We start from the raw sequence: 288358 nt of genomic DNA, 5'->3' as shown, positions 1-288358 counted from the left end.
GGCCGGCGGCGGCCAAGGTACTTAGGGGGTTTATGGATCAGATGGGGGGAGTGGACCCATGGAGGTTTGCAAGACCGCAGGCCAGGGAATTTTCTTTTTTCCCCCACGTGCATAAGGCTTACTCCCGGATTGATTTCTTTGTTCTGGGCAGGGCGCTCATCCCGAGAGTGGAGGGGACGGAGTATTCGGCCATAGCCGTTTCGGACCACACCCCGCACTGGGTGGAACGAGCTGGGAGAGGAGAGGGACCAACACCCGCTGTGGCGGCTGGATGTGGGACTGCTGGCCGATGAGGTGGTGTGTGGGAAGGTGAGGGGGTGTATTGAAAGTTACTTGGAGGCCAACGACAACGGGGGGGGGTGCGAGTGGGGGTGGTATGGGAGGCGTTGAAGGCGGTGATCAGGGGAGAGCTGATCTCCAGGGCTCATAGGAAGAAGATAGAGGGAATGGAAAGGGAGAGGTTAGTGGGGGAGATCTTGCGAGTGGACAGGAGATACGCAGAGGCCCCGGAGGAAAGATTGCTTGGGGAAAGGCGACGGCTCCAGACGGAGTTTGACCTGCTGACCACGGGCAAGGCGGAGGCACAGTGGAGGAAGGCGCAAGGGGCGACTTACGAGTATGGGGAAAAGGCTAGTCGGATGCTGGCGCACCAGCTCCATAAGAGGGCGGCAGCGAGGGAAATAGGGGGAATCAAAGATGGAAGGGGAGCCACGGTTCGAAGTGCAACGAAAATAAATAAGGTATTCAAAGACTTCTATGAAGAGCTGTACAGATCCCAGCCCCCAGGGGGGGAAGGGGGATGAGGCGATTCCTGGACCAGCTGGGGTTCCCGAGGGTGGAGGAGCAGGAGGCGGTTGGTTTGGGGGCACCAATTGAGTTGGAGGAGTTGAGTAAGGGTTTGGGGAGCATGCAGGCGGGGAAGGCCCCGGGGCCGGACGGGTTCCCGGTGGAATTCTATAGAAAATATGTGGACCTGCTGGCCCCGCTACTAGTGAGGACCTTCAACGAGGCAAGAGAGGAGGGAACCCTGCCCCAGACAATGTCGGAGGCGACAATCTCCCTGATCCTAAAGCGAGACAAGGATCCACTGCAATGTGGATCGTACAGGCCGATTTCGCTCCTCAATGTGGATGCTAAGCTATTGGCGAAGGTACTGGCCACGAGGATTGAGGACTGTGTCCCGGGGGTGATTCACGAGGACCAAACGGGATTCGTAAAGGGCAGGCAGTTAAATACCAATGTACGGCGGCTCTTAAACGTGATAATGATGACATCGGAGGAGGGAGAGGCGGAGATAGTGGCAGCTATGGACGTGGAAAAAGCCTTTGACCGAGTAGAGTGGGAGTACCTCTGGGAGGTATTGCGCAGGTTTGGTTTCGGGGGAGGGTTTATTAGATGGGTTAAGCTCCTTTACAGCGCCCCGGTGGCGAGTGTAGTGACGAACCGGCCGAGGTCGGAGTACTTTCGGCTGTACCGAGGGACGAGACAGGGGTGCCCCCTGTTGTTTGCATTGGCGATCGAACCCTTGGCCATATCACTTGGGGAGTCTCAGAAATGGAGGGGGATAGTCCGCGGGGGAGAGGAGCATCGGGTATCGCTATATGCGGATGACCTGCTGCTCTACGTGGCGGACCCAATCGAGGGGATGGTGGAGGTCATGCAGACTCTGAAGGAAATTGGAGAGTTCTCGGGCTACAAGCTTAATGTGGAGAAGAGTGAGCTTTTTGTATTACAGGCAGGGGACCAGGAAAGAGGGATAGGGGACCTGCCGCTGAGGAGGGCGGAGAGGAGTTTTCGGTATCTGGGGATTCAGATAGCCAGAAGTTGGGGGGGCCCTACATAAACTGAATTTGACGAGGGTGGTGGAGCAACTGGAGGAGGATTTTAAAAGATGGGACATGCTCCCGCTCTCGTTGGCGGGTAGGGTGCAGTTGGTCAAAATGGTGGTCCTTCGGAGGTTTTTGTTCGTGTTTCAGTGCCTCCCCATCGTGATCACCAAGGGCTTTTTCAAGAGAGTAGGTAGGAGTATTATGGGGTATGTGTGGGCAAATAAGACCCCGAGGGTTAGGAGAGGGTTCTTGGAACGCAACAGGGACCGAGGAGGGTTGGCTTTGCCAAACCTAGAGAGTTACTACTGGGCAGCAAACGTGGCGATGATCCGCAAGTGGGTCATGGAGGGAGAGGGGGCGGCATGGAAGAGGATGGAGATGGCGTCCTGTAAAGGAACGTGCCTGGGGGCGTTGGTAACGGCACCGCTGCCGCTCTCGCCGACAAAGTATACCACAAGCCCGGTGGTGGCGGCAACACTAAGGATCTGGGGCCAGTGGAGAAGACACAGGGGTGCAATGGGAGCATCGGTGTGGTCCCCGATCAGGGGTAACCACCGGTTTGTCCATGGGAAGATGGACGGTGGGTTCCAAGGCTGGCATCGGGCGGGGATAAGAAGAATGGGGGACCTGTTCATTGACGGGACATTTGCGAGCCTAGGGGCACTGGAGGAGAAATTTGAGTTACCCCTGGGAAATGCATTTAGATATATGCAGGTGAGGGCTTTTGTGAGGCGACAGGTGAGGGAATTTCCGTTGCTCCCGGCACAAGAAGTTCAAGATAGGGTGATCTCGGGGGCATGGGTCGGGGAGGGTAAGGTGTCGGAAACATACCACGAGATGAAAGAAGAGGGGGAAGCGCTAGTAGAAGAATTGAAAGGTAAATGGGAGGAGGAGCTGGGAGAGGAGATTGAGGAAGGGCTATGGGCTGATGCCCTGGGTAGGGTTAATACCTCCTCCTCGTGTGCCAGGCTCAGTCTGATACAATTTAAGGTGGTTCACAGAGCGCATTTGACGAGGGCGAGGCTGAGTAGGTTCTTTGGGGTAGAGGATAGATGTGAAAGATGTTCAGAGAGCCCGGCGAACCATGTCCATATGTTTTGGTCATGCCTGGCATTGGAGGGGTTCTGGAGAGGTGTGGCGGGAGTAATATCCCAAGTGGTGAAAGTCCGGGTCAAGCCAAGCTGGGGACTAGCAATATTTGGAGTAGTGGATGAGCCGGGAGTGCAGGAGGCGAAAGAGGGGCCGGAATTCTGGCCTTTGCGTCCCTAGTAGCCCGGCGAAGGGTCTTGCTACTGTGGAAGGAGGTGAAGCCCCCCAGCCTGGAGGCCTGGATTAACGACATGGCGGGGTTCATAAAATTGGAGAGAATTAAGGTTGCTTTGAGAGGGTCTGCACAGGGGTTTTACAGGCGGTGGCAACCGTTCCTAGAATATCTCGCGGAGCGTTAGAAGAAAGTCGATCGGCAGCAGCAGCAACCCTGGGGGGGTGGAGGGGGGGAGGGGGGAACGAGAGATTGTTTGAGGGGATGGACGAGCGGGAGATAGCATGGAGGGTGGGGGGAAACGGTACGTGAGGCCAAGAGACAGTGTATAAAGCTATGTCAATATACCATCTTGCCATGTATATATCTTGCTCAGGGAGATTTTGCGTTATTTTGTTACCGGGGTGGGGTGGGGGGTTACTGTTTGTAAGGGGAAAAATTGTGTTGTTGAAAAACCTTAATCAAAAATATTTTTTAAAAATAAATAAATAAAAGACCTCCCTCTCCCTCTCAGTGGGTGTGGGAATTTCAAATTCGGCTGATATCTGGCCAATCTAAGGGCACTGTGGGAATGAGCCCGAGAAACTGAAATCCAATTCTCAATAATTACAGAACAAAATTACCCCGAATGTGGCACCAGTCAGCAAGCCCATTCACGCTGTCCACAGAATGACTGGTCTCTGAAATGGGACACTGGAGATGCAGTAAGACATGCAGACGTTTGTTCTTCAGAAATATGGCTGGGCTTAACAGACTCCACGGCGGGGGTGGGGGGAGGTGGAAGAGGGTTTAGGTACCATGGGGGGAGGGGCAGGCAAATAAAGAGGCAGGACGTTTCTGTGACCTGTTCTGCCTCCGACTGCTGTTCCCTGCGGCAGCTTGTTGACCAGCAACCTACCGGCATTGTGGACAGTTTAGACCATAAGGTATAGGAGCAGAATTAGGCCATTCGGCCCATCCAGTCGTGAATTTGTCAGCAGTAGCCATTTCCCCAGGGCAGTGGAATTTTACAAATGGCGCTTGGGACCCACGAGGTGCCCAGAACTCAACTCGCAGGAGGTGAGTGCACAGCAAAGAGGTCAAGGTGGCATGAAAGTGGCGTGCAATGTGAAATTTAAACGGGGAAGAATGCCGCAAAGAAGCTTACAGCCATCCCCAAGCAGAGGGTGGACATCGCAGCAATAGCTCACTGAGGCGGCCGTCACAGACAGGGCTTGAGGTGAAGAAATGGCTGCCGGGCCCCTCAGCCGCCTTCACTTTGTTTCGCCCTCTTACATGCCATTCATCTGAGCATCCACTCCCACTGCGGTCACCGCCCTTTACAGGGCACCCACTGATTCACCCGCCTCCTCCCTCAGCCCGCACGCTAACCCTAACCGGACAGCGATCGTGGAGGCCGCTTCTTAGTTGGCTGCTTCCTGGGAGGTTGGAGTGGAGGTCCTATTCTGGGCACTTTTGAGTCGATGGTGCAGCAATGGTCCCCACATCCAAAATTCAACCCCATTGGTTAAACTGCAACGATTTACAGGTTAACCATTATATTGGATGCTCCTGAATATGGTCAAAATCAATTTTGATTCGTAATTCTCTATATAATAATACTGCCAATCACCAAGCAAGCACAGTAGGTTGCCGCAGTATTGTGCTTGAATCTGCCTCTCAGTGAAGTGAGGCACTGTGATCACCCTGTACAATTGTAATATACAAATAAATGGAGTGTGCAGCAGATAGTAAAACAAATTTATTGATGTGCCATTCAGACTGAGTAATGCACATAAACTTCTGCTTTGCATAGCAAGTTATTGCTGTAAGAGAACAACACTCGGTGCAAGGTTAGGGACAAACCATTTGCTTCAGGAATGCCTCCTCAAGGAAAACTGCCGGATGGAAAAAAACAGACCACAACGTCCATTAACTTTGCCCCCGAGAATCCCGTAGTCATGCGATACAGCGATAATGGAGTTGATAGAAGCCAATCTCATCAATTATCCAACTCTTTTATTGTCCTGTGCTTTGGGGGCTATTGACCAGCTCCACGGTTGAATGATGTCTCCATGTCAAAGGTGATTAATCCTTTGGCATTTGGTTCACAAGCCCGCATTAAGAGAGTGGAGGTTAGAAATCGAACCATGTTCCCGTCAGTATGTCTTTAAAAGGGACATGGTGTAGGCCAATGGCGGGGGTAACTCAGTGGTGCCTGTCTGAAACAGGCATAAGTGAGGCTCCTGACGCCTTTTTGAGGACCCACCCATTAAATTGGTTGTCTCTGCACCTGCTCTGGTCAATTCGTCTGTGGTCCAAACAGTGGCTAAAAGAAAAGGCCAGGAGGAGCAGGGATAAATTGCTGAGAGCGAACACTCTTGGTTACCTGTGCCCTTCAGCGAAGGCCCTGACTTGCTCGTAGTCTTTCACTATCTGTCCTATAGGTGCTTAACATAGGAGGTTGAGCAGCGATTATTGACTCTTGTCCAAAGACATCGCTGACCGGTTACGGTGACATTGAAAACGCCTCGATTCAACCTGCCTTGGACACACTCTCAAGCAGTGTATTGCAGACCGTAACCACTTGTTGCCTGAAAAAACTTTTCCTTGGGTAGCTACTGCTTTTGCCAATTGTTATTTTCCTCTCGACCTTCGCGTCTCCTCGGAAAACGGTCGCAACGTCTACAATCTATCTGCATAATTGAAGTTCCTCATCCCTGGGAGCCATTTTCATGAATCTTTTCTGCACCCACGATAATGGCTTCACATCCTCCCTAAAGTGTGGCGTCCAGAAAGGGACACAATACAGCCACTTTTATAGAAAGCCCTTTACACGTACTTAGTGCAGGTAACAGGACTTTGCAACAATACTTACTTAATAAACATTGTTCATAACCAAGGAAATAAAGTCCTCACATTGATAAATAAACACTCATTTTGGGGTGAATTCTCCACCGCTGGTTGCTGGGTTTCCAGTCCAATGCAGAATCAAACTACACGCCCTGCGCTGGCATGCAGATGCACATGGGCCATTTGAACTAATTTGTATACAATTAACGGTTGGAGACCGAATGCTTCAGGCCTCTCAGCCAGGATTCACACAGGCGTGGATTGGTGCAGGTATTTTCAAGTGTGGCTTTGGTGCGGTGGATCAAGGCGGTATGTATGTAACTTACATGTCCCCCTCCAAGTCCATTGGAGGGTACCCTCCCCAGACACACAAATCCTGCCCCCCAACAGAGACCCCCTCCCCCCATCAGAGACCCCTGCCTGAGGGCTGAAGAGCAGTCCAAGCAGTAGGTTGAAAAATCACTGCATTTTCACTTGCCCTCTGTTGCCTCAGACAGAAGTGTTCAAAGCAGCAGTTGTTACAAGTGTCAGAGGCTTCCTGGAAAGCCCAGTGCACTTCAAAGGGCTTGAAATCCCTTGACAGCCTTTTGAAATGAAGATCTTCCATTCAATTTCATGCAGCAATACATTGCATTAGCCAGTGATTGACTGTTCTGTTACTCCAGTGACAGCTGTTGGGGATTGTTCATTGATCTTTCCCTTCATGCTTGAATGCATCTAGCCAGTGATTGACAGTTCTGTTACTCCAGCGACAGCTGTTTGGGGGATTGTTCATTGATCTTTCCCTTCATGCTTGAATGCATCTAGCCAGTGATTGACAGTTCTGTTACTCCAGCGACAGCTGTTTGGGGGATTGTTCATTGATCTTTCCCTTCATGCTTGAATGCATCTCCATTATCCTGTTTTGATGCTAACAGAAATGATAACCACTTTGACTTCCTCTTTTTCACAGTAGGAAGCACTTAGCTGCTTTTGATATGGTGAGGGACTGTCAATCACAGAACTTAGTCTCTCAAACAGAGAATCTCATCATTTTACCAACAAATGCACTAAAAGGTTAAAGCAGATGTGGGTACGCCATGTGAATACTATAGGTGTTACCCTTGCAGGCACAGAAACATTACATTAAACCCACTTAAAGCTAGTTTATCAATACAAACATAAATTCCACAAAACTATCTTTGTTTTCTTAAGAGTGTGATTCAGTTTGACACCAGATGGTGGCATAGTCCTGTTTCCCATCATTAAAGTGTAACTTGACATTTATTGTTCTGTCAATGGTTGTTCCTGCCACTCTGGAGTATATTTATGGTCTCCGTGGCACATTGGGTAGAAAATGAGCAGACAACAAGGTCAAAGGGATTGATTCCTGCAAAAAATTGCAAAATCTTGCATTAAAGGACCATATCGATGGTATTCTTTGTGGGACCACACTTGTATTAAAGGAGTTATTCACTACTGTGCACAAGCCCACATGCTTGAGTATGATAAACAGGTATACACTCATACTATTAATTCTGGCCTATTTATAGATGGGGATCAGCTGACTTAATTTGCAGGTAATCCCATTTTCAAAATGGCTATTGTATATACTGTAACTTTAAAAAAAAAAGTGTAATGGGGGATTCCAAAATGGCAAAGAAATACTCCCATCACTGAGCTAGAGCCATGCATGCATTCAATCCCAGCGCTCAGCACCATTCTCTTGAGGGCGATTAGGAAGGGACATAATTCTGGCTATGCCCACGTCCCATGAATGAATACAAAAAAATCAGTTCATCCAGGAAGTGCCGACATTATCATATCCAACTGTTTTTAAATGATTGCAGGCCATTCTGCCTCTCTATTCCACATGGAAGAATAGGTAACAGGGTGTGGCGCACAAAGGCTCCGTGAGACAAACAGAGTGAAGTCGATGAGGCTTTATTAAGCGTGTCTGTTCCCCAGCAGCCCGATAGTAAACTGGCATGCGGGGGAAGGCACCGGCTTCTTATACTTCGCCTTCAGGGCGGAGTATGAGGTCAACGGCCAACCAGGACCCGGGATCTGTCAGCCAATGACATTAGGGCTTCCAGTCCCACATGACCCCCAATACATACTACCACACAGGGTTTATCTCGAATCTCTTCCAAGGTGATTAAGAGATTGACCCAGCAGCAGAGAGCTTCCCGAGAGTTTCAATAATTTGCGCCACGATGCAACCCCTTCAGAATTAGGAGTTTGCCATTTTACAGTTTGGGATCGCTACACTGAGACGACAGATTTGAGGTTGGTCATTAACACAAAAGATGTTTTCCGGTATTCGTTCGAAGGCCTTCGCATCCCGCTTCACGTTGCTCCCACCAGCGAGATGTCAGAGGCATGTTTCATCCTCCAGATTAGCACAACGGCCGGGGGCAGGATGATTAGAAAGCTCATTGTGATGATGGCAGCCAGGATCACCAGGATGATCGCCCAGACTTCAAGCACATAGGTTGACATCATTTACTTTCAGAATTCACACTATCGGGAGAAGGTCAAACCAGCAACACCTACAAAGTACAACATGGATTAGAATGAGGAAAGACATTTAATCACATACCGAATTACCCCCAGCCAGCTGCTTATAACTTGATTATTAACCTAAATTATATGATTTTTAAAAAGTATTTTTAGTGCACTATCTCAATGTCAAGTTTATTAAATACCCTTTTGGGGTATGTATGTTTGTCCATGTCTGCTGGCGTCAATGAAAGGCGGTCTTGTGGGACAGTGGGTATCGTCCCTGCCTCTGAGCCAGATGCTCCAGGTTCAAATCCCACTCCAGGACTCAATGGCCAAGGAAGCTGCGTTCACAACTCGGACAGGCATGGAAATCCTTCCAACACATGCCAACGGCAGGCAGTAAGAGCGGGAGAGATTCCTGGGCATGTGATGGAAAGCAAATTGGAGCTTCTGCCATTCGTAGCTCCGGGCGGCAGCACAGTGGCCTTCACAGTGCCAGGGACCCCGGTTCGATTCCCGGCTTGGGTCACTGTATGTGCGGAGTCTGCACGTTCTCCCCGTGTCTGCGTGGGTTTCCTCCGGGTGCTCCGGTTTCCTCCCTCAAGTCCCGAAAGACGTGCTGTTAGGTGAATTGGACATTCTGAATTCTCCCTCTGTGTACCCGGACAGGCGCCGGAGTATGGTGACTAGGGGATTTTCACAACAACTTCATTGCAGTGTTAATGTAAGCCTACTTGTGACACTAATAAAGATCATTATTATGGTCTACAACATGCATGTTCAAAGTGTGTTGCCACAACAACTCTGACCCCTTGCGGAGGGCCAGTGGCTGCTGTGGCTCAGATGTGGTGGAGTTCCTGGCTCTGTAGGTTGGACCTGCCTTCAGGCAGAGAACTGAAGACAAATATATTTTTGTTTCACTTGGCATGCTCCAATGGCATTATTAAGATGTGGTTGCTAATAGCGTAATGAATCTGAATTAAGACAATCTCACTGATGTGTCCTCAGTTAATGAGTTGCAAGCTTACCAATAATTCAACTCCATTAAAGTGTCATCTATTTTTCAGAGCCAATACACTCGTGATGTAACTAACTCTCATTGTGCACAAGAAAATGTCAATACTGAATGAAAATATTGTTCAGATTGGGGAGTTAAAGGGGTTTGCGTTTGTAGCATCCCTTATTCTGTCCCTCAAACATCTCAAAATGTTTCACATCTGGTCACATTGAAGGGTGGCTGTTGTGGTTGCCCTCATTTTCAAAACCTGCGATGGCCTCACCCCTCTCCATCGCTGTAATCTGGTCCAGCCCCACAACCCTCTGAGCTCCTCTAATTCTGCCCTCTTGAACATCCCTGATTTGAATTGCTCTACCACTGGTGGCCTTTGGTTACCTAGGCCCCAAGCTCTGCAATTCCCTTCCTACATCTCTCTGTCTCAATTTCCTCCTTTCAGACACTGCTTAAAACCTACCTCTTAAACCTACCTCTATCGTTCATGGCGCTCGGTGCCATGCTTGGTTTTATAATCCTGTGAAGCGCCTTGGGACATTTCATTACATTAAAGGTGCTATATAAATATACATTGTTATGGTGGATAAAGCAGCTGCTAATCTATCCATATCAAGATCGCACGAGCAGCAAACAGCCAAATGACCCAATGAATCCTTGTTGAGGACGAAAGCTGGCCAGGAAGAATCCGAGAGTTTTACCGCACAAAAAAGAGGTCCTTTGGCCCATCCTGTCTGTGCTGGCCATCAAACACGCATCTATTCTAAACCCATTTTCCAGCACTCAGGACTCCCCCTTTGGCCTCAGGACCCCCTTCTCCTCAGGACCTGCCCCACCCCCTTGGCCTTAGGATCTCCCTCATCTTGGCCCCAGGTTCTCTTCCCCTCACCCAATTCAGGTTCGATCCCGGCCCTGGGTCACTGACCGTGTGGAGTTTGCACATTCTCCCGTGTCTGCGTGGATCTTACCCCCACAACCCAAAGATGCCCCCTACCCTTTGTACACACCGCCCATCGCTACTACCGATTGGATGGTTTAGTGAGGTCCTCGGATCGGCCCCGCCGGAGTCGGCAACGGCCCTGGTGGAGTGCTGAGAAGACGATCAAACCTGACTATCTAGAGGAAGTAAAAGTTGTAACAAGGTTTCCATAGGTGATCCTGCGGAAGGATCATTAAGTGGGCTGCACGGTAGCACAAGTGGATAGCACTGTGGCTTCACAGTGCCAGGGTCTCAGGTTCGATTCCCCGCTGGGTCACTGTCTGTGCGGAGTCTGCACATTCTCCCCGTGTCTGTGAGGGTTTCCTTCCACAGTCCAAAGACGTACAGGTTAGCTGTCCATGATAAATTGCCCTTAATGACTAAAAAGGTTAGGAGGGGTTATTGAGTTACGGGGATAGGGTGGAAGTGAGGGCTTAAGTGGGTTGGTGCAGACTCGATGGGCCGAATGGCCTCCTTTTGTATGTTCTATGTGCAGGGTAGGTGGATTGGCCACGTTAAATTGCCCCTTAATTGGAATTGGGTACTTTAAATGTTAAAAAAAACTACATTTTGTTCTCAAGTGGGTTTTGTTAGTAGATCAGGAAGCTTGCAGCATGAAGCTAACCCATTTATGGTTGAACAGACAACTTGCTTTGCATCCTCTCCAACACTGAATTGGTTTTATGTAAAGCTTCAGCTGAAACTTAACGAAAAGCACATGCCAAATGTTTGTGCTGTAGATTCAGATCAATATAAGTGGGTTCTGGAGGACAACACTCTGAGCTGCTGAAACTCAGCCGGCCTCGAGAACTGTGGGGCTAGAATTCTAGGTTCTCCAGCACAAAATTGGGCAATAGTGAATCACACTCCCTCCTGTTAACAGACTGCTGCTGTGCTATTGGCTGTTCTGCATTACAGTCTACATTCTGTCCACTTTACCACCTGCCTCCGAAACCTGGACAATAAATAAAGATGTGTGGGGGAAAAAATAGGGGCCTTTGAAATGTGGATTTTGAGACGTGTGCTGAAACTTCCATTTACAGACCACAAGACAAATGAAGAGGTGCTGGGAATAGCAAGAACGAAACTCATAAAGAAAAAAAGATGACATGCAGAAAAGGAACCGTCTGGATTTTGATCATTTGGTCGGAGCTTGAAATGCTACGGAGGTCATTCCTAGAGGGAAAGGTGGAGGCGGCAGAAAGAGGGGTTGATCTAGGCATGATTGGATGATGGACGTCACAGCCCGGTTGCAGAGCAGCTACAGTGGATGTGTGAGGACGGAGCAAGCCAGACGAGGGTGACATACCCTCCACAGCAGAGCTCCTGGTAGGAGCAGCTCCAGGCAGCAACAGCACTATAGTCCAATATCAATTTAACCCATGTGACAATATTGCCCCTTCAGAGAAACTAGAATGCACCCAAGGTAAATCTATTCCAGCTGCTTCTACCAGCGCTCTTGAAATTCTGTCCTGAACACTCCTTCCATGACATTTATGACGGGTTTGATGTTGCTTCCTGCTTTCGCTTTGATCTGCAAAGATTTATTGATTAGATTTCCCTGTTCCCTTATTGCTCATCTGTAACCCTTCCCTCCCATTCTTTGACTTTTCTCTCCATCTCCCGGAATTGCATTCCATCCTATTATGCTTCATCATCCCCTTTCTCCTCCCCCAATCTGCTCCAATGATTACACTCGCTGCGTAAGAGCTTCTGAAATGCCCCCTTTCCTCTGCCATATTGCCCAATGTCTGCGAACACTGGGGCCATCCTCTATATTCATAGAACATACAGTGCAGAAGGAGGCCATTTGGTCCATCGAGTCTGCACCGACCCACTTAAGCCCTCACTTCCACCCTATCCTCGTAACCCAATAACCCTTCCTAACCTATTTTAGACACTAAGGGCAATTTAACATATCCAATCCACCTAATCTGCAGGTCTTTGGACTGGGAGGAAACCGGAGCACCCGGAGGAAACCCTCGCAGATACAGGGAGAACATGGAGACTGCGCACAGACAGTGACCCAGCGGGGAATCGAACCTGGCACCCTGGCGCTGTGAAGCCACAGTGCTAACCACTTGTGCTGCTGTGCTGCCCAATCATCCCATCTTGTTGCTACCTTTTCTTGATTTCTCTTCATACACACGTACACACATACATACATACACACACGTACATACATACACACAAAAAGCACATCCCCTGGACCAAAGCAGGGGTGTTGTCGACCAGAATGTGGCAACATGATGTGTATTGCTTGTATATAAAGTTTCCCCCATTGCTTTGGACCTATCAAGAGGGCACAGACGTCAACGGAAAATAATATGCTACTGCTAGGTACTAAACCAAATTAACACATTTACTTCACTACAGGCTTGAAGAGAGAGAAATATATTTGCTGACCAAACATTTGGCCTCATTGCAGTTAAGGTAAACTCATTATGGCGTTCGCTCAGTAATCATTTACTGTGTTGTTGGAGCAGTAGGAAAAGTAGCCTTGGAGTCAGTTAGTGCATCACCCTCCCTGACCTTTAGTCACAGTCACTTTCAAGACGAAGGGATATGTTGGAAACACGCCTACCCTCAGGTCAAAGTGAAAGTGACTCAGAAGTTCATGCCACAATTGTTTGTGTCTAAAGCTAACAATTCCACCCACCTCAATGTGGTTCCCAACTATCTTACCCAGTGTAGTCTCAAGGAGGTACTGTGGCACAACAACAACTGGCATTCAGAGCCTATAACCTGATAAAACGCCCCAAGATATTCTACAGAAAACTGGCTTAATTGAAAGGCGGTATGGGGGTGGCAGCACATGTAATTCTAACAACCGCATACAGTATCATAGTGTGCCACAACAGGACTTGTGAATTCAGAATGTCCCAATTACCTAAAAGCACGTCTTTTGGGACTTGTGGGAGGAAACTGGAGCACCCGGAGGAAACCCACGCAGACACGGGGAGAACGTGCAGACTCCGCACAGACAGTGACCCAAGCTGGGAATCGAACCTGGGTCCCTGGTGCTGTGAAGAAACAGTGCTACCCACTGTGCTACCCCGAACAGGCACCGGAACCTGGCAACTAGGGGCTTTTCACAGTAACTTGTCTGCACTGTTAATGCAAGCCTACTTGTGACAGTTATTATTATTAAATGTGTTGCAAGCTGTGCCAATTCAGTACCACCCTGAAAGCTCTTTGAGGCAAACCCATTTTTTACCGGACACCCAAAACAATTGGGTGGCTAGACTTCTAAAGCAATGGGCTGAATGGCCTCTTGTGTTACATCATTCTACCGATTCTGCGAATATTTCATTTTATGTTTTTTTTGTATTCAGATCTAATGCCCTATTATTTGGACCCCCTTTTAAAAATGACCACCTTTATATGTTTTAATGGGAAGGTGTTTCATTAAAAAAGGCACCCTTAACATTCCACACTGCGCACCATTAAACCTTTGGGGCGTGACTGTGCAAGAGAGCAGGGAGGCAAGGGTGGAAACCTACAAAGTCTGTAGGCATGTGCCAGGTTACTGACAAGAGTCACGTGCGGTGTCTGCCCAGAACCTTCTACCAATATCAGTCCATCTTTCAAAGAGGAAACAAGTTTGCGATGTGATAATGTCAACTGTTTGCACCGTGGCTATCGAATGCATTTATCAAAGGACGGCAGCAAAGCTGTTTGAGAGCTCATGTTTCTGAATGCAAAGTTTCAACAGGAGGAAGTATTGGGACACACATTGCTGGGGCTTTACGCGGGATGGGATTTAATCCTTGAATTAAGTCACAGTTTCAGGAGCTAAACAAGAAATGAGACAAAGTGCGAGCCCAAAGTTTTAAAGAATGACCGACTTTCTAAAACACATTACAATATCTCACAGAAACATTTCAAAGCAAAAACGACTTATATTTATACAGCACCTTCAATGTAATAAAATGCCCCCATCCCCCGCCCACTTTGCAGGAGTGGTAACAAACAAACATTGACCACGTGGGATAGAGGTTTGCGGTTGACAAATTTGTTTGCTCTGCAGGAAACCACAGCAATCATTCGTGAGCAATAAGCAACTTAGCAATGGTAGTTTTTTTAGTATAAAATTAGTTCAGTCCGAAATATTGCCCAAAACCACAATCAACGGGGCGGAGATTTAGAGGGGTTTTGAGGAAATATTTTTTTACCCAGAGGGTGGTGACACTCGCTGCCTGAAAGGGGGGAAGAGGCAAAACCCCTCACAACATTTAAGTAGCATTTATGGGCGGCACGGTAGCACAGTGGTTAGCACTGTTGCTTCACAGCGCCAGGGTCCCAGGTTCGATTCCCGGCTTGGGTCACTGCCTGTGCGGAATCTGCACATTCTCCCCCTGTCTGCGTGGGTTTAATCCGGGCACCCCGGTTTCCTCCCACAAGTCGCGAAAGACGTGCTTGTTAGGTAATTTGGACATTCTGAATTCTCCTTCTGTGTACCCGAACAGGCGCCGGAATGTGGCGACGAGTGGCTTTTCACAGTAACTTCATTGCAGTGTTAATGTCAGCCTACTTGTGACAATAAAGGTTATTATAGATGAGACCTTGAAATGCCACAGCATACAGGGCTATGGGCCAAGTGCTGGAAAATGGATTAGAATAGATGGGTGTTTAGAGCAGCACGGTGGGGCAGTGGGTTAGCCCTTCAGCCTCACGGCGCCGAGGTCCCAGGTTCGATCCCGGCTCTGGGTGTCCGTGTGGAGTTTGCACATTCTCCCCGTGTTTGCATGGGTTTTACCCCCACAACCCAGGTCCCTCAGTGCCATGAGTGCCAGCAACGAGTGGAAAGGCAGTGGCATATTCAAAGCCTTTTGTTTTTATATATTCCCAAGAACTGGAGTTTGAGAAAAAACGTGAGCTGACACTAACCTTATTGTTACCAACAGCAGGTGTACTAGTCTTGAGCTGCAGGTTAATCCTAGTAGAAATAACAGACATACAGACGGCACAACCTTAGACTGGAGATGAAAAAATAAATTCCACAGTTATACCTCGACAGGAGTTGCATTTCCACCATCTAGGCGTCCCTCAGCACACTCCTGGTTCCCCCCCAACCCCCAACTCTGTCTCTGTTTAGCTTCTCTGTTGTTTGTCCTCGGCTGCATCAGCCGTTACTCTGAAGTAATGTCGCGTCCTGCCTGCTTGCAACTTAAAAAGCAGAGATTGTCAGGTGATGTGGGCAGTGCAAGAGGAGCGTGCGTGCAAAATTAATTGAGACTCACTTTGAACTTGTACTGCTTTTGTCCTCCCACATACCACCAGATATCACAAAGCGCCGAACAAAATCTATCATCGAGGCTCCCCAATATCAATCAGCTGAATGATCAGTGAGTGCATTTCCTGTTGCAAGAAAATAAAATCTTGCAAAGTTGCCTCCAAGGCAGGAGGTGATTTGGGGGCCGCTGGGGGGGGGGGGGGGGGGTGGGGGGGGGGAACCGTGGCAATTTAATTCAGTTATTTTAATTAAGTTGGAACATCCACCAAGAGTAGCTAGGTAGCACCATTCCCCGGCGAGCTGGCAGATCCCTGAAGGAAAACAAACATTTGGTCAGAAAAATGGAAAGGCAAGTTGCCATCGGATGGGCAGAGCACTGGCAGATGGTATTTAACCCTGATAAATGCGAGGTGATGCCCTTCAGAAGAAGAAACAGGACAAGGGCGTATGCAACGAATACCCTGGGTCTCTAGTTTACTAGTCCAGCAACTATACCACCACCTCCTCTATCCCACACTCTACCATCAGAGAATTTACAGTGCAGAAGGAGGCTATTCGGCCCATCAAGTCAGCACCGGCCCTTGGAAAGAGCACCCTACTTAAGTCCACACCTCCACCCCTATCCCCGTAACCCAGTAACCCAACCTAACCTTTTTGGACACTTAGGGCAATTTAGCATGACCAATCCACCTAACCTGCACACCTTTGGACTGTAGGAGGAAATCTGCGCAGTCACGGGGAGAACATGCAGACTCCGCACAATGACCCAAGCCGGGAATCGAACCTGGCACTGTGAAGCAACAGTGCTAACCACTATGCTACCGTGCCGCCCATTACATTAGGCCAAAGGATCAACCCAGCTACAATGACAAGTGCAGGAGGGAATGCCAGGGGCCACACCAGGCATACCTAAAAATGAGGTGTCAACCAGGTACAGGAAGCGACAACACAGGACTAGATGCATGCTACACAGTGCTAGCAGCATGTGAAAGAGCTAAGCAATCCCACAACCAATTAATTAGATCTAAACTCTGCAGTCCTGGCACATCCATCGGAGAATGATTCAGCAGTTAACTGGAGCAGGATATTCCATAAATATCCCCATCCTCAATGATGAGGGAGCCCAGAAAATCAGTGCAAAAGATAAGGCTGAAGCATTTGCAACTACCTCCAGCCAAAAGTGCTGAGTGGATGATTCAACTCCACCTCATCCTGGTGAGCCAGCTTCACAGAGGTCAGTCTTCGGCCCATTCGATTCACTCCGCGTGATATCAAGAAACAGTTGAAGGCACTGGATACTGCCAAGGCTCTGGGCCCTGACAGTATTCTGGCAATAGTACTGAAAGCTCGTGCTCCAGCTCGAACTTACAGCGCCCCAGCCAAGTTGTTCCAGTACAGCTTCAACATTGGCATCTACCTGGCAATGTAGAAAGAATTTTTAAAAATTAATTCAAGGGATGTGGACGCCATTGGTAAGACTAGCATCTATTGCCTAATTGCCCCGGAGAAGGCTGAAGAGAGCTGCCTCTTTGCAGTCCACGGACCTGCACTCCATGTGGTGTAGGTACTGCCGCTGTGCTAGTAGGGAAGGAGTTCTAGGATTTCGACCCAGCGACAGTGAAGGAATGGCGATATATTTCCAAGTCAGGATGGTGTATGGCTTGGAGGGGAATTTTGAAACGTTCCCGTTGATCTGTCCTTGTCCTTCTAGATGGTAGTGGTTGTGGGTTTGGAAGGTGCTGGCAAAGGGGCCTTGGTGAGTTCCTGCAGGGCATCTTAGCGATGCCCATGTACGTCCTCGCCACAAAAAGCAGGACAAATCCACCCCAGCCAATTACTATGCCATCCGTTTCCCCTCGATTATCAGCAAACTGATAGACATCAATAAACTCTGCCAGCGTCACCCAGCTCCTGCCCACATTACAGCCTTGGTTCAAACATGGACAAAAAAGCTGAATTTAAGAGGTGAGGTGAGAGTGACTGCCCTTGACACCTGCGTGGCATTTGAACGAGTGGGGCATTGAGGAGCTGGTACAGGCTTGGAGGGCCGAAGGGCCTGTTCCAGTGCTGTCTTGTTCTTTGAGCCCGAGCTAAATTGAAATCAGTGGGAATCAGGGAAAGCTCTCCGTTGATTGGGGCCATGCCTGGCACAAAAGGAAGGTAAAAGCAAAATACTGCAGATGCTGGAAATCTGAAATAAAAACAGAGAGTGTTGGATCAACTCAGCAGGTCAGGCAGCATCTGCAGAGAGAGATACAGAGTTATCGATTCATGTCCCTGTGACTCTCCTTCAGAGCTGAAGAGGAATAGAAATGTAATGAATTATATAGTCGGAGAGGGGGGTGGAGGAGGTGGGCATAATAGTGGGTCAAAGATGGGTCAGAGCTAAGGAGAGATTAACAAAGATAGTCATGGACACAAGACAAAGGGGGTGTTAATGGTGGCATTAAGGGCTAAAGAAGTGATTGTGGTAATACCAGGTATTGCAGTACCTGAGAGAGGAATGACCATTGGCTAGACCGCGGGGTCTACCATTGGGTAATGTACATAGCCCCGCCCTGAGAGGCAGGGTATAAGAACCAATGCCGTCCCAGCAGCCTTCACTTCTGTAACATCGCTGCTGGGTACAGTTCTATCTGATTAAAGCTGAATCGATATGGCTCCTCGTGGTCTCAAGAGTATTGATTGTGCATCAATTTAATCAGATAAGTACTTTGAATGATGGATCTCCGCATCAAGCCGGCGTGCCTTCAGCTCAGCCCTCACGCAGAAAACTCCGCCGCGATTTTTAAGCACTGGCTGGCGTGCTTCCAGAGCTACCTCGATACGGCTGCCGACACCCCCACGGAAAGGCAGAAGATACACCTCCTACCCTCGCGTGTCAGCCCGGCCATCTACCCCCTGATCGAAGGGGCGGCGAACTATGATAAAGCCATGGAACTGCTGGAAGGACATTACATTCGTCCACTGAACCAGGTCTACGCCCGTCACCTGCTGGCAACGAGACGGCAGAGCCCAGATGAGACACTCGAAGAATTCTACCGGGCACTGATAGTGCTGGGCCAGAACTGCGGCTGCCCAGCGGTGACGGGGAACGAGCATACTGAACTTTTAATTCGAGACGCTTTCGTGGCAGGTATGGTTTCCCCCGACATTCACCGAAGGCTACTCGAAATGGACACGCTGGGCCTCAAAGGAGACCTGGGCCCTGGTGGGTCCATGGACGTGGCGTACAAGAACGCCCTTGCGTACGCCCCCGCGCGCACCGCGCCCCCCTGGGCTGCGTGGCACCCCGCCGCGGCAGCCCCCCACACTTACTCGCTTAACCCGCAGACGTACCCGCTAACTCCGCAGGCCTGCGCGGCAAGGTGCCCCGCTACCGCTGCCGGCCAACGCTGCTTCTTCTGCGGCCAGGCGAATCACCCACGCGCGCGCTGCCCGGCCCGCACCGTCACCTGCAAAGGGTGCGGCAAGAAAGACCACTATGCCGTGGTCTGCCTAGCCCGCGCGGTGGCCGCGGTATCCAACGAGTAGCCACAGCCGTTTTTCCAGCCACCTGCTGTTCAACCACAGCCGTTTTTTCAAGTCCCGACTGTCCAAGGCCCACCGCACTCCTTTTTCCCAGCCCCGCCGGCCCAACACGCACTGCAGCCTTTGTCCCTCCAGGCAGCATCGCAGCCGCGGCCATTCTGCCCCCCCGGCAACCACGCTGGTGGAGTGCGCGCCGCCATTTTATCCCTCGCGGGTCCAATCGTCGGAGTCCCCGTCCCCGAACTCCATGTGCGATCCATGACCAGCGCCATCTTGGATGGGGCCTCAAGCCCCCAGCACGGCTGGCTACGCGCTGCCTGACCAAAACCCCTTGCTGCAGCTGGCCTCCGCCATGCTGGAGCAGTGTGCCCCCATTTTGTCCCTCCCCGCCGCCATTTTGTTCCTCCCCGCCGCCATCTTCGGAGTCCCCGGACTCCATGTGCGATCCATGGCCGGCACCATCTTGGATGGGGCCTCAAGCCCCCAACACAGCTGACGACGCACTGCCCGACCGAAACTCCTTGCTGCAGCTGGCCTCCGTTACCCTCGACCAGAGTCGGCACCGAACGCTAGCGAAGGCCACCACGACGATTGCCATCAACGGCCACGTGACGTCGTGCCTCATCGACTCCGGGAGCACGGAGAGCTTCGCCCACCCCGACACTGTAAGGCGCTGTTCTCTGGTCACCTATCCCATCCAACAAAGGATCTCCCTGGCCTCCGGGTCACACGCGGTGCAGATAAAAGGGTTCTGCCTCGCGAACCTCACCGTCCAAGGCAGGGAATTCCGCAATTTCCGTCTATACGTGCTGCCGCATCTCTGCGCAGCCACCCTTCTGGGACTGGATTTCCAGTGCCACCTACAAAGCCTGACTTTTACATTTGGCGGCCCTATACCCCCCCTTACTGTTTGCGGCCTCGCGACCCTTAAGGTCGACCCGCCTTCCCTGTTTGCGAACCTCACCCCGGATTGCAAACCCGTCGCCACCAGGAGCAGACGCTACAGTGCCCAGGACCGGGCCTTCATCAAGTCCGAGGTCCAAAGGCTGCTGAAGGAAGAGGTCATCGAAGCAAGCAACAGCCCCTGGAGGGCTCAAGTAGTGGTGGTAAAGACCGGGGAGAAACAGGATGGTCATCGACTATAGCCAGACCATCAACCGGTTTGCGCAACTGGACGCGTACCCTCTCCCCCGTATTGCCCCTGGTAAACGGGATTGCACAATACAAGGTCTTCTCCATGGTGGATCTCAAGTCTGCCTACCACCAGCTACCCCTCCGTAATAGTGGCTGCCAGTACACTGCCTTCGAAGCAGATGGGCGGCTCTACCACTTTTTAAGGGTTCCCTTCGGTGTCACAAACAGGGTTTCGGTCTTCCAGCGTGAGATGGACCGAATGGTTGACCGGTACGGCTTACACGCAACGTTCCCGTATCTTGACAACGTCACCATCTGCGGCCATGACCAGCAGGACCATGGCACCAACCTCCGTAAATTTCTCCAGACCTCCTAAATCTGACCTACAATAAGGAGAAGTGCGTGTTTAGCACCGAACATCTAGCCATCCTAGGCTACGTAGTGCGAAATGGAGTCATAGGCCCTGACCCCGAACGCATGCGCCCCCTCATGGAGTTCCCCCTCACTCACTGCCCCAAGGCCCTAAAGTGCTGCCTCGGCTTCTTTAGCTACTATGCACAATGGGTCCCTAATTACGCCGACAAGGCCCGACCCCTGATCCAATCCACAACCTTCCCCCTGTCGACGGAGGCTCGCCAGGCCTTCTGCCGCATCAAAGCGGATTTCGCAAAAGCCACGATGCGCGCCATTGGCGAGTCCCTCCCCTTCCAGGTCGAGAGCGACGCGTCTGACGTAGCTCTGGCCGCCGCCCTCAACCAAGCGGGCAGGCCCGTGGCTTTCTTCTCCCGCACTCTCCATGCCTCCGAAATTCGCCACTCCTCGGTCGAAAAGGAGGCCCAGGCCATAGTAGAAGCTGTGCGGCACTGGAGGCATTACCTGGCCGGCAGGAGATTCACTCTCCTCACTGACCAACGGTCGGTGGCCTTCATGTTCGATAATGCACAGCGAGGCAAGATAAAAAACGACAAGATCTTGCGGTGGAGGATCGAACTCTCCACCTACAATTACGAGATCTTGTACCGCCCCGGGAAGCTGAACGAGCCTCCTGATGCGCTATCCCGCGGCACTTGTGCCACCGCACAAGTAGACCGCCTCCGAGCCCTCCACGAGGACCTCTGCCACCCGGGAGTCACCCGGTTCTTCCATTTCGTTAAGTCCCGAAACCTGCCCTACTCCATCGAGGAGGTCAGGACAGTCACCAGGGACTGCCGAATCTGCGCGGAGTGCAAACTGCACTTCTACCGACCCGAGAGGGCGCATCTGATAAAGGCTTCCCGTCCCTTTGAACGCCTCAGCATGGACTCCCCTCCACCGACCGCAACACGTAATTTCTTAATGTGATTGACGAATACTCCCGTTCCCATTCGCCATCCCCTGCCCAGGCATGACCACAACCAACGTCATCAAGGCCCTCCAAAGTATTTTTACACTGTTCGGTTTCCCCGCATACATCCACAGTGATAGGGGGTCCTCCTTTATGAGCGACGAGCTGCGCCAGTTCCTGCTTAGCAAAGGCATCGCCTCGAGCAGGACGAGCAGCTACAACCCCCGGGGAAACGGGCAGGTAGAAAGGGAGAACGGAACGGTCTGGAAGACCGTCCTGCTGGCCCTTCGGTCCAGGAATCTCCCAGTCTCCAGCCGGCAAGAAGTCCTCCCAGTGGCCCTGCACTCCATTCGGTCACTGCTATGTACTACCACGAACCAGACACCTCATGAACGTCTCCTTGTTTTCCCCAGGAAGTCCTCCTCGGGGACCTCGCTCCCAACCTGGCTAGCAACACCCGGACCCGTCCTGCTGCGGAAACATGCGAGGGCGCACAAGTCGGACCCGTTGGTCGAGAGGGTCCACCTGCTGCATGCCAACCCCCAGTATGCCTACGTAGCGTTCCCCGACGGACGCCAAGATACGGTCTCCCTTCGGGACCTGGCGCCAGCAGGAGCCCCACGCGCGCCCGAGCCACTGCCCCCCCCCCCCCGCTGCACCTGACCGGAGGGTCAGTACTGCCGCCAGAACCCCGACCCAGCGCCGAGCAGGCACCGACGCCCCCTACAGGCACCCCGTCCTCCTGCCCATTTTCCGACCCTACAGCGCCGCCTCGGGGTGACGAAACTGACTGGGAGGAAGGCAGCACGTTCCCGGAGTCACAACCGCCGGGGCCCTCACCAGGATCACCGCCGAAACTTAGACGCTCCAGTAGGACGACCAGGCCACCCGATCGTCTGATTGCAGCACCATGAAGAAAATAAATAACACAAGAACTTTCTCCGTTACCCTCGACAGCATGGTACCTGCAATACCTGGTCCTACCATGAAAAGGCGACAGTAACACTGGCCATCACCCCGCTGGCTCCTTTTTTAACAGGGGGTGAATGTGGTAATACCAGGTATTGCAGTACCTGAGAGAGGAATGACCATTGGCTAGACCGTGGGGTCTACCATTGGGTAATGTATATAGCCCCGCCCTGAGAGGCGGGGTATAAGATCCGATGCCGTCCCAGCAGCCTTCACTTCTGTAACATCGCTGCTGGGTACAGTTCTATCTGATTAAAGCTAAATCGATATGACTCATCGTGGTCTCAAGAGTACTGATTGTGCATCAGCGATAATAGTGGTATAAAGGTAAGATAGCAGAGTGTGGTAATAGGAAAACAAAGATCAGGGGCGAGATTCTCCAAACCCCCGCAGGGTCGGAGAATCGCCGGGGGCTGGCGTGAATCCCGCCCCCGCCGGTTGCCGAAGTCTCCGGCACCGGATATTCAGCAGGGGTGGGAATCGCGCCGCTCCAGTTGGCGGGCCCCCCGCGCGATTCTCCGGCCCAGATGGGCCGAAGTCCCGCCGCTAAAATGCCTGTCCCGCCGGCGTAAATTAAACCACCTACCTTACCGGCGGGACAAGGCGGCGCGGGCGGGCTCCGGGGTCCTGGGGGTGGCGCGGGGCGATCTGGCCCCGAGGGGTGTCCCCACGGTGGCCTGGCCCACGATCGGGGCCCACCGATCCGCGGGCGGGCCTGTGCCGTGGGGGCACTCTTTCCCTTCCACCTTCGCCACGGTCTCCACCATGGCGGAGGCAGAAGAGACTCCCTCCAATGCGCATGCGTGGGAATGCCGTCAGTGGTCACTAACGCTCCCGCGCATGCGCCGCCTGGAGATGTCATTTCCGCGCCAGCTGGCGGGGCACCAAAGGCCTTTTCTGCCAGCTGGCGGGGCGGAGATTCGTCCGGCGCGGGCCTAGCCCCTTAAGGCTGGGGCTCGGCCCCCAAAGATACGGAGCATTCCGCACCTTCGGGGTGGCGCGATGCCCGACTGATTTGCGCCGTTTTGGGCGCCAGTCGGCGGACATCGCGCCATTTCCGGAGAATTTCGCCCCAGTTCTTTCTTTTTAAACAAACAATTATATTGAGGTATTTAAGGCATATAGAAAAAGTGACATTGTACAGTAGAAAAAAAAGAAGTCAAGACACAAATTAAACATAGTGCAAACCACGGCTCTGTTCACGCACGGACCTGCCTCAATATCCCCCTACTCTACTCTACACTACCCTAGCCACCCCCCCCCCCCCTGCTGACGCTTACTCCTCTGCGAAAAAGTCAATAAATGGCTGCCACCTTCAGGCGAACCCTAGTAGCGAACCTCTCAAGGCGAACTTGACTTTCTCTAGGCCAAGAAAGCTCGCCATGTCCGATAGCCATACCTCAGCCCTCGGGGGCTTTGAGTCCCTCCATGCTAACAGTATTCGTCGCCGGGCTAACAGGGAAGCAAAGGCCAGAACGTCGGTCTCTCTCTCTTCCTGGTGTCCCGGGTCCTCCGAAACAACAAAGATTGCCACCTCCGGGCTCATTACCACCCCAGTTTTCAATACCCGGGACATGACGACTGCGAATCCCTGCCAATACCCCCCCGAGTTTAGGGCACAACCAGAACATGTGTACATGGTTAGCCGGCCCTCCGGCGAATCTAGCACACTTGTCCTCCAGCCCGAAGAATTTGCTCATCCGGGCCACCGTCATGTGGGCCCGGTGCACGACCTTAAACTGGATCAGGCTGAGCCTGGCGCATGTTGCGGTCGTGTTTACTCTGCTCAGGGCTTCCGCCCAGATACCGTCCTCCAGCTCCCCCCCGAGCATCTCCTCCCGCTTAAGCTTCAGGTCCTCGGTCTGCGTATCCTCAGCTCCCATTAGTTCCTTGTAGACGTCTGAAACTCTCCCCTCTCCCCTAGAAACTGCCCTGTCCTGCCTCCCCTTCGGCGGGAGACGTGGGAAGGACGGCACCAGTCTGCGTACAAAATCCCGCACCTGTAAGTATCTAAAGTTGTTCCCTCTCGCCAGCCCAAACTTCTCCTCCAGCGCCCTCATGCTCGGAAAGCTAACAAAGATCAGTTCTAAGTGAGAGCAAAACTAAAGAACACGTGACAGACGGCCCTGTGGGGGAGGGGGGGAGGTGTTTGCATTGGGATGGAACTTCAGTTGGAATCCACATGGGGTATGTCGGAATGGAGACAGTTGCTGAGGAAGGACAGGTGGCTGTGGAAGCAAGTTTTGGCGAACACCTTGTCAAACACCAAGAGGGGAATATAAAGCAGTGAAGGTGAATAAAGTAAGAGACAAACAGAAATCCCGTTGGCGAGAGGAGCAGTACTTCTCCTCTCTCTAACTCTAAACTGAACTCTAACTGCCACACTGCCTTAATAGTGAAGGTGAAACTCACGCGAGTTGCCGTGTGTTGTGCGTTGCAAAACTTTTCCCTTCAGCATGAACGGAGCATTCACCAGAAGATGACTTGCCATCAGAAATGGAGGAGCTGGAGATGGGCAATATGGAGTGTGATGCAGACATACCACCTGGTGCAGGTGAGGAAGCCAAGGCTCCAGGTGCTGCAAGGGCCATTCGAGATTACCTGACAGCTGCTGCTTTTGGACATTGAACCCTCCTTTGATTCACCCCCTCCCCTCACCTCTCTGGCCTCACTCCCCTATTTACAGGAAGACTAAGAGCCATTGTGTCAAAGAAAAAAAAAAAAAAGAAAATGAGACTTCCGGGTGCGCCGATGACCAGCTGAGTCGCACGTTTCGGCAGCTCCCTGTGAAACGGACTTTTGGGCTCTTGATAGGAGCCCCAACGGCAATTTTGACGGCTAAAAACACTGTGCGGTAAACCAGAAGGGAATCCCCCCTGGATACGGATGGAAAAAGGAGGAGAAAGTGGCCAGATTGCAGTGGATCCTTTAGAACAGCGGCAAGGAAGGCAAGCAAAAACCAAGATGGCGTCGGAAGGTGGCAGTTTAACATGGGGCCCTGAACAACAAGAGTTCTTGAAATGCTGTGTGGAAGAGATCAAAAAGGAAATGAAGAAAGAGCTGTTGGCCCCGATACTACAGGCGATCGAAGGGCTAAAGGAGGAACAAAAGACCCAGGAGCGGGAGCTTCGGGTCGTGAAGGCAAAGGCAGCCGAGAATGAGGACGATATACAGGGCCTGGTGGTGAAGACGGAGACGCAGGAGGCACATCAGAAACGATGTGTGGAAAGGTTGGAGGCACTGGAAAACAACGCAAGGAGGAACAACCTGAGGATTCTTGGTCTTCCTGAAGGTGTGGAGGGAGCGGACGTCGGGGCATATGTGAGCACGATGCTGCACTCGTTAATGGGAGCGGAGGCCCCGGCAGGTCCGTTGGAGGTGGAGGGAGCATACCGAGTGATGGCGCGAGGACCGAGAGCAGGAGAAATTCCCAGAGCCATAGTGGTGAGATTCCTCCGTTTTAAGGATAGAGAAATGGTCCTTAGATGGGCGAAGAAAACTCGGAGTAGTAAATGGGAGAACGCGGTGATCCGCGTTTATCAAGACTGGAGTGCGGAGGTGGCGAGAAGGAGGGCGAGCTTTAATCGGGCCAAGGCGGTGCTTCATAAAAAGAAGATAAAATTTGGAATGCTGCAACCGGCAAGACTGTGGGTCACATATCGAGAGAGGCACCACTACTTTGAGACGGCGGATGAAGCGTGGACTTTTATCGTGGAAGAAAAACTGGAATGAGCGGGTTATTAAAAAGAACGTTCGAACAAAGTGGTGGGGCGAATGTGGGGGGCAAAGAGGGGTTTTATGTACTAATCCTGCGATGTGGTAACTTTTCTCTCTCCCACAGGTGGTGATGGGGGGAGGAGGGGAGGTGGAGGAGATGGGGCGTTGGCCATTGGGGGCGGGGCCAAGGGAGAAGCGCGGGCTTGGTTCCCGCGCTATGATAATCATGGCGGGAATAGAGAAGCAGGAAGGAGGGGGCGTCGCACGGTGCGAGCCGAGGTCACGGGGGGAAGCCGAGGTCAGCCAGAGTTTGCTGACTTCTGGGAGCAACATGGGGGGAGTAATTACGCTAGCGGGGGATCTAGCGGGGGGGGTGGGAGGGGGGAATTACTGGGTTGCTGCTGCTGGGGAGAGGGGGGAGCTGGTATGGGAGAGGATGGGCGGGGGGGCACCGCCTGGGGGAGATACAGCTGCGTGGGAACCGGGTGAGGAGCTGGAAAAAGGTGATGGCTAATCGACAAGGGGGGTGGGGTAGGAAGCCCCCCAACTCGGCTGATCACGTGGAACGTGAGAGGGCTGAACGTGCCGATAAAGAGGGCACGGGTACTCGCACACCTTAAGAAACTTAAGGCAGATGTGGTTATGTTACAGGAAACGCACCTGAAACTGATAGACCAGGTTAGGCTACGCAAAGGATGGGTGGGGCAGGTGTTCCATTCGGGGCTAGATGCGAAAAACAGGGGGGTGGCTATATTAGTGGGGAAGCGGGTAATGTTCGAGGCAAAGACTATAGTGGCGGATAACGGGGGCAGATACGTGATGGTGAGTGGCAAACTACAGGGGGAGACGGTGGTTTTGGTAAACGTATATGCCCCGAACTGGGATGATGCCAATTTTATGAGACGGATGCTAGGACGCATTCCGGACCTAGAGATGGGAAAGCTGATAATGGGGGGAGATTTTAATACGGTGTTGGAACCAGGGCTGGATAGGTCGAAGTCCAGGACTGGAAGGAGGCCGGCAGCAGCCAAGGTACTTAAAGATTTTATGGAGCAGATGGGAGGTGTAGACCCGTGGAGATTTAGCAGACCTAGGAGTAAGGAGTTCTCGTTTTTCTCCTATGTCCATAAAGTCTACTCGCGAATAGACTTTTTTGTGCTGGGTAGGGCATTGATCCCGAAGGTGAGGGGAACGGAGTATACGGCTATAGCCATTTCGGATCACGCTCCACACTGGGTGGACTTGGAGATAGGGGAGGAAACAGGAGGGTGCCCACCCTGGAGAATGGACATGGGACTAATGACAGATGAGGGGGTGTGTCTAAGGATGAGGGGGTGCATTGAAAAGTACTTGGAACTCAATGATAATGGGGAGGTCCAGGTGGGAGTGGTCTGGGAGGCGTTGAAGGCGGTGGTTAGAGGGGAGCTGATATCAATAAGGGCACATAAAGGGAAGCAGGAGAGTAAGGAACGGGAGCGGTTGCTGCAAGAACTTTTGAGGGTGGACAGACAATATGCGGAAGCACCGGAGGAGGGACTGTACAGGGAAAGGCAAAGGCTACATGTAGAATTTGACTTGCTGACTACAGGCACTGCAGAGGCACAATGGAGGAAGGCACAGGGTGTACAGTACGAATATGGGGAGAAGGCGAGCAGGTTGCTGGCACACCAATTGAGGAAAAGGGGAGCAGCGAGGGAAATAGGGGGAGTGAGGGATGAGGAAGGAGAGATGGAGCGGGGAGCGGAGAGAGTGAATGGAGTGTTCAAGACATTTTATAAAAAATTATATGAAGCTCAACCCCCGGATGGGAGGGAGAGAATGATGGGCTTCTTGGATCGGCTGGAATTTCCCAAGGTGGAAGAGCAGGAAAGGGTGGGACTGGGAGCACAGATCGAGGTAGAAGAAGTGGTGAAAGGAATTAGGAGCAGGCAGGCGGGAAAGGCCCCGGGACCGGATGGATTCCCAGTCGAATTCTATAGAAAATATGTGGACTTGCTCGCCCCGGTACTGACGAGGACCTTTAATGAGGCAAAGGAAAGGGGACAACTGCCCCCGACTATGTCTGAAGCAACGATATCGCTTCTCTTAAAGAAGGAAAAGGACCCGCTACAATGCGGGTCCTATAGACCTATTTCCCTCCTAAATGTAGATGCCAAGGTCCTGGCCAAGGTAATGGCAATGAGAATAGAGGAATGTGTCCCGGGGGTGGTCCACGAGGACCAAACTGGGTTTCTGAAGGGGAGACAGCTGAACACGAATATACGGAGGTTGTTAGGGGTAATGATGATGGCCCCACCAGAGGGAGAAACGGAGATAGTAGTGGCGATGGATGCCGAGAAAGCATTTGATAGAGTGGAGTGGGATTATTTGTGGGAGGTGTTGAGGAGATTTGGTTTTGGAGAGGGGTATGTTAGATGGGTGCAGCTGTTGTATAGGGCCCCAGTGGCGAGCGTGGTCACGAATGGACGGGGATCTGCATATTTTCGGCTCCATAGAGGGACAAGGCAGGGATGCCCTCTGTCCCCATTATTGTTTGCACTGGCGATTGAGCCCCTGGCGATAGCGTTGAGGGGTTCCAAGAAGTGGAGGGGAGTACTTAGGGGAGGAGAAGAGCACCGGGTATCTTTGTATGCGGACGATTTGCTACTATACGTGGCGGACCCGGCGGAGGGGATGCCAGAAATAATGCGGATACTTGGGGAGTTTGGGGATTTTTCAGGGTATAAATTGAACATGGGGAAAAGTGAGTTGTTTGTGATGCATCCAGGGGAGCAGAGTAGAGAAATAGAGGACCTACCGTTGAGGAAGGTAACAAGGGACTTTCGTTACCTGGGGATCCAGATAGCTAAGAATTGGGGCACATTGCATAGGTTAAATTTAACGCGGTTGGTGGAACAGATGGAGGAGGATTTCAAGAGATGGGATATGGTATCCCTGTCAATGGCAGGGAGGGTGCAGGCGGTTAAGATGGTGGTCCTCCCGAGATTCCTCTTTATGTTTCAGTGCCTCCCGGTGGTGATTACGAAGGCTTTTTTTAAAAGGATTGAAAAGAGCATCATGGGTTTTGTGTGGGCCGGGAAGACCCCGAGAGTGAGGAAGGGATTCTTACAGCGTAGCAGGGATAGGGGGGGGCTGGCACTACCGAGCCTAAGTGAGTATTATTGGGCCGCTAATATTTCAATGGTGAGTAAGTGGATGGGAGAGGAGGAGGGAGCGGCGTGGAAGAGATTAGAGAGGGCGTCCTGTAGGGGGACTAGCCTACAGGCTATGGTGACAGCCCCATTGCCGTTCTCACCGAGGAACTACACCACAAGCCCGGTGGTGGTGGCTACACTGAAGATTTGGGGACAGTGGAGACGGCATAGGGGAAAGACTGGAGCCTTGGGGGGGTCCCCGATAAGAAACAACCATAGGTTTGCCCCGGGGGGAATGGATGGGGGATATGGAATGTGGCAAAGAGCAGGAATAACGCAACTGAAAGATCTGTTTGTGGATGGGAAGTTTGCGAGTCTGGGAGCGCTGACCGAGAAATATGGGTTGCCCCAAGGGAATGCATTCAGGTATATGCAACTGAGGGCTTTTGCGAGGCAACAGGTGAGGGAATTCCCGCAGCTCCCGACACAAGAGGTGCAGGACAGAGTGATCTCAAAGACATGGGTGGGGGATGGTAAGGTGTCAGATATATATAGGGAAATGAGGGACGAAGGGGAGACTATGGTAGATGAACTAAAAGGGAAATGGGAAGAAGAGCTGGGGGAGGAGATCGAGGAGGGGCTGTGGGCAGATGCCCTAAGCAGGGTAAACTCGTCGTCCTCGTGTGCCAGGCTAAGCCTGATTCAGTTTAAGGTATTACACAGGGCACATATGACTGGAGCACGGCTCAGTAAATTTTTTGGGGTGGAGGATAGGTGTGCGAGGTGCTCGAGAAGCCCAGCGAATCATACCCATATGTTTTGGTCATGCCCGGCACTACAGGGGTTTTGGATGGGGGTGACAAAGGTGCTTTCAAAAGTAGTAGGAGTCCGGGTCGAACCAAGCTGGGGGTTGGCTATATTTGGGGTTGCACAAGAGCCGGGAGTGCAGGAGGCGAGAGAGGCCGATGTTTTGGCCTTTGCGTCCCTAGTAGCCCGGCGCAGAATATTGCTAATGTGGAAAGAAGCCAAGCCCCCGGGGGTGGAGACCTGGATAAATGACATGGCGGGGTTTATAAAGCTAGAGCGGATTAAGTTCGTCCTAAGGGGGTCGGCTCAAGGGTTCACCAGGCGGTGGCAACCGTTCGTCGAATACCTCGCAGAAAGATAGACGGAATGGGAAAAAGAAGGCAGCAGCAGCCCAGGATCGGGGGGGGGGGGGGGGGGGGGGGAGGGGTGGGGGGGGGGGGAGGAGGAACCAGAAGGACTCTCAGGGTTGTTAATATATACTGTATAGTATGTATAGGTCGTTGCTACAGATAATTATATATTGGACTGTTAAATTATATTTTTGGAGAGTGTTACTTGTGACAAGGCAGTTGCCAATTAGGGCTAGTTTTCATTTTTGTTATTTATTATTTATTCATTTTTTGTTTATAAAATAGGTCGTTGTTATTTGTGTTGTTATAATATTGTGTAAAGGATGCACAATGTACTGTGTTGGTTGACCAAAAATTTTCAATACAATATTTAATTTAAAAAAAGTACAAAAAATATATTTTATTGCAGGAAACTTGGAAACATTGAGGTAGTTATTAAATGAAATGTCATGCAGCAGCTGAAATGTTAACATGCTATTAAAGTTTTGTATTTATAAAATTATATTCGTGAATAAATGTTTTCCATTAAACTTTTAAAAAAGGGGGGGAGGCAAGTAGCACAGTGGTTCGCACAGTTGCTTCACAGCTCCAGGGTCCCAGGTTCGATTCCCGGCTTGGGTGACTGCCCTGTGCGGAGTTTGCACTTTCTCCCCGTGTCTGCGTGGGTTTCGTCCCCACCACCCAAAGATGTGCAGGGTAGGTGGATTGGCCACGCTAAATTGCCCCTAAATTGGAAAAAATGAATTGGGTACTCTAAATTTATTTTACAAAGAAGAGAAAAAAAGGAATGCATTCAATAGAAGAGAAGTGCCAGTGAATTAAACACTCAAATAAAAGTGAAATAGTGCAGATGCTGGAAATCTGAATTAAAAACAGAAAATGCCGGATAAGTTCAGCAGGTCTGGCAGCATCTGTGGGAGAGAACAGAGTTAACGATTTGAGTCTGAGTGACTCTTCTTCAGAGCTGGAGAAGGACAGAAATGTAACAAGTTAGAGAGTTGGAGAGGGAGGTGGAGGAGGTGGAGCAGAATAGAAGATTGAGATGATTGGCTCTGCACCTTTCATACTTAAGCACCTAGAGGCACTGAAATGTCACAGTGGCAGGATAAACTGTTTCTGGAGGACGTTTAGTCAGTGCATTTTCCACGTTACAGGAGGTGCAGATGGCCAGCTCTTTCAGTGCTATGTTGCAGAGGCTACCAGGGGAAAATGGCTGTGTGAATGCAATAAAATTGGGCCTCGGAGTTTGCTCTTGGGATAACACCGCCAATTCTGGCTTCTTACCAGATTCCTGATGATCACTTTGTTTTGTTGCAAAAATATACTTTATTCATAAAACATCTGAAAGAGCATTGCGAACATTTCAGAACGGCCGTCACACAAAGCGCAATAATATTCAGGTTCTCTACATCCATCATGTTGCACTCTTGAGGAGCTTCGATGCAGTGAAAGAAACATTACACAATTCAAAATGGTCATCTCAAATCGTGCAAAGATATTTAAGTTGTCCATATAGGTCAAGCTGAACTCTGAGGTGCTTTCAGTGCTATTTACGTATCAGTACTGGAGGCTGTGCATTCACATACTTGGATCGTAAGCACTGGAATTCGCTCCCTGAACCTCTCCATCTCTCTTCCCCATAGTGGGCAGCACAATAGCACAGTGGTTAGCACTGTTGCTTCACAGCACCAGGATCCCAGGTTCGATTCCCAGTTTGGGTCGCTGTCTGTGCGGAGTCTGCACGTTCTCTCCGCGTATGCGTGGGTTTCCTCCGGGTGCTCCGGTTTCCTCCCACAAGTCCTGAAAGACATGTTAGTGAGGTGAAGTGGACATTCTGAATTCTCCCTCTGTGTACCCGAAAAGGTGCCGGAGTGTGGGAACAAGGGGATTTACACAGTAACTTCATTGCAGTGTTAATGTAAGCTTACTTAAGACCATAAGACATAGGAGCAGAATGAGGCCACTCGCACCATCGAATCTGCTCCGCCGTTCTATCATGCTGATATTTTTCTCATCCCCATTCCCCTGCCTTCTCCCCATAACCCCTGATGCTAATAAGTGATAATTATTATTGTGCTTGTTACAACCTATCTCCTTGAGCAAGGTTTTAGTCACTTGCCCTCACCTGGGCTTTGAGTTAGGTTATGTTTGATAATCACTCCTACAAAGCACCTGGGGGTGCTTCACCGCTCAATAGGTGCTTTTTAAATGCAAATTGTTGGGTTGTGATTCGGTGTTTCGTCAACCCTGTCATAATATACACCAGTATATCATGGTGCAGACACACACTGAAGGACACACAGTGGGACCAATCAACATACACAACACCGCAGCCAATCACCAGTGAGAGCACACACACTATAAAGACAGGGGGCATCAGAGTTCCCGCTCATTCGAGCTGCAGCTAGCTAGGAGGACAGAACTCACAGCCTGCAGCACAGACATTCACCATGTGCTGAGTGCATCGACTGGTTGGGACAAGGCGGAGGTCTTTAGTTAAAGCTAGTATTGTGTTAATCCACAGTCAGAGTGTGTTAAACAGTTAATGATTCAATAAAATAGTGTTGCACTATTTCAATTGTTGGTGGCCTGTATGTGTTCCACGGATCCAGAGCACCCAACACAACATGATACCAGGAGTTGAGGGATATTAGCACCTGCAAGTGATCTGCCTTCCGCCAGCATTCCGTCATCCTGCAACATGGACAACATCAGCCCGCCGCCGCCACTCCGCATCGCCGGCAATCTAGGGGCCAACTGGTAGATATTCAAACAGCACTTCCAGCTCTTCCTCGAAGCCACGGACAGGGAGGGCGCCTCGGATACCAGGAAGATTGCTCTTCTCCTCTCCACGGCCGGGGGCCATGCCATCCACATTTTCAATTCTCTCATCTTTGCGGATGATGAAGATAAAACAAAGTTCAAGACGGTCCTCCTCAAGTTTGACACTCACTGCAGCATGAAGACGAATGAAAGTTTTGAGCGCTACGTGTTCCAGCAGCGTTTGCAGGGTAAGGATGAACATTTCCAGTCCTTTCTCACCCACCTCCGCATCCTTGCGCAATCTTGCAGCTACGGGCCCACCTCCGACTCCATGATACGCGACCAGATCGTTTTCGGTGTCCAGTCAGACCCCCTACGACAGCAGCTCCTCAAAGTAAAGCAGCTCACCCTAGCGACCGCCATTGAGACCTGTGTCTTACATGAAAACGCCACGAGTCGGTATTCCCACATCCAGGCGGCTGAAACGGCGCAGCAAGGTCCCCACGAGGCGGAACAGGTCCAAGTGATTGAGCAACTCCAGGGCCTCAGCCTGGATGAGGGCGGCCATTTCGCGCGCTTTTCACGGACTCCCGCGCTTGTGCGCACCAAACGAGGGGACGGCGACGTCGAAGAACGTAATGTGCAGGTGACACCACGCATGACCGCACCGCACATGCGCGGTGGCGCAGCGAACGTGCTGATGCTACGACGTGCGGCAACTGTGGCCCCGCCCATTTAAAACGGCAATGTCCTGCCAAATCTCGACAATGCCTACGATGTGGAAGACTTGGCCACTATGCTGCCTTCTGCCGAGCAGCTCAGCCTGCCAATTCACATCGCTTCAGCCAGCTTCGCAGGAATGTCTGGGCAATTTAACCCACGGTCACCGAGTCCGATGCGGACCTCCCACACAGCAGTGACACCGAGGACCCGAAGGCGCCTTTTCGAGTTGGTGTTGTGACAAAAAACAGGCTGTCCCCGAAGTAAAGACACCAGCCGCTGTCGGTATACAGTATCGATCCAGACGATGAGTGGTGTGCCACCCTGACGGTCAACCGGTCCCAAATACGATTCCGCCTGGACACTGGTGCCTCCGCCAATCTCATGGCGTGGTCTGACTTCCAAAGCCTTCGTGTCAAACCAGCCATCCTTCCATCAGCCTGCCAGCTTTTGGATTACACTGGTAATGCCATTGATGCCAGCGGCTCGTGCCAACTTGAAGTGACGCACAGGTCATGCAAAGCCATCCTTCCTTTTGAAATCGTGGGCTCCTCGAAAGCTTCCCTGCTTGCCGCGCAGGCATGCAAGCTGTTGAACCTAGATCAGAGAGTTCACTCTCTCTCTCCTGATGACACGTCTGTCTTCCAGGACACTGACTTCAGGGCGCAACTCAACACCATCATCAACCAGCACCACGACGTCTTCGAAGGCATGGGCACGCTCCCATATACCTACAAGATCTTACTGAAACAGAACGCCAAGCCTGTGGTGCACGCACCTCGCAGGGTCCCAGCACCCCTTAAGGACCGCCTCAAGCAGCTGCTGCTGGACCTCCAGGACCAAGGAGTGATCTCCAGAGTCATGGAACCAACCGACTGGGTCAGTCCCATGGTATGTGTAAAAAAGCCTTCCGGCGAGCTGAGAATTTTCATTGACCCCAAGGATCTGAATCCCAATATCATGAGGGAGCATTATCCGATTCCCAAGCGCGAAGAGATCACATGCGAGATGGCTCGCGCCAAGCTCTTCACCAAACTCGACGCCTCAAAAGGATTCTGGCAACTTCAGTTCGACAAATCCAGCAGGAAACTGTGTACGTTCAACACCCACTTTGGCAGATATTGTTACAACAGGATGCCGTTTGGGATCTTATCTGCTTCAGAAGTGTTCCACAGGATAATGGAACAAATGATGGAAGGCATTGAAGGTGTTCGTGTCTATATCAACCACATAATCATTTGGTCCACCACCCCACAGGAGCATGTCAGTCGCCTCCAGCGTGTGTTCAAACGCATACGGGAGCAGAGCCTACGCCTCAACAGAGCCAAATGCTCCTTCGGCCAGACGGAACTCAAGTTCCTCGGGGACCACATCTCCCAGTTGGGTGTGCGGCCGGATGCAGACAAGGTAGCTGCCATCACAGCCATGAAAACGCCAGAGGACAAGAAGGCGGTCCTCCGATTTCTGGGCATGGTCAACTTTCTAGGGAAGTTCATCCCTAACCTCGCCTCTCATACCACGGCTCTCAGGAACCTGGTCAGGAAGACGACAGACTTCCAATGGCTCCCTGCCCATGAGCGCGAATGGAGAGAACTCAAAACCAAACTCACCACGGCCCCGGTCTTAGCTTTCTTTGATCCAGCAAAAGAGACCAAAGTTTTGACCGATGCCAGCCAATTCGGCATTGGGGCAGTGCTCCTGCAACGCGATGAGGCCTCATCATGGGCCCCCGTTGCATATGCGTCACGCGCCATGACCCCCACGGAACAGCGCTACGCGCAGATAGAAAAGGAGTGCCCTGGCCTTCTGACTGGTGTGGTTAAGTTTCACGATTTTGTGTACGGACTTCCTCAATTCACCGTCGTGACCGACCATCGCCCGCTGGTCAATATAATAGAGAAAGACTTGAACGACATGACGCCTCACCTCCAGCGTATTCTTCTCAAGCTCCGGCGATATGACTTCCAGCTGGTATACACCCCATTCAAAGACCTCATCATTGCTGACGCTCTCTCCAGGGCAGTCAACACTCCATGTGACCCAGCGGGATTCGTCTGCCAGGTTGACGCCCATGTGGCCTTCGTGGCCTCCAATCTACCTGCCACGGATGAACGCCTCGTCCAAATTCGCCGCGGAACAGCGGCTGACCCCTTGCTACAGCGTATCATGCGCCACCTAACAGACAGGTGGCTCAAGGGCCAATTCCCTCAGTTCTATAATGTCAGAGATAATCTGGCGGTAGTAGACGGGGTTCTTCTGAAGCTGGACCGCATTGTCATCCCGCATAGCCTGCGCCATCTCGTCCTGGAACAGCTACACGAGGGCCACCTTGGCTTGGAAAAGTGCCGCCGACCGGTCCGAGAGGCAGTGTACTGGCCGGCATTAATGACGACATAGCCAACACAGTGCTCAACTGCCCCACTTGTCCGCGCTTCCAGCCGGCCCAACCACGTGAGACCCTACAGCCGCATGAGTTGGTCACGTCACCTTGGACCAAGGTGGGCATCGACCTGTTCCACGCGCTGGGCAGGGACTATGTCCTGACGTGGACTACTTTTCAAATTACCCGGAGGTGATACGGTTGCACGACATCACATCGTCTGCAGTCATCCGTGCCTGTAAGGACACCTTTGCTCGACACGGCATCCCACTCACGGTTATGTCGGACAATGGCCCCTGCTTCGCAAGCCAGGAATGGTCCAACTTTGCCAGGTGGTACAATTTTGCACATGTGACGTCCAGTCCCCTATACCCCCAATCCAACGGCAAAGCGGAGAAGGGTGTCCACATAGTCAAATGGCTGCTCTGCAAGGCTGCCGATGCTGGGTCCGATTTCTACCTCGCCCTGCTGGCCTATCGCTCGGCCCCACTGTCCACTGGCCTGTCGCCAGCCCAGCTGCTCATGGGTCGCACCCTGAGGACGACGGAGCCGTCCATTCATGTCCCAGACCTCAACCACGTTCCGGTCCTTTGACGGATGCAGCTGTCTCGTGCACAGCACAAGGCGGCTCATGACTCCCGTGCAGCTGATCTCCCTGCTCTGGCTCCAGATGACAACGTCCGCATCCATCTTCCGGATGGTGGCTGGTCTGCAACCGCTGTGGTCCTTCGGCAGGTGGTCCCCCGCTCGTTCCTGGTTTGTCTACCGGATGGCTCCATTCGAAGGCCGCAATCGACGCGCCCTTTGTCTCGTTCCACGCGCCCTTCGTCTCGTTCCATGCTCGCTACGTGATCCTCCACTGTCGCCTCGCCCTCCTGCTGACCCTGCCATAGACTATGCAGAGATCCCGGTCACTCTGCATCCTCCTCCCTCTGACGCAGTCCAGCCCGCTCCTCAGCTGGCGGCTCCCTACCCAGCCTTGAGGCGGTCAACCAGAAATCGTCGCCCACCTCAGAGACTTAATTTGTGGACTTATGGGCTTTCTGATTTGTTCTGTTCTTCCGTTTGATCGTTTACATGGTTTGTATATAGTGTTCATCTCGTTATCCTTGTGGCATAATGTTTTTCTGCACCAGGCACCTTCCCATGTAAGTAATTTAGTTCTCATGTACATAGTCCTGTAAATATTTTGCACACATGTAGTCAGGGACATTCTCACCATACACTATTTATTGCCACACATGTACATTCTTTTATAAAAGGGGGGATGTCATAATATACACCATGGTGCAGACACACACTGATGGACACACAGTGGGAACAATCAACACACACACCGCAGCCAATCACCAGTGAGAGCACACGCACTATAAAGACAGGGGGCATCAGAGTTCCCACTCATTCGAGCTGCAGCTAGCTAGGAGGACAGAGCTCACAGCCTGCAGCACAGACATTCACCATGTGCTGAGTGCATCGGCTGGTTAGGACAAGGCAACAGTCTTTAGTTAAAGCTAGTATTGTGTTAACCCACAGTCAGAGTATGTTAAACAGTTAATGATTCAATAAAATAGTGTTTCAAGTGTTGGTGACCTGTATGTGTTCCACGGATCCAGAGCACCCAACACAACAAACCCTGCATCTTTATACTTTGAATGATTGGCCCGCGATACTGCAGAATTAGACTACCATTCACTAATCTACGCATCAAGGTCCCAGGTCGCAACAGAAATCCTTGTAAATGGAACAATAGCTTCAGTGCATCGAGGGCACCTAGTTTTGCAGCTCAAATGAATGAGCATTTCATCAGGCTGAAAGCTGATGGGTTGCTGAATTATTCAACACTTGGTCATAAACGAAATGGAAAGCCTGCCTTGACATTTTTCGATTTGCTAGTCCCAGCATGGATTCCGTTGCATCAAGAGCCCATTTAGATTTTGGCACTGCTTCTGAGACTTCCTTGGGATGAATCCGCAACGATCGGCATATCCAGGATTCTGCCTGAGCCCAGGGTTGAAATTTAAAAGGGCTCCATCTTCCAAAGTGTTTGGCAGAGTGCTTGCAAAAACGGGACTTCCGGGTGCGGCGATGACCAGCTAAGTCGCACGTTTCGGCAGCTCCCGGTGGAACGGACTTTTGGGCTCTTGATAGGAGCCCCAACGGCAATTTTAACGGCTAAAAACACCGTGCGGTAAACCAGAAGGGTGTTCCCCCTGGACACGGATGGAAAAAGGAGAGGAAAGTGGCCGGATTGCAGCGGATCCTTTGGAACAACGGCAAGGAAGGCAAGCAGAAACCAAGATGGCGTCGGAAGGTGGCAGTTTCATATGGGGCCCTGAACAACAAGAGTTCTTGAAATGCTGCGTGGAGGAGATAAAAAAGGAAATGAAGAAAGAGTTGTTGGCCCCGATATTACAGGCGATCGAAGGGCTGAAAGAGGAACAAAAGACCCAGGAGCAGGAGCTTCGGGTCGTGAAGGCGAAAGCAGCCGAGAATGAGAACGATATACAGGGCCTGGTGGTGAAGTCGGAGATACAGGAAGCACACCAGAAACGATGTGTGGAGAGGTTGGAGGCACTGGAAAACAACGCAAAGAGGAACAACTTGAGGATTCTTGGCCTTCCTGAAGGTGTGGAGGGGGTGGACGTCGGGGCATATGTGAGCACGATGCTGCACTCGTTAATGGGAGCGGAGGCCCCGACGGGTCCGTTGGAGGTGGAGGGAGCATACCGAGTTATGGTGCGAGGATCGAGAGCAGGAGAAACTCCCAGAGCCATAGTGGTGAGATTCCTCCGTTTTAAGGATAGAGAAATGGTCCTTAGATGGGCGAAGAAAACTCGGTGCAGTAAATGGGAGAACGCGGTGATCCGCGTTTATCAAGACTGGAGTGCGGAGGTGGCGAGAAGGAGGGCGAGCTTTAATCGGGCCAAGGCGGTACTTCACAAAAGGAAGATAAAATTTGGAATGCTGCAACCGGCAAGACTGTGGGTCACATATCAAGGGAGGCACCACTACTTTGAGACGGCGGATGAAGCGTGGACTTTTATTGTAGAAGAAAAATTGGAATGAGTGGATTATGAAAAAGAACGTTTGGACAAAGTGGTGGGGCGAATGGGGGGGGGCGAAGAGGGGTTTTATGTTCTAATCCTGCGGTATGGTAACTTTTCTTTCTCCCACAGGTGGTGATGGGGGGAGGTGGGGAGGGAGAGGAGATGGGGCGTTGGCCATGGGAGGCGGGGCCGAGGGAGAGGCGCGGGCTTGGTTCCCGCGCTATGATAATTATGGCGGGAATAGAGAAGCAGGAAGGAGGGGGCGTCGCACGGTGCGAGCCGTGGTCACGGGGGGAAGCCGAGGTCAGCCAGAGTTTGCTGACTTCTGGGAGCAACATGGGGGGAGTAATTACGCTAGCGGGGGGTCTAGCGGGGGGGGTGGGAGGGGGGAATTACTGGGTTGCTGCTGCTGGGGAAAGGGGGGAGTGGGTACGGGAGAGGATGGGCGGGGGGGCACCGCCTGGGGGAGATACAGCTGCGTGGGAACTGGGTGAGAAGCTGGAAAAAGATGATGGCTAACCGGCAAGGGGGGGGGGGGTGGGAAGCCCCCCAACTCGGCTGATCACGTGGAACGTGAGAGGGCTCAACGGGCCGATAAAGAGGGCACGAGTACTCGCACACCTTAAGAAACTTAAAGCAGATGTGGTTATGTTACAGGAAACGCACCTGAAACTGATAGACCAGGTTAGGCTGCGCAAAGGATGGGTGGGGCAGGTGTTCCATTCGGGGCTGGATGCGAAAAACAGGGGGGTGGCTATATTAGTGGGGAAGCGGGTAATGTTCGAGGCAAAGACTATAGTGGCGGATAACGGGGGCAGTTACGTGATGGTGAGTGGCAAATTACAGGGAGAGATGGTGGTTTTGGTAAACGTGTATGCCCCGAACTGGGATGATGCCAACTTTATGAGGCGAATGCTAGGACGCATCCCGGACCTAGAGACGGGAAAGCTGATAATGGGGGGAGACTTTAACACGGTGTTGGAACCAAGGCTGGATAGGTCGAAGTCCAGGACTGGTAGGAGGCCGGCAGCAGCCAAGGTGCTTAAGGATTTTATGGAGCAGATGGGAGGTGTGGACCCGTGGAGATTCAGTAGACCTAGGAGTAAGGAGTTCTCGTTTTTCTCCTATGTCCATAAAGTCTATTCGCGCATAGACTTTTTTGTGTTGGGTAGGGCATTGATCCCGAGGGTGAGGGGAACGGAATATACGGCTATAGCCATTTCGGATCATGCCCCACACTGGGTAGACTTGGAGATAGGGGAGGAAACAGGAGGGCACCCACCCTGGAGAATGGACATGGGACTAATGGCGGATGAGGGGGTGTGCCTAAGGGTGAGGGGATGTATTGAAAAGTACTTGGAACTCAATGACAATGGGGAGGTTCAGGTGGGAGTGGTCTGGGAGGCGTTGAAGGCGGTGGTTAGGGGGGAGCTGATATCAATAAGGGCACATAAAGGGAAGCAGGAGAGTAAGGAACGGGAGCGGTTGCTGCAAGAACTTTTGAGGGTGGACAGACAATATGCGGAAGCACCGGAGGAGGGACTGTACAGGGAAAGGCAAAGGCTGCATGTGGAATTTGACTTGCTGACTACAGGCACTGCAGAGGCACAATGGAGGAAGGCGCAGGGTGTACAGTATGAATATGGAGAGAAGGCGAGCAGATTGCTGGCACGCCAATTGAGGAAAAGGGGAGCAGCGAGGGAAATAGGGGGAGTGAGGGACGAGGAAGGAGAGACGGAGCGGGGAGCGGAGAGAGTGAATGAAGTGTTCAAGACATTTTATAAAAATTGTATGAAGCTCAACCCCCGGATGGGCGGGAGAGAATGATGGATTTTTTGGATCGGCTGGAAATTCCCAAGGTGGAAGAGCAGGAAAGGGTGGGACTGGGAGCACAGATCACGGTAGAAGAAGTGGTGAAAGGAATTAGGAACATGCAGATGGGAAAGGCCCCGGGACCGGACGGATTCCCAGTTGAATTTTACAGAAAATATTTGGACTTGCTCGCCCCGCTACTGACGAGGACCTTTAACGAGGCAAAGGAAAGGGGACAACTGCCCCCGACTATGTCTGAAGCAACGATATCGCTTCTCTTAAAGAAGGAAAAGGATCCGCTACAATGCGGGTCCTACAGACCAATTTCCCTCCTAAATGTGGATGCCAAGGTCCTGGCCAAGGTAATGGCAATGAGAATAGAGGAATGTGTCCCGGGGGTGGTTCATGAGGACCAAACTGGGTTTGTGAAGGGGAGACAGCTGAACACGAATATACGGAGGTTGTTAGGGGTAATGATGATGGCCCCACCAGAGGGTGAAACGGAGATAGTAGTGGCGATGGATGCCGAGAAAGCATTTGATAGAGTGGAATGGGATTATCTGTGGGAGGTGTTGAGGAGATTTGGTTTTGGAGAGGGGTATGTTAGATGGGTGCAGCTGTTGTATAGGGCCCCAATGGCGAGTGTGGTCACGAATGGACGGGGATCGGCATATTTTCGGCTCCATAGAGGGACAAGGCAGGGATGTCCTCTGTCCCCATTACTGTTTGCACTGGCGATTGAGCCCCTGGCGATAGCGCTGAGAGGTTCCAAGAGATGGAGGGGAATACTTAGGGGAGGAGAAGAACACCGGGTATCTTTATATGCGGATGATCTGCTACTATATGTGGCGGATCCGGCGGAGGGGATGCCAGAAATAATGCGGATACTTGGGGAGTTTGGGGATTTTTCAGGGTATAAATTGAACATGGGGAAGAGTGAGCTGTTTGTGGTGCATCCAGGGGAGCAGAGTAGAGAAATAGAAGACCTACCGTTGAGGAAGGTAATGTGGTGTTGGGTGTTCTAACACACAGAAGAGCCAACACAGTTGCATATGGTACAACGCTTGTTTATTTAAACTCACTATTTACAACTTGGTCTTTGCACTCTGCACGTGGGGGGCTCCCTGCTTGTTGTGTTTCAACAGCTCTTTCATGCTTCCTTCTCCCCAGACCTACTGACCTCCAGGTGTCGTGCTCGTGCTTTTTATGTGGTTGGTGTTCTTGTCTGTGATTGGTTGTGGTGTTGTGTACTCTGATTTGCCTGTTAGTGTGTCCATCATGATGTGTGTGTTTGAATATCATGACATCCCCCCTTTTTACAAAGATATGTGCCTACGTGGTAATAAATATGATCGTGACGTGAGTGCATCTAAGAGTGTGTGTGTGTCGTGTGCAGCATGTGTCTATGACGGAACTATGTACATGGGGCGATGTCGAGTGCGTCACATGAATCCAGTTGTACCATAACATAACAGAAATGCGAACGAGAGAAGAAGAAAAAAAATTTTGAACAGTTGTCCAGTCAGACGACATCTGGAACGATAAACAACAACAGGTTATCATGTAAAATTGTCCAACTTATTAAACATATGAACTGTATTATAAGTCCATTCTAATGGGTTTGCGACGAATTCGGGTTGACCGCCTTAAGGGTGGATCAAGAACCACCGGCTGCTGTGCAGGCATGGCCATGGGTGGCGATGGAAAGGGCGTGATGTGCGGCAGCTCCACAAAGTCATCCTCGGAAGCCTGTTGAGGATCTGGCGTGTTGTGTGGCTGTGAACGTGGAAGTCGGCGAAGGGCGCGCCGATTGCGGCGACGCACGGAACCATCCGGCATGCGAACCAGGAACGAGCGGGGAGCCACTTGTCGGAGGACTTCGGCCGGTGCTGACCAGCCACCATACGGTTGATGGACGCGTACTTTGTCTCCGGAGGACAGGGGGGGCAGGTCCGTCGCTCGTGTGTCGTACCGACCTTTCTGGCGATCACGCTGCAGTTGCATGTCCCGAAGAACCGCCTCATGGTCTGTTGTCGGTGCCAGGACGGAAGGTACCGTCGTCCTGAGGGAGCGACCCATTAGTAGCTGCGCTGGCGAGAGGCCCGTGGATAACGGGGCCGATCGATAGGCCAGCAAGGCAAGGTTAAAGTCCGATCCGGCATCAGCCGCCTTGCACAGGAGCCGCTTTGCGATGTGGACACCCTTTTCAGCCTTCCCGTTCGATTGTGGATGCAGAGGGCTGGATGTCACATGAGTGAAACCATATGCTGCGGCAAAGGACGACCATTCACGGCTGGCAAAACAAGGTCCATTGTCTGACATGACAGTCCTTGGAATGCCATGGCGAGCAAACGTTTCCTTGCAGGCCCCAATGACTGCGGACGACGTCAGATCATGGAGAGGCATGACTTCCGGGTAGTTTGAGAAGTAGTCTATAATAACAATGTAATCTCTGCCGAGCGCGTGAAATAGGTCAACACCCACCTTCGCCCAGGGGGACGTCACCATCTCGTGTGGTAGAAGTGTTTCCGGAGGTTGCGCCGGCTGAAACCTCTGACAGGTTGTGCAGTTGAGCACCATGTTGGCTATGTCTTCATTAATACCCGGCCAATATACCGCCGCCCGGGCCCTTCGTCTGCATTTTTCGACACCCAAGTGGCCTTCGTGTAGTTGACGAAGAATCATCTGGCGCACACTGTGTGGAATGACGATCCTATGCGATTTCATAAGGACCCCGTCTATATTGGTGAGATCATCTCGCACATTATAAAACTGGGGGCACTGCCCTTTTAGCCACCCTTCCGTCATGTGGCGCATCACTCGCTGCAGCAGAGGGTCAGTCGCCGTCTCTGCGCGTATGTGGGCCAGACAAGGATCATCAGCTGGCATATTTGCTGCTGTCAGAGTCACGTGTGCCTCAATTTGACGCACGAACCCCTCCGCATCTGGTGGTGTGCTCACTGCTCGGGAAAGAGTGTCCGCCACTATGAGTTCCTTCCCCGGAGTGTAGATCAGTTCAAAATCGTACCTCCTGAGTTTGAGTAAGATGCGCTGGAGGCGAGGAGTCATGTCGTTCAGGTCTTTGTTAATGATGTTGACCAGGGGGCGGTGGTCAGTTTCGACCGTGAATCGTGGCAGGCCATACACATAGTCGTGGAACTTGTCCAGTCCAGTTAACAAGCCCAGGCATTCTTTTTTCGATTTGCGCGTAGCGCTGTTCGGTAGGGGTCATGGCTCGTGAGGCATACGCAACCGGGGCCCATGATGACGTGCTGTCTTTTTGCAGGAGTACCGCTCCAATACCAGATTGGCTGGCGTCTGTTGAGATCTTTGTAGGGCGAGTCGCGTCAAAGAAGGCCAGCACTGGTGCCGTGACCAGTTTGTGCTTGAGCTCCTCCCATTCCTGCTGATGCGACTGGTGCCAGTTGAATTCCGTCGATTTTTTTACGAGATGGCGCATGTTTGTTGTATGAGAAGCCAGGTTGGGAATGAACTTCCCAAGGAAGTTGACCATGCCCAGGAATCTTAAGACAGCCTTCTTGTCAGCCGGTCGTGGCATGGCTGTGATGGCGCTAACCTTGTCTGCATCGGGACGGACCCCGGACCTTGAGATGTGGTCCCCGAGGAATTTCAGCTCCGTCTGGCCGAAAGCACACTTCGCACGGTTGAGACGCAGGCCATTTTGCCGTATGCGGGTGAAGACACGTCGAAGACGATGCATGTGTTCCTGCGGAGTGGTGGACCAAATGATGATATCGTCCACATATACACGTACCCCTTCGATGCCTTCCATCATCTGCTCCATAATGCGGTGGAATACTTCAGATGCCGAAATGATGCCGAATGGCATCCGGTTGTAGCAGAATCTGCCAAAAGGGGTGTTGAATGTGCATAGTCTTCGGCTGGCCGGGTCCAGTTGGATCTGCCAGAATCCTTTGGACGCATCCAATTTAGTGAATATGTTGGCTCGCGCCATCTCGCTGGTGAGGTCTTCTCGTTTCGGGATGGGATAGTGTTCCCGCATGATGTTGTTGTTCAGATCTTTTGGATCTATACATATACGGAGCTCGCCAGAGGGCTTCTTTACACAGACCATGGAGCTGACCCATGGCGTGGGCTCCGTGACCTTGGATAGGACCCCTTGGTCCTGAAGAATCTGCAGTTGTGCCTTGAGGCGGTCTTTGAGAGGCGCAGGAACCCTGCGAGGTGCGTGAACGACAGGAATGGCGTCCGGTCTGAGTCGAATCTTGTACGTGTGTGGCAATGTCCCCATGCCTTCAAAAACCTCCTGGTTGTGAGCGAGGAGGGAATGGAGATTCGCGTGGAACTCAGCATCCGGGAAGTCGGATATCTCATCTGGAGAGAGAGACATGATGCGCTGTACCAGGTGAAGGACCTTACACGCTTGTGCGCCCAGTAACGAGTCCTTTGATGAGCCCACAACTTCGAAGGGGAGTGTGGCCGTGTACCTCTTGTGAGTCACCTGTAGCTGGCAAGATCCTACGGACGGGATAACGTTCCCGTTATAGTCAACCATCTTAAGCCGGGATGGTGTGATGAGTGGTTTGACCTTCATGGCCTGGACTGCAGAGTAAGCAATCAGGTTGGCGGATGCGCCGGTGTCCAGACGGAAGGCGACGCGCGATCGGTTGACCGTCAGGGTGGCACACCACTCATCGTCTGGATTGATGGCATTGACCTTGTTGACATCAATGACGGCAACTCTGAAGTCATCCTGGTCATCTGCATCACTTAACTGGAAGTCTTGATGCGTGGGCTGGACGGTCCTGACTCGTGTGCGAGGTTGTCGAGGATGCGCCGGATCCATGGGTTGAGCCGCACGACAGCGGGCTGCGTAGTGGCCTATCATGGCACATCTGTTGCACTGTTGGTATTTTGCAGGACATTGCCCTTTTAAGTGTAGACCTCCACACTTGCTGCACGTCATGACGTCACGGCGTTCGTTGCGCCACTGCGCATGCGCAGTGCGATCTTGCGGTGGGCGCGCCTGCGCAGTGCGTCCCTCGTTGTGGCCGTTATTCTTGGCGCGCACCTGCGCGGGAGACCGCGAAAAGCGCGGGAAGCGGCCGCTGTCGTCCGGGCCGTGGGGCGGGAAGAAATCGACGGCCTGGATGCGTTCAACGTCGTGGGCGGCCTGGCTTGCCGATTCGACGGCTGGGGACCCCCTCCGTGCCAACTCGGACGCCTGGAATCGGGCAAAACGGCAGGTAGCATTTTCATGGAGGACACAGGCTTCCACAGCAGACGCTAAGGTGAGGCTCTTTATTTTAAGAAGCTGCTGGCGTAGGCCACTGGAGGCAACGCCAAAAACAATCTGGTCCCTGATCATGGACTCTGTGGTGGTGCCGTAACCGCAGGACTGCGCCAGAATCCGGAGGTGCGTCAAAAAGGGTTGAAAAAGCTCCTCCTTACCTTGCAGGCGTTGCTGAAAGATGTATCTTTCGAAAGTTTCGTTTACTTCAGTTTGAAAGTGCTGGTCCAGTTTGAGGATGACCGTGTCATATTTGGCCTGGTTTTCGCCTTCCTCGAACACCAGTGAATTAAAGACATCGTTCGGGTGGGGGCCTGCGTAGAAGAGGAGCATTGCAATCTTCGAATCATCCGAGACATTCTGTTTTTCGGTGGCACGGATGTACAGGTCAAATCGCTGCCTGTAGAGCTTCCAGTTGGTGCCTAGGTTCCCCGTGACTTGCATCGGCTGCGGTTTGCCGGTGTGGTCCATGTCCAGAATGGCAGGTTGGTAGGCAGGTATCGATCCACTCCTGTACCATGTGGTGTTGGGTGTTCTAACACACAGAAGAGCCAACACAGTTGCATATGGTACAACGCTTGTTTATTTAAACTCACTATTTACAACTTGGTCTTTGCACTCTGCACGTGGGGGGCTCCCTGCTTGTTGTGTTTCAACAGCTCTTTCATGCTTCCTTCTCCCCAGACCTACTGACCTCCAGGTGTCGTGCTCGTGCTTTTTATGTGGTTGGTGTTCTTGTCTGTGATTGGTTGTGGTGTTGTGTACTCTGATTTGCCTGTTAGTGTGTCCATCATGATGTGTGTGTTTGAATATCATGACAGGTAACAAGAGACTTTTGTTACCTGGGGATCCAGATAGCTAAGAATTGGGGCACATTGCACAGGCTAAATTTAACGCGGTTGGTGGAACAGATGGAGGAAGATTTCAAGAGATGGGATATGGTAGCACTGTCAATGGCAGGGAGGGTGCAGGCGGTTAAGATGGTGGTCCTCCCGAGATTCCTCTTTGTGTTTCAGTGCCTCCCGGTGGTGATCACGAAGGCTTTTTTTAAAAGGATAGAAAAGAGCATCATGGGTTTTGTTTGGGCCGGGAAGACTCCAAGAGTGAGGAAGGGATTCTTACAGCGTAGTAGGGATAGGGGGGGGCTGGCACTACCGAGCCTAAGTGAGTATTATTGGGCCGCTAATATTTCAATGGTGAGTAAGTGGATGGGAGAGGAGGAAGGAGCGGCGTGGAAGAGATTAGAGAGGGCGTCCTGTAGGGGGACCAGCCTGCAGGCTATGGTGACAGCCCCATTGCCGTTCTCACCGAGGAACTACACCACGAGTCCGGTGGTGGTAGCTACACTGAAGATTTGGGGACAGTGGAGACGACATAGGGGAAAGACCGGAGCATTGGGGGGGTCCCCGATAAGAAACAACCATCGGTTTGCCCCGGGGGGAATGGATGGGGGATATGGAATGTGGCAAAGAGCAGGAATAACGCAACTGAAAGATCTATTTGTGGATGGGAAGTTCGCGAGTCTGGGAGCGCTGACCGAGAAATATGGGTTGCCCCAAGGGAATACATTCAGGTACATGCAATTGAGGGCTTTTGCGAGGCAACAGGTGAGGGAATTCCCGCAGCTCCCGACACAAGAGGTGCAGGACAGAGTCATCTCAAAGAAATGGGTGGGGGATGGTAAGGTGTCGGATATATATAGGGAAATGAGGGACGAAGGGGAGACTATGGTGGACGAACTAAAAGGGAAATGGGAAGAAGAGCTAGGGGAGGAGATCGAGGAGGGGCTGTGGGCAGATGCCCTAAACAGGGTAAACTCGTCGTCCTCGTGCGCCAGGCTAAGCCTGATTCAGTTTAAGGTATTACACAGGGCACATATGACTGGAACACGGCTCAGTAAATTTTTTGGGGTGGAGCATAGGTGTGCGAGGTGCTCGAGAAGCCCAGCGAATCATACCCATATGTTTTGGGCATGCCCGACACTACAGGGGTTTTGGGTGGGGGTGACAAAGGCGCTTTCAAAAGTAGTAGGAGTCCGGGTCGAACCAAGCTGGGGGTTGGCTATATTTGGGGTTGCACAAGAGCCGGGAGTGCAGGAGGCGAGAGAGGCCGATGTTTTGGCCTTTGCGTCCCTAGTAGCCCGGCGCAGGATATTGCTAATGTGGAAAGAAGCCAAGCCCCCGGGGGTGGAGACCTGGATAAATGATATGGCGGGGTTCATAAAGTTAGAGCGGATTAAGTTCGTCCTAAGGGGGTCGGCTCAAGGGTTCACCAGGCGGTGGCAACCGTTCGTCGAATATCTGGCGGAAAGATAGATGGGGGAAAAAAGAAGGCAGCAGCAGCAGCCCAGGACTTGGGGGGGGGGGGGGGGGGGGGGGAGGGATGGGGGTGGGTGGGTGGGGGGGGGGGGGGGGGTGGCCTGAGGCAAGGCAGTTGCCAATTAGGGCTAGTTTTTATTTTTGTTATTTAATATTTATTTATTTGTTGTTGTTTTTTTTTGTTTATATAAAAAAGGTCATTATTATCTGTATTGTTATAATGTTGTGTAAAGGATGCACAATGTACTGTGTTGGTTGACCAAAAATTTTCAATAAAATATTTATAAAAAAAAAAAAGAGTGCTTGCAAAAACATCGGTTCAGCAACTCGGAACGCGCCAGTGTAAATCCCGGGCCCCGCAGCATCTCAGATTGAAACTGATAAACGCGGCGCTGAGAATGTGTGTGCAGTTTGGCGCCCATCTGCTGGGAATTAAGTAGAATTTGTCAAACACATTTCGAATGATGGACCCTTGTAGCCAGCACAAAAGGAAGGCTTTGATCCCAGTATTTTAAGCTGGCACCTAGCCCAGGTCCCAAGAGAAAAAACATCAGAGTGCCAACTCACCTTCCCTCCCGGACCTCTTAACAAAGTCATTTTAATGTGACCAGTTTAAAATCACGTTGTTTACATATCAGATGCATGCATGATATCCAATGAAATAGAGCATGGGGGTAATAGTAATCACCGACCAGTGCTGCTGCTGCCAGAATGCTGGTGAAATGGCCATAACTCTTGGGGGAAATGCATTGCTTGTCAAGGAACATAGAACATACAGTGCAGTAGGAGGCCATTCGGCCCATCGCGTGTGCACCGACCCATTTAAGTCCTCACTTTCACCCTATCCCCGCAATCCAATAACCCCTCCTAACCTTTTTGGTCACTAAGGGCAATTTAGCATGGCCAATCCACCTAACCTGCACGTCTTTGGACTGTGGGAGGAAACCGGAGCACCCGGAGGAAACCCTCGCAGATACAGGGAGAACGTGCAGACTCCGCACAGACAGTGACCCAGCGGGGAATCGAACCTGGGACCCTGGCGCTGTGAAGCCACAGTGCTATCCTGTTCCAGGCTACTTGGCACGGACAATGTAAAGCAAACAGCCGACCTTTTAACCTGTTAGACACATGACTAACTCCATTCTGAGGCCTGTGGATTAAATGCCCTGGTTAATTCAATGACCACATGATCTGATCAGGGAGCAATGCTTCAAGGGATTATGGGTAAATGATTGGGTACTGCAATGTTGCTGTCCTAACTGATGTAGGTTCCCTTTGTGAATAACTCTCCATTATGAATGTGGGACTGGTGACTGTACCTACTCTGCCAGAATTTGCAATGATTAACATCAACTTGTATTCATATTGCACCAAAAACTTAATAGAACATCTCAAGGTTCTTCACAAAAGCCTGATCATAGAATCCCTACAGTACAGAAGGGGCCATTCGGCCCATCGAGTCTGCACCAACCCTCTGAAAGGGCACCCTACCTAGGCCACCACCCTGCCGTAACCCCAGAGCCCACACATCTTGGGACTCTAAGGAGCAATGTTTAGCATAGCCAATCCATCTATCCTGCACATCTTTGGATTGTGGGAGGAAACCGGAGCACCCGGAGGAAACCCACACAGACACGGGGAGAAAGTGCAAAAGGCACACAGGAAGCCACCCAAGGCTAGAATCGAACCTGGGTCCCTGGCACCATTAGGCAGCAGTGCTAACAAATAGATCCACACAGATAGATTTGCGCCCCAGTGTTTGTGGATGGTTAAATTTACTCCCAGGTAGATCATTCTTCTGCTTCTGCACAGATAGATTCTTTCCGGGTGCATGATGGAGGAAAGTAGACTTTGGATGGGATTTTCTGCACCAGTTTCCATCAGGCCGGATCAGTGACAGAAGCAGAAAACTCCACGAGACGCTCGAATTGTGTTACAATGCTCTCCTGGTTTCAGTATCCATTCAGGTCAGCATCAGGGCATACCATTGTGAATTACAACAGGTCTCACACAGCCTACACCTGGCGAGCAGAACCCCCCGGAGGAGCTGAGGTGGGTGCGTCGCTCGGGGGGGAGTAGGTCATGCCCAGGCAGTGCCAGGAGGCAGTGCCAGTGAAGAGTGTCCAAGAGCAGTGTCAGGGGAAGTGCCAGGGACAGTGCCATGGGAAGTGTCAGGGAACAGTGCCCGGGAACAGTTCCCAGGGGCAGGGTCCAGGGGACAGTGCCTATGGGACATGTCGTAATATACACATCAGTATATGATGGTGCAGAGACACACACTGACTGAAATACTGCAAGACCAATCAACACACACAACACAGCAGCCAATCACAAGTTAGGGCACGGTCACTATAAAGACAGAGGGCACTAGTTTTCCCGCTCATTCGGGATGCAGCCTCTGAGACAGACAGAGCCCGCAGTCAGTAGCACAAACATCCACCATGTGCTAGCAGTATAGACTGGTCAGGTTAGGCATAGGTCTTCAGTCAATCTAAGATAGTGTCGACCCACAGAGCAAGTATGTTTAACAGCTCTTAGTTAAATAAAATAGAGTGTACTATTACAAGTGTTGGTAGCCTGTCTATGTTACTGCTGAGGTAAACGCAGTCTCCACAGATTAGGAGTACCCAACGCATCAGGACAGTGCCCAGGGGAGTGCTAGGGAGCAGTGCCAGTGCACAGTGCCCAGGGGAGTGCCAGGTAGCAATGCCAGTGCACAGTGCCCAATGCCTGGGGGCAGTGCCAGGGTAGGGGATGTTCCGCCAGAGATGGTGTTTCATGGAGGGTGTTCCGATGGGGAGGGGAGGGGGGGGGGGGGGGGCGGGGGGGGGGGGGGATTGTTCTGTGCTGGGGGAAGAGTATTGAATGGGGAGGTTCGGCATATGGGGTAATGGGGGGGGGGGTTCTGCATGGGGGGGGGCATTGTTCAATGTGGGGGGCTGTTTGATGCGGGAGGAGGTGTTCTATTTTTCATTTTTTTTTGTATTGGGTGCCCTTTAAAAGACTAAATTGCTGGCCGGGCCAGGCCTGATTTATGGGACCCGCCCTTGCCTTTTTTTCTCCATCAGGCTAACAGTGTGGCGGAGAAAGCTTCAATACTGCCGTCCTGCTCACTGCGATACTCTGCAGATTATAGGGAAAAGCCCGCCCTTTATCCCCGTGTTAACTGAGGGTGTGGGATAGGTGCATGTGGCGCAGTGGTTAGCACTGGGACTGCGGCGCTGAGGATCCGGGTTTGAATCCCGGTCCTGGGTCACTGTCACTGTGGAGTTTGCATTTTCTCCCGTAACAGCCTCCCCGAACAGGCGCCGGAATGTGGCGACTAGGGGCTTTTCACAGTAACTTCATTTGAAGCCTACTTGTGACAATAAGCGATTTTCATTTCATTTCATTTCTCCCCATGTCTGCGTGGGTTTCGCCCCCACAACCCAAAGATGTGCAGGGTAGGTGGATTGGCCACGCTAAATTGCCCCTTAATTGGGAAAAAAAATAATTGGGTACACTAAATTTATTTTTGAAAAATTCCAAAAACTGAGGGTGTGGGACAAACAAGGCACTCGTCAACATAATGCCCACAGGACACTTTAACCCCAGGTCACAGTTGGACGCACCAGGCTCAGCTCCCTCCGGGACCCCGTGTCAGCCCTGGTGGGCAGGATCTGGGCAGACGCGGGATGAGGCTGTGGTCACCTGGGTACAGCCCGGGGCAGTCAGGTCAAGGCCACCAGTCTTAGGTTTCCTTTTGGGGAGAGCGGGCATTGACCTCCAGACTTGTAGAACAGCATCTGTGCCGCACCCTCAGTTAACACAGGGTCAAAGGGCAGACCTTTCCCTAAATTATGCAGTGTCGCAGCAGGCGGGCAAGGCAGTATTGAAACTTTCTCTCCCCAATTTTGTTAGCCTGGTGGAGCTTTGCTGCTCGGAGTTTGATTCTGTTTGTCATTTCGAATACCGTAGTTAAAATACAGAAGGGGATTTGCCAGGCCCCCGGGGCATTTTCTCGGCAGCGGGAGGCAGCGCGCCATTGGCCACGGGGGGGGGGGGGGGGGTCTTCTGGTCCTGCCGTTGTCAGTGGTATTTCCCATTGAATCCACCCCATCCCGTTTGGAAACCCGCAGCTGGGGTTCGCTGTCTGCGGGACTGGGAGATCTCTCCATAATGTGCCTCTGAAATAAGCCGTCAGATCCTGACTAAAGAATTCAAGCATGGCCTTTATCTCTCTGGTGCTTGGGTCTTGTTGAGGGTCCAGAGTGTGCCTACGCAACTGGCGAACAGTGTGAGCCAGTGAGGGTCTCGTGAACAGGTCACCGAAAGCACCCCACGTGCACCGTTATTATCAGAACTGGGGGGTTAAAATCAGGGGGGAGATTCTCCGTCCCGCTGCACCCGATTTCCGGTGCGGCGTGCCCACCGCTGGCAGTGGGACCCTCCGTCCGGGCAGCCGGCTAATGGGGTTTCCCATTGTGGGCACCCGCGTGCTGTCGGGAAATCCGCTGCCGGGGAAGCGGAGGATCCCGCCAACGGAGAATCCAGCCCCAGGTCATCTTCCTCATTTCCAGGTTCAAGACCCACTGCAGGAGTTGAGCACAAAAATCTAGGCTGGCACACCAGTACTGAGGGAGTGCTGCCCTGTTGGAGATGCCGCCTTTTATGATCAGATCTGTGTCCTCAGAGCGGCACGGTAGCACAGTGGTTAGCACTGTTGCTTCACAGCGCCAGGGTCACTGTCTGTGTGGAGTCCGCACGATCTCCCTGTGTCTGCGTGGGTTTCCTCCGGGTGCTCCGATTTCCTCCCACAAGTCCCGAAAGACGTGCTTGTTAAGTGAATTGGACATTCTGAATTCTCCCTCTGTGTACCCGAACAGGCGCTGGAATGTGGCGACTGGGGGATTTTCACAGTAACTTCATTGCAGTGCTAATGTAAGCCTACTAGTGACACTAATAAAGATTATTATTATGTAAAAGATCCCATGGCACTATTTTGAAGAGGAGAAGCGATGTTCTCCCTGGTGTACTGTAATATTTACCCTTCAGTCAACACCACAAAAGCAGATTACCTGGCGATGATCACATTCTAGCCTGTCGCCACTTTTATTACATTATAACAGTGGCCACAATTCAAAAGTACTTCATTGGCCAAGTGCAAGTCTTTCTTTATTAGCGGTGGATTAGAAAAAAGGTATTAACTGTGGAGAACGACGATGTCGATGATCTTTTCATAAAAATAGGTAGCATTAAATTGTTACAGAAAATCTCCCATAAATCAGCGACGCAGCTGGTTGACTCGGGAACCTTTGCTATAGCAACAGAGATAAAAGAGGGAACCTTGAACAAGGCACATTTGTGATTTTGCAGAGGGAGTCTTTACTGGCCCAACTAAATGAAATAAATCACCTCAAACGAACCAGCACACGAAGGTTGCTGCACCTTCTCTCTAGCTTGGCTCAGGAATGCAATTTATCGAAATCAATCGGTCTCCATTTGCAAAGTTATGTCAGATGTGAAGACATTTGCTGCAATTGGTTCACAACGTTTCGAGTGTCCGGGTTTCTGAATCAATGTTATCAGCCAGCAGACCCAAACAGCTGAAAGTGAAAACCGATGCGGAGAATGATTTGTGGATCTGTTGATGACTATTGAACCTCCTCACTCACTTTGCTCTGGTACAGTGTGTTCGAAATACCAAACAACCCAGGCTGCTTGTGAAGGGAGTTCGGAGTAGGGAAAAGGATTAAGGGAGATCAAAAAAGCAATACAGCACCACGCATTTTCTTTTTACCGTTTGATGTTGTTGTGTACCGTGTACTGTGGGCTGAAAATATTTATCAAAAACTTGCCACATATCAGAATTATTTTTTGTCATTTACAGGCCAGGCCCAGATGATAAATAGATGTGCGTGGAGTAATGTTGAAATCTGGAATTACAAGTCTAACGATGACCGTGAAACCATTGTCGATTGTTGTAAAAGCTCTAAAGGACATTAGTGAAAATCGGTTATTGTCACAAGTAGGCTTCAAATGAAGTTACTGTGAAAAGCCCCTCGTCGCCACATTCCGGCGCCTGTTCGGGGAGGCTCCTGAATGACATGGATGTGTGGTGTTGAATAAAAAACACCAAGCTTTGTTAACAAACAAAACTAATTTATTAACACTACTAAATAAGATTTGTACGTATTCCTAAAGTACAAGGTTAATATATTAAACTATGCGATCTCTAACTACAGAACCCTCAAATACACAACTGCTCTCATGGCACACCATCTTCTACTACCTTCTAACTCCCACAAGGCTTAGCATCAATGACTTATATACTTGTAACTGTAGCTCTCTCTAGTGGCTAATCTAGACATTTCATTAACCCTTGCAGTTTTTACAATTATGATAATACCACATAGTGGAGTACACACTACTCCACATACATGATCAATACAGCAGCCGCAAGAGGACCTGAATGCAGGCTGACAGTACAGTACTGAGGGAGAGCTGCTGCATTGTCAGACCTTGTGGATGCAACATTGAGTTGAGATCCCGCCTGCTCTCTCAGGTGGAGATAAAAGATTCAATGGCACTATTTCAAGGGCGAACTACCTCCACCTTGGGAACCTTGCCTGACTTTGCCTCTAGCTCTGTTCATCTGCTGTTGAAACCCTCATCCATGCCTTTCTCAGCTTTGGACTTGAGTGTTCCAACGCTCTCCTCTCTGGCCTCACACCTCCCACCTTACATAAACGTAACACCATCCAAACCTCTGCTGCCAGCATCCTAACTCCCAAGTCCCACTCAACATCACCCGTGCAATCACTGACTTACATTGCCACCTGGTGCAGCAATGCCTCCATTAGCATTTCTTTCCTTGTCAAATAGCATGTCGTCGCTCCTCTCCATTTCTGTAAACTCCTCCAGCCCTCCAAGATTGCCCTGCCTCTTCAATTCTGGCCTCTTGAGCATCCCTGATTTTTCATTGCTGTGTTTTCATCTACCGAGTCCCTAAGTTCTAAAATTCCCTCCCTACACCTCCCCCTCTCACTTTACTTTGAACCCAAACTCTTTAGGGCAGCACGGTAGCACAAGTGGATAGCACTGTGGCTTCACAGCGCCAGGGTCCCAGGTTCGATTCCCCGCTGGGTCACTGTCTGTGCGGAGTCTGCACATCCTCCCTGTGTCTGTGTGGGTTTCCTCCGGGTGCTCCGGTTTCCTCCCACAGTCCAAAGACGTGCAGGTTAGGTGGATTGGCCATGATCAATTGCCCGTAGTGTCCATAAGTGTTGGGAGGGGTTATTGGGTTGCGGGGATAGGGTGGAAGTGAGGGCTTAATGTGAGTCGGTGCAGACTCGATGGGCTGAATGGCCTCCTTCTGCACTGTATGTTCTATGTCTTTGACCACGTTTTTGGTAATCTGTTCTAACATCTCCTCGTGTGACTTGTGATGCACGATCAATTACACAAAGACGAGAGTTGGATGCAATCGAGGCTTTATTACACTGAGATGTGTGGCCTCCTACAGCAGCTGGTGAAGTGACTGCTGTACGAGGAGGACACATACTTATACTCCGCCTACTGGGCGGAGCCAGCAGGCAGGGAACTACCCCCGTACCTGTAGTACAGGGCCTTACCGTAAAGCACCTATATCAACCTCCTATATAGAACATAGAACAATACAGCGCAGTACAGGCCCTTCGGCCCACGATGTTGCACCGAAACAAAAGCCATCTAACCTACACTATGCCATTTACATCCATATGTTTATCCAATAAACTTTTAAATGCCCTCAATGTTGGCGAGTTCACTACTGTAGCAGGTAGGGCATTCCACGGCCTCACTACTCTTTGCGTAAAGAACCTACCTCTGACCTCTGTCCTATATCTATTACCCCTCAGTTTAAAGTTATGTCCCCTCGTGCCAGCCATATCCATCCGCGGGAGAAGGCTCTCACTGTCCACCCTATCCAACCCCCTGATCATTTTGTATGCCTCTATTAAGTCTCCTCTTAACCTTCTTCTCTCCAACGAAAACAACCTCAAGTCCGTCAGCCTTTCCTCATAAGGTTTTCCCTCCATACCAGGCAACATCCTGGTAAATCTCCTCTGCACCCGCTCCAAAGCCTCCACGTCCTTCCTATAATGCGGTGACCAGAACTGTACGCAATACTCCAAATGCGGCCGGACCAGAGTTCTGTACAGCTGCAACATGACCTCCCGACTCCGGAACTCAATCCCTCTACCAATAAAGGCCAACACTCCATAGGCCTTCTTCACAACCCTATCAACCTGGGTGGCAACTTTCAGGGATCTATGTACATGGACACCTAGATCCCTCTGCTCAGCCACACTTTCAAGAACTTTACCATTAGCCAAATATTCCGCATTCCTGTTATTCCTTCCAAAGTGAATCACCTCACAATTCTCTACATTAAACTCCATTTGCCACCTCTCAGCCCAGTACAATATATACATCAGTGGTGACTACCACAACTTGCTGTCAGATTTCATTGGTGACATTTAACTATGATAAAGGTGCTTTACAAATTCCTGTCATTGTTGGCCGCTTAATGTTTATCCCAGATGTGTATCTATGTAACCTTCCCGAGCCGTACAACTGTGTGGGCTTTGCAATTCCTCTGATCTTTGTCACTTGCCGCCCTCGCCGCCTTTGCTCATTCGTCCGCTGTGTGCTTTCAGATGGCTAGGCCCTACACAGCCTGAACCTTTCCTCTCTACCTCCCTAAGCTGCTTTAACCCCGTGTCGTTAACCAAGCTCTTGTTACGCCTCCAAACCTTATCTGACAGAGTACAGCTGAGCGAGAACACAGGTACAGAATTGGGGCACTATTCATAGTTTAAACATTCTGCTTCAAATTCATTTCAAGAGTTATATCGTATTCTTGACAGCTGGACATTGTAGGTTACTAGTAGCACAATGTGACAATGATTCAAACTTTCAGTTACAACTCAAGTTCTGCGCGGTGACAATAAGCTGTTGTTCAATGAAGGCAAGCATCATTCCACTCTCTATTTCAGTTGCATTGTGCTGGGCTGGAAGGTCCCTCAGCTGAAGATGGGAATGCAAAAGTACAATTATTTCTGTTTCCAGGTATGACGACCAAGAAGCCAGCCGTACAGAACCCTTCCGTACAGAAGGAGGCCATTCAGCCCACCGAGTCTGCACCGACCCTCCGAAAGAGCACCCTTCCTATCCCTCGTAACCCCGTGATCCCACCTAACCTGCACATCTTTGGACACTAAAGGGCAATTTATCATGGCTAATCCACCTAACGTGCACACGGTTGGACTGTGGGAGGAAACCGGAGCACCCGGAGGAACCCACGCAGGCACGGGGGAAGGTGCAAACTCCACACAGACAGTGGCCCAGGTCTGGAATTGAACCCAGGTCCCTGGTGCTTGAGGCGTCGGTGCTAGCCACTGTGCCACCATGCCACCCCGAGGTGTTTCTGAAGTTACTGTGATGCCTTCCTGATCTATAAACACGTTTGTATTGTCTGGTGGATGGGGTGAGTGGAAAGGGATGGGTCAGTGTAATGATGCACTTTCACAGACTTCATTAGTGAACGCAAAAGGTATTTATTAATAAGAATTGTACAGCAGCCACATGGCTGGAGCTCGATCCCACTGCGCCTTGGAGCCTTTCTCATCTTGGGGTGATTCCACACTCTGAGTCCCGATTGGTCACACAGGCCAGGTGACCCTTACTCTGCTGTGTTGCCCTTAAAGTGACAATCACCACAGTCATGGTGGGGGCGGGGGGGGGGCAGGCAGACAGAATTTACCCAGGGTCTGTTACCTTCTTTTCTCCCCACCTTTCCCCAATGAGGACGCAGAATCCCGCTTATGTCACTCTTTGTGTGTAAGAGCAGATGCTGAACTCTTCTGCTGCACAGGGCATGTCAGTGAGCTTCGGGTGACCACACACTGGAGGCCAAGGCTGAGCAGTCATCCAGTGTCTGAGCTTCCTGGAAATCTGAGCGAGAGCACTGACGAGCTGAGACCATCCTCGCTTTATTTATTTTCTTCCACCTAGTGATGACAAGCTTGTTTTCCTGATTTGAAGGCATGCAAAAGAGCATGGGCGAGATTCTCCCTTCTGGAGTCTAAATTCTCATGCCTGCTGGAAAACGGGCGAGAAACATTCCAGACTTTTTCCTCGAAGGTCCGGGGTAATTTTCCGTTTTCCAGGGGCTAGCAGAGCCCCGGTGTGCGTCCCGCAGCTCTGGTTGTCGGCGGGGCCCTGCTAGCCAGACCGCGCGGCCGCGCATGCCCAGGGCGGCCCACCTAGGCACGGGCACCGTCGACATGGCGGAACCACACAGCGGGCCCGCGCTGAGGAGGGTAGGCCCCTCCCAGATCGCGATGGCCCACTGATCGGTGGCCCCCGATCGCGGGCCTGGCCGCCGCTGAGGTCCTCCCTGCCCCCCCACCAGGACCGCCACCGCGACTGCGGATCCCAGCTCCCGCCGGGTGGTACCACATGTAAACCACGCTGGCGGATGTTCGGCCGGTCGACCGCGGAGAATCGGCGCGGGGGCCTGTTCCAACGGCCGACCGGCGCCGTGTCGACCACGTGCGCGGGACTGGCGGGTCTGCGGAGAATCGCGGAAGCGCCAGATTTCCGGCATGAACGGCTATTCTCTGTCCCTGCGCCAGGTGCGATTCAGGCGCGGAAGGTCGGCGAATCATGCCCCATAAGTTTTATTTTTGTTGAGCTGGCTGGAAATGGAACTATGTGAAAATCGTCCTTTCAATCGCCTTCCCGGAAAGAACTACCAGTTCAAAATGTGCAAATCCCAGTGAAGATCAGTTATCCTGGAACCAGGAATACTGGGCTTCCATTTTAAGGGCGACAAGGTGATGATGGTGTAGCGGCAACATCACCGGGCTAGTAATTCAGAGATGCAGGCTAATGTTCTGTGGGCAAGAGCTCCAACTCTAACACGGCAACTGGCAGAACTTAAATTCAAATGATAATCTGGAATTGAAAAACTAGTCTCAGTAATAGTGACCACGAAACCATTGCCGATTGTTGAAAAAAACCTATCCGGATCAGTGATGTCCTTTAGGGAAGGAAATCTGCCACCCTTACCCGGCCTGGCCTACATGTGACTCCAGACCCACAACAACGTGGTTGACTCTTAGCTGCCCCTCTGAAAAGGAGTCGAAAGCCACTCAGTTCAAGGGCAATTAGGGATGGGCAATAAATGTTGGCCTTGTCAGCGACGCCAGTGCATCCAGGAAAATCTCCTGCAAAATCAACTTCAATGGAATGGCCGCCATGTCCAAATGGTTGAAAACCATCTCCCCCACCGCTTACCATTCCCCCAAGTTTAAAATGACTAATGTTCCAGGGGAGGGCAAGGAAAACGTGTCAATGACATTCTAAAGCTCATTAATGGGAACGTCTTGCTATCAATTGTTCAGAATGGCGACAAATTGTCCATCAAGGTGCGTCGCACTGAGTCACAGCAACCTAATGATGATGCGGAACAGTGGCAGAGAAAGAGAAAAATGGAAGGTAATCCTACTCCGCTGATCCCCGTATGGTATGAGAATCCTCCCCTGCGTGCCCAAGGATCTGTGAGTCGAAAAACAGCCCATACAGTCACATGAAGGCCCCTGGCAGAAACTCACGACCCCGATAAGACATCATTCCCCCGAATCGGGAGACCACTGACAATAATGACAGTGATGATCCCTGCACAATTTTAAACATCTCTAATCCAATCACTGTTTATACAGCCCCAATTGTCCACACCCTCGTATTTCTTCACGTCGGGCAGCATCTGATTCTCAGCCCCTGCTCTGTCAGCAGGCTGTCCAATTCAGTCATTAGGCTTTCCTTGTTTGCAAAGTGGCATTGGAGTCTCTCTGTGCAGATGGCCCACATCTCTATCGGATTTCAAGCCAACCTCAATTGCTATTTTGTTGACGCTGAATTCCTATCGGCTTAATTTGACACCGTTCTTAGCCTGTTTGTTTTGGCATGGTGGGAAGTTTACTGGAAACACATTCCCTCCCCAGTGGAATTAAATTCTCATTAGGCTGCATTACGTTGCTAAGTGCCATCGGGTGCCCTACCTTCGCTAAGTTAGGTTCATGCTCATGGACAACAAAAATGTTTAAGTGGCTTAGACGCCCACTGGGTGACCCAGGGTTGCGTGAAGGGGGCAATTAGGGGGTTGCGGCCTGTGATGGATGTTCCAAATATCTCAGTGGTGGACTCCTCATGTCCCCCCCCCCACCGCAAATTCCCCTGATGATTCACTGCCAAAGCTACACCAACCGGTCGGGACAATTACCTCGGACAATTCCTGCCGACGACCTATGAATTGTTGCTTGCAAATTTGTTTCATGTTTCGCAGCACACACACGGTGACACAGATAATTTACCCCTCACTCATTAGCAGCACCCACCTGAACCTAATGGAACGGGTGAATTAATTTTCTCGACTTCCCCTTTCGCAGGTTTTTGGATCCTGAGCCGGTCAGAACCTGTTGAGCCGGTAAATGTAACCAGTCTAACTGGCCACAGCCGAGGCTGATGCAATTTTCAACCCGAGTCAAGTTAACTGGTTTCAACCGGAACCAACTTAGTAGGGTCGAGGTCCCCAATTTCCATTCGAAAACTGATTTGGACTCGTTCGAAGGCGAATCACACTTTCAGTGGTTGCTTTTTCCAACCTGCCCCAGTCTCCCTTGACGGCAGCCACTGGCTATGTTTGGAAGCGTGGCCTCTTTTGATTCTCGTTCCGTTTGTTTGTTCCAGGAAAGGGCCAGCACGCTAGCACAGTGGTTAGCACTATTGCTTCACAGCTCCAGGGTCCCAGGATTGATTCCCGCCTTGGATCACAGTCTGTGCGGAGTCTGCACGTTCTCCCCATGTGTGCATGGGTTTCCTCCGGGTGCTCTGGTTTCCTCCCGCAGTCCAAAGATGCACAGGTTAAGTGTGGACTGGCCATGCTAAATTGCCCTTCGTGTCCAAAAAGTTTAGGTGGGGTTACCGGGTTAGGGGGATAGGGTGGAGGTGTGGGCTTAAGTAAGGTGCTCTTTCCCAGGGCCGGTGCAGACTCGATGGGCCGAATGGCCTCCTTCTGCACTGTAAATTCTATGAAAATTCCATGAAAAATAACAGATTGGGTCAACAGAGACAACATTGTTCCTATTTGTATTGCGGGATACAGATTTAAGGTATTGGGCAAAGAATTGCATGGGGAGGAGGGGCTGTTAGGAGGAATGAATTTATGCTGTGAGTGGTAATGACCTAGAAATCACTGCCTACGGGGGTGCTGGAGGCTGCAACGATGAACGATTTCAAAAGGAAAGTGCGGATGGGCACTTGCGAGAAGTAAATATTCCAGGATACGGAGGTAGAGCGGGCGAGTGGGCGATTGTGCAGAGATTGAGCCTGCCATTGAGTCGATGGACCGAATGGACTCCATCTGTTTCTGTCAAGAAACCAAAGTTGAATATGAGAAATAAGGTATAGTGTTGGTTTCTGTGCCGGGAATGGTAAAACTCGCAGTTAGATTCAGGCCGGATACAAGAACACAAAAATCAGAAGCAGGAGTAGTCCACTGGCCCTTCAGGCCTGCCCTGCCATTCACTAGGATCATGGCTGTCCTATGCTGGCCTCAGCTCCTTTTCCATTCCTCCATCTATCAAAAATTTATCCATTTCCAGTTTAAACACTTCCAATGATCCAGCCTCCAACCCCCCCCCCCCCCCACCACCCCCCCCCCCCCCCACCACCCCCCCCCCCACCCCGCCCCACCCCAGGGAAGAGATTAACCACCCTCTGTGAAAACATCTCACCATCTACCCTGTCAACCCCCTCAGGATCTTACATGTTTGAATAAGGTCACTCTTCACTCCTCTAAACTCCAAGGAACACAGACCCAGACTAATTAGTCTCCCTTGGTAGGCCAACCCTCTCATCCTGGGAACTAGCCTGATGAATCTCCTTTGGACTGCCTCCAATGTTACTATATGCACAAAGGTTTTTGTATGTGTGGGGGTTGGTTAAGTTCCAATTGTTTACATTGTGCTTAGAGAGGGCTACGGTGTGAAGTATAAATTGTAGCAACAGGGGTGTTGCTCAGCAACAGGACAGGACCTTCCTTTGTTCTTACTTTTAACTGGATGCCAGAGTGGTCGGAAACAGAATAATGGGGAGAGAATATCTCTTAATTCGGGCAGAAGAAAGACTGTACCATTGAACAATAGAACCTCTACAGTGCAGAATGAGACCATTCAACCCATGGAGTCTGCACTGATTCTTCAAACGAGCACTCTACCCATGCCCACTCTCCCCTATCCCCATAACCCCATAACCCAACCTGCACATCCCTGGACACCAAGGGACAATTTATCATGGCCAATGCACCTAACCTGCACATCTTTAGACTGTGGGAGGAAACCCACGCAGACATGGGGAGAACGTACAAACTCCACACAGACAGTGCCCCAAGGCCGGAATTGAACCTGAGTCCCTGGCGCTATGAGACAGCAGTACTAACCACAGTGCCATCCTGTCGCCCCAGGACGGGAGCTGCAAAGAAGCAGGGTTCCTAAAGCACTAGTTACAATCCAGATAACTGGGGAATTGGGATGGAAAGCCTGTCTAAGACGTTGGAAGTAAAGAGAACAGAGACCAAGGTATTGTTCAGAAGAATTCAAGGGAGAGTAAACAAGGTTTTCTGAGTTAAAGGGACAATGGCATTAACTAGATTTAAAGTGGGACAACAAGCTTCAGAGATAGATGAAACGTTTGATGTAATTTTAATACTATCTGGGATATGAACGTTAAATCAATTGTGAACAGTTTACACAGCAGTCAAGACAAAGAAATCCTAAAGGAGCTGGTGTGAAATCCTGGACTGGATTCACTGTTTAAAGTGGAGCTGAAGCTTTATTTCAAAGTGTCATTTGTAAAACGTGTACTGGATTTCTGAATGCAAACCACTAAGAGAAAGCATTATTATGAGAGAAGGTTTTAAAATGCATTTTGGGAGTGGGGCTTGAAACCCTCATCATCAGGGGAGATTCGGAGGAGAAATCCACTGATGCCAACTTGAGTTCAGAGCAGTGCGTGTATTTGACCACAGTCATTTTATGTACATAAAAGGGACTTTGTATTAAGGAGACCATTATAGCTCAAAATGTACTTTGTAATTCAAGTTAATCTTTGAAACTGTGTGTGTTTGTTAAGATAAGGGGGCAGTAAAGGAGTATTGTATAATAATCCAACTTTTCACGTTTAATAAATGGTTTTTTTTCTTGTTGTTAAAACTAATTAGCAGTCCCACGACTCTGTTCCTCCATGCTTTATAAAAAAAAGTAACAGTTAAGGTCTTTTGAGCAAGGGCTTCATTCTGGAACCTTCCTTCCCGCTATAACACCAATTGGAATTGTGACAGTTTCTTATGATTCTATGACTTTTATGGCTGAATATTAAACTCGCAGCATTTGCGGTGACAACCTGTTGAAGTTATGTTGCTGCTGTCGCACGGTTGGCCAGGTTTGAACCTCTCGCCGAGCAAGACCTCCAGATGAAGGATGTTACCACTTTTCATAATCTGGAAACAGATTTTTCTAAAAACATGGTTTCGTCCTGGTAAAACATGTCAAACTGCCAGAAATAAACTTGTTTATTTTCTGGGTGTGAAACCCGGTTTGACGTCTTTTGGACGAGATGCTAATCGGACATCCGGCCTCCCGGTTACAGTTCGAAGAGGAGCACAGTGAATGAAATGAAAATCGCTTATTGTCACAAGTAGGCTTCAAATGAAGTTACTGTGAAAAGCCCCTAGTCGCCACATTCCGGCGCCTGTTCGGGGAGGCTGGTACGGGAATCGAACCGTGCTGCTGGCCTGCCTTGGTCTGTGCTAAAGCGGCCCCAGACCTCCCCAGTTCCCTGGCCAAACACTGTTCCCTTCCCCGTTTAGAAGCACATTAAAATGGCCTATCATCTCACCGTGCTTCCTTTGGGATCTTGCTGTGCAGGCCTGGGGGAAGAGGGCACCCGGTTTGCCCACGCAACAACAGTGTCCGTGCTGCACAGGTAACTCATTGGTTGAGAAGCACTTTGGAGCTTCCTAACGATGTGAAAGACACTTATCTGGCAAGCTGAAAAGCACAGTTAGAGAGTGAACGCGCCAACATTTCTGTTTGTGGAGGTTAACTACGGCATGAATGGTCGATGCCCCAATTCCCCCGTAATGGTCCCAGAAAAGGTTCACCAGGCAAATGTCATCTTGAAATGGCTTAGAATTGTGCTTTGAACAAGTCAAAATTCATGATGCAAACCACTAGGTGTCAGCAGTTCATTGAGATTGTCATTCTCTTCTTTGTTCATTTCGTTCCCTTTTTTACTTTCATATTATTCCTTCTCTCCTGTTTCTCTTTTTTCCCCTCTCTCACTATTTCTCTTCCTTGGTGGAGCATCATGCTGGCATCGACTTGTTGGGTGGAATGGCCTCTTTCTATGCACTACGTTCAATGTCATTCTCTCCATCTCGCTTTCATTTGCGGGGTTTTTCCACTCTCTCCATCACTTTCCATTCCCCCTTAACGCCCAGAGACGGTTTAGTTTCTTAAAAATAAATTTAGAGTACCCAATTCATTTTTTCCAATTAAGGGGCAATTTAGCGTGGCCAATCCACCTAGCCTGCGCATCTTTGGGTTGTGGGGGTGAAACCCACGCAAACACGGGGAGAATGTGCAAACGCCACATAGACAGTGACCGAGAGCCGGGATCGAACCTGGGACCTCGGCGCCGTGAGGCAGCAGGGCTAACCCACTGCGCTACCGTGCTGCCCTCAGAGACGGTTTAGTTGAATCCTTGAGCTAATCCATGGAGGATGACAAGCAAGAAACCCACTTGTGTAATTATGTTCAAATTAAACACGAGCTCTGTGAATCTCAAATCTGTCAACCTTGCGGCATTGACATCTCCCTGCTGTAGATAGTTCTGTGTTAATGTGCGTGATACGGAGCCGTCTGTAAGCAACATAGAATCAAAGCTCGGTCCAACTCTGAAGAAGGCCATTCGACCCATTGTAACATCTCAGATACTTTGACCAGGATTTGATCAGAAGTTTTACCCAGACATCTTGATTGACAAGGCGAACAAAGGTCAACAACACAAGTATAAAATCAAACCAAGTTGATCCGGTATAGTATTTTAGCCCTTAGATGAGCCCAATGACAATCACTATAAAGGTTCGTGATGTCACCCGCTGCTGATGAACTCAGTTGAGGCGTGGGTCCGATTCCCTGAGTCTCGTGTTTCTCAGGGCCATCATTATGAAGGTGGGTCTGGCTGCTTCCTTCCTTCCTTCTCAGAATGGTCAAGGTCACCTCCATGCCGAGTCTTCGATCTTGGGTGTCTACCTTTGACCCCCTCCCGTTGCGCCTTTCCAGAAACCTCTCTGGCTTTCGGCCAATGAGGTATTGGGAGGGGGTATTGGGGGCCTGCCCTAGGTGTCCATCTCCAGCGGTGTTGCTCGCATGTAACCCGTTGCCATATAAGGTAACGGTAGGAATTCTGGGTGACCGAAAATCTGGTTCAATCTCGGTAACCCAAAACAAATCGGTGCATATCAATAGAACCGATTATCTCCTGATACGTGATTGACAAGACAGGTTCAGACAGGTCCTGGCAGTTTGTCGGTGTGAAGTTACTTTGGTCAAGTCCAAATTCCCATCAGCCTGCCTGAGGTCAACTGCAGTTTAATGTAAAGTGTCCAGTTCTTCATTTGAGATGTCCAAATTTATGGGGTTTAAAATCCAGGCCTTTCCAGGTCAGCCCATCATCGAGTCTATGCTCGCTCCTTCAAAGAGAAACCCAGTTAGTCCCAGGTCCTGGCTCCTTTCCCATATCTGTGCAATTTTTTTTCTCATTCGAAACTTTTCCAATTCTATTTCGAAGGCACCTATTGAATTTATATCCATCACTTGGTCAGACCGTACATTCCAATTTCTAATTACTCATTCTGTAAAAAGTTTTCCCCCATGCCCTCTGGTTCATAGATTATCATAGAATTTACAGTGCAGAAGGAGGCCATTCAGCCCGCACCGGCCCTTGGAAAGAGCACCCTCTATCCCTGTAACCCAGTATCCCACCTAACCTTTTTGGACACTAAGGTCAATTTAGCATGGCCAATCCACCTAACCTGTACATCTTTGGACTGTGGGAGGAAACCGGAGCACCCGGAGGAAACCCACGCAGACACGGGGAGAACATGCAAACCCCACAGACAGTGACCCAGCGGGGAATCAAACCTGGGACCTGGAGCTGCGAAGCTACCGTGCTGACTGTTAATTGACACTTCAGCCATCAGGAACTGTTTCTCTTCATCTACTCTATCTAACCCTTCAACAATAAATGGATTTTATGTAACTTGCAACTGATAAATGTTTCACATTCATATTGGAAGTTTTTATGTGCAGTTAAATTTTCTTTGTATCATGCATACCTGGTTGATCTCCCGTGATGTGTATGAGGATTCACAGGTATTGTTAGAAGGGACATACATTCATACACAGGGACCCCTCTCTGCAAGGCGTATGTTCAAGCCTTGTGGCTTTTTGGAATTAACTAAGAGCTTGAGAAGCCTACATTCCCCCATTGTTTTCACCAAGGCAATTCCATAGCCAATCAGAGTCAAGCTGCCAGCCAATCAACACCCTTTTCTCCTGTAGCATGAATTGCCGTGATTGTTTGAAATTTGCCATTCTTGCATTTGTCCTGATGGGTGCGAGATGAAAAACTTCAGCAACACGTCTCTCTTTTCAGCACTATGCTCACAGACAGGACAGGTGGGCAGAAAAGTGGCTAATGGAATTCAATTTCAAGAAATGTGAGGTGATGTGTTTGCGTAGGCCCAACGAGGCAAAGGAATATGCAACAAATGAAAGGTTACTGAGAGGCGTTGGGGAAGCGAGGGAGCTTGAAGTGAATGTACACAGATCCCGGACGGTAGCAAGACAGGTCGATGTGACGGATAAGAAGGCAAATGGAATCCTGTCCGTTATAAGCCAAGGTATAGAATATAAGAGCAGGGAGGTTATGTTGGAACTAAATAAAACATTAGTTAGGCCACAGCTTGAGTGCTGTGGGCAGTTCTAGTCACCTCATTACAGAAAGGATTGCGTTAGAGAGAGTGCAGAGGAGATTTACGAGGATGTTGCCAGCTCTGGAAAATTGCAGCTGTGAGTAAAGATTGGACAGGCTGAGGTCGCTCTCCTTGGAACAGAGGAGGATGAGTGGAGATTTGATTGAGGTGTACAAAATTGTGAGGGGCCTGGGTGGAGTGGATGGGAAGGGCCTATTTACCTTTGCAGAGAGGTCAATGACTAGGGGGCATATAGATTTAAACTGATTGGTAGAAGGATCAGAGGGGATCGGAGGGATATTCTTTTCAGCCAGAGGGTTGTGGGGGCTGGAACGCGCTGCCTGGGAGGGTGGTAGAGGCAGACACCCTCAACTCATTTAAGAAGTGTTGGATTTACATCTCAGGTGCTGGAATATGCAGGTCAGCGGGCCAAATGCTGGAAAGTGGGATTGGGCTGGGGGGGTCGTCTCATTTTTCAGCCAGCACAGATACGATGGACCAAGTGGCCTCTGTCTGCGAATAAGCTTTCCGGGCTGGATTCGCCGTCGGCGGAATCCCCCGTTTCGGCGGCAGCGCACTCACACCCTGACGGCGTAGGGGTGCTCACAATGGGAAACCCCATTGGCCGGCTGCTGAGACGGAGAATCCCACCCTCTATGATTTGCCATATTCCTTCATAGATTTTCACGGCAGCCTCATTGAATGTGAATCTGAGAACTCTCTATGTGGCTGGTGCGCCGATACATTATTTACCAGCATCATCAGTGGTCTGCAAAATCCCAGGCGTCCATTTGCAAGGGACATTAATTGTACCGTCCCAGCAATGGTGTAAGCACTCCTGTCTCTGAGTCAGCAAGTGAGCTGTTCAAGTCCCACTCCAGATACATGAGCCCAGAATCCAGGATCTTGCTCCCAGTACAGGATTTGAAGGAGTGCTGCACTGTTGGAGATGCACTCTTTCTAATCAGATATTAAATCAAAGCTCCTTGTCTGCTCTTTCAGGCAGATGTCAAAGATTGGGGCAGCACGGTAGCATTGTGGATAGCACAATTGCTTCACAGCTCCAGGGTCCCAGGTTCGATTCCGGCTTGGGTCACTGTCTGTGCGGAGTCTGCACATCCTCCCTGTGTCTGCGTGGGTTTCCTCCGGGTGCTCCGGTTTCCTCCCACAGTCCAAAGATGTGCAGGTTAGGTGGATTGGCCATGATAAATTGCCCTTAGTGTCCAAAATTGCCCTTAGTGTTGTGTGGGGTTACTGGGTTATGGGAATAGGGTGGAGGTGTTGACCTTGGGTAGGGTGCTCTTTCCAAGAGCCGGTGCAGACTCGATGGGCTGAATGGCCTGCTTCTGCACTGTAAATTCTATGATAATCTATGATGCAATGGCACCGTAAGAAAGAAAGGCTTGCTTTTATATAATGCTTTTCGCAATCACCAGACACCTCAAAGTGCTTTCTAATAATAATCTTTATTATTGTCACAAGTAGGCTAACATTAACACTGCAATGAAGTTACTGTGAAAAGCCCCTCGTTGCTACATTCCGGCATCTGTTCGGGGACACATTGGGAGAATTCAGAATGTCCAATTTACCTGACAAGCACGTCTTTCGGGACTTGTGGGAGGAAACCGGAGCACCCGGAGGAAACCCACAAAGACACAGGGAGAACGTGCAGACTCCGCACAGACAGTGACCCAAGCCGGGAATCGAACCTGGGACACCAATGAAGCACTTTTGAAGTGCAGTCACTGTTCCAGTGTAGGAAACGTGGCAGGCAATTTGTGCACAGCAAGCTCCCACAGACAGCAATGTGATAATCACCAGGTAATCTGCTTGTTGCGATGTTGATTGAGGGATAAATGTTGGCTACAACACTGGGGATATCTCCTCTTCAAAATAGTGCCATGGGATCTTTTACAGATCGAGCCTTGGTTTAGGGTCACAACTGAGAGTTGGAGCCTCTGACGGTGCAGCGCTCTCTCAATGCCACTCTGGAGTGTCAGCCACGATTTTTGTGCCCTAGCCCTGGAGTGGGGCTTGAACCCAGAAACCTGTGACTCGGGGTGAGCGTGCTACCAACTGAATCATGGGTGACACCGTTCCACAGCAACGCAGGCGAATTAAATTGTTCCTGGTGTCCAATATTCATTACTCTTCCCACTACGCTAAAACAAATGGTCCGGCCATTGTCACAGATTCTTTGTGGGAGCTTGCTCTGCGCAAAGTGGCTGTTGTGTTTGACTGAACGTCAAACAGTGACTTCATTGGCTGTAAAGCACTGTGGGATGTCCAGAGACTGTGAAAGGCGCCGTACGAATGTAGCCCTTAGTTTCTTTCAAAGCACAGAAATAGGTGCACAAGATCTCTAAATGTCGACGTTATTCACAGTGAAACTCCCTCCTCCTTCGAGAGGGAGGACCAGTTGTCCTTCATCCCCTGCACCCAATCAGATATGGGCATCATTGTCGATCTCCACCCATTTCTTTCTCCTTGGAGCATTCAGCAACAGCACTGATTGGATGTTCCAATGAGGCGAATGAGTTGGTGACAGCTTTACAGAGTCTTAATGTGTAAAATGAACCACTAGTCCTGCCTCTGTGAGAACACAAGGACTGTCCTTTATTGCTTTACTGTTGTTTGACTTTCAATTGTTTGTTGTTGGAGACTAAAAAAAATACTAACTCAAGTAGGGTTGCCAACTCTGGTTCCGGAGATGGTCTCTGGTACCCTGCCGCTGTGGACACACTGAGTGCGGGATCCACCGTGATGATCGCGAGGCTGAGAACCCAGACTCGCCAGGGTATGACGGCCGCCGCGAGTCCGCAATGGTCCCTTGTGACTCCCCGCGCCTGTGCAGCAGTCTCACTGCTTAATGCTCGGGAGCAGGGCTGGCGAGGCAGCGGATCTATAGTCAGCTCAAGAGCAAAATACTGCGGATGCTGGAAATCTGAAATAAAAACAAAAGAAAACGCTGGGGGGGAAAACTCAACGGGCCCGGCAGCATCTGTGGAGGGAGAATAGAGTTAACATTCCGGGTCAATTCAACCTATTCTTCAATTCGGATGAAAGGTCATCGACCTGAAATGTCTGTGCGTGTTTGTGTTCTACTGCGGGCGTGTGCATTGTCTGTGTTGTGCCTTACGTTGTGGTTTATGTACATGTGTCTGATAATAATAATCTTTATTAGTGTCACAAGTAGGCTTACATTAACACTGCAATGAAGTTACTGTGAAAATACCCTCGTCGCCACATTCCGGCGCCTGTTCGGGTACACTGAGGGAGAATTCAGAATTCGCCTCACAAGCACCTCTTTCGGGACTTGTGGGAGGAAGCCGGAGCACCCGGAGGAAACCCGCAGAGGCACGGGGAGAACGTGCAGACTCCGCACAGATGCAGCAGTGCTAACCACTGTTCTACCGTTGCATTGTTAGTTTTTTTCTGCGAGTTCTATTGTGGTGTGCATATGTGTCTGTTTTATTGTCTTCCGTGTGTGTTCATTTATGGTACATGTATGTTGCATGTTCTATTGTGTGTTCTATTGTGTGTGTTCTATCGTGTGTGTTGTAGATAGCAGTTAACTGCCCCAAAACAGAGAGATGGCAGTAAGGGAGAGGGGGGATTTATTGTGCAGAGTGCTTCTGTAAACACTGGCTGACAGGCAGGGCTGCTGCAAACGGCAGATGCCCCATTAAACTCGGCAAAAAAGATCAGTCGGTTTTGTCAGGAGCATTGTGGTCTCGGCAGTTTTCAATTTGCACATTAAAGACTGTGCCTTTAATCTGCCCGGCATCACCCAGTGCGCTCTGCAGTGAGTTACGTTCTGTGGTCAAAGCCTGGAGTGACTGGCTTTTGTCTGCATGTTTTCCAAAGGCTGCTAAATTAATTGTGCATTTAATCGTGGGGCTGGCTGTCTTGAGTATAATTGAAATCAGGAGAGGAGGAGGAGGAGGGGAGATGGAGGGGAAATCACGTGCAGTGGAGCTCAGAGATTCCCTGTGGATTATCTGTAATCCACACTGGTAGGCGCGGTTTGCCTCCTGTAAGGACAGTGGAAGAGCATCCGTGCGGACGTTACAACAGAGGAGCTGGATGTGTCTCTATCATGTGGGACCTGGAGATGGTGTGAGTGAGATGTGAGGCCAGGACTATTCGGCAGTGGCATAGAGCTGTTCCAAAGATGCTCAGTGTTAACATATGTGGAGAGGATTTGTGAACAACACAGGTCCAGCAATGTCTGCCCCTCTTGGCTGTAGGAGCTGCTATTGTTGCTGTCAGAAAGGTACTGCGCTGAATCTTCATTCTATTCTGCATTAGAAAATAGGAAACATTTTCCTTTATTCAAATCTTGTTCTGTATTTTTTTTTCTGTTAACCCTTTCCGAGCTGGCAGGACTCGTGTCTTCAGTTGCTGTAAATTACACCCTTGGCCAAATATTTGGGGAAGTATGTGGTTAAATGATTGGGATGGTTTTAGGGGTGAGGGTGTTTTGGGGGGAGGGGTTGTGTTGGAGGGGTGTTAATGGCTCCTGGGGGGATATCAGGGCTGAATATTAGAGTACTGTCAAGATGTGCGAGTTGAACAAGCTCTCTCTTGTTTTTTTCAACCTTTTTCCTCTGTTATTTTCTACTTAAAAAGACATCTTTTGAACTGTGTGCCGTCGGAAGTGTATGACTGGGTAATCTCAGCAAGTCTGGTGCTTAGCTACACTGGCTACAGAACAAGGAACTGGCTTTGCCATGGGAGATGTTTTTGTAGAGAGTGGTAAGAAAGGTTTTAATATTTCTGAGCAGCTGCACTGATTGAAGAGCCTGAAGGGGGTGCGAGTCTTTCCAGAGATATTCTGGATAAGTATGGCTCACGCCTGCCTCAGTGTAAGCAGGTTGTGGATTCCGGCTTATCTGAGACTCGAGCACATAGTCCCGGCTGCCAGCTGTCAGTGCAGCACTGTGGGGGTGCTGTGCTGTTGTAAGTGCTGCCCTCAAGACGTGATATTCAAATAAGGCCCCCCAATTGGACAGTAAACTTTCTTTGACCAAATAGAAGAAATGTTATATTGTTTAAGGTGTTAACAGGGCGGCACAGGGGCGCAGTGGTTAGCATTGCTGCCAATGGCGCCGAGGACCCGGGTTCGATTCTGACCCTGGGTCACTGTCCGTGTGGAGTTTGCACATTCTCCCCGTGTCTGTGTGGGTCTCACCCCCACAACGCAAAGGTGTGCAGGGTAGGTGGATTGGCCATGCCAAATTGCCCATAATTGGACAGCACATAACACAGTGGTTAGCACTGTCGCTTCACAGCGCCTGGGTCCCAGGTTCGATTCCTGGCTTGGGTCACTGTGCGGATTCTACACGTTCTCCCCGTGTCTGTGTGGGTTTCCTCCGGGTGCTCCGGTTTCCTCCCACAAGTCCCAAAAGACGTGCTGTTAGGTGAATTGGACATTCTGAATTCTCCCTCCGTGTACCCAAACAGGCGCTGGAATGTGGCGACTAGGGGATTTTCACAGCAACTTCATTACAGTGTTAATGTAAGCCTACTTGTGACCCTAATAAAGATTTTAAAAAAATGTCTCAGGCCTCTCTCCCCCACCACCCCCAAGAAATGTTAAATCTGCAACAAATAGCGTTTTTACAATACAATTGTTTGCCTACTAATTGCTCCCTCAGAGAGGTCGCTGGTGGGCTGTCTGATTGGAGAAGGTCAGAAAGTGATTCTCAACACTCTGGAAAGAATCATGCACAGCTCAAATCCAAGTTCACTGTGGGAGTTGGTGCATCTTCTCAATTGGTGTGAAATCATTAAACTCCCTCGCTGACTGCAGGATTATAAACACATAGGAAACGGGATATGTGCATTTTTCGTGAGGACTACAGTTCCCTACAGTAAAATGACTTCTCCGCGCCCCCCCCCCCCTCCCCCTCATTTTAACCATTTTAAAAACCTATTCATTGAGAAAGTGATCAAGGAAAAATAATGATTTTTTGAAAAACATCTTATGACCATCCTCCTGGGTGGCTGAAGATTAATCTTTTTTTATTATTCATTCGTGAGATGTTGGCTGGGCTGGCATTTATTGCCCATCCCTAATTGCTCTTGAACTGAGTGGCTTGCTCAGCCATTTAAGAATCAACCACATTGCTGTGAGTCTGGAGCCACATGTAGGCCAGACCAGGTAAGGACGGCAGATTTCCTTCCTTAAGGGGCATTAGTGAACCAGATTGGATTTTACAACAATTATTTCATGGACTTTTAATTCCAGATTTTTATTGAACTCAAATTTCACCAATGCGATTTGAACCCCCAGAGCACTATTCTGGGTTACTAATCCAGTGACAATACCAATCACCTCCCCTAAGCCTCCAGGACAGTGGTCTTCAATCTTTCTAACCACAACATCACTTTTAGAATCTAAATGCAACACAAGATCTACTCTTAAAAATTCAACTTTACTAAAACCTCCAAAAACGTACACTATGCACAACACTCACCTATTCATGGTGTGACACCTGTGCTTGCACACTATCTGTGAGTGCTGTGAAGTCTGGGTTGTAGTTTGAGATGGCCAGTTTCATACAGGCCGTCAGATGGGCCTTTGTGAGACCAAAGCGATACTTGGACTTGATGATTTTCATCTGGGAAGAAGGCATCTCACAGGAGGTATCTGAGACTAAAGTAGGCCTTCATCTTGAGGTGTGCAGGATGTCCAAACAGGGAACTTTTCTCTGCTTACAAGTCCCTAAATATCTTTGTCCCTTGACCTAGCTTTCAACTCTGTCAATCTGCATGATTTCCGTGTCAAGCCCACTGCTTTGTTCAAACACCTGCTGAAATTGTGCTGTCAGTTCTTCAATGTCCACTTGAAGAAAAGGATTTGAGACAAACCGAGTGATTTGTTCCACCTTGTCTGACTCCTGAATCGTCTGTTGAATCCCTTTCCCATTTTGTTCAGGTGGTCACAGAATTTGTTTGGATGGAACCCTTTCTGTTTGGCCTGTGGTTGGAATTTCTCCAGGTTTGGGAAGTGCTCAGTAAAGTGCACACCTCAGCACTGACGAGGTGTGAATAGTCTCTGTACCTCCCTTCCTATCATGATTCATCTCATTCAATTTTGCACTTATGTCCGCATGAAACACCAGGTGTAGCGACCACGTGTTATCTGCCAGTTCGCTGTCCACCTCATTTCTTGATTTAAGAAAGGCAACAGTTTCAGGGAGCAGATCTAAAAATCTCTGGAGGACCTTTCCTTGACTTAACCACCCCACCTCTGTATGAAGGGTTCGTTCATCATTGGCAGCACCAAGCTCATCGAATGCCGATTAGAGCAAGCGATGGTGCAGAGCTTTGGCACAAATTGAGTTGACGATCTTGACAACTGTCATTACACGAGAAAAGTCAATAATCTTGCTCGCCAGCCCTTGTTGGTGGATAACACAGTCGTAATTGACAAAAGAGGGGAATTTGGGATCATTTCTGTGAAGCGCAACAACGCCTGCAGTGACACCCAGCTTTGGGGATGCACCATCGGTTGTGATCGAAACCAGGGGCGAAATTCTCCCCCAACGGCGGGATGCCCGCCGACTGGCGCCAAAGCTGGCGCAAATCAGACGGGCATCGCGCCGGCAAAAAGGTGCGGAAGTCTCCGCATCTTTGGCGGCCTAGCCCCAACATTGAGGGGCTAGGCCGACGCCGGAGGGATTTCCGCCCCGCCAGCTGGCGGAAATGGCGTTTGTTGCCCCGCCAGCTGGCGCGGAAATGCGGCGCATGCGCGGGAGCGTCAGCGGCCGCTGTCAGTTTCCCCGCGCATGCGCGGGAGCGTCAGCGGCCGCTGAAAGTTTCCCGCGCATGCGCAGTGGGGAGAGTCTCTTCCGCCTCCGCCATGGTGGAGGCCGTAGCGGAGGCGGAAGGGAAAGAGTGCCCCCACGGCACAGGCCCGCCCGCGGATCGGTGGGCCCCGATCGCGGGCCAGGCCACCGTGGGGGCACCCCCCGGGGTCAGATCGCCCCGCGCCCCCCCCCAGGACCCCGGAGCCCGCCCACGCTGCCTGGTCCCGCCGGTAAATACCAGCTTTGATTTACGTCGGCGGGACAGGCAATTCCTGGGCGGGACTTCGGCCCATCCGGGCCGGAGAATCCAGCGGGGGGTCCCGCCAACCGGCGCGGCTGGATTCCCGCCCCCGCCCAATCTCCGGGAGCGGAGACTTCGGCGGGGGCGGGGGCGGGATTCACGGCGGCCAACGGCCATTCTCCGACCCGGCGGGGGGTCGGAGAATGACGCCCCAGTTTCTTGATCACAATGTTTTCCCAGTCACATACCGTATGAATTTGTTGTGGACATCCTCGCCTCTTGTCCTGAGTTTGAGTAGCAAATGAGTGAGGAAGTCCTCCTTTGTTGTTGAGTCTTTGGACGCCACGCCAATGAAAACAATCAGCTAGGACGTATCCATCATGTCTACTGATGCATCAAACTGCAGTGAGAAACATTTTCGCAGACTGATAAGTCTTGGCGTATTTGCTGAGACAAGTCCTCGGGACAACAATTCCGCCCTTCTGGCTACCGTTAAACCGCTACGCTGCATCCTCTTTGATGGCTGTCATTGAACAAAGTGTCAGCAGCAGCCGTCATAGCTTCCTCGATAATGTTGCCATCGGTGAATGGTTTCTTATGTTTCCCCAGCCGCTGCCTAATGAGAAAAGACGCCTCTTACTCTGAGCCACAAGTTTTGAAAAGGGTGACTGTTGAGCTTTCAAAACTCCCTTTAACTCCCCAACTCTCTGCGTCCAAATTGCGCTATTTAAAGGGAATTCTTTGAGAAGTTTTGCATGCGTTGTCCAATGATGCTGTTCCAAATTACCTTGTTTACTCAAAGCTACACTCTGTTGACAAATCAGACAAATGGTCTTGCCTTTGACATTCATTTTTAAAATATATTTTAATTCAAATACAGGCAACAAAAATCACCTCTCAATAAAACCCCTCTTCCGACCCCCTGAGGGCGATCTTAATCTTTTCCAACTTTAAGAATTCGCACAGATCCCCCAACCACACCAAGGCCCCCGGCGGTGCTGCCGACCTCCAACTCAGTTCCTGCCCGGCGACCGGAAATTCCCGCCCGAGGCCAAGGGTCCGAGTCCCCCCATGGTGATCTTGCGGCGGGCGGGGTGGAAGAATCCAGCCCAAAAGACCCTGAGGGGTCTTGACAGGGTGGATGCGGAGAGGATGTTACCTCTTGTGGGGGAATCTAGTGCTGTATAAAAATAAGCGGCCGATCATTTTAGACAGACTTTCTCTCAGAGGGTTGAGAGTCTTTGGAACTCTCTTCCTCAAAGGCAGAGACTTTGAATATGTTTAAGGTGGGGTAGGCAGTTCTGAGAAGCAGGGGGTGGTTGTCACAAGTAGGCTTCAATGAAGCAGGTCGGAAGGAGGTGGGGAAAGTGGGGTTGAGGTCCCAATCAGGTCAGCCACGACCTGTTGAATGGTAGAGCAGACTCGAAGGGCCAAGTGGCCTACTCCTGCTCCTAATTCGTATGTTCATAGTTATGTGGAAAGTAGGAAGTAAAAGCTTGAGATTGAGTGGAGGAAATGAGCGGGAGGATTTCTTGCTGCATCATTTTATCCCCACTTTCTCCAAGTCGGCTGTCGCTACCATTACCCACAGACACATTTCCCAGCTTCAGGACCCATTAGATGGGGTTGTTCCATCAATATAGGAGTCAAAAGATTGTTCAGAAAATGCTTGTAATTCATGTTGTGTGGACAGTTAACGTATTACTTTGGCCTGGATAATGAACATTTAATCCTGGCACCGATTGCCTCTTGTTCTGCCTAGAGTGATTGATTTTCTGTTATCATCACCAGCATTCCGTAACATCACTGATGATAAATACTGAGTTACACTTAGCTTTGGATCTTGTAACAGGAGCAAGCTTAACAGGTGTGTGAAGTAGGGTTATGATATGGTCACGTGCAGAGTCCCAGCCACATAGAGAGAGTGAAAGGCGCGATGGGGGAAAATCGCAGGATTTATCATGGATAAAAGGCATAAACCATGCCAAAGAATTGGAGCACGGTAGCACAGTGGTTAGCACTGTTGCTTCACAGGGCCAATGTCCCAGGTTCGATTTCCGGCTTGGCTCACTGTCCGTGGCGAGTCTGCACGTTCTCCCCGTATCTGCGTGGGCTTCCTCCGAGTGCTCCGATTTCCTCCCACAAGTCCCGAAAGACGTGCTGTCAGGTGAATTGGACATTCTGAATTCTCCCTCCGTGTACCCGAACAGGCGCCGGAATGTGGCGACTAGGGGCTTTTCACAGTAACTTCATTGTAGTGTTAATGTAAGCCTACTTGTGACAATAAAGATTATTATTATAAAAACCTGGGCCGGGATTCTCCCACCCTGCGCCGGGTCGGAGAATCCTCGGGGGAAGGTGCAAATCCCGCCCCGAAGCCAGCTTCCCCATTATCCGGCGCCGTTTATCGAGGGTCGGCGGGATTCCCGCCACGCCGGTCGGGGGCCGTTGACAGCGGCCCCTTTGGTGATTCTCCGGGCCCCGATGGGCCGAGTGCCCGTCACATTTTGCCCAGCCCTGCCGGCGTGGGTTACTCACCTGACGCATGGCGGGAGCTGGCAGGTAAGTGTGCGGGGGCCGTCCTGTGGGGGCAGGGGCCCACGGTGACCTGGCCCGCGATCGGGGCCTACCGATCTGTGGGCGGGCTGGATCCGTGGGGGCCTTCTTCCCTCCGTGCTGGAGCTGCGGGAACCACTCCGGCGTCAACCTAGCCCCTGAGAAAGGTGAGAATTCCTCACTTTCAGGGGCCGTCGACGCCGGAGCGTTTGGCGCCAGTTTTCTGCCCTATTATTGCAGAATCCCGGCCCTTGTCCCCACCCTTATGGTCACATTTCAGGAGAAACACATCATATTAGAGTAAGTATTAGTATTGTGCCATATGTTGAATGTGTTTTTATTTGTGGGTCATCTTGCTCAGGCTTTCGAGAGCTCTTGAGGCACAGTGGCACATTTCAGACAGCGGTCTCCGAGACAGATGCTCTGGGTTCGTGTCCCACCCCAGGACTTGATGTTCAAGGCAGATGTGTTCATAACACAGCCAAACAGGTTGAGTATCAACCTGCAAAATCCTTCCAATATGCACCAATGGCAGGTGGTAAGAGAGATTCCTGGTTGGGTTAGTTTGATGCGAAGCGGCGCCCCTCAAGCTGTAGCCCTTGGCTTGGGCCTAGCAACCCATTCCAGGAAAAATAAGCTGCTGAAGAGAAAACAAATGCGTTTGCATCGTGTGTCTCTCCATGTGGGAAGGCCTGATTCTGTGCTGCCGATACTGTGTAATATGTAATAAACATTGCTGGCAATGGCAACCCCAATTTATACCTTCTGGACTCGCTAAGACCAGTACACAGGAGGACACATCAACAGCTTATAATTATGCAGTGCCTTTAACATAGTTAATGGTTCCAAGGCACTTCACAGGAGCGCTGTTGATGAACAACTGATGCTGAGAAAAATAAGGAAACATAAGACTAAAAGAGAAAATGCTGGAAAAGCTCAGCAGGTCTGACAGCATCTGTAAGGAGAGAAAAAAGCTGATGTTTCGAGTCCAGGGGTGAAATTCTCCGACCCCCCCGCCGGGTCGGAGAATCGTCGGGGGCTGGCGTGAATCCCGCCCCCGCCGGTTGCCGAAGTCTCCGGCACCGGAGATTCAGCGGGGGCGGGAATCGCGCCGCGCCGGTTGGCGGGCCCCCCCGCTCGATTCTCCGGCCTGGATGGGCCGAAGTCCCGCTGATAAATTGCCTATCCCGCCGGCGTGAATTGAACCACCTACCTTACCGGCGGGACAAAGCGGCGTGGGTGGGCTCCGGGGTCCTGGGGGGGGGGGGGCGCGGGGTGATCTGGCCCCGGGGGGTGCCCCCACGGTGGCCTGGCCCACGATCGGGGCCCACCGATCCGCGGGCGGGCCTGTGCCGTGGGGGCACTCTTTCCCTTCTGCCTCCGCCACGGTCTCCACCATGGCGGAGGCGGAAGAGCCTCCCTCCACTGCATGTGTGGGAAGCTGTCAGCGGCCACTGACGCTCCCGTGCATGTGCCGCCCGGAGATGTCATTTCCGCGCCAGCTGGCGGGGCACCAAAGGCCTTTTCCGCCAGCTGGCAGGGCGGAAATTCCTCCGGCGCGGGCCTAGCCCCTCAATGTTGGGGCTCGGCCCCCAAAGATGCGGAGCATTCCGCACCTTTGGGGCAGCGCGATGCCCGTCTGATTGGCGCCGTTTTGGGCGCCAGTCGGCGGACATCACGCCGTTTCCGGAGAATTTCGCCCCAGGTGACCCTGTGTCAAAGCTGAAAGGCATAGAAAGTGGGAGACATTTATACTATGGGGCGACGGAATGAAAGATGAGTCGGAGCCACAGAAACCACAGATTCACCTAAGGAAGGAGCAGTGCTCCGAAAGCTGGTGATTTGAAACAAACCTATTGGACTTTAACCTGGTGTTGTAAGACTTCTTCACCCCAGTCCAACGCCGGCATCTCCACATCCCAGAAACCAAGGGAAGAGAGTGCTAATGGCAGTCCCCAGAGAGACTAAAAAGTGTGAGGTAAAATGAGAAAAAACGGGGGAAGGGGTAAGCAAAGGGGAGAAAAAGGGAAGGAAAGGGGGGTTAAGATAGGGGGAAAGAGTGGGGGGGGGGGGAAATATATATAAAGAAAGGCAAGAAAGAAATTAAAGGTAAAAGACAGTTAAAGTGAAATGGAATGAAAACAAATGGGTCGAGGTGGGGTAGAGCTAATCATCTGAAGTTGTTGAATTCTATGTTGAGACCGGAAGGCAGTAGCGTGCCTAACTGGAATATGGGGACGGGTCACCAAACACTTGGTCAAAGTGGTAGGTTTTAAGCAGCGTCTCGAAGAAGGGTGGAGAGGTTTAAGGAGCGAATTCCAAAGCTCAGGGCTTAATTGACTATAGACATAGCTACCAGTGGTGGGGTGAAGCTATGTGGGTTGGACAAGAGGCCAGAATTGTACCTCTGTTTACTCAGTTCTGCCAAACGCTATGAGGTTTGCTGGGTTGGGTATGGTGCATTGGGGATTATTTCACAACCGCATTTGGTTTGAACAGCGTAGCAGTGCAGCGAAATGTTTTACTCCTTGTACAGATAGTTTAGCTTCAGAGTATGAAAATGCAGTAATATTGTTCATCACAAATTCCCTCACAGACTTCGATTGACTACCAATTCACAACATTGTGCTTCCATTGACTAATAAGAAAATGTGAGACCATATTAATACTGTTTACAGAATGGCCCCTGCGGCTGTCCCATTAATTAACAGTGAGAGGCGGTTACCCTTCATTGCAGATCCCAATGCACAGCCTCATTAACCAAAATATAATGCACGAGAAGTCAGCTTTAATTTCCACAGCATGTCCCAGTACGTTCGCTGGAGGCTTGTGTGTGTCCACATTGGGTGGAATGTTTCTGCCTCTTTACACCCCCATTGTGAACTACTGAAGGGATCTGCTTTCACTTTTTAGGCCCTTTGTTCACCTGCCAGGCGTGAGCAATGCCTGACTGCTCTGGTGCTACAGCCTGAAGTTCGGAATGTCCGACACGTATCGAGGAAAGGTCGAAAGTTCCGCGACCAACTACACACACACACACACACACACACACACACACACCTAACTACTAATACACAGATTAATCGGTCATGTTAATTGGACTGTGTATCAGTCCGTGACTCAGTTGGTATCATGCTTGTCTCTGACGCACGCAGCTTGGGCGGATTGAGCGCAAAGTAAATAACCCCACTGCTGTACGATGCAGCCACAATGGGCCAAATGGCCTCCTTGAGCGCCAGAGCCTTTCTGTGATGAAATGCTAACCCAAGCACCCCCCTGCTTGTTTGGTCGGCGGTAAACAAACTTGTCGCACTTATCGCGAAGAAGAGCAGGAAAGTTATCCCCACTGTCCTATCCAATATCTATCCCGCAATCCACATCACAAAGAACAGTTTACCGGGTCACTATCATGGTGCGGTTTCTGGAAGTTCAGTGAGTGTAAACTGGCCGCTGTGTTTCCTTCAATGAAACCACGACTGCACTTCGAAAGTACTTTGTTGGCTGTAAAGCACTTTGAGATTCCTGGTGATCATGGAAAGCACTACATGAATGCAAGTCTTTTGCAGTCTTGCTGTGCAGAATGGCTCTCATTTGCTGGTGTAAAACCCTCACGGGATTGCAAAGCACAATGAATATTTTATATCAGCAAATAAAAAGCAAATGCAAGCTATTCGATGTCTGACTAGGCATGTGCAAGTGTTTCATTTTTCCTGATTCCCAGGGCTAATGGAAACATCGTCTTCTGAATACTAACCGACTACTTGCCATCACAGGCCATCTGGTCCAACGCTTCATCGTCTTGCTTCAACCTCCCACCGCTTTTATCCATGACTACATTAGATTCTCTCCCCTCTGGCCTTTTTCCTCCTCTGGTCCTGTCTGCCCTCTCGAGTGGAGTAAAGGATCCCACGGCCACTATCTCGAAGCACATCCAAGGGTGTGTTAACCTTTTCTGGATTGCCCAATACTTATCCCTCACCCAACATCAGTTAAAAAGAAAACACACCAATGATCTGGTCATCGCTTCATCCTTGTTATCAAAGCAAACTGCTGTGTGTTCCAGAGATCTGGAATAAAATCAGAAAGTGCAGGGAAAATGGCAACGTCCGTGGCGAGAGAAACCGGAAGGGAGTTCCCGGCCATAAAATGGAAAACCCTATGGACAACAGCGGAACCAGAAGATCCCTTTGCTAGCCAATAGTAGGCTTTAATGAAGTTACTGTGAAAAGCCTCTAGTCGGCACATTCCAACGCCTGTCCAGGGAGACCGGAGCGGGATTTGAACCCACGCTGCTGGCGTTGTTCTGCATTACAAGCCAGCTGTTTAGCCCACTGTGCTAAACCAGCCCCTTTACTACACTCTACTACTAATCTCTACACTAATACAATAACTATGATCTGCTCTCACTCACACTATCTTTCCTACAGTCTGTCTTCTAGCTTTCCCCTCAACCTCTCACCCACTTAGCATCGATGCCTTATATAGTTCTACATTTAGCTCCCTCTAGTGATTGATTTGGACATAACATTAACCCTTACAGTTCCTTACATTTATAATAATGTCACACACAGGTGCTGCCCGGCCTGCTGAATTTTTCCAGTGCTTTCTGTTTTTGCCTTATTATCATCTGTCGGAGCTTTCTGTGCGAGGATTGGCTGACACATATCCTACGTTACAACAGCGACTAGGCTTCAGAACTGGAACCTATTGACTAAAACGTGCTTTGGCATGTCCTGAGGTGGCAAGATAAATGCAAATCATTTTATTTCTGGACTCTCACTGTTCCCTTTTAGTAATTCTCCATTAGTGGGAGCTGAATCTAAGGATCACGGAAATCAATAAGGTGCTTGGGGGTGTTCCAGGAGTTACAAATGAAAGTTATTGGAACAGAATTGTTGAAGCAACTGTCCAGATAACAGAGTGAATTACAAATTGCGAAAGTCAACAGCTGCTTTGCCGTGATTTATTTACTCTGGCAGGAGGATTGAAGGCAGGAGGATTGAAAAGTGCTCCAGCATCAAGAGAGGATTTTTATTCAGCAGGACTTCATTTATGATTGGCAGATAGCTGCCTATTGTCAGTTTTCCAGGCTATTTTCACGTATCTAGGTATTATAATTTTCTTGTCTCTCCTGTCAGGGTTAACTATTCCCTGCACACTCTCTCAAATGGAGAATATAATCAAAATATCCAGTGAATGACACTCTGATGAGTGGATCCTTTGAGGCTGATTTTAAAACAGCTTGTGACTCAATTTCCATCTTTCAGGCTCTGCGTTCTTGTCCGGTTTCCAGCTTTACGCAGCAGGCCCCGGCCGTTAGGCGAGGCTGAGCATTGTGTCGAGTTCGATGCTCCCGCTCGTTGCTGAAGAAGGGGACCTTGAATTGCAGCATTAAGCTTTTTCTCAATAAATTTAGAGTACCCAATTCATTTTTTCCAATGAAGGGGTAATTTAGCGTGGCCAATCCACCTTACCCTGCAAAACCTTGGGTCACGAGGGAGAATGAGCAAACTCCAAACGGACAGTGATCTGGGGCTGGGATCGAACCCGGGTCCTCGGTGCCGTGAGGCAGCAGTGCTAACCACAGCACCACCATGCCCCCTAGTTGCATCATTAAACTGAAGCCCTATTCCAAATGTTCCACAAGCACATGCTTTCATATGGCACCATTAAGATGACAAAACACCCCGAACACGTCAAGGGTTCTGGGCATAAGGCGGGAAAGTGGAACTGAGGATTACCATATCAGATCAGTCATGATCTCATGAATGCAAACTCGATGGGCCAAATGGTCTATTTCTGCTCTTACCTCCTATGGCCTTATGGTTCCAACTATGATCAAATATAGTCCTGGAGGTTTCATCCCCTTACTTACCCCCACATTCCACCCATTAATCGGCCAACACGCCTATCCTTCTGATGCACTGCCTTCCCACGCCAATCGAAAGACTCAGTAATCAATTGATTGTCAGCCAAACAGCCTTTATTTCCCATTTTTTAACATTATTATGTCCGATCAAGTGAAACGTTCAAAGAAAATGACATCAGGCAATCTTTTTCAATGTTCCGATGGTTTTTCTCTGGGGCTGCACACAGCAGTGTCCCAGGGATTGTTTTCCAATTGCCGGAGACTCCAGGCTAATCCTGGAGGATTGGCGACCCGATAGGACGAGAGCCCTGGCCAAAGAGGGAAGCTATTAGGAACATTTCGAGAAGAGGAGAGAGAGTGGTAAAGATGGCTTGAGGAGGGAATTCTAAAGTTCGGGGCCTAGCCGGCAAAGATGGGGCAGCAATGAAAATTGGGGAAAGACAAGAAGCCAGAATTAGCAGAGTGCAACGATCCGGGAGGGATGTTGGGCTGGAGGAGGAGAGGCAAACGGGTGGTGTGGCATTGTTTGAAGAATCGCATAGAGTTTTCCTGGTGGCCTGGCCATTACTCAGCACCTGAAGATGTGCGCAAGAGTCACTGAGGGTTGCTCCATCTCTGATTTTGTTCTTTCTCATTATCAGGCAGTGTTTGCCTGTCTCTCAGTTGCTATATGAATTCCTCCGGTACAAAGAAGCTAGTTGACACTAGGGTCTAAGCTGGCTCTTAATCACTACAAGTCTGCTGCAATATTGAAGACACTGCCCTTCAGAAGAGGCATTGAATTTAGAGCATGCCTATCTATTCTAGTGAACATTATAGATGCCACCGCACTGTTTGAATAAGAGCACGACAATCTCCTTTTTGGCCAGGCCCACGATCCTTCGCTTACGACAAGCAATCGTAAGAATCAAAACATATTTGTCACTCTTCTTGATGCTGTTTGCGAGATCTTGCTCTGCGCAAAATTACTGGCTGCACCGCTTCAGTAACTGCATTCCATTTCGAGTTGTCGAACGTGAAATGCTTTATGATGTTTTTGCAGATTACTGCTTCAATGCGTTGATGTAAAATTTCTCTCTGTGTTTCTTGCCTCCATTAACCTGTCAAAAATAAATGGAGTATAATCAAATCGAGCCTGATGTGGTGATAATTATACTGCCGGAGCAGATTAAACCACCAGGACTTTGTTGAATTAAAGTTTGTTTGGGAGATGGGGGGGGCGGTGTCATTGCACTGCCTTGACGAGCAGTGAATGAAAGGGGTGCAGAATAGAACACAAGGACAAAAGGAAAAGAGTTGGCGAAGGCACTAACTGCTCGCTTAAATATGTAAATCTGGATCATGCCCAATCACGGCGCGCCCCAAGGCTAATTCTCTTACCTCAAGTCCACCTTTCTGCACTATCCCTAATGTCCCTTAATCCCCTCAGTACCCAGCACATCTATTAGCCCTCGTCTTCAATATAGACAAAGACAAACCTCCCACAGCTCCCTGTGGTAGAGAAGTCCAAAGATGTACAACCTTTCGAGTGCAGGAATTTCACCTTCTCTCAGTCCAAAATGGCCAACCCCTTATTCAGAAGACGATTTTCAGTCCGCCTTAGCTTCCGTCTTGGGGGAATATCCCACGGGAATCGTGTTTTCTGATTTTCCACGCCTCTCACCGGTGACGTACTGAGGTTCACTTCCAGAAAGGGCAGTGACATCATTTAAATACGTTTTAATACACTCACTGAGCCCCCCCACCCACAACATGACCCCACCACCACATGACATCCCCTCGTTGGGGGGGGGGGGGAAGAGGCCCCAATGCTGATGTTGGGGGGGGGCTCGATTCCTATGGGGACGATCCCCTGCATTAATGGGAGGATAGTGGCTGGGGGGAAGGGGAGGTCTATTTTCTGTGTTGATGGCCTCAACTTTTAAACGCCCCCCCCCCCCCCCCCGATCTCTGTGGAGCTGGTCGCACTGGCTCTACCAGGCCCATCTCTACCACAGTGCTGGTGTAAAACACACCCACTGATTTATTCTTTCAAAGGGGGTCCAGCTCTGGACTAAAAACTCTGCCGTGCAATTGGAGAGCTACATGCCGGGTTTCAGTCAAGGCCTGACACTGAAAAAATACAGGGAATCTCCACCCTGGAGATGTGTTCTCGGCTTGCCAGCAGAAATATACTATTCAGAATCTAACCTGTCAAGTCCCTGCAGAATGGTATTTGTTTAAACAGATCACCTCTCATTCTTCTAAACTCCAGGGAATGTAGGCATGGCCTACTCAGCACCTCCTCAGTGGACCAGCCTCTCCTTCCAGGAATATAGTGAACCTTCGCTGCATTCCGTCTCAGGAAAGAATGACCTCCTTTAGCCTCTAGCACAGTGCTCCAGGTGTAGGCCACACTGACACCCTGAACATGATAAATCTGCTGAGCTTTCGGCTGTTACAAGGGGGGACCAAGAGTAAAGAGGGCCCGGGTTGGGGAATCGGACACCGATGTTACCTCCAACACTTGTCATTTTTCCAATTAATGGCAGCATAAAGAATTCAAACTAAAATGTGGATTGTTCTGATACATTTGCAGAAAATATTGTCCTTACTCCCCTTAATTCGTCTCCCAGTGTCAAAATATTTTAATTTGTGGTTTGTAAAGTTAGACTTCCATTTGCGCATCACCCCACGATCTATCAGTCCCTGCCGTGTAAAAGCGGGAATGAATTACTGCCTCTCGCCAAGCACGGCAGCCATTTTACACACGGTAAGATTCCCACATAAGGGGCGAAATTCTCCGGTATCGGCGCGATGTCCGCCGACCGGCGCCCAAAACGGCGCAAATCAGTCGGGCATCGCGCCGCCCCAAAAGTGCGGAATCATTTGCATCTTGGGGGGCCGAGCCCCAACCTAGAGGGGCTAGGCCCGCGCCCAACTAATTCCACCCCGCCAACTGCCGGAAAAGGCCTTTGGTGCCCCGCCAGCTTGCGCGGAAATGACATCTCTGGGCGGCGCATGCACGGGAGCGTCAGCGGGCGCTCACGGCATCCCCGCGCATGCGCTGTGGAGGGAGTCTCTTCCGCCTCCGCCATGGTGGAGACCGTGGCGAAGGCGGAAGGAAAAGAGTGCCCCCACGGCACAGGCCCGCCCGCGGATCGGTGGGCCCCGCTCGTGGGCCAGGCCACCGTGGGGGCACCCCCCCGGGGCCAGATCGCCAGGACCACAGAGCCCGCCCGCGCCGCCTTGTCCCTCCGGTAAGTTAGGTGGTTTAATCTACGCCAGCGGGACAGGCATTCTAGCAGGGGGACTTCGGCCCATTCGGGCCGGAGAATCGCGGGGGGGGGGGGGGGCCCGCCAACCGGCGCGGCGCGATTCCCGCACCCGCCGAATATCCGGTGACGGAGAATTCTGCAACCGGCGGGGGTGGGATTCACGCCAGCCCCCGGCGATTCTCCGACCCGACGGGGGGTCGGAGAATCTCGCCCCAGGTCAGCGAATGTGATTTGCGAATGTTCATTAGTGAAATGACAGGTCACCGGGCTCTTTTAACAACCACAGGAGGACAGACCTCCAACAATGTCGTGCTAACTTGCCAGGTGTGTCAATCTGAGGTCCACAAGGCCGAGACTCGGAATGGAACTCTAGCCTCCTAACTGACAGGCAGGAACACGAGGCATCAAGCCGAGCTAACATTGCAGAGACTCATGATTATGCTGCATACAACCATATTGCCCTCAATTGACATTGTACTCACCCAGCTTTCCAAGTATGTGGTAAAAGTAACTTCTCCGCTCAAGTCCCCAATGCCTCGCTGTTCCCTCTTCAGCTGCTCATGAGCACCTCATTTCCAATTTTAATGAGCAATATGATTAGAGACACATACACGAGAGGGTTTCCTCTTGCCTTCCTCACAGAATCATTGAATAGAATTGTCGAATCTGTACAGTACGGAAGGAGGCCACTTGGCCCATCGAGGCAGCACCGACCCTCCGAAAGAGCACCCGCCGAGGCCCAATCCCCCACCCTATATCTGACACGCCACCTAACCTTTGGACACGGGGGCAATTTAGGATCAAATTTGTGCTCAGAGCAAACACAAGTACCCTTCCTGAAGAATCCTCCGCCCTCAAGCAGCCATTGTTCCTCCAGGTTTTAGCTCTTCCACCATCACCTCTGCTGGTTCCTCTGTTGGTGGTGTTTCACCGCTCTGGGCATATGGGGGCCTTACCTGGGCTTGGGGGGACTTGTAAAAGGTCTGGATGACCTCCCACTCCGATCACAAATGTTATCCTAAGAGTATGCAGTACCTTACAATAATTACACATATTTCTTGCACTACGTAAAATTGGCCACGGCCTAATCTGGCTGTGGGCGACATAGTTTGCCTCTGCATTCGAAGATGATGAATGTCCTTCTGCTGTAAAGTTACGTTCAGAGTCACCTCTTCCCCTAGTCATTTGTGCTATTTCCATCTCCTTTCTGCTGAAGGTAATCCTCTTCAAGTAGGAATCTTCAGTGTAGGGGGTGGCATGCTTGCGCAGTGGTTAGCACTGCTGCCTCACGACGCTGAGGTCCCAGGTTCAATCCCAGCCACGAGCCACTGTCCGTGTGGAATTTACATATTCTCCCCCTGTCTGCTCACCCCCACATCCCAAAGATGTGCTGGGTAGGTGAATTGGCCACACTAAATTTCCCCTTAATTGGAAAAGAATAATTGGGTACTCTAAATTTAAAAAAGAAGGAATCTTCCGTGTACTGAAAAACATGAATGCGCTTATATTTATAAAGAAGAAAAATAACTGCTTGCGCTGGAAATTGTGGAAAATAGTTGACAGGCCAGTCAGGATCGGAGGAGTAAAGGCTGAGTTGTGTTAAGATCTCTTGGTGGGTGCCCAGAGAAAGATTTACAGCATGTTGATCTCTCTTTTTCCAAATGGGCTACTCTGTGCCTCTCAAAATTTTGTTTATAACAACTGTCTTTTTTTTTTTTGCAAACAGCAGATTCCAGCTATCGCTTCACGTACCGAGACTTTCTTTTCAATGCAGAGGCAGCTGCCCGTGTGCAGAGCCCCCTGCAGGAGGGAGGTTGTGACGTCAGAAGGAAGTGTTATTTAACCCTGTAGTATAAATTGTTGGGAGCGTTTGAAATTTGGCGTTCTCGCATTTGTCCTCATGAGTGGAAGACGAAAAATTTCAGAAACGCGTCTCTCCCTCTTCAGTGCGGTGTATAAATGTTATCTCCAGCTGACTGTTTAACATGTTGCTGAAGGGGAACACTGAGATCCTAAGATCCTGTATGTGTTCTCGTACCCTGGTTATGCTGACAGCTCTGAAAGCAAAGTGGTGGCCTATTTGTATATTATAGGACACCGTTTCGAACCAGAGCTCACGCTGAACAAAATGTCCACATCATTTATATTGATGCGCGATCTGCATTACTAACACGACATATAATACTAAAACAACATATAACACAGCTGGTGGCTATGTTTTGGGACATTTATCTGGTAATTATATGCTTCTTGGATGCAGTTCAGTGAGTGAAAACTGCACCCTGGCTCTGGGGGAGAGCTGAGCTCTCGGAGGAGGCATTGAGAAGGATGGTGCCAGAGGCACCGAAGAAAACGGCCTCACATCCATGGCTAATTCCAGCGATGGCAGAAGAGCATGTTTACTTCACACCGCGACGTGACAAAGCGAAAGTAGAGGCAGGAAGGAGGGACGATTGTCACAATATATTGAGCCGCCTTTCTGAAATGGGACACCCAGGCCGGAATTCTCTATCCATTCGCTGGTGACTGGATTCTCTGCCGCCCCCCACCCCCCCTCCTGCCTGCGGGTTTCTCCGCTTGGGAAGGCTTCAATGGGAATTCCCATTGGCAGCGGCGGGCACAAAGAATCCCGCCGCTAGCGATCGGCTCTTTGCCCCCACCACCTCCCGCCTCTGAGAACCCCCCCCGCAATTTCTCTACACAGTGGATCTTTTGACTAATGTTTGTACTCATCGGCTGTAGAGTGGGCATCTCGCTCATCATATGAATCAACATTTTAGATGAAGTCTTCACTGAGACAGTTCTTAAGGATGCAGTTGACACACCGATTTGTGTAGGAGTTTGGAATTGCGATATGGTTGGGTTGGTGGACAATTAAACAACTCATTGGAGGTGGAGGCTCCGCAATTGGCCCCCTCCTCAATGATGAAGGAGCCCAGCACATCAATACAAAAGATCGGGCTGAAGCATTGGCAACAATCTTCAGCCAGAAATACTGGGTGGATGATCCATCGCGACCTCCTCTGGAGGTCCCCAGCATCACAGATGCCAGTCTTCCGTCAATATCATTCACTCCATGTGATAACAAGCAATTGCTGAAAGCACTGGATACTGCAAAGGCTATGGACCCTGCCAATATTCCAGAAATAGTACTGACGATTTGTGCTCCAGAAATTGCTACACCCCTAGCCAAGCTGTTCCAATACAGCTCCAACACTGGCATCTACCCGGCAATGTGGAAAATGGTCCAGGTATGTCCTATAGACAAAAAGCAAGCCAAACCCAACCTGGCCAATTACCGTCCCATCGGTCTACTCCCAAGTGATTGAAGGGAGCATCAACAGAGCTATTAAGTGGTACTTACTCAGTAAGAACCTGCTCACTGACGCTCAGTTTTGGTTCGCCAGGGCCACACAGCCCATAACCTCATTACAGCCTTGGTTCAAATGTGGACAAAAGAGTTGAATCCCAGAGGTGAGGTAAGACTGACTGCCCTTGACATCAAGGTCATATTGACGGAGTGTGGCATCAAGGAGCACCAGTAAAACTGGAGTTAATGGGGGGAATCAGGAATCGGGGGAGAGATTCCTGCTGGTTGGAGTCATGGTTGTGGTTTTTGGAGGTCAGGCATCTCAGCTCCAGGACATCACTGCAGTTTCTTAAAGGAGTGTCCTAGGGCCAACCAGCCTCAACAATGACCTTCCCTCACAAGGTCTGAAGTGGGGATGTTCGCTGAGATTGCACAAGGTTCAGCAGCATTTGCGACTCCTCAGATACCGAAGCAGCCAATGTCCAAATGCAACAAGACAATATCCAGGCTTGGGCTGACAAGTGACAAGTAACATTTGGGCCACACAAGTGCCAGGCAATGACCATCTCCAACAAGAGAGAATCTGGCCATCGCTCCTTGACACTCAATGACATAGCTATCACTGAATCCCCCACTATCAACATCCTGGGGGTTACCAATGACCAGAAACTGACCTGGACAAGCCATGTAAATACTTTGGCTACAAGTGCTGGTCAGAGACTTGAATCCTGCATTGAGTAACACAACTTCCGGACTCCCCAAAGGCTGTCCACATTCTACAGGGCACAAGTCAAGGGGTTTGATGGGATAGTCTCCACTTACCTGGATGGGTGCAGTTCCAACAAACTCAAGAAGCTCGACACCATCCAGGACAAAGCAGCCCTCTTGATTGGCACCCCATTCCCAAACATTCACTCCCTCCACCACCGACGCACAGTAGCAGATATATGATATATGTACCACTGCCTAGAGGATCCCCTCCAAGCCCCTCAACATCCTGATTTGGAAATATATCACCGTTCCTTACCTGTCACTGGGCCAAAATTTACAGCAGTGGCTCAAGAAGGTGTCTCATCACCACCTTCACAAGAGCAATTAGAGATGGGCAATGAATGCCAACCTAGCCAGTGATGCCCACATCCCTTGAGTGAATAAAAGAAAATTGAGAATTGGTCATTATAGTCTCTCGATTTTACCTCGGCAATCCTTTTTCCTTAAGCAGGTGTTCATGCCATATCCTCTTCCCGATGACTCTGAATGCTAGGTGCCATGTGATGCAACATTAGCTGACGCATCCGGTCAGTTCTGGTGAGGAAAAGGGCTTGAAGATTCCTTGTGTGATGGAGGCATTTTGCTTCCTTGTCACCATTCTACTCCGATGCATTGTATCATGATGCTCGGTCGAGGGGGGAACATGATTAGATTCAGATGTGTCTGCCCATGAATTCAAGTAGTGTTAAAAATGGCAGCTAGGAGTCCTTCTCAATCCAAGATGTTGTGGTGTTTGCCTGGTGTTTGATCATTGGCCAGGGGTAAGAAGTTCACATTTGGTGCTCTGCTATAAACATGAAATATAAAAAACATGGCTGTCTCCAGACGTTTAAAGAGACCAATATGTTGATCTTGAAGCACTGACATGTGTTTTTCAGATTATATTCGAAAGAAGCTGTTAATCCACAGAGGAGTCTGCCTCGAAGATTTATTTACATCATCTCTCTCTCTCTCTCTCTCTCTCTCTCTCTCTCTGTCTGTTCACTCTCTCATAAGGTGCCTTTAATTTGCAGTTCTGATTGGGCTGAATTATCCGTTTCGCGGCAACGGGAATCGCGGTCGGGGGGGGAGGATCGCGTGTATTGGAAAATATGTGTTTTGCGCCTTTTCCGTCGCCCTGCTCCAGTCCCTTGCTGGCGGCATTGCCAACGTTTGTGGGTCCATGCAAAACCGTCATTTGCATAGATTTAAGTATCATTAGTGGTTTAGACACTTCATACTCTGCCCCTCTGCAATGCTCTACCCCTCTTAGGTGATGTCCTGCTAGTGAGAATTGGTACAAGTATTTACCAGCGGGGCCTGGGAATCATGGCTGCTGGAGGGGAGAGGGAGGGTCAAGAAAAACTCTCCGAACCCCTCAAAGATTGTCGGGCTTGCTGAGGGGTGGCTGACTGGGCCGAGGGCAGTCACACGGAACAATTTGGTGCCCTTGGGATCGAGATGGTCTGTCTCAGACCGCCATTGCTGCAGTATATGGATTTAAACAAACCCCTACTTACAGGCCCCAGGCTGTTCACAATGCTGACTGCTCACTGTCTCCTGTGAATGCTCTGATAGCCTCTGGTCATCTGGGAGCCTCCCCAGGCTGCCCCTCTGGACACCCTCACACCCCAGCTGTATCACCAAGAGGATAGCATGGCCAAGCTCAATCAGTCACCCACCAGGTGTTGGCACTCCTCAGAAGCTCTGCCCCACTGCAGAGGAAGCAGGGGATCAGCAGAGCTCACCCCAACCAGAGGACACCTGCACCGTGGGCTTTGGAACCTCCGTGGCACACTTGCCCCTCTCAGGGCAGAGGCCTCACCAGTGACCCCCCCCCCCCACCCCTTGGGATCAAGAGCTGTCTCTTCCTGGTGAGGCTGGCAGCACTGACTGCCTCGGCCACCACCTCGCGGGTGGTGTTCAGGAGGGTGGGCTTGTGTCTGCAACCCACCCTGGGGAATAATAATAATCACTTATTGTCACAAGTAGGCTTCAATGAAGTTACTGTGAAAAGCCCCTAGTCGACGGCGCCTGTTCAGGGAGGCTGGTACGGGAATTGAACCCGCGCTGCTGGCATAGTTCTGCATTACAATCCAGCTGTTTAGCCCACTGTGCTTTCTCCTCATTGGCACCATGCAGTGGGTCCACCTTGGACTCCCAAACCTGGGGGGGGGGGGAGGTCTTCCCTGAGCCCTCTTCGTGCCTGCAATGTGGTAAGTGGAGTGCTTAACAGCTCCAGCTGTCAGGCTCTTTAGTGTTAATTCCGGCCCTACCTGAGCCAGGAATTGCTTTCAATTCGTACCGGCAGAGTGCTGGCCTATTTGCACGTCCTGAATCGCCGGCTAATGGATAACGCCCCCCCCCCAACGCACGCTATTCAGTCCCAGTGTGAACCCTTAGTCTCCCAAATGAAGAATACCAGCCCAGAATACTAATGCAAAACCAATGGTTGTTCTCCACCCAACACTGAGAACGAAGCAGAGTTGGAAAATCCAGTGGCATTTCACAGGATCCACGACGAGGAGAAGGAGAGAAGTTGGCTCTTTTACATGTTTCAGTGCACCTCTCACAGAAATGGGGTGTGGCATCAACTGGAACCTGAAGGCAGATAGAATTGAACTGGATGAGTGAATTTGGTTACAAACCATCTGTTACAAACCATCTGTTGTAATGAGGCGGTGCCAATCTAGAGTGAAAAAGAAAGACGTGCATTTATATAGCATCTGTCACAACTTCTAGATATGCCACAGTATTTACAGTTGAGTATTTTTTGAAGTGTTGTAGCCTCGGATAATATGGCAGCCAATTTGCTCACCGCAAGCTCCCATCAACAACAGGGTGATTTTTAGTGACGTTGATCCAGGAAACCGGGGAGAACTTCCTTGCGCTTCCTCACAACTGTGTGATGAAATCTTTATCACCTACTTGAGAAGGCCGACGGGTTTCTAGGCACCTCCGACAATGCAGTACTCCCTCTGTACCAGCATTGGGAATGTCGGCAGGGATTATGGGTTCAAATCTCATAAGCAGGATTTGAAACCATTCTCGAATGACATCTCAATCGAGTTTCTGCCTCGGTGATTGCCTGTTGGTCAGCTCTCAAGCTTATTCTTCTGAACTGACGTAAGCTTCAATGATCTCTTGTAGCTTGGGGTGTTCGGCTGAGCACAGTAGATGGAAACCTACACATCCAATGGTAGATTTTTTGGAAAAGATATTTGCTGACTGGAGTTCTGTTAATTAGGATATTGGCCAGAGTTATAAATCTCTCTCTCATTCTCTGCCTTGCCCAACAACAAAACCTTGACATTTCGATATAATTTTAAATTAACAAAACTCTTTGAAGGTCATTTTTCCAGAAAGTCTGGCAGTTTTCCTGAATTTAACATTTTACAATTTTATTCCCATCTTGTCATTGTTGCTATATTGAGTTTTGAATGTCTGCAGGTGTGTCTTGTGCAGTGGTTGTTCGTGTTTCTTTGGGCGGTTTTATGTGTTTATTTGGGATGACTTGAGGCTTTTGTCCTCCGTTGCTTCATTGCCGTGGTATATTTACACTTTAAGGCAGTGCATTACGCCTGATTTTAATTCGTCTCAAAGTGTTGTGAATGTGATAATTACCATGCACAGGTCACAAACCGCAATCTTTTATCTTGATATATATCGTGTTTGAATTCCACACCTGCAATTCTCTGCACATTCACAGTTACAACTTCGCTACAAGAGAAGCCAAACACTTGTTCTTACAGCTCCTCCTATTCCTTCTCACATGTCCCTTCTTGATTTTTTTCTCCCGTTTTCTTAACTATTTCTCATTTCTTCCTCTCTCACAATTTCCCCACTATTTCTCATTACTATTCCTTTTCTTCAATTTCCTTCCCTCTTCTGTCGTTCCCCTCCCTGTTTCCGCTCTTCATTCTCCCACCCCCATTCCTCTGCTCCCCATTCCTTCTTTCTCTGTTTGCCCATCTCCATTCCCCCCCCATTCACGCCTCCGTTCCCATCTTCCTTGTTTCTCATCTCTCTATTACCCCTTTCTTTGTTTCCCCGTCCCCATCCCTCTCTCTGTTTCCCCCTTTCCGATTCTATTCTCTCTATTCACCCTCTCCTCATTTCCCCCTCTCTGTGTTTCATCTCCGCCATTTCCTCCTGTCCCTGTTTTCCCCTCTTTTTTAGCCCCTTCTCTCCATTGCTCCTTATTTCCCCCATTCCTTTTTCTGCCCCCTCCCCAATTCTCCTGTCCCTGTTTTCTACCTCTCCCTATAATGAAGTGAAAGTGAAAATCACCATAGTCCCCAATGATTAGAGGCTCCCGTCTGTTTATTTGGAGAGAGAGCTGACTGGTGGTGATGGTTTTCATTTTTTTTTTTGAGTACCCAATTCTCTTTTTCCCAATTAAGGGGCAATTTAGCGTGGCCAATTCATCTACCCTGCCCATCTTTGGGTTGTGGGGGTGAGACCCACGCAGACACGAGGAGAATGTGCAAACTCTACATGGACAGTGACCCAAGGCCGGGATCGAACCCGTGCTAACCACTGTGCCACCGTGCTGCCCCTGGTAGCGATTTAACCTGAGGGTCACCATACCGCGGGTGAGGGGCAAGGTTTGAGAAGGCGGGGTCCACATGAATAACCTCAGCCGGCACAGGAATTGAACTCACGCTGTTGGCGTCGCTCTGCATCACACCAGTCGTCCAGCCAACTGAGCTAACCTGGCCACCCTCTCTCTCCATTACCCTTCCTTTTGTTGCCCCCTCCCTATTCCCTCGCTCTCCCCATATTTCCCCTTCTCCATTGGCCTCTCCTGAATTTTATTCCTCTCCCCATTTCTCATCCTCCTTATTTTCGCTCTTCTATCCATATCGGGAACTACTTCCCATCACTATCCACCACAAAACAGGGTGTCATGTTTGATCGCATAAAACCATAGGAAGAATATAGAAGCAGTCATACAGATCAGACATGTCTACGTAACCTCCCAGTTACCGTTATCTTAGCTCCAAATAAAGAACAAACATTATTGTCACTGTATGATTAGTACATTTGCGACAAACAGAAGAATATAATAATTGGCAGATTTATGTTCCATCCCGATTTGAAATATAGAATTTCCAAAGAGGAAAACTACACTCAAGTACACCCCTGCTCTTACCTGGCATTGTGGCATGCTTGAGGGAGATCCACTCACCAAGGATAGCCCAGAGCAAACCTAGGACAGTGGGTAGTGACTGGGAATAAGAGTTGGTGCATGTCCCTGGAAGACACAAGGATGATGCATGGGTCAGAGAGAAGAAGAAACAATGTATAGCTCAAGGATGGTTAGTAATCTCACTGTTAAAAAATATATGGAAAATATACATCTCTGGGCTAATAGCTACACTAACAACCAATTTAAAATAATCAGTCAAGCTCATAATATGGCTCATTTACACTTGCTAAAAATGACGTACGTTCATAAGCAGGAACCCGTTCTCTGTAAGCCAAAGGAACATGTTCAAGACTTGCGCCTTTTTCGAATTACCCAGGAGCATGGGGAGTTTATAGTTCCCCATTGCTTTTGCTATGGCAACACCTTGACCAATCAGAGTCATTTTGCCAACCAATCAGCACCCTCTCCTCCTGCAGTATAAATTGTTGCGCTTGCTTTGAAATTTGGCATTCTTGCATTTGTCCATGCATGTGCGAGACGGAAAGATTCGGCGACGTCTCCCTTTTCAGCAATGTCAGCAAAACATTTCATGATTGGGCATCGACTTAAAATGCGCATCTTCCCAGAAAAGAAGAGAGGTGAAATCAGTGCTGTGAGTTTTCTGAAGGGTCTTCATCCACCTCTTCCCTTGAAGCTTATTTCACAGACTGAGAATAGTTCGCAAAACGCGGAGGGCTGCACTCAATGTCAGACAGAACCCTTTGCTGATTACCGTGCTCGGCAATCTGTGCATTGTAACTGACACCAAGCACAGCCGTGCTGGTTAAAAACAGACCAGTTCTGACACACATACCAATTAATGGGTTTGCTCTGTCCATAATGTTGAAGGGAACATTTGAACAACTGCCAGGTTCCTCCCGCTCCCCCCCCCCCCCCAGCCGAGGGTGGTGTGCTTGCTTAATTGCGAACGTATCGACAATAGAAGCGAATCCACTTGCTTCTCGCGGCTGCATAGTCCTCTCATTCGGTAAATTGTTTCGAAAAGCAGCGATGATCATTGAGTGGGTGTATGGGGGAGGGGGGGGGGTTTGTGGGTAGCAGCCATCTCGTGCACAGCAAGACCTTGAGGCCTTTTGAGACGAATGCCCAGTTTTGGGTGATGGCAGAGGAGCGGGAACTCGCTCCTTGAATGATGCGGGACCCTTAACGCGCGCGCTCTGTCGAAAAATATAGCTTGTGTCGTTTTCGCACATGGAACTCCTGCTGGGGTCAATAACAGATTCTATTAAAAAAAGATGGGTGCTACAAATAGAGCTGTGGGCCAGCATGTTGGTTCCCTGCTTCCATCCTATCCATCAGCATACTAAAGGTCATCGATTAAACTAGTTAACAGCCACTTAAGGACAATAGTTCATAGAACATAGAACAGTACAGCACAGGACAGGCCCTTCGGCCCTCTATGTTGTGCCGAGCTTTGTCCGAAACCAAGATCAAGCTATCCCACTCCCTGTCTTTCTGGTGTGCGCCATGTGCCTATCCAATAACCGCTTGAAAGTTCCTAAAGTGTCCGACTCCACGATCACAGCAGGCAGTCCATTCCACACCCTAACCACTCTCTGAGTAAAGAACCTACCTCGGACATCCCTCCTATATCTCCCACCCTGAACCTTTATAGTAACAGCTACATCCACCTAGTCTCCGAACGTCCACTCTATCTATCCCCCTCATCATCTTATAAACCTCTATTAAGTTGCCTCTCATCCTCCTCCGCTCCAATGAGAAACGCCCTAGCTCCCTCAACCTTTCCTCATAAGACCTATTCTCCAAACCAGGCAGCATCCTGGTAAATCTCCTTTGCACCCTTTCCAATGCTTCCACATCCTTCCTCTAATGAGGTGACCAGAACTGCACACAATACTCCAAATGTGGTCTCACCAGGGTCATGTATAGTTGCAGCATAACCCCGTGGCTCTTAAACTTAAGCCCCCTGTTAATAAACGCTAACACACTATAAGCCTTCTTCACGGCTCTATCCACTTGAGTGGCAACCTTCAGAGATCTGTGGACATGAACCCTAAGATCTCTCTGTTCCTCCACATTCCTCAGAACCCTGCCATTGACCCTGTAATCCGTATTCAAATTTTTTCTACCAAAATGAATCACCTCGCACTTAACTTCAGGGTTAAACTCCATCTGCCATTTTTCGGCCCGGCTCTGCATTCTATCAATGTCTCTTTGCAGCCTACAACAGCCCTCCACCTCATCCACTACTCCACCAATCTTGGTGTCATCAGCAAATTTACTGACCCACCCTTCAGCCCCCTCCTCCAAATCATTGATAAAAATCACAAATAGCAGAGGACCCAGCACTGATCCCTGTGGTACACCGCTGGTAACTGGTCTCCAGTCTGAGAATTTTCCATCCACCACCACCCTCTGTCTTCTATGTGATAGCCAGTTACTTATCCAATTGGCCAAATTTCCCTGTATCCCACACCTCCTTACTTTCTTCATGAGCCGATCATGGGGAACTTTATCAAACGCCTTACTAAAATCCATGTATACGACATCATCTGCTCTACCTTCATCTACACACTTAGTTACCTCCTCAAAGAATTCAATCAAATTTGTGAGGCAAGACCTACCCTTCACGAATCCGTGTTGACTATCCCGGATTAAGCTGCATCTTTCCAATTGGTCATAAATCCTATCCTTCAGGACCTTTTCCATTATCTTCCCGATCACCGAATTAAGACTAACTTCATAGTCCGTTTCCTGGAGGTGGTGGGGACAGTAAACTGCCTGGAACCAGCCTGCTGGTGACAGGTCAGGGGGCAAGTGCTCCCAGGAACATTTGCGATCTTTTCTGGCTGTTACATCAGCTGCAGGTCGCACTCCGGAAGGGTCCCCCCCCCCCCCCCCCCCCAAATCACAGTGGGAGCCCGTCTGCAAAGAACATTATTTAAAGGGCAGCACAGTGGCGCAGTGGTAGCACTGCAGTCTCACGGCGCCGAGGTCCCAGGTTCGATCCTGGCCCCGGGTCACTGTCCATGTGGAGTTTGCACATCCTCCCGTGTTTGCGTGGATTTTGCTCCCACAACCCAAAGATGTGCAAGGTAGGTGGATTGGCCACGCTAAATTGCCCCTTAATTGGAAAAATGAATTGGGCACTCTAAATTTATTTAAAAAAAAGAACATTATTTAATTCAAATTTTTAAATGTTGGTGAGGGGGCATCTTCATTTTGAAGCCCTCTCTCCCATACTGACTCAACATTACAATCAGCTGCTGCTTTCAAGCAGGAAGATGTCTGATTGGCCATCCAACTTCACGAGCCCGCCTGCCATCTTCCATTGGACCCCGGTCATTAATTAGCTTCTCCCAAATGGGAAAATCACATTGAGCGAGTGTTTCCCAGAGAGCGTACGGTATTTAATGCAGGAGACAAGGGTCTTGCACGTCGGCAGGAGCTCCGGCGGGAACCCCATGCCGCCTCCTCTGGGTAAGGCCCGCCAAGGTACCTGTTTCTTGGGCACCTCAGTGGCCAGTGGCGGATTTCTCCGGGATGCAGGAACTACCAATCAGAGGCCAGGGGTGGTGGCAACTGCCAGCAATGCACCCTGGGAGAGACCTAGGGTTGCTGAGTGAGCTAGTCCTCAGGTAGGCAAAGTTAGGATCGGGGAATTGGGATCATGTAGGAAGGGGATGAGCAGAAAGTGGCTCTCAACAGAGCACCACCTGGGTCCCTCAATCAGGCAGTGAGTACCTTTGAACACCAACCACCACCCATTCCCCACCTCCATTGCCCACTTAAAAGCCTCAATTAACCGTAAGAAAGCTTGTGGACAGCCTTCTGGCCCAAGAATCACTCAGGGCAGAAACGGGTTTGTACCGAGCTCCCATCTGATTTATTTAAAATTAATTTGTTGCGGGATGTGGGCTTCACTGGAGTTTGTTGCCCATTCCTAATTGCCCTTGAGAAGGTGGTGGTGGTGAGCCATCTTCTTGGACCGTTACAGGTACACCCACAATGCTGTTAGGGAGGGAGTTCCAAGATTTTGATCCAGCGACAGTGAAGGAACGGCCGATATATTTCCAAGTCAGGATGGTGAGTGGCTTGGAGGGGAGCCTCCAGGTGATGGTGTCCCCATGTATTTGCTACTCTTGTCCTTCTAGGTGGTAGTGGTCGTGGGTTTGGAAGGTGCTGTCGAAGGAAACTTGGTGAGTTGCTGCAGGGCATCTTGTAAATGGTACACACGCTGTTACTGTGTCGGTGGAGGAGGGAGTGAGTGTTTGTGGAAGGGGAGCAATCAAGCAGAGCTACTTTGTCCTGGATGTTGTGGAGCCTCTTGAATGTTGTTGGAGCTGCACTCATCCAGGCAAGTGGAGAGTATTCCATCACACTCCTGACTTGTGCCTTGTAGATGGTGGACAGGCTTTGGGGAGTCAGGGGGCGAGTCCCTCACTGCAGGATTCCTAGCCTCTGACCTGCTCTTCTAGCCACAGTATCTGTGTGGCTATTCCAGTTCAGTTTTCTGTCAATAGTAATCCCCAGATGCTGACAGTGGGGGATTCAGTGATGGTAATCCCATTGAACATGTCAAGGGGCGATCGTTTGATTCTGGTGGTTATTGCCTGGCACTTGTGTAGCACGAATGTTACTTGCCACTTGTCAACCCAAGCCTGGATATTGTCCAGGTCTTGCTGCATTTGGACATGGACTGCTTCAGTGTCTAAGGAATCGTGAATGGTGCTCAACATTGTGCAATCATCAGCGAATATCCCCGCATCTGTCCTTGTTTTGGATGGAACGTAATTGATGAAGCATCCAAAGATGGTTGGGTGTAGAACAGTACCCTGAGGAACTCCTGCAGCGATATCCTGGAGCTCCGATGACATCCAACCACCACAACCATCTTCCTTTGTGCCAGGTATGACTCCAACCAGTGGAGTTTCCCCCCTGATTCTCATTAACTTCAGTTTTGCTTGGGCCCTTTGATGTCACACTCGGTCAAATGCTGCCTTGATGTCAAGGGCAGTCACTCTCACCTCGCCTCTGGAGTTCAGCGCTTTGGTCCCTGTTTGAACCAAGGCTGTAATAGGATCAGGAGCCGCGTGACCTTGGTGGTACCCAAACCGAGCGTCCGTGAGCAGGTTATTGCTCAATAAGTGCTGCTTGATAGCACTTTAATGACCCTTTCCACCACTTTACTTGTGATGGAGAGTAGACTGATAGGGTGATAATTGGCTGGGTTGGATTTGTCCTGTTTCTTTGTACAGAACATACCTGGGTAATTTTCCACATTGCCGAATAGATGCTGCTGTTGTAGCTGTACTGGAACAGCTTGGCTAGGGACGGGACAAGCTCTGGAGCATGTCTTCAGTACTATTGCCGGAATATTGTCAGGGCCCATAGCCTTTTTACTATCCAGTGCCTTCAACAGTTCCTTGATGTCCCGTGGGATGAACTGAATGGGCTGAAGACTGACATGTGTGATGCTGGGGACCCCTGGAGGAGATCGAGATGGATCACCCACTCGGCACTTCTGGCTGAAGATTGTTGCGAATGCCTCAGCCTTGTCTGATGTGTTCATTATGGAATCTCTTGGCTCTGTCTGTTACTTGCTGCTTTTGCTGTTTGGCTCACAAGTTGTAGCTTCACCAGGTTGGCACCTCATTGTTCGGTCTGCCTGGTGTTGCTCCTGGCATGTCCTCCTTCACACTTCATTGAACCAGGGTCGATCCCCTGGCTTGGTGCTAATGGTAGAGTGGGGACATGCCGGGCCACGAGGTTGCAGATGGTGGCTAAGTACAATTCTGCTGCTGCTGATGGCCCACAGCTCTTCATGGATGCCCATGAGCTGCTAGATCTGTTCTGAATCTATCCCATTTAGCACGGTGGTAGTGCCACACAACACGATGTATGATATCCTCAATCTAAGACGGGACTTTGTTTCCATAAGGACTGTGCGGTGGACATTCCTACTGATACTGTCATGGACAGATGCATCTGCGGGAGACGGGTTGATGAGGAGGAGGTCTGTACGTTTTTCCCTCTTGGTTCCCTCATCAACTTTCGTAGATCCAGTCTAGAAGCTATACCCTTTAGAAATCGGCCAGCTTGGTCAGTAGCGGTGTTACCGAGCCACTCTTGATGATGGACATTGAAGTCCCCCACCCAGAGTACATTCTGTGCCCTTACCACCCGCAGTGCTTCCTCCAAGTGGTGTTCAACATGGAGGGGTACTGATTCATCAGCTGGGAAGGGACAGTACGTGGTAATCAGCAGGAGGTTTCCTTGCCCATCTTTGACCTGAAGTCATGAGACTCCATGGGGGTCTAGAGTCGACGTTGAGGACTCCCAGGGTAACTCCCTCCTGAGTGTGTACCACTGTGCCGCCACCTCTGCTGGGCCTGTCCTGCCGGTGAGACAGGACGTACCCATGGGTGGTGAGAGTGGTGTCTGGGACACTATCTGTAAGGTATGATTGTGTGAGTATGACTACATCAGGCTGTTTCCTGACCAGGCTGTGTGACAGCTCTCCCAATTTTGACACATGCCCCGCAATGTTAATAAGAAGGCCTTTACAGGGTCGACGGTTTGCCATTGTTCTGTCTGGTGCCTAGGGTGATGTCGGGTGATCCATCCGGTTTCTTTGCCTTTTATTGACTTTGTAGTAGTTTGACGCAACTGGGTGTGGTGTTCGGCCATTTCAGAGGGCATTCAAGAGACAACCACATTGCTGTGGGTCTGGAGTCACATGTAGGCCAGACCAGCTGAGGGCTGCAGATTTCTGTCTGTTTGTTGACTGACAGTGTTGCTCATTCCATCTTGAAAGAAAGATTCTACATTCATTTCCCGATTGGCTCTGGGAAGCAGGGCCCAGCAGAGTGGGGGTGCACAAGGTGAATAACACCCAGACATGTACCCTAAGCTGGGCCAGGCTTCAAGCAAATATTTTCCACACACGGTCGAAATATCAACAATCTTTGGCCGTGTAGGACCCAGTGGATTCCCCAGTTCCTCCTTCGTGCTTGCCTTGTGTGAGGGGGAGAGTTCTGTTTGTAGGGCATTAGTGACGGGCTTTGTTGTTGTAGAGGTAGATGTGGCAGATGCTTTCTTCAAACCTGGTGGGCAATACAAACAAGGCCTAAATGGCCTTAGCGCCTCACAGTTTCCTGCTGCATTGCTCCAATTCCTCCGTCCCCGCTACCACATTATGTCAAGTATTTGCAAATCCAAACTCCTTGCCCAAGCTTTCCGATCTGCTCCTGCTTGAGGGCCACACTTCCCGACCTCCTCCTGCTCCTCTGTGGCCCTTACACTACCCCTCCCGCTTGCTGCCCCTCTCCTGAGCACTTGCTACGAATGTGCGCACGGGAGAGCGCTGTCGAATGTGAGGAGGTCAGGAAGCATAGGAATGGCTAGGCCTTCAGTTCTGGAGCCCCTCTGGGTGACCAACGCTATCAGGATGTTTATATGCAGACGATCACAGTAGGATTATCTTTGACAAGGCCAGATTGATATACATTGACCTGGATCATTGAGAGAGAAGTCGCATTGCAAATAAATGCAGTTATGACAGAAAATGTGCATTTGAGACATAAATCTGTGATACAGTGGTAATCACAATATACTTATTATAGATTAAGGTCATATATTGATTTTGCGACCGTGACCTGTGGCAATTGGGGTTGGTGGCGGGAGTGGAGGCAGGGTAGGAATGAAGGGCCTGGAAACAGCATCATAGAAACATAGAATTTACAGTGCCGAAGGAGGCCATTCGGCCCTTCGAGTCTACACCGGCCCCTGAAAGAGCATCCTACCTAAGCCCACACCTGCACTCTATCCCCGTAACCCAGCAACCCCACCTAACTATGGGGCAAATTAGCGTGACCAATTCACCTAACCCACACACCTTTTGGACTGTGGGAGGAAACCGGAGCGCCCGGAGGAAACCCACGCAGACACTGGGAGAACGTGCAGACTCCGCACAGACAGTGACCCAAGCCGTGAATCGAACCCGGGCCCCTGCCGCTGTGAAGCAACAGTGCTAACAGGAGAAGCACTGTTGATCTCTCTGCCTGGCCTTGGGGCCTCACGAGGATGGACAAGTCAGGTGACCAATGGCAGGAGCTTGAGGGGCGGGGCAGATAACGTCCCCCCCCCCCCCCCCCCCCCCCAGGAAAATGTCCAGCCAGAGTGAGGAACCTGTGGAGGAGATTTGCCACCATCTTAATTGATAGTTTTGCTCAAATATATTGAGCAAGTCCCTCAATTAAAATAAGAATTAATCGCCGGCTTAAGCATCTGGCGAATTTTAATGAGTCATTCTTTCAGTGTGAGTGGCCCGGGGCAATGTCGCTATTACTAGACAGTAGCTCCCACAGCATGGAAGGCTGAATGTCAGTGGCCAAGCCAGCTTGCTGGGGACCCTCGCTGATTTATGGCATTGCTCAACGAAGGAAAGGCATTGAAATATTTATGGGCCTGAAGACAATGACCTATTTACTTCCCTTGCCCACTGTAAACAATCATGAGCTGGGAGAGAAAGTGTGAAGCTTCTGGTACATTCCCCACTGTTAAGAGCATGCATTAAATCATCTTCCTGTTCAGCAGCAAGGTCTCCAGCTCACCTAACGTTGCTGCCTGTGAATTCAACGTGTTGTGAAAGCAGCTCAAATTGTGTGAAAATGGTAACATTTACAAATGCATTCTCAAATTCTGTGAAAGGTGACACTCAATTTGGACGCTAAGATTTTAATCCCCTTCAATGCTTCAATGTGGGGGAGGGTTTGGGTGAAGATTGATTTTTGGCGCTGAATTTAATTACATTTTTAGGGAACAAAATATGATCTTAATTATCGCAATGTCCATGGGCTTTGCAAAGCCAGGTTCCGGATGTTCAAGGGAGCATTGGGAATGACTGCCACCAGATTGTCACATTTTTCACCTGAGATAATTTCGCCCGAGATAATACGATCTGAGCTGTGTGGGTTTAAGTGAGGCCGGACAGCCACTTTTACAGCTGCACACTCCCATTTATCCATCTTCATTTCTCCGTTGTGGGCGTTGCATTTTAGTGCCCCTTGTTGGTTGCCCTGGACAGCGGAATGGTTGCTAGGCTATGAAAGAAAGACACGAAAGGGGAGATAAAACTTGCAATTCTGTAGCTGCGCTCTCAACCTCAGAACGCTCCGAAGCCCTTGTACAGCTTTTGTAGTGTGGCCACTGTTGTAATGTAAAAATTATTAATCCGCTTCATCGTGAAATGGATAGATAGATGTGGATCGGTAGGTAGGGGGGGATGGTAGCATTGTGGTAATGCCACTGGACTGCTAGCCTGGAGGCCCAGTCTAATGCTCCGGGAACATGTTTTCAAATCCCACCACGGCAGCTGGTGGAATTTAAATTCGATTAATAAATCCAGAATTGAAAGGCAGTGCCAGTAATGGTGAGCATGAAACTATTATCACTTGCTGCAAAAAAAAACATCTGGTTCACGAATGTCCTTTAGAGAACGGAATCTGCCATCTTTACTGTGTGTGGAGTTTGCACTCTTTCCCCCCCCCCCCCCCCCCCCCGTGTCTGGGTGGGTTTCCTCCGGGTGCTCCAGTTTCCTCCCACAGTCCAAAGATGTGCAGGTTTGGTGGGGATAGGGCGGGGGAGTGGGCCTAAGTAGGGTGCTCTTTCAGAGGGTCGGTGCAGGCTAGATGGGCCAAATGGCCTCCTTCTGCACTGTAGGGATTCTAGGGCCTAGATGTGAGCCCAGACCCACAGCCACATGATTGACTCTTGACTGCCCTCTGAACTGTTCAGTTGAAGGACAATTATGGATGGACAACATTGTCAGCGATGCCCCTACCCCATGAAAGAGTGAAGAAAGAAAATGGGTAGACGTGAAGAAATGTTACGGCGCATTGTGAAATGATGTTAGGGGTATTTGTTGAAATCTGCAGTTGTCATCCAGCTTCAGGGCAGTGTCTCATTTAACCTTTGACATGTGTCTCTCTAGAAACGTACATCTTTTGATACTTTCAATTATATTGCATCTCAAACCATTTGATACACAACAAAGTGCAGTGACTATTGTTTGTTATGGCCAGGGTTTAGAGAACTCCAAAGTGTATCATGGAGTTCACCTGACCCACAATGTTTAATAGATTGTGGTATGGGGAGCACACGGCCCACTCTACAATTGTGGTACAGCAGAAATAGAAAAGTGTTTTGCTTTTTTAAAAAAAAAAAATGTTTATTCTATGAACTCACGTTAACCTTTTTAAAACCTACAGTGAACATCTTGGCAACCATTAATTCAAATACAACCCCCAAAGAATACAACACTAAGTGAACCTTTAAGCTTTCCTTTTTAACATCCATACGACTTAAAAACAAAACCTTTATCAGAAGCACATCACGTTACAGTCACTACTGAAAACATTTATAATTCTGAATTCATCAAATGACCAAGAGATAGTCTTTTGATGGCAGAGAGAACAGCAGTACACCTGCTTGGTCTGGCTTCAGCTCCAACACTGAAAACGAAACTTAAACACACCCTGCAGCCTGCTCAAAAACTAAAGTAAAAAGCTGACAGACAGCCCAGCTCCACCCACTCTCTGACATCACGGCAGTAGTAAACACCCATTTCTTGAAGGTATACTCACTACAGATATTTATATACACACCCATTTCTTAAAGGTATTCTCACATGACATGTTATCTAGGCTGGCCACATTCCACACAGCCAGATTCCACAAATATCAATGAAATAGATGACCATTCTTTTTCCTGTTGGTACCATTAGCCAGGATATCTACTCTTTGCATTGTACCGAGAGATCTATAACAGTCACATGCCATGGAGGAGACCTTGTTTAGCATCTGGATAAAAGCAAATTACTGCGGATGCTGGAATCTGAGACCAAAGAAAAAATGCTGGAAAATCTCAGCAAGTCTGGCAGCATCTGTAGGGAGAGAAAAGAGCTAATGTTTCGAATCCAGATGACCCTTCAGGGCATTTTCTCCTTGTTTGGCATCTTCTCTGGGAGATGACAATTCCAACAGTGCAGCACTCCTTCAATATTGCATTGAACCGTCAGCCAAGATCACACGGAATGACAGAGAATGTACAGCAAAGGCAGAGCGCTTCTAGACAGTGCTGGCGTTGACACTCTATGTGAGTTTGTAGATTGTGTATTGGACTTGCATGCCAGCTCAGAACCCATCGATTTGGAGTGAAAGCCATCCACTCTCGATCCTGATGGATTGCCTAAGAAGAAGAAGACGTGTGTCTCCTCCTAATCCGTCCATCATATCTCAGCCTTTCAGCATATCTTTCTATTCCTTTTTCCCTCCTGTACCCATCTCGTTTCCTTCTGAAAGCATCCGGAGTATTTACCTCAACCACTCGCTGCAGCAACGAGTTCCACATTCGAACCACTCTCTGACTAAAGGAATTTCTCCTTAATAATAATAATCTTTATTGTCACAAGTAGGCTAACATTAACACTGTAATGAAGTTACTGTGAAAATTCCCTAGTCGCCACATTCCGGCGCCTGTTCGGGTACCACGGTGGGAGAATTCAGAATGTCCAATTCACCCAACAAGCACGTCTTTCGGGACTTGTGGGAGGAAACCGGAGCACCCGGAGGAAACCCACGCAGACACGGGGAAAACGTGCAGACTCCGCACAGACAGTGACCCAAGCCGGGAATCGAACCTGGAACCCTGGCGCCGTGAAGCGACAGTGCTACCCACCATGCTACCCCCTTGTATCCCAATTGGAACCCAGGGCGGGATTCTCTCAGCCCACGCCGGGGACTGAGTGTCTCAAAATCTCGACTGAGGTTGTGCCAGATTTTGGATCCTGCCGTTTCTCGGGTCGGGTAGTTTGGGTCAATCAGCGAAATAGGAGCAGACGTACGCCATTCGCCCCCTCGAACCTGCTCCGCCACTCAATAAGATCAGGGCTGATGTGTGTGCTTTAACTTCTACATTCCCGTCTACCCCCGATAATCTTTCATTCCCTTACCTAACAAGAATCCACCTACCTCCATCATAAAAATATTCAGTGACCCAACCCCCAACGCCTTCTGAGGCAAAGAGTTCCAAAGTTGTCCAACCCTCTGCGAGGAAAAGATTCTCCTCACCTCTGTCATAAATGGGCGACCCCTAATTCTAAACAGTGTTTTAGACACTCCCACACGAGGAAACATGCTTTCCACGTCCACCTCGTCAAGACTGTTAAAGATCTTATAGACTTCAATTAAGTCGCCCCTTCTTCTAAACTCCAGTGGGAACAGGCACTGCCCAACCAACCTTTCCTCAAAAGCCAACCTGCTCATTCCAGGTATCAATCTAGTAAACTTCCTCTGAACCGCCTTCAATGTATTTACATCTTTCCTTAAATGAAGAGACCAAACCTACACACCGTATTCAAGATGAGGGGCGGGATTCTCCCGCAACTGGCCGGATGGCCCGACACCAGCGCCAAGAGCGGCACGAACCACTCCGGCGTCAGGCCGACCGGAAGGTGCGGAATCCTCCGCACTTCCGGGGGCTAGGCCGGTGCCGGAGGGGTTGTCGCCGCGCCAACTGGCGCCGAAGGGCCGGCACGAGTTGGCGCATGCGCAGACCGGAAAGGAAAGAGTCCCCCCCACGGCAAAGGCCCGCCCGCAGATCGGTGGGCCACGATCGCGGGCTAGGCCACCGTGGGAGCCGGATCCCCCAGCGCCCCGCCGAGGACCCACCCAGCCAGCCTACAAGCCAGGTCCTGCCGTGATGGACCGTGTCCATTTCACGCCAGCGGGACTGGCCGAAAACGGGCGGCCGCTTGGCCCACCGGGGCCCGGAGAATCGCCGGGGGGCTGCTGCCAAAGGCCCTCGACCGGCGCTGCATGATCCCCGCCCGAAAACCCGCGCCGGAGAATTCGTCTGCCGGCATCGGAGCGGCGGGGCGGGATTCACGCTGCCCCCACCCCTGGCGATTCTCCGATCCGGCGGGGGGTTGGAGAATCCCGCCCGTGGTCTATTTGGAATAAAAAGGTTACTAAGAGATACAAATAGGGTAGATTGGGAGAAACCATTTTTATTGGTAGGGGAGTCTAGGATTAGGGGGGACATAATCTAAGAAGTGAATTTTGCTGAAAAGAGAGACATAATGCTAGATTCTCTGTTAGGGAGACTATGTTCTCCTGCCCGATAGTGAGGCCTGGTGTCAGCCCCCCCACACAATTCTGCCCCATGGGATTTTGTGGGTCACCCCTACCTCACAGTACGAGGATGACCTGCCCCCCCCCCCCCCCCCCCCCCCCCCCCCCCCCCCCCCCCCCCCCCCCCATCACAAGAGACCTCCATAACTGAGCCCTCCGCCTCTGTGGACTCAGAAAAGGCCTTTGACAGAGTCGAATGGAGCTATCTCCCCGAGGTACTGGAACAGTTTGGGCTAGGAGCGGGATTCACCGCCTGGGTGAGGCTCCTGTACAATGCTCCCAAAGCGAATGTCCGAACTAACACCACCAGCTCTGAATACTTCCAGCTACAGAGAGGAACAAGACAGGGCTGCCCCCTGTCTCCGCTCTTGTTCGTGCTAGCGATCGAACCCCTGGCGATAGCCCTAAGGGACGCAAAAAGCTGGAAGAGAATCCGGAGAGGAGACAGAGAGCTCAGAGTCTCACTCTATGCAGATGACCTGCTCCTCTATGCCTCGAAGTCACAGGAGGGACTGAAGGCAATACAGCAAATACTGAAAGAGTTTGGAACCTTCTCAGGCTACAAACTTAACCTGGGCAAAAGCGAGACATTCCCAGTGAACCCAAAAGGGGGAGGGACAGAGCTGAAGGGGCTCCCGTTCAAAACGGCCCAGAACAGATTCCGCTACCTGGGAATCCAAATAGCCAGAGACTGGACACAGATCCACAAGTGGAACCTGACCAGCCTGGTGGAGGAAGTAAGAAAAGACCTTCAACGGTGGGGCTCACTCCCACTCTCCCTGGCGGGAAGAGTGCAGATGATCAAGATGAACGTACTGCCAAGGTTCCTCTTCCTGTTTAGATCCATCCCGATCTTCATCCCCAAGGCCTTTTTCCAAAACATAGACAGTCTAATCATGGCGTTTGTGTGTGGGGGGGGGGCAAGCACCCGAGAATTCCCAAACTGACAGTGCAAAGAGGGGAAGTCAGAGGGGGCTTGGCTCTACCGAACCTACAATACTACCACTGGGCAGCAACGGCAGGAAAAGTGAGGGGATGGGTACAAGAACCCGACACAGATTGGGTACAAATGGAGGAGGCATCCTGTAAAGGAACAACCCTCCGGCCCTGGCCACAGCAGCACTCCCATCCTCCTCAACAAGATACACAACGAGCCCAGTGGTAGCGGCCACGCTGAGAACGTGGACCCAGTTGAGACAGCACTTCGAGATAACCAAAATGTCCCCTATGGCCCCCATCTGCGGCAATCACAGATTCACCCCAGCCATGCTAGATGCCACCTTCAAAAGATGGAGACGGGACGGGGGCACATTGACGGTCGGGGACTTCGACGTAGGGCGCAGACTGGCGACACTGGACGAACTGATGAGGAAGTGGAATTATCAAGAGGACAGGAATTGAGACACCTCCAAATAAAGCACTTCCTCCGCAAAGACACAGTAGGGTACCCCGGGGCCCCAGAAAGCTCACTAATAGGACCTAATGGGCACAAGCAGCGAGAAGGGGGGGCTATGTGGGAAAATATACGGACAGCTACTGGACAGAGCCCGAACACCACTGGATGGGACCAGACAAAAATGGGAGAACGAACTGGGGACAGAGGGAGGATGGAGACTCTGGAGCGAAGCACTGAGCAGGGTGAGCTCCACCACCTCCTGCGCAAGGCTAAGACTAATGCAACTCAAAGTGGTGCAGAGCGCACCTGACCAGAACCCGAATGAGCAGGTTCTTCCCGGAGGTGGAGGACAAATGTGAGCGGTGCCAGAGGGGCCCGGCCAACCACACCCACATGGTTTGGGCTTGCCCCAAGCTTGCTGGGTTCTGGACAGCCTTCTCCGAGGCAATGTCCAAGGTTGTGGGGTGAGGGTGAAGCCATGCCCAATAGTGGCAATCTTCGGGGTATCCGAGCAGCCAGAGCTACACATGGGGAAGGGGGCCAACGCCCTTGCTTTCGCTTCCCTAATCGCGCGCCAGAGAATCCTGCTCGGCTGGCGATCGGCAGCACCACCCACAGCTGCAGACTGGCTCGCTGACCTCTCGGAATTTCTCCACCTGGAGAAGATTAAGATTAAGTACGCCACCTGAGGGTCAGAGGAAGACTTCCTGGATACTTGGGGGCAGTTTGTCGGCCTGTTCCAAAACCTGTTCAAGGCCAGCAACGAGGACTAAGCCAGGGGGAAAAAAAAAGAAAAAAGATGAAGAACCAAAGGACTGCGCAACCCGGGGGGGGGGGGGGGAATGGGGGAAATGGGGAATGGGGAATGGGGAAACCACAGGAGGAGAGGAAGGGGGGATATCATAGACCGCTCCAGAGGGCAGCAAAATGTACGTACAGTTAGTCAAATTAAGGACTAAACAAACCTCTCTGTAAAGTAAAGCAATATTAGCGCGGGCAAGAAAAATGTAATGTATATAAGCAACAACTGTTTATAAATGAGAAAAGCCAATAAAAAGATTTTAAAAAAAAAACATTCCAGAGCCCCCCTCCAGAGAACCCCCAATAATAGAGCCCTTCACCAAAGAACCCCCATTCCAGAGCCTCTACCAGAGACCCCCCCCCCCCCATTACAAAGTCCCCCTGCCTGGAAGCCAGAGAGCAGTCCAGACAGTGACGGTGAAAAAAAATCACTGCTTTGAAACTCACCTGTGCCCTACGCCTCCTGCCTCAGGCAGAGAAAGCAGCAGATGTAAATTCCTAGTAAGCGAAATCCACATCTCTTAGGGTTTAAATCCCCTTAGGTCTTTGATCTGCAAGATTTCATTCACATCAATGGGAAATTGCTTGTGCTCGGCTGTGATTGACACAGCCAACTGTCTGGATTGTTTAATTCAACTGCCCTTCACGCACTTGAATGGATCTCAAGTGCCCTGCTGTGTAACTTCCAGCTATGATTGACGGCTCTTGACCCCATCAAAAGCAGTAAAGTGCTCTCTCTTCCTTGTTTTCTGGCAGAAAGTACTTTTGGGGGAGGCTCTGTTATGGGGGGTTCGCTGATTGGAGGGCTCTCTTGGAGGGGGATCTGGTGGGGGATGCGATTTGCATTGTGGGGTAGGGGAGTCCTCTGATGGACTTTGGAGCACTCACCTTTATCCCCTTGACCCACCACACCAGGGCCACGCTGGGAAGTACCTGCACCAATCCATGCCCACGTGAATCCCGTCCCAGGGGGCTGGAAAATCACAGGTGTGGAAAATCCTATGCCCAATAGGATGCAAATGGGTTAATGTCATCCATTTGCTTCCTCCTGTTGGTGTGGGGTGCGAACCTCGATGCCGCCAGCAACGGGAGACCGGAGCATTGGAAATGGATCAGCTCCCTCTGCATCGGGAACTCTATGGCCGACGGCGGAGATTCTAGCCCATTGTCAAAGTTTTTCGCCTTGCACTCACCAGGACATACGCAAGAATGCCCAATTTCAAACTCTCGCCACAATTTATACCGCAGGAGATAAAGGTGCTAATTGATAGACGAGTCAACTTGCAAGTTGGAAATTTGCAGCCAGACCCTTTGCGGAATGAAATCAAGAAACACTCCTTCACACAAGTTTGGAACTGATTTCTGCAAATGGCTGGAATGAGGCGAATAGTTTGATGGACAGCACCAGGGCTGTCATGCTGTTTTTGAAGAGCGGATGTTGGTTGGTTCTCAGTTCAAATTGATGCTGCAAACTCGAAAATAAGCCTGGAAGGAAATGCCTCCGTATCTGGGAGTTAACTGCTCTTAGTATTGATGTGAAGGCAGGAATTAGAAGTGGCTGCGTTTTAGCCTAAACAGATGCTGTGTTGATAACAGATCTCGCAGGTGCTGGATCAATTGTCCATTTAAAATCTGACATTGATAGACGATTGTTACCCAAAGGTACTGAGGGATTTGATGAAAAGGCAGGGGCGACGGAGTTGGGCCACAACCTCACTAAATGGCGGAACTGGCTCGATCGAGGGGCCAAATGGCCGCCTTCTATTGTCATGTTCCTGTGGTTGTGGGCAGACCATGTCGCCACGTGATGATTGGATTTGGGAACTGGTGCCACGCACAAGCGACACACACACAGGGACTCGGGGATTGTTTCTTTATTTTCCGCTGTGTACAGCCAATTTCTTTCAAGGGACAATGGCATCTGATCTCACAGTGGTGTGAACTGGACTTCATCCAGGCATTCCGATTCAACCCAGTTTGAGCCCCTTCGAATTAAAAATTCAGATCAGTGCTCTCTCTCGAAGTTGAGCGTCCATTGAAAGTTAACGAGGACAATTGCACACGTCCTTTCATCGTTTAACTTTTTTTTTGGACATGTGTGCGAAATGGGCTGCAGTCTGTTAAAAGCACGGACAATGCCACTGACAAGCGGAAGAGCCAAAAATAAAACACCCGGTCCAACAGTAAATACCATTTATTATGATGTGATAGAATGGTACAGTACACACGGAAGCCTGCGCCAACTCTTAATCATAGAATTTACAGTGCAGAAGGGGACCATTCAGCCTATCGTGGCTGCACCAGCCCTTGGAAAGAGCACCCCATTTAAGCCCACACCTCTATCCTATTCCCGAAATCCCACTGTGGTGGTATGTATTAGGGGTAATATGGTACCTGTGAAGCCGAGAGGCTATTGGCTGACAGGTCCCGGGTCCTGGTTGGATCTGCCGACTTCTGGCTCCGCCCTGGAGGCGGAGTATAAGAGCTTGAGTTCTCCCCGCAGCCTCATTCTGTTACTGAGCTGCTGGGGAACAAGTCTCGCTTAATAAAGCCTAGATAGACTTCATCGCTTCTCGTCTCGCGTAAGTCATTGTGCGCTACACCCACCTAACCTTTTTTTTTGGTCACTAAGGGCAATTTAGCGCGGCCAATCCACTTAACCTGCACAGCTTTGGACTGTGGGAGGAAACCGGAGCACCCGAAGGAAAGTGACGCAGACACGGGGGGAACGTGCAGACTCCGCACAGACAGTGACCCAAGCCAGGAATCGAACCTGGGACCCTGGAGCTGTGCAGCAACAGTGCTAACCACTGTGCCACCGTGCCGCCCCTGGAAAGAGCTATTTGATAAATCCCGTTCCCTTAATGCGACAAGTAGACAGGCCATTGGCTTGCCAACTGTTTCTTGTCCTATTTTCACAGGATTGCAAGCAACCCTGTCGCAGGCCTGCTGCAGCTTGTTTTATTTTGAGGTTGCCGTTTAGCTTCTGTTGAAGCCTGGCTGACCAGCCGAGTGGAATAACGCGGTAATTCAACCCATCTGCTCCCTTTGTCCGAAAGCAGAGCCCCCTCGATTGAGCCACTGACCTCCGTAGGCACTCAGCCATGTGGATGGCACGGCCAGTCGCTGACCATCTGTTAAACGTAACGTGAGGAGGAGGATCTTGCCGCCACGACATGAGGGATTAGGCTGGAAATGAGGTAAGGAAGGGGGCGCGGGTGCCCGAGACACTTTGAATTCCGCGGGCAAAGGCAAGCCCTCACTGATCTACAGGCAAAATGACTACGAGCCAACAGCGCACATTGGATCATTTCTCAGCATGTTTCTGTCTCAGCCGTGAGCTCTTGGCCACGTGATCTGAAACCGGGCAGAACTGGCTCTCCGTCAGCAGCAGAGGCAATCCGAGAGCATTCTCTCATTGGGCAGCAATAAGCGGGATTAAAGGACAAGAAGGGCCGAGCTCATGTAGGGATGATTCCGTCGAGTGCGTGCGGTGCACACTCCGTGAGCAGGATGCTTGGCTGACTAATGAGGGAAGAATTGCCACCGCATGTTCAGTTCAGCTGGAGAGAGAGAGGCTGGCATATTAAACTCCTCTCAGATGCACCCCCCGACGTGTTTGAAATGCAGGGAATTATTTCGAGGGTAGAAAACCTTTTTCACACAGCGAGTGGCTGGGGTCTGGAATGCAACGCCCATAGGTGCGGCGGAGGCAGGTTCAGTCGAGGCACTCGAGGGCGTTAGACGTTTACTTGAATCGAAACAATGGGCAGGGGCACGGGGAAAGGGCAGGAGAATGGCGCTAAGTCAGGATGCTCGTTTGGAGAGCAGGTGCAGACACGATGATCCAAATGGCCTCCTTCTGAGCTGTGACAATTCTGTGACCCTGCGGTAGGTTTCTTGCCTAGGTAAGCATACCAGCCGCTTTGTGCAAAGTAAGATCCCACAAGTGACACTAAAATGAGCCGCCAGTTAATCTAACTTTTTTCCCCTACCAGGACATGGTAAAGGTTTTCCGCTCTAAGTGGCTCCCAACGTCTGCTCCTCTGAGAAATTCAGGAACATTCCCGCACTTCCCACTTTATTCAAATACAGAGTGGAAGTGCACACCGTCGTAATTGTTGTGTCATCGTATTTATTTAGCGGGTAACAGAGGCTTTGCGGTGAGGGTTTGTCTTTGAAACACGCGGATCAGCAGGTGGCAGTCTCGCCGCTGAATCAGCGGGATTGCGGGTGAGAGCCCCCACTCCAGAGGGATGAGCACAGGGGCTTTCTCTGGGTCCCCGTCCTAGGTGGGTGTAAAAGATCCCGTGAAACGACTTTGAAGAACAGGGCAGCTCTCCCCGCTCCCCTGGTCAATATTTATTCCTCAACCAACATCACTAAAGCAGATGATCTGGTAATTATCAGATTGTTTTTATGGGAATTCGCTGGGTGCAAATTGGCTGCCACATTCCCTACATTACAACAGTGACTACACTGCAAAGAATAGGCCGAGATCTACCAGTCAAGTTGCTCCTGAAAGGCAGTGCGGTGTGGCCGGTTGATGCTGGGCGATCCCAATTCCGGGCAGTGTGGCACTCTGGCATTACTGGTGCCACCTATGCACCCTGCCAAGGTGCCAAGCTGGCATTTTTCACGTGGCAGTGATCGGGCCGGGGATGTCTTGCGCGGGGAGGGGGGGGGGGGGGCACAGAGGGACCACCTTATATGTACGTTGGGGCTTGTGGGTGGGGGTGGGGGGGGTCGGGGGTTGCGTCGGGGGCTTGAGAGATCGGGACGCCATTTTAAAATGATGTCCCGATCTCTCCCTGCAATGAGGAGTTCTGGCGAGCAGAACTGCTTATTGCAGAGAACGTGGCTAAGTGCAACCTCAGCCATGTGTTCCCCGCTGAGGCCCTCAATCTACCCGGATGGGTGTTGGATTGCGGGGTGTTTCTCAGCTACCGAGTGCCGGGAAACACCCGGCTAATCGCACGCGCTATGGGACTCTGTCCCCATTCGGGTAGATCGTGCCCTAGATATTTAATTCATTGCAAAGCACTTTGGGATGTCCGAAGGTGGTAGGAGGTGCTACATAAATGGAAGTATTTCCATCTACCTTTCCATTTACCTTTCTTTCTATCTATATCCCGGGAATACACGTCACACAATTGTAGCATCTCAATCCTTCATCTGAATGGGTGAATAGTCAGAATCTGGCAGTGCAGTTTTGAAATCTGACATCGGCAGGGAGCTCGCAAACACCGTTGCTACTCCAGAGTTGCTTCTTGCTATTGCCGTCCCAATGATGATCATTTCAAGCTCTGCTATTACGGGGATGTGTGCGCGTGTGCATACCCTGGCAAGTGCCAGGCAATGACCATCTCCTAAAAGAGAGTATCTAGCCATCGCCCCATGACGTTCAATGGCATTACCAACGCTGAATCCCCCACAATCAACATCCTGGGGTTTACCATTGATCAGAAACTGAACTGTAGGAATCCTACAGCGAGTAACTCATCTCCTGACCCCCCCCCCCCCCTTCTCCCCCTCCACAAGCCTGTCCACCATCTACAGGGCACAAGTCAGGAGTGAAATGGAATACTCTCCACTTGCCTGGATGAGTGCAGCCCCAACAGCACTCAAGAAGCTCGACACCATCCAGGACAAAGCAGCCCCGCTTGATTTCTCCCCCTTCCACAAACATTCAAACTAGTAACTCACCAAGGTTCCTCAGACAGCACCTTCCAAACCCACAACCACTACCATCTGGAAGGACAAGAGCAGGGGCGACACGGTAGCGCAGTGGTTAGCACTGCTGCCTACGGCGCTGAGAACCCGGGTTCGAACCCGGCCCAGGTCACTGTCCGTGTGGAGTTGGCACATTCTCCCCGTGCCTGCGTGGGTTTTGCCCCTACAACCCAAAGATGTGCAGGGCAGGTGGATTGGCCATGCTAAATTGCCCCTTAATTGGAAAAAAAAAATAATTGGGTACTCTAAATTTATTTTTTTAAAAAGGACAAGAGCAGCAGATACCTGGGAACCCCACCACCTGGAGGTTCCCCTTCAAGTCACTCACCACCCTGACTTGGACATTTATCGCCGTTCCTTCACTGTCACTGGGACGACATCCTGGAACTCCCTCTCTAACAGCACAGTGGGTGCACCTACACCTCCGGGACTGCAACGGTTCAAGAAGGCAGCCGGCGACACCCACTTCCTGTAAACAAAAATTACAAAAAAATCCGACAGCCAGTGGATTACTATTTGAAGTGTCGCCATGGTTGTTATGGGGGTGCAGCACCAAGATCACACAAATATTAACGAGGTGGCTGTCTGGCTAATTTGATTGAGGAATTAATATTACACATCACCAGGCAAATCCCCTCTTCCTCAAAGGTGTATTGAGGCCCTTTGGAACATAATGAAAACAAAGAACAAAGAAATGTACAGCACAGGAACAGGCCCTCCAAGCTCGTGCCGACCATGCTGCCCGACTAAACTACAATCTTCTACACTTCCTGGGTCCGTATCCCTCTATTCCCATCCTATTCATGTATTTGTCAACATGCCCCTTAAATGTCACTATGGTCCCTGCTTCCACCACCTCCTCCGGTAGCGAGTTCCAGGCACCCACTACCCTCTGTGTAAAAAAACTTGCCTTGCACATCTACTCTAAACCTTGCCCCTCTCACCTTAAACCTATGCCCCCTAGTAATTGACCCCTCTACCCTGGGGAAAAGCCTCTGACTATCCACTCTGTCTAAGCCCCTCATAATTTTGTAGACCTCTATCAGGTCGCCCCTCAACCTCCTTCGTTCCAGTGAGAACAAACCGAGTTTATTCAACCGCTCCTCATAGCTAATGCCCTCCATACCAGGCAACGTTCTGGTAAATCTCTTCTGCACCCTCTCTAAAGCCTCCACATCCTTCTGGTAGTGTGGCGACCAGAATTGAACACTATACTCCAAGTGTGGCCTAACTAAGGTTCTATACAGCTGCAACATGACTTGCCAATTCTTATACTCAATGCCCCGGCCAATGAAGGCAAGCATGCCATATGCCTTCTTGACTACCTTCTCCACCTGTGTTGCCCCTTTCAGTGACCTGTGGACCTGTACTCCTAGATCTCTTTGACTTTCAATACTCTTGAGGGTTCTACCATTCACTGTATATTCCCTACCTGCATTAGACCTTCCAAAATGCATTACCTCACATTTGTCCGGATTAAACTCCATCTGCCATCTCTCCGCCCAAGTCTCCAAACAATCTAAATCCTGCTGTATCCTCTGACAGTCCTCATCGCTATCCGCAATTCCACCAACCTTTGTGTCGTCTGCAAACTTACTAATCAGACCAGTTACATTTTCCTCAAAATCATTTATATATACTACAAACAGCAAAGGTACCAGCACTGATCCCTGCGGAAAACCACTGGTCACAGCCCTCCAATTAGAAAAGCATCCTTCCATTGCTACTCTCTGCCTTCTATGACCTAGCCAGTTCTGTATCCACCTTGCCAGTTCACCCCTGATCCCGTGTGACGTCACCTTTTGCACTAGTCTACCATGAGGGACCTTGTCAAAGGCCTTACTGAAGTCCATATAGACAACATCCACTGCCCTACCTGCATCAATCATCTTAGTGACCTCCTCGGAAAACTCTATCAAGCTAGTGAGACACAACGTCCCCTTCACAAAACCGTGCTGCCTCTCACTAATACATCCACTTGCTTCCAAATGGGAGTAATCCTGTCTCGAAGAATTCTCTCCAGTAATTTCCCTACCACTAAAGTAAGGCTCACCGGCCTGTAGTTCCCTGGATTATCCTTGCTACCCTTCTTAAACAGAGGAGCAACATTGGCTATTCTCCAGTCCTCCGGGACATCACCTGAAGACAGTGAGGATCCAAAGATTTCTGTTAAGGCCTCAGCAATTTCCCCTCCAGCCTCCTTCAGTATTCTGGGGTAGATCCCATCAGGCCCTGGGGACTTATCTACCTTAATATTTTTTAAGACACCCAACACCTCGTCTTTTTGGATCTCAATGCGACCCAGGCTATCTACACACCCTTCTCCAGACTCAACATCTACCAATTTCTTCTCTTTGGTGAATCTGATGCAAAGTATCCATTTAGTACCTCGCCCATTTCCTCTGGCTCCACACATAGATTCCCTTGCCTATCCTTCAGTGGGCCAACCCTTTCCCTGGCTACCCTCTTGCTTTTTATGTACATGTAAAAAGCCTTGGGATTTTCCTTAACCCTATTTGCCAATGACTTTTCGTGACCCCTTTTAGCCCTCCTGACTCCTTGCTTAAGTTCCTTCCTACTTTCCTTATATTCCACGCAGGCTTTGTCTGTACCCAGCCTTTTAGCCCTGACAAATGCCTCCTTTTTCAATGTTCCATTCAATGCTCCTAGCTATGTGTTGAATAGGCAGACTTGACTTAATATCTTGACTGAAAAACACTGGCACCTCCCAACAGTGCAGCACTCACAGTGTCAGCCAAGAGTATGCAAGAGGCACTTGCATTTATATAGTGCCTGCCACACCAGCAGGATGTTGCATCATGCTTTTGCAGCCAATAGAGTGTGGTCACTGTTGTAATGTAGCAAACACGGCAGCCAATTTGCGCGCACATAGATCCCACAAACAGAAATGTGCCAACGACTCGAGGGGCTATATAAGTGCAAGTTATTTCTCCACCTCGGTCTACATCATTTGTAGCAATTCACCTGCTTTGTCACGGGATGTTGCACCACCTCTGGCCTCATTTCAAGATTTTATCCTCAAGGCAACCTCTTTAAACCTCTCATTGTAAAATGCAGGGCTGTTCCCGTGCATTGGTACGTCGGGTACCAGTTGGGTATAATCCTGCAGGCCCCCCTGGACAGGATTCCTATTCATCGAAAATCAATTCCATTCGTCCAGCTACCAGTGGGTATCATAGAGATGCACATACGTGCTTCAGATTTATAAAATTGCACCTGTGCAGTGCTCCTAGCTACATGTTGATATACTGTGCATGTACCTTGGCACACTGCCTGGGATTCCAGCATGTCCTGGCAATACAGTAATGACCTGATAATAGGGAGTATTTATTCACATTACTAAATATTTACTCTCTGCTCTATTTGTTTGGGCTTTAGCACTTTCATAGACTCCGATTGTAGTTAAATGTGCTTTTGGCAGCGGAACAGGCTGGTTTTGGCATAGAATCTGTGTTTGTGCAAAGTGGAGGGTGGGTGAGTGCAGCATAGGTGATATAATGGAACTGAGTATCAGACCCAGGCTGGATCACGCGCTAACAATTAGAAGGAAAAGCAGCGATTGTTGGGAATTCCCAGCAGGCCCGGCATCACCAGCAGAGAGGGAAGCAGAGTGAACCCTCCAGGTCAAAGTCTTTCCCAAAGCACCGAGAGCCCCCAGGTATATTTTGAGATGTAGTCACTGATGGAATGCAGGAAAGGCAACAGGCAATTTGTGCACAGGAACAGCACTGCCATAATGGCTAGATAGTAGAAGGGTAAATATTGACTGGGAGAACTACCCCTGCTTCTAATTAATGCCATGGCATCTCTTACATTCACCTGAGCGAGAGCAGATGTCATTTTGGTTTAATGAGGGCCACCTTCAGGACAACTGTTCGGCACTCCCTCAGAATTGCACTGGAAGGTCGACCTAGATGTGACGCTCCAGCTTCTGGGGAGGGGCCCGGACCCACCTGTCACGGGGACAATGGTGCTACCCACAGCTGACAGCCCAATCGTTTGAGGGGATTTCTGAAGAGGAGTGGTACATTCTCTCAATCGTGGCACCTAGTTGGTGCGCTTTCTCAGGATCGAATGTTTCCAGACGGTGTGCAGAGTGGGTTAGACGGCCATCGCGTTGAGGTGCGCGGACAAGTGGAAGGGAATAGTGAGGGGGGAGGGGAGTGGAGCATGGGGTGCCTTTATATGCAGATGATTTGTTGTTGTACATCTCCAATCCGGGACCCAGGATGGGGGATACAAATGGGCTGCTCAAGAGATTTGGGGCTTTTTCAGGCTATAAGCTGAATCTGGAAACGAGTGAGTGCTTTCTGGTGTCTTCTCCGGGGGTGGGAGCTGGCTTGGGGGTTGTGGTCGTAGAGGTATTACGGTACCTGGTAATGCTGGAACATCATTGGTAGAAATTGTATGCTTCCTAAGTTGTATGGTAGCTCGGCCCTGCTAGGCGGGGTATAAGAGCACGTGCCGCCCCAGCAGCCTTCATTCTGTACCTGAGCTGCTGGGGGAAACATCTAGCTTATTAAAGCCTTCAGTTGGACTACAACATCGCTTTAGTGGTCATTGATCGTGCATCAATTTAATAAGCTGGATTTTAAAAGGATGGAGCTCCGAATCAAGCCGGAGTGTCTGCAACTTAGCCCTGTTGCTAACATTTGGTTGATTCAATTTGCTCAGTTTTATAACCTTTGCTCTAGAATCGCCAGGTATCTTTATGATACCGCCACGAGGTTCAAGGTCAAGTACTGATCAATAACTCAACACACCAATTAGTAAGATTCAAATCAAAACACATTTATTTTACACAGTCAATCGCTACTCATGCATAAATTCTACTTAATAAACTATCTCTATCACTAACAGGCCTATACTTAGCTTCGGACTGTCCCACCAGGTCAGGGGAACAAATGGCCTTTCGTTCGGGTTCTGAATCTGCAGGATTCAAAGCTGGTATGGACTGGTAGCTAGGAGCGCCTATCTCGTAGCGTGCGTTGACTGGAGACTTACTTGGTTGGTGCGGCAGCTTATGGCAGTTCACTCTCAAGGGTTGATTCGCTGCTGAGTGACCCTGCCAAGAAGGACGAATTGAACTTGGGGACTCTATTTTATAGTCCCCAGGGGCTTCCCGCCCCTCGGGGTGGACCCCGTACCTGGTTCCAAGTGATTGGACTGTGTTCCGATCACTTGGATCGATTTCTCCAATACTGGAGCTGTTCCCTGATCGCTGGGCGGTCCCTGAGTGTCCGTTGGCCTTCCTTTGTCTTGGCTCCTGCTGGCGCCGAGGAGTCTGGCTTGGCCTTATTCACCTGAAGTGTATCAATTGTGCCTGGGAATCGCGCATTACTATGCAGATGGCTGCTGGTTTCAGTGCTGTCTGGTTTTTGCAAGTTCCAATACACAGGATTTCTGTACTTGCTCGTTTTTTCCTGTGTTGGCTGAATTTCCCTTTAGTCTTTGCGGTTCTCCATTTTAAGTCAGGAAGTGGCCAACCCAGGTGGCTACAGCCTCCACGCGGCAAACTCAGCGGCAATCTTCAAGCACTGGCTGGCATGTTTTAAAGGATATCTCGGGACAGCAGAAAACACACCCACGGGAGAACAGAAAATGCAAGTCCTGCACTCAAGGGTGAGCCCGGAGATTTACACCCTCATCGAGGAAGCGGAGGACTTCGATGCAGCAATAGAGCTGCTAAAAGGACATTATATTTGTCCTTCAGAGAGGACAGCCCGACGATCGGTGGGCACCGATCGCGGGTCACCCCACATTTGAGGCACCCCCCCGGTGCAGGATCCCCCCTCGACCCCCCCCCCCCCCCCCCCCGGCAGGCCGCCCCCCCCAGTGTTCCAGTGTTCGCGCGCTGTTCCCGACAGGTGTGGACGGCGCCGGGGAGAACCCGCCGTTTTGGCCTGGCCGCTCAGCCCATCCGGGCCTGAGAATAGCGGGGGGTGCCGGAGAATCGCCATTTTGGGTGTCTCCGGCGACTCTCCGGCCCGCGGAACTCGACTGGGCCGTTCCCGCCGCTTGGGAGAATCGCGGGAGGGCGTCGGACCGGCGTCCCGGGAAATTTTGGCGGCCCAGGCGATTCTCCCAACCGGCGTGGGAGTGGAGAATCTCGCCCGTGGTGTTGGAGCAGGGAGCCGGGAGCGATGTGGGTGACGATGGAGACAGGCTCTTGTAAGGGGGATGGGGTTGCAGGCGCTTGCAATGGCTCCACTCCCGTTTACCCCAGGGAAATAGTCAGGGAGTCCGGTGGGGTGGCCACGTTGAAGATATGGAGACAATTCCGGCAACACATTACGTTAGGGGTAGGGTCGGAGCTGATACCGAGAGAATCATGGCCAGGATTCTCCCAAAACGCGGCTAAGTGTTGATGCCGGAGTAAACACCGGGTTGTTTCACGCCGGCGTCAATGGGCCTCTTGGCCTAGCGATTTTGTGGCCCACACGGGGCCAGCATGGCGCAGGAGTGCTGCACCCAGCTCCAGCTTCCATACGCGGCCCTGCATTGCGGGCCACGGGTCCGCGGTTGCGCGCGGCAGCCGCTTCCGCACCGGCGCAGCACAATATGGAGGAGCCACACAGCGGGCTGGCGCGGAGAAGGTAGGCCCCCCTCCCCCCCCCCCCCCCCAAGATCGCGCCTATTGGTGGCCCCCGATCCGGAGACTGATCCCCGCCCCCCCCCCCCTCCACCATGACGGCCACCGCAGCCGCGACGCCGAGCACCCGCCGCCTGGAACCATACGTGAACCACGCCGGTGGGAACTCTGCTGGTTGACGGTGGAGAATCGCCGCGGGGCCTCTTTCAACGGTCCCCGACCGGCGCCGCATCGACCGCACGCGCAACTGCCACGATTCTCCGGTTGGCGGAGTTTCGCGTCCCGGTGTCGGACCCGATCGTGGGTCTGATGCCCCATTCTCCGCGCCGAGCGCCATTTTGGCGGAGGCTGGGAAAATACCGGCCCGTGTGTTTGAGCCGACGAGGCTGGATGCGAGGTCTTGGGGATGGGAGGAGTGGGGGGTGATGGAAACGAAGGACCTATTTCTAGAATGGTGGTTCACTAGTTTGGAGAAGTTGATGGGGAAGTTTGAGATTCCGTGGCGTGAGGCCATTAGGTATCTGCAGGTGTGGGAATTTTGCGAAGGTTTCCCCAACCTTTCTGGTGGCACCACCCTCCTCATTGTTGGAGGGGGTGCTGTTGGTGACAGGGTTGGAAAGGGGAATTAGCTTGGCGCTCTATAGGAGGATTTTAGAGGAGGATAGGGCATCGGAGGGGGTGAAGGCCAAGTGGGAGAAGGACCTGGGAATGGCCCTGGAGGAGAGGTTGTGGTGTGAGGTATTGCGGAGGGTGAATACCTCAACCTCATGTGCAAGATTGGGGTTGATACAGGTAAAGGTAGTGCACAAAGCACACCTGAGGATGAGCTGGTTGTTTGAGGGGGTGGAGGATATTTGTGAGTGGTGTTGGAGGGGTCTGGCCAATCACGTACATATATTCTGGCCTTGCCCGAAGTTGGAGAAATTCTGGAGGTTGTTTTTCGGTACCATGTTGGTGATCCTGCCCGTGGATTTTGATCCCAACCTCACAAGAGGACTCGCTACTTACACCAGCCTGACACTCGCTGATGTGATAACCCAGCTGTCCTTCTAGGATCTGAGCTATGACCCGTGCGCATCATAAACCTGATTGAGAATCTTGGCCATCAGTATATGTAAGATTATGGTTTCTCGATCCCTGCTCCGGGTCACTGTCCGTGTGGAGTTTGCACGTTCTCCCCATGCCTGCGTGGATCACACCCCACAACCCAAAGATGTTGTAGGGTAGGTGGATTGACCACGCTAAATTGGGTGCTCTAAATTTTTTTTTTTTTAAAAGGATGATTATGGTCTCAGTATTAACACTCGTTGCATGAAGATGTAATTTGTTGAAGTCAGGGTTGTCATAATATACACACAGGTATATGATGGTGCACAGGCAGGCAGTGATTGACACACAGGATGACCAGTGAACACACAGAACACAGCAGCCAATCACCAGACAGGACACGATCACTCTAAAGCCAGTGGGCACTAGTTTCCCCGCTCTCTCGGGATCCAGCCTCTGAGACAGTCAGAGCCCATGAGCAGCAACTAGAACATACTCCATGTGGTAGTAAGATAGTCTGGTCAGGTTAGCCTCAGGTCTCCAGTCAAGTCAGCATAGTGCCAACCCACATTTAAGGTATGTATGATAGTTAAGAGTTCAATCAAATCAAGTTGCATTTCTTCAAGTGTTGGAAGTTTTGTGCATCCAACTTTCCAGCCACTGATGAAAGGGTCGTGCAAATTCGTCAGGAGCCAGGGATCCTTTACTCCAGCGGGTGATGCGACATCTCAGTTGCCCAACGTGCCAAAGGTTCCAGCCGGCTCAGCCCAAAGAGACTCTACAGCTGCATGAACTAGTGTCCTCCCCATGGTCCAAAATTACCTTGTGATCCGTTTACACATCTGTACATATTGTTTCGTTCTAATTTGTTATCTGCCCTCTATCTGCACTAGACACCTTCCCATGTGAATATGTTAACATACTTTGTATATAGTCAGGCTCCTCTACACGCACACACTCTATTTATTGACCCACACACATTTTTATTAAGAAAAAAAAAAGCCGGGGGAGATGTCATAATATACACACAGATATATGATGGTACACAGACAGGCAGTGATTGACACACAGGATGACCAGTGAACACACAGAACACAGCAGCCAATCACCAGACAGGACACGATCACTATAAAGCCAGTGGGCACTAGTTTTCCTGCTCTCTTGGGATGCAGCCTCTGAGACAGTCAGATCCTGTGAGCAACAACGAGAACATACTCCATGTGGTAGTAAGATAGTCTGGTCAGGTTAGCCTCAGGTCTCCAGTCAAGTTGGCATAGTGTCAGCCCACAGTTAAAGTATGTATGATAGTTAGGAGTTCAATAAAATCGAGTTGCATTTCTTCAAGTGTTGGAAGCCTGTCTCTCTCTCTCTCACTGCTGCAGTAAACGCAGTCCTCGCAGACCCGGCATACCCAACACATCAAGGGTGAGTGACCATTTTCTACCTATGCCCCTTTGTAGGGATGATTCAACCGATGCAAGAAGTTTGGGGATCCCCCTTTTGCGATTTCTTGGAAGACTTTGCCAGTCTTAAATCATCGCTCAGTCTTCTAACATGCTTAGCAATGAGTAGGCAAAATGCCTCTTTGTTGAGGCCATAGTGGGTGGTGCACTGCAAGCAGAGTTGAGTGTGCAGTCAGGAAAGAGTTACAGTAAGTTATGTAACTGCATCAAGTGCGAACATATTGCTACAGGAGACAGCAGCCATTTCGTTGCAGCCTGTGTTTTACAAGCATCCACTGATAAACGTTTGCAGCCTGATCTATTTATCTTCTTTGCGACATCTATGGCAAGAGGCGCAACCTCTGTTTCTACGCTGAGGAGTCCATCACTTGCATCATCTTTAGCAAGATGGGGTGAGCAGCAGAAACGGAACCAGCCCGACGAGCAATGAAAATACTCATTTCTTTATTTTCTCTTCACCTACAGGTTGGGGTCAGCGAGGATTCTGAAGTATGTAAAACTGCAAGGTAACAACTTGCTTCTTCTCATTAATAAGATGGAGAAATTGATCTGTTTGAGGGTCAGGTTGTGAGAATTTTGCTGAGACATCTGTCTAAAGCTTCGTTACTCTGTGCCCCAACATCTACCCGCGCAATGTAACCAAACTGAAAGAGTCCCGCGCCGAGCGCGTTTGGCCGGGTGATTCCCGGTGCTCGCAGCGTCGAGAATCACCACGCTGTCTATCGGGACTCGTCCAATTTGGGGCCACAGCGGGGCTCACCCCGCCGAGGCCACGCTCAGTCCAGCAGCGAGGAGCTGCACTTGCCGGAACTCCTCCGTGCAGAAGAGATGGCGCCCCGATCTCTCGACCCCCCCCCCCCTCTCCGACACGGCCCCCGAATCCCCCCAAAGCCCCAGCTCACTTATAAAGGGGGTTCTTGTTCTGCCCTGCACCCCACTTTACACACGCAGGGCATCCCCGGGCCCGATCCCCACCGTGGAAAAACGCCGGGGTGCCAGGCTGGCAGTGCCAAGCTTGCAGGGTGGCACCCTGCCAAGAGGGCAAGCACCTGGGGGCCTCTGATCCCCCTGGAAGACCCCCCAAGTGCCCTTCCGTCTGGTCCCCATTTGTGGGGACCAGCACTGAACAGCGCTAGTCTGAGGTTTCCGAGGTGAAAGGTTAGACCCAGGGCCTCAGTAGATGAGCCTCATAGAGCGCACATTCGTCTCACTCTAATATGCAGATTTCCGGGTGCTCCAGTTTCCTCCCACAGTCCAACGCCATGCAGGTTCGGTGGATTGGACATGATAAATTGCCCCTTTTAGTGTCCAAAAAGGTTGGGTGTGGTTGCTGGGTTACAGAGAGGGTGGGGATGTGGGCCTAAATTGGTTGTCTTTTGGAGGGTCGGTGCGGACTCGATGGGCCAAATGGCCTCCTTCTGCACTGTAGGGATTCTATGGTCGGGTTAGATCTTGCGAGGCGTGGCGAGCTGGGTAGATCCAAGTAGAGCGATCTCCCGGCATCTATCAGCCACCCTGCCGTTTGGACGCAACGTGGCCGGTGGATCGCGACCCTAAATACTGCTTTTTGTTTTTGACTCTGACCAATGGGAAGTCCCTCGTTGAAACGTGGGCTGTAATTGGTGTCAGTAACAGCGTAGAATTAACTGTCCATTGGAGTCGGCGTCTATGTGCATGCTGGTGACACACAACTCTACCTTATCCCGAACACCGTCAACTCAAAGTTATACTGTCCAACCGACTGACCATCCTAATTGGAAGGATTAAACATTTTCTTCAACTCAACATTAGTAACACCAAAATGAATCTCTGTAACCTGCCAACACCTACAACGCTGACTCCTCAGTTACCCAGAATGGGGGACAGCGGTGTGCAATCTTGCCATTGGTTTGACTCCCAAACTGAACTCCTAAGTCCTCTCTTCTTCGGGACTCCATTCTTCCTCTAATATTGGGACCCTCACCCATTCATTCATCACCTCGAGGATTGACCTATCATGACCGTATACCCCTTCACAAACTTCAGCCAATCCAGGACCGCGTGGCCCTTGTCCCTTCCCACTTTCTGGCCAGCTCCTTGCCACCCAGTGAATCCTTTTCAAGATCTTCATCTTCCGATCCTCTGTTCTCTGCACATTAACCCTCAGCTCACCGCTTGCATTCTGCCAATTCCAGATTACTCCTGACTTCTCCAGTGACTTCATTCCACCTCTGATTTATAAACACTGTGCTCCTACTCTCTGGAATTCTGACTCCAACCCTGTTAGCGGTGACTATATCTTTCCTAGGATTTAAAGATGTCCTTCTTGCCTCTTTGACTCCAGATCACTGCTCACACCTCAGGGCACGCCACAGGGTCTATGTGGTGTTATATGGGGATTATGGAAACCTATGCTCTTAACACCCACTGGGAGAGTGTACTAGTCTCTGAGTGCAGAGTTCAGGCAAGATATTCTGAAAGAGTGAATTGTGAAATGTTGCCCTCATGAATTATTGTGACCTGTGCGCTGTGACACTGTGCTGGAAGATTCCGAGTTTGACCCTGTGCCCGGATCAGTTGGCCTCAACCAGGGGCAGTGATGGGTATGGACTAATGACCTTCACTTTTTCTGGTTAGGGAAGGAAGGAGTGGGGGCGGGGCTGCTGATCCTGAGCTTGCAAACAAAGGCTGTCCACTCGAGTGAGATGCCAGAGAGCTGCCCATCTTCAACAGAACTAGAGGTTTAAGCACCAAATGGGACATGACTTTTTCAGACAGTGAGACTTCCCTCCGTGTAGCCCAAGGGGATGCCAGAGAGCTGCCCATCTTCAACAGAACTAGAGGTTTAAGCACCAAATGGGACATTACTTTTTCAGACAGTGAGACTTCCCTCCGTGTAGCCCAAGGTGTATTTATGGCTTCCCCTTTCATTTGGAATCCAATCAGCAAGGTTTCTCCCTGGGTCACACATAAGGCGACATTCTTCGACATGAGAGCTCTCCCCAACTCCGTATCTACAAGAACCTGTGGGAGTAAAATTAGGGAGGAGTGGCATGGGATTGTCCATCATGAATGATCGTATTACCGTTTATCTCAACCTGAATTAGATGCAAGGCCGCAGATTTCTTCACTGATCCCTGTTCAAATAGAAAATGGAAGACATTTCTGGGCGAGAGGGGTGAACTGAATGCGATCAGTGCTCAAATCCATGAAGGGTCCTGATGGAATAAATGGGGAGAAGTTGTTTTCAGTCTCCGATGAGTCAAAGACCAGACCAGACAGATTTAACAAAATTGGCCAAAGATTCATAGGCGACAGGAGACAATTAGCAGCAAGTCATTATGAAGTAGAATGTGCTGTCTGAAGAGGTGGTGGAAACAGATTCAATGGTCACGTTCGAAAGGGAATTGGGTAAATAATTGAGAAGGAAACATTTGCAGATTTCCAGAGGAAGGCCAGGAAGGATGAACGGGATTAACTGGATAACTCTTTCTAGTAGCCAGCACAGATACGGTGGCCTGAATGGCCTTCTGCCATGCTGCATTATTATATGATTCTATACAGCACAGAAAGTGACCACTTAATAATAATAATAATCTTTATTATTGTCACAAGTAGGCTTACATTAACACTGCAATGAAGTTACTGTGAAAAGCCCCTAGTCGCCACATTCCGGCGCCTGTTCGGGTGCACTGAGGGAGAATTCAGAATGTCCAAATTACCTAATAGCACGTCTTTCGGGACTTGTGGGAAGAAACCGGAGCACCCGGAGGAAACCCACGCAGACGCGGAGAGAACGTGCAGTCTCCGCACAGTGACCCAAGCCAGGAATCGAACCCGGGTCCCTGGTGCTGTGAAGCAACAGTGCTAACCACTGTGCTACCATGCTTGACCCCCCCCCCCCCCCCCCCACACACACGTGGGGCAGCTCTCTGGGGAAGCTATCAATTTTTGTCCCCTTCCACCACACTTTCTTTATCGGCCTGCTAACCTTTCCTTTTTAAGTATATATCAAATTTCTTTTTGGCAGTCACTGTTGAATTTACCGCCTTTGTAGATCATACCAACGCACTGTGTTTAAAAAAAATCTCAGCACCCCCCCACCCAACTATGCCTATTTCTCAATTATTTTCAAACTGTCTCCTCTGGTTACTGAGATCTCCTGCCAGCAGAAAGAGTTTTTGCCCGTCTGCTCTATCAAAGGCCCTCCACTGCACTTGACTAATCGCTCATTCCTGTTTTATTAATGCTTCCAGAGTGAAAAAATGAAAAGGCTTTGTGATTCTTGCTGGACGAGGAGCTTTCACAAGGGAAATGGAGAGATTACAAGGTACTGTGCTACAGCGGAGTTGTAATAGCCACATTGCTATTAGTGAGGCATCCATAAATAACTCGTGTGATGTGGTCCAGCCGAGTGGGTGTCTGCTCGTACCTCTCTCATTGAAGGTTGAAAAATGCCCCCATTATCCTCCTCCCTCTCTCATACGTTTGCCAGAACAGACTGTGTGGTCTGTTGTGCTGCCTAGCTGTTTATCGTTTGGGGGAAGCGGATGAAAGGAGAGGAAGGAAGATCTCTTTCTTCTTTCCTTGAAAAGTTCAAATTTATTTGATTTTGATTTGCCGGGCCTTTGGCTCGTGTTTTCACTGACTGGCTGTTGTGAGAATCTGAGAGCTTTGTTGCGAGCATTCGAATTAGGAGCTCGATGGAGTAGGCCACTCGGCTGACCACATGACTGATGTAATTGTAACCTCAACTCCACATTTCCACCTATGCCTGATGACCTTTCACCCCCTTGTTAATCAAGAATCGATCTCGCTCCTCCTTAATAATATTCAAAGGTTCTGCATCCACTGCCTTTTGTGGAAGAGAGTTCCAAATACTTGACACCCACCAGAGAAACATTTCTCCTCATCTACATCTTAAATGGTCAACCACTTATTTTTAAACAGTGGCCCCTAGTTCTAACTTCTCTCACACGAGGAATCAGCCTCTCCACATCCACTCTGTCAATCCACCCTCAGGATCTTAAAGGTTTTGATCAAGTCGCCTCTTACTCTTCTAAACTCTAGTGGCTACGAATCTAACCTGTCTAACCTTTTCTCATAAGATTGCCCGTCCATTCCTGGTATTAGTCTAATAAACCTTCTCTGAACTGCTTAAATGTATTCACGCCCTTAAATAAGGTGCTAAAGTCAATATTTTCCCGCTTCTGTAGAAGAAAGATTCAACACGCTCGTTAAGACAAAATAACAAGCTTTATTTTCAAAACGACTGCATGCAGTAATGGCTGAAACTTGAAGTCAGAGAGCAGTTAATGAAACTTGCTGATTCCTTCTCAAGTCCGCATTTTCACAGAGAATCAGCTCAATATTTATACATTATCATGATCAAGATTGCGTGACAACAGCATAGTCAGGAATTTGATCGGAAATAGAAACGGAAGCAATGTCTTAAAACAGACCTTTTTTGGTCGCATCACCCATACCATTATCTTGTCCTTGGAGGGAACATTGAAAGGTCGGAGTAGAATTATTTCTTCCTGAACTTATCTTGTTTTATTCCTAGGCCCTGGGTTATGACGAGTTAGTTTTATCAGGAGTTGCCGAGGTCCGGTGTTTTGGAATGGCTTGACCTTCTCTGATCTTTTTCAGACTTCAAGTTACGCAGAGTTGGCCTTATCAGTCTTACAGTCTGAAATGGTTAGGGCAGCATTTCTTACAGGGGTCTGGTGAACTGTGAGCATTCTTTACCTGGGCCTGGTGAGCTGGAATGAGTAGTTCAGCCTTTCTTACAATGTATCAAACATTTTGACCAGTCTTCCCATTGACCAGTTTTCCCATCATGCCATCACTTAATTCGTACCATATCACAAAGGAGACCAATACTGTGCATAGTACTCCAGATGTGGTCCCACCCATGTCCTGTACAACTGAAGCATGACCTCCCTATTTTTGTATTGAATTCCCCTCGCAATAAATGACAACGTTCTATTAGATTTGCTAATTACTTGCTGTACCTGCATTCTGACCTTTTATGATTCATGCATGAGGTCACCCATCTGCATCTCCGAGCCCTGCAATCGCTCATCAATTTAGATCATATGCGTATTTTTATTCTTCCTGCCAAAATAGGCAATTTCATATTTCCCCACATTATACTCCATTTGCCAGGTCTTTGCCTACTCGCTTAAACTATCCATGTCCCTTTGTAGCCTCCTTATGTCCTCTTCACAACTTACTTACCTGCCAAATTTGTGTCAGCGCAAATTCAGCAACTATCTTCGGTCCTTCATCCAAATCATTTCTATAAATGGTATTGTAAATTGTTCTTCTCTCTCAAACAATCAGTGACTAGGCTGATGGGACTTTGACTTCCATTGGTGAGAGGATGGGTTGTGATTTACCAGAACTGACCTTCGCCTTTCCACTGGGTGACTGATGTCACCGCTCCTGCCTGACAAAAACCTCCGAGGATTGAAAATGGAAGCAGGAAAGCAAGGTGCCTTTTCCACATCTGTGAAGTAAGAAAGGCTGAGGATTTCCAGTGTGTGCACAACCAGCAATTTGACCACACATTGTGCCCAAAATTGATCTTGTTTCGAGAATATTTTGCCCTCTAGTATCCACTCAAACAATTGGCATATCGACGGATGCCGCAGACCAGTGCAATTGGGAAGTGTAATTTAAGAAGAATTGCTTGAAATATTAGAGTCGCAGAGTTCTACGGCATAAAAAGAGGCCCTTCTGCCCTTCGAGCTGTGCCGGACCACAAGCGGCTATCGATTCAAATCCAATTTTCTAGCACTTGGTCCGTAGCCTTGCATGCTATGGCATTTCAAGTGCACATCTAAATGCTTCTTAAATGCTGTGAGGATTCCCGCCTCTACCACCCCTTCAGGCAGCGTGTTCGATATTCGACTACCCTCTGGGTGAAAAGGTTTTTCTTCAAATCCCCTCTGAATCTCCTGCCCCTGACCGTAAATCTGTCTCCTGGTTATTGACCCCTCTACCAAGGGGAGAACTTCCTTCCTATCTACCCTATCTATGACCCTCATAATTTTGAGCATCTCGATCAGGGCCCCCCTCAGCCTTCTCTTGCTGTAAGGAAAACATCACCAGCCAAAACCAGCCTCTCTTCATAGCTGTAACACAGCAGCCCCAGACAACATCCTTGTGAATCTCCTCTGCATCCTCTCCAGTGCAATCACATCCTTCCTATAATGTGGTGACCAGATCTGCACACAGTACTGTAGCTGTGGCCTAATGTGTGTTCTATACTGCTCCAGCACAACCTTCATAGAACATAGAACATAGAACAATACAGCGCAGTACAGGCCCTTCGGCCCACGATGTTGCACCGAAACAAAAGCCATCTAACCTACACTATGCCATTATCATCCATATGTTTATCCAATAAACTTTTAAATGCCCTCAATGTTAGCGAGTTCACTACTGTAGCAGGTAGGGCATTCCACGGCCTCACTACTCTTTGCGTAAAGAACCTACCTCTGACCTCTGTCCTATATCTATTACCCCTCAGTTTAAAGTTATGTCCCCTCGTGCCAGCCATATCCATCCACGGGAGAAGGCTCTCACTGTCCACCCTATCCAACCCCCTGATCATTTTGCATGCCTCTATTAAGTCTCCTCTTAACCTTCTTCTCTCCAACGAAAACAACCTCAAGTCCATCAGCCTTTCCTCATAAGATTTTCCCTCCATACCAGGCAACATCCTGGTAAATCTCCTCTGCACCCGCTCCAAAGCCTCCACGTCCTTCCTATAATGCGGTGACCAGAACTGTACGCAATACTCCAAATGCGGCCGTACCAGAGTTCTGTACAGCTGCAACATGACCTCCCGACTCCGGAACTCAATCCCTCTACCAATAAAGGCCAACACTCCATAGGCCTTCTTCACAACCCTATCAACCTGGGTGGCAACTTTCAGGGATCTATGTACATGGACACCTAGATCCCTCTGCTCATCCACACTTTCAAGAACTTTACCATTAGCCAAATATTCCGCATTCCTGTTATTCCTTCCAAAGTGAATCACCTCACACTTCTCTACATTAAACTCCATTTGCCACCTCTCAGCCCAGCTCTGCAGCTTATCTATATCCCTCTGTAACCTGCTACATCCTTCCACACTATCGACAACACCACCGACTTTAGTATCGTCTGCAAATTTACTCACCCACACTTCTGCGCCTTCCTCTAGGTCATTGATAAAAATGACAAACAGCAACGGCCCCAGAACAGATCCTTGTGGTACTCCACTTGTGACTGTACTCCATTCTGAACATTTCCCATCAACCACCACCCTCTGTCTTCTTTCAGCTAGCCAATTTCTGATCCACATCTCTAAATCACCCTCAATCCCCAGCCTCCGTACTTTTTGCAATAGCCTACCGTGGGGAACCTTATCAAACGCTTTGCTGAAATCCATATACACCACATCAACTGCTCTACCCTCGTCTACCTGTTCAGTCACCTTCTCAAAGAACTCAATAAGGTTTGTGAGGCATGACCTACCCTTCACAAAGCCATGCTGACTATCCCTGATCATATTCCTATCTAGATGATTATAAATCTTGTCTCTTATAATCCCCCCCAAGACTTTACCCACTACAGACGTGAGGCTCACCGGTCTATAGTTGCCGGGGTTGTCTCTGCTCCCCTTTTTGAACAAAGGGACCACATTTGCTGTCCTCCAGTCCTCTGGCACTATTCCTGTAGCCAATGATGACATAAAAATCAAAGCCAAAGGTCCAGCAATCTCTTCCCTGGCCTCCCAGAGAATCCTAGGATAAATCCCATCAGGACCCGGGGACTTATCTATTTTCAGCCTGTCCAGAATTGCCAACACCTCTTCCCTACGTACCTCAATGCCATCTATTCTATTAGCCTGGGGCTCAGCATTCTCCTCCACAACATTATCTTTTTCCTGAGTGAATACTGACGAAAAATATTCATTTAGTATCTTGCCTATCTCTTCAGACTCCACACACAATTTCCCATCCCTGTCCTTGACTGGTCCTACTCTTTCCCTAGTCATTCGCTTATTCCTGACGCCTATAGAAAGCTTTTGGGTTTTCCTTGATCCTTCCTGCTAAATACTTCTCATGTCCCCTCCTTGCTTGTCTTAGCTCTCTCTTTAGATCCTTCCTCGCTACCTTGTAACTATCCATCGCCCCAACCGAAACTTCACACTTCATCTTCACATAGGCCTCCTTCTTCCTCTTAACAAGAGATTCCACTTCCTTGGTAAACCACGGTTCCCTCGCTCGACGCCTTCCTCCCTGTCTGACCGGTACATACTTATCAAGAACACGCAGTAGCTGATCCTTGAACAAGCCCCACTTATCCAGTGTGCCCAACACTTGCAGCCTACTTCTCCACCTTATCCCCCCCAAGTCATGTCTAATGGCATCATAATTGCCCTTCCCCCAGCTATAACTCTTGCCCTGCGGTGTATACTTATCCCTTTCCATCATTAACGTAAACGTCACCGAATTGTGGTCACTGTCCCCAAAGTGCTCTCCTACCTCCAAATCCAACACCTGGCCTGGTTCATTACCCAAAACCAAATCCAATGTGGCCTCGCCTCTTGTTGGCCTGTCAACATATTGCTTCAGGAAACCCTCCTGCACACACTGTACAAAAAACGACCCATCTAATGTACTCGAACTATATCTTTTCCAGTCAATATTTGGAAAGTTAAAGTCTCCCATAATAACTACCCTGTTACTTTCGCTCATATCCAGAATCATCTTCGCCATCCTTTCCTCTACATCCCTAGAACTATTAGGAGGCCTATAAAAAACTCCCAACAGGGTGACCTCTCCTTTCCTGTTTCTAACTTCAGCCCATACTACCTCGGAAGAAGAGTCCCCATCTAGCATCCTCTCCGCCACCGTAATACTGCTCTTGACTAGCAGCGCCACACCTCCCCCTCTTTTGCCTCCTTCTCTGAGCTTACTAAAACACCTAAACCCCGGAACCTGCAACATCCATTCCTGTCCCTGCTCTATCCATGTCTCCGAAATGGCCACAACATCGAAGTGCCAGGTACCAACCCATGCTGCCAGTTCCCCTACCTTATTTCGTATACTCCTGGCATTGAAGTAGACACACTTCAAACCACCTACCTGAACACTGGCCCCCTCCTGCGACGTCAAATCTGTGCTCCTGACCTCTATACTCTCATTCTCCCTTACCCTAAAACTACAATCCAGGTTCCCATGCCCCTGCTGCATTAGTTTAAACCCCCCCAAAGAGCACTAACAAATCTCCCCCCCAGGATATTTGTGCCCCTCAGGTTCAGATGTAGTCCTGCTCTTATATTCTATGCCTTGGCTAATAAAGGCAAGTATCCCATATGCCTTCTTAACCACCTTATCTTCCTGCCCTGCTGCCTTCAGGGATCTTTGGACTTGCACCCCAAGGTCCCCCTGCTCATCTGTACTTCTCCTAACGTTCATTGTGTATTCCTTTGCCTTGTCAGTCCCCCAAAATGCATCACCTCACACACTTTTCAGGGTTAAATTCCATTTGCCACTGTTCTGTCCATCTGACGAGCCCGTCTATATCACCCTGTAATCTAAGGCTTTCCTCCTCACTATTTACCACACCATCCATTATCATGTCATCTGTGACTTACTGATCATAACTCCAATTTACTAAATCATTAATGCACAATACAAATCCCAAGGGACCCAGCACTGACCGAGCAGTTCACCACTGGACACAGGCTTCTGGTCACAAAAACAACCTTCAACCACCACCCTCTGCCTCTTGCCATATATTCTTCGATGTATTTAAGAGTGGGAGCTTGGTGAAGTTTAATTAGTAAAGTTGAAAGTGGGTATATCACAAAAAACATGCATTTCTAATCATAGCATCAATCTGCCAGCTGTGAGTAACCCAATTTCAAAATACTGAAAATTGGACTGAGCCTTTCCCTGGTACTATTGAGGAAACGAGCATCATTTTCTCATGTAAATTGGACACAAAAATTACTTTCAAAAGCTTTCAAATCCTTCCTTTCTCACAAAAGATCCAGCTTGATTTTACCAATCTCAAGGCCCGAATTGTGAGGAAACTTGCCGTGGTGATGATTTGTTCTGGGTGTTTGGCCTGTTTTGTGGGCAGGGCTTCTTGCTTTAGTGCAATTAACCAGTTTTTTAAAAAAAATCACAGAAAGGGCGGTTAGCACTGTCGCTGTGGAAACTGTGTTTAAACTCCCTCATTCGTTTTTGCATGGGGGCAACTTCTTCAGATCGAGAAATGTGATCTTGAGCATGACAGAGGAACATATAAAATAGAAGCAGGAGGAGGCCATTCGGCCCTTCGAGCCTGCTCCGCCATTAATTATGATCATGGCTGATCATCAAGTTCAATACCCTGATCCCGCCTTCCCCCATTCCCTTGATCGCTTTAGCCCCAAGAGCTATATCTAATTCCTTCTTGAAATTACACAACATTTAGGCCTCAACTACTTTCTGTGGTAGCGAATTCCACAGATTCACCACTCTCTGGGTGAAGAAATTTCTCCTCACCTCATTCTAAAATGATGACCCCTAGTTCTGGACTCCCCCACCATCGGGAACATTCTTTCTGAATCGACCTGGTCTAATCCTGTTAGAATTTTAAAAGTTTCTATGAGATCCCCCTCACTCTTCTAAACGCCAATGAATATAGTCCTAACCGACTTAGTCTCTCCTCATCTTGCAATCCCATGAATCAGCCTGGTAAACCTTTGCTGCACTCCCTCCATAGCAAGAACATCCTTCTTCAGATCAGGACACCAAAACTGCACACAATACTCCAGGTGTGGCCTCACCAAATCTCTATACAATTGTAGCAAAACATCTCTATACCTATACTCAAATCCTCTCACTATGAAGGCCAACATACCATTTGCCTTCTTTACTGCCTGCTGTACCTGCACGCTTATTTTCAGCACCCGGTGCATGAGGACACCAAGGTCTCGCTGAGTATCTACCTCTGTCAATTTACACCATTCAAATAATAATCTGCCTTGCTATTTTTGCTACTGAAGCGGATAACCTCACATTCACATGCTAATGCATCTGCCATGCATGTGCCCATTCACGCAGCCTGTCCAAATCCCACTGAAGCATCTTTGCATCCTCCTCACAGCTCATCCTCCCACCCAACTTTGTATCATCTACAAATTTGGAAATACTACATTTAGTTCCCTTGTCCTAATCGTTAATATATAATGTGAACAGTTGGGTCCTAGCACAGATCCCTGCGGTACCCCACTAGTCATTGCCTGCCAATCGGAAAAAGACCCATTTATTCCAACTTTCTGCTTCCTGCCTGCTGACCAGCTTTCTATTCATCACACGACATACCCGTAATCCCATGTGCTTTAACTTTACATAGTAACCTGCTATGTGAGACTTTGTCAAAAGCCTTCTGAAAGTCTAAATAAACCACATCCACCGGTTCTCCCTGGTCAACTCTATTAGTTACATCTTCAAAGAATTCCAGTAGATTTGTCAAGCATGATATCCCTTTTGTAAATCCATGCTGAATTTTTCTGATTGCACAGCATTTGGTAAGCAGTGGTGTAATGAAATCCTTGATAATGGACCCTAGCAACTTCCCTACTACCGATGTTAGGCTCACTGGTCTATATTTCCCTGTTTTCTATCCTGTCTTTCTGGCCTTTGCAGAGTCTGACGGATCTGCTACACGTTTCCAGCAGCCTTCATCTGCTAAAGTGATCTCCAGGTGATTGATAATTAGTTTAGAACTTTTCCACAATTACGGCTACATTCTGGTCAGCGTGGGTTTCACCCACTGCTGGTAATTCTGACTGATTGAATGATGTAAAATGGATTCTAGCACATTTTGCATCTCTCCGATTTTTAGGTTTCTGTCAAGGTTGAAATCGGACTGTTAAATCTGGATAAGCGTTATAACTATTGTATAAAAGGCAAAATTATCCCCATTGAGTTGAAGTGAAGTGAAGCACTTAATATTTCAAATTAAAGAGAAGTTGTCAGTCATTACCCTGGAAGACACTTTGTTCAGAATCTGAATCACTGACAGGTTCATTTTGTCACCAAAGGGAGTCCATCATCTCGATTTGGGTGCTCACACTACGCATGAGGAATTGCTGTCATATTTAACCAACCATTACTCAAAATGCCGCAGGAAATTTGTCACACACCTTGCAGCAATTTCCAATCCATCCTGACAGGGAACATGGTTTCCCATTGGGAGCAAAGAATGTAAAATAAATATCCTTCATAGGTGCAGAGCAATAGAGCATTCAATCTTGAGCTGTTCTTGTCTGTTAATCCTGCCTCACTTGTGTGTGATGTGTTTGTCTGTGTGTGTAGAAGTGTGTCCGTCTGTTTGTATTTGCAGAGAAACATGGAAAATAGGTTCAGTAGTAGGCCATTCGGCCCTTCGAGCCTGCTCCACCTTTCAATATGATCATGGCTGATTCTTTATCTCAATGTCATGTTCCCCCCACTCGTCCCATACCACTCAATAGCAACAGAATCTAGAAATCTATTTATTTCCTTCTTAAATAAATTTACTAACTTGGCCTTCACAGACAGAGCTAAGCGATTCCACAACGAACGCATCAGTTCTAAGCTCTGCAGTCCTGCCACATCCAGCCGTGAATGGTGGGGGACAATTAAACAACTCACTGGAGGAGGAGGCTCCACAAATATCCCCATCCTCAATGATGAAGGGGCCCAGCACATATGAGCAAAAGATAAGGCTGAGGCATTCGAAACAATCTTCAGCCAGACGTGCCGAGTGGATGATCCATCTCGGTCTCCTCCAGAGGTCCCCAGCATCACACATGTCAGTCTTTGGCCTTCAGCCAATACAATTCACTCCACATGACAGCAAGAAATGGCTGAAGGCACTGTATACTGCAACGGCTATGGGCCCTGACAATATCCCGGCAATAGTACTGAAGACTTGTGCTCCAGAACTTGCCGCACCCCTAGCCAAGCTGTTCCAGTACAACTACAACACTGGCATCTACCTGGCAATGTGGAAAATTGCCTAAGGGCTGGTTTAGCATAGGGCTAAATCGCTGGTTTTGAAAGCAGACCAAGGCAGGCCAGCAGCACGGTTCAATTCCCGTACCTGCCTCCCCGAACAGGCGGCGGAATGTGGCGACTAGGGGCTTTTCACAGTAACTTCATTTGAAGCCTACTTGTGACAATAAGCGATTTTCATTTTCATTCAGGTGTGTCCTGTACACAAGAAACAGGACAAATCCAACCCAGCCAATTACCGCCCTATCAGTCTCCTCTCCATCATCAGCAAAGTGAGGGAAGGAGTCATCAACAGTGCTATCAAGCGGCACTTACTCAGCAATAACCTGCTCATGGACGCTCAGTTTGGGTTCTCCTGCAAGAGAGGATCTACCCACCGCCCCATGACATTCAATGGCATTACCATCACTGAATCCCCACAATCAATGTCATGGGGTTACCATTGATCAGAAACTGAACTGGACTAGCCATATTAATACTGCGGCTACCAGGGCAGGTCCCACAGTGAGGAACTCGCCTCCTGATCCTCCAAAACCTGCCCACCATCTACAAGGCACAAGTCAGGAGTGTGATGGAATACTCTCCACTTGCCTGTATGAATGCAGCTCCAACAACACCTCAAGAAGCTCAATACCATCCAGGACAAAGCAGCCCGCTTGATAGCTCCTCCTTCCACAAACATTCAAACCCTTCACCACCGACGAACAGTGGTAGCCGTGTGTACCATCTACAAGATGCACTGCAGTAACTCACCAAGGTTCCTGAGGCAGTACCTTCTAAACCCACAACCACTACCATCCAGAAGGACAAGAGCAGCAGATTCCTGGGAACCCCACCACCTGGAGGTTCCCCTCCAAGTCACTCACCACCCTGACTTGGAAATATATCACCGTTCCTTCACTGTCGCTGGGGCAACATCCTGGAACTCCCTCCCTAAAAGTACGGTGAGTGTACCTACCCCTCAGGGACTGCAGCGGTTCAAGAAGGCAGCTCATCATCTTCTGAGGGGCAACTAGGGATGGGCAATAAATGCTGGCCTATCCAGCGACACCCACATCCCATAAATGCATTTTTAAAAAATCCACCCAGTGTAATGCTTTGGGGACCAGGGTTCAAATTCCACCATGGCAACAAAAAATCTAATGATGATCATGAAACAGTTGTCTATTGTTATAAAAACCCATCAGGTTCACTAGTGCCCTTGAGGGAAGGAAATCTGCTGCCCTTACCCGGTCTGGCCTACATGTGACTCCAGACCCACAGCAATGTGGTTGCCTCTTAAATGTCCCTCTGAAATAACCTAGCAAGCCACTCGGTTCAAGGGGTGATTAGGGATGGGAAACAAACTGGCCTTGCCAGCAATTCCCACAACCCCTGAAAGAATTAAAAAATAAATCCTGCCATCCCAGGAATAAGTCTGGTGAACCTTCAGTCCAGTCCCTCAATGGCAAATATATCATTTCTTAGATAAGGAGACCAAAACTGCTTGGTGTTTGGCTGTGTGCGTGCTTGTGTGTGTATGCCTCTGTGATGGTGCATTTGTGGGTGTGTTCATGTGTGTGTGTGTGCGTGTATGTATGTATGTGTGTGTGTGCTTTTGTGGGTGTCTGTTCATGTCTATGAGTGTGTGTTTGTGTATGCGTCTGTGTGTTTTTGTGGGTATTTATGCCTGTGTGTGTGGTTGTGTATATCCACGTCTGTGTGTGTTTTTGTGGGTATTTATGCCTGTGTGCGTGGGTGTGTATATACGCGTCTGTGTGTTTTTGTGGGTATTTATGCCTGTGTGCGTGGGTGTGTATGCATGTGTGTGTGTTTTTCTGGGTGCCTGTTTGTGTGTGTGTCTGTGTGTGCCTCTGGGTGTGTATGTGTTTGTGTGTGTTTGACATCAGCATTCAGCTACACACAAGGCTGCTATCCTGGCGATTACAGTATTTATCTCCACTATGTTTTACTGAGGCTGCCAAAGCGAGCGTTTGGAGGTGTTGCATTTTGTCAAGCTCGAAGCTGTGAGGAGATCTCGGAAAGACATAAAAAATTGTCTTGAGCACATACTCTATCCTGATGCTTCAGGGAATATCATGGGAGGGCTGTACCATTAGGCACAGCGATTCTGACAATGCACAGATAATTATTATTGATATCCATCTCCGCTTCTGTCTGTGCTTTACACAGTGGGACAGCGCACTGGCCTTGGAATGGTTTCAATTGCCATCCCTGATGAAGTATCCACAAAGATCACTTCGATTTTGGACACTATACGTCAGGATGAATATATTGACTGGCTTGGGGAAGTGCAGCTTGTATTTAACAGAGTAATTCCCAGTCTCTTAAGGGTTAAATTACAAGGAGAGATTTTACAAACTTGCGGCTGGATTTTGGAGGGGTTGGGGGAGGGGCACGTTAAATAGCACAGGTGCCCACTCCACTACCTACCCATCCACCCCCGTCTCAACCCTAAAACATGGTAGGTGGGTGGGTGCCAAAATCTGCAGCCTACCTGCTATTTTTAAATAACCAATCAAGGGTTAGCTGAGCGTGTTGACAAGTGAATTGACCCCGAGAATATGCTGCCCATGCCATAATGCGAATGGCACAGGCAGTCTGGTGGGTTTTCGCAGATTGTTTCCGACATTTCGACAGAAGCTACGTTTCAAAAGGTATTTCATTAGCGTGTAAAATTAAAGCGCATGGTATTCGGGTTAGTGTATTGAGATGGATAGAAAACACGTTGGCAGACAAGAAGCAAAGAGTAGGAATTAACGGGTCTTCTTCAAATTGGCAGGCAGTGACAAGTGGGGTACCGCAAGGATTGGTGCTAGGACCCTAGCTATTCACGCTATATATTAATGATTTAGATGAGGGAACAAAATGTCATGGGTGGGATTCTCTGCCGGCGGGATTCTCCGTTTTGCCGGCGCCCGGGGGCTTCCCGACAGCGTAGGGCACGCCCCACAATGGGAAACCCCATTGACCGGCCGGCAGAACGGAGCATCCCGCCGGCGGGGTGAGGCAGAAATGTGGCCCGGCGTGATGTTGCATCCTGCTGCATATCTCCAAATTTGCAGATGACAGCAAGCTGGGGGGGCGGGGGGGGGGGTTGGTGAGCTGTGAGGAGGATGCAGAGATCCTTCCGTGTGATTTGGGCAAGTTGAGTGAGAGGGCAAATGAACGGCAGATTCAGTATAATTTGAATAAATGCGAGGTTATCCACTTTGGTGGCAATAACGAGAAGGCAGATTATTATCTCAATGGCCGTAAATTAGGAGAGGGAAATGTGCAACGAGACCCGGGTGTCCTCGTACACCAGTCACTGAAGGTAAGCGCGCAGGTACAGCAGGCGGTAAAGAAGGCAAATGGTATGTTGGCTTTCATGGCGATAGGATTCAAGTACAGGAGCAGGGATGTCTTGCTGCAATTACACAGGGCTTTGGTGAGCCCACACCTGGAGTATTGTGGCAGTTTTGGTCTCCTTCGCTGAGGGAGGATGTTCTCGCTCTAGAGGGAGTGCAGCGAAGGTTTACCAGACTGATTCCCGGGATGGTGAGCTGAAGCACGAGGAGAGATTGAATCGGTCAGGGTTGTATTTGCTGGAGTTAAGAAGAATGAGGGGGGATCTCATAGAAATCTATAAAATTCTAACAGGACTGGACAGGGCGGGTGCAGGAAGGATGTTCCCGATGGTGGGAATGTCCAGAACCAGGGGTCATGGAGGGTACGGGGTAGACCATTTAGGACAGAGATGAGGGGAAATGTCTTCACCCAGTGAGTGGTCGGCCTGCAGAATTCGTTGCTACAGAAAGTAGTTGAGTCAAAATCATTGTACGGCTTCCAGAAGTTAGATATAGCACTTTGGGCGAAGGCGATTAAAGGATATGGGGGAAAGCAGGATTAGGCTATTGAGTTGGATGATCAGCCATGTTCATAATGAATGGCGGAGCAGGCGAGAAGGGCTGAATGTTATCCTCCTATTTTTTCTGGGTTTCGATGTTATGTTGGCAGACAGCGATTCGGCCAATGACATTTGGACTGGATGTTGGGGCAGCTCTGGGTTCAGTTCACCTCAGGCCTCTTGTGTAGAAACATTGGAAATACAGCCATAAATCCCCTTTGCTTTGTAGTGAATTTGTAAAACATGCTCAATTAGTTAAGACTAATCAGAGGAATTCTTGCCTCGTGATATTTTGCACCATGTAGACCATGGGCTGGATTCTCTGTTATTGGGACTATGTCCCCATGCCGGCGACAAAACTGTGGACTTTCACGCCGGAAAAACTGGCATGAAAGGGCCACTAATTCCCAGTCCTGCAGGGGGCTGGTAGGTGATGTGTTGGGTGTTGTGGATCACGTCCAGGTCACTAACACTTGAAGTAGTGCAACACTATTTTATTAAAAGGTTAACGATTTAAACATACTTGAACTGTGGGTAAATACGATACTAGCTTTAACTAAAGACCTTTGCCTTGTCCTAACCAGTTGATGCACTCAGCACATGGTGAATGTCTGTGTTGCAGGCTGTGAGCTCTGTGCTCCGAGCTGGCTGCTACTCGAATGAGCGGGAACTCTGATGCCCCCTGTCTTTATAGTGCGTGTGCTCTCACTGGTGATTGGCTGCGGTGTTGTGTATGTTGATTGGTCCCAGTGTGTGTCTGCATCATGATGTACTGGTGTATGTTATGACATCCCCCCTTTTATATAAAAATATGTGCCTGCGTGACAATAAATAGTGTGTGGTGAATGTTCCTGACTACGTGTGTGCGAAATATTTACATGACTATATATATAAAACTAAGCTATTTATATGGGAAGGTGCCTGGTGCAGAAAAAACAGTGTGTCACACAAATAACGAGATGAACACTATATACAAACCACTTGAACGATTAAACGGAAGAACAGAACAGACCAGAGAGTCCATTAGTGCACAAAGTTCACAAATTAAGTCTCTGAGATGGGCGATGAATTCTGGTTGACCGCCTCAAGGGTGGGTCGGGAGCCACTGGCTGAGGAGTGGGCTGGACTGCGTCAGAGTGAGGAGCATATAGAGTGACCGGAATCTCTGCATAGTCCAGGTCAGGGACAACAGGAGGGCCTGGCACTGGCGGAGGATCGCGTAGCGAGCGCGGAACGAGACGAAGGGCACGTCGACTACGGCGCCGAATGGAACTATCCAGTAGACAAACCAGGAACGAGTGGGGAGCCACCTGCCGAAGAACCACAGCAGTTGCAGACCAGCCACCATCCGGAAGATGGATGCGGACGTTGTCATCTGGAGCCAGAGCAGGGAGATCAGCTGCACGGGAGTCATGAGCCGCCTTGTGCTGTGCACGAGACAGTTGCATTCGTTGAAGGACCGGAACGTGGTTGAGGTCTGGGACGTGAATGGACGGCACCGTCGTCCTCTGGGTGCGACCAATGAGCAGCTGGGCTGGTGACAGGCCAGTGGACAGTGGGGCGGAGCGACAGGCCAGCAGGGCGAGGCAGAAATCGGACCCAGCATCGGCAGCCTTGCAGAGCAGCCGTTTGACTATGTGGACACCCTTCTCCGCTTTGCCGTTGGATTGGGGGTACAGGGGACTGGATGTCACATGCACAAAGTTGTACCTCCTGGCAAAGTTGGACCATTCCTGGCTTGCGAAGCAGGGGCCATTGTCCGACATCACAGTGAGTGGGATGCCGTGACGAGCAAAGGTGTCCTTACAGGCACGGATGACTGCAGACGATGTGATGTCGTGCAAACGTACCACCTCCGGGTAGTTTGAAAAATAGTCTACAATCAGAACATAGTCCCTGCCCAGCGCGTGGAACAGGTCAATGCCGACCTTGGACCAAGGGGACGTGACCAACCCATGGGGCTGTAGGGTCTCATGTGGTTGGGCTGGCTGGAACCGCTGACAGGTGGGGCAGTTGAGCACTGTGTTGGCGATGTCGTCATTGATGCCAGGCCAGTACACTGCCTCTCGGGCCCGTCGGCGGCACTTCTCCACGCCAAGATGGCCCTCGTGTAGCTGTTCCAAGACAAGCTGGCGCATGCTGTGCGGGATCACGATGCGGTACAGCTTCAGGAGGACACCATCGACTACCGCCAGATCGTCTCTGATGTTGTAGAACTGCGGGCATTGGCCCTTGAGCCACCCGTCTGTTAGATGGCGCATGACACGCTGTAGCAGCAGGTCAGCCGCAGTCTTGTGGCGAATTTGGACGAGGCGTTCATCCGTGGCCGGTAGATTGGAGGCCACGAAGGCCACATGGGCGTCAACCTGGCAGACGAATCCCGCTGGGTCACACTGGGTGTTGACTGCCCTGGACAGAGCGTCGGATATGATCGGGTCTTTGCCTGGGGTGTATACGAGCTGGAAGTCGTATCGCCGGAGTTTGAGCAGAATGCGCTGGAGGCGAGGCGTCATATCGTTCAAGTCTTTCTGTATTATATTGACCAGCGGGCGATGGTCGGTCTCGACGGTGAGTTGGGGAAGGCCATACACATAATCATGAAACTTGATGACACCGGTCAAAAGGCCCAGGCACTCCTTTCTATCTGCGCGTAGTGCTGCTCCGTGGGGGTCATCGCATGTGACGCATATGCAACGGGGGCCTGATCGTGTTGCAGGAGCACTGCCCCAATGCCAGATTGGCTGGCATCGGTCGAAATTTTTGTTTCTTTCGCTGGATCAAAAGAGGCCAATACCGGGGCCGTGGTAAGTTTGGTTTTAAATTCTGTCCATTCGCGCTTGTGGGCAGGAAGCCATTGGAAGTCTGTCGTCTTCCTGACCAGGTTCCGACGAGCTGTGGAATGAGAGGCGAGGTTAGGGATGAACTTCCCTAGGAAGTTGACCATGCCCAGAAATCGGAGGACCGCCTTCTTGTCCTCTGGCTTTTTTATGGCTGTGATGGCAGCCACCTTGTCCGCATCCGGCCGCACACCCAACTGGGAGATGTGGCCCCCTAGGAACTTGAGTTCCGTCTGGCCGAAGGAGCATTTGGCTCTGTTGAGGCGTAGGCCCTGCTCCCGTATGTGTTTGAACACGCGCTGGAGGCGACTGACACGCTCCTGCGGGGTGGTGGACCAAATGATTGTGTCGTCAACATAGACGCGAACACCTTCAATGCCTTCCATCATTTGTTCCATGATCCTGTGGAACACTTCTGACGCCGATATGATCCCAAACGGCATCCTGGTGTAACAATATCTGCCAAAAAGGGTGTTAAAGGTACACAGTTTCCTGTTGGACCTGTCTTGTTGAATTTGCCAGAATCCTTTCGAGGCATCGAGTTTGGTGAAGAGCTTGGCCCGAGCCATCTCGCATGTGATCTCTTCGTGCTTGGGGATTGGGTAATGCTCCCTCGTTATGTTGCGATTCAGATCCTTGGGATCAATACAGATTCTGAGCTCGCCGGAAGGCTTTTTTACGCACACCATGGAACTGACCCAGTCGGTTGGTTCCGTAACTCTGGAGATCACTCCTTGGTCTTGGAGGTCCTGCAGCTGCTGCTTGAGGCGGTCCTTGAGGGGTGCTGGGACTTTGCGAGGTGCGTGCACCACAGGCGTGGCGTTCTGTTTGAGTAGGATCTTGTAAGTATATGGGAGCGTGCCCATGCCTTCGAAGACGTTGCGGTGCTTGTCGATGATGGCGTTGAGTTGCGCCCTGCAGTCAGCATCCTGGAAGGCAGACGCGTCATCAGGAGAGAGAGAGTGAACTCTTTGAACGAGATTTAGCAGCTTGCACGCCTGTGCGCCAAACAGAGAGTCCTTCGAGGAGCCCACGATCTCGAAAGGAAGGATGGCTTTTTGTGACTTGTGCGTCACTTCGAGTTGGCATGAGTCGGTAGCAGGAATGATGTTGCCATTGTAGTCCAATAGCTGGCAGGCCGATGGAAGAATGGTTGGTTTGACACGAAGGCTTTGGAAAGCAGACGATGCCATGAGATTGGCGGAGGCACCAGTGTCCAGGCGGAATCTTATTTGGGACCTGTTGACCGTCAGGGTGGCACACCACTCATCGTCTGGATCGATGCTGTATACCGATAGCGGCTTCCGATACCGATAGATGTCTTTGCTTCGGGGACAGCCTGTTTTTCGTTCCAACACCGACTCGAAAAGGCGCCTTCGGGTCCTCGGTGTCACTGCTGTGCGGGAGGTTGGAATCGGACTCTGTGACCGTGGGTTGAATTGCCTGAACATGCCTGCGAGGCTGGCTGATGCGATGCGAATTGGAAGGCTGAGCTGCTCGACAGCAGGCAGCATAGTGGCCAAGCCTTCCACATCGTAGGCATGGTCGCGATTTTGCGGGGCATTGCCGCTTTAAGTGGGCGGAGCCACAGTTGCCCCACGTCGTGACGTCAGCACGTTTGCTGCGCCACCGCACATGCGTACAAGCGCGGGAGCTTGGTGCGTACAAGCGCGGGAGTCTGCGAAAAACGCGCGAAATGGCCGCCCTCATCCAGGCTGAGGCCCTGGAGGTGCTCAATCACTTGGACCCGTTCCGACTCGTGGGGACATTGCCGCGCCGTTTCAACTGCTTGTATATGGGAGTACCGACTGGTGGCATTTTCATGTGGGACACAGGTGTCGATGGCGGTCGCTAGGGTGCGTTGCTTTACTTTGAGGAGCTGCTGACGTAGGGGGTCCGACTTAACACCGTAAACTATCTGGTCGCGTATAATGGAGTCGGAGGTGGGCCCATCGCTGCAAGATTGCGCAAGGATGCGGAGGTGCGTTGGAAAGGATTGGAAAGGTTCATCCTTACCCTGCAAACGCTGCTGGAACACGTAGCGCTCAAAACTTTCTCACCTCTACGCTGCAGTGAGTGTCAAATTTGAGGAGAACCGTCTTGAACTTCGTCTTGTCTTCGTCATCTGCAAAGGTGAAAGAGTTGAAAATAAAGATGGCATGGTCCCTGGCCGTGGAGAGGAGAAGGCCAACTTTCTGGTGTCCGAGATGCCCTCCCTGTCCGTGGCTTTGAGGAAGAGCTGGAAGCGCTGTTTGAAAATCTTCCAGTTGGCCCCGAGGTTGCGGGCGATGCGGAGCGGCGGCGGCGGGCTGATGTTGTCCATGTTGCAGGATGACGGAATGCTGGTGGAAGGCAGATCACTTGCAGGTAGGTCTAAGAAGTGCTAGTATGGAACTACTCCTGGTATCATGATGTGTTAGGTGTTCTGGATCACATACAAGTCACCAACACTTGAAGTAGTGCAACACTATTTTATTAAAAGGTTAACGATTTAAACATACTTGAACTGTGGGTAAATACGATACTAGCTTTAACTAAAGACCTTTGCCTTGTCCTAACCAGTTGATGCACTCCGCACATGGTGAATGTCTGTGTTGCAGGCTGTGAGCTCTGTGCTCCGAGCTGGCTGCTACTCGAATGAGCGGGAACTCTGATGCCCCCTGTCTTTATAGTGCGTGTGCTCTCACTGGTGATTGGCTGCGGTGTTGTGTATGTTGATTGGCCCCACTGTGTGTCCATCAGTGTGTGTCTGCATCATGATATACTGGTGTATATTATGACAGTAGGGACTCGGCGTAAATCTAGCAGCTTTTGCTGCAGGTACGGGTCCCCACACTTCACGGTGACGTCCTCCAGCGGCCGCACATGCTCCATGGATTCGGACCGTGGAGTTGGACCCTGAAAATAAACCCCCCCCCCCCTCCCCCCCCCCCCCCCCCAATTGGTCACGGCTCAACCCTGACCGCCCGCACAAACATTTCCCGGCCGCGTATAAGGCCCCCCCTGCACTCCGATTGGCCCGCCGCCGACCAGGGCGGCCACGGACTGAGTCCGCAGGCGCCACGCGAGTATCCCGACCAGCTGGACCACATTAGATCCCTGCCGCCGGGACTTCGGCTGGTCGGGGGCAGAGAATGGCGGAGCGGGCCTTCAGCAAAGGCCCCAGGTAGGTCCGAGGCAGCGTGGTGTACTCTTTCGGGGCCCGCAGAATCGGGGAACCGACGCCGGTCCTGATTCTGTTGGGGGAAAATGGATTCTCCGCTCCCGCACGGGCTGTGATTTCGGCGCCGGGGGGGGCGGAGGATCCAGCTCATTGTCTTTATAAGGGTGTGTATGTGCATGTATGTGTTCTATAGAATCCCTGCAGTGCAGAAGGAGGCCTATCGAGACTGCACCAACCCTCTGAAAGAGCACCCTATCTAAGCCCAATCCCCTGCCCTATCCCTGTCACCCCACATCTTTGGACGGCAAGGGGCTATTTTGCATGGTTAATCCAGCTAACGATGTTGGGTGTAGGCATTTTCTCGCGTATGGGTGTGCACTGCTTTAACTGAGCATTTTTGCATTATTGGACTTCATGGAGATAATCTCAACTTTGGGCAACAGACTAATATATTACTGCCCCTTTGAACCATTGGGATTAGGTCTTTAACTCCAATATTCAAGCTCTCTATTTCAGTGGCCCCACATTGGAACTTTGGTTGAGCTTCATGTTGATTAATACTTTGATGGTATTTGTCAGTAATGTATTTCTTGCATTTTCCTAGGTTGGAGAGCCGGCGTACCTCAAACGGGACGGTGATTGCGGTTCTCAAAGGCCTCCTGCTTCCCATCAACTTGTATTTTGATTGACTTTGTGCAAAATGGCGCAGAATACAAGTGTCATGGCGTTCTACATGGAGCTGAGGACTGGTCCCTCTGGGAGCTGTATCAAACCATCTCCAGGATCATCGAAGCGTGACGGCCTGAACACTGCCCAGTCCGATGCCAATGCCCAGTCACCGTGCGTGCTCTCGCCCAGTCCCCAGACGCCACGGTCCCGCACACAGAGACGTAGTCTGCCGCCAGATATGCGGATGGATTTCCTGGGCTTTCCTGGTCGCGAGAAGGGCGCGACATCACTCATTCGCACACGATCAGAGACCAATCCCTTTCGGGAAATTGCTCCCTCCACTCCTGGAAGGTCCACTGCCCCGACCTCTCCGGTCTGCATTCGGACTCACCCGTTTTTCCCAGTTACTTTGGGGAATACAATCAGTGGGATGGGGTGTGACCCCAGGGGTAGGAGCTCAGTCGTTTCGTTCAGTTACATCGAAAAGGCCAGAGTGAAAACTGTGGGGAATCCCTTCAACGTATCTGTGCTTCCTCAGGGAGCCAGCCCTACTTCCCCCTCTGCTGGATGGAAAAGCCCCCAAACTGGGCCCAAAATGTCTCGGGAATTTGTATCAAATCCAGTTCAGGTGGAGCATCTGGACCTGCACGCAAGCGCAGCGACCGCTGGTCCCTCCAGCGAGCCGCCAAATGGTCTAGTTCCCACCCGAAGTTTGCTTTCGTCGGTGGGAAGTGCAAGCCAAAGATATTCCGATGCTGCAGCTCCAGGTTTGTGCGCTGGAGAAAAAGGTCCTCGGACTGGGAAGAAAATACTTCGCCCGGACATTCCAAAGCCAATCCGCGCAAAGACGGTGGATCTCGGGACAAGTCTAACCACTGTGACGGGCAGCGATGAAACACCGAGGTACCGGGGCGTCGCTGCCATCCCAAACCTGGATCCAGTTGGAAGAGAAATCCCAAGCATTCCTGGGGTCAAACAGGTACATCCTGCCGAAAGTATCCATCAGAATTAAACTGAATGATCCGGAGAGTTTTTTTTTTCAATCAATGTTTTTATTCTCCTTTTTCACATTTTCTCCCACATTTACATCCATCAACAATAAACAATAGTCAGCAAGATATGTCAGTCCCCAGAATAACAACGATCCCATCCGCCCACCAACCCCCAAACATCAGCCCGCATGTTTACATAAACAAATGACAAAAAGGAATCAGGGATTACCCGTAGTCACCCTTAATCTACACAGCTCCCCCCCCCCCCCCCACCCCACCAACCCTCCCATCCACACACCCACCCCCCCCCACCCCAACTAATGTTCGATGTTATCCAGTTCTTGAAAGTGCATAATAAATAGTGCCCATGACTTGTAGAACCCCTCCGAGCTTCCCCTCAGTGCGAACTCAACCTTCTCAAGAGTCAAGTATTCTAACAAGTCCCCCCGCCACGAACGATCCGGAGAGTTAATGGGAGTTTAGAGCCCCTGGGGTTGGATGCCTGGGATGGTTAGCTATGGGAAGGCCGGCAGATTGGAAATGCTTCCTTCTCTGGCTCCTGTCAATGCTGCTGTCTTAATCTGGAGCACGATCTAACCGAATTGCAACAGAGTCCCTTGTTGAGCGCCTTTAGCCTGGTGTTTCCCATTGCTCGCAGGGAAAGACCACGCTTTGTTGAAATACAGGGACACCCCATGGAGCTGCACTTATTCCCTGTTCATGACTGAGGAGCTCCGCTCGCCAGAACTCCTCAGTGCAGGAGGAGATCAGGAAACCATTTTTAAATGACATCCCCCTCCCACTGACGTGAACCCCGGACCCCCCCAAAGCCCCAACTCGCCTATAATGGGGTTCTCGGCACTCCCTCACCTCACCCATTGGCCTGATCCCCGGCACAATGCCAGCCTGACACCTTGGCACTGCAAGCCTGGACGTGCCCTGGCAGTGCCACCTGGGCACTGTGGCTGCACCAAGCTGGCATCCAGGTGGCACTGCCAGTCCAAGGTGCCCAGCTGGCACCAGAGCCAGGGTGCCACCCTGCCCAGAGGGCAACTACCAGGGGCCTCTGATCCCCTGGGAGATCCCCCCCCCCCCCCCCCGCCAGCTGCCGTTCCATATAGTCCACTATAGTCCCCGTTGTGGAGCCCAACACTGAACAGCGTCTAAGGTCTCCGAGGCGAAGGGGTTTAATCCCAACACCTCGGGTAGATCAGGCGAGCTGCCTATCAGAATGAGACTAGCTACTGACTAATATGCAGATTTGCCAAATAATGATCCCGCCCACCAAGGACAGGATTCAGATTGTGACATCTCGCGAGATCCCGTTAGATCACGCGAGGGGTGTCAAGCCGGGTAGATCGCAGAGGAGGCCTCTCCCGGCAACTACTAGCCGCATCGCTCCCCCGTGGGCCTGGACGGGGGCGTGCCATGGCCGGTAGGTCACGCCGTTTGTTGATTAAATGTTCTGCCTGTGTTGCATATTTGATATTCCTCAGAGCTATGCAGAGATGACGCTAGTTTATATGTGTGCAGGGAGCTTATAGACAGAGTTTTATGCAATGCTTTAAAACAGACTTGTCTAACTTGTCTAACCAGAACACCCAACACATCACCTACCAGCAGGGCTGGGAATTAGTGGCCCTTTCATGACTGGTGAGGCTCCTGGCATTCTCCGTTCGCTCTTCATTGAACCTGGTTTGGTAGTAATGGCAGAGTGGGGGATATCCCGGGCCTTGATTGTGGTTGAATACAATTCTGCTGCTGCTGATGGCCCTCAGCGCCTCATGGATGCCCAGTCTCGAGTTGCTAGATCTGTCCTGAATCTCTCCCATTTAGCACGGTGGTAGTGCCACACAACACGATGGAGGGTATCCTCAATATGAAGGCAGGACATTGTCTCCACAAGGACTGTGCGGTGGTCACTTCTACTGGTACTGTCATGGACAGGTGCATCGGTGGCTTGCAGGTTGGTGAGGACGAGGTCAAGTACGTTTTTCCCTCTTGTTGGCTCCCTCCCCACCTGTCGCAGACCCAGTCTAGCAGCGATGTCCGTTAGGACCCGGCCAGCTCGGTCAGTTGTGGTGCCATCGAGCCACTCCTGATGATGGACATTGAAGTCCCCCACCCAGAGAACATTCTGTGCCCATGCAACCCTCAGTGCTTCCTCCAACTGGTGTTCAACATGGAGGGGTACTGATTCATCAGCTGATGGTGGCTGGCACGTGGTAATCAGCGGGAGGTTTACTTGCCCATCTTTGACATGAAGCCTTGAAACTTTATATTGGCATGTGTGCAAGTGGGGCAAATTTTCCCTCTGCAACTCTTGAGAGAGTTGGCCAATCTGAATAGTTTGCAATTTCCTCAGTTTGGGCGTTTGTCAACAAATACAGAACTGGCCAATTCTCGGTCACTTTGGTTACAGTCTTTAGCTAGTTCACGTCTTGCTTCCAAAATTGGATAACAGGACATAATTACAAGACTCCTTTCTCATCAAGGGACACTGTAGACCGTGAGAACAAATCTCAGCTCACGAGCATTGCCCAAACCCGGATATTGGATTACAGGCTTGAAGTCCCTTCCTCTTATCTGCCCCTAAACCTTGCCGGATGAAGATTGGCCGGCTGATCATGTTTCGTCTCAGGAGTCCCTGCTCAAATCCAGGTAATGGCTGATTAGACAAGCTCCGTTTGCTGCCTGCCAGCCTGATAAACAGAGTGAGTAACGTTGACCTAGTTTTTTTTTTCTGAACTGCTCGCAATTTGATGCAGATCTGTGTCGAGTCGCCAAGCTAGCTCGCTGAAGCTGCACTGAAGGTTGGTGTGGGAAACGAGTGATGTCACTAATGAGTACATCTCAAAATTTGAGAGTACGGGGACTGGACACAGTTGGGCAAGTCTGACCGGAGCTTTCAGTCAGTTAAGGAAATGGACAGTGAAAGCCAAGAGAGGAGGTGACGGGTATTTCCTTACGCTGTGGGTTGTTGTGTTGAGGAATTCACTGGCTGAAATGGCAGTGGAAGCAGTTTCAATAGGAACTTTCAAACGGGGAGTTAGATAGGCACTCGAACGGCAAAGGTTTCAGGGCTGTGGTGAAAGCAGAGGAGTGGGATTAATTCAGAGAATAGATAGCGCTCAGAAGGAGGCCAATTGGCCTGCCATGTCTGTGCTGGCTCTTAACAAGAATAGGCGACCTCATCCCACTCCACTGCCTTTTCCTCACATTCCTGCAAATCTTTCCTCTTCGGATATTAATCCTTTTGGGATATTGGATAGCTCTTTGAGAGGGCTAGCACAAGCACGATAGGCCAAAGGGCGTCCTACTGCGCTGCTGGATTCCCTGAGCGTGGGAACTCATGATGGTGGTGGCTGGTGGGACATACACGGGACAGGTCAGCCGGAAGAGCTGTCAATTCCGGCTTCATCGGTTCCTGCTCTGAATAGGAATTTTAGAGCCCCGGGTCCAGCTGGAGGAATGCACAGGGATTTTGTTGAAGAGGGGAGTCTGTGAATGAGGTGTTCAGTGTGCATGTTTCATGATGAAGCGCAGGCGTGTTCCCTCGGTGTCCCGGGCAACACTCCTCCCTAAGCCAGGATCAACAATAACAAACCATCTGTTATTCATCTCCGTGCTGTCGGCAGTAACTTGCTGAGTGTCAGCAGTGTGTTCCAGTTCAGGCAACACATCTGGATCCATGGTAGAGACTTCAACGGAGGCTCCATCACATGGCTGACGAGGAACCTCGCCCACTCTGACCGCCTGCCGCTCCCGTGTATTTGGAATGATTTGGAGGTTCAGCGTCCACCTGTTTGGCCATCAAGTCCTGGGGTGGGACTCCAACTCTGAGCAGCGATGCTACCCATTGCGCCACAAGGCCGCCAACATTGCAGGTAGCGCTGAATGGCATTTCCTCGTTCCCAAACCTCCTTATGATGTCCTGTGCCTCCAATGAGCACACACGATTCCCCAACATTTCAGTTTTTCAGATCAGGGGCTGGATTGTCCGGCTCCCCCGCCATGTGTTTTCGGTGTCGCGCCGTTCGCTGGCGACGTTTATTAATGGGGTTTCCCATTGCAGCCACCCCATGCCACCGTGAAACCCGTGGGCGGGGTGCGTCGCCAACGGGAACAGTCGGAGAATTCTGGCGCCGAGGTGTTGGTTGTTGCCGGATGATTCTACAGTCTTGTGTTGCATCGCCATAGCTACGTGGAATAAGGTGGCATTGTTTCATGTCAATATTCTCTTGCCTTTGCTGTTTGCTGTTGGTGAATATTCTGGGATGCCCAAGGTGAGCTTTGTATTTTAACAAAGCGCAGATTGCTTCTGCCATTCACTCCTTGAAAATCTAATGAGAATCAGGTTTCAAAATTCATAAAAAGATTTCTTTAATAGCCACTGGGTTCATTCATCAGACCAGTCATTCAAACGCTTGCGCGGCATTGTGATAGTTCGGTCATTAATACAAAGGTAGTATTTTTCAATGCCTTGTCACATCTCAAAAGTGGAATTGGATATATTTGTGAACAGGCAAAATTTTCCCGCCTAAGGAGTAAGAGCACAGAAATGGGATTAATTGGACAGCCCGTTCAAAGAGTTGGCTCAGACATCATGGCCGAATGTCCTCCTGCTGTGCTGCATTCTAAGTGCTCCACGTACAATGAGTGTCTTTGAAATTCAGCAACTATAAACATGTACGACTTTTTGTACAGAGCAAGGCCCCGTTAAACAGCCACGAGCAGATAATTTGCTGGCTGGAGGAGGAATGTTGGCCAAGGTACTGAGCGAACCCCCCCCTGCGCTTGGAGTCAAAAGGTCGTAGAGTCATTGTTGTGCGAGGAGGCCATTTGCCCATTGAGTTCATGCCTGCTCTCTGTAGAGTGATCCAGTCAGTTGTATTACACTGCTCTATCCTCAGAGCCTTGTAAGCTTTTTTAAAGAACAAAGAACAATACAGCACAGGACCAGGCCTTTCGGCCCTCCAAGCGTCCTTTGCCAAAACCCTCAGCACTCCCTTGTGCCGTATCCCTCCATACCCATCCTATCCATGTGTTTGTCAAGATGCATTTTGAATGTCGTTAATGTATCTGCTTCCACACCCTCCCCTGGCAACGCGTTCCAGGCACTCACCGCCCCCTGCTAAAACACCTGCCTCGATCATCTTCCCTAAACTTTGCTCCATTAAACCTTAAACCTATGCCCCTGGTGACTGACCCCTCCACCCTGGGAAAGAGTGCCTGCCCGTCCACTCTATCCATGCCCCTCATAATCTTGTAGACCTCTATCAGGTCACCCCTCAACTTCCGTCTTGCTAATGAAAACAGTCTGAGTCTATTCAGCCTCTCCTCATAGCTAACACCTGCCATCTTCAAGTTGTGCCATGCGATCTTTAACAAGCTCGTTAGGCTGATTGGCCGTGTGTGGTTTTATCTGGCACATGACCCTGAAGAGGAATCGGTGAGTTAAATACACTAATCTCTGTTCATGTGGCAGAGGCTGTAGGTGAAATAAGATGCCAAGCAGTGAAACGAGAACTGCTTCTACTCAGGGGCATCTTTCACTGGTGTTTGACCAGAGTTTTTGCAGCAAGTGTCACCGAATATTTCAACTGCTGACCCTGCCTTGTGACGAAGTGGGAGGAGATTAGTCAAGCTTAGATAGGAACCATACAGCACAACGAGGCCATTCCTTCCATCTACCCTGTGTTGGCTCAGGATTTGGGGCTGGACATTGAAGACTGAATCGACTATGTACCTTGCGGTACTGTAGCCTGTTTGGTCATGAGGTACTTTTATATAACCGAATGATCCAGTGCAGTTAGCTGGACTGTCATCTATTGACCACTGGATTCCTTGCTCTCACTGTGTTGGTTTAATTATTTTAAATTCATTTACGGGATGTGGGCGTCGCTGGTTCGGCCAGCATTTATTGCCCATCCCTAGTTGCCCTTCAGAAGATGGTGGTGAGCTGCCTTCTTGAACCGCTGCAGTCCTTCAGGTGTAGGTACACCCACAATGCTTTGAGGGAGGGAGTTCGAGGATTTTGCCCCAGTGACAGTGAAGGAATGCCGATATATTTCCAAGTCAGGGTGGTGAGTGACTTGGAGGGGAACCTCCAGTTGGTGGGGTTCCCAGGTATCTGCTGCTCTTGTCCTTCTAGATGGTAGTGGTCGTGGGGTTGGAAGGTGTTGCCTCAGGAGCCTTGGTGAGTTACTGCAGTGCATCTTGTAGATGGTACACACGGCTGTCATTGTTCGTCAGTGGTGAAGGGAGTGAATGTTTGTGGAAGGGGGAGCAATCAAGCGGGGCTGCTTTGTCCTGGATGGTGTCAAGCTTCTTGAGTGTTGTTGGAGCTTCACTCATCCAGGCAAGTAGAGAGTATTCCATTTCACTCCTGACTTGTGCCTTGAAGATGGTGGACAGGCTTTTGAGGGAAGCGGGGGCAGGCGGGGGGGGTTCAGGAGATGAGTTACTTGCCGGTTCAGGAGATGAGTTACTTGCCTAGCCTTTGACGTGCCCTGGTAGCCACAGTATTAATGTGGCTTGTCCAGTTCAGTTTCTGATCAATGTAACCCCCAGGATGTTGACTGTGGGGGATTCAGCGATGGTAATGCCATTGAAGGTCGTTTTGACTCTCCTTATTTTCAGCGCCGTCACCAGCCTTGTAAGCACATTGTGCTGGTTCATGAAGCGCTGAGGTCCTTTTCCAGCTTGCAGCAACCCCGCTCTCCCGTCAGTGGCTTGTCGCCCCCCCCTCGCAGGCCCACTTATATTCAATTCCATAGAATAGACAGCATATGTATGACCCATTCAGCCCATCTGGTCTGTACTCATGTTAGTGTACATGTGTGCTCCATGTTAGTCTCTTTTCATTCCATCTACCAGCCTTTAACTCAGCCTTTCAGCATGTCCTCTGGTTTCCTTTTGAAAGTGTCTAAGTTTATTACTGTGAGCACTTGGTACTGAGTTCCACATTACCACTTACTGAGTGAAGACAGTTCTTCTCATTTCCTTATTGGATTTATTGGTAACCATGTTATATTTAAACCCTCTTCCTGTTGGATTCTCCTACAAGGGGGAATTCTTTCTCCACATTGACCCTGTCCAATTCATTCATAATTTTAAAGATCTCTATCAGCTCTTCTCTAATGCATGGCTTTTCTGAACATAGGATCCCTACAGTGCAGAAGGGGGCCATTCAGCCCATTCTAGTCTGCAGCGACCCTCTGAAAGAGTGCCTTGCCTAGGCCCACTCCCTCACCCTATCCCCATAACCCCACCTAACCTGCACATCTTTGGACCGTGGGAGCAACCCAGAGCACCCGGAGGAAACCCACGCAGACACGGGGAGAAAGTACCCCCAACCTGTTTAGTCTTTCCCAATGGCCTGCTATCACTTTTCCCCCGGAGCTGCTATGGTCCCTTATATCCATCTGGAGACCAGAACTGTTCCTCATATTCTCAGTGCGGCCTGATCAAGTTACTTCGAAGACAGATTGACTTTGGCATATCATTCTCAGCAGCTAAAGCTTCCAGTTATAAAGCAGCAGAGTGAATTATCCACTGCCTTCGGTCTCTTGTAGACTGTTGGGTTAGGCCCAGTCAGTCTTCAGCACCCATACAGGAGACTCCCCGATGTCAGACTGGACTTGCAGGAGGACCAGAGGCAGCAAGTGGTCAATAAACACGGGAGAGCAAGGCACCAACTTCACTGCCTGAAACCATGTGCATAAAGGATATGAGATCTGCAGAGATGGCCAGACTATTAGGCTGGCACCAGCCCAACCTGTTAGCTGTAATTGAGGTCTGCAGGGACAAGTAGACTATTGACTGGATCTTGTCCAACTCAATTATCGGGCTATTAATGAGACTGAACTGAAGATGCAGTTGTGGATTGTAGATTGTTGTATATGTGAGGGTGCGTACAGGGTGAACAGAGGTGGTTCTCACTCACCCAGATGATAGAGACCGGGGGCACCAAGGAGATGGATCTTGCTGAGAGTTGCTTGGTCTGCTGCTGTTCTCTGCTCAATGCCCAATACAGGAGAAAGTTGTTGGAATGCCCAGCTGACACACTGGGTGGGCATCATTGATGGTGCCCCGTCATCAAATGGACCGTGATAATTGTCCTGGGAACAGATTTGAGACAATGAGCAGCGACTGAATACATTCACTGCTGGGAATGTTTAGCCCAGTTAGAAATGGATTATTCCTGCCCTGCCCATCAGCATCTCTATTCAGTTTCCCCTGGGATTTGTTCTTCGGAGTTCTTACCTCCAAAGCAGGGAAGTAGGACAAATCAGAAAGATTTGTCCTACTTCCTCCTTCTGCACTGTATGTTCTATGTTCTATGTATTTTTCAAAGAACAGGCAAGGGCTCAATGCACCGAATGGACCTCTTCTGTATTCTAAGATTCAATGATTTGATGGTTTTTAAATCTGGCAATGAGAGAAGGACCAGCAAACCATGACACCAGGCCAAGGAGACAATATAAAGAAAGGCCTTGCATTTATATGGCACCTATCAAGTCTTTAGTATTTACCAGCTAATGAAGTTTCATGTGATTATAATAATATTATACCTTGGACTTATTTACTGTAAAGACAGAGGCACCAATCTTTCATCAGGGATTGGGTAAACATGTTGTGGGTTTATTCATTAAGACTAGGCTGATCAGAACATTTATACAAGTGTAGAAAGCTTGAACCCATCAGAGCTGTGTGCATGTGCTGTGCACAAAGGTAAAGTGAAACTAAGACTGGATCACATGACACACTTCCCTTCTAATGATGTTATGCTGATATTCCTTAAAGACATATTGCGACAAGTACTTTTGTAGTGTAGTCGCTGTCGTATTTTCAGAAAGCACAGCAGCCAATGAGGTAAGGAAAATAGTTTTAGTGATGTTGGTTGAGGGATAAACATTGATCAGTTAATTTGGAGAGGTCACTGGCAGCTCTTTCAAATAATCTGAGGGAGACTTTTATATCCACAGGGAGCTTCTGAGTTCAATGTTTCATCCAAAAGATGGCTCCTCCGCAATGCGTCCCTCCCTCAATTGAGGGAGATTAGCAAGATTAATGGCCTAAATCTTTCGAATGGGACTTGAACCCATGAATTGGTGACAAGTATCTGTGTTTTGTTTATCTATGGGTCTATGTAAATGCATTGGCTACTTTTATCTTGCCCAGACCTTCCTGGAATACCTCTGGATGCTTTCCAAGGATATCAAAGGTTTCCCGTGCCCATCCAGAATGTCTGCTGCCAATCGAAGCAGCATATTCGCAGCCAATCATGAACCAACATGTTGGGTCCCGGAACGTTCACCACTATCAAAGGCAGCCTGACTTGTTGCCCGAGGGTCACTGGGGTCACGATGGTTCCAATGATGCGCGATGATTCCCCAAAATATGTCGCCAACCTGGCCTTGGTGTCGTGCAGGTTCAATGGCAGGATTCCTGTGCTGTTTTTAAAAATTCATTTACGGGATGTGGGTGTCACTCGTTACACCAACGTTTACTGCCCATCTCTAGTTGCCCTTGGAAGGTGGTGGTGAGTTGCCTTCTTGAAGTGCTGCAGTCCCTGAGGTGTAGGTACACCCACTGTGCTGTTAGCAAGGCAGTTCTATGATGTTGACCCAGCGACAGTGAAGGAACGGTGATATATTTCCAAGTCAGGGTGGTGAGTGACTTGGAGGTGAACCTCCAGGTGGTGGGGTTCCCAGGTATCTTTTGCCCTTGTCCTTCTAGATGGTAGTGGTTGTGGGTTTGGAAGGTGCTGTCTAATGAACCTTGGTGAGTTACTGCAGTGCATCTTGTAGATGGTACACACGGCTGCCACTGTTCGTCGGTGGTGGAGGGAGTGAATGTTTGTGAAAGGGGGAGAAATCAAGCGGGGCTGCTTTGTCCTGGATGGTGTCGAGCTTCTTGAGTGTTGTTGGAGCTGCGCTCATCCAGGCAATTGGAGAGTATTCCATCACACTCCTGACTTGTGCCCTGTAGAGAGTGGACAGGCTTTTGACCTGCTCTGGTAGCCACAGTTTGTATATGGCTAGTCCAATTCAGTTTCTGATCAATGGTAACCCCCAGGATGTTGATAGTGGGGGATTCAGTGATGTTAGTGTCATTGAATGTCAAGGGGCGATGGTTAGATCCTCTTTTGTAGCAGATGGGCATTGCCTGGCACTTATGTGGCATGACTGTAACTTGCCACTCGTCAGCCAAGCCTGGATATTGTGGACATTTGGACATGGACTGATTATCTGAGGAGTATATATTGGGGTATATATTGGGATACACATTAGGATGTGTATATTGGGGTATATATTGGGATATATATTGGGATGTACATTGAGGTATATATTGGGATGTACATTGGGGTATATATTGGGATATACATTGGGATATATATTGGGATGTACATTGAGGTATATATTGGGATGTACATTGAGGTATATATTGGGATACGCATTGGAGTATATATTGGGATACACATTGGGGTATATATTGGGATACACATTGGGGTATATATTGGGATGTACATTGGGGTATATATTGGGGTGTACATTGGGGTATATATTGGGATATACATTGGGATATATATTGGGATGTACATTGAGGTATATATTGGGATGTACATTGAGGTATATATTGGGATACGCATTGGGGTATATATTGGGATACACATTGGGGTATATCTTGGGATAGGCATTGGGGTATACATTCTGATGTACATTTGGGATATATTGGGATACACATTGGGCTATTAATTGGGATATACATTTGGGTATATATTGGGATATACAATGGGGTATATATTGGGATATACATTGCCTATATATTGGGATATACATTGAGTATATATTGGGGTATATATTGGGAAATACATTGGGGTATACATTAGGATGTACATTTGGGGATATATTGGGATACACATTGGGGTATATACAAAGAACAAACAAAGAACAAAGAAATGTACAGCACAGGAACAGGCCCTTCGGCCCTCCAAGCCCGTGCCGACCATACTGCCCGACTAAACTACAATCTTCTACACTTCCTGTGTCCGTATCCTTCTATTCCCATCCTATTCATATATTTGTCAAGATGCCCCTTAAATGTCCCTATCGTCCCTGCTTCCACTACCTCCTCCGGTAGTGAGTTCCAGGCACCCACTACCCTCTGCGTAAAAAACTTGCCTCGTACATCTACTCTAAACCTTGCCCCTCTCACCTTAAACCTATGCCCCCTAGTAATTGACTATATTGGGATACACATTGTGGTATATATTGGGAAATACATTGGGGAATACATTAGGATGTACATTTGGGGATATATTGGGATACACATTGGGGTATATATTGGGATACACATTGGGGTATATATTGGGGTATATATTGGGATACACATTGTGGTATATATTGGGAAATACATTGGGGTATACATTAGGATGTACATTTGGGGATATATTGGGATACACATTGGGGTATATATTGGGATACACATTGGGGTATATATTGGGATACACATTGGGGTATATATTGCGAAATACATTGGGGTATACATTAGGATGTACATTTAGGGATATATTAGGATGTACATTTGGGGATATATTAGGATACACATTGGGATATATATTGGGATACACATTGGGATATATATTGGGATATATTGAAACAAATCAATCGGTCCGCTGGAATGCATATGAAATTTGGAACAGAAAAAACAAATTCAATTTCAGAATGCAGTATGGTGGGTTTGTGAATTTATTTGGGGAGGCTTTTGGGAGAATTTCAGCCCTGTTTATAAATTTACGAACAGTATTTCTGTCGGACATCCACTGAAGTTGTGGAGGGGAGAAACACCCAGGAAATTCAGTGTTAGCGGTGTTGTCACCAGTACATAGAGCACTGTGTGCGAGGGGCTGCTGTAGCAGTACACTGCGTGCACACTGACTATCGGCACTTTAGTGCTACAGAGTTCCCCGGGATCTCACAAGACTTGTTTAGAGGGGTGTTAAGAGCCGGAAACAAAGCACTTGCATCTATATGGCGCCTTTGTTGCAACGCAGTTACTTTCGCAATGGAGGAATCGCAGCGGCCAGTATATAGTGACGTTGTTTGTGGGTTAAGTATTGACCAGGAGGCCCCGAACTGGGACGATGCGGGTTTTATGTGGCGCATGTTGGGTCGGATCCCAGATATGGAAGTGGAGGGCCTGATAATGGGGGGAGACTTTAACACGGTGCTGGATCTGGCACTGAATCGCTCCAGGTCTCGGACGGGTAGGAAGCCGGCGGCGGCTAAGGTGCTGAGTGGGTTTATGGACCAGATGGGAGGGGTGGACCTTTGGAGATTTGCAAGGCCGGGGGTTAGGGAATTTTCATTCTTCTCACACGTCCATAAGGCTTATTCCTGGATCGACTTTTTTATTTTGAACAGGGCGCTGATAGCGAGAGTAGAGGATACTGAGTACTCGGCGATAGCCATTTCGGATCACGCCCCGCATTGGGTGGACTTAGAGCTGGGGGAGGAGAGGGACCAGCGCCCGTTGTGGCGTTTGGAGGTGGGGCTGCTGGCGGACGAGGAGGTGAGTGAGCGGGTCCGAGGAAACCTAGAGAGGTACCTGGAGGCCAACGATAAAGGGGCGGTCCGAGTGGGGATGGTATGGGAGGCGCTGAAGGCAGTGGTTAGGGGAGAGCTGATCTCCATTAGGGCCCACAAGGAGAGGAGGGAGCAGAGGGAGAAGGAGAGGCTGGTGGGGGAGATGGTGAGGGTAGACAGGAGGTATGCGGAGGTGCCTGGGGAAGGACTGTTGAGGAAGAGGTGTAGACTCCAGGCCGAATTCGACCTGGTGACCACCAGGAAGGCGGAGGCGCAGTGGAGGAAGGCCCAGGGGGCGATTTATGAGTTTGGGGAAAAGGCAAGCCGGATGCTGGCGCATCAGCTCCGGAGGCGGGACACAGCTAGGGAGATCGGGGGAGTTAAGGACAGGGGAGGGAGTGTGGTGCGGAGTGGGGTTGGCATCAATGGGGTCTTCAGGGACTTTTATGAGGAATTGTATCGGTCTGAGCCCCCACTGGAGGAGGGAGGGATGGGCCACTTTCTGGACCAGTTGAGGTTTCCGAAGGTGGAGGAGGGACTGGTGGCGGGATTGGGGGCCCCAATTGGGCTGGAGGAGCTGACCAAAGGGATAGGGAGCATGCAGGCGGGGAAGGCACCGGGGCCGGACGGTTTCCCTGTCGAATTTTATAAAAAATATATGGACCTGTTGGGCCTGTTGCTAGTTAGGACCATTAATGAGGCAAGGGGGGGTTGGGGGGGCTTTGCTTCCGACGATGTCCCGGGCACTGATCTCCTTGATCCTGAAGCGGGACAAGGATCCCCTGCAGTGTGGGTCTTGCAGGTCAATTTTGTTGCTAAACGTAGATGCCAAGGTGCTGGCGAAGGTCTTAGCCACGAGGATTGAGGATTGTGTGCCGCAGGTCATCCACGAAGACCAGACGGGGTTCGTGAAGGGGAGGCAGTTGAACGCGAATGTGCAGAGGCTTCTGAACGTTATTATGATGCCGGCGAGGGAGGGGAGGCGGTGATAGTGGTGGCGATGGACGCTGAGAAAACCTTAGACGCTGAGAAAGCCTTTGATAGGGTAGAGTGGGGGTACCTGTGGGAGGTGCTGAAGAGGTTCGGGTTTGGGGAGGGGTTTGTCAGGTGGGTCAGGCTGCTGCATGAGGTCCCGATGGAGAGTGTGGCCACGAACAGGAGGAGGTCTGAGTACTTTCGGTTGCACCGAGGGACGAGGCAGGGGTGTCCCCTGTCCCCCCTGCTCTTCGCACTGGCGATTGAACCCCTGGCTATGGCACTGAGGGAGTCGATGAACTGGAGGGGGTTGGTGCGGGGTGGGGAGGAGCATAGGGTGTCGCTCTATGCGGGCGACTTGCTGCTATATGTGGCGGACCCGGTGGGGGGAATGCCGGAGGTAATGAGGATCCTCAGGGAGTTCGGGGATTTCTCAGGGTACAAGCTCAACATGGGGAAGAGCGAGCTGTTCGTGGTCCACCCAGGGGACCAGGAGAGGGGGATTGGCGAGCTCCCACTAAAAAGGGCGGAGAGGAGCTTCAGGTACTTGGGGGTCCAGGTGGCCAAGAGCTGGGGGGCCCTGCACAGGCTTAATTTCACAAGGCTGGTGGAGCAAATGGAGGAGGAGTTCAAGAGGTGGGACGCGTTGCCGCTGTCCTTGGCGGGTAGGGTGCAGTCAGTCAAAATGACGGTGCTCCCAAGGTTTTTGTTCCTGTTCCAGTGCCACCCCGTGTTTATCACGAAGGCCTTTTTTAGGCGGGTCAACAGGAGTATAATGGGGTTTGTGTGGGCGCGAGGGACTCAGAGGGTGAGAAGGGTGTTCCTGGAGCGAAGTAGAGATAGGGGGGGGGGCTGGTGCTACCCAACCTCTGCAGGTACTACTGGGCCGCCAATGCGACGATGGTGCGCAAGTGGGTGATGGAGGAGGAGGGGGCTGCATGGAAGAGGCTGGAGACGGCGTCCTGTGTGGGTACGAGTCTGGGGGCGCTGGCAACGGCGCCGCTGCCGCTCCCTCCAATGAGGTATACCACAAGCCTGGTGGTGGCGGCTACCCTCAAAATCTGGGGGCAGTGGAGGCGGCATAGGGGGGAAGTTGGGGCCTCGGTGTGGACCCCAATACGGGGGAACCACCGGTTCGTCCCAGGGAGGACAGATGGAGGGTTTTCAGGGTGGCACAGGGCAGGGATACGAAGGTTGGGAGACCTGTTTGTGGACAGGAAGTTCGCGAGCCTGGGTGAGCTGGAGGAGAAGTACGGGCTTTCCCCGGGGAACACCTTTAGGTATCTACAGGTAAGGGCATTTGCCAGGCGGCAGGTGGTGGAATTCCCGCGGCTGCTGCCACGCACAGTACAGGACAGGGTGCTCTCGGGAGGGGGTGGGCGGGAGTGGGGAAGATCTCGGAAACTTACCAGGTGATGCAGCAAGAGGAGGAGGCCTTGGTGTGGAGGTGAAAGGTAAGTGGGAGGAGGAGTTGGGAGAGGAAATCGAGGAAGGGACGCGGGCAGATGCCCGAGGGAGGGTGAACTCTTCCTCTTCGTGCGCGAGGCTCAGCCTCATACAGTTTAAGGTGCTGCACAGGGCACACATGACCGGGACAAGGATGAGCTGGTTTTTTGGGGGCGAGGACAGGTGTGTTAGGTGCTCAGGGAGCCCAGCAAACCACACCCATATGTTCTGGGCATGCCCAGCGCTGGAGGAATTTTGGAAGGGCGTAGCGAGGACAGTGTCGAGGGTGGTAGGATCCAGGGTCAAACCGGGCTGGGGGCTTGCAATATTTGGGGTGGCAGAGGAGCCGGGAGTGCAGGAGGCGAAAGAGGCCGGTATTCTGGCCTTTGTGTCCCTTGTAGCCCGGCGGAGGATTCTACTTCAGTGGAAGGACGCGAGGCCCCCAAGCGTGGAATCCTGGATCAACGATATGGCAGGGTTTATTAAGTTGGAGAGGGTGAAATTCGCCTTGAGAGGGTCGGTACAAGGGCTCTTCAGGTGGTGGCTGGCAGAATGGTAGATATTGGTCAATGGCAGCAGCAACTCGGGAGGGGGGGGGGGGGTTACTTTATTTATGTTTATTTACACTGGGGGATCTGAGGGGGTGTATATCTTTGCTATGTTGGCTCTGTGTTAAGTTGGGGTGTTAATTTATTATTTTCGGACAGGGGGAGGGGCGTATGGGGGGTTGTTTTTTTGACTGTGTTTAGTATTTAACCCTGTTGGGTTCCTTTTTCATTTTGTTATTGATATTCTGTGAAAACCTCAATAAAAATTATTTTTTTTTAAAAAAGTATTGACCAGGAGAAACGTAAAGCTTTCATCATTTCCAGCTCTCGGATGTTTAGCACAGGCTTGCAATAAGATTACGGTCAAATTTATTGTGAATCTTTGACATATTTGATGGCATAACACTCACCCCTGATGTTTGTACAGTTTGCAAACATTGTTCAGCATTGTCGGTGTGTTTTGAAAACATTCGCCGCCCAGGCTTTCATCAATCTGCTCCGCAAGTTGGAGTGGTTGGTTTGGACGGTGTAAGAGCGTCTGTCAGTGCTCATGAGCGATTGCAAGTGGGCGCTGACAAAGTGTTGCCTAACCTTGTCGGTAAAGTTGAGGCCCACAAAAAAAAAAAGGAAAATGGTTACAAAGTTGGCTGAGTGCCAGGAAACTAGTGGTAAAGGGTTGTTTTTGTTTGGACTGTGCAGTGGCGTACCCCAATATTAGTACCCCAATCACTGCTTTTCTTATTGTAGGTGACTTGAGTTTGGGTGGACAGGGCACAATTTCAACATTTGCAGATGACACAAAACTTTGCAAGTGTTGTGGCATGTGGGGAAGGTACTGAAACTTCAAACCGAGTCAGACAGGCTGGTGAAATGGGTAGACAATTGGCCGACGGAAATGAACACAGAGGAGTGTATAAAGTGATACATTTTGGTAGGAAGCATGAGGCGAGGCAAGATAAAATAAAGGATACAGTTCTTAAAAGGGGTGCAGGAACAGACATACCTGGGGATGGGATGTGCACATATTATTGAAGCTAGCAATACAGATTTAGAAAGTGGCTCAGAAGACAGACGGGGCCATGGGCTTAATAATTAGAGGCATTGAGCACAAACGCTCTGATGAAGCTTTTATAAAACTCTGGTTCAGCCCCAACTGGAGCTCAATTCAACTCTGGGCACCGCACCTTTGGAAGGATGTGAAGTCTTTAGAAACAATGCAGAGAAGATTCATGCGGATGTTTCCAAGGATGAGAAACTTTGGTCACATTGGGCGCAATTTTCCCAAAAGGGAACAAAGGCGAGTGCTTTTAGCCGCGTGTTTCCCGGCACTCGCAGTGCCGAGAACTACACGGCTATTTAACGTGACTCGCGTTGAATATGGGGCTTGAATGGGGGATGCATGGCTGAGGCCGTACATGGCCCCGTTCCGTTCAGTGGGGGAGCTCCGCTCGCCGGAACTCCTCATTGTAGGGAGAGATCAGGACGCCATTTAAGAATGTTTTCCCGATCTCTGAGGCCCCCCGAAACAATCCCCCCCCCCCCCCCCAATCTGAACGCAATATGGGAGGATCCCATGGCCTATACCCCCACATCCATGCCGGGCAACCCCCAGCCAATCACACGCATGCAAAAAATGCCAGCTTGGCAGTGTCAACCTGGCAGTGCCCATGCCAGCTGACAGTGCCACCTGGGCACTTTCGTGGTGCCAGGCTGGCACTGCCTGGGTTCCCAGGTGGCACCAGTAGTGCCTGGGCACCACCCTGCCCAAAGGGCATGCACCTGGAGGCCTCCGATCCACTGGGAGACCCCCACCTGTGCCATTCCATCTAGTCCCTATTTATGAGGACCAGTGCTGAATGGTGCTCGCCCGTGGTCCCCGAGGCGAAGGGGATGAATCCCAAAGTCTCAGGTACGTCGGGAATCTACACATTAGAGTAAGGCTTCCTGTTCGCTCTAATATGTTGATTTGCCAAAAAGTGATCCCATCTATTGTGGGCGCATTAACATCGCAGCGACTCGCGAGATTGCGTTGAGTCCTGCGAGGCATGGCGAGCTGGGTAGCTCCCGGGAGTGGGGTCTCCCGGCTTTCACCGGCCACGCTGTGCCGCAGAGAGCTGCTTTTCAGGTCGCGCCCATTATCTCCTCTCATGGCTCATGTCAGGTTTTTTTGTGGGCATGGCCATGTTGCTGTAAAGTGCCTTGGGAGGTTTTACAGGTTGAAAATCCCTTACCTGAAATGTTTGGGACCGAGTGTGCATCGGATTTCGGAATTTTTGGATTTCGGAATATACTGCGTAGGTGAAGCGCACACTGGGGGCTGCGCTTCTGTGGTGCGCGTTGGGAACTGTGCATGCGCAGAATGTTGGGGACTGCGCACATGCGAAATGCCGGGAACTGCGCATGTGCGGCGTGCTCAAAAAAGTGCGTATTGTGGAATTTTTAGATTTTCGGAATTTTGGATAAGGGGTGCTCAACCTGTAGTACGTTAAAATTGCCAGCACAATCCAAATTGTTGTTACTGACTATGAATATCGGGCAGTTGAAATTCCCAGGTTTGGAACTGTTCCTGTTGGTTTACGACATGAACCCACTGTGTGCATTAGTTTTCCAAGATCAGCCGGACACAAAATTAGAAGCTGAAGTTGAAGCACCCATGTATACGTATGGTTCCATGAGGGACCATTGATTCCCATGGTGACCCCTGGGGCCCCGGCGCCACCCATGGAACTTTAAGAAGGGTTTTGGTTCAAAAGCTGCAATCAGCTATGGTTTTTCAGACAGCACGCTGGGTCTCACTGAATGATGAATATACGGCTTTCTATCATTTTGTTTTGAAGGTTGACTCGTGCGTACTGGTTGGGGAATATTCTGAACGGGCTCAGCGGATTGCAAAAGCCAGACGGGAATTCTTTTATGGAACAACGGAAGCGCAGATCCCAGAAGATAAAGGTAAACTTCAAAACCCAAATTTGCCACTGGGCTGTAAAGGGTCACATTGAAGTAACATAAGATCAGGAGTAAACTTTTATTGCATTACTTTCTGCTCCATGTATTAGGCTACCAGGCCGGGTGCGGTTCAGTGGCGCAGTGGTTAGCACTGCTGCCGCACGGCACCAAGGATCCGGGTTCGTTCCCAGCCCCGGGTCACTGTCGGTGTGGAGTTCGCACACTCTCACCCCACAACCCAAAAGATGTCCAGGGTTGGTGGATTGACTACGCTGAAATTGCCTTTTAATTGGAAAAAAATAATTGGGTACTCTAATTTTTAAAAAAGGATAACGGATCAGATCCCAACTTTGTTAGAATACTGGATGAAAAATACAAACAATTTTCAATTTGTAAAACTGAGGAAAGAATACTTCACCTCAGAAGTAATGACTCTGAACAATAGATGCCCTTTATGTTAAAACAAACTTTAATTTAGACACAGAATTAACCACATGAACATCGAAGAAATAGCTTTACAATTAACAGTTAAACAGTTTTTAAATAAAAGGAAATACTTTAAGTTACTGTCTACACCTGCCACTAAATTCCAACAAAGCAGCCCAATACTGTTCAAATGTCACTTATAAATAAAGTTCACAATCGGGTTTCTTGCTTACCTGGGCAGACCTTTGCAGAGCGAGACCTTTTCAGAAACAACATGAAAAACCTTCTGCCTTGTCAGACTTGAATCCTATGGCAAAGTGCTGTTCAACTTAACATTTTCTAGCAGACTGTAAAACTACAGATGGACCTGGCTCCTCCCATTAATTACATTATCTGTATCCCACTAAGTTATTCCACTACTTTCTTCGCTAGGACCAAACACCATTCCCCTTAAGTTAACTGCACCCCAGAGAATCTCCTGCAGTCAAAAGAATGTTCCATCAGCCATCTCTCTGTAAATAAGTAAATGGTTAAAATCAATCATTGCCTCATCTTTTACAACACCTTAATTACAGCTTTAGCAGGCAGAGTGCCTGTATGTATTTTGAACCAGGGCTTTAGTGCCGCAAATGCGAAATAAAATATATATCAATTTATGCATTCGTCACACATGTTAAATAAGTTTCAAACCCCCTCTGAGACACGTGTGGAGTGCAAAAACTAGCACAGACTGGGGCAAATGGCCTGCCTTAGTGCTGCATATTCTACGTAATGGTTGGATTCATAGGTCGCTGCACAAACATTCCTACCATGACTATAAACACATGAATGGCTGGTTAGTTGCTTCATTCTGTCCCGAAAGAAGCTATACAAACATGCTTGCTGGTTGGTACACTCTGCAAAGAACAAAACAAAGAACAAAGAAATGTACAGCACAGGAACAGGCACTTCGGCCCTCCAGGCCCGTGCCGACCATGCTGCCCGACTAAACTACAATCTTCTACACTTCCTGGGTCCGTATCCTTCTATTCCCATCCTATTCATATATTTGTCAAGATGCCCCTTAAATGTCCCTATCGTCCCTGCTTCCACTACCTCCTCCGGTAGCGAGTTCCAGGCACCCACTACCCTCTGCGTAAAAAACTTGCCTCGTACATCTACTCTAAACCTTGCCCCTCTCACCTTAAACCTATGCCCCCTAGTAATTGACCCCTCTACCCTGGGGAAAAGCCTCTGACTATCCACTCTGTCTATGCCCCTCATCACTTTGTATACCTCTATCAGGTCTCCCCCCAACCTCCTTCGTTCCAGTGAGAACAAACCAAGTTTATTCAATCGCTCCTCATAGCTAATGCCCTCCATACCAGGCAACATTCTGGTAAATCTCTTCTGCACCCTCTCTAAAGCCTCCACATCCTTCTGGTAGTGTGGCGACCAGAATTGAACACTATACTCCAAGTGTGGCCTAACTAAGGTTCTATACAGCTGCAACATGGCTTGCCAATTCTTATACTCAATGCCCCGGCCAATGAAGGCAAGCATGCCGTATGCCTTCTTGACTACCTTCTCCACCTGTGTTGCCCCTTTCAATGACCTGTGGACCTGTACTCCTAGATCTCTTTGCCTTTCAATACTCTTGAGGGTTCTACCAGTCACTGTATATTCCCTACCTGCATTAGACCTTCCAAAATGCATTACCTCACATTTGTCCGGATTAAACTCCATCTGCCATCTCTCCGCCCAAGTCTCCAGACAATCTAAATCCTGCTGTATCCTCCGACAGTCCTCATCGCTATCCGCAATTCCACCAACCTTTGTGTCGTCTGCAAACTTACTAATCAGACCAGTTACATTTTCCTCCAAATCATTTATATATACTACAAAGAGCAAAGGTCCCAGCACTGATCCCTGTGGAACACCACTCGTCACAGCCCTCCAATTAGAAAAGCATCCCTCCATTGCTACTCTCTGCCTTCTATGGCCTAGCCAGTTCTGTATCCACCTTGCCAGCTCACCCCTGATCCCGTGTGACTTCACCTTTTGTACGAGTCTACCATGAGGGACCTTGTCAAAGGCCTTACTGAAGTCCATATAGACAACATCTACTGCCCTACCTGCATCAATCATCTTAGTGACCTCCTCGAAAAACTCTATCAAGTTAGTGAGACACGACCTCCCCTTCACAAAACCGTGCTGCCTCTCACTAATCCGTCCATTTGCTTCCAAATGGGTGTAGATCCTGTCTCGAAGAATTCTCTCCAGTAATTTCCCTACCACTGAAGTAAGGCTCACCGGCCTGTAGTTCCCGGGATTATCCTTGCTGCCCTTCTTAAACAGAGGAACAACATTGGCTATTCTCCAGTCCTCCGGGACATCCCCTGAAGAAAGCGAGGATCCAAAGATTTCTGTCAAGGCCTCAGCAATTTCCTCTCCAGCCTCCTTCAGTATTCTGGGGTAGATCCCATCAGGCCCTGGGGACTTATCTACCTTAATATTTTTTAAGACACCCAACACCTCGTCTTTTTGGATCACAATGTGACCCAGGCTATCTACACCCCCTTCTCCAGACTCAACATCTACCAATTCCTTCTCTTCGGTGAATACTGATGCAAAGTATTCATTTAGTACCTCGCCCATTTCCTCTGGCTCCACACATAGATTCCCTTGCCTATCCTTCAGTGGGCCAACCCTTTCCCTGGCTACCCTCTTGCTTTTTATGTACGTGTAAAAAGCCTTGGGATTTTCCTTAACCCTATTTGCCAATGACTTTTCGTGACCCCTTCTAGCCCTCCTGACTCCTTGCTTAAGTTCCTTCCTACTTTCCTTATATTCCACGCAGGCTTCGTCTGTTCCCAGCCTTTTAGCACTAACAAATGCCTCCTTTTTCTTTTTGACGAGGCCTACAATATCACTCGTCATCCAAGGTTCCCGAAAATTGCCGTATTTATCTTTCTTCCTCACAGGAACATGCCGGTCCTGTATTCCTTTCAACTGCCACTTGAAAGCCTCCCACATGTCAGATGTTGATTTGCCCTCAAACATCCGCCCCCAATCTATGTTCTTCAGTTCCCGCCTAATATTGTTATAATTAGCCTTCCCCCAATTTAGCACATTCATCCTCGGACCACTCTTATCCTTGTCCACCAGTACTTTAAAACTTACTGAATTGTGGTCACTGTTACCGAAATGCTCCCCTACTGAAACATCTACCACCTGGCTGGGCTCATTCCCCAATACCAGGTCCAGTACCGCCCCTCCCCTAGTTGGATTGTCTACATATTGTTTTAAGAAGCCCTCCTGGATGCTCCTTACAAACTCCGCCCCGTCTAAGCCCCTGGCACTAAGTGAGTCCCAGTCAATATTGGGGAAGTTGAAGTCTCCCATCACCACAACCCTGTTGTTTTTACTCTTTTCCAAAATCTGTCTACCTAGCTGCTCCTCTATCTCCCGCTGGCTGTTGGGAGGCCTGTAGTAAACCCCCAACATTGTGACTGCACCATTCTTAGTCCTGATCTCTACCCATATAGCCTCACTGCCCTCTGAGGTGTCCTCTCGCAGTACAGTTATGCAAGTGCAGAGCTGTTCAATCTGGATCCAGTTCAGATGTTGTACACACCGTACAAAAGATGGGCTTTAGCTTTGGATTTGAGCTGCTGCTGCTCAACATCTTCATAACTCCTCGTGGGGGTTGGAGATCCAGCTCCTAACAATCTCTTGTGTGCTTGCAGCTGATTCTGGAATCTGGCAGACACGGGCAAATCCACATATTACTGTGATGAGTGAAGTAGCAGAGAACAAGCAGAAGGGAGTGTCTCCCAATGGGTCTCTGGAGGCACAACCACAAACGGTCAATCATGGCTCTGCCAAGGCGGCTAACGATTTGAAAGATGCACCTTTGTCAACTGGGACTTCCGCGGTTTGCAAAGCCAGGGAGCAAACTAGAACGGCCAAGTACTCGGAGACTGACCTGGACGCTGTGCCTATCAGACGCTACCAGGAGACCAACCTGGATGAAGTCATGGCACAGTACAACGCGACCAGTCCAGACAAGCATGACGGTATTCACCAGCCGGGTTTAATGGTTGCAAGTGACGTTGTTCAGGTGGACCCTCTTACTCCTTCAGGAGACATCGCGCCAGATGAGCCCACTGGGGACCACAAGGAGTGTAGCGAGGAGCAATCAAAATCCGTGGAGGATGAGGTATTCTCTGAACCGTCCTCTGCTGCTGATGAAAGGTAATCAGTTTGTATTGAGCAAGTGTTACCGTGTGTATCCCTGTTAATGTCACGTTAATTGTATTGTTCAGGGCAAACGGGTGGAGGGTATTGATTAAGTATCTTGGGCACATACAAAGAGGGAATAGGTGCTCAACAGCAGATACAGGCAGCGGGCAGTGTGTTGTCCAATCTGACTGTCTGCCCCTCTACCGCTGCTACGTTCATGGCTGGGTGGCCTTAGAGAGGGAGAACATGGAATCTACCCAGTACACTTCAGGCCTTACGTGGCCGCTGGGCACCGCAGGGGTCGGGATGCACCATCGCCCCCTGGTAATTACATTTTAATTTAAATTAGTTAGGTTTCCCAAGGTGTGCAGGTTAGATGGATTGGCGATCCTAAATTTCCTCTTGGTGTCCAAGGATGCACAGGTTAGGTGTGGCTACAGGGATAGGGTGGGGGAGAGGCCTAAGCTGGATGCTCATTCGGAGAGTCGGTGCACACTCGATGGGCTGCATGGCCTCCTTCTGCACCATAGGGATTGTATGATTCTATCATTCCTTTTGATGTTTTGTTTCAGTTATTGTGCCCAAACAAGGGATCGTCACCCCTGCTATTTATGTTTATTTAAAGAGTATAAAGAGGGACTGTTGGGGCACTGGGCTGGTGGATAGAGACAGAGGTACATGGTTGGAATGAATGATGATCTCACTTTTATGACCTCTTAATTGCACTTTTTGCAGCCACAGAGTCTGGATACCTTAACCTAGATTCTTTAATAATATTACTGCAACAGATATATGTACCTGAACTCAGGCCGTGAAAAACATTACTGCTACAGTTGTAAAATACAATCTTTATTCCAATTTCTTACATTCATCACAGTAAATAAACAAACAATCAAGAAAGAAATGTGTGTCCAGGTTCATACCTCACCATCTGGTTAGATCCAGTTATCCCATAAAGAATTAAATTGCTGCAAAGAATTCAAAGCTATTAATATCCTTCTCATTGACAGATGCAAATGGTAGTCCTTTAGCATGAGTAGATTTCCACGTTTGTAGCCTGTCATTCAATCCAGCGAGTTGGATGAAAGGGTTAATAATAATAATCTTTATTGGTGTCACAAATAGGCTTACATTAACACTGCAATGAAGTTACTGTGAAAATCCCCCAGTCGCCACACTCCAGCGCCTGTTCGGGTACATGAAGAGAGAATTCAGAACGTCCAATTCACCTAACAAGCACGTCTTTCGGGACTTGTGGGAGGAAACCGGAGCACCCGGAAGAAACCCACGCAGACACAGGGAGAATGTGCAGACTCCGCACAGTCAGTGTCCCAAGACAGGAATACGAACCCGGGTCCCTGGCGCTGTGAAGCAATAGTGCTAACCACTGTGCTACCATGCCGTTAGATACAAGATAAAGTTCTGCATGCTATGCTCCAACAACCACTCTCGGCCCCAAACCTTGAGGACCCGTCCTTCCTGAACCAATGTGACAATTTCGCTCCCTGTAACAAACAAACCTCCGGGTCTCTCACATTAACCCTGCCTTGAGCTGAGTTGGGCCAGATTGAGGCCGCTAAAGCTTGGAACGATTCTGAGCCTTGTGGATGTCCGAACGTGAGCCTGTTACAGCGAAAGGCCAATCTGCTGTTTACTTTGGGCATTGTTATGGGTCCGGGTTTACAGAACCCCAAAGTGTTTCATGGAGTTTAACCGACCCACAACTTTTAATAGATTATGGTGTGGGAAGCACACGGCATAATCTCCAGGTGTGATACAGCAGAAATGGAAAAGTGTTTTTTAAAACAAAACAATGTTTATTCTATGAACTCAAGTTAATCGTTTAAAACAAACATTGAATATCTTAACACCCGTTACTTCAAAGATAACCCCAAAAGACTGCAACACTAAATAATCCTTCAAACTGTTCCTTTAAACATCCAAAAGACTTCAAACCTTCAAAACTAGGAGCACATTAGGTTACATTCAATATATTTATAGCGCGGGATTCTCCCCTACCCGGTGGGGCGGGGGTTTCCCGCATAATGCAGTGGCGGGAACCACTCCGGCGTTGGGCCGCCCCAAAGGTGCGGAAGTCTCCGCACCTTTAGGGGCCAAGCCCACACCTTGAGGGGCTAGGCCCGCACCGGAGCAGTTTCTGCTCCACCGGCTAGCGGGAAAGGCCTTTGGCGGCACGCCAGCCGGGGCCAAAAGGTCTTCGCCGGGCGACACGGGTCCGCGCAGGCGCGGGAGCGTCAGCAGCTGCTGACGTCATCCCCGCTCATGCGCAGGGGAGGGGGTCTCTTCCGCCACCGCCATAGTGAAGACCATGGCGAAGGCGGAAGAAAGAGTGCCCCCACGGCACAGGCCCGCCCGCGGATCAGTGGGCCACGATCGCGGGTGCAGGCCATCGTGGGGGCACGTCCCGGGGCCAGATCGCCCCGCGCCCCCCCCAGGACTGTGGAGCCCACCCGCGCCGCCTTATCCCGCCATTCAAAAGGTGGTTTAATTCATGCTGGCGGGACAGATATTCCAGCAGCGGGACTTCAGCCCATCGCGGGCCGGAGAATCGGCTGGGGTGGGCCTGCCGACTGGCGCGGTGCGATTCCCGCCCCCGCTGAATCTCTGGTGGCGGAGACTTTGGGACACGGCGGGGGCGTGATTCACGCCAGCCCCCGGTGATTCTCCGACCCGGCGGTGGGTTGGAGAATCCTGCCCATAGTCTTTGGATTGCAGACATCAACACACCAGCTGTGTTTCTTCCTGCAGCTCACAGCAAAACACACAGACACTCCCAGCTGCCTTCTCAAACTGAAACTCAAGAAGCAGAAGTGAGCTCAGCTCCCCCCCACCCTCTGACATCACTTCAGTAATATGATCAGCTCCATTTCTTAAAGGTACATTGCTTAAACATCCATTTCTTAAAGGTACTCTCACATGACACCTCTCCTCAAGAAAAAAAAACCATCAACTTCAAGATGGTTCCATTTTTCACCTTTGCACCATCAATTAAGAAACGCACACAGTAAAAACACTTTACCGGTTCAAATAAAACAACACACGCAAACAGGTACAATAATATAGTCCATCTTCACTCTTTGATTTCTCCTCTTAACCTGTGACTTTGCGACCTTGTTACTACACAATCCAGAAAAATCCCAGGATATTCGTCCTTCAACACTTCAGTTGTCTGATTTTCCACTGGCTTATCAACCACAGTAGGCATCACTCCCACCTGCGATCCAGCTATATCATTACCCAACATAAACTATATTCCTGGACAAGATAGTTTCTCTATTACTCCTACTACCACTTCACCACTCTTCAGTGGAATTTCCAACCTTACCTTATATAATGGAACGCTACTGCTCTCACCCTGAATTCCACACATTACCACCTTTTCTAGCAACATTCTTCCCAAACTACATAATTCCTCATCTCTTACCATTAAAGATTGACTGGCTCCTGTATCTCTTAAAATTGTGACTTCTTTACCTTCTCCTCCTGATACACATGAATAAACTTTACCCACAAAAGTAAATTCTTTAAAGGCATCTGGCACCTTCTTATCAATTACTTCTTGAACAGGCTGCACCTCTTTCACTTCCCTTGGGCTTTCCTCTAACAAACTCCACTGTCTTATCCTGTTTTACCGCATCAGCCTTCCCAGTGCTTTTCTTCAACCACCAACACTGTGACTTTACATGGCCTGGTTTATTAGTGAAAACATTTGAAATTTTTCATTTCTTTTCCACCCTCCTGGATTTCTTTTTTAATCTGAGGTACACTCTCCTTATTATCTCCCATCAGATCACCTTTACCTTTACCACTTGAGTATTTCTCATGTCCACAGTTTCTATCCCTCACCGGCTGAAACTGATGTCGGAAACCAAGCCTTGATTTATGAACTAATTCATAATCGTCTGCCATTTCCGCTGCTAATCTCGCATTTTTACCCTCTGCTCTTCCACATGAGTTCTCACTACATCAGGAATTGAATTTTTAAACTCCTCTAAAAATTTCTCTGAGCGCTTCATACGTTTGGTCTATTTTCAAAGCCCTTATCCACCTATCAAAATTACTCTGAGCCTTTCAAACTCCATGTATGTTTGACCAAATTCTTTCCTTAAATTTCTAAACCTTTGTCTGTAAGCTTCAGGCACTAGCTCATTTGCACGTAAGATGGATTTTTTCACCTCCTCATATGTTCCAGGTACCTCCTCCGGTAGTGATGCAAACACTTCACTAGCTCTACCTACCAGCTTTGTTTGAATCAGTAACACCCACATGTCCTGTGGCCATTTCATTTGTTTAGCTACCTTCTCAAATGAAATGAAAAAGGCTTCTACCTCCTTCTCGTCAAACCTTAGCAATGCTTGGAGACATTTAAATAGATCCCCACCACGTTTTCGACTATGACGCTCTGTCTCACTATCCTCATCCAACTGTATGTTTCCCTTTGCGTCTGCCAATTAAAAAAAAAAAAATTTTATTCTCCTTTTTCACATTTCCTCCCGCATTTACACCCATCAGCAATAAACAATAATCAGCAAAATATGTCTATCCCCTTAACAACAACAACGATCCCATCCGCCCACCAACCCCTAAACATCAGCCCGAAAGTTTACATAAACAAATGACAAAAAGGAATCAGGATTACCCGTAGTCACCCTTAATCTACACAGCCCCCCCCCCCCCCCCCACTAACCCCTGCCCAACTAATGTTCGATGTTATCCAGTTCTTGAAAGTGCATAATAAATAGTGCCCATGATTTGTAGAACCCCCCCGAGCTTCCCCTCAGTTCGAACTTAACCTTCTCAAGGGTCAAGTATTCCAACAGGTCCCCCCGCCACGCCAGGGCACAGGGTGGAGAGGCTGCTCTCCATCCCAGCAGGATCCGCCTTCGGGCGATCAACGAGGCGAAGGCTATGACATCTGCCTCCGCTCCCGTTTCCAACCCTGGCTGGTCCGACACCCCGAATATGGCCTCCTGGGGACCCGGGTCCAGTTTCACACGCACCACCTTGGAAATTACCCTAAACACCTCCTTCCAGTACTCCCCTAGCTTTGGACAGGACCAAAACATATGAACGTGATTAGCGCCCCCCCCCCCCCCCCCCCCCCCCCCCCCGCAACGCTCACGCACATCCTCTATTCCTTCAAAAAAATCGGCTCATCCTCGCCCTCGTGAGGTGCGCTCTATATACCACCTTCAGCTGTATCAGCCCCAACCTCGCACATGAGGTGGAGGCATTCACTCTCCGGAGCACCTCACACCAGACCCCCTCCTCTATAACCTCTCCCAGCTCTTCCTCCCACTTTGCTTTTATCCCTTCCAGTGGTGCCTTATCCTCTTTCGAAATAGCTCCGTACACCGCTGACACTGCCCCCTTCTCCAGTCCCCTTGTTGTCACACCTCTTCCAGCAATGTGGAGGCCGGTTCCTCTGGGAAGCTCTGTATCTCCTTCCTGGCAAAATCCTGAACCTGCATGTACCTAAACACTTTTCCCTGCTCGAGCCCATACTTCGCTTCCAGCTCCCTCAATCCCGCAAACCGACCCCGAAGAAACAAATCTTTTAGTGTCTTAATCCCCCTCTCTTTCCATTTCCGAAAACGTCAATCCCACTTCCCTGGCTCAAATCTGTGGTTCCCCCGAATCGGCATTTCCCTTGACCCTGCCCCCAACCCGAAGTGTTGGCGAAACTGCCTCCAGATTTTCAATGAAGTTATTATTACCGGACTCCCTGAATATTTCCCCGGAGCTATCGGGAGCGGTGTTGTTGCAAGTGCCTTCAATCCCAACCCCCTGCACAAACTCGCCTCCATTCTGACCCACTGAGAATCCACCCCTCTGACCCAGCTCCGCACCTTCTCCACGTTCGCCGCCCAGTAGTAATACATCAGGTTCGGGAGACCCAAACCCCCTGCCTGCCTTCCCCTCTGTAGCAGCACCTTTCTCACTCTGGCCACCTTCCCTCTCCATATGAATGAGGTAATCCTTCCCTCAATCTCCCTGAAAAAAGACTTTGGCAGGAAAATCGGTAGGCATTGAAAAATAAACAGGAATCGCGGCAACACATTCATTTTAACCGCCTGTACCCGACCCGCCAGTGACAGAGGAAGGCCGTCCCACCTTGCCAGATCGGCTTTCACTCTCCCCACCAAACTAGCGATGTGGTACCTGCGAAGCCTCCCCCACTCCCGGGCAACCTGCACCCCCAGATACCTAAAATGAGTCCCTGCCCTACGGAATGGCAGCCCCCCCTCCCCTGTCCCCACCCCCGGCCGAGACACCACAAAATACTCACTCTTGTCCAGGTTCAGCTGGTACCCCGAGAAAGACCCAAATACCCGCAGTAGCTCCAATATTCCTCCTATCGACGCACTCAGTTCCGACACATACAGCAGCAAGTCGTCGGCATATAAGGACACCCTATGCTCTATCCCTCCCCGCACTATTCCTTTCCATGCTCCCGAACGTCTCAATGCGATGGCCAACGGCTCAATCGCGAGTGCAAACAGCAGGGGGGACATAGGACATCCCTGTCTCGTCCCACGGTGGAGAGAAAAGTATCTCGAACTGATATTGTTTGTGCGGACACTCGCCTTCGGTTCCTTATATAATAGCATTACCCAGTTCACAAACCTTGATCCAATCCTAAACCGCTCCAGCACTGCCATCAGGTACCCCCATTCTACCTGATCAAACGCCTTCTCGGCGTCCAATGCCACAACTACCTCTGTTTCCTTCCCTTCCGCCGGTGCCATAACAACGTTCAAAACCCTCCTAATGTTCGAAAACAGCTGCCTCCCTTTCACAAACTCCTATCCTCCCCTATCACCTTCGGAAGGCACTCCTCCAGCCTACCCGCCAGTACCTTCGCCAATACCTTTGCGTCCACATTCAGAAGTGATATGGGCCGATACGACCCACACTCCGTCGGATCCATATCTTTTTTTAGCAACAGTAAAATCGATGCCTGCCCCAAGGTTTGCGGCAACACCCCCTTCCCTATCGCCTCCTCAAACATCCCCACCATCAGGGGTGCCAATCTGTCCTTGAATTTTTATAATATTCCACCGGAAACCCATCCGGCCCTGCCACCTTCCCCGACTGCATCCTCCCAATCGCATCCTTTATCTCCTGCTCCACTATTGCTCCTTCTAATGTAGCCCTGTGCACCTCCCCTAGCCTCGGGTACTCCAACCCATCTAGAAATTCCTGCATCTCACGGTTTCCCCCGAGTGGCTCTGACTTGTACAACTTCTCATAAAACTCCTCAAAAACCTAGTTAATCAGCACTGGAGCCACCACCAACTTCTCTGCCCTATCCCTCACCTGAAGAATTTCCCTTGCCGCTGCCTCCCTCCGGAGCTGACCTGCTAACATATCTCCATGTTCATAAACTGCACCCCTTGCTCGTCTCAGTTGGCGCACCGCCTTCCTGGTGGACAGTCGGTCGAAGCTCGCCTGTAGTTCCTTCCTCTTTTCCAGCTTCGCCGGGTCCCCATCCTCTGCATACTTCCTCTCTACCTCCAACATCTCATCTATTACCCTCTGCCGCTCCAACCTCTCCTCTTTGTCCACCCTGGCCCTAAACAAAATTACCTCACCCCTCACCACCGCCTTTAGAGCCTCCCAGACGACTGCCTGCGACCCCTCACCCGTACAATTGAAACCGACATATTCCTTAATAACCTTTTCAATTTTCTCACAGAACACTTGGTTCCCCAAAAGCCCCACATCCAGTTTCCACCCCGGTCTATGGGCTACCCACTTCTCCAGCACCATATCCACCCAATGTGGAGCGTGATCTGACACTGCAATTGCAGAGTATTCCGACCCCTTGACTCCAGCCAGCAAAGCCTTCCCCACCACAAAAAAGTCCATCCGCGAGTATACCTTATGGACCGCTGAGAAAAACGAGTACTCCCGTTCCCTTGGGTGCAGGAACCTCCAAGGGTCCACCCCTCCCATTTCCACCATTAGCCCAGCCAGCGCCTTCGCCGCCCCTGATGGGACCAACGAGCGTGGCCGTGATCTGTCCAACCTTGGCTCCTGCACCAAGTTCCAGTCCCCCCCCCCCCCACAATCAGCTCATGCGTGTCCAAGTCGGGAATAGCCCCAAACACCTTCCTCGCAAATCCCACATCGTCCCAATTGGGACAGTATACACTTAACAGCGCCACTAATCTCCCCTCCAGTGCTCCTGCTACAATCACATATCTACCCCCCTGATCTGCCACCACGTTCTCCATCTGGAAGCGTACCCGTTTGCTGACCAACACCGCTACCCCTCGAGCCCTTCCATCAAATCCGGAGTGAAACACTTGGCTAACCCAGCCCTTTTTAAGTCTCACCTGGTCCTTCACTCTCAAGTGAGTCTCCTGCAGCATTGCTACATCGGCTTTCAAACTTTTAAGATGTGCAAGCACCCTTGACCTCTTGACCGGCCCTCCTAGCCCTCTCACGTTCCACGTGACTATCCTCACTGGGGGTCTCTCACCCCCCCCCCCCCCCCCACCTTTCTTATCCACCATCACCATACCACCGGGCCCCATAAGCCTGACCCGCCCCTGTCCATTGTTAACATCAAACCCCCCCCCCCAAGAAACCCCCTTACAAAAACATCCCCCAACATCCATCCCTTCCCCCCCCCCCTCATCTCTCGCTCGCCTCGTAGGCCCATTGAAGCCTGCTATCCAGGCTCCAACGTCCGCAGCCCTCCTCTCACCTCACCCCCGTTCACTAACTGACTTTAGTTAGCTAGCGTGGGTGGCTCCCCCAGCCAAGACCTCTTGCCCCCTTCCACCCAGTCCCAGAGAAAGAAACACCAAAACAAACCCAACAATCCAACCCCTACAATTCACTAACATAACATTTAACCGTCGCAACACAGAACGCCATTAACTTGAACTCTGTAACAATGCAAAGAGAAGTAAATTTCAATACAAATCAGTAAAAAGAAAGTTGTAACATTTATACATTTTCCAGCCGCTCAAACACAGTCCACAGTCTCTCTTCCAGTTCCGCTCTTCCCGTCTGTCCCAAGCCTTCTGCCCTCACGAACGCCTCAGCCGCCTCCGCTGTCTCAAAATAAAAGTCTTTGGCGTTATATGTTACTCTCAACTTCGCCGGGTACACCACACCAAATCGCACCCCCTTCTTGTACAAAGCCGCCTTCACTCGCCCAAACGCCGCTCGTCTTTTTGCCAACTCCACCGTCAGGTCCTGGTAGATCCGAACCGCAGCACCATCCCACAGCACCTCACGCTTCTGCTTCTCTCAGCTTAATATCTTCTCCTTCATGCAAAACTTATGGAAGCAGATAATTACTACCCTTGGCGGCTCGTTCACTTAATGACCGATGAGCTCAGTCTAATTCGTACAGGGTGGGGCTCTCACCCTCCCCCATCAGCTCCGCCAACTTCTTAGCGAAGTATTGCGTTGGCCTTGGGCCCTCTGTCCCTTCGGGCAAGCCCACAATTCTCAAATTGTGCCGCCTTGAGCGGTTTTCCAAGTCTTCCAGCTTTGCTCGGAGTCCTCTGTTAACCTCCACCACCCTCCGCAGCTCGTCCCCCATCGAGGTGACCTGGTCGCTGTGTCGTGTCACGGCCTCCTCCACCTCCTTCAACTTCTCGCCCTGCTCTCTCACCTCGGCCGATGCCTTTGCCACCTCCACCCCGATCGGGCCGATTGCCTCCTCCAACAATGACCTCACCACGACCACCATCTCTTTCCTCAGGATCTCCATGTGCCTCACAAACTGTTTTTCCAGCTCCACCGCCATCACCTCGGCCATCTTCTCCACCGTAAGTAGTGCGGCCCCGCCTTGCAGCTCGGCTTCCGCCATCCTGTCAACACTTTTGCTCGTCTTCTCCTTCAGTGGCGAACCCGCAATTGCCTCCTTTCTTCGACCCTACTCGTCGCATCCTTTAGCGGCCCATTGTTTTTTATCTTCTTTCTTTTCTCCTCTCTCCCCCTTCACCCTCCTGTCCTTCATCAATCTGACTTATTCTTTTTTGGAAAAAAAAAAGGGGGAGAGAAAAAAAAACTTTAACCAAACTTCCTTAAACCGTCTTTCTTTCTCCCCTGCATTCACCCAGAGCTCCCTTGGGATCAGGCTTCAGCCTTCTTTCTTCCTCCTAGGTGGGCGCCATCCGACGTGGAGCACCCTCCCTACATGGTGCCCTGGCCTCGGGCCTGCCGCCTCGGCCTCCTCATAGCTCCGCCCCCGCTGCTCTAACCGCGATGCCATGCCGGGCCCAGCGCCTCAGCCCCCGCCGACCGACACCCGCGCGGGGTTCTTCGCTGGTTTTTAAACCAGCCCCGCTGGCTGCTCGTGACGGCCCCAAAGGCCGACGATAGTCGGGGGGTGCGTGAAGACTCGGGGATTTCCACAAAATCGCCGTGAATCGCGGCCACCGGCGGGAGCTCTTGTTGCTGCGGTCGCCCTGCTCGCCCACGCCACCGGAAGTCCGTCTGCCAATTTTAACTGATTTTCATGTTTCATAGCCATTTTATGAAGTTCAAACTCTCTCTCTTTTTCCCTTTCCTCTCTATCTCTATCTTTGTTTCTTTCTTCTCGCTCCTTTTCTTTTTCTCTCATTGCATATTCAAGCTGCTTTAATTCTTTTTCATGTTCAAGTTGCTTAATCTGCAACTGGAGCTTTGCCATTTCTAATGAGTCAGAATGTGTCTCAGGCAGATTTAAATGCTCAGCTACCGCGGTAAGTACCACATTTTTTCGCATTTTGCGAGGCAATGTTGACTGCAATGCTTTTGCCAAATCTAACAGTCTGCTTTTAGTCTCTGTCCGTAAGGTTTTGCGTGTTACCGTGTCCACCCCCAAAAACTCCTGAGCCTCTGAAAGAGCCATCGTCCACAACACACTCCCCACTTAAACTAAAATACCACACCTGAAATTCCGCCCTGGTGTCCTGTGGTCATCATGCCGTCACTGCGCGTCCTGCTGCAGTTCTACGTTTCTGCCCATTCCGTGGCATTCCTTGGAGTCGGAGCCCCTTTTATGGTCCGGACCTTCTCCTCCACAGGATCTAGGCCGTGATTGTCCGCCCAATAGCCTGGACATGTTACAGCTTTTGCTCCAAAGACACATTTGCTTCTTTTCAGGTGGGAGCCAACCTGGGTGAATTGTCTGGGAATCTCCTCCTTAGTAATGCGTGGACCCCGTAATAGGCAATCATCCAAATACTCTGCTACCTCTGGCAGTCCCTGCCCTCCATCGCCCTTTGTTGCTCCTCGTCCACTTCCCTTCTGTTTTGTCCCTGCCTCCTCCCACTGCTGCATCAAATCTCCTCTCCAGGCACGCGCAATGTTTTCCAGCATTTTGCTATTTGCATTTCAGGTTTCCTTTGACTTTCCGGCGTCTGTTGCCCTGTCTCGGCACCCCCTCTGCTGGCACTCATTTGCACTGCACCCACTTGCTGTGACGCTTAATCCCACCCCCTTCCCACACACCCTCGCTGCCCCACCGCAGGCAAACTGGATTGAATTTCCCGTGATTTGTTAAGATGACGTTGCTGCCTCAGCACCACGGGCAGCAATGGCAGTAATTGGATTTTTCAGGATGAAAATAGCCAAGACCCCCGCCCTGTCTGATGGAAACGTTCCCTCACTCGGGCCGCTTCTCTTTCAATATTTGCTGCTGCGTTTTAATGAGAATTTCCGAAGATATTGCGTGCGAGGTGTTCAAATGCACGACAAGCTCTGACAGATTTTGACACGGGCAGAAGAAGGTTTAATCACGGGAGGACACAGATTTGCGGCGATTGACAAAAGAATGAGGAGAAATGCTTTTTTAACACATTGTGGTTTGGTTTAAGGGATGCGGGCGTTGCGGGCTGGGCCAGTATTTATTGCCATCCCAAATTGCCCTTAAACTGAGGTTTGATGGGCCGGTTGAGAGTCAACCACATTGCTGTGGGTCTGGAGTCACATGTAGGCCAGACCGGGCAAGGACGTCAGATTTCCTTCCCTAAAGGGGCATTAGTGAGCCAGATGAGGTTTTGCGACAATCGGCGATGGTTTCATGGTCGTCATTAGACTTTTAATTCCCCCTTTTACCGGATTCCGATTTCACCATCAGCCCGAGTGGGATTCGAACCCCGGTCCCCAGAGCATGTCTCTGGGTTACTGGTCCGGTGAAAATACCACTGCGCCACTGCCACTGATGTGGGGCCGCGCTGCCCAAAAAGGATGGTGGAGACAGATGTTACATTGGAACAATTTGCAGAAATATGTGGAAAGTGCAAGGGGAGTGGGACTAATTTGATGGCTCCTTCAAACAGCTGGAGGAGGGAAAGTTCGCTGAATGGCCTCCTTAAGTGCTGTGTAAGAAATAAGAGTAGGCCACCCGGCCCCTCGAGCCTGTTCCGCCGTCATTCAATAAGACCATAGCTGATTGTGGCCTCAACTCCAATTTTCCAACTGCCTTCCAAAACCCTTGACACCACCCCCTTGTAGATCAAAACTCTTGCTAACTCAGTATTGAGGTGTTGGGTGCTCTGAGGTACAGATGAACCAACACGGTTGCGATTGGTACAACGCAGTTTTATTCCAACTCGATATTTACAGATCTGTCTTGGTACTCAGCACGTGGTGACTGTGTGAGTGTCTTGTTAATCAGGTCCTGGCCTTGTCCTTGTCTCTAGATGGACTGTCCACCAGGTGTCGTGTTTCTTCTCTTGTACTGTGTCTGCTCCTGTCTGTGATTGGCTGTCGTGTTATGTGTGCTAATTGGTCTGTTGGTCTATCTATCACGATGTGTGTGTTTGAATATCATGACAAGTATTGAATGGCCCGCCTCCAATGCTCTCTGGGGAATAGAATTCAAAGACTAACGCCCCTCTGGGAGAATAAATTCCTCCTCATCTCCCGTCTTAAGCGCCCTTATCTTGAACATGTGACCATCTTTTTCTAGCTCCCCATAAGGGGTAGCATCTTCTCGGTAACTAGCCTGTCAAATCTATCCCCCTCCCCTGTCCGTCTCCTCAGAATCTTATGTGTGTCAACAAGATCACTTCTCATTGCTCTAAACTCCCAGCAAGTATAGGCCCAAGCTGCTCTCGCTTGCCTCATGTGAGGCGACCTTTGATCCCAAGAATCCACCTCCGTGTGAACCTCTGAGCTGCCCCCAGTGCACGCCTATCCTTCATTAAACAGGGGGTGCAGTTCTCTCGCTGTGCTCCCACCTATGCCCTGAACTGTTGTCTCATTATATATCCTCCACAGGTCACCAGAGATAGAGATCAAAAATATGCTCACACCCGTGGCTTCCATTTCTATTTCGCGCAGCCTCTCTGAAGATGGCACTGATACCTTCAGTAAGCAATTTGAATCTATCCTGGAATCTCACCGAGCCAAAGGCACCTCTTATACCAGCCTCGACTCAGTGGAGACCCTGCCTTCTCCCAACAGGAGTCACGGGAATTATTTCACCTTCGACTTTCCAACTCTGACCTCGGAAATCCAGGATCAAATTAAGGAGAACGCCCGGCTGATTGAAGAGAAGTTTTTGCCTTGGACTAATGCCGGTGGGGATTCCTGTCAGGACCCAGCCAAGGACGCTGATTGGTCAAGTAGCCCAGGGTGCAAGGTGACTAGGACGGACAAGAAGACGAGCGTCAATCCAATGGTGGTTTACAGTAAGTCAGAGAACATTCTCACCAGGTGCCAGCTGTACACAGAAGACAACTTACTCAAGAGAACATTTGAGATTGAAGACGATGAACCGAAGTCTGATTATTCATCCAGGTAGGCCGCAAACCTTTTTAAAATTTGGCCCATTTCTGAGTTCAACACTACAGACTGGAGTGCTTAACACTGCAGCAAACATCCCAGTTTTCAAATGCCTCCGATTCCTCACCCCCACCTCCCTCAATATCTCCTACCCTCCTCCTGCTCTGTAACCCTTCCGTTATTGGTCTCGTGTACATCCCTGATTTTTAATTGTTCTGCCACTGGTGACTTTGCCTCCAGTTGCCTTTAGGATTCTCTTGGTAAACCTCTCCGCATCTCTTCCCTTGTTTAAGACACTCTTCCTCCATTGACGCACTTTTGATTTCCTGCTCAGGTGTCTACTGATGGGGCCTCGGTGTCTAAATTTTGATTGGTTTACACTCCTGTGGAGCATCTTCGGATGCCTTCCAATGTCAAAGGTGCTGCATGAATGAAGATTGTTGTTGTTGTTGTACTGGGCCTGACTGTCTTGTCAATGTGTGTCCATCACGGAGGGCGGCCATGTTCCAAAATTCCATTGGCAGGAGTGTCACCCTCGAGACGCTCAAATGCCCATGAGGCCCTCTGTGCCCCACCGTCTGAAACCTTTTGTCCTCCCTCCCTCTCCCTCTCGCCCCTACTCTGCACCCCACCACCTTAATCAACTCAGGATATACCCACCATGCGAAACCCCATTGGCCGGCTATGGGAACGGGGGGGGGGGGGGGGGGGGGGGCGCCACGCCGGAAAACAGGGCTGGAGGGACGGAGAATCCTGCCCAATGTACCTTGAAATCCAATTTACTGAATTGCATCGAGCATACTGCCAACTTCGCCCCCGGTAGGTCTTCTTTGGCAAGTTGATCTCCGGCCTTTTGCTCGATGGTTAACAAACATCTGGCACGAGAAAACCAGAATGTCCCTATGCCACTCGCAGGTGATATCGCCTCGTATCCGAGCCCTTGGCTCACTCAAACAAAGCCTCATCTGGTTTTCATAGAGTCCCTTTTCCACTGGGCCTCTGTTTGAATTTGGACAGGCCTAATCTTCGCAACGTCGTTGAGGACTGAGTCAACTTTTACATGAGTTTGGGAGATAACTGGAATTGTCATTCTAGATGTAGTCTGACCAAATATTTATTTATTTATGTGAAAATGTTTTTATTGAATATTTCATCTCCAACAATTCATCAATCACAAATTACAAAAGAACCCAAAAAAAACCCCAGTCACTTGTATAAATCCGCCCAGTTTCCCTTCCCTTGGTCGCCCATGTCCAGCAGTTCTTCTACTAACGGGTGTCCTGGAATCCAGGGGTACGTCATTGACTACTTGTGGAGGAAGGGTTTGACCTGAATGTATGGGAGGTCGTTTCCTCTTGGTAATTGGAACCTCTACATGAGTTCCCTAGGGTCGCTACTCTATCATCCGTGTGCATGTCCCTAACTGTCAGAGTGCCTCATCCTGTCTCCACCTTTTGAAGGAGGCGTCCATTATTGCGGGAGTGAACCTGTAGTTGTTGCAGATGGGGGCCGTGGTGGACATTTCGGTTAGGCCGAAGTGTTGACTCATTTGGTATCACGATCGGAGTTTGGCTACCACCACCGGGCTCCTCGAGGATTTGGCCGGGGAGAATGGGAGAGCGGTTGTGACTAGGGCTCAGAAGGATGTCCCTGTGCAGGAACTCTCTTCCACCTTCACCCACTCTGCTCCCGGTTCCTTCACCCATCCCCGCACTCTTTCTGCTGTGGCCTCCCAGTGGTAGAACTGTAGGTTCTGGAGGGCAGTCCTCCCACTTTTCTTCTCCTTTGTAGGACCTTTTTTTGGATCCTCGGGCACCCCCCCCCCCCGCCCCCCCCTCTCTTACACCCCTCTTACACAAACTGTGCTGAAAAAGACCTTGGGGATATGGATCGGGATGGATCTGATTAGGAAGAGGACCCTGGGCAGCACATTAATCGACTATTCTCCCTGCTAGTGAGAGCGGGAGTGGGCCCCACCACTGCAGGTCCTTTTTGACTTCCTCCACCAGACTTGTCGGGTTCAATTTGTTGATTCGTGCCCAGTCGTGGGCTATTTGGATCCTCGGGTAGTGGAATTTGGTCTGGGCTTGTTTGAACGGCAGCCTCCCTGCTCTGTCCCTCCCACCCCCTGTGGGTTCACAGGGAAGTTCTCGCTTTTGCTCAGGTTAAGTTTGTAACCTGAGAAGGCCTCAAACTCCTTTAGGAATTTCATTATCCCTTCCACACAGGTCCAGGGGTTTGCGATGTAGAGAAGCAGGTCATCCACATAGGGTGAAATTCAATGCTCTCTGTCCCCTCTTTGGATACCTCTCCACCCCTTCGCCACTCTGAGGGCGATCGTAAGTAGCTCGATTGCCAGAACAAACAGCAGCAGGGATAGTGGGCATCCCTACCTCGTGCCCCTGTGCAGCCGGAAGTATCTAATTTGGTGGTGTTTGTCCATACGCTCGCCATGGGAGTGTTGTACAGTAGTTTCACCCAGGAGGAGAACCCTAGCCCAAATCCAAACCGCTCCAGTGCCTCTATCAGGCATTTCCATTTGACTCTGCCAAAGGACTTTTCTGGGTCCAGGGAGATGATCATTTCTGGTATTCTCTCCATCGGTGGGTAATTGTCACGTTCAGCAGGTGGCTAATGTTCGATGTTCGCTGTCCCTGACAAAGCCTGTCTGGTCCTTGCGACTACCTCCGGCACGCAGCTCTCCAACCACCTCGCCAGGGCCTTTGCCAGGATCTTTATAGCGAGATGGGCCTGTAGGACCTGAACTCCATTGGGCCTTTGTGCTTTTCGGTTATCAGTGATGTTGAGGCTTGTGTCAGTGTTGGTGGCAGGGTGCCCCTTACCAGCGAGTCTGTGAGCATCTCCTGCAAGTGCGGGGTCAATGCTGTCACAAGGCTTTTGTCGAAGTCCACTGGGAATCCATCTGGCCCTGGCGCCTTCCCCGCCTGCATGGAGTTCATACACTCCATGATTTCCCCAGTTCTTTGTTTGTTTTTAAAATAAATTTTGAGTACCCAATTCTTTTTTTCCCAATTAAGGGGCAATTTAGTGTGGTTAATCCACCTACCCTGCACATCTCTGGGTTGTGGGTGTGAGACCCCCACAACCCAATTTATTGTGCTGATAATGAACAAAGAACAAAGAAATGTACAGCACAGGAACAGGCCCTTCGGCCCTCCACGCCCGTGCCGACCATGCTGCCCGACTAAACTACAATCTTCTACACTTCCTGGGTCCGTATCCCTCTATTCCCATCCTATTCATGTATTTGTCAAGATGCCCCTTAAATATCACTATCGTCCCTGCTTGTTTCTTTTGCCGAGAATGTACATTTCACGAGATGAAAGGTGTCCTTTCCAGCAGTACAATCTCGGCCTAGTAACCAAGAGGTTGTGAGGTTGTTTAATTTTTTTTTAAAAAGCTCATTCTTATGATTTGGGCGTTGGCCATCCCCGAAACTGCCGACAGGTGGTGATACAACCGAGGAGGTCATTAAGGTTAAGGACGAACGACATTGACATGGGACTGGAGTCACTAGTTCTCTGGTTTGGAGTTACACCGATCCAAAACAGCATCATGGTCACTTTATATAAACTTTATTGGCAGTTAATTTTTAAGTTCTAAAACTGACCGGGTGGGATTTGAACTCTTCACTCTCTGGATATGTAGTCCTGACCCCTGGATTTCGAATCCAACAGCCTAACCACTCAGTGTTTGTTCAAACTGGCGCAAACGTTGAGTCAGAGAACTCCCAGATTGTCATTCAAAACCCGATTGGTTATCCCCACTCTCCACCCCTACATAACTCGGCCTAGTGCTGATTCCAATCTCCTCCTTGAGGCCCGATTTTAACCGTGACCACCCGTCAAAAAGGGGCGTGTTTAGGTGAGACGCCAATGGAGCGTGGAATAGGGTTGGGGGAGGGTAACTTGGGAACCTGTTCTCCCTGATCAGGTTAAGTTAAAACTTGGGCTTGCACGCATGGCACTTACTGACCCTCCCAAAATGGCCCACAAGCCACTCATTGTGACACAAGGAGCACATGGCCTGTAACCGTCTTGGGGACGGGCTAACGTTATCCACGTTGTAAGTACAAAGTCACAGTCACTTTCTGTGCAGTGTGTTCTGTGACCCCTGTTACGAGGTGAAATGTGTGTGACATTCCATTGGAGCACACATGAGCAGAGCACGACCAGGAGCAGTTGCTTGCTCGCCGAGTTGTCATGGATCTCAGCCTCACTGCTGGGAGGAGGCACCTGCTATTTCCCTACCCTAAGAACCGGAGACTGTGGTCGAACATAGCCCCTGGCCTAGTATTAGTCTGCCCGCCATTATGCGTTATGTACAGGGGAGTGAGGGGTAAAATTGAACTGTCCCACTTTGAACAATAAGATAGAGCAGTCTTGTTTGTGCATCACACTTGACTAGTGGAGCTAGTATATCGGCAGTCACTGACACCAAAGAGCAGAGATATTCACGTGGCGTCCCACGCTGGGTGTACATGTGGGATGTCAGTGGTCAAGAAATGCCTTTGTGGCCACTGAAGGGGAGATTGTTGGGCTTCTAATGTTTCCATGTGAGGGGGAGTCAATTCCCGAGTGAGCGGTGTCCATATTCCGTTAATCTACAGATAAAGTAGTCCGTACCAGCCTCCCCGAACAGGCGCCGGAATGTGGCGACTAGGGGCTTTTCACAGTACCTTCATTTGAAGCCTACTTGTGGCAATAAGCGATTTTCATTTCATTTCATTTCTTATTTGTTAATTGGTGAAAGAAAAGTGAGAAGTTATAAAAGAGCGCTTTAAAGAACTGACTGCTTCGGGTCATTGGACAACCTGGTCTTTATCATTTCCTCCTGTATAAGACGGTACAGTCAAGCCATCTATTACAGTTGCCCATTTTGCACCAGCTTTTAAATTAAACCTAAGCTTAATGCTACCTGAAGTTGACTAGGGGATTAGAATGTTAAGCAAAACTCTTTAGAAGTTGGACGTAGTAGTGGTCATGCTTTGTAGTCATGAAAGTCTAATGATCTTGATGTGATTTCATGTGCAATGGTTGGGAGAACATGGGCCGCAATGGGCTGAATGGCCTGCTTCTTTCACTCTTTGACCACCCACCGAGTTTAAAAAAAAAAAAAATTATTAAAGTTTTTGAACACAATTTTTCTCCCTTACAAACAATAACCACCCCCCCTCGTAACAAAAAAAAACGAGAAATCGCGCAGAGCAAGATATATACATGGCAAAATGATATATTTACACAGCTTTGTACACTGGCCCTCACCCGTACTCCACCCACCGAGTTAAACATTTGCACCCTCCACCACCGATACACAGTGGCAGCAGTGGGTTTCATCTACAAGATGCACTGCAGGAACGTGCAAAGCTTCCTTCCAAAACTACCTTCCAAACTCTCAACTTCTATCACCTCCAAGGGTTGCAGAAACGTGGGATCACCACCGCCTGCAAGTTCTCCATCCTGACTTGGAAATGTATCACCGTCCATTCACTGTCGCTGGGTCACAATCGTGGAACAGCACTGTAGGTGCACCTGCACCACATGGACTGCTGCGGTTCAAGAGCGGTTCCTTCTCAAGGGCAGTTGGGGATGGGCAATAAATGCTGGTCTTGTCAATGACGATCATATCCTCGAACTGATTGGAAAAAAAGGGAAACAAATAGTTTCCAGCAACGCCTGGTGTAATGGGATCTACAGATGATCTTGAACAAGTCTCCACACTGTTTAAGGGAATCATTGCCTTGATTGCGCACATAATATCATCGCAATCAATGGGGAACGCCCCATTGAGGCTGCGCTTACATCATTTCCTACAATGACGGGTTCAGCTCACCAATGCAGGACGAGTCCGCGTGGATCTGGGTGACATTTTTAAAGGCAACCCCAATCTTTTAACCCGCCCCCCCGCCAATTCAGTGACCCCAACGCAGCTCCGGACTCTCCACTGCACCTGACCGAACTCTTCCGGGGTCCTTGAGCCCCCCCTCCCTTACCCCACCTCTTCTGAGCAGGCACCCTGGGCCCGAAACCCTGGCACGGGCAACCTGGCACTTTGGCACTGCCAGCCTGGCAGTTCCCCACGGCACACTGGCAGTGCCAGGCTGTCACTGCCAGGGTGCCAAGGTGCCTGGGTGCCAGTGGGAGCGCCAGGGATAGGGAGCCCACCTGCCCAGAGCCCGTCACTGGGGGTCTCCAATGGTCTGGGAGACTCCCCCCCTCACCCCTCTCCCGGATGTTGTTGTGCCTGGTTCACGTTTGTGGGGACTAGTTCTGAACAGCGCTCTGGCGAGGTCTCCCCGGCTCAGCAGTCAGGTGCTGGAAGACGGGAGAATCCAGCACGGACATACTTGAATGAGCCTAATAGCTTCTGTGTGGTTGCTTACTTTACCCTGAATCAACACCCAGGCTCAATCAAACAAGCACAGTGGGCACAGATCTGTCACCAGACTCGCATAATCGAACACCGAACAGTTGAACCACTGAATACGAGAGGGTGCTCGATCCCGATTCAAACAGGAATCGGATAAATGCCGGAAGGAGATCAAAGTGTTGGGAAGCGGAGAAAGAGGAGGAAAATGGGCCCAACTGAACGGCTCGGTCTTGCTGGGCAGTGTGGCCGCCTCCTGTGCTGTAATGATTCCGTCATTTGGTGGTGGTGGTGGAGGGGGGCCGGGGTAGGCTGAGGGGAGGGGGGAAGCACGGACTTAGCCCAGCGGGGCCAGCTTAAGGCACAACTGCTGGAGTAAACCTAGCCGGCAGTAGGATTATCGCTCCCAAGCATCGCTCCCCAGCCTTGCAACAACTGCACACACTTTGTCAGGGTCATGTGAGAAATGAGAAGTGTTACAGCTGAGTGATTGCTGGACAAGGTAATAATAGAGTGAAGGGGGGAGGGGAGAAAAGAGATTGAAAGAGAGAGAGAGAGAGAGATTTATATGGTCTGTTCCTCAAGTACACTGAAGGGGAAGGCGGCAGGACGGAGGATGAGGGACCGAGGGGGAGCCCGTTGACAATCCGGCAAGGTGCAAACAACCCCACCCTGGCAAAGTTCGGAAGGAAAACGTGACACTAGGGAAGGCGCAGTAAAAAGAAGGAATGTAACAGATGTGAGAGGACAATAGAGGGTGCGGGGGGGGGGGGGGGGGATGGACAAAACCAGATTTGTCCAGGATCGACAGACTGAAGGGCTGACGGAAAGAAGGGAGAAAGTATTTGGTGGAAAGGGGCACGCTGTGATATGAGGGCGGTGTGTTAACGCCACAAGAAGCAGTCTTGGTGATACAGCAAAGACAGAAGCTCCAGTACAGACTGAAAGAGAGGCTGATATGAGTGAGAAAATAAACACAACTAAAAGGAGATATGGAGGAGCGGCAGAAAATGCATATCTATCTGATTTCTAAACTCCGAGGGATCCAGAGGGAATCTACGGCCGAAGAGAAGATGCCCGCCTGGGTGTAAGTGGCCGGCTCTGCTTTTCTTTTTTTGCTTTTGCTTTCGGGATCCTTAAGGGATGTCAAGGTCACGGAGCTTTAACAGGCATGAGATTTCTGATTAAAACCCGTGCCTGCAGCCCGCCACACTGCAGAGCTGCTCTCACCGGGAGCCGGCCACAACGCAAGGAGACAACGCGGAAGAGGGAACGCATCCATCTCCGCACACAGCCTCGGCAGCCTTCATTCGCGATCCAGAGGAGGGGGGTGGGGGGGGCTGGCTGGAGAGAGCAGTCGCGGGCTCTGCAGCTGCTGGCGTGATGGGCGATGCAGTCGGCAGCCTGTGTTGCTGGCAGCATCGAGGGCAGGCTGGGCCTTCACAGCACACAGGAGAGCTGTGAGTATAAATGCAACTTTTCTTTTTGTTGCTATTTGTTAACTCTTTCGAGCTCCGCAGTGCCTCCCTGCCATCCCCTTGCGCTCCCAAGAAATATCCTTCCACTGCCCCTCCCACACCTGCTCTGCTGCCCTATTATGTATTTTCTTTCCTTTCCACGCACTAAATGATCTGTTTGAGCGGCATGCAGAAATATACTTTTCACTGTACCTGGGTACACGTGACAATAAACAAATTCCGATCCAGTGGGCAGTACCCATGCCCCCCCCCCCCCGCAGACTGAACCCCCCCCACCCCGCCCCCCGCAGACTGAACCCCCCCCCCCCCCCCGCCATTGAAACGTTTGAGCCAACCAGTTGGCTCGGCCGATTCCCGGCATGAAGGGGGTTGTCTCAAAGAGGGAATGCTGGGCAAGGTTGGGTACTGTTACCCACTGGAGTTCACAACAACAAGAGGTGGCCTTGCAAGTTCCTCGGGCGACTTTAAAGGGAGGAGGCTGACGGGATATCTCCCTCCTGTCGGGAGTCCGCGGAATCCTCTACCCCGGGGGAGGCAAGGTCATTGAATATTTGTAAGGCTGAGTTGGGTAGATCTTTGACTGTCAAGGGGAGGGGCGGGGGGGGGGAGCGGACAGGAAAGTAGAGGCGGGACTGCAATTAGGCCAGCCATGACCGCACCAAAGGGTCGAACAGACTCGAGGGGCTGAATGGCCTACCCCCAGGCCAGATTCTCACGTTCGAATCCAGGCTGACGCTCTGGTGCTATGTGGTTGGAGGCGCTGTCCTTTAGGTGCAACTTGACCCCAAGTCTTAGCTTCCTGAGGCAGTACTTCAAGGAGAGCGAGGAATGGGCTTGAATTGCCGGAATGTGGATTAATTGGGGATTTGGCTCTTTCTGGGATCTCGTTGTGTACAGATCGCAGAAAGAATTCACTGAGAAAGACTTTGTGATTATTCCGAGACTCGACTTGTCGCAATGTCACTTGCTTGCTGTTTAATTGCAATAACGCTGCCGCCGTATTGTTCGGTGTCACTATGGTTTTGATTTATCAATAATGGTATTTTTTATTATCTTCAGTTTCTCTTGTGCATTCCCGAAACCCTTGGCTGGGTTATTCTCATATTCCTTCCTGACTGGCATGACACTGAGTTGTATTGAGTTGCCAGCAACAGGCCATTTGGCCCAACTAATCTATACTGGTATTTATGCTCCGACCCAGCCTACTGTGTGGTGGGCTTTCTCTGCACACTACACACGTCAAACATGAGTAATCCTGGAATAGTTCTGGAGTTATAGGGGTGGAATTCTTGCAAAGGTTTCTTCTAATCTGTTGCAACCTCAGGTAAAATGCAGAGGTGGCCCTTAATGCTGCTTTTCCCGTGGTCTGTGGAGAGGTACGGCAGAAATGTTTGGCAAACCCTCCACCTAATTTTGATCCCAAAGTCTTTTCTTTCATGTTTGACTCCTGTTCCAGAATGAAACTTGTTTACAGCAGAACCATTATCCCAATTTTCAGCGCCCCAGCCCGCTGCAGTGCTGAGGTACCCAATTGGCAGAGGGAGCATCAAAAGGGAAAACGCTGGGGTTGCTCATTCGAGGGGTTAGCACAGACACAATGGGATGAATAGCCTCCTTCCGGGCTGTAAGATTCTAAATGAACAGCCATTTATTGGTTTGGCTTTCATGAGTTGGACGCAGAAGTTTTCAGTCGTTCAGGGCCCCAGCTGTTGTTCCGACTTCTGGCAGATCAATCACTAAAGATACGTAAGCAATGGTGTCTCAGCACACCAGTTACGTGTGGCATTTTATCAACATGCAGAGTGTTTGCAACAAGGCACCCGAAGTGTTGGGTCCCAGTTGTCTAGCCTGGGCATGTACTGTCCATTAGGAGATGCTGACTCCACAAAAGATGGAATGAGACAGGGAAACCCATTGGACATTTGAAAGGAAGATCTAGGTTTCCTGCACTTATGGCAATGTTTTCTTTTCGAGTGCTTGACACTTTCTTACAGACATTAGGATCCGGTGTCCGCGTGGGTTTCCTCCCACAGTCCAAAGGTGTGCACATTAGGTAGGGTGCTCTTTCGGAGGGTCGGTGCAGACTCGATGGGCCAAATGGCCTCCTTCTGCACTGTAGGGATTCTATGATTCTATAATTTGCAGAGGATCATGGGAGTGTGTCAGTATATGCAGAGGATCATGGGAATATGTCAATATTTCCAGAGGATCATGGGAATGTGCCAATATATGCAGAGGATCATGGGAATGTGTCAATATTGGCAGAGGATCATGGGAATGTGTCAATATATGCAGAGGATCATGGGAGTGTGCCAATATTGGCAGAGGATCATGGGAATGTGTCAATATTGGCAGAGGATCATGGGAATGTGTCAATATATGCAGAGGATCATGGGAGTGTGCCAATATTTGCAGAGGATAATGGGAATGTGTCAATATTGGCAGAGGATCATGGGAATGTGTCAATATATGCAGAGGATCATGGGAATGTGTCAATAATTGCAGACCGTCCCCCACACAGGAGAGTTTGAAGATCACAAGTTTGAGCCAACAGTGGAGGAAAACAAAATCAAAAGGAAAACAAAATATTTGTGCGTACGGATGCCATCATTGTCTATCTGCCCTTCCCACCCCACCCACATCCCCCACCACCCCTGCCCTCCCACTAAAAAGGAAGGAGCTATAAGATACCACAAGTGGAGAACTGTGTGCTGGTGTCTAGAGTGGCTACACAAGGGGGCGCTCGGAGGAAGGAGTTGACAAACATCGAAGGGCAGACCGGAGGAGAAGACCTCACTGTTGCTCAGCTTTGAGGCAATAAAAAGACAGAACTGAGGTGGGATCATCGATGCACCAGACAACAATCAGGAGGAGGTGCCGGGGTTGGGTAAGGGACTGAATTACTTTGTCATCCATCACATGCATGCTACATTGTCTGTGAAAATTCATGTACCATATACGTTTCAGCATGACTTTGCTGTATGCATCCTAACCAGCACATCGTCATTGAATCAATGACAGCCTTAGGCTGCAATGACCTAATTCTGGTTGACATTTTCTGCTGGGAACATCACTCAGCCCGCTCCATGATCCACACTCACCTGTACCTGTTCCTTACTTTCAGATGCTGCTGGTCCATTGCAAGAGAGGGAAGAGGAAGCACCAGGCGTGATCCCAGGTGAGAACTACACTGGCAGTCAGCTGATGCAAGAATGGTGGGCGAGCCACCCCCTCCACCCCAGAGCTGGCCACAAGAGAGATACTTGGCAAATCTTCCGGCAAGCCCGTGGAAATAAAAGGGCCAGGATGTTGGCATGGAAATGTGGATTGAGAACAGGAGTCCAGACTGCAGTGAAGCAAGTACAGCTGTCCCTGTAGACTGGTCTGGACCTTGTCCAAAGGGTGATGGGAGATAGGCACCCAGCACCCGAAGAACCCACTTGAAAGAGTGCGTAGTCAGGTCAGAGTGTTGACTTCTATCCTCCTGACTCTCCACTTAACCTTTTGAAGCTTTATCCAGCCTCCCAATCCAGGAGCTGTGTAGAAACAATTGGTGATCTGGACAGTAGTTGAATCACATAAGAGATAGGAGCAGGAGCAGGCCATTCGGCCCCTCGAGCCAGCCCTGCCAGTCAATAAGATCACGTCTGATTTGACTGTGACCCGAACTCCGAACTCCACTTGCCTCCCAGTCATCTGTAAACTGTGACTCCCTTATCAAACAGAAATCAGTCTAACTCAGCCTTAAATCAGTGGCTCTGCCGACACATCTCCCAGGCCTAGCAAATTGCGAAGGTTAACGAACCTCTGAGAGAAGATAACCGTCCTTACCGCCGTCTTATACGGTGGAATGTCAAAATCAGACCCAGCGATGATCATCCCCGAGAACATTGTTGTCTGGTTTGGTCCTGGAGAGGATACAAGGGCATGACCCAATGTTGATTTGATTATTGTTCTGGTGCAGATACCATTCAGTGTTTATCAAATTTTAGGTGAGATCATGTCTGCTACATTTCAGAGAGAAAGACACACCGTTAAGGGGATCAGAAGGATTTTCGCTCAGACCAGGCCTGTTTGTCAAGGGCAACTACAGTCAGGCGGGTCGTCTCCCCAGAATCGATGGAGGACAATCCAAAGACCTTGTGGCCGCTGCAATCGCAGGGATAGGAAACTCCAGGTCAGCAAGAAAACTTGAATCCTCACCTGAGAAAGGTGCCAGACTAGAGCCTGGACCCTCTGCTCAGGACAACCTGGTGATGAGGGGTGTTTGCAATTGACATGTGTCTCCACGGCTAGAGTTGCCCCATCAGGATTACTGTCCAGGTGAATAGCCACACGCTTCAGAGATGGACACGGGGGGGGGGGGGGGGGGGGGGGGGGGGGGCGCAGTTTCAGTAACTGGGAGACAGACTTTGAGAGAATCAGGATTGGAGTTCAACAGTTGAGTTTGCGGCACACCTAGGCGAGACTAATGACCTACAGGGGAATCCCTAGCCATAGCGGGTACGGCGATGACCCCGGTTACTTATGGGCAGCAGTCCGCTCGGCTGCTGTTAATAATAGTGAGGGGCCCCGGACCGAGTCTGCTGGGCCGAGACTGGCTACAACACCTGTTTGGAATGGCAACAGATCTTGTGAATGGACTTTACGACGTATTGGGGAAGTATTCTGAAGTCTTCCAGGAAAGCCTGGTCAAAATTAAGGGAGCTGTGGCCAAAATATATGTTGACCCTGAGGCCCATCCTAAGTACTTCTGGGCCCATCTGGTCTCCTGTGCACTGCTGCCAAAGGCCAAGGGCGAACAGTTTATTTCAAAGAATTTACATAGAATTTACAGTGCAGAAGGAGGCCATTGGGCCCATCGAGTCTGCACCGGCCCTTGGAAAGAGCACCCTACCCAAACCCACACCTCCACCCTATCCCCGTAACCCCACTTAACTTTTTGGACACTAAGGGCAATTTATCATGGCCAATCCATCTAACCTGCACATCTTTGGACGGTGGGAGGAAACCGGAGCACCCGGAGGAAACCCACCCACACACTGGGGAGAACGTGCAGACTCCACACAGACAGTGACCCAAGCCGCGAATTGAACCTGGGACCCTGGAGCGGTGAAGCAACTGTGCTAACCACTATGCTGTCGTGCTGCCCTAAATTGATTGGGCCGCGCTGGTGATCTCGGTGCGCAAACCTCATAAAACTATACATCTGTGCGGTGATTATAGGTTGACCGTCAACAAGGCCCCTCCCCATCTGGGCAGGTACCCAGTGCCGTGGATAGGAGACCTACACGGGAAGTGACTGACGCAGTGTTGATTGGGATAGGATGTGGGTGTCACTGGCTAATCCAGTATTTATTGTCCATCTCTAATTGAGAAGGTGGTGGTGAGCTGAACCGCTGCAGTCTCTGTGGTGTAGGTACACCCGCAGTGCTGTTAGGGAGTTTTCCAGGATTTCGATCTAGCGACAGGAAGGAACGGCGATATATTCCCATTTCAAGGTGATGTGTGGCTCGAGGGGGGGGGGGGGGCAATTCCAGATTGTGGTGTTCCCATGTGTCTCCTGTCTTTGTCCTTTTAGGTGGCTGAGTTTGTGGGTTTTGCTGTCAACTTAGTGAGTTGCCGCGGTGCCTCTTGTAGATGGTCCACACTGCTACCACTGAGCATTGGTGGTGGAGGGAGTGAATGGTGAACGGGGTGTCATTTAACTGGGCGCTGCTTTGTCCTGGATGGTGTCGAGCTTCTTGAATGTTGTTGGAGCTGCACTCATCCAGGCAAGTGGAGAGTATTCCATCACACTCCTGGCTTGTGCCTTATAGATGGTGGTCAGGCTTTGGGGAGTCAAGAGGTGAGTTACTGCCTGCAGAATTCAAGTCTCTGACCTGCCCTGGTAGTCACAGTATTTATATGGCTGACCCGATTCAGTCTCTGTGAACCTTTTGTCCTTGTGCCATCAACAAGCAGGAATAGCTTTCCTTTGCCTACCTCGTCCAAGCCGGTCATTATCTTGTGCAGCTCTGCCAAATCTCCCCTCGATCGCCTTTGTTTCAAGGAGAAAAACCCCACCTTCTCCAACCTCCCATTGCAGCTAACGTCCCCGGAACCATAAATAGCCTCTGCACCCTCGCAGGGACCTGTGGTGTTCTTTATGGTTGAGATCCTAGGGTGGTTGGCGTAGTGTTCACAAAGACCACAACTAGCTTTTGTATTAAACAAAGCTAAAGATTTATTTTCATTGCTTAATTGAATTCGACCTTTTACTCTATATGAAAATGAAATGAAAATCGCTTATTGGCACAAGTAAGCTTCAAATGAAGTTACTGTGAAAAGCCCCTAGTCGCCACATTCCAGTGCCTGTTCAGGGAGACTGGTATGGGAATTGAACCGTGCTGCTGGCCTGCCTTGGACTGCTTTAAAAGCCAGTGATTTAGCCCTGTGCTAAACCAGCCCAATACCATAAACAATTGACAATTAATATACAAACTACACTCATTTACCACTAATCTCTACACTAATACACTAACTATGATCTGCTCTCACTCACACTAGCTTTCCTACAGTCTTTCTCTAACACTTTCCCAGAAGCTTAGAATCAATGCTTTATATAGTCCTGTACCTAGCTCCCTCTAGTGGTAGATTCGGACATAACATTAACCCTTACACTTCTGTACATTTCTCGTAATGTCACAGGACCCTCTGCCCCTGCCCAAAATACAGGGATCAGAACTGAATACTGCAGAATTAGCCGAGCCAAAGTTCTAAAAACGTTCAGCATGAGGGTAAAATTCCTGCCCTTGATCTTGACTGACGGGAGTGTTTGATGTTGAGCGCAAGAGCAGCGTCTATGAGCAAAATAACGTTAGAGCAGGGAGTGTGCATGGCTGAGGTCTCCAGTCAGTGTCGTCAGACCCTGAAGCACCTCTCTTTTGTGGTGTTCAAAAGTATTAAATTAAGAAGAGGCCTCAGCTGCCAGGTCACCACTGCGGAGGGGGGAAGGGCAACTTGTGGCTGTACCCAAGTGGGCGGAGAGGGTCATTAATACATTTCCTGGATTCCTTCACCGTCGCGGGGACCAAACCTCAGAACTCCCTCCCTACCAGCACTGCGGGTGTACCTACACCACAGGGACTGCAGTGGTTCCAGGAGGGGGCTCGCCACCACCTTCTCAAGAGCAATTCGTGGGGGGGGGGGGGGAGCAATGAATGCTGGCTTAGCCAACAACACCCGCACACAAAAAGAAACTCTGGGTTGCCAACTCTGGTTGGATGTATTCCTGGAGGCCCAGCTTCTAAGCCTCCGATAATTCAGCCCCAACATTTCACCTCCGATCTTCAGAATTGTCACAACTGAAAGTGTTAAAAAAATAGACAATTAAAATTGACGTTTTTTTTTAATGCTTCTATGATTTTTCTCCTTGGCTGTCCAGAGGATTAATTTTTCATTCCTGGTGTCTCCAGGATTTTCCTAATGTTGGCAATATTTGCTCACAGATCACAGAAGAGTTACAGCGCGGAAGGAGCCCCTTTGGCCCAGCAAGCCATTGACGTCTCTCTCGAAGGGTATTTAGCTCATTGCACCCTTTAGACATGTACTTCCCCATCAGCTGCTCGCTCCTTTCGAATTTGCCTCGACCACCCCTTGAGGCAGATCGCAACCACTCGCTGCACACAAAAAACATTTTTCCTCAGGTCACCTCTGGTTCTTGCTCGTTTCACTTTAAATCAGTGTCCACCCCCCCCCCCCCCCCCCCCCCCCCCCCCACCCCGATTCAGAGCTCCAGCAGAAAGTGCCTTCTTGGGGGTGGGGGCTTCCTGCAGGAGCCCCAGACAAGTTGTGAAATTTTTCAAACCCCACGGGTGTGTGCCTTTGTTACTCGCTGGAGTAGAGACCGAAGGAAGGTTGTAGCTGTTTAATCATTAACACCCTCTATTCTACTGGCCAAGAAACTGCCTGTACATTGCTGAGAGCAACACACAGTTTCTCACTGGGAGAAGCAGGAATTTAATCCAAACTCTTCCTCCTGCCAGTGTTGGCAAACTGGTGCTCCGGAATGTGATTGTTTTGGAAAGTGGAAGAGGCCGAAAGCTCATTTATTGCACGGCACTCCGTTGGTCTTTCATGTGGGGCAGCAGTTCGGTAAATGAAAATGACCCGAGTTCATTGCTGTCTGGTGTGTTAATGGGTGGAATTTGCCAACTGTGCGCTGTGCTTGGCAACGACCTTATTGCCATGTGCGTGTGGCCTTATCGGTGAAGAAGGTTTGTGAAATGCTCCGCTCACTGAACCCTGCTTCTTCTTTGCTTGCAATGCTGATGTCCGTCACTGAATGTCCAGCAAGGAATGTCTTCGCGAATGGAGTCATCAGTAAGTATTACCTTATGACTGTTTGAATATTACAGCAAGTAAAAATAGCTCAATACAACTTTTAACTCGTGTTGTACTTGCGATCATGCTCATTGTTAGGGCCTTGTTGTTATTTAAGGCTCAGTGATCTAGAACTGTGTAATAAAGACGGGTCTGAATAAGGTCACAGCTGGGAAGAGAGGGGACTGAGTTGATCTGATGGAGGGAGTAGAAGTGTGGGAAAGGAAACGGAAATAAGATTGGTTGGAATGTGTTGCGGTGGATATAAGGGGATGGGGGCTGGTATTTTGCTGAAATGGGTAGTGGGTGTGGGAAAGGAGATGGAACAGGGCTGGAGAGTTTGGGGAAAACAGAATTGGTCCCTTCAGTATTCAGGTGCCGTTTGGCAGGCCCGCAGCACGGTTCAATTCCCGTACCAGCCTCCCCGAACAGGCGCCGGAATGTGGCGACTAGGGGCTTTTCGCAGTAACTTCATTTGAAGCCTACTTGTGACAATAAGCGATTTTCATTTAATTTCATTTCAGGGATATTGAGCCATCCTAGGATTTACCTTTTCAAAAATTATTTTGCAGTATGTGAGTGTCACTGGCTAGGTCAGCATTTTTATTACCCATTCCCAATTATCCTTGAGAAGGTGATGGAGAGCCATCTTCTTGAACCGCTGCAGCACATGCGGTGTAGGTACACCCACAGTGCTGTTAGGGGGGGGGGAGTTTGAGGATTCTGACTCAGTGACTGTGAAAGAACAGCGATATATTTCCAAGTCAGAATGGGATGTGGCTTGGAGGGGAACTTGCAGATGATGTTGTTCAAGTGTACCTGCTGCCCTTTGATCTTCTAGCTGGTAGAGGCCCTGGTTTAGAAGGTGCTGTTGAAGCAGTCTGCGATGCATCTTGTAAATATTCCACACTGCCGCCACCGTGCGTCAGTGGTGGAGTGAGCAAATATTGGAGTTCAATGGGTCGCCAAGCAAGTGGAATGATTGGTCCACGATCGTACCGAGCTTCTTGAATGAAGATGGAGCTGAAATCTGCCATCTTTCGAATCTCAGTAGCGCAACAATCTGACGCGTCAGCTAAAAACCCCTGAACTGGAGAGCTCCGGGTTCAAGACCCATTCCAGCAATTTGAGCAAATAATCAAGATTGAAACCCCAGTGCAGTCCTGAGAGAATGCTGCACTGTCACAGATGCTGACCGGGATTCACCAATATCGCGGCCAAGTGTTGACGCCGGCATCAACGGGCCTCCAGGTCCAGTCATTCTCCTCTTCTTTGGGGCTAGGATGGCACCGGAGTGCTGTGCGCTGCTCCGGCGCTGAAAGCCGGCCCTACACAGCCGACGCGGATCCGCGCGTGCTCAGCATGGCCGGCAAAGGTCTGCACATACGTGCCACGGCAGTCTCTGCACCGGCGCATGCGCGTGGTTGCCGTCTCCGCGCCGGCCCCCGGGCAACGTGGCAGAGCCCTACAGGGGCCTGGCGTGGAGGAACATAGGCCCTCCACTGGAATGAGCGTGCCTGCGATCGGTAGTCCCCGATTTGCGGGCCTGGCCACCGTGGGCCCCCCCCCCCCACCCAGAATCGGATCCCCCCCCATCCAAGACGGCCCCCGCAGCCAGAACGCCGAGGTCCCGCTGGGTGGGACCATATGTAAACCACGCCGGCGGGACTCGGCGGGCACTCAGCCCATGATGTGATTGGGCTCGGCACGGGCTCGGAGAATCCTGGCGTCTGTCTTTTGAGTGCAATGTTGAACAGAGGCACTGCCTGCCGTCTGGGCTGGAAAAAAGGGATATAATGGAGAGTATCTTGGATAGCATGTATAGAGAGGTGGTCAGACTCCATAGGCAGGAAGGGAATGGGTGACCACCAGACAGAGCGAGGGAGGTAATGGAGGAATCTCCTGTGGCCGTTCCCTGCAGGACAGATATACCGTTTTGGATACTGTTGAGGGGAATGGCCTCTCAGGGGAAAACAGCAACAGCCAAACCTGTGGCACTATGGTTGGTTCTGCTGCAGAGAGGAGGGGTGATAAGTATGACAGTGCAAGAGTTATAGGGGATTCAATTATAAGGGGAATAGGCAGCCGTTTCTGTGGCAGCAAACGAGAATCCAGGATGGTATGTTGCCTCCCTGGTGCTAGGGTCAAGGATGTCTCGGAGTGGGTACAGGACATTCTGGAGGGGGCGGGTGAACAGCCAGTGATCGTGGTACACATCGGTACAAACAACAAAGGTAAAAAAAAGGGCTGAGGTCCTAAAGGCAGAGTACAGGGAGCTAGGAAGGAAGTTAAGAAATCGGACCTCAAAGGTGGTGATCTCAGGATTACTACCGGTGCCACGTGCTAGTCAGAGTAGAAATGACAGGATATATAGGATGAATACATGGCTGAAGAGATGGTGTCAGGGGGAGCGTTTCAGATTCCTGGGGCATTGGAACTGGTTCTGGGGGAGGTGGGACCTGTACGAACTGGACGGGTTACAACTGGGCAGGACTGGAACTGATGTTCTAGGGGGCTATTTGCTAGAGCGGTTGGGAAGGGTTTAAACTAAAATGCCAGGGGGATGGGAATCTATGCAAGGAGTCAGAGAAAGAGGGAGCAAGGACAAAAGCAAAAGGTAGAAAAGTGAATAAGAAAAGTGATAGGTGGAGAAACCATGGACAAAATTCAAACAGGGCAGTAGAGAAAAATACTGGGAGCAAGACCAGCATTGTGAAAAAGACAAACTTAAAGGCTCTGCCTTAACGCACGGAGCATTTGCAATAAAGTGGATGAACGAATCGCGCAGATAGATATAAATGGGTATGATATAATTGGGATTACGGAGACATAGCTGCAGGGTAAACGGGGACGGGAACCGACTGTCCCAGGTTTTCAGTATTTAGGAAGGACAGGCATAAAAGAAAAGGTGGTGGCGTGGCACTGCTGGTTAAAGAGGAAATTAACACCATAGTGAGAAAGGATATTAGCTCTGGCAATTTGGAATCTGTATTTTAGAGTTGAGAAATACCAATGGACGAAAAACATTAGTGGGTGTCATATATCAACCCCCAAACTGTACCGGTGAGGTTGGGAATGGCATTAAACAAGAAATTAGAGATGCATGTAATAAGGGAATATCGGTGATCATGGGTGATTTTAATCTTCACATAGATTGGGCAAATCAAATTAGCCACAGCGCCGTAGAGGAGGAATTCTTGGAGTGTATACGGGATGGTTTTCTTGACCAATATGTGGAGGAACCAACTAGAGAGCAGGCCATCTTAGACTGGGTACTGTGTAATGAGAAGGGAATTATTGCCAATCTGGCTGTACGAGACCCCTTGGGGATGAGCGACCATAACATGATAGAATTTTTTATCAAGGTGGAGAGTGAAGTAGTTGATTCGGAGACTAGGGTGCCGAATCTTAATAAAGGGAACTATGAGGATATGAGGCCGGATTTGGCCTTGATAGATTGGGGAGAGTTACTTAAAGGGAAGACAGTGGCTAGGCAATGGCAAACATTCAAGGAACACAGGGAGGAACTACAGCAACTGTTCATTCCTGTCTGGCACAAAAGCAAAGGAGGTAAGAGGGCCAATCCATGGCCTACAAAGGAAATTAGAAATAGTATCCGATCCAAGGAAGAAGCATACAGATTGGCCAAGAAAAATAATAGGTCTGAGGATTGGGAGCAGTTTAGAATTCAGCAAAGAAGGACGAAGGGATTGATAAAGAGGGGAAAGTGTAGTACGAAAGGAAGCTTGCAGGGAACATAAAGACTGACACTAAGAGTTTCTACAGATATGTGAAGAGAAAGAGATTGGTAAAGAGAAATGTAGGCCCACTGCAGACAGAAACAGGGGAATGCATAATAAGGGACAAATAAATGGCTGAGCAATTAAATACATACTTTGGTTCTGTCTTCACAAATGAAGACACAAATCAGATCCCAGAAATGTTGGAGAATGAAAGGATTAGTGAGAGGGAAGAACTGAGGGAGATCAACATTAGTAGAGAAATGGTGCTAGGAAAACTGATGGGATTGAAAGTGGATAAATCCCCAGGGCCTGAGAATCTGCATCCCAGAGAGCTTAAGGAGGTGGCTCTGGAAATAGTGGATGCATTAGTGGTCATCTTCTGGGATTCTATAGACTCTGGAACTGTCTCTGCAGATTGGAGGGTAGCTCACGTCACTCCGATATTCAAAAAGGGAGATAGAGAGAAAGCAGGGAATTATAGACCAGTAAGCCTAACATCGGTAGTGGGGAAAATGCTTGAATCCATTATCAAGGACTTTATAGCGGAACATTTAGAAAGCAGTGGCAGGATCAGTCAGAGTCAGCATGGATTTATGAAGGGAAAATCATGCTTGACAAATCTGTTGGAATTCTTTGAAGAGGTAACCAGTACAGTCGACAAGGGGGAGCCAGTCGATGTAGTATATTTGGACTTTCAGAAGGCGTTTGACAAAGTCCCGCATAAGAGATTTTGTGCAAAATTAAAACACATGGGATTGGGGGAAATGTATTAAGGTGGATAGAAAACTGGTTGGCAGAGAGGAAACAAAGAGTAGGGATTAATGGGTCTTTTTCAAATTGGTGAGGCCACACCTGGAGTATTGTGTGCAGTTTTGGTCTCCTTCGCTGAGGAAGGGTGGTCTTGCTCTCGAGGGAGTGCAGCAAAGGTTTACCAGACTGATTCCAGAGATGGCGGGACTGTCATATGAGGAGAGATTGACTAGGTTGGGATTGTTCTCGCTGGAGTTCAGAAGAATGAGGGGGAATCTCATAGAGACTTATAAAATTCTAACAGGACCAGACAGGGTAGATGCAGAGAAGATGTTACCAATGATGGGTGTGTCCAGAACCAGGGGTCACAGTCTGAGGATTCAGGGTAAACCATTTCGGACAGAGATAAGGAGACACTTCTTCACACAAAGAGTGGTGAGCCAGTGGAATTCATTACCACAGGAAGTAGTTGATGCTAAAACATTGAATATATTTAAGAGGCGGCTGGATATAGCACTTGGGGAGAATGGGATGAAAGGCTATGGGGAGAAAGCAGGATTAGGCTATTGAGTTGGATGATCAGCCATGATGGTGATGAATGGCGGAGCAGGCTCGAAGGGCCAAAAGGCCTCCTCCTGCTCCTATCTTCTATGTATCTATGTAAGATCCACAGAATGGAACGTCCTTCCAAACCCAAGTCAACATTCAAGCCGCAACATCATCAAAGCAGGTTGTACGGTCAGAATGTCTGTAGAAGCTTGCTGTGCAAATTGGTGGGCCCATTGTCTGACACCAGGGACTGCGTTTCAGAAGTATTTTTATTGGATAATCATTGGGGTATCCTGAGGGTGTGAAAGGCATCATCAAAATAGGAATTTCATTTTATTCCGTTGACGTTCTCCAATCAAATAAAAGCTGATGGAAGACGTGAGAATCCGATGTGTTATGGTAGGGCAGAGAGTAAGGGTCACTGACTCACCGGGTGCATGTGTAATACTTTCACATGTCTTCAACGCAAGTGAATTACCCATTGCAATGCACATAAACCACCTTCTGTACATCACACTACCTTCTTAATCAAGTTACTCATTGGATATATTGATTGTTTGTTTGAAACTGATCCAGCAGGTCATGTGAGTTACTTGTCAGTCAATTGCCCATGAACTTTGTGCCTCTGCAGAAATGACAGGTGAACACTGCTGGATAAAATCCCGGGAATAATTTGACGTATTTTCTTCATCCGAATACTGATCCTGAGGCCGCAGGCATGGAAGAATTCCCATTGCTGGGATCAAAAGCGGGAGCGGACCCCACATCGGCGGGTCACGGGACCCTGGTGGCATTTTACCAGCAGTAGCCATTTAGCAGTCCGCCAGCGGGGCCAGCCACTCAGCTGAGGGCCTGACCCCCCCCCAGAACTTCCAATTGAAGGTGACCACTGCCGAAACATAGCAGCAGGAGGAGTTAATTCGGCCCTTCAAGCCCGCTCCGCCATTCATTATGATCATGGCTGATCATCCAACTCAATACCCTAATCCCGCTTCCCCCCCATATTCTTTGATCCGCCTCGCCCTAAGTGCTATATCTAACTGCTTCTTGAAAACATGCAATGTTTTGGCCTCAACGAATTCCACAGACTCACCGCTCTCTGGGTGAAGACATTTCTCCTCATCTCTGTCCTAAATGGTCTATCCTGTATCCTCCGACTGTGACCCCCTGGTTCTGGACACACCCACCATCGGGAGCATCCTTCCTGCATCTACCCTGTCCAGTCCTGTTAGAATTTTAGAGGATTCTATGAGATCCCCCCCTCATTCTTCTGAACTCCAGCGAATACAATCCTAACCGATTTAATCTCTCCTCGTACGTCAGTCCCGCCATCCCAGGAATCATAGAACATTACAACGTAGTACAGGCCCTTCAGCCCTCGATGTTGCGCCGACCTGTGAAACCACTCTAAAGCCCATCTACACTATTCCCTTATCGTCCATATGTCTATCCAATGACCATTTGAATGCCCTTAGTGTTGGCGAGTCCACTACTGGTGCAGGCAGGGCATTCCACACCCTTACTACTCTCTGAGTAAAGAACCTACCTCTGACATCTGTCCTATATCTATCTCCCCTCAATTTAAAGCTATGTCCCCTCGTGCTAGCCATCACTATCCAGGGAAAAAGGCTCTCACTGTCCACCCTATCTAATCCTCTGATCATCTTGTATGCCTCAATTTAAAAAAAAAAAAAAAAAATTTAGAGTACCCAATTAATTTTTTCCAATTAAGGGCAATTTAGCGTGGCCAATCCACCTAGCCTGCACATCTTTTGGGTTGTGGGGGCGAAACCCACGCAAACATGGGGAGATTGTGCAAACTCCACACGGACAGTGACCCAGAGCAGGGGTCGAACCTGGGACCTCGGCGCCGTGAGGCAACAGGGCTAACCCACTGCGCCAGTCAGGAACTCCTCGGTGGCGAGGCACCTTTGAACGAATCAAGGCCGGGCTGGCAGTGACAATTTCTTTGAGGGGGTGATGGTGGGAGGCACCTTCAAGCAGTGGCACCATAACAATTAGTGTGGGCATTGCCAAGCAGTCTCCTCATGTCAAGGCAGCTCCTTCCGATGTTGATAAAATACAAGCCTTTGGAAGGGGGGGGCCTTGAAATTGTGCACTTTGGTGCCACAATTGACTTCCTAGTGAGCAGCCACGCTGATTAGATTTCTACCACTGGCAATATTCTGTGAATGTGAAAGATGCTGGGCTCCCCTCCCTGCCTATGGCTGGCACTTTACCAGTGCTGTTGCCACCCAACCCACCTATATTGGTCTGGTAAAATCCAATGTTATGTGTGACACGGTAGCACAGTGGTTAGCACAACTCCAGGGTCCCGGGTTTAATTCCGGCCTCGGGTGACTGTCTGTGCGGATCCGGTCTGCACGTTCTCCCCGTGTGTGCGTGTGTTTCCTCCGGGTGCTCTGGTTTCCTCCCACAGTCCAAAGGTGTGCAGGTTAGGTGGATTGGCCATGCTAAATTGCCCCTTAGTGCCCAAAGTGTTAGGTGGGGTTACTGGGTTGCGGGGTGGAGGCGTGGGCTTGAGCGGGGTGCTCTTTCCAAGGGCCGGCACAGACTCGATGGGCCGAATTGCCTCCTTCTGCACTGCAGATTCTATGGTTCTATGGTGTGGGTATAATTTGAAGGAGGCATTCTTTCAGTGTAACTATGGTCGGTGAGCAATTTCTCTCCCTGCATCTTTAAAAATTTGTTGCTCTTCATGTCTGAGGTTTTGAAAGGAATCCCAAGAAAATGTCGACCTATTTTTGACTTAAAAACTGTAAGGTGGTAAATCTGTGAGCTTACAAAACCTGGGCCTTGTGCACACCTGACGAGAGATAATCAGCAACACTGAGCGAGTGTTACATGGGTAAGTTAGGTGACACTTTAAACTAATCTAGTCATGGTTTTCATAGAAATCAAAGAATCCCTACAGTGCAGAAGGAGGCCATTTGGTCAACACCAACCCTCTGAAAGAGTCCCCCTACCTAGGCCCATCCCCCACCCGATCCCTGTAACCCATAACCGCACCTAACCTGCACATCTTTAGACTGCGGGAGGAAAATCACGCAGACACGGAGAGAACGTGCAAACTCCACTCAGACCGTCACCCAAGGTCGGAATTGAACCCGGGACTCTGGCTCTGTGAGGCACCAGTGCTAACCACTGTGCCACCATGCCACCCACTTTTAAGTGGGCACCCCGTGCCGCCCGTTTTAAGAGGAGCCAAAGAGTGGTGTTCCTTCAACAAAGACAAACTTGTTAAGCTGATGTAATCCAGTTGGGATAGCACCATGCTTCTTGGCCAAAGATTCATGACGGTAGAAATTTATAGAGTAGTATGGAGGATACAGTGAAATATCAGGGAGCAGTGTCGGGGAAGTTCCCTGATGCAGTCCCGCCCCCAGGGACCTTTCCCAATGGCGTGTTGCTGTGTGGATTGGCAAATTTGCTAAATGAAGATTTTTTTTTAAATGCAGGGAAATTTTACAGAGCAACTGGCATTTGGCCTACAGCGGGGCAACCCCTGCCATGTGGGGAGGATACCAGCTGAATGGAGGCAGCCTCACTATGGCAGCCATCGGAGACAGAGGTTTCATGGCCCAGAGAAAGGCGCGGGGGTTACAGGCACAGAAGGCAGGCTCCGTAGCTCCAACAACACTCCCCAAATCATCCCCAGTTAGAGTCCAGATAATATTTAACTGCATTTTGAAAAAAGACACCTGAGATTTCAGTGATGATGTGGGGGTGCCTATCAATGCATGAACATTTGATTAGTGAGGGTCGATTTCATGCAGCCATTGATCGATGAGTGCATCGTAATTCCACCCAATCACTCTCTCTGTGATATTTGTAACGTGTTGTGATAATTATTTGAAACTCCTTTGCATGCTTTTTAACCTATTCATTGAAGTAGCACCCAAAAGGACTTTGCCTTGTGCAAAACAACTGCTATGTACCTACTTTCAAAACAACCCATGGACTACATAGTAAGTCATTGTGCGGGATACTTCTGGTGGATGTGACAAAGTCTTGTACACCTCTTCAATTACACCCCAGTAATCAGTTCCCAACACAACTCTCCAATAATCTTTTCACCTTGCACTTATCAAGACGGAATACCAATTGTAAAGGAACAAAAAGTTAAACTACATGAGAAGAGAGTGTTGATTGGTTGGCCAGTGGATTCTGATTGATAGAGGTGTTGCCATGGAGAATGCACCAGAGAACAGTTAACTGCCAAGCTTTTTTCAGCAGGAAAATCCTCCGTTGTTTGCGGAGACAAATGACGGGCGATCTTGAAACTTATCAATAGTCTGTCCATTTTGTTTATCTAACAATGAATGTTCTGAATATTTGATTTGCTGGCAATGATATATTTATGTGCACAACACAAAAAGATTCTGTAGCAGTGTCACAGGGACTTGAAACATTAGGCGGGGTTTCCTGACCTCATCGTGCCCAACTTGGTGACGCGACGAACGCCGTTGAATCTCACGAGAGGCCTCTTGTGGGATTTGCGACGCTTGAGACATCTCGCGAGATTCAACCGAACCTGACGAGACGTCGCAATCTTGACCGCGATCTCACTGGGTGTAATCCAGACAGGCATATATAAATTAGGCTCATTTAAATATGTCTGCACCATATTTTCCCGGGGCCTGGAGACTAGCAGCCTAGGCGGGGAGCCATTTAGTACAAATGTGGACCAGTCATAACTGCACCTGGGGGTGGGGGGGGGGAGGTCTCCCAGGCCATTGAAGAACCCCCTGTTGTTTGGCTCTGGGCAGGGGGCTACCCTAGCACTCCCACAGGCACCTGGCACCTTGGCAGTGCCAGCCTGGCACCTTGACACTGCCAGCCTGGCACCGTCAGTGTAGCACCTTGGCACTGCCAGCCTGGCACTGTCAGTGTAGCACCTTGACACTGCCAGCCTGGCACTGTCAGTGTAGCACCTTGGCACTGCCAGCCTGGCACTGTCAGTGTAGCACCTTGACACTGCCAGCCTGGCACTGTCAGTGTAGCACCTTGGCACTGCCAGCCTGGCACTGTCAGTGTAGCACCTTGACACTGCCAGCCTGGCACTGTCAGTGTAGCACCTTGGCACTGCCAGCCTGGCACTGTCAGTGTAGCACCTTGACACTGCCAGCCTGGCACCGTCAGTGTAGCACCTTGACACTGCCAGCCTGGCACTGTCAGTGTAGCACCTTGACACTGCCAGCCTGGCACTGTCAGTGTAGCACCTTGGCACTGCCAGCCTGGCACTGTCAGTGTAGCACCTTGACACTGCCAGCCTGGCACTGTCAGTGTAGCACCTTGACACTGCCAGCCTGGCACCGTCAGTGTGGCACTTTGGCACTGCCCGCCCGGCATTCTGGCAGTTTCACCCCCAGTGTCCGGGTGGCACAGCCAGGCTGGCAGGGACATTGCCAGGGTGCCAGGCTGGCAATGCCAAGGTGCTTGGGCACCCGGTTGCCCATGTCAGGAGTATTGCCCGGGGAGCGTTGCCCATAGGGGGGGGGGGTCAAGGACCCCGGAAGTGGTAAGCTGGGTGCAGTGGAGGGGGTCCGGGGGCCGAGGTGGGAATGCTGAGGGGGGGGGGGGGGGGGGGGTTGAAAGATCAGGACTGCCTTTAAAAACGGCACCTCGATCCCGAGTACTCTTCCTGCACTGGAGAGCTGAGCCCGTCAGTGCAGGAGATGATGTGAGTGCCGCCTTGATAAGGAGTTGCTCACCGAGGCCAAATAAAAAGGCAAAGTGCCTGTTGTATAGCGGGGTGTTAGTCAGTGCTGCAGCTGCCAGGAATCACCCCACCAAACATGTCCCAAAGTGGACTCCAGTTAAATGGCTCTCATTAACTGTTTCTCTCTCCCCAGGCCTACTGAGTTTATCCAGCACTTTCTGGGCGGGGGGGGGGGGGTGGTTTTACAAGAAAATTCTATACTGTTTTTCCTTCAAGAGGCTTATATTAAGCTCCTGTCCTGTGATCCGGGAAAATGCTGTCACTGGCTGGTATTTAAGATCCCAGGGGGCTGGTGACAGATCGGCAGGGATTTCCTGGTATCCGTCACACACACAGACTTGTGAACGTGCCAACTTAACATGCCAAGTGTAAAATACCTGACCATCTCTTTCACTGACTTCTTCGGGATCCTGCTGGGCAGAGAAGGGACTTCAAAGTAACTCATTGTGCGGGATACTTCCGGGGGATGTGACAAAGTCTTGTACACCTCTTCAATTGGTGTGCTTGCTTACAGGACGGGCGTTGTGCTTTAAACCAAGTTGTTGTGTTCTGAATAGAGAGGCGACGAGGGGGTTACACACGTTTAAAGTGGAACATACCTCTTCATTCACCTGAGGAAGGAGCAGCGCTCCGAAAGCTAGTGACATCGAAACAAACCTGTTGGACTTTAACCTGGTGTTGTAAAACTTCTTACTGTGCTCACCCCAGTCCAACGCCGGCATCTCCACATCACATTTAAAGTGTTTGAGACCCGTGTCTGTTGCTCGAGTTACAATGTATTTTTTTGCTCGGAGGAAGCTCAAGAGATTTTGCCGACTCCTTTCTCAATGTTTTCTTCCCCAGTGACAGCAATTTGAACCACCTGGTGATGGACTCCGAGTCCGAGATGGACAGCACCGAGCAGCTGGCACTGGGCAGCACCGATACTTTGGCCAACGGCAACAAGACGGACCAAGAGGCTGCCAAGCGACTAGCCAAACGCCTCTATTACCTGGACGGGTTTAAGAGGTCGGACGTGGCTCGCCACCTGGGGAAGAAGTGAGTGTTGCTGCAAAGTGTGGAGGGAAGAGGGAGCGGAGCTGGAAATAAAGTGGGAAGAAGAGGTTAAGTCTCTGTGTGCTGGCGCACGTGACAGGAATTTGGGCACTGTGTCTGATTTTCAATCGCGCTTCTAATCTGTCTGTTTCAAAGTAGCAAACGTAAAGGATGGAAAAGTAACCAAAGTCTGGTGTGGTGTCTCCCACATTCCAATTTCTGCTCCACATTCCTGTTCCCAGAATCCCAGAAACACCAAATCATAAAATCCACCTAAGCGCATGTAACAAAAGGCATTGTGCTGCGGTTCTGGGGCAGATATTTTTAATCTTGGTGGCAGCAGATCGTGACCTTCCCAGGGTCTGTTTTTGGGACTTACAATTCGTGACTTTTGCTTCAGTCCCACATCATTTTCCCGCAAATTGCCTGAACAGGTTTAAACTGCTTAGAATCCAGCCTTTGAGATTGACCAAGCTCCAGTTTATCTTCCCGTGGCCATCGGAGGGCGCTGCTGTATCGATGTTTTAACATGCCACAAGACAAGTCGTGACGATTCTCCCCTCTCCCTCCTTTCTCTTTTCATCTTTCCTTTCCTCTTTCTCCTCTGTTCTTCCTTCTTGCCTCTGTGCATCTTTCCTTCCTCTTTCTCCTTCCTCTCTTCTCTCCTGTCCTCTCTTATTTCTTTTCTGTTCCTAACGATTGCCTTTATTGCGCACTTTGTAAAGTTCTGCATCCGTTCTTTTATTTCTGTCTATTTTCTCGTCTCCTACTTTAGTCCCGTTGCCTTTGTGTTTTGTATTCTGCTCTCCTCTCATTTTCTTTCTTCCCTTTCCCACATTCAGTTTCTCCAGCTGGTCTATCCCTGTTTGTGAACATTTTCTTTGTCACAGTCGTTCTCTCTCTGACCCCCACTTGACTTTGTCTTTAATATTATTGTCGCTTAGACCCTCCCTCACTCTCTCTCTATCTTTGAAAGTCTCTCCCTCTCTCGCTCCCTACTTTATAAAAGGTATGGATAAAGTAGATGTGGAGCGGATGCTTCCTCTTGTGGAACATTCTAGAACAAGAGGTCATAGTCTCAGGATGATGGGCAGAAAATGTAAAACAGCGATGAGGAGAAACTACTTCTCCCAAAGGGCCGTCAATCTGTGGAGTTCACTCCCCCACAGTGCGGTGGATGTTGCGACAGTGAGTAAATTTAAGCAGGAGTGGACAGATTTTTAATTGGTATTGGGTTGAAGGGTTATGGAGAACGGGGAGGACGGTGGAGCTAAGGCCAGGATGGGATTAGCCGTGATCGAATGGCGGAGCAGACCCAATGGGCCAAATGGCCTAATTCTGCTCCTAATAATAATCTTTATTGTCACAAGTAGGCTTACATTAACACTGCAATGAGGTTACGGTGAAAAGCCCCTAGTCACCACACTCCGGCACCTATTCGGGTGTACAGAAGGAGAATTCAGAATGTCCAATTCACCTAACAGCACGTCTTTCGGGACCTGTGGGAGGAACCCGGAGCACCCGGAGGAAATCCACACAGACACGGGGAGAACGGGCAGACTCCGCGCAGACAGTGGCCCAAGCCGGGAATCGAACCTGGAACCCTGGCGCTGTGAAGCAACAGTGCTAACCACGGCACAACTGTTCTACATCTCCACTTCCAACTCTGCTTCTCTAAACTCACTGGGGCCTGGAGTTTCTGGTTGCCTCTGCAACGTAAACCTCCCTCAGTTGACATAACTGGGGTGAAGGTCTGCGGGATTTTATGCGCAAGTGAGATTCTGTGAATCTCATGTTTTGCAACTTTTTGTTTAAGTTTATAGAAGGGGGGTCTGGCTGACGCTCAGCCACAAAATGCACCCCCCGCCCGGAATGAATGAATTAACACTGAGTTTCAATTAACTGCACCTCTTTGCAGGCCCTTTAGGGAGGTTCAAAAATTTAAGCTGCCCCTTTCGGGCACGAGGACACAATTATAAATTTGGAATCTAATTTTGAGGTGAATCTCAATATTACTGGCAGGTAGTGCGGTGCATATTTTAAAAGTAATTTTCGTTCATTTTGAATCGGGCGACTTGCGGACAGTGGATTGAGACTGTCATTGAAAATATTATTATTTTGTGATAGTTTCATTTTCAGTGCGTCAATCAGACTGCGCCTGGTTACCACTCTTGAGTATATCAAAGCAAGTTTTAAGTTCCGTTTTAAAATGCTGGTTCAAGCCAGGTTTTGGGTTCACTGTTTTGTGAATGGGTTTCAGCAGAATATCAGGGAAAAGAAACCAATCTCAAAGCGGGTATAATTTTGGGCGCAATTTACGCCGGTTTCCCCCTTTGCGCCTTGCACCGAAACTCTCCTCCTCGCTTCTCTCTGTCTCTTTCTCGTTCCTCTCTGTCTCCCTTTCTCTCACCTGATGCTGCCTGCCTCTCGTTCTCCCCCTCTTCTTTACTCTCTCCTTCTTGTTTCAGTAATGACTTCAGTAAGATGGTGGCCGAGGAATACCTGAGGTTCTTTGACTTCACGAGAATGAGTCTCGATCAAGCACTGAGGTAAGAAATAGAAACCAGTCCTTTGTCTACATTTAAGCATCTTTCAAACGTCAGAACAACCTTGTTGGAGGATCTTTTACATCAAAGAACAAAGAAGTCAGATAAGCGGTGATAATAAAGTCTTACACATTTAAAGATTTTTAAGCTACTTCAACCTGGTTAAAAAAAGTTAGGTAAATAAAATCCATTTGTAGAGTCTGATAAGCCATGTTTAAAAAGTACATACAATGGGAGATATAGCAAGCAATCAGAAAGGCAAACAGGATGTTGGGTTTTATTGCAAGGGGAATAGGATGTCTTCTTCATAACTGTACATGGCATTGGTGGGGCCAGACCCAACATATTGTGTACCATCCTGGTCCCCTTCCTTGAGCAGGGACACACTTTGCATTTGGGGAGTTCAGGGAAGATTCACTCGGTTGATTCCTGGAATGAAGGGTTTGTCTTACGAGGTAAAGTTGAGCAGGCCGGGCCTCTGCTCATTGGAGTTCAGAAGAATGATCGTATTGGAATCTTGACAGTAGATGCTGAGAGGGTGTTTCCCTTCATGGGGCAATCTAGAACTTTGGGCACAGTTTCAAAATAAAGGGTCTCCCATTGAGGACGGAGGTGAGGAGGAATGTCTTCTTCCAGAGGATTCTGATGCCTGGAATTCTCTATCCCAGCGAGCCGCGGAGGCTGGGCCATTGAATATATTCAAGGCTGGTTAGACCAATTGTTGATTGACAAGGGTGCCGATAGTTACTGTGGGCCAGGAAGGAAAGTGGAGTTAAGGCTGCAGTAAGATTAACTCTGACCGTATTGACTGGTGGAGCAGCCCTGGGAGGCCAAATAGCCTGCTACTGGTCCTATTTTATATGACCTTTATGTTCATATACCAAATAAAATTAATTTTAACATTTACAATGTCTGAAATCAATGTTCTGTAAATTCACTTCTGCTGGTATTAGTGCAGAGCAGAATCAAGACACTGATAAAAGTTCAATTTGTGGGCAATTAGTGTAAATTCTCACATTAGCAATCCCTGCTGTTGTAAATGGCATCCCGGTGAATGTTTTTTCAGAGGCTGAATGCATCGCCCTGATTGGAACCCCAGAATTGGGGCATTGGATCGCAGAGCTGATGATGGTCCACAGCAGAGATATTCCTGCTCCTTCCTCAGATGCAGGGCCAACATACAAACCAACATGGCGAAGGCCAGATAACAAATTGCACATTACCTGTGGTGTGGTCATTGTGAGAGTCGTCAGACACAGCTATTGGCTCAGCTTGTGGAACGCTCACCTCTGCGTCAGAGCGGTGTGGGTTCAAACCCCACTCCAGTATTTGAACACACAATCTGAGCTGAGATGTCCGTGCTGTAATGAAGGAGTGCGACATAGTCAGTGGTGCTTTACACCTGTGTGAAAGGCTGCCCTTTAATTAAATGGTCTGCGGCATTGGAGACCTTTTTAAAATATTGGCTTGCTGCCCTCCTAACCCCTCGTTGCTCCCCATCTCCGATCGCATACCAATGTGTTAAGGGAACCTCCTTTAAATGTTAGCATATTCCCAGGGACCCTTGCAAATATAGATAGGTTTCTGGATACACCTCAAACTCGGATTAATTTGCGAGGATCTTTAATATCCTGGCAGCAGCTCTCTGTCCTGTAGCCTTGAGAGGGAGCAGCTAAAATGTGGGGATGCTACCACAGGCAGTTTCCTCTCCCAAGGAAACCTTAGAGATAGAATCCATGGAATCCCTACAGTGCAGAAGGAGGCCATTCAACCCATCGGGACTGCACCGACCCTCTGAAAGAGCACACTACCCAGGCCCACTCCCCTGCCCTATCCCCGCAACCCCATATCCCCACCTAACCTGCACATCTCTGGGATTATTTTGAATGATTTCCCAACCATGGCAAACAAACCAACACAATCCCCCCCTAATGTCTTTTACTTCAGCTGAAAGCAAGCTAGAAGGCAGCATTTTCCTCAGAGAGTCAACATGTAGAATGAGTCAGGATGAGAGAGAAACCGCCGAGTAATCCCTGGTAAAAGCAATTCACTGCGGCTGCTGGAATCTGAAACAAAAACAGAAAACACTGGACAATCTCAGCAGGACTGACAGCGTCTGTGGAGAGAGACGGGAGCTAACGTTTTGAGCCTGGATGACTCTTTGCCAAACCAAATCTTCCGTCAGTACAACACCGCCTTGGCCCCGTTGAATCCCGCACACCTCTTCGCCAGCTCTGCACCAATGTCTTGATATATCCGGACACTGTTCCCCTCCTATTCATAGCCTCGCTTCCCCCTGGCCCATCTCAGAATCTTCTCCTTCTCCACGAACTTGTGCAACCGCACAATCACCGCCCGCAGCGGCTACCCCGCTCTTGGCTTCTGCCTCCGAGACCTGTGGGTCCGATCCACCTCTGGGGCCTTGTCCAGCACCCTCTCCTCCACCAATCCAGCCAGCATCCCCGTTCCTTCCACACCCTCTGCCAGAGGGTGGCGCTCGTTCCTTCCACACCCTCTGGCAGACCCACAATTGGCACATTCTGGCGCCTGGACCGGTTCTCCTGCTCCTCCACCTTCGCTCGCAGTGACTTCCATAGATCTCCCAGGATCCACACCTCCGCCTCTAGGGACACGTCCGATCGCTCTGGTCGGGCACCACCTTCTCCACTTCATGCGCCTTGACGCACTTCTCCACCCTGTCCAGCGATCCTCGCAGAGGTGCTGTTGCTCCCTCAATGGCCTTTGACCAGTTGCCATGCGTCTCCTTCCTTTGCTGGTGAACTTCCTCCTTGACGAAGGCCATCAACTGCTCCATCTGGGGCTTTCGCAATACCGGCGACCCTTCCCCCTCCGCCATTCTCAAAAAATTGTTGCTGTGCCACAGGTCCCCTCCAACGCCTTAGTCAGGTCTTTAACTGTTTTTTGTCGGGTCTGGTAGCCGGTAGACATGCATGCCAATCCTGGGGAGAACCCTCTACACCTTCCGCACCACATTTCTGCCGGAACTACCCCCAAACGGATATAAAGTGCCCAAAACCAACGCCTTCGAGCCGGAGCTGCCCTATGTATGATCACTCACTCCATGGCCGCCACCGGAAGTCGCCTTGGGCACCATTTTCTGTTTTTTTTGTGTTTAATTCCTGGACTTGGAGAAGCTAGCGCGAGTGGGTGCAAAATAAAAGTCGCCTTCGTCGACTCAATTGTTGGATCTTTGCGATGCCGCCTAATGGTACATGTGCGGCACACAAACAGCTCCAGGATTGGGCCCAGGAGAAGGGATGGTACGATTTTACTATGTGATGAAGTGTTGGTTTCTATTGCCTTTTTACAGAGTTTTCCTGAAGGAGTTTGCACTAATGGGAGAGACGCAGGAGAGGGAGCGGGTGCTGATCCACTTTTCACACAGATATCACCAGTGCAACCCGGACGCCATCTCTGCGGAGGGTAAGTGCCAGACCCCCCCGTCAAAAAACAGGGTAGTCCCGAGCCGGTTAAGGGTGGCTGGCGGAACGTGGATGCAGCAGGCCCCCTGATCTGGGGTGGTGGCCGCTGAGGCGGGTGGGGGAATGAGAGGACGGAGAGAGGTAAACGGGGGGGGGGGGGGGGGGGGGTGGAATTAAAATTGGGAAGCAGGCAGGGTCCTGCGGATGGCCAGTGGGGGGCAATGTGAGCCCACATGCCCTGCTTATTGGGGGGTTGGGGCCTCTATGAAGCTGGCAGCTGTTCCAGGGGGGGAGGGCACTATGCCACCAGCAAAATGCTACTGGAGGGGTAAAACCGCCTTCAAAGATGCCTTCAATTGGTCAAGTTTGCTGCCTTCATTTGGCAGGAGGCCACCCCCCACACCCCTCCCCATAGCCCGGCAGCAGGAAAATCGCGCCCTGCCATTTTTCTCATGAACTTGGAAGATCTGCTTTTCGCAGGGTAGGATAAGAAGCTGATTTACGGCCAGCTGATTGCCCCCCCCCCCTGCAATCCAAAATAAACGAGCTGTGACGGAAAAACGGCTCAATGCTCTTTTTAATCTGCGTAAATCATGCTCCCTTCACAAAGGTTGCCGATCCTCACAGATCAACTGGGAGTTTCCAGGAATTAATGATGGACACTGCTGAGTAATCGAAGGGGGCAATTCATCGGGGTATTGGAATAAAATGTGTCTGTTTGTTAATTTTCTGTTTATTTATTAGTTAGAAATATATTGGTGTGGGGGGGAGGGGGGTCCAAAGGAAAAACTGCTGATGTGTATGTGGAGGTGGGAGACCTTGCAATCGGGCGGCAGGGTAGCACAGTGATTAGCACTGTTGCTTCATAGCGTCAAGGTCCCAGGTTCGATTCCCGGCTTGGGTCACTGTTTGTGTGGAGTCCACACGTTCTCCCCGTGTCTGCGTGGGTTTCCTCCGGGTGTTCCGGTTTCTCCCCACATGTCCCGAAAGACGTGATTGTTAGGTGAATTGGACATTCTGAATTCTCCCTCTGTGTACCCGAACAGGTGCCGGAATGTGGCGACTATGGGCGTTTCACAGTAACGTCATTACAGTGCTAATGTAAGCCTACTTGTTATTCTAAGACAATCCCTTATGCCTGCTCCAAGTGAGAACCCCACTTCAGCTGCCAGTGGATGGACAGTTTTGTACTTCATTTCAATGGCCAGGAGGGGGCACTGGAGGTCAGATTGGGGTGAAGGAAAAAAACGGCGACCGTTCCTGGTTTGTTCCATCCATTCCTGTGTCCCCCTCGGACAAACTTATTCTTTTCCTTTGTGCGATTTACCAGGATGCGTGGCCAATAAAACCCTCATCATAGGCAACAAAACAATGCTGGGATAGACACAGGATGTCCTGTAACCCACAGGGCTATGGACCAAGTGTTGGGAGATGGGATTAGTCTGTATAGGTCTTTCACAGCTGGCACTGAAATGATGGGCTGAATGGCCTTTCGTGCAGTAAATTTCCAGTTGTTCTGAAGCAACCCACTCCCACATTTGTCTTTCATTCTTACTAGCAATGACCTGAAATCCTTGATAAACGTAGCTCCTGCTTCACGTCTAAGTGTATTTTACACTTTATAAATAATCTTATTCCCTGTGTAACAGGACTGTCATTCATAGACATTTTACAGTGCAGAAGGAGGCCATTTGGCCCATTGAGTCTGCACTGGTCCCTGGAAAGAGCATCCTACTTATGCTCATGCCTCCAACCTATCCCCGTAACCCAGTAACCACACCTAACCTTTTGGGCACTGAGGGGTAATTTAGCACGGCCAATCTACCTAATCTGCACATCTTTGGACTATGGGAGGAAACTTTTTGCACAGCTTATCTGTAGGTTTTCCATTGTTTAACATTGACCAGGAACTGACCTGGACCAGCCATGTAAATACAGTTGAATGGGGCAGCACGGCGGCACAGTGGTTAGCACTGCTGTCTCCCGGCGCCGAGGTCCCAGGTTCGATCCCGGCTCTGGGTCACTGTCCGTGTGGAGTTTGCACATTCTCCCCGTGTCTGTGTGGGTTTCGCCCCCACAACCCAAAAGATGTGCTGGTTAGGTGGACTGGCCACGCTAAATTGTCCCTTAATTGTAAAAAATGAATTGGTTACACTAAATTTATTAAAATAAATATTGTTGATGCAAGAGCAGGTCAGAGGCTCGGAATCCCATGGTGAGTAACTCACCTCCTGAACCCCCAAGCCTGTCCACCATCTACAGGGCACAAGTCAGGAGTGTGATGGAATACTCTCCACTTACCTGGAAAAGTGCAGCTCCAACAACACTCAAGAAACTCAACACCATCGAGGACAAAGCAGCCCCCTTGATTGGCACCCCATCCATAAACATTCAAACCCTCCACCACCGACGCACAGTGGCAGCCGTGTGTACCATCTACAAGATACACGGCAGCAACTCACCAAGGTTCCTTCCACAGCACCTTCCAAACACGCGACCACTACCATCTAGTAGGACAAGGGAAGCAGACACCTGGGAACCCCACCACCTGGAGGTTCCCCTCCAAGTCACTCACCATCCTGACTTGGAAATATATCGCCGTTCCTTCACTGTCGCTGGATCGAAATCCTGGAACTCCCTCCCTAACAGCACTGCGGATGCACCTACGCCACAAGGACTGGAGCGGATCAAGAAGGCAGCTCACCACCACCTTCTCAAGGGCAATTAGGGATGGACAATAAATATGGGGCTCGCCAGTGATGTCCATATCCGAAGACATTCAGGGCTGATTCCTGTGTTCACCCTTCCTTGAAGCGTTCGACAGATTGTTTAACAGAATCTCAAACATTTAAACCATCTGGGCCCGGACTCAGACATGGAGGCGATTTAACTACCTCACACATTGGGAAATGAATTATGCAGCAGTTATAGCAAGAGAATAGGTTATTCTGCCCCACCAACGTGTATTGGTGCTTATGCTTCACCCAAGCAGTGGACCATTATCCGGTCACCTTGCCAAGTTCTGATATCCCTTTATCCGCCTTCTTCCCTTCAGTCATGCAGCTAACCTATTCTAAATGTTGACATGAGGGTACGGAAAGATTTTTATTAAATATAGGTTATATAACTTCATGAGTTACTGGACCCAGGCAGGCAGATGAAATGAAAATCGCTTATTGTCACAAGTAGGCTTCAAATGAAGTTACTGTGAAAAGCCCCTAGTCGCCACATTCCAGCACCTGTTCGGGGAGGCTGGTACGGGAATTGAACCCGCGCTGCTGGCCTGCCTTGGTCTGCTTTCAAAGCCAGCTCTTTAGCCCTGTGCTAAACCAGCCCCAGATCAGATGGGATATAATTGAATGTCACAAGAGGCTTGAGGGATTAACGACTCTGATATGGGGGGGATGTGGTGGGGGGGGGATATGTTTTTGACTCGGCAAAAAAGAAATCTGCCATTAAGGAGTGGAAATGGAATTCTGAATGATGAAATTGAAAATTCACTGGTTTGTAAAATAGGCGGATGATTTGCAATGACTGCTATGCTTAGGCGACATACTGACAAACTATCACCACGGTTTTCCTTCAATCACTGACTTTGCTAGTGCCGTTCAAAACTTTACCACACACTGTGAAGAATGGTTTTGATCGATCCTCCGGCTCTCTGTCCTAAATGTCTTACATTTAATGTGCTCTTCATTGCAAGCCCCACGATCGCTGTAAATGGTCTGATTCTTACTATTGTGTCCTGGCTTTTCATTGCACTAAGCACCTCAATAATATCACTCCTTGATATTTGTTTTACCGAAAACAGAACCAAAGGGAAACAGGCTGCGCAGGGAGATGGCAGAGGTGGGCAACCTTAACCTTTTTAACAGGGAGGTGGTATTGTGGAAAAAAATAAAATAAAATGAAAATTGCTTGTCACAAGTAGGCTTCAAATGAAGTAACTATGAAAAGCCCCTAGTCTCCACATTCCGCCGAATGTTCGGGGAGGTTGGTACGGGAATTGAACCGTGCTGCTGGCCTGCCTTGGTCTGCTTTCAAAGCCAGCAATTTAGCCCTGTGCTAAACCAGCCCCTATCAGCCCATTAATAACCCAGAGACCCAGGCTAATAACCTGGGGACAGGGGCTCAAATACCACCCCGGCAGCTGGTGAAATTGAAATCCAATTCAGCTCATTGAAACGTCCAACATTCAGACAAGGCTGAACAGAAGGGATGCAGCTACTTGGCGTTTCCTCTGGCTGAGGGGGGTCTGGAACAAGGGGTCACCGTCTCCGAACCGGGGGGGGGGGGCGACTTAGGACTGAGATGAGGAGACATTTTGTCACTGAGAGGGTGGTAAACCTCTGGAATTCACTACCTTGTGATGCTGTGGAGGCCAAGGCACTGACTGTATTTAAGAAAGAAAAAGATAGAATTCGAGACACTAAAGGCATCAAGAGATATGGGGAGAGATGGAGGATCAGCCATGATCACATTGAATGGGCCGAATGGACTTCGCCTATTATCTGTGGGTAATAAAATTTGCAATTGAAAGCTAGTAATGATGAAATATCATCAATCTTTGTAAAGCAAAAATCTGGTTCATTAATTCCCTTTAGGGAAGGAGATCTACAATCCTTACCTGGTCTGACTTACAGATCGGTAATTATCATAGAATCCTTACAGTGCACAAGGAGTCCATTCAGCCCATCGGGTCTACAGTGACCCTCTGAAATGGCACCCTACCTAGGCCCAATCCCCTACTCTATCCCCACCTAGGGGCAATTTAGCATATCCAATCCACTTAACCTGCCCATCTTTGGACTGTGGGAGGAAACCGGAGCACCCGGAGGAAACCCACGCAGACACGGGGAGAACGTGCAGACTCCGCACAGACAGTGACCCAGCCGGGAATCTAAACTGGATCCCTGGCGCTGGGAGGCAGCAGCGTGAACCACCGTGCCACTATGCCACCCTGATGTGGTTGACAGTTAACTGCCCTCTGAAATGCCCCAGCAAGCCACTCTGTTTAAGGGCAATTAGGGACGGGCAACAAAAGCTGACCTTGCCAGCCACGCCCACATCGCATGAAAGAATACGTTTTAAGGACTGGGAGCCGCATATCTCTCCGACATGAGAAATGATGTAGTTGCGAGAGATTGATGTCAATGTGAGTTCTCTTGAACTTTGGGATAGGCCAGATGTCTCTCTCTGATACTATACAAACCAGTCATCCTGTGTAAGACCTTTTTTCCCTCCTGCAGATGGTATACACACCCTTACTTGTGCGCTGATGCTGCTTAATACGGATCTTCATGGGCATGTAAGTGCTTTTATTTTATTTTATTTTTTAAAAATTATTTAGAGTACCCAATTCTTTATTTTTTTACTTAAGGGGCAATTTAGCGTGGCCAATCCACCTACCCTGCACATCTTTTTGGGTCGTGGGGGTGAGACCCACGCAGACACGGGGAGAATGTGAAAACTCCACACGGGCAGTGACCCAGGGCCGGGATTGTCCCTGGGACCTCGGCGCCGTGAGGCAGCAGTGCTAACCACTGCACCACCGTGCCGTCCGTGCAGGCATGTAAGCACTGACATGGAGTAATGCAACAAGGCTTGGGATGGAAGACTGACAATATAGTACCACCAATGGGGCATGAGGTTGTTGCAAACCTGCTTTTTAACAGCCGCAATATAAACAATGTACATGAGGCTATAAACATAGTGCAAATACCCCCTCCCTCCCCAACAGGTCCCACCATTAATTAACCCTTTAATCTACTCTAACCTAACCCCCCCGCCCCCTCTGCTGACGATTAATTCTCCGCGAAGAAGTCGATGAATGGTTGCCACCTCTGGGCGAACCCTAACAGTGACCCTCTCAAGGCGAACTTAATTTTCTCTAGACAAAGAAAGCTAGCCATGTCCGATAGCCAGGTCTCCGACTTCGGGGACTTTGAGTCCCTCCAAGCTAATAGTATCCGTCTCCGGGCTACCGGGGAAGCAAAGGCCCGAACGTCTGCCTTTTTCTCCTCCTGGATTCCCGGGTCTTCCGACACCCCGAAAATCCCCACCTCCGGACTCAGTGCCACCCTTGTATTTAACACCGTGGACATGATGTCCGCAAACCCCTGCCAGAATCCCCTCAGCTTTGGACATGTCCAGAACATGTGGACATGGTTCGTTGGTCCTCCCGCACATTTTGCACACCTGTCTTCCACCCCAAAGAATCTGCTCATCCGGGCCAGTGTCATGTGAGCCCGGTGAACGACCTTGAATTGAATCAGGCTGAGTCTGGCACAAGTTGCGGTCGTGTTGACTCTACTCAACGCGTCCGCCCAAAGGCCCTCCTCCATCTCTCCCCCCAGCTCCTCCTCCCACTTTCGCTTCAGCTCCTCAGTCTGCGTCTCCTGTGATCCCATGAGTTCCTTCTAAATGGTTGCAAACCTGCTATATTGGACACACCTGTACTCTGGCTCTCATTTCTTTTCCTCTTCCTGTTCTTGCTGTACCCTGAGTGAGATGTCCTGTTATTGCATCGACCTTCCCCTAGTTGCCGCTATTGAGATTTCCCATGAACTGGGCAGCTTCCTTTCTGAATGGGATTGCCAGAATATAGGTGAGAAATGTCATTATTTTTTTGAAATTCTGACTTTAACATGGGGACTGGGTTACACCTGTGCGGCAGTAATCTCTGCCGAAAGAACCTGCAGAAGCTGGAGGAGAAATGGGGTTTTTAATATGGTGATTGGTCAATCTTTGCGGGGTGGGGAGGCCTAATAGAGTTTTTAAAATAAGGAGGAGGTTTTAGTCGGCTAGAGATCGAGAAACTATTTCCACTTGTTCTTGGGAGTCTAAACCGAAAGGTCATAAATATATGGGCTGGATTCTCCATCGGCGGGAGCTCCGCCAGCAGCGCACTCACGCCCACGGATTTCGCGAAGGCGTGGGGATGCCCACAATGGGAAACCCCTTTGGCCGGCTGCCGGGACGGAGGATCCCGCTGCTGGCGGGGGCGGGCCGCACTGGAAAACGGGTCAGCAGGACAGACAATCCCGCCCATGATATTTGTTCATAAACCTGCGAGGATATTCAGGAGAAGTTTCTTTACCCGGTGAGGGGTGGGAACATGAAGTGAATAATAGAGAGGGTAACAGTGGCGGGTAATAGAGAGGGTAATAGTGGTGACTGATAGAGAGGGTAATAGTGGTGAGTAATAGAGAGGATAATAGTGGTGAGTGATAGAGAGGGTAATAGTGGTGAGTAATAGAGAGGGTAATAGTGGTGACTGATAGAGAGGGTAATAGTGGTGAGTAATAGAGAGGGTAATAGTGGTGACTGATAGAGAGGGTAATAGTGGTGAGTAATAGAGAGGGTAATAGTGGTGACTGATAGAGAGGGTAATAGTGGTGAGTAATAGAGAGGGTAATAGTGGTGAGTGATAGCGAGGGTAATAGTGGTGAGTAATAGAGAGTAATAGTGGTGAGTAATAGAGGGGGTAATAGTGGTGAGTGATAGAGAGGGTAATAGTGGTGAGTAATAGAGAGGGTAATAGTGGTGACTGATAGAGAGGGTAATAGTGGTGAGTAATAGAGAGGGTAATAGTGGTGACTGATAGAGAGGGTAATAGTGGTGAGTAATAGAGGGTAATAGTGGTGAGTGATAGTGAGGGTAATAGTGGTGAGTAATAGAGAGGGTAATAGTGGTGAGTGATAGCGAGGGTAACAGTGGTGAGTAATAGAGAGGGTAATAGTGGTGAGTGATAGAGAGGGTAATAGTGGTGAGTAATAGAGAGAGTAATAGTGGTGACTGATAGAGAGGGTAATAGTGGTGAGTAATAGAGAGGGTAATAGTGGTGAGTGATAGCGAGGGTAATAGTGGTGAGTAATAGAGAGTAATAGTGGTGAGTAATAGAGAGGGTAATAGTGGTGAGTGATAGTGAGGGTAATAGCTGTGAGTGATAAAGAGGGTAATAGTGGTGACTGATAGAGAGGGTAATAGTGGTGAGTAATAGAGAGAGTAATAGTGGTGACTGATAGAGAGGGTAATAGTGGTGAGTAATAGAGAGGGTAATAGTGGTGAGTGATAGCGAGGGTAATAGTGGTGAGTAATAGAGAGTAATAGTGGTGAGTAATAGAGAGGGTAATAGTGGTGAGTGATAGTGAGGGTAATAGTGGTGAGTAATAGAGAGGGTAATAGTGGTGAGTGATAGCGAGGGTAACAGTGGTGAGTAATAGAGAGGGTAATAGTGGTGAGTGATAGAGAGGGTAATAGTGGTGAGTGATAGAGAGGGTAATAGTGGTGAGTAATAGAGAGGGTAATAGTGGTGAGTGATAGCGAGGGTAACAGTGGTGAGTAATAGAGAGGGTAATAGTGGTGAGTAATAGAGAGGGTAATAGTGGTGAGTGATAGAGAGGGTAATAGCTGTGAGTGATAAAGAGGGTAATAGTGGTGACTGATAGAGAGGGTAATAGTGGTGAGTGATAGAGAGGGTAATAGTGGTGAGTAATAGAGAGGGTAATAGTGGTGAGTAATAGAGAGGGTAATAGTGGTGAGTAATAGAGAGGGTAATAGTGGTGAGTGATAGAGAGGGTAATAGTGGTGACTGATAGAGAGGTAATAGTGGTGAGTGATAGAGAGGGTAATAGTGGTGAGTGATAGAGAGGGTAATAGTGGTGAGTGATAGAGAGGGTAATAGTGGTGAGTAATAGAGAGGGTAATAGTGGTGAGTAATAGAGAGGGTAATAGTGGTGGGTAATAGAGAGGGTAATAGTGGTGAGTAATAGAGAGGGTAATAGTAGTGAGTAATGGAGAGGGTAATAGTGGTGAGTAATAGAGAGGGCAATAGTGGTGAGTAATAGAGAGGGCAATAGTGGTGAGTAATAGAGAGGGCAATAGTGGTGAGTAATAGAGAGGGTAATAGTGGTGAGTATTGGAGAGGGTAATAGTGGTGAGTAATAGAGAGGGCAATAGTGGCGAGTGATGGAGGGGGTAATAGTGGTGAGTAATAGGGAGGGTAATAGTGGTGAGTAATAGAGAGGGTAATAGTGGTGAGTAATAGAGAGGGTAATAGTGGTGAGTAATAGAGAGGGTAATAGTGGTGAGTAATAGGGTAATAGTGGTGAGTGATAGAGAGGGTAATAGTGGTGAGTGATAGAGAGGGTAATAGCAGTGAGTAATAGAGAGGGTAATAGTGGTGAGTAATAGGGTAATAGTGGTGCATAATGGAGAGGGTAATAGTGGTGAGTAATAGAGAGGGTAATAGTGGTGAGTAATAGAGTAATGGTGGTGAGTGATAGAGAGGGTAATAGTGGTGAGTAATAGAGAGGGTAATAGTGGTGAGTAATAGAGAGGGTAATAGTGGTGAGTAATAGGGTAATAGTGGTGAGTGATAGAGAGGATAATAGTGGTGAGTAATAGGGTAATAGTGGTGAGTGATAGAGAGGGTAATAGTGGTGAGTGATAGAGAGGGTAATAGTGGTGAGTAATAGAGAGGGTAATAGTGGTGAGTGATAGAGAGGATAATAGTGGTGAGTAATAGGGTAATAGTGGTGAGTGATAGAGAGGGTAATAGTGGTGAGTAATAGAGAGGGTAATAGTGGTGAGTAATAGAGAAGGTAATAGCGGTGAGTGATAGAGAGGGTAATAGTGGTGAGTAATAGAGAGGGTAATAGTGGTGAGTAATAGTGGTGAGTGATAGAGAGGGTAATAGTGATGAGTAATAGAGAGGGTAATAGTGGTGAGTAATAGAGAGGGTAATAATGGTGAGTAATAGGGTAATAGTGGTGAGTGATGGAGAGGGTAATAGTGGTGAGTAATAGGGTAATAGTGGTGAGTAATGGAGAGGCATTGATGTGGGGTTCCAAGTATGTGATTTACCGGTGAGAAACTCCCCAAGCTCCACATCCAACTTGTCAAGACTGTTATGAATCGAATATACTTCAATCAAATCATCCCTCACTCACCTAAACTCCAGTGGAAACAGGCCCAGTCTGTCCAACCTTTCCTCAATCCAGGTATCAATCTAGTGAACCTCCTCTGAACCGCCTCCAATGCATTTACATGCGTCCTTAAATAAGGAGACCAAAACTGCACAATGTATTTGAGATATGGTCTCACCAATGCCCTGTATAACTGAAATATAACCTTACTTTAATGTTCAATTCTTCTCGCAATAAATGATAGCATTTCATTAGCTTTCTTAATTACTCGTTGTACCTGCATTCTAACCTTTTGTAATTCATGCACGAGAACGCCTAGATCCCTCTACACTTTGGAATTCTGTGGCCATTCTCCCTTTAAGTAATACTCTGCTTTTTTTTATTCTTCCTGCCAAAGAACAAGTTCACATTTTCCCACATTAAATGTTTGTATTGTAGACTTAATAAAAGGGGATGAAGGGACATAAAGCTGATGGAGTTTGGTGATAGAAATCAGCCGCAGCTGTGACATTATGATAAATGTACAGAACTGTAAGGGTTCTGTCCAAATCAACCACTAGGAGGAGCTAGATGTAGAACTATATAAAGCACCGATGCTAAGCCTTGTGGGTGAGAGGTTGAGGAGTAAGCTAGAAGATAGACTGCAGGAAAGATAGTTTGAGCGAGCGAAGATCATAGTTTATGTAATAGTGTAGAGATTAGTGGTAGATGAGTGCAGATTGTTTGTTTATTATCAACTGTTTATTATCTAGGTCGAATCGAGTTAAGTAGTGTAAGCAAATATTTAGCCTTGTTCAATATAAAAACTATCTGTGGTCTTTGTGAACACTACGCCAACCATCCTAGGATTAGAACCACAAAGAATACCGCAATAGCCTAATTGAATGACGGACTCATTAGGCTATATGGCCTCCACTTTCAAAACGTGCCTTGATCCAAATATGGCTTAGCCTCTCGCTGCATTTCACCTGCAGACCATCTTTGGTCTTGACTCCCCATCTGCAACATCAGGGGAGCTTGGCAAGTCTATACAAAGAGTAGGGAAACAGGTCTCCCTGCCTTGTGGCACTGATTAGAGTCTGATCCAAGCTTTGAATCTTTGTTAAAGTTAGGGTAGTCAGCTTTTGGATATTAAGCACAAATTACTAAGAGGAACATCCCAAACAGTGCAGGAAATATATCTTGCAGAGTTTAATGGATGCTGGATTTGGCTTGTGACATAGTCCTACAATCACCAACCGGAATAATTTTACATTCTGCCAATCGCTTAAATAAATGTCTTGCTGGAGGCCACGGACTAAGTTTTAACAGGGATTCGGAATTCCAACGTGACCTCAACTTCCTAACTCCACACATGCAAAGTCAACGCTGTTATGGGAGTCACCACCACTAGACAGCCGAGTAATTGGGCTTCAGAATGATAACAGCTTCACAGGAGCTACGTTTGACTGAGTTCACTGGTGACTTTGCAACCAATAGCAACCAAATTCTCTCCACTTAAATTGATGGCCTCGGAACAAAGATTCATCATTTGTGAAACAAGGTGTTGATTATACTGTTCAGTCAGAATTGGCTGGGAACAGGAGGAGGCCATTCAACTCTTTGAGTATCTTCCGCCATTCAATTAAACCATGGCTGACTTCTATCTTAACTTCACGTATCCATCCTGTGTTACACAACAAAAAATGGTCAATCTCAGTTACGATATTTTCATTTGACTTCCAGCCTCAACAGCATTTTGGGGAGAGAGAATTCTAATTTTCCGCCTGAACATACAAATTAAAAGCAGGAGAATGCCACTCGGCCCCTCGAGCCTGTGTCCGCTTGCCTGGATGAGTGCAGCCCCAACAACTCTTGAGAAGCTCGACCCCATCCAGGACAAAGCACCCCATCCATCATTTTTCGTATTGCCTCCCTCCACCCTTGACACGGAGTGACAGCCGTGTGTCAAGATGCACTGCAGCAACTCACCAAGTCTCCTTTGACATTACTTTCCAAACCCATGACCTTTACCGGCTTGAAGGACAAGGCCCACAGATACATGGGAATACCACCACCTGGATGTTCCTCTCCAAGCAGCACACAATCTTGACTTGGAACCAGATCACCGTTCCTTCACTGTCGCTGAGTCAAAATTCTGGAACTCCCTCCCTAACAGCACGGTGGGTGTGCCTACACCACGTGGACTGCAGCGGTTCAAGAAGGTAGCTCTCCACCACCTATGGACACTTAAGGATGGGAATACATGCTGGCGTTGCCAGTGATGCCCAATAAATAAAAAGGTTAAGATTGAGGGCAGCATAAAGACTGGTATAGACAATTTGGACTGAATGACCTGTTTCTGGTTGGAAGCCACATAGAGCCATACAGCACAGAAACAGGCCCTTTGGCCCACCATGTCTATGCTGACCATCCAAACACCAATCTATACTAATCCCATTTACCAGCACATGGTTCATAACCTACGAAGCCTTGGTGATTTAAGTGTTCGTCCAGGTGCTTCTAAAATGTTGCGAGATTACCTGCCCCCACCTTGCTCTCGGGCAGCACGTTCCCTATTTCTACCGCCCTCTGGGTGAAAGAAATGTTTCCTCAGGTTCCCTCTGAACCACTTCTCACTGTAAACCTATGCCCTCTGATCTGATACACCTCTGCCGTGGGAAAAGGATTCTCACGATCTACCCTATCTGTGCCTCTCATAATTTTGTACACCTCTATCAGCTCCTCCCTCCGCCTCCTCTGCTCCAGAGGAAACAAACCCAGCCTTTCCAGACTCTCCTCATAGCTGAAACGTTCCAACCCAGGCAACATCCTGGTGAATCTCCTCGGCACCTCCTCCAGTGAAGTCTCGTTCTTCTGCTGGTGTGGTGACCAGAACTGCACACCATATTCCATCTGTGGCCGAACCAATGTTTCATAAAGTTGTACCAAGACCTCGCTGCTCCTATATTCTGTGACCTGGCTCTACCCCTGCTGCCATTTGCAGAGATCCATGGACTTGTACACCAAGGTCCCCTTGTTCCTCCGTACTCCCTCGGGACCTACCCTTCATTATGTATATCCTACCCTTACTCCCAAAATGCATCGCCTCAAACTTATCAGGATTAAATTCCATCTGCCCAATTTACCAGTTGATCAATATCAGTCTGTAGCTGAAGACTATCCTCCTCACTATCAACAACCCCGCCAATTTCCATGTCACCGTGTAGCTTCTGACATACCACAGACAACACCAAGGGAAATCAGAGAGTTTTCTCAAGCGCTCAGAGGCCTTTCTCTTTCGCTTTGGGTCTGAACCTCCTCTTATTCTGATCGCAGAACATTGGCAAGAGGATGTCTTCTTCCGACTTCATCGGGAACTTGGAAGGACTGAATGATGGGAAAGACTTCCCGAAGGAGCTGCTCAAGGTAAGATTGTTGAGAGAAACAATTGTATCGGCTCTGGGCCTGTCTTACTGCTGTAATTCTGGAGTTTTGTTTTCATCAAATCCTTCCGAGCCCCTTTTTCACAAAAACAATTCTAATTACTTGTCAACAGTAACAGAGTTAAGGAGCAACAGAGGTTAACAGCATTGAGCAGAGTATTACTGCTGATCTAATGTGTTTTCCTCGAGCTCTGGGAATATATTATTAGATTGTTTTTATTTAATAACTGAACTGTCTTTTCATTACGCACTGTCTGAATTAGCTTGATGCTCAAATTGACGGAGATTGATGGCATGGAAGTTGATCAAAGTTGTCAATGTTCTCACTGCTGATACACACAGTCTGGCATATCCTGCCCTTTGATATCTAATCCCGGTAGCGTCTGCTTTTGTCTCTTTTTTTCCCTGGACTTTGCCGTTGTTTATGAGGCCTAAAAGGACCAGCTCGAGATTCTGCTGATTCCGTACTGTTGTGGTGAGAGAATAAGCTAAATCCCAATTTTATTACGCTCTCAAATAGAATATTGGAGGTTAAACGGAGTTGACTGGGTAAATGTAAAGAAATGGTTTTCACTTTTATTCTTTCATGGGATGTGGGTATTGGAGGTCCAGCATTTCTTTTACCCATCCTTAATTGCCCTTGAGACGTTCATGGTGAGCTGCCTACTTGAACGACCAGTCCGGTACAACTGAGTGGTTTCTAAGACATTTCACAGGGGCAGTTGAAAGCCGATCACATTGCTGTGGGTCTGGAGTCATATGTAGGCCAGACCGGGTAAGGACAGCAGATTTCCTTCCCTAAACATAGAACATACAGTGCAGAAGGGGGCCATTCAGCCCATCGAGTCTGCATCGACCCACTTAAGCCCCCACTTCCACCTTATACCCGTAACCTAATAACCCCCCTAACCTTTTTGGTCACGAAGGGCACCTAACCTGCATGTCTTTGGACTGTGGGAGGAAACCGGAGCACCCGGAGGAAACCCACGCACACACGGTGAGAATATGCAGACTCCGCACAGACAGTGACCCAGCGGGGCATCGAACCTGGGACCCTGGCGCTGTGAAGCCACCGTGCTATCCACTTGTGCTGCCCTAAAATTATGACCCCGACGTGAAGGGACATAAGTGAACCAAATGGGTTGCTACAACAATCGATGATAGTTTCAGGTTCGCCGTTACTGAGACGTTCCAAAGCCATGGTGGCATTTGAATCTAAGACCCCAGAGCACTAGGCCGAGATTCTGGACATAGTCCAAAGCTAGGCATCGTAAATATAAGACAGTTGCTAGTAAATCCAATAAGGAATTCAGGAAAAATTCTGGGGAAAAAAATCTTTATTTTAATAGGAGTTAATGTGGAACACACTACAAACATTGAACAAAGAAATTCAGGGGGGAAAATTCTTTATTTGAATAGGTGTTAATGTGCAACACGCTACAAACATTGAACAAAGATCAAAGAAAAGTATAGCGCAGGAACAGGCCCTTCGGCCCTCCAAGCCCGTGCCGACCATGCTGCCCGTCTAAACTAAAATTTTCTACACTTCCTGGGTCCGTATCCCTCTATTCCCATCCTATTCATGTATTTGTCGAGACTCCCCTTAAACGTCACTATCGTCCCTGCTTCCACCACCTCCTCCGGCAATTCCAGTTCCTATTTGGACAAATAGCATAAGTACAATTAAGCAGTTGCTAGATAGGTACATGGGCAAGAGAGGAATTGAGCTGCATCAAAGCTAAACATGTCCAGTGTGGTGAATGTAAATGCAGTTAATTCACCAGTTATGTTCTATGTTATTAACCCTGTGGGTTTTATCTGTGGGCCATTGTATGGCTTCACCCACAGGGGGAGATGTTGGAGGATGTTGGAGCATGTACGGGCTCCGCCCCTTTGAAGGAGTATAAGAGTTGCTGGCCTGTGGGACTGTCCTCGGTATGTACCAGTCACAGGCAGGCAAAGTTGATGGTTAATTAAAACCACTGTTTTACTCCGACCCGAGTACTTGAGTGAATTGATGGTCGCATCATCCAGCAGCCATTTGAAGGGGGTGTGGGGGGAGTTATAATGTCACTAAACTGGCAATCTTGAGACCCCAGTTAATGGTCTGCTGACATGTCCCACCATGGGATTCAAGTCCCACCATGACGGCGGGTGGAATTTACATTCAAACAATTAATAAAATCTGGAATTGAAACTTTGTCCCAGTAATGGTGAGCAGGAAACTTGTTTGTATTATAAAGCTTAGGCTGCCTGTGGAAAAGCACCAGGAACAATCCAGAGCAAGAATAATTAACTGGGTGGAAAGCCAAATTCAACAGATTGAGAACAGACCTGGAAATACATTGGAGTCAAAGGTTGGGAGGAAAGGTGGTAGCTGAGTAATGGGCTGCCTATGAAGTGGAGGTATTATAGGCACAGTCAAGGTGTACCCCCTGAAAGGTAGGGTAAACAATCGAGATGGAAATTAAGGAAGGAAAAAAAACATGCTTCCGACAGATGCCCGGTACAAAATACAACTGAGAACCAGATTGATTACAGAAGGTTCAGGGGGAGGTGATGAAGCAAAGAGGGAGTATGAATGGAAACTGGCAGCCAACATAAAAGGGAATCCCAAAGTCTCCTATCGGCATATAAATAGTAAAAGGGTGGTAAAAAGGGCAGTAGGGCCAATTAAGGACTAAAAAGGGGATTTATGCACGGAGGCAGGAGCTGTTATTAAATTATTACTTTGCACCTGTCTTTACTAAGGAAGAATATGCTTCACAAGCTGTGGTGCAAGAGGAAGTAATTCAGACACTAGAAGGGTTTAATATTGGCAAGGAGGAGGTATTGGATAGGCCGTCTGTACTTAAAATTTGTTATGCACCAGGAAGAGATGCGCCCAAGGATTATGAGGGAAGTGAGAGTGGAAATTGTGGCAGCCTTGGCCATCATTTTTCAGTCTTCCTTGGAGGTCGTGGCCGAGAGCGGGAGATTTTCAAACTTTACACCCTTTTTCAGAAAAGGTGTCAAGCTAAGTCCAACATCTTCAGGGCCAGTCAGCTTCGGTGGTGGGGAAACTGGTAAAAATGATTATTTGGGACACAACTAATAGTCACATGGGCAAAGTTAATTAAAGAAAGACTTCCCAAGGGAAAATTGTGTTTAACTAACTTACTGGAGCTTTTATAAGAGCTAACAGAGAGGGCTGATGAGGGTAATGGCATTGATGTGGTGTACAAGGTTCCCAGTTGCCATCGGGAATGCCAGGCTACCACCCTTCCCAGAGCCCGACCACTTTGGGGCCTCCAATACCCTGGGAGACACCCCCCCAAGATGCTGTTTGAGTGGAGCAGTACTAAACGGCACCCGGTTGAAGGCTCGCTGGGGACGCTGTTGGTTCCCAGGCCCCGGGAGAATACCGCACAGATATATTTAAATGAGCCTATTGGCTCAGTTAAATATGCTGATCTGAATGATTCCCAGCGAGGGCGAGATCCAGATCGCGACGTCTCTTGAGGTTCGGTTGACTCTCAGAAGACGTTTCAAGCATCGCAAATCTCGCAAGAGGCCTCTCACGAGATTCAGCAGCTTCGTCACATCATCAAATCTGGCACGAGAAGTTCGGTAAATCCCTCCTAAGCTGATTCTACATTTTGATCCTCTGACCAAGATCATTTCCCACTCTTGTACAAATCTCATCCTTTATTAACAGAGCTACCCCACCTCCTTTTCCTGTCTTCCTGTCTTTCTGAACTGTCAAATACCCTTGAACACACAACAATGGTCAGTTTGCAACCTGTCTCATTTCCTACTCATTAATTTCTATTTGTGCTATCAGGTCACCCAGCTTGTTACAAAGGCTGCATGCATTGAGATAAAGGGCCTTTAGTTCAATCTTTTTACCACTTTGCCTTACGTTATTTGCTGTTGCACTCTAATATCTGTACACTCTGTCCCTTCCTGTCAAACTCTGGTTACCCATTACCCGCATCACTGCCCTCCATCATGATCTTGCCCTTACTTTTAACTTTACAAATTTGCACTCGTGAACTGTCCCCCGTCCCCACTATTCAGTTTAATGTGCTCTCTACAACCCAGTAATACAATTTGCCTATACACTGGTCTCTGCGTAGTTCCAGTTAAGGGGAGGTGGTGGCGTAGTGGTATTGTCACTGGTCTAGTAATCCAGAGACCCAGAGTAATGCTCTGGGGACCCAGGTTCGAATCCCACCACTGCAGATGGTGAAATTTGAATTCCATAAAAACCTGGAATTAAAAGTCTAATAATAACCATGAAACTACTGACAATGTCGTTAAAAACCCATCTGATTCACTAATGTCCTTTAGGGAGAGAGGAAAGCTGCCATCCTTGTCTGGCCTACACGGCAGGCCACGGTAGCACGGGGCAGCACGGTAGCCTTGTGGATAGCACAATTGCTTCACAGCTCCAGGGTCCCAGGTTCGATTCCGGCTTGGGTCACTGTCTGTGTGGAGTCTGCACGTTCTCCCCGTGTGTGCGTGGGTTTCCTCCGGGTGCTCCGGTTTCCTCCCACAGTCCAAAGATGTGCAGGTTAGGTGGATTGGCCGTGATAAATTGCCCTTAGTGTCCAAAATTGCCCTTCGTGTTGGGTGGGGTTACTGGGTTTATGGGGATAGGGTGGCGGTGTTGACCTTGGGTAGGGTGCTCTTTCCAAGAGCCGGTGCAGACTCGATGGGCCGAATGGCCTCCTTCTGCACTGTAAATTCTATGACATGTGACTCCAGACTCTTAACTGCCCCCTGAAGGGCAATTAGGGATGGGCAATAAATGCTGGACCAGCCTGCTATGTCCACGTCCCATGAGCAAATAGACCGTCTCTTTCACACGTACTGTTGCCAGTGCCAATCGAATCCCATTTGTCCCACATCATTTTTTGAGCTGTGTATTTAACCCTCTAATCTTATTTATCCTATGCCGATTTTCTTGTGGCTCATACCTTTGTTGATTTGCTTTTTAATTTAGAATCTCCTTCCTAGTCCCATCTCTGCCATTGGGCCACAACAATCGAATCCTTCCCCTCCCGTTCCCAGCTCCTCCCCTGCCTTGACTCAGGCACCAGCCAGGCAACACAAACTTCGGCAATCAGGATCCCATGAGAAAAATTGCAACGTAATGGCAACTTTAAAAAAAAAAAATCCCACCCCCTTTGAGACGAAGACCAATGACAGCATAGGGGGTTAGGCAGGAAAGCAGAGCTGAGGCCGTGATCGGATCAACCATGATCTTATCAAGTGAAGGACCAGGCTGGAAGGGCTGAATGGCCTACTCCTAATTCGTTTCTGTGTATGTCTGTACCCCATTCGCTTTCAAAATTGCTTTTTGGGCCAATCGACTCATTTGTAATTCTATAGTTTAACTGGAGAAAATCACAGGGGAAATTAAATGAAAATCGCTTATTGTCACAAGTAGGGTTCAAATGAAGTTACTGTGAAAAGCCTCTAGTCGCCACATTTCGGCGCCTGTTCGGGGAGGCTGGTACGGGAATTGAACCCGCGCTGCTGGCCTGAGATGGCTCAGTCCATCTTGTATCCTCTTTCCTCATTGACTTTTAAAAAATTAATTCATGGGATGTGGGCATCGCTGATTAGTCCCACATTCATTGCACATCCCTGGTCGCCCTTCAGAAGGTGGTGGTGAGCTGCCTTCTAGAACCGCTGCAGTGCCTGAGGGGTAGGTACACCAACAGTGCTGTTAGGGAGGGAGTTCCAGGACATTGCAACAGTGAAGGAATGCCGATATATTTCCAAGTCAGGGTGGTGAGTGACTTGGAGGGGACCCTCCAGCTGGTGGGGTTCCCAGGTATCTGCTGCTCTTGTCCTCCTAGATGGTAGTGGTTGTGGGTTTGGAAGGTGTTGTGTAAAGAATCTTGGTGAGTTACTGCAGTGCATCTTGTAGATGGTTCACACGGCTGCCACTGTTTGTTGGTGGTGGAGGGTTTGAATGTTTGTGGAAGGGGGAGCAATCAAGCGGGCTGCTTTGTCCTAGATGGTGTTGAGCTTCTTGAATGTTGTTGGAGCTGCACTCATCCAGGCAAGTGGAGAGTATTCCATCACACTCCTGGCTTGTGCCTTGTAGATGGTGGACAGGCTTTGGGGGTGTCAGGAGGTGAGTTACTCACGATAGGATTCCTAGCCTTTGACTTGCTCTGATAGCCACAGTATTAATGTGGCTAGTCCAGTTCAGTTTCTGATCAATGGTAACCCCCAGGATGTTGATTATGGGGGATTAAGCGATGGCAATGTTATTGAATGTCAAGGGCGATCGTTAGATCCTCTCTTGTAGGAGATGGTCATTGTTTGGCACTGTGTGACGCGAATGTAACTTGCCACTTGTCAGCCAAGTCTGAATTTTGTCCAGGTCTTGCTGAATTTGAACATGGACTGCTTCATTATCTGAGGGGTCGCGAGTGGTGCTGAACATTGTGCAGTCATCTGCAACATCCCCACGTCTTTTAAAAAAAAAATTTAGAGTTCCCAATTCATATTTTACAATTGAGGGGCAATTTAGCATGGCCAATCCACCTACCCTGCACATCTTTGGGTTGTGGAGGCGAAACTCACGTGGGGCAGCACGGTAGCATTGTGGATAGCACAATTGCTTCACAGCTCCAGGGTCCCAGATTCGATTCCGGCTTGGGTCATTGTCTGCACATCCTCCCCGTGTGTGCGTGGGTTTCCTCCGGGTGCTCCGGTTTCCTCCCACAGTCCAAGGATGTGCAGGTTAGGTGGATTGGCCATGATAAATTGCCCTTAGTAACCACAATTGCCCTTAATGTTGGGTGGGGTCACTGGGTTATGGGGATAGGGTGGAGGTGTTGACCTTGGGTAGGGTGCTCTTTCCAAGAGCCAGTGCAGACTCGATGGGCCGAATGGCCTCCTTCTGCACTGTAAATTCTATGATAATCAAAACTGGGAGAATGTGCAAACTCCTCACGGACAGTGACCCAGAGCCGGGATCGAACCTGGGACCTCGGCGCCGTGAGACTGCAGTGCTACCCACTGCGCCACCGTGCTGCCCTTACATCCCCACTTCTGATCTTATGATGGAAGGGAGGTCATTGATGAAGCAGGTGAAGATGGTTGGGCCGAGGACACTACCCTGAGGAAATCATGCAGCGATGTCGTGAAGCTGAGATACCATATATGATCAAATGCGGCCTCATTGTCAAGGGCAGTCACTATCATCTCATTGCTGGCATTCCGCTCTATGTCCATGTTTGAACCAAGGCTGTAATGAGGTCAGGAGCTGAGTGATCCCGGCAGAACCCAAAATGAGCGGCCGTGAGCAGGTTATTGCTGAGCAATGCCTAGGGATCTTGTGTCTATTGGGAGTGGGTGAGACAATAATTTGCGGGTGGAATTTTGCAGGCCCGCTCAGCCGGATTTGCTTGTTGTTGCTCAGGATGAGAATTCAGCAGCATAAGGATGCCTGAAACGTTGAGGGTTCCCCCTGGGTCCAGACGAACCAGTGGGAGGAGTTACATCTCTGGAGATTTGGGTTCGTTCTTGTGTTTGTGCCTCTGCTCGCTGATAGTGGGTCATTTATTAGTGTGTCCCCCTTCTTCTCCCACCCCCTACAGACTGGGTTTCTCTTCCCCAGAGAAATCCTGTTGTTTTGGGTGATGTGATGATTTATACGCAAGCACGCCAAGTGAGTAGGCAGCTGGATTCTAACTCCCAATGGGACCAATCATCCATATCCTGGAAAAAAAGGATGTTTCCTTTTGTTCTCGAAGCACAAATAATGGATTTGGAGTTGTCTAAGATTGATTGGGTCACATGAATATGATGGAAAAACACCGTCATAGGGAAGAAGATAAGTAGGAACCAGTGTGTCAGGTGGTAGCAGTAGTAATAATAATCTTTATTATTGTCACAAGTAAGCTTCCATTAACACTGCAATGAAATTACTGTGAAAATCCCCTAGTCACCACACTCCGGCACCTGTTTGGGTACACAGGGAGAATTCAGAATGTCCAATTCACCTAACAAGCACGTCTTTCGGGGCTTGTGGGAGGAAACCAGTGCACCCGGTGGAAACCCACGCAGGCACAGAGGGAACGTGCAGACTCCGCCCAGACAGTGACCCAAGCCGGGAATCAAACCTGGGACCCTGGCACTGTGAAGCAACAGTGCAAACCATTGTGCTCCAACGCCGTCCTGAAGGAGGACAGAAATAGGGGAAGAGACTGACAGTTCGCAGAGCGACCCTGGACCCTCCTGTTGTACGACTAGCAAATATAATAATACTAGAACAGTTAGATGCTGAGTTTGCACACTTAGAAGAGGAGCAACAAAAAGATCTCAGAAGCTACTGGAAAAACATAAGAAGATCTGTAGGGACACACTGGGGTGTACTACAGTAACTTGACATGATGTGGACGTGGGTGACTCCAACCTGATAGAACACCATCCATGTCGACTGAACCCACAGGAACCAACTCAGATAGGGGTGGGAATCCAACACGTGTTGGAGAATCATTGAATTGACCTGAGTAAGAGTAGCTGGAGTTGGCCGGTCGTGTTAGTACATAAGTCAGATTGGACATCCCAGTTCTGTATAGACTACCAGAAGGTCAATGCCATCACCAAAACAGATTTGTATCCGGTTCCCAACTTGGTGGGCTGTATCGATAGGACAGGCAGTTCCTCGTGCCTTTCGAAAATTGATTTGTTTAAATAGTATTGGCAGGTTCCTTTAACGCCCAGGGCTAAAGAAATATCTGCCTTTGTGACTCCAAGGGGATTGAATCCGTGTAAAGTGATGCCGTTCGGATTCAAAACGCACCAGCTACATTTCAATGACGCATTCATCCAGTAGTGGCTAGGGTGCCTCGCTGCGTGGACTATTTGGACAACGTGGTTGTTTACAGTGACACATGGAAGTAGCAAGTAGGGCAATTGGAGGAGTTACTTAAACAATTGCAGGTGGCTGATTTTGTCATCCATTTGGCCAAAAGCGCGCTTGCCAAAGCAAAAATGACCTGCCTAGGACATGTTGTGGGATAGGGCCAAGTGATATCCAGAACAGCTAATGTAAGGGTGTTACTAGGTTCCCCATTCCCAAAACGAAATGGGAGATTAAGAGCTTCCTCGGCACGGCATGTGTGGGTTCTATAGAAGATTTGTACCTAACTTTAGTTCCTTGGCAATACCTTTGAGTAATGTATTGCAGAAACGGGCAACAATCCACAGAATGTCAAATATATTTTGAGGAATTGAGGGCCATATTGGTAAGCGAACCAGTGCAGGCCACCCCTGAATTTTCCAAACACTTTAAAATGGCCACGGATGCCAGCGACCTGGGGTTGGGAGCGGTGTTACTACAGGATGATGAGTCAGGTATAGAGAGGCCAGTGGGATACTTTTAAAGAAACTAAGTCTGTGCCAAAGAAAGTCCTCCACCATTGAGAAGGACGCTAAGAGCATTACTACTAAATGCTACATTAAGGTTGCAGCTTTCGGCCGGGGCTGGGTTCCAGGCGCGCGTCTGCAGACTGAGAGGGCAGAGCGTGTGTGATGTTGGGAGCGTGTGGCTGAAACAAGCTATAATATTTAAGTTGCACCGGAAATATTGGATTTAGTACTGGGTAATGAACCAGGGCAAGTGATAGATTTGTTAGTGGGGGAGCATTTTGGAGATAGTGACCACAATTCTGCGACTTTCACTTTAGTAATGGAGAGGGATAGGTACGTGCAACAGGGCAAGGTTTACAATTGGGGGAAGGGTAAATACGATGTTGTCAGACAAGAATTGAAGTGCATAAGTTGGGAACATAGGCTGGTAGGGAAGGACACAAGTGAAATGTGGAACTTGTTCAAGGAACAGGTGCTACGTGTCCTTGATATGTATGTCCCTGTCAGGCAGGGAAGAGATGGTCGAGTGAGGGAACCATGGTTGACAAGAGAGGTTGAATGTCTTGTTAAGAGGAAAAAGGTGACTTATGTAAGGCTGAGGAAACAAGGTTCAGACAGGGCATTGGAGGGATACAAGATAGCCAGGAGGGAACTGAAGAAAGGGATTAGGAGAGCTAAGAGAGGGCATGAACAATCTTTGGCGGGTAGGATCAAGGAAAACCCCAAGGCCTTTTACACATATGTGAGAAATATGAGAATGACTAGAGCGAATGTAGGTCCGATCAAGGACAGTAGCGGGAGATTGTGTATTGAGTCTGAAGAGATAGGAGAGGTCTTGAACGAGTACTTTTCTTCTGTATTTACAAATAAGAGGGGCGATATTGTTGGAGAGACAGTGTGAAACAGATTGGTAAGCTCGAGGAAATACTTGTTAGGAAGGAAGATGTGTTGGGCATTTTGAAAAACTTGAGGATAGACAAGTCCCCCGGGCCTGACGGGATATATCCAAGGATTCTATGGGAAGCAAGAGATGAAATTGCAGAGCCGTTGGCAATTATCTTTTCGTCCTCACTGTCAACAGGGGTGGTACCAGGGGATTGGAGAGTGGCGAATGTCGTGCCCCTGTTCAAAAAAGGAACTAGGGATAACCCTGGGAATTACAGGCCAGTTAGTCTTACTTTGGTGGTAGGCAAAGTAATGGAAAGGGTACTGAAGGATAGGATTTCTGAGCATCTGGAAAGACACTGCTTGATTAGGGATAGTCAGCACGGATTTGTGAGGGGTAGGTCTTGCCTTACAAATCTTATTGAATTCTTTGAGGAGGTGACCAAGCATGTGGATGAAGGTAAAGCAGTGGATGTAGTGTACATGGATTTTAGTAAGGCATTTGATAAAGTTCCCCATGGTAGGCTTATGCAGAAAGTAAGGAGGCATGGGATAGTGGGAAATTTGGCCAGTTGGATAACGAACTGGCTAACCGATAGAAGTCAGAGAGTGGTGGTGGATGGCAAATATTCAGCCTGGATCCCAGTTACCAGTGGCGTACCGCAGGGATCAGTTCTGGGTCCTCTGCTGTTTGTGATTTTCATTAATGACTTGGATGAGGGAGTTGAAGGGTGGGTCAGTAAATTTGCAGACGATACGAAGATTGGTGGAGTTGTGGATAGTAAGGAGGGCTGTTGTCGGCTGCAAAGAGACATAGATAGGATGCAGAGCTGGGCTGAGAAGTGGCAGATGGAGTTTAACCCTGAAAAGTGTGAGGTTGTCCATTTTGGAAGGACAAATATGAATGCGGAATACAGGGTTAACGGTAGAGTTCTTGACAATGTGGAGGAGCAGAGAGATCTTGGGGTCTATGTTCATACATCTTTGAAAGTTGCCACTCAAGTGGATAGAGCTGTGAAGAAGGCCTATGGTGTGCTCGCGTTCATTAACAGAGGGATTGAATTTAAGAGCCGTGAGGTGATGATGCAGCTGTACAAAACTTTGGTAAGGCCACATTTGGAGTACTGTGTACAGTTCTGGTCGCCTCATTTTAGGAAGGATGTGGAAGCTCTGGAAAAGGTGCAAAGAAGATTTACCAGGTTGTTGCCTGGAATGGAGAGAGTAGGTCTTACGAGGAAAGGTTGAGGGTGCTAGGCCTTTTCTCATTAGAGCGGAGAAGGATGAGGGGCGACTTGATAGAGGTTTATAAGATGATCAGGGGAATAGATAGAGTAGACAGTCAGAGACTTTTTCCCCGGGTGGAACACACCATTACAAGGGGACATAAATTTAAGGTGAAAGGTGGAAGATATAGGAGGGATAGCAGAGGTAGGTTCTTTACCCAGAGAGTAGTGGGGGCATGGAATGCACTGCCTGTGGAAGTAGTTGAGTCGGAAACATTAGGGACCTTCAAGCAGCTATTGGATAGGTACATGGATTACGGTAAAATTATATAGTGTAGATTTATTTGTTCTTAAGGGCAGCACGGTAGCATTGTGGATAGCACAATTGCTTCACAGCTCCATGGTCCCAGGTTCGATTCTGGCTTGGGTCATTGTCTGTGCGGAGTCTGCACGTCCTCCCCGTGTCTGCGTGGGTTTCCTCCGGGTGCTCCGGTTTCCTCCCACAGTCCAAAGATGTGCGGGTTAGGTGAATTGGCCAATGATAAATTGCCCTTCATGTCCAAATTGCCCTTGGTGTTGGGTGGAGGTGTTGAGTTTGGGTAGGGTGCTCTTTCCAAGAGCCGGTGCAGACTCAAAGGGCCGAATGGCCTCCTTCTGCACTGTAAATTCAATGATAATCTATGATTAATCTAGGACAAAGGTTCAGCACAACATCGTGGGCTGAAGGGCCTGTTCTGTGCTGTATTTTCTATGTTCTATGTTCTATGTACTAGCCCTTCAGCATGATAATAAACAAAGCCTAGTCCATAATCCGCTAGCATTTGTGGAAAGATTTAAAAGGTTGTATACTTTCTCTGCATCGTTTCAGGTTCACAGCAAAGTATGTGCCAGGAAGTCACTGCTTTAAGAAAAATACAGCAATTCTTTCACTTCAACAAGCAGAGAAATCATTCCTTTCACTTCTGAGGTCTAAACACTCCTGCCAGGTTCTCTCGGAAAGCATCAAGCAGGAACAAATCACCTACGGTTGTCAGGCAGAACATTGTCCCAGGCCAACCTACCTGTTGTCAGTTAACCAAGTCCCTCCGAGACTGGTTCCTAAGATCCACTCGGTGCCGAGGAGTCTGGTTTCTCCTCTGCCAAACACAAAACCTGGGAACACAGTGTCCTGGAAAGCAGGCTGTTGCAATTTTGAGTCTTCTGCGTCTGATTATAGGCCCACGGACCAAAATAATAAAATAACATAAAAGAAATAAACAGGGTGGACTGTTACAATGTTCTTTTCAGGAAAATAGCATGCCGTTTGTCAGGAAATATAGTAAAGTGGAGAAAAAACTAAAATAGAGATGCAGAATCGGGTTCCCTAGGCTGACAGGAGGTTCGCCTGCTGTGTGGAACTCCATGGTTTCCATTGCAGATCCCGAATCCGTGGGTTGCACTTTGGAAAGTTCTGATTTAAATGATATATAATCACACGTTGCTGAGTTTCACCAGATGCAACCGCTTTTTATTTCACACATGATTTCACGGGCCTTGTTCTAAAGTTAAACTCAGCAGGGGGCAGTGGGACTCTTGATTATTTTCTGATGCGCTCATTTACGAGTCAGCTCTCTGCAATCTAACTTAAACAGTCGATTCACGGCACATCGTTGCTGCGCTCACGAAGGTTCATGAGGACATACGAACTGTAGGAGTAGGCAATTCAGCCTCTCTGGCCCACTCCACCATTCAATCCGATGGTAGCTGACCCCTACCTGGACCTCAACTCCACTTTCCTGCCCATCCTCCAGAACCCTACGACTCTTTCCTAATTAAAAATCTGTCTCCCTCCTCCTCAGATTTACTCAATGCCCTGGCACAAGCGATGAGAGTAAATTTCCATTCATGCTTGGGCAAAACCAAATGCTTTCCTTAAGTTCTGACAAGCGCGATCCTTCCAGAAAATCCCATAATAATGAGCAAGTGCAGCAAATACCTCCCTCGGTACCAATGGAGAGGAGACTTAAAATTAATAACACAATTAAGCGTACATTTTGGAAACTATGCTTTCAGTTTGATGCTCCCTCTTCCAATTATAGTTCAGAGTGCTGCTGTTGCGCGCAGTAGGGACTCCGTCGAAGAAATGCATTTTTAAAGCTAAATTTTGTATTTCAAAATGGCACCTTTCTGTGGTTCACTGTCGCAGATCATCATGGTGCACTGGAGTTGCTATGACTGCACTTTCAATCGGCCTATACCGGTGCAGCCACCCCTAGCTTCATTACAATTTCTATGCAGCCTTGATAGAATATGTCATGTGATCAAAAGACGGCTCAATCCATTGAGACCAGTTGCTCCAGTGATTGATGCCTCGCATTTTGCCTAATTTATAACGGATCTATCTTTGGAGAGGAGAAAATCCCCAGACCTCTCTCTCTCTCTCTGACCTCCAGGACCACCCTCTTGGTATCACTGGGTTTCAGAAGCTCTGTCATTAATCTCTGAGTTTTATTCTCTCGCGAGGGCAGTCTCATGGGCCTCGTTGAGTTCGGAGCTGCAGTGCGTTTCATGTATATTAGATGAATGATTGCCCAGTTTGTTGCATTCTTGTCTTTGTGTGAGGAAATCTTAAGGATTCAAGCTCATAATCTAGTGTGTTACTGAGGGATTGCTGCGTTGCCTGAGAGTGTGGCCTTCTGGGTGAAATGTTCAACGGAGGTCCTGCCTATTTCAAATAAATGTTCCACATCCCAGAGCAATGTTTGAGGACAAAGGAACTCTCTAGATATCCTTGACCAACATTCCAGTTACAGATAACCAGAGGATTTCCCGAAACATTCCCAGCAGCATGGATAGGAAGGACTTATTTCCCTTAGCAGATAGTTAAATAGCCAAGCGCACCTCAATTCTAAGTGATTGACAGAAGGATTATGGGACGATATTGATTGGCTGGTCAGATGGGCAGAACAGTGGCAATTGCATTATAACCCTGGAAAGTGTGAGGTGATGCATTCTGGGAGGACTAACCAGGCAAAGGGAATACACAATGAACGGTAGGACCCTGGGACGTACAGAGGACCTGAGATCCTTGAAGACAGCAGGACAGGTAGATAAGGTGGTTAAGCAGCCTATGGGATACTTGCCTTTATTAACCAAGGCATAGACTATAAGAGCAGGGAGGTTCTGATGGAGCAGTATAGAATGCACATTAAGCGCAGCTAGAGTGCTGTGTGCAGTTCTGCTCACCACACTATAGGAAGGATGTGATTGCACTAGAGAGGGGGCAGAGGAGATTCACCAGAATGTTGCCTGGGCTGGAGCGTTTCAACTATCAAAAGAGACTGGGGAGGCTGCAGCTGTTTTCCTTGGAGCAGAGAAGGCTGATGAGGGAACCTGATTGAGGTGTACAAAATAATGAGGGGCACAGATAGGGTGGATAGGAAGGAGGTTTTCCCTTTAGTGGAGGGGTCAATAACCAGAGGGTATTGACTTTAAGGTCAGGGGCAGGAGGTTCAGAGGAGATTTGAGGAAAAGCCTCTTCACCCAGAGGGTGGTGGTAATTTGGAACTCGCTGCCTGAAAGGGTGGTAGAGGCGGGAACCCTCATATTTGCATTTTGGAAGGTCTAATACAGGTAGGGAATATACAGTGAATGGTAGAACCCTCAAGAGTATTGAAAGTCAGAGAGATCTATGTGTACAGGTCAACAGGTCACTGAAAGGGGCAACGCAGGTGGAGAATGTAGTCAAGAAGGCATATGGCATGCTTGCCTTCATTGGCCAGGGCATTGAGTATAAGAATTGGCAAGTCATGTTGCAGCTGCATAGAACCTTAGTTAGGCCACACTTGGAGTATAGTGTTCAATTCTGGTCGCCACACTACCAGAAGGATGTGGAGGCTTTAGAGAGGGTGCAGAAGAGATTTACCAGGATGTTGCCTGGTATGGAGGGCATTAGCTATGAGGAGCGGTTGAATAAACTCGGTTTGTTCTCACTGGAACGACGGAGGTTGAGGGGCGACCTGATAGAGGTCTACAAAATTATGAGGGGCATAGACAGAGTGGATAGTCAGAGGCTTTTCCCCAGGGTAGAGGGGTCAATTACTAGGGGGCATAGATTTAAGGTGCGAGGGGCAAGGTTTCGACGAGATGTTAGAGGCAAGTTTTTTACACAGAGGGTAGTGGGTGCCTGGAACCCGCTGCCGGAGGAGGTGGTGGAAGCAGGGACGATAGTGACATTTAACGGGCATCTTGACAAATACATGAATAGGATGGGAATAGAGGGATACGGACCGAGGAAGTGTAGTAGATTTTAGTTTAGTCGGGCAGCATGGTCGGCACGGGCTTGGTGGGCCGAAGGGCCTGTTCCTGTGCTGTACATTTCTTTGTTCTTCATTTAGATGAGCAGTTGAAACACCAGAGCATACAAGTGCTGGAAAATGGGATTGGGGTGGATAGGTTCTTGCTGGCCGGTGCAGGCACGATGGGCCGTAGGGCCGCTTTCTGTGTTGTAAAAACTCTATGACTATGAGAACGTTTGGGAATATCTTACACCCAAAGGGTGCTGGGGATATGGAGCTCGCTGTCTTAAAGTGTAGAAACCCACGTCGCATTCAAAGAAACACTTGGATATGCAGTTTGCCACAGAGCTATAGAGCGAGAGCTGGAAAGTGGGATCAGGGTGGGTCACTCCTTTATGGCCAGCCCGGACTCGATGGGTTGAATGGCCTACTCTTAGTAAGCTTTCCTATTACAAACCACAGGTCTCCACCTGGCAGGAACCAGGGTCACGGGGAATTTCATCCACTTGTTCTTTCGAAGAACTGCAATCATTAAATAAACTAATAGCCAGGTGACTGTGCTGTAAGCACTGCTGATAATTAAGATGAATAAAAGCACATCACTTGTAAATCTGCTTCTGCGTTTTTAAATATATAGGAAAAAAAAAAACCAGCCTACGTAAATAACCAGATGCTTCTCTATTGAGCTCTGAGCATTGCCCACAGTGCTAATTAGGAGCTGACATTTGTGTCTGACATTGAAAACACTCAACGCCTACTAAATGTTTCGGCACAGTCACTAATATCAATGACGAATAGGTGACAGGAGCCTCCCCAAGGCATCACACCAATACTGCTTGTATAAAAAGTGGAGGTGGGTGGGGGAAGAGAGAGAGAGAGAGAGCTGCTCCCAATGATCAAGCAAAAAAGTCTGGGGATTATAATGTTAATTTACTATCAGTCCCGAGCAGAGGCTTGGTGTAAATGTGCTGTAACTCTGACCTGCACTGTATAGCTCTGCTGTGTCTGACTGTCTGTCTCTGTCTGAGCGTGTGTCCCTGTCACTGTATGTGAGTATCTGTCTCTGTGTGTGTCTGTCTGTGTGTGTGTGTGTATCTCTGTCTGTCTGTGTGTCTGTATATTTCTGTTCTGTTTCTATCTGTGTGTCCCTGTCTGTATCTTCCTGTCTCTGTGTCCCTATCTGCGTGCCTCTGTGCCGTGTCTGTGTCCCTGTCTGTGTGTCCGTGTGCCTCTGTTTGCCTGTCTGTGTGTCTCTGTGTCCCTGTCTCTGTGTCTCTGTCCTTGTCTGGGTGTCTCTCTGTGTGTGAGGGTGTCTGTGTGTCTCTGTTCCCCTGTCTGTGTGTGAGGGTGTCTGTGTGTGAGGGGGAGGGGGGGGGGAGGGTCTCTGTTCCCCTGTGTGTGTGAGGGTGTGTGTCTCTGTTCCCCTGTGTGTGTGTGTGCAGTGAGCCCCTGGCAGTGTGAATTGCCCAGGACCAGGCTGCTGTGCTGCATGCTGTCCCGTGTCTGTGTCCCTGTCTGTGTGTGAGGGTCTGTGTGTGTGTGTGTGTGTGTGAGGGTGCAGTGAGCATTGTGAATCGCCCAGGCTGCTCTGCTGCATGCTGTCCAGAGTCTCTCGCCAGAGGGAGACATGATCGGACTGAACAGCGTCCACACGGGCGAGAACCTGCGGCCCCGCTCGGCAGCCTCTGCCCGCTACAACCGCGATTACTGCGGGGCTCACGCCGCTCGCTACCGGCCGCCGCAGCGCTCCAAATCCCTGCGGAACCCGGGCGCAGCCAAGCTGCCCAGTAAACACAAGGTAAGCTGGGCGGCAGGGAAAACACCTGGCAAACATCTGCACCGCTAACCCCCGCACTAAACCCAGGCGGCTTTGCAATCTTAAAAACACTTTCCTCCTCTTTATTTTAAACTGTGAACAGTAAATTGGGAACTTAATTCCAGTCACCTTCTCTCTCTAATGGTTTTGTGTTCCACCGACTCCTGGTTTATGCAAAGTGCTGAATATTGTTTTTTAAAAAGTCAGAAGTTGGGGAGTTGAGGGGGATTTTCCGCCCCCCCCCCCCCCCCCGGTGCGGGCGTAGGAGCGGCGCAAGAGGCGGCGTCCAGAGTGAGGAAAATCAGACCCCCCCCCCAAAGCTGATCGCCTGGGTTTGTTTTGCTGCATTGCACCAGAATATTGAATGGGCACAAACTATATGGGACCTGAGCTGAAGATCAGTGAAATTTCGGGGGGGGGGGGGGGGGTAGCTTCTATTCTGCTCTGGGAGCTTTGTGATTTTAACCTGCTGTTTACTCGGAGTGTGTTGTGCAGCAATGAGCCTTGCACAGTATCCCCATCATTGACAAGCCTGGGTTACACCAGGGCAAAGCCCAGTGTGATCCCAACCCCCAGGATTCAGTCACAGACTTCATTCAGCTGCTGCTGGGCACCTGCTATTTCCGTCACAGTCCTTTCCCTTCAATTGTTGGTTCTGCTGGCAGCCCCTTGGACCCATCTGGCGGTGTGGGGCAGGAGAGTTAGATGAATGGCTTTCTGCCACCACCCCCTGCCCCAGGAAAATGGGCCAGATTTTGTTGCAACACGAAAAGCCCCTGGAAGGCACACTTTTACTCCCGCACTAACCTGGCCCTCCATTTGTCACCAGCGCGCCATGCCAGCCAATCGCAGATCACCGCAAGTCGCTGCCTGCTTCTCGTAAAACTCATTCATAGTCTTTGGCCGGGATCAGCATTTATCGGCCATCACCAGTCAACTGGAGTTGCGCTAGGGCAGCACGGTGGCGCAGTGGGTTGGCACTGCAGCCTCACGGCGCTCAGGACCCAGGTTCGATCCCGGCTCTGGGTCACTGTCCGTGTGGAGTTTGCACATTCTCCCCGTGTTTGCATGGGTTTCACCCCCACAACCCAAAGATATGCAGGGTAGGTGGATTGGCCACGCTAAATTGCCCCTTAATTGGAAAAATGGATTGGATACTCTAAATTTTGTTTAAAACTGGAGTTGTGCTGCCCTACGGTCCCAAATTTCTCCAAAACAACAACAGGGTAACTCAGCTGTGAGGAAATTCATCCCGCTTATGGGTGGAACCCCAGAGACATGTAATGTAAACTTTGGATGGTTCTTTTGGCTAAATCTCGATGTTTCTGTTTTGAGGGTTACACTAACAGGGAGCCCAATAAAGCATATGTGACATATTGGCGACTTTATTATATTAGACCTTGTGCTACGTTGCTCCCATGTCTTGCTTGGTAAGATAAAAATATTGCTGCATTTACCAATGGCTATGATGCATAAGAGAGGGTGAACGATATGTCGAATGTGACAGCAAGACTGTGTTGCCAAAGATTGGTCCCCTCTATTGAAACACTGGCACAGTGGTTAGCACTGCTGCCTCACAGTTCCAGGGTCCCAGGTTCAATTCCAGCTTTGGGTGACTGTGCGGAGTGCATGGGGCTGGTTTAGCACAGGGCTAAATAGCTGGCTTTTAAAGCAGACCAAGGCAGGCCAGCAGCACGGTTCAACTCTCGTACCAGCCTCCCCGAACAGGCGCCGGAATGTGGCGACTAGGGGCTTTTCACAGTAACTTCATTTAAAGCCTACTTGTGACAATAAACGATTTTCATTTCATTTTCATTTCTCCCCGTGTCTGTGTGGGTTTCCTCCGGGTGCTCCGGTTTCCTCCCGCAGTCCAAAGATGTGCGGGTTAGGTGGAATGTCTGTGATAAATTGCCCCTTAGTGTCCAAGGATGTGCAGGTTAGGTTATGGGGTTATGCCGATAGGGTGGAGTGGACATGGGTAAAGTGGCCTTTTGCGGGTTGGTGCAGACTTGATGGACCGAATGGCCTCCTTCTGTACTGTAGAGATTCTATGATTCTATGAATAAAAATGCAGCAAAACTTATGGAGGAGTGTTCTGATGCAGTTGCGAAATTTTGGAGGGGCATCAGTGATTTGGGAATAGGATAGTTATCATGTGACTTGGCCAGGGGTCAGCACTGAGCTTCACCAATCCAAGGACAACAGAGGGTTGGACACCAATTCAAGCACCCTTGCCCTTTGGCCTGTTAATGGAGGATGCCTTCCATTGTCTCTGTAAGAATTCTTAGCTGAAGACATACCCCACCAGTCTGGCTGGATGTAAATACCAGCTCCAGAGATGAAGGGGGGGGGGGGGGGGGGGAGCATGCTTACTGACTGTGTAATCTGCTCTGTGGAAACCTAGTTCAACAGACCAAAAACGAACTATTCCCAAGTAGCTAGATGCACCATAATAGTGGCTCATTAACTTACTCCATGGAGATCACCGTCACTCGAGCATGAACCTCCAAATTATTCCATAAAGTGTTTTGAAGGTGTCCAGGGATTTGTCGGAAAGCCTTATGAAAATTAACTTTGGACTAAAGCCATGAGAAAAATAAAGATTATTTCGATGAAGCAGTCGGGGCAGGGTGGAGAATGCCCTCAAACATGTGAGAATGTAACCATCGCCCCTTGACTTTCAATGACATTACCATCGCTCAATGCCCTTCTATCAACAACCTAAGGGTTATCACTGAGCAGAAACTGAACGTGACTGGCCATAGTCCATAGAACTGGAATAAAGGGGTTCGATTCCCGGCTTGGGTCACTGTCTGTGCGGAGTCTGCACGTTCTCCCCGTGTCTGCGTGGGTTTCCTCCGGGTGCTCCGGTTTCCTCCCACAAGTCCCGAAAGACGTGCTGTTAGGTGAATTGGACATTCTGAATTCTCCCTCAATGTACCCGAACAGGTGCCGGAATTTGGCGACTAGAGGACTTTCACAGTAACCTCATTGCAGCGTTAATGTAACCCTACTTGTGACAATAAAGATTATTATTATAATATGAATACAAGAGCAGATCAGACATTAGCGGCCGGATTCTCCGTTTGGAATTTTCTGTTTCCCGACATCACCTGAAGGCCCTCCCCCAATGCTCCGCCCCGATGGGCCAAGTATCTGGCCGCGCCGAGCGGTGGTCTCAGTTGTCGGGAACTCGGCGTGGCGGCTGCAGACTGTGTCCAGCGGCGCGACAGTCGGGCAGGAGCCGCTGGTCCGGGGGGGGGGGGACTTGGGTGAGGGCTGAGAGGACCGGTCTGGTGGGGGGTGGCCAGGGGGTGTCCAGCAGGTCACTATCTGGCGGGTCGGGTCCATGCACGGGCAGCACCATGTTGTACGGCGCGGCCGCTGCAGGTCATCGACGTTCGCATGCGCGGCCACGGACCCGGCAATTCTCCGGGCGTTTATTCCGTGGGGGCCATACGTTTTACGTGGCGCGGCTGCCAGCCTGTCACTGGTCGGAGGACCGCTGCTGGGGCGCCGCAGATTTTTCCCACGTACAATGCCACGGATCCTCCGGAAATAGCCACACAATCGGAGAACCCAGCCCTAAGTCGTCCCGCCAGATCTGAATAGCGTGCGTTTTGCAGTTCTGTTTGCTGTTTTTAAGCGTTACACTCAGTGCAGCACGGTAGTAGTGGTTAACACCGTTGCTTCACTGCGCCAGTGTCCCAGGTTCGATTCCCGCCTTTGGTCACTGTCTGCACGTTCTCCCCGTATCTGCGTGGGTTTCCTCCGGGTGCTCCGGTTTCCTCCCACAAATCCCGAAAGACGTGCTGTTAGGTGAATTGGACATTCTGAATTCTCCCTCTGTGTACCCGAAGATGCACCGGAGTGTGGCAACTAGGGGCTTTTCACAGTAACTTCATTTCAGTGTTAATGTAAGCCTACTTGTGACATTAAAGATTATAATATTATTATTATCATCACATACTAATTGCAGCTACGAAGATGGTTCAGAAAAGACCTGTCGCTCCCCCACCCCGTCCCCGTCCCCAATTCTGCCCGAGAGGGGTGGAGCATTGCGGAAGGGTGGAGCTTGAAGTGTCCAACCCACTAATGAGATTTAAATCTATGCAAAAGCTTTGCTTGGGCCCCGCTATCGCGGGGTGCAAACTTCCTGAACGCTGCCAGTGGGGGACCGGAGCATGGCTTCAGAATCAAAGCTGAGCACAGATCGCAATTTTTCATTTGTGTGCTATTCTCCGCCCGATCGCAATTCTCCCTACCTGCGGTGGGAAGTGGAGTATTCAACCTCGGGGGTGGTGCAGCGAGTAACTTACCTCCTGACTCCCCAAAGCCTGTCCACCATCCAGGAGTGTGATGGAATATTCTCCAATTGCCTGGTTGGGTGAAGTTCCAACAACACTCGAGAAGCTTGACACCATCCAGGACAAAGCAGCCCGATTGATCGGCAACCCATTAACAAACATTCACTCTGTCCAACACCGGCAAACAATCGCCGCAATGTGTACCACTTAAAAGATGCATTGGAGGAACTCACCAAGGCTCTTTAGGCAGCAACTTCGAAACCCACCATCACTACCCTCTAGATGGACAAGAGCAGCAGATACCTGGGAACCCCACCACCTGGAAGTTCTCCTCCAAACCACTCACCATCCTGATTTGGAAATATATCGCCGTTCCTTCACTGCCACTGGCTCAAAATCCTGGAACTCCCTTCCTAACAGCACTGTGGGTGTACCTACACCACATTGACTGCAGCGGTTCAAGGAGGCAGCTCACCACCATCTTCTCAAGGGCAATTAGGGATGGGCAATAAATGCCTGACTAGCAAGCGATGCCCACAGCCCGTAAATGAAGAAAAAAAAAATTGTTCTTTGATCAACTTTAAAATAGGACATAACCTGGAGTTCCACACATGCAGGTGCATCCCAGGGACTGTGCTGTCATTGTCATTCCTCTAATGAATAGTCAAGGATAAGGAAAAGGCAATTAATTTTTCCCAACATCCTACTCGCTCAAACAAATATCCAACTCCCTTGGCCAAAGACCCGACTCCCTCAGCCGATCATCTAACTCTTCTTTGGCAGAGCATGCTTGAGGGGCGAAAGCACTTCAAAATCTTTTAAAAGGACATTCTCCTTTGGGTAGATTGTCGACTGGATAGGTTCACTAGCTTAATAAACTGGGATCTGCGAATGGGACAATCCCATTCCAGCGTTAACAAAACTTATGATGCATTAGGGTGTGATTTTCCAGTCCGTCTGGGCGACGGGATCTTCCAGTGCCGCAGAAGGTGACACTCTACCCATGGGTTCCCCGGCGGGTGGACGGGCAAGGTGTAGGCTTTGGTGGACCTGCATAGTCCTGCTGGCGGGAAGTGGCGAGCTGGCTCCGCCATTGCAAAAGATTCCGGAAAATTCCACCCGTCGTTAGATATTTCCATGGAGAATTCATCGTTTCATATGCTCGTTTGCAAGAATATTTGGCATGTGAAACAAAGGAAGCCCTCAAGATCTTATTCTTCCTGAATTCCAACCCTACCATCTCTCCAGTAGAACATTAATGCTTGGTTCTCAAGCAGACATTTGAATAAAAAAAAAAAAATGAATTTAGAGTACCCAATTCATTTCTTCCAATTAAGGCGCAATTTAGCGTGGTGAATCCACCTACCCTGCACCTTTGGGTTATGAGGCCGAAACCCACGCAGACACGGGGAGAATGTGCAAACACCACAAGGACAGTGATCCAGAGCCAGGATCGAACCTGGGACCTCGGCGCCGTGAGACAGCAGTGCTAACCACTGCGCAACCATGCTGCCCCAGTTCTCAAGGGCTAAATCGCTGGCTTTGAAAGCAGACCAAGGCGCAGCACGGTTCAATTCCCGTACCAGCCTCCCCGAACAGGCGCCGGAATGTGGCGACTAGGGGCTTTTCACAGTAACTTCATTTGAAGCCTACTTGTGACAATAAGCGATTTTCATTTCATTTTTCATTTCACAACCTCCAGTTTAACATCGCACCCAAGTATAACATCGCGGACAATGTGACCTCCCCCAGTACTGCACTGTGATGCCAGTTTAGGTGTGCTTGATTCCTGCAGACGCTTCAAGCCCCAACCTTCTCACTCTGACGCGAGAGCGGCTAAACCAAGCTGACACTCTAAAGCTATATAAAGTTCGGTTCTTGCAGGAACTTCATTATTTATCACGACTCTTCTCACATTCTCCCTCCACCTTTGTCTTTCTGCAGGTTCTGTATAGCTCGATAAAAAATGAGAAGTTGCAGTGGACAATGTAAGTATGCAACATCCGTCTCATGTACTTGTTACATTAACACTCAGAGTTGTAATTTTACTGTAATTTATTGTCCGTGTTATTGCAGATCTCACTACAATTTCTGTGAGCTTTCTGGAGCAGTAAAAATGTTGTGTCGCAAATACTGACACCCGCTCAGGGATCCCCTGCTAATACTGACACCCACCCTGGGACCCCCTGCTAATACTGACACCCACCCTGGGACCCCCTGCTAATACTGACACCCACCCTGGGACCCCAATTTCTGAAATAGAATGCTGACAAGTTAACATATTACAGTGGAAAATCTAGGTTCTGCTGTTCTCAGGACACCTCCTACTTTCCTGCCCCAGACCGGCTAACGGTAGCACATTTGGACTACCTGAATTCTCCCTCTGTGTACCCGAACAGGTGCCGGAGTGTTGCGACTAGGGGTTTTCACAGTAACTTCATTGTATTTACATTGTGTAGCTTGTGTTGCCCTATTATGTATTTTCTTTTCTTTTCATGTACTTAATGATCTGTTTGAACTGCTCGCAGAAAAATAATTTTCACTGTACCTCGGCACACATGACAATAAACAAATCCATTCCAATCCAGTGTTAATGTCAGACTACTTGTGACAATAAAGATGATTATTATTATAAATTTGAATGACTTCATGGACCCCCTGTGACTGTAGCTTGGTTCCTCCAGCCTTCACTGGATCCGAACTAGCAAAAATACCCACCTCATTCATCGTTATCTGTCTTCTGACAGCCTGCAGGGCTTAAGGGAAGCGGAAAGGTTTGATCCTTGCTAATTGTACTGGGTGTCCCTGCCTTGTAATTGCTGGTGCATCGGATGGGTTCAAATGATGGTATCAAATTAGCAATCACACACTAATTAGGCAGATTACTGCTTTGCAAATTGGTACAGGTGGGAGATGAAGGAATGGCTTTTAAGTCACGTCCTAAATAAGAGAAGGTGGCTGTCCTCATGCTCTGAACCTCTACCTGTCGGGTTTATGTGTAGCAGAGTGTAACTCCCATAGCATTGCAGGTCAGAGGATTTCTATGTTTTAGGAGCTTCATAGCGCCGAATCAAAGAAATGATAGAACACAGTTCCATCGTGTCTATGCGGGCTCTTTCATTGAGCTAATTGTGCTTTCCCCAAAGGAACATGGGAGCAAGATTAGGCCACTCAGCCCCTCGAGCCTGTCTTGCATTTCAACTGGACCATGGGTTACGGGGATAGGGTGGAGGTGTGGACTTAGGGAGGGTGATCTTTCCATGGGCCGGTGCAGACTCCATGGGCCTTAAATGCACCTTAAATTCTATAAAGAAGAAATCCTGGCAATCCCATCAGAGTATACCCAATGTTAAACTTGACATTGATCCACATGTCTGATCATCTCACTCAACGCCATGTTCCCACCCCATCCCCATATCCCTTGATGCCATTTGGATGTAGAAATCCGACAATCCTTGAGCATACGCAGTGATTGATCCTCCCCTTTGCCACAGATTCACCACCCGCTGAGGTCCCAGGATAGATTCACCACCCATCTTTTGGGTTGTGGGGGCGAAACCCACGCAAACACGGGGAGAATGTGCGAACTCCACACGGACAGTGACCCAGAGCCGGGATCGAACCTGGGACCTCGGCGCCGTGAGGCAGCAGTGCTACCCACTGCGCTGCCGCACTGCCCCCGTTTGCCCCTTATTCTGAGTGTCCCGGTTCAAATATTTATCCATTTTCCTTTTAAATATTGCTATTGAATCTGCCCCCCCCCACCCTGATCCAATCCAGGGCGCAACTTGTGTGAGAAAGGCCGGAATTCTCTGGCCATTGGGATCTGCTTTCCCCACCGGCAGCACACACCTGCCCCCGGGTTTCCCGGCTGTGTGAAGTGGTTTTGATGGGAAACCCCATTGAGTAGAGAATCCCGCCGACAGCGCGCGGCGACCCCTGAGAAACACTCACCTGGGGGGGGCAGAGAATCCCGTCCAAAATGCCTCCTAGTGTCGTCTCCGGTTCTTTTCCAATCACCTTTAAGTCTGTGTCCTCTGGCTACCTTTGACAGGTCCCCCTTCTGCCCCTAGCACCGGTTTCTCCATCTAACTCCCATCAAAACCCTTCATGATTTTGAGCAACATCTCAATCGATTGTCCTCTGCTGGAAGGGCCGGAAAATTCCAGCCAAACGGTTTGCGTTGGGCAGTGAGAAGGTGTTCGATTGTGACGGAGGTGTTCAGGGATAGTGCACCGATGTCCTTATGTCTCCTCGGGGTTTTTTTAATAGCTGAGAATAAAGATTGGTCTGACTTATGCCCCTGCGAAGCGCCTTGAGCTCTTTTATAGCTTTAAGCCCACTTAAGAGAAATACAAGTTGTTTTTCAGCAGTTGGCGGTGACGGCTCCCTGTAAGTTCAGTGTGGGTGGGCGGTAGACTGCTGTTGCTTTCATGTCACACGTAATGGGACGTGCATCAAACCGCTGGGAATGTGCAGTCTCTCTTCCCCCCCCCCCACACCCCGTGGAGGGCAATTCACATTTTTAAAAGGCCAATTTGCTGCAGAGGTGCCGAGCATTTCCCTGCCACTGACATGAGCATTGCTTGATTGGCGGGGTTTATCTGCTGGTGAGATCATTGACGGCCTTTTGATTGATGTGAACAGTTCGAGGTTCAGTCAACCTTCCAATGGCACTCGGGCAGTCTACTCTGTCTGGTGACAAGCAGGGTCACTGCTTTTACTGTGATTAAAGCTAAGCCCAATTCTGTATTTTAGGGTTGGAAAAATCTCGGAGGGGGCTTGTGGAGGTGGGGGGGTGCCACATGTCCCCACCTCGGCAGTGGAAACTGTGGACTAGTAACCTTGTCAATGTGCAGTTTGGGAGATTTGTGTAAGCAGTTTGTTATTTGATCTATCACCGGGGCAGCTTTCATCGTTTCCAGTATGGGAGGCCATTCTGTTGTCACCTTGATGATTGCAGCTGCTGTGTTCTCAATAAACTAGCACACACACTGGGGAGATACCTTGCACAGGACATGGACAATCTGAGGGTGGCACAGTGGTTAGCACTGCTGCCTCACCGCGCCAGGGACCCCCGTTCGATTCCCACCTCGGGTGACTCTGTGTGGAGTTTGCACTTTCTCCCCGTGTCTGAGTGAGTTTCCTCCGGATGCTCCGGTTTCCCCCTGCAGTCCAAGTATGTGCAGGTTAGGTGGGCTGGCCACGATCAATGCGCGGAGTTACGGGCATAGGGCGGGAGAGTGGGTCTAGGTAGGGTACTCTTTCGGAGATTTGGTGCAGTCTCGATGGGCCAAATAACCTATTTCGAAAGTGAGTAAGAGAGTTAACCATGGTGGCCTGCTCAGAATTTATCCCTCAGTGAAAATCACAAAGAAAAAGTGAACCTGGTCATTATCACACTGTTGTTTGTGGGATCTTGCTGTGCACAAACTGGCTGCTTTGTATTCTACCGAGCAACAGCAACTACACTGACCTATTGGTGCTTGAGGTCATCGCTGGGCAAAGTGTATTTTCCAGCACTAGCTTCCCTCAATCTGATGAGCACAGCCTTTCAATTCATTTATGCGACGTGGGAGTCTCTGTCTAGGCTAGTGTTATTGCCCATCCCTAATTACCCTCAAGAAGGTGATGGCACGCAAGTACTTCTGTGTTGTAGCTTCACCAGGCTGACGCCCAATTGTTTGGTGCACGTGGTGAAGCCCCTCCTGCACTCGTCATTGAACCAGGGTTGGTCCCCTGGCTTGGTGGTAATGGTAAAGTGGGGGCAGGTGCCGTGCCGTGAAGTTACAGAGTGTGGCTGAGTGCAGTTGTTTTGCTGCTGCAGATGGCTCACAGCGCCTCATGGTTGCCCAGTCTTGAGTTGTGGAGGGTATCCTCAATGTGAAGAGGGGACTTTTGCCTCCACAAGGACTGCGTGGTGGTCACTCCTACCAGTACTGTCAAGGACAGAAACATCGGTGGCAGGAAAGTCAGTGAGGATGAGGTCAAGTTTGTTTTCACCTCTTGTTGGCTCCCTCACCACCTGCCGCGGACCCAGTCAAGGTATTAAACATAAGTGCTCTTTCAGCAGTATGGGAGACCTTTTATCAAACCATTGCAGCTTTCTCTTGTGTCTCTTTCACCCTTGGAGCAGACCTCAAGCTGTTTCATTGTTCTGTACGTCATAATGCCTTCCCTGTTTATTTCAGTCATTCAGTCATCGTCAAGTGCAGCACAGAATCACATGTAATTATCTAATTACATTTCACAGCTCTATCCTATAGTTCTCAGGTCTGAAATTTTAATAAACTAATTGCTTTTGAGAGTCCGGCCTACTAGGATATTCTGAAGCCTGTGTTGTCAAGGTGACTGAGCATTGAGTGGATGCTGAGCAGAGACTATCAATGCAGAAAAATAATTTATTGCCGAATAATAAATAATACTGAAACGCTTGTCAGTACGATTTCTTATTCATCAATAAATTATTCAATTTATTATGTTGCCCTTGGCTCCTGGAGAAAGTATTAATAGCATTTCATACTGCGATCTGTATTAGCAAAAGGATAGGACATTTCGTAGAATCATACAACGCAAGTAGAAGGCCATTTGGCCCATCGCGTTTGTGCTAGCTCTGAGAGAGAACGACCCAATTGGCTTCACTCCCATGATGTTTCCCTTTAACCTTGCAAAATTTCCCCCTTCAACTATTTCGTTAGAAAGCTATTATTGAATCTGCTTCCTCTGCCTTTTCAGGCAGTGCATTCCAGGTCAGAATATGTTTTAAAAAACAATTCTCTTCATTTCCCTTTGGTTCTTTTGCCATATACCTTAGATCTGTGTCTTCTGCCTACGCGATGACCCCTATGCTAGTGGAAACAATTTCTAAATATCTACATTATCAAAATGCCGCCTACATTGAGTCACCATTGAACATTCAGCTCTAAAGTAGGACGACCCCAGCTGATTTGATTTTATTGTCACATGTACCGAAGTACAGTGAAAAGTACTTTTCTGCAGCCAAGGGAGCGTTCACAGTACTTAAATAGTCGACAAAAAAAGAATAATCGACAGAGTACATAGACAAATGGTACATCGACACATCGCACAAACAGTGATTGTCTAATTCTCCACATAACTGAAATCTCTGTGTAAAAAGAAACTATAGCATTGCGGATTGGCAAATCTAAAATAAGAACAAAAAATGTTGCCGCGCCCAGCAGCTCAGGCTGTGTCTGCAGAGATTGAGAGAATGAGTTAACATTTGAGGTCTAATTTGCTCTGATAGTGCAGTTATTAGTTACTCTTTTACATAAATCCAGAGGCAGATTAGACTCACAGCAATCAACAGACCGTGTATTGGGGATTAAGTAAACACTCCTAACCTCTGGGAGATGGAAGGCGCAGGTTGTCACTTTTTATGCAGAGGTTATAATTAGCAGTATACCTAACTGGAAATCTAGCCTCGAATCTCCAAAACAGTGTGTGGGTTGGGGGAGGGAGAATGGTGTGCGAGTATGTGCAGCACACGTTTGTTTAGCTCATGTTTTTCTACTCTGGTTGCTTTGGATGTAACTAAATTTTCCTGTTCTCAAACGCCTTGGGGCTTATTGCGATAATGCAAGTTGTTGTTGTCATCACGCCTCCGAGGAAAACAGACATGTTTGAAGTTTGAGAGAGAGTTAACTAACCCTAAAGAGTGGAGCTAATAAGGTGACGTGTTTCAGTGGTTCTCCGATACACCTGCGTCAGGCCGCAGGTGACGGGCCTGAGGATTGGCGGACAGCTAACGTGGTTGTACGTTTATTCAAGAAGGGACATAGGGAAGAGCCAGGTGTGCCGAGTCTTCACACCAGTGGTCGGGAAATTAGCGGGAAAAATTCTGAGGGACAGAATTAATCTCCACTTGGCGCGGCAGGGGTTAACCAAGGTTAGCCCGCGTGACTTTGTCAGGTGGAGATCCTGGGCTGGATTCTCCAGTTACCCCAGGCCGCGTGTTCCTCGGCGGTGCGCCTTTCGCTGGCGGCGGCATTCTCTCTTCTCGTCGATTGCTAATGGGATTTCCCCTTGAAGCCACCCCACACCGCCGGGAAACCCGCTGGCGATGGTGCGCTGCCAGGGGGAAAAGCGAATCCCGACGCCCGCAGAACTCCGGCTCAGGTCTAATAAATGTGATTGAATTTTTCGCGGAGGTGACCAGGTGTGTAGATGAGGGCAGTGCAGTTGGTGTAGTCTACCTGGACTTTAGTAAGGCTTTTAACAAGGTCCCACCTGGGAGAACTAACCAAGGGAGCAGAGGGTGTTGTCGAAGGTTAGTTTTGTGACTGGAAGACTGTGTCCAGTGTTGTACCTCAGGAATTAGTGCTGGGTCCCTTGCTGTTTGTAGTGTACATTAATGATCTAGATGGAAATGTGGGGTGTATGATCAGTACGTTCACAGGTGTCACAAGAATTGGTGGTGTGGTAAAGAGTGAGGAGGAAAGCCTTCGATTAAATGGGCTCGTCAGATGGGCAGAACATTGGCAAATGGAAATTAACCCTGAAAAAGATGAGGTGGTGCATTTTGAGAGGACTAGGCAAGGGAATATACAATGAACAGTTGGATGCCAGGAGGTACAGAGGACCAGAGGAACCCTGGTGTGAAGGTCAATAGATCCCTGAAGGCAGCAGGACAGGAAGATAAGGTGGTTAAGAAGGCATATGGGATACTTGCCTTTATTAGCCAAGGCGTAGAATATAAGAGCAAGAAGGTTATGCTGGAGCTGTATAGAACGCACATTAGGCCACAGCTAGAGTACTGTGTGCAGATCTGGTCACCACACTATAGGAAGGATTTGATTGCACTAGGAAGGGTGCAGAGGAGATTAACTAGGATGTTGCATAGTCTGGAGCGTTACATCTATGAAGAGAGGCTGATTAGGCGGTGGTTGTTTCTCTTAGAACAGAGAAGGATCGGGGGGATCTGATTGAGGTCTACAGAATTATGAGGGATGGACATGCTAAATTGCTCCTTAGAGTCTAAAGATGTGTAGATTAGGTGGGGTTACGGGGATAGGGCAGGGGAGTGGGCGCGCTCTTTCAGAGGGTCGGTGCCGACTTAATGGGCCAAATAGACTTAAGGGATTCTCTGATTCTAATACCCTCAGCTGGTACAGGAATTGAACCCACACTGTGGCACTGCTCCACGTCTCAAACTAGACGTCCAATCAGCTGAGTTGACTGAAGTGCAGTAAAACAGGCAGCATTGTTACGTCAACTGAGTGCAGTTGGTGTTGAGATTTGAATCAATAACCTGCATCAAAAGGAAAGTTTCCCTCGGTGAGTAACTGATTGGGAGAATTATTCAGGTTAACAACCCCTCCGCCTGCAGGCTGAGCTGGTGGAGAAATAATGAAGTCAGGAGCGGCTCTCTACATTTTGTGCGGTGTTCATATTGGGGTTTTAGTTGAAATGTGTCTTTGGATGGTGATGGTGCTCTGACCCAACACTGGAACTGGCACACGGCACCCTTATCTCCCGAGTCATGAAGAACGCATTCTTTCCAAGGTGGGTCATTTGGGTGGCACCCTTTTCTGTGTTAACTTTTTAATTCAATAAGGGGAGAATGATACACTTATCAAAATCAAAATGTCAGGAAGTGTACACTTTTATACAACAGTTAATTGGGAAGTTAATCAGCCCCGGAGATGGTTGATTCTGCGTGCATTTAGCTGGATGCTGAAATAGAAACGTGTATTTTCAAAGGTTCAGAAAGCACAACTTTTCAATTAGATTTTCTTATTTTAGCTTTGTGCTGTTAATTGCATTGATTTTTCAGTCAAACCCCGTGAGAATTCTCTTCACATATCTCTGATTATCTGCTGTGAGGCTCATTACGGCTGTGACTTCTTCACCGGGTATTAAGTCTGATTTAAAAAAAACAAAAAAAAAACAATTTTTTAAAAAATCTTTTGATGTAAAAGGTGGGATTGAACAAAGTGGTGGCTTAGCCTGGGTGCTGTCCAGTATGGGCAGGCCTGAGTCCTATAGGCCTCGATGTCAAAATCTGATTCCAAATTGTCTTGACTTGGAAAGCCACGCCTTGCTCAAAATCATTAACGGGCCTAGAATACCGAGGTGGCAAGGAGAGAAAGGGCGAGTGAGAGAAAGTGAGAGGAGATCAAAACAGAGACAAACCGAGGAAGACAAAGCGCAACAACTGAGTATGAGATGAGGTTGAAGGGAGATCTCTCTGGTTGGCTGCAGGGATTGATCTTCTCTGGGGATGCTATCGAGCCCTGTCTTCATTGATGAACACCCATGGGGATATTGCCACAGCTTGGCCAATACGTTTTGATCCCTGTTTGGCTCACACCCTAAAATGTAGGCCTTGAATTGAGACATCAGGGCAGTGGTCTGCAAGCATTTAGGGCTTTGTTAACATAGGGGTGGCATGGTGGCAGCAGCAGGAATCCGGGTTCAATTCTGGCCTCGGGTGACTGTGTGAGTTTGCACGTTCTCCCCCTGTCTGCATGGGTTTTCTCTGGGCGCTCTGGTTTCCTCCCACAGCCCAAAGATGTGACGGTTGGTTGGATTGACCATGCTAAAGATGTGTAGGCTAGGTGGGGTGTGGGGATACCACCGACACCCAGATCAACCCCCTCAGCACCCCTACCCTTGGGACCTCTGGTCCTTACCTTAAGTGCGCTCCCCGGTCTTAGGCTCAGCCACAGCGTTGCAGCACCTCTTCCAGCCACTGCAGCACTGTTCCTGGAGGAGTTGAAGAAGCTGGAGACCTGTTGGCCAATCTACTTGGCTGACAGTTTTCAAAGAACAAAGTAAAGTACAGCACAGGAACAGGCCCTTTGGCCCTCCATGCCTGCGCCGACCATTCTGCCCGACTAAACTACAATCGTCTACACTCCCTGGGTCCGTATCCCTCTATTTCCATCCTATTCATGTATTTGTCAAGATGACCCTTAAATGTCACTATCGTCCCTGCTTCCACCACCTCCTCCGGTAGCGAGTTCCAGGCACCCACTACCCTCTGTGTAAAAAAAAAACTTGCCTCGTACATCTACTCTAAACCTTGCACCTCGCACCTTAAACCTGTGCCCCTAGTAATTGACCCCTCTACCCTGGGGAAAAGCCTCTGACTATCTACCCTGTCCACTCTGTCTATGCCCCTCATAATTTTGTAGACCTCTATCAGGTCGCCCCTCAACCTCCGTCGTTCCAGTGAGAACAAACCAAGTTTATTCAACCGCTCCTCATAGCTAATGCCCTCCATACCAGGCAACATCCTGGTAAATCTCTTCTGCACCCTCTCTAAAGCCTCCACATCCTTCTGGTAGTGTGGCGATCAGAATTGAACACTATACTCCAAGTGTGGCCTAACTAAGGTTCTATACAGCTGCAACATGACTTGCCAATTTTTATACTCAGTGCCCCGGCCAATGAAGGCAAGCATGGCGTATGCCTTTTTGACTACCTTCTCCACCTGTGTTACCCCTTTCAGTGACCTGTGGACCTGTACACCTAGATCTCTCTGACTTTCAATATTCTTGAGGGTTCTACCATTCACTGTTCTTCCCTACCTGCATTAGACCTTCCAAAATGCATTACCTCACATTTGTCCGGATTAAACTCCACCAGCCATCTCTCTGCCCAAGTCTCCACACGATCTAAATCCTGCTGTATCCTCTGACAGTCCTCACACTATCCGCAATTCCACCAACCTTTGTGTCATTCGCAAACTTCCTAATCAGACCAGCTACATTTTCCTCCAAAAGTGTTTTGTGCAGTAGTGTCTTACAAAGTGACTCTGCTCTCTCTCACTGCACGACCCACACAATTGGGACTTTCGCCAGGTGTTCTTGGACGCTGTTTGATACCGAGCTCTGTGTTTGGAATTGTTGCAGCTTTTTGCCGCATTTTGATCATTGCTCTCAATTTATCATTCCCCATCATTGCTCTTTCCTGGGCGGACAAAGTCCCACTTGCTGCCAATTAATGCTCAATTGAGTGTAAAACAGCAGTCAGTTGGCGGGGATACATTCTCCGCCAACTCTCAGGATGGCTTGCACCGAACGCTTGACATTCTGAAAGTACAGGCCCAAGGTTCTGGGTTCAAGTCCCATTTCAGGGCTTGCGGATAGCAATTGAGGCTGACACTCCAGTGCAGTACCCAGGGAGGTACATCATTGTATGAGACATTAAACTGAGGCCCTAATCAGCCTGCAGGTGTGGATGTGCAAAAGATCCCATGGCACTGTATTGAAGGGGAGTTATCTCCACTGGCCTGACCAATATTTATTCCTCAATCAACATCAGATTACCTGGTCACATTGCAGTTTGTGAGAGCTTACTGTGCACAAATTGACTGCAGCACTTCCTACATTCCAACAGCAACTGCACTTGAAAAGTACGTCATTGACTGCAAAGTGTGTCGAGGGGCCAGTGATCCTTAAAAAGTGAGTTTATCCTGAAGTTCAGTTTTTCTTTACTCCTGACAGCAATGAGGAAGAGCTGCGGAAGTCCCTGTCCGAGCTGGCAGACGACAGATCAGATCCCAGCCTGAAGGCCATGAACAGAATCAGTAGCGGCAGCAACCCGTTCTTGGACATCGTGCAAGATCCCAATGCAGCCACCTACAAACATGGCTTCATGGTGCGCAAGGTTCATGCGGATTCCGATGGGAAGAAAAGTAAGTGTTATCGGGCTAACTGTACGTTGTTTGAGTATCGCAGTGGAAACTGAAAGATTACCTGCAATGACACTTCTCGATGAGAAGCTGGTTCACTTCTGCACCCATTGGCAGCGATATAATCGTTTGCCAAAAGAGGAACACCGTTGTCCAGAATATTGGTTAAGATGCCCAACCAATGACCGCCACCTACGTTACCATTGAGCTAGAGGTTTCCAAGGTCTAGCCAAGCTTTGCTTTCTCTTCCTCTCTAAGCACCATTTAGCCATTAATGTGGGGACTCTGGCCAAGAGGGAGATGACAAGTTAGTTTGAGCTGTCCACTCTGCAATAACAATGATTAGTTTCCAGTGGGCTATTAAAGTTTATGCACAAAAGTAATTTGTGCAGTAGTGTCTTACAAAGTGACTCGGCCCTCTCTCACTGCACGACCCACACAATCGGGACTATCACCGGGGGTTCTTGGGACGCTGTTTGATATCGAGCTCTTGTGTTTCGAATTGTTGCAGCTTTTTGCTGCATTTTGATCATTTTATCATTCCCCATCGTTGCTCTCCCATTTTATCCAAGACTGATTCATCACTGGGACCTTCAACCTTCAAGGCAAAGGGTATGTTGGTCATCATCGCGAGAGGATTTGAGTATAGGAATAGGGATGTTTATCTGCAATTGTATAGGGTGTTGGTGAGGCCACACCTGGAGTACCGTGTGCAGTTTTGATGTCCTTATCTGAGGAAGGATGTTCCTGCTATGGAGGGAGCGCGGCAAAGGTTTACCAGACTGATTCCTGGGATGACGGGACTGTCAAATGAGGAGAGACTAAATTGGTTAAGATTATATTCGTTGGAGTTTGGAAGAGTAAGAGGTGATCTCATAGAAACTTATAAAATTCTAACAGGATTAGACCGGGTAGATTCAGAAAGAACGTTTCCGATGGTGGGGGAGTCCAGAACTTGGGGTCATAGTTTGAGGGTAAGGGGTAAATATTTTAGGATTGAGGTGAGGAGAAATTTCTTCACCCAGAGAGCGGTGAATCTGTGGAATTTGCTACCACAGAAAGTAGATGAGGCCAAAACGTTGTGTAATTTCAAGAAGGAATTCGATCTAGCTCTTGGGGCTAAAGGGATCAAGGGATATGGGGGGGAAGGCGGGATCAGGGTCTTGAACGTGATGATCAGCCATGATCATAATGAATGGCGGAGCAGGCTCGAAGGGCCGAATGGCCTCCTCCTGCTTCCATTTTCTATGCAAAGTGAATGTCCCCATGAATTAAACTCTTTGAATGAAGCTAGATAAATACATTATTTAGAGTGTTAGGGGAATGTCACTGGGCTAGTAATCCAGGTTAATTCTCTGGGGTCACAGGTTCAAATCCTACCATGACGACTGGTAGAATTTAAATTCAATTAGTACAATCTGGAATTAAAAGCTAGTTCCAGGGCTTGTTGTGAAACCCCCATCTGGTTCACTAATGTTCTTCAAGGAAGGAAATCTGCCATCCTTTCCTGGTCTGGCCAACATGTGACTCAGACCTACACCAATTCGGTTGACTCTGAAATAGTCTAGTCGGCCATTCAGATCGAGGGTGTGGCAGCATAGCCACCCATGTAAGGGGTGATTTTTCGTGGACAACGTGACCCGCTCGGGGCCTATCGTGCAGGAGCGTGCGAACCCGGACCAATGGGGAAAAGGCGCAGGGACCTGGGAGCAGTGTGGCCCGGGAGTCCAGGAGTAAAGACCTGTTTGACATACCTCCGTGCCTGTATTTGATTAAACCGCATTGTTGTTTCCAACAAACCTCTTTCTTATACAAGAAGCCTCCTCCGTGATACCTCATGCTATGACAAAGGGCAGTTAGGGATGGGCAACAAATGCCAGCCTTGCCAGTGGTGCCCAGACCCTGTACAAATGAAGGGGAAAAGAGTAGCACACCATATAGTTCCCAATCGTGATCGAATCAGTACCACGGCCAAGTTGCTAGTCGAGCTCATTCACTAAACACAGTCTGGATTTAATTACAGCGCATGAAAGTGAGTTTGACAACTCAGCCCTTATTGCTGATAAGACTGTAAGACATAGGTGCAGAATTCGGCCATTCGGCCCATCGATTCTGCCCCGCCATTCAATCATGGCTGATATGTTTCTCATCCCCATTCTCCTGCCTTCTCCCCATAACCCCTGATCCCCTTATTAATCAAGAACCTAGCTATGCCCCTGTTTGGAGCAGCACAGTAGCATTGTGGTTAGCACAATTGCTTCACAGCTCCAAGGGTCCCAGGTACAATTGGGTCACTGTCTGCGCATCCTCCCCGTGTGTGCGTGGGTTTCCTCCGGGTGCTCCGGTTTCCTCCCACAGTCCAAAGATGTGCAGGTTAGGTGGATTGGCCATGATCAATTGCCCTTAGTGTCCAAAATTGCCCTTAGTGTTGGGTGGGGTTACTGGGTTATGGGGATAGGGTGGAGGTGTTGACCTTGGGTTGGGTGCTCTTTCCAAGAGCCGATGCAGACTCGATGGGCCGAACGGCCTACGTCTGCACTGTAAATTCTATGATAAAGACACTCAGCGATTTGGCCTCCACAGCCTTCTGCAGCAAAGAGTTCCACAGTTTCACCACCTTTCCTCTGAACAAATTCCTCCTCATCTCCGTTTTCCCCTTCAGTCTGAGGCTGTGCCCTCGGGTTCTAGTCTCTCTTACTAGTGGAAACATCCTTTCCGCTCTATCTAGGCTACTCGGTACCCTGTAAGTTTCAATAAGATCGGTGGCTCCTGTGCTTGTGCCTGCCTCCTACATCTGAAATACCTTTTGTATGTCAGAGTTTTTCTAGCAGTCATCCCTCTTACCATCTCTATGCTAAAAACTCTAAAGCACTCCCAGCCCCCACCCCAAGGATCTGCCCTCAGCTCCCTCTTCCTCACCTGCAGAGATGGGGTCAGGTACGCTAAAGACGCCCAGACATCCCCCTCTCCATAACCTCGGGAGAAAATTTCAGCTCCATCCAGACTGGAGTCAGAAAGCTTGGGCAGTATAGTCATCCAATCCTGAATGAGCTACAATTTCCTCCAGTAAAATATTGTGAAGAGCAAAACCGTGGTCTCTGTCCACCTCACAAACTCTTTACTTCTCTGACTGCAGCCCCCCGTGCATTGGCGTGCCATGTTGATGTCCTCCCTCTCTACCCCAATCCCACTATATTATTGGTGACCCTACCTTCAGCTGGCTTGGTCCCACCCTCTGGATTACCATCCCGAGACCTCTTACCTTCAAAACAACCACTTTGACCAAGTTACGATCACCCCCCCCCCCCCCTCCCCCCCCCCGCTCAATACCTCCTGTAGCTCACACTCGTTTTCTTTGAACCCTGAGAGGACATATTTTACAGGAGCTACGCAAATGCAATGTTGTCCCTTTGTTGACGACGTGGATTTAAAAAATGTTCAGCAGCTTCATTCTTTGATCTGAACTTTCCTCACAATTCCAACATTTGAAACAGTGGTGAGGATGGTTCAGGCAGTTCGATAGTTCCCAGTTGATTCTGAATGAGTCAAATTGAGTTGGCGCAATGGAGCAATCGATGGCGAGTGGAAGGACTTTTCCAACCCTGCCACTCTGTAACATGACAGCTGCAGTGCCTGCTGCTCCCCATGTGGTTCGCCCAGAGCCCAGGTAGACCTGACTCCTGCTTGGAGGGTACACATCTTCCTACAGGGTAGGTCATCCATCTTTAGTTTAACACTTTCAGACGAGAGTTCCTCAGTTGTAGCCTGAACCAGGCCCAGGTCAGGGATGAGTGTTGGGCCAGCCAGAGAAAATTCATGCCTTTTGAAAGGTTCTGTGATGAGCTGTGTAGAACATGCATCACCGGTCTGATTTTGTTCCCCACAGCTCCGCGAGGGAGGAGGGGCTGGAAGACCTTCTACGCTGTGTTAAAAGGAGTGATCCTCTACTTACAAAAGGTTTGATTTCTGCACTCTGGTATTTTGTTTGAAAGGAGGAATTTACCAGAACACCCAGTCACTTTTTTATAGTTTTCTTCCGTTTGGTCCCTCGCTGACAACTCTCTCTGAGGCCGAATCCAACTAATCTCAACCTTGGTATCATACCCCAAGCTGAGCTTCCGACCCCATATCCACGTTGAGAATGCTTCCAGCTCTGTAACATGGACAGATTGTGCCCCTGCCTCATCTCGCCCGCCACCTTCGTCTTAACTGTAGGTTTTTAAAAATAAATTTACAGTACCCAATTCATTTTTTTCCAATTAAGGGGCAATTTAGCGTGGCCAATCCACCTACCCTGCACATCTTTTGGGTTGCGGGGGCGAAACCCACGCGAACACGGGGAGAATGTGCAAACTCCCACACGGACAGTGACCCAGAGCCGGGATCGAACCTGGGTCCTCGGCGCCGTGAGACAGCAATGCTATCCACTACACCACCTTGCTGCCCTTATGTTAACTGTAGGTTTGACTATTCCTTTGCATTCCATTCTTTGCTGGCATCCCTTGTCTCCGCAAACGTGAGGCCTTCCAAACTCCGCTGACTGCGTCCTAACCTGCACCAAGTCCCGTTTCCCGAAGGCCCTGTGCTCGCTGACCTCTATTGACTTTTGGTCTATTTTAAATATCTCAACCTTGTATTCAAATCCCTCCATGCCCTTGACCCGCCTTACCTCTGAAATCTCCGGCAGCCCAGCAACCCTTCCATCCTGGCCTCGTGAACATCCCAATTTGAAATACTCCCCCATGGCAACCATGACTTCAGTGGCCAAAGCCTTAATTCTCTGGAATTCTCTCCCTAAACATCTCTGGCTTGCTTCCCTTCCTTCAGACGCTCCTCAAAACCTACCATTTTGACCAAGTTTTTGGCCACTGGTCTTTACTTGACTCAGTATCAATGTGCATTACTACCTTATTGAATGCAGGTTTATGGTGCTGCCAATTCTAAAGCAACACTGAGGTAAAGTTACCCCCAAGGAGCCTGCGTGATTCTCTCTCTTGTGTTTTGTTTCTCGTTTCTCCTTTCCTATCTCCCTCGGGTAGGGAACTTACCAGGTGAGGAATTGCAACCCCAAGCCTTTCCCTTGGTATTCCGTGGTAAAGTGTATTGGACGCACTAGTGAACTGTGTTGTGTCCTGTCGGAAATATTCATAGCAGTGTGTCTAATCTGAAGGCTCAGGGAATAAATGTGCTACTTTTACCAGTCTGGTGATTCTTCATTCTTTAAGCCGATACAGCTGCTTAGAGCATCAACTATATCAAACGGTTAAACAGGATAATTGCACCAAGAATGCTGAAGTGTACCATTATGATGCCAACTTCCCATCTGTGAATTGCGATTCCATAGAATCCCCACAGTGCAGAAGGAGGTCGTTCGGCCTATCGAATTTGCACCGACCCTCTGAAAGAGCCCCCCCCCCCCCCTTCCCCAGATGATTGCTCCCCAGCGCCAAGGTAGGTGGTGGGCTGGGGGATTGTGGACAGTTTTGTAGTTAGAGTAGGAGTGCGTGGGACGACCGGGGACCCAGCTTTCCTCATGGAGGCTTGTGGCGTGCTCTTCCTGGTCACACTGGGAAAACGTTCTGGGTTCCTGAGCGCAGCACTCCCTCTTCTGCGCCCGCGTTGAACTAGCATCGGGGTCCTGATGGCATCAGAGGGACCCCTGTTTGTACATATTAATAGCTGAGTCAGGAAGGCATTTTGGCCACCTCTAAAAGGGGCAAAGGCCCAGTGAAGATGGTGGCAGGTAGCAACTGATTGCGTCTTTGCCCAATACTTGCAAATCTCCTCAGTTCTGAGGGGAAGGGGGTATTAAAAGACCCCACCACATTCTTATTGTATCTTCTCTCCCTGGGTTTCTGGTTTTAAACACCTCATTCCCAAGCTGTGCACTTTTAGAACACAGAACATACAGTGCAGAAGGAGGCCATTCGGCCCATCGAGTCTGCACCGACCCACTTAAGCCCACACTTCCACCCTATCCCCAGAAGCCAATAACCCCTCCATCCTTTTTTGGACACTAAGGGCAATTTATCATGGCCAATCCACCTAACCTGCACATCTTTGGACTGTGGGAGGAAACCGGAGGAAACCCACGCACACACGGGGAGAACATGCAGACTCGGCAGAGACAGTGACCCAGCGGGGAATCAAACCTGGGACCCTGGAGCTGTGAGGCCACAGTGCTGCCCACTGTGCTACCGTGCTGCCCGCTACATTTAAAAGAAATGCTAGTTCTTGGCAGCATGGTCAGCGCAGGCTTGGAGGGCCGAAGGGCCTGTTCCTGTGCTGTAATTCTTTTTGTTCTTTGGTCATATCCACAACTAGTCAAATATTTTGAAATGCAGATGTGGAGCCAATCACAGCAACCAATCAGCACAGTGGTCAGCACTGTTCCTCACAGCACTGTTGCTTCACAGCGTCAGGTCCCAGGTTCGATTCCCGGCTGGGTCACTGTCTGTGTGGAGTCTGCACTTTCTCCCCGTGTGTGCGTGGGTTTCCTCCGGGTGCTCCGGTTTCCTCCCACAGTCCAAGGATGTGCAGGTTCGGTGGATCGGCCATGATCAATTGCCCCTTAGTGACCAACGGTGGCGGGGGATTGGGCGTGGGTGGGGTGCTCTTGTCAAAGGGCCGGTGCAGACTTGATGGGCCAAATGTTCTTCTGCACTGAAGAGATTCTACGATTCTATGAATTGTCCAGCAAACGAGTTGAAAGGCAAGCTAACTCTTTTATGGTATTGGTTGTTGGGGTGGGGGTGTGTGGGGTGTGGGGGGTTGTTACTGGGAGAACGTTATGCTCTTCCTGGAAGAGTCTGGGATCTGAAGGATGTGCTGAATAATTTCCTGGCCTTTGTTTCTAAAAGGATGAATACAAGTCCGACAAACAGTTGTCAGCAGAAGACCTGAAGAACGCCATCAGTATCCACCACTCCTTGGCTGTGCGAGCAACCGACTACAGCAAGAAGCCCAATGTCTTCTACCTAAAGACAGCTGATTGGAGGATATTTCTTCTCCAAGCTCCGTGAGTGGCTAGTTTTGTGGTACCTAGTAGATCGCTGGCGCGCCCAGCACCGTGACCCTCCAGGGGAGGAAGTGCAAAATCCACACAGACCGTCACCCTTGGCCGGAATTGAACAAATAATTGACCTCAAACAGGGCCTCTGAAGAAAAGTCAGGAATAATTGAGATACCGAAGCTAAACTAAGCTCCGGCAGTGAGGGTTAGGTTTCTGAGAGTGCAACAGTGCAGAAGAGAAGCTAAGGCAGAGACAATCGAAGATTCTAAGGGCCGTATATCAAGCGAACAAATAGTTTGGCATAGATCCCTATCCACCCCGGAATCACAGGCGGATGGCGGACAGAATTACTGTACACAGTGGGCAGTGAATATTTGGAGGGAAGTCTGTTGGCGCAGTGTTAAGTGCCAATACCTCTGGCCCAGAGGCTTTGGGTTCAAGTCCCACTTCAGGACTTGATGCCCACAGAAGGTGAGTTCACATCATGGCCAAACTGATTGATTATCGGATTTGTTCCAATGCGCCTGGTGGCAGGTGGTAAAGAGCGGGAGAGTTTCCTGGTCAGCCGTACTGCGGATGGCAATGGCAAACTATGTTGGTACTGTGGACCCAGCCAATGGAAGTCCATGGCCACCACTGCCCTCTTTGGGCGTGGAACCTGAAGGAGAAGACGAATGTTTAACACAGGGCTGATGCGGTAAGGAAATGTGGAAGTGAGCTGGATGGTAGCCGGACAAAAGATTGTGACCAAGTTTGAGAACGTCTGTATCGGCCTCAGTGATTGTTTCTTCCCCACTCCTTCACATCTTTCCTGTGTTAATGTGCTGGGTGCCTGAATGGGAGACCTGACCTGGAAACTGGGATTAGACCAGATATTGAAGAGTTAGGAGGAGGGTGGGATTAGTCCAGATATGGGAGAGTGATCAGTAGTGTGTGATTGGTCTAGATCTGTGGGAATGATTAGGAGGGTGGGATTGGTCTAGATATGGGGAATGAGCAGGAGGGTGGGATTGGGCTAGATATGGGGAAATGAGCAGGCGGGTGGGATTGGGCTAGATATGGGGAAATGAGCAGGAGGGTGGGATTGGGCTAGATATGGGGAATGAGCAGGAGGGTGGGATTGGGCTAGATATGTGGGAATGATTAGGAGGGTGGGATGAAATTATGGGCTGAATGACCTTCTGTGCTCAAATATTATTTAATTTGACCTCTTTTTTAAAGAACGAGTGAGTGACTTCTGTTAGGAAATGGACATCTGGTAAATGTAGCGCGTAGATTCAGATGATGGGAATCTACCTCTTTGATACCTGTAGTGTAATCCATACAGGGGGAAGTCACTCTGATCTTCACTGCAATTGGGAAATCTTGTAACCTAACAGCAGCACCATGGTGACCGAATAGAATTAGGACCTGTTTGCCTCATAGTTTTCCTCGAAGATGCCGGATTCTGCTCTCCCTCGTGTCCCGATTTGTAATCTCAATTTCTTTCCCATCAGGAGCGCAGAGCTGATGCAATCCTGGATCACCCGAATTAATCTGGTGTCGGCCATGTTCTCCGCGCCACCTTTTCCTGCAGCCATTGGTTCCCAGAAGAAGTTCAGCCGGCCCCTTCTGCCCACCACCCTGACTAGGCTGTCCCCGGTGAGTAATCTGTGTTCCAGTATACCCGGAGATGAAATATCTGTAATACCTCTGTTAAAACGGCAACGGGAATGCACACATATAGGGAGGGACGGTGGCAACGTCGGTGGATCAGTAATCCAGACACCCAGGCTAATGTCCAGGGGGGTCATGGAGTCAAATCCCACCAGGGCAGTTATTTAACCTGGCATTGAAAACTAGTCTCAGTCATGGTGACCATGGCAACTACAATCGATTGTCAGAAAAACCCATCTGGTTCACTAATGCCCTTTAGGGAAGGAAATCTGCTGTCTTTATCCGGTCTGGCCTACACGTGACTCCAGACCCACAGCAATGAGGTTGGCTCTTAATTGCCCCTCTGAAATGGCCTAGTTGGTCACTCCTTTCAAGGGCAATTAGGGATCGACAGCATATACTGTCCATATTAACACACGAGGTAGGTATGCCCCAGTTTCACAGAATTGTTATTTGAGGCCAATGCCAATGTTCTTGGGTGAATGACAGCCATTGGTTGAGGTACCTGAAGACACAGGGTGAAAGGGCAGTGGTTCAATCTTCAATAAGGCCCTCTTAATGACTCCACTGGTAAGGTAATGTGTTACATGGACCAACATCATGTTATTTGCGTTCATTATTCCCACCGTCAACAGAGTCAAATTTCCTATATTTCTTCTCAGAATCATCCTTCACAACCTCAGGATTTCCCGAGGTGCTGTAAAGCCATTGAAGTACTTTTGAAGTTTGGTCACTGCTGTAGGAACTACTGCAGCCAATTTCCCACAAGCAGCGATAATAATAATCTTTCTTAGTTTCACAATTAGGCTTACATTAGCACTGCAATGAAATTACTGTGAAAATCCCCTAGTCTCCACATTTCGGCGCCTGTTCAGGTACACAGAGGGAGAATTCAGAATGTCCAATTCACCTAACAGCACGTCTTTCGGGACTTGTGGGAGGAAACCGGAGCACCCGGAGGAAACCCACGCAGACACGGGGAGAACGTGCAGACTCCACACAGACAGTGACCCAGCGGGGAATCGAACCTGGGATCCTGGTGCTGTGAAGCAACATTGCTACCCACAATGCTACCGATGCGATAATAGCCAGACAATCTGTTTTAGTGATGTTGCTGAGGGATCGATGTTGGCCATGACATCAGGGATGACTCTGGGCAGCGCGTGGATAGCACAATTGCTTCACAGCTCCAGGGTCCCAGGTTCAATTCCGGCTTGGGTCACTGTCTGTGCGGAGTCTGCACATCCTCCCCGTGTGTGCGTGGGTTTCCTCCGGGTGCTCCGGTTTCCTCCCACAGTCCAAAGATGTGCAGGTTAGGTGGATTGGCCATGATAAATTGCCCTTTGTGTCCAAAATTGCCCTTAGTGTTGGGTGGGGTTACTGGGTTATGGGGATAGGGTGGAGGTGTTGACCTCTTTCCAAGAGCCGGTGCAGACTCGATGGGCCGAATGGCCTCCTTCTGCACTGTAAATTCTATGATAATCTATGGCTCTCCTGCTCATCTTCCAAAATGTGTCCTGGGATTTTTGACATGCACCCTGATCGGGCAGGCAAGGCCTCTGTTTCACATTACATCTGAACGACAACAGCGCTGATAGTGCAGCATTCCCTCAGTACTCCATGGGAGTGTAGAGCCTAGATTATTTGTTTAAGGCTGTGGAGTAGGATTTGAACCCTCAATCCAGAGTGCTACCCACTAAACCACAGCAAGCAGACGTTCACGTTGGTTTTGGCAGTGCAATGGCACTCTCTGCTGGCTGGAAGAAGGTACAGCAGGAATATGGGAACTCACGCTGGTATACCGACGAAAAAGGGGGCAGGTTAGCTCAGTTCGCTAGCTGGACAGCCTGTGATTCAGAATAATGGAAACAGCCACGGCCAAGGGCCTGGCTTTGGGCGGAGCACGCGTAGAACGGAAGCGGAGACTAACCAGAACAGATCAGCGTCACAGCAACTTCTGCATATTACTTGGTACGGGGTGGGGGTGGCAGGGTTTAGAGGTCCAATTTTACTTTAGCTTTTACTATTCTCCCTGAACTTCGCAGGAGGAGCAGATAAAGGCTCATGATACCAGACTCAAATCGATGACTGTGGACCTGACTGAGCATCACTCGTACCCTCCTGACAAGAAAGTGAAGGGCAAGGAGCTGGAGGAATACAAACTGAAAGAGGAATACCTGGAATTTGAGGTGAGAATAGAGACAATTTCACAGGAAAGACTAAAGTTGCACTAACCAGACACATATTGAGGAACCCGCTGATTACAAAGAGCCCAGAAACGTCCCACGGTGCTTTGTCCACCACTGGCTGTGTGGAAGTGTCTGTTGCAATGGTATTGTGTGTGGCAGCCATTTTGTACTTGGCAAGAGCCCAGGTACAGCGATGAGATGAGTGACCCATTGACGGGCCAAATGGTTGCCTTCTGTGCCTCGTCGTTCCGTGAGCCCACCGCTCTCTTTTTTGTAGGGCAATGGAGGGGTATTAGGAGAGCTTCCTGCTCCTCTCTGCGCAGGACCAGGAAGTACCCAGTGAGCAAAGTGGAGGCCTGTTACATTTGGCAAAGGCGACCTCAACAACATTGGACACAGATTTATTTCTTGTGATTTTGTCTCCACACTGTTGATGTTAAAGTGATTAGCATGCTGCAATGTTGCATTGATTTACAGCAGAGACAGGCCAATTGGTTCAACTAATCTATGGCAGTGTTTGCAAGTCCCCCTGCATTCACTGTTGGACTCGACAGTGACTATCCTAGACTTATGGCTCCTGGTTTAGGACCCATTGTACCACCACAACGAGTGGAAACATCTTTGATGAATGAGAAATATTGAAGCTTTGTGCTTTCTTTTCAATAGAAAATGAGATTCAGCACGTACGTCTCACTGCTTCGCGCCAAGGTGAAAGCTGGAACAGATGACCTGGACAAGTTTGAATCCGCCCTGTTTGACACCATTGAGAACGAAGGGAATGGCTTGACGAAATCCCGCTCGAGTCCATCTCTCAACCAGGAGCAGCCGGTTGTCACCATCCGGGTCAAGCGGAATACATCGGAGCGCAGGAGTTACCGGCACTCCGCCAACACCAAGCACAAGCTATAACGCACTGTGTGTTCGAGCTTTGCACTGTGACTGGCTAGCATGTTGTACATTCAGCTACAACTTCTGACTTTAGTGTAGTGCCAGTGGTAGCTGCTCACTTTGGTTGGCGCATGTGTGGTTCAAGGGCAGGACGTTGCAAAACGTGGTTCTCTTTCCAAAGGGCTGAGATGCAGGGCTTGAGATTCCAGATGCCAGGGCCACGATACTGTGACATTAAGGACAGCGAGCCTATACACTTGCTCAATGCGCCGTTACAGGGAAGAACCATGGCTACACCTGCCAGGTCTGACAGACAGAAGATCTTGGGTCAACTTGTACTTTTATTTTCTGAATCCTCGGCTGTTCCTCCTGTAAAGGCTTATGTTCTTCTCTCTCAAACACATGGGAGGCAAGGCATGCCCTTTGCAAACGCAGAGCAGTTGAATAAACTTGTATTTCTTTTGCGTCAGATGGCATTGAGAGCAGCCCAGGACTGCCACAGGTAAGCAGCAGGAGGCTTTTGGTGGGGGCCTTGTTTGCGGTTCTGAGTTCCGACAGGAGGACCTGCTATGTGGTTGCTGCCCGCCTCCCCATGGTTTCCTCGATTGTACCAACAGAGGTTAAGGAATTGTTCTCACAGCCCCATTCACTAGTGCAGCGTTACTGACAATCACATCCAAGTCAGCGATAAGTTAATACTCTGGTAGATATTTTATTTATGTTGTGTTTCACTTTCCCCTCCACCCAGCTGTTTGCATCTGCTTTATATCCACCACCCCCGTCCATTAATGTTAAATTATTCTACAGTCAGCTGAATGTGTGTTTCAGAAAATCATAGATGGTTTTTAACAACTCTTTTCGTATACATGACAATGTTATGCTGTTTACGTAGACAGATAGAATATAACCAGTTCAGTCTCATTCCTCTCCTTTCCAAAGTAATACGTTAAATGTCCCCTGTTCTAGTCAGTGGTGACTTTGAGACCAGGAAGTCAACAGCAACCTGATGATTCCAAATGTCGGAGACGTGTCCTATTGCAGGCTCAACCTGAACTTTGTATGATGGTGTGAGACCTTGGAATGTAGCAACAGGAGGAGGCCGTTTGACCGCTGTTCTGCCACTCAAAGACATCAAGGCCGATCAGTGGCTGAACTCTATACACTCGTCCCTTCAACGCCTGTGGTGACCAATCTATCAACCTCCATTTTCGATTCAACAATTGATCTGGCATCGATTACCATTTGTAGAAGGGGGTTTCAGACTTCCGTGAGCTGGATTTTATTTTTTCCCCCATTCATTCGTAGGATGTGGGTGTCACTGGCAAGGCCAGCATTTACTGCCCACCCCTAATTGCCCTTGAGGTGAGTGTCCCGTTAGGCCATCTCAGTGGGCATTTGAGAGTCAGCCACATTGCTGTGGGTCTGAAGTCACAGAGATGGGGAGATATGTTAAACTGCATTGCCAGCTTGGTTGGTTAGTACCAGCTCACAGAGTCCAGGGCCAGAATCCTCCGGTCATTGTGGTTCATTTTCGCTGGCCGGTAGCGCACCCCCACCGGTGGATCCAATGGGAAATCCTATTGACAAATAGCGGGAAGATAAAATCCCACCGCCAACGAATTGCGTGCGGGACCGAGAACCACGAGGCTGGGTTACCGGAGACTCCATCCCAGATTTATGCCGCAGGATCTTTGTTCCCTTCAGTGCTGCTGAACTGTTTTTTTTCCCTACTGTGAGGCTTTCATTGGAATCCTGTGTCCATTCAGCAGGGCAGAGGAGATTAAGAAAGCTCTTTCAGGTGTGGGTTAGGCCTCCAGCGTTGGGGGAGGGTGGGGTGGTGGTTGATGGGGAGGGTGGGGGAAGCTTGAATGTTCTCTGGGAAGGGGCTAGGGCTAGGTGGGCCGATTGGCCTCCCTCATCCCTGTCAGCTGATTCATTGGAAGTATCCCACAGGCCGGGTGGGCAGGTCTTCCGCAATGTCCGCATCAGGAACTCACCGTCAACTGTTCATCTGCAGTTGTTGCTCGGGTGTACCTATCACAGAAAACTGCAGACATTCCCGTGCGCTGACCTCCAGGACTGCCGTTCAGCTTGTTCATTCACACACAAGTTACTCATTGAAGCTGTTTTCATATAATTTCCACACAACACAGGAAGTCTTTCTTCGTCCATGAACGTTGTGATGTGTGATACCAGTAGATAAAGGCCTTAAGAGGGTTTGCATCAAATTTGCTACTTTAATGAAGGAGACTTCCATGAAACGAGGTTATCAGGTTAACATCCGTGTTCAGGTAACAGCAGTGGAGGTGAGCTGGGGGATGGTGGGGGAGCAGTTGGGTCTGTACCCCTCGATGGTTTGTGAGCCTGTAGCCCAGAGTAGAGTTTGAAGGAATTTGGTCATGTTCTCAATGGAGTTCTCAACAGCCCACAGGGAAGAATAAGTCACGTGACGGCACTTGAATTGATATTGAAGTCTCAAACTTATGTCTAACTTCAGGGCCGATTGGTTTTATTCAACCTAAGGTACACGCGAAGGAAAGATCTGAGAGTCACAATTTGGGGCCTGCACAGCCACACAACCAAACTGGATTGGATGTTCTTGCTCTGCAGGGAGTGCAGCAAAGGTTGACCAGACTGATTCAAGGGAAGGCGAGATTGACATATGAGCAGAAATTGAGTCAGTTTGTATTATATTCGCTGTGGAGTTTAGAAGAATGAGGCGGGGAGGGGATCTCCTGGAAACCTATAAAATTCTACCAGGACCAGGCAGGGTAGATGCAGGATGGATGTTCCCAATGGCAGCGGAGTCCAGAACCAGGGTTCATAGACTAAGGATATTGAGGATTGAGTTGAGGAGGAATTTTGTCAGCCAGAGAGTGGCGAGTATGTGGAATTTGAGGTCGGCCAAAATATTGTATGCTTTCAAGAAGGAGTTAGGTACAGCTCTTGGGGCTAAAAGGATTGAAGGATATGTGGGGGAAGTGGGAACAGGTTAATGTGTTGGATGATCAGCCATGATCATAATGAATGACGGAGCAGGCTCGAAGGGCCGAATGGCCTCCACCTGCTCCTATTTTCTATGTCTCCCTGAATATTGACTGTTGAGTCTTCCTTTCTTCTCACTTCCTCGGGGAGATGGGTGCCAGGGATTGGGTGAGGATAATGCCCTGTCACTTCTGGGAGCTCTGGGGTTGAGTGCAGAGAGGATTGTTTACAATGTGTGTCTTGGTGGAATGACGAGTTAACAAGCGGCCCGTTTTGGATCCCGCCTTGAATCTAGGGCAGAAAAATAGTTGCTCACTTTCTTGGTCAGTAGGGGAACTTGGTGGAAACAACAACTTGCATTTATGTAGCGCCTTTTAATGTAGTGAAACAACCCGAAACGGGCATTATAAAACAATCCACATATTGGATTGGACATACGGACGTGTTGGGACAGGGAGCCAAGGAGGTAGGTAGTTAAGGAATGTCTTAATGGAGGAAAGCAAGTTAGAGAGGTGGAGGGGCGTAGGAAGGATATTCCGGAGCTTGGGGACCAGGCGGCTGGAGGCACGGCCACCAATTGTGGAGCAATTCAAATCAGGGATGCTCGAGAGGCCGGAATTAGCGAAGCGTGGATATCTCGGAAGCTGTGGAGCTGGAAGAGACAGGGAGTAAGTGAGGCCATGAAAACAATGATGACCAGGAGTCGTAGATCAACGAGCACTGGGGTAATAGGGGAATGGGACTTGTTAAGGTAGAGGCAGCAGAGATTTGGTGGACCTCAGGTTTATGGAGGGTTGAAGGTGGGAGAGCAGGCGGGACTGCTTTGGGAGAGTTCAGTCTCGAGATAACAAAGGGACGAATGAGGGTTTCAGCAGCTCGGAGGAGCTGAGGCAGAGCAGACTTTGAGCAATCGTAGGCAGGTGGAAATGGACGGACGTAGTGACGGTGCAAATGTGAATTGAAAAAGTGAAAGAACGGTGGGTGGAAATGTGACGGCAAAACCGAAGCTGGAAACGGTCAGCAGACGAGGAAATGTTTGGAGAATAGAAGTGAACTGATATTTCAGGCCCGTATTGGGGAAGATTCGCATCTCAAACTGTCCCGGATTTAAATGAAGTTAGTGCCAGGCAATCTCAATCCTCCTTGGATTACCTCAGTTACCTTTTCATCACCATTTGCCAGCGTATTGGCTGTTTCAACCAGAAAGGCTGCCGAGATCCTGGGTAGGGGAATTGGGCGTGTCACTTTGGTCCTGATGCAGTTGGTGGGGGGGGGGGGGGGGGGGGTCAGGATTAAGGCACACTGTTGGAAAGATAGAAAGGGAGCACATCTCGGATTGTGACCTTCGTTTGGAGTGCATCTGGTGCACCAAGTGGAGAATTATTGCCTTGTTGAGCACCGACAACTTCCTGTAGTAATGAGCAAAAATCACACTGACCGTTATTTTAAAAAATTAATTCCATGAGTGGACTAATAAAACTAGTCCACCTGGTGGCCTTGTCTATTGCCCTAAAGGCAACGGCTAGCATTTTATGTCTTCACGATATGACTCGGACCAGCTGAAATCAAGGAAACTCTTAAATGTTAATAATTATTTAAAGGTGACAACTATTGTAAAACTGTTCAATAAACAGATGTTACATTTATAAAGTGAAAAGACTGCATTGTCCTTCCGGAGGGTGTTATCTATAATCTGGTCGAGTTTCTGCCATGGAGAGCTGGGAAACTGGATGTTAATTGCAGCGTTTTTCTGGGGTGATGATTCACCCTCGAGCTGAGGAGCTCTGGGTTCCAGTCCAACGCCAGGATTAGTTGGCCATGGATTGAGCACCAACACAGTGCAACGGGCTGATAATCAAGCTTATTTACATGATCACACCAACATAACCTTCAATTAACCCGGCGTGAGCGAGCAGCATAACAGA

The 288358-nt window shown here is 49.5% G+C and overlaps 1 protein-coding gene across 10 annotated transcripts; it reads left to right on the top strand.

The window, feature by feature from the left end:
* Positions 1 to 71955: 71955 nt before the first annotated feature.
* Positions 71956 to 285277, top strand: LOC140403531 (PH and SEC7 domain-containing protein 1-like). 10 transcript variants are annotated; one of them, XM_072491496.1, is made up of 22 exons: positions 71956 to 72307; positions 127716 to 127756; positions 131486 to 131559; positions 151783 to 152826; positions 171239 to 171350; positions 175502 to 176009; positions 189255 to 189776; positions 200751 to 200804; positions 201645 to 201803; positions 205961 to 205990; positions 217619 to 217813; positions 220279 to 220359; positions 223688 to 223800; positions 229049 to 229107; positions 237047 to 237136; positions 260987 to 261030; positions 271516 to 271706; positions 275590 to 275660; positions 278564 to 278721; positions 280212 to 280356; positions 282417 to 282560; positions 283227 to 285277. In XM_072491496.1, exons 4-22 carry the CDS (start codon positions 151879 to 151881, stop codon positions 283467 to 283469), a joined length of 3867 nt encoding a protein of 1288 aa, XP_072347597.1. In that variant the 5' UTR covers positions 71956 to 72307; positions 127716 to 127756; positions 131486 to 131559; positions 151783 to 151878; the 3' UTR covers positions 283470 to 285277. The 10 variants fall into 10 exon arrangements, with proteins under 10 accessions (XP_072347597.1, XP_072347598.1, XP_072347599.1 ...); XM_072491497.1 differs by lacking the exon at positions 205961 to 205990 and having other exon boundaries at positions 71957 to 72307; XM_072491498.1 differs by lacking the exons at positions 201645 to 201803; positions 205961 to 205990 and having other exon boundaries at positions 71960 to 72307.
* Positions 285278 to 288358: the final 3081 nt, after the last annotated feature.

This window comes from Scyliorhinus torazame, chromosome 28 (assembly GCF_047496885.1).
Source record: "Scyliorhinus torazame isolate Kashiwa2021f chromosome 28, sScyTor2.1, whole genome shotgun sequence".
Classification (NCBI taxonomy): domain Eukaryota; kingdom Metazoa; phylum Chordata; class Chondrichthyes; order Carcharhiniformes; family Scyliorhinidae; genus Scyliorhinus; species Scyliorhinus torazame.
The sequence above is the reverse complement of the archived record's forward strand: the minus strand, read 5'-3'. Positions and strand labels throughout refer to the sequence as shown.

Excerpts from the sequence above, each read along its gene's own strand:
- LOC140403531 (XM_072491496.1), top strand. The coding sequence starts at position 151,879 with ATGGCGCAGAATACAAGTGTCATGGCGTTCTACATGGAGCTGAGGACT. Across the intron at positions 220,360-223,687 it reads AGTCTCGATCAAGCACTGAG|AGTTTTCCTGAAGGAGTTTG; the intron begins GTAAGAAATAGA and ends GCCTTTTTACAG. Across the intron at positions 229,108-237,046 it reads ATACGGATCTTCATGGGCAT|AACATTGGCAAGAGGATGTC; the intron begins GTAAGTGCTTTT and ends TTCTGATCGCAG.